We start from the raw sequence: 288,358 nt of genomic DNA, 5'->3' as shown, positions 1-288,358 counted from the left end.
TTATAGCTATTTTCATTGCCCACCCCTAAGTTTGTCTTCCAAATTTGGCCATGGAGGCTATATCTTTGAACGTCATTTTCTCAGTCATTGACGGGATACAGAAAGTCTACCCTCACTTTTGTGTCTACCCACATGGTGTACTTAAAGAATATGAAGAGTTCCTTAGGGGACATTTCAAACACACGGGGACCCTCCCAGCCAAAGGACTATATTGCGTGCCAAGTATGTGTGCAACGGCCATTGCGCTTTAGTCATTGTCCACGTTGTGCACTAGCACAGAGGTGCGCGCACCCTTCTTTTGAGAAACACTGAAGATACCCTTTTTGACAGACACTAAATACCCTCTTTTTTAACAGAAACTGTGCAAACTTTGTGGTGAATTTTACCAAATGTGACATAACATCTAGTATCCAACCCCCCCCCCCCCCCCCCCACACACACTACCTTTCAAATTTATATATCCGTCCCTAATAACAACAAAACAAACATTTATTCATGTTTTGTGTGTAGTTTACATGGTGTCCTTTCTATACGTCAATATTTTAAAGACAGTAAACAGTAACACTTTATTTCACTCAGCAACTTGAACAGATTTATAGTGTTGACCTTTGGTGACCTCAAAATGACTTTAATATTTATCAGAAAAAAATGGAACCACATTTTGTCTGAATCTGTATACACTAGTGATTATAAATATCATTGGTTCCAAAAATTAAAGGGACATTCCCGAGTTTGCTGCATTGTAAGATGTTTCCGACTAATAAAATATTTCTATGATTAAACGTACATATTAAATACATTTTCTTGTTTAGAATATTAGTCTCTGTATATTCAATGTGTTTCTGGTCGTCTTAATATTTGTAAGAAGCCCAAACTGGATTTTGTCTTCAAATAATTTCGTACGTACGAAAAAAAATTAAAATCTTTTTTAGGAAATAAAATGAAATTTAACCTAGTACAAATATTAGAACGATCAGAAACACGTTTAATATATAGCCAGTAATATTTTATGCAGAAAAAATATGTAATTACAGTTGTCAAAACAAAAAGTCTCTGTTAGTCGATAACATCTTTAAAATTGCAGCAAACTCAGGAATGTCCCTTTAACATAAAATTCCCACGGTACCTATTTTAACTACATATGCCCCTACACTATATTGTGTACAAAGCCAAACTAATGTTGTCACGATGGCCTGTTATGTCTCGAACTAGGGGAGATTTGTTTGTCTCCATCGTGATTTTCGCGAAGACGTATATTTTGTATAGATTTTGTTAATGTTGATATAACTAGATCAGTTTAGCCATATCTTCGTGTAAAAAAAACCCCGGTGTACCGCAACACTCTGCGTTTAGTAACCCTGAACGTTTCATCGTGTTCTGATTGGCTGCAACAGCACAAAGTGTTACACGAAATAAAACTATATATGTTGTATTCTGTCCAACGCACGTTGACTGTGGCCGCGCCACAGCGAGCAACGTTTTGTTGCGTGACTTTGATCTCGCACACTAAAGCCACACAACAAAATCTTGTAACTTTGCTATTGTGTGCCGAGTATGTGTGCAACGGCCATTGTCACTGGGCTACGTCCAGCCCCCAACAACAAAACGATTAAAAACAAAAAAAATTAAAAAATAAAAACCTACAAAACCCCCAACAAAAAACCGTGTGTGGTGCGGATAAAGAAAATAAAAATCGAAATACATTAGTTACAATGAGAGCGTCTAGACGACGCGTGCGATGAGTACGTCTATAAAACGCATGCGGCCAGCCGCAATGAAATTATCGTATATGGGGTATATGCCCAAAACGTAAGCTGCAGACGCATCAGAAACAACAGTCAGACCCGCACGCGCCACATCCAGTCTATTTGAGCCTTAAGACAGTTCCAGAAAACAAAAGACCATTCATTCATATTTAGTTCGTGCTTATATAAGGTTCAAGCACACTGCCCTGGGCATACACCTTAGCCATGTGTAGTGACGTTACACCGACTCAGTGAGTGGTTTAACTAGCTTTGGGTTAGGAGCCGAACCCAGTACCTACCAGCCTTAAGCTCGTCGGCTTAATCACTACACCACCAAGCACGGCACCAAAGGCCAAGATGACTCTGTAGGTACACACCGGCCTCGGTGGCGTCGTGGCAGGCCATCGGTCTACAGGCTGGTAGGTACTGAGTTCGGATCCCAGTCGAGGCATGGGATTTTTAATCCAGATACCGACTCCAAACCCTGAGTGAGTGCTCCGCAAGGCTTAATGGGTAGGTGTAAACCACTTGCACCGACCAATGATCCATAACTGGTTCAACAAAGGCCATGGTTTGTGATATCCTGCCTGTGGGAAGTGCAAATAAAAGATCCCTTGCTGCCTGTCGTAAAAGAGTAGCCTATGTGGCGACAGCGGGTTTCCTCTCCAAATCTGTGTGGTCCTTAACCATATGTCTGACGCCATATAACCGTAAATAAAAATGTGTTGAGTGCGTCGTTAAATAAAACATTTCTTTCTTTCTTTCTGTAGGTACACCTTTTTTGTTTTCGCCTGTCTTATGTCATAAACATTCAAGTTTAAAGGTAACATGTCACAAATCAAGTATGTAGAATGTAATCGAGTAGTGTTAGATGGCACTCATACAGGATTTAAACTATATAACTCATGACACCAATTTATGACTTTGTAATTCGTGGAACTCGATTTACTTATCTACAAGGAAGTATGAAGCTATTGGTAAAAAAACTCAATACATAATAGATAGTGAAATCTTAGGCGATAGTTGCCAAGGAACCAGTTAATGCATTCTCATGATTTGTTTACACTACCTGAACTCAGTCGGTATTTCTCTTACGAGTATTAAATGGACTGTGACGTTAAAACGACAGGTAACGTACATTTTCTGATTATTGTTTTTAAACTTTGAATGCTAACACGTTTTAATCAAATAACAGATACTGCCACTAATACAGCTTTCTTTTCTCGTGTCCATATTCCCATATTACATGTACACTGCATTCGGCTAAAATTTTAAACTTTACTTTCCGGTATATTGATTAATTTATATCATTCAATAATAGGAGGATAACAAATTACCTTCCATTGATTTACCCCCAAGAGTTACAAATAAAAGAATCTCCAGAAGGTAATACATAAATCAGTTTCATACCTCGAACTATGCATAGAGATTCAAAGGGACACTGGCCTCCAAACTAAGCTGTATAACAAAAGGGATGACTTCAGCTTTCCAATAGTCCCTTTATGTGGAGCAATATATATTTTGTTCCACATTTTGGTGTTTACATAATCACAACTTCTAAGATACCTCAGGACATGCTCGTTGTATGCAGATTTTAAACAACGCCATATCATTCTGGCACAGAAGTTGTCCCATCAGGGTTATGGTGTCAGGGACTCATCAGGGCACTCAAAACGTTTCATGGTAGACTTTTGGAGAGGGCATATCTACTAAATACGATCGATGGATCACTGATCAACGCGATGGCTGATAATATTCCATATTTTGGACTTTCTCGTCTCTGTCGTGAAACTTGACTTGACAACTATGGTAGCAGTACTCGTGACGGGTGCTGCCTGTGGGGCAGAATATTCTCACCTTTCGCGAACACTCATATCATCACTGTTTTGACAGTGATTCAGAGTGCATGTCAACACAACTAAATCTATTCAAATGAGCTCTTTCCTGTGATTATATTTATATATATTATATATATATCTTGTAACGGGGCCAACTGTATAGCTACGTTTCAGTCTAGAAGTATGACATAATGTCTAGCTGGCCACGCCGCAGGAAGGTTTAATTCAGTAAGAAAAGTCTAATTGCTTAGTTAATGATAAAACTATCCACAATCTTTAATATCCACTAAAATAACTACACCAACACTAATTATATTATAATTATTTATTTATGACATCTGTATATTCAAGTATAATTTAATTATACTAAGTCAGATACATATCTGTCTAATAAACAGAACATCCCTGGAGAGATCAGTCATAACTCCAAGGGGGAGGGGAATATCTATCAAACCCTAGATTCTTAACGATCTAACAACTACAATAACTTGCAAATACCTTACACTGGGGGTAGTTATGCAAATATGGCCAAAGGGTTTTAGCTCAGGTTAAAATCACACGGATACCCTAACTATACCTATATAACCAAAAGATCAATATAATTTAACCTACAATTTATGATAAAACATTTTGGAGGTTATCTTACGGTGGTTTCCATTTCGATTGTACATCGGGATTCGAAATAAGACACAAGTATAACATTACATTGTCAACAAATACCAGGCAAACGCAACAACTAAAAGTATCTTACCATACCCCGCTGTGTATATCCATCCGTTCGAACACATGACACAAAGAAAAAAATATCCAACTCCAGAGGGGGGATACCCCATCGAAATAACCTACATGCCAACCGTGCGTTCGTGTCTGTCTGTGTGAGTGTGTGTGCGCACGCATGCGCTCGAGTGTGCATCTACCTTCGTTATTGTATGCAATTAAGTCATTCATGTTTTCAAACACGATTTTAAGGGAATAAGTAAACAGATGAAAGGGAGCTCGTTCAACAAGATTTCGCACAGGAATATGCTATCATATATGGGCGAACTGATTTTGGAGGCGTTAGTTGGACACACACACACACACACACACACACACACACACACATTCGCGCGCGAGGGTTAGATTGAACATGTATATAATCTGTTCAGTCTACCCTCTTGTGTATGTTCTGCAACATGTCTCTGTATACGTATGTACATTCTTTAGTGTAAATCTGGTTAATTATAAATGTGTGTGTATTCCCAATTTAAACCAGCCGTGAGCGCAATGTCATTGCGCGAACGAAATCCAGAGTGAACACAAAATAAACAACGTTTAACATGTCATCTTGTTACCAAACGATTATGCACATTTGTCAACACAATTTTCTTCTTTTGTTGATCATGTGCCAGTGACGGTTTGACTCTGTAAGTAAATACTATTGTTTATAGTGTTATAATGCAGTGTAATACTAATACTAGTATTCAAACATTCTGTAAACAAATTATGCATATTCTTAAGTCCCATGGCTGAAATCTGTTTTTACAATTTCATTTTATTTGTATATGCAATGTATGTCTTCAAATGCAAGTATGAATCCATAGATATACACTTGTTTTATCTGATGTACATTATTATGACGAATGTGCCATCTTGTCATTTATTTATTTAATTATATTTTTACAATGTACCTCATATGCCGTTGAATTACGGCCAGAGTGTAAATAAAGTTCAGTTCAGTTCAGTTGTTAAAGCTAACTCAAGTGTGCTCTGTCCACGTCCACGTCGATTTTTTATGCTCTATAGAAAATCAGTGTTAGGCCATTAACCGAAATTCGCTCGAATAATATTGAATAAAACCCATACATGCTCAGATATAAAACTTATTAGAAAAATCTAGTCATTAAATTCGATCTATTTATCAACAAGGACGTATGAAGCCATTGATATTATATGTATGTATGTATGTACATGTATGTATGTATGTATATATATATATATATATATATATATATATATATATATATATATATATATATATATATATATTTTCTCTCTCTTGAAAGGAAGTGTTGTAAGATTTTTTCACGTAGTGTGTGTATTATTAATATTAATATGTGAAATGTTTTTATCACGAAACTCGAAAATGATCAATGTAAAGGTATTTAACGTCAAAAAAACATAGAATTATTGTTGTATTAGAGCTGGAATTGTTGACTACCTTTAGGTAGGCAGAGATTGCGCAATATTGCTATAGATAGTTCTCTAATGATTAGAGAGCGAGACAACTGTTCAAATGTCCGTCTAGCTCTCTAACCGTTAGACTACTCGGGCTATATCTTAATACACATGTATGTATTTTATTAGGTCAAACATGACTCTATTTCCTAATATATATATATATATATTCCATACCTACGAAATTACTGGGAGATTAAATCCAGTTTGGACTATTTATACTTGATATCATCATTGTTTTTTGCAAGTTTGGGTTTTCTAGGCTAGTTTTGGGAGTGACAGTCCTCCTACAGGAGGTATGAAGCATCCTACTATGGATCTCCAAGGTGAGCGGCGGTCCTCAAAAGGACGATAACTTAATAGTGGATCATTGAAGCAATCACGACTTTGCCTAAAACATCCTTTTGAACCTCCCTTGTGCAGATATACGATTTCAATAACGGAATACAGTTTTGTCATTCAGATTTATAGATGCTGACCTAAGTATGCAATGTGTAAATCTAAATCTTTTAAAAATGAAATGACTATATTCCTTAAAGGGACATTCCTGAGTTTGCTGCAATTTTTAAGATGTTATCGACTAACAAAGACGTTTTAACGATTGTACGTAATTACATATCAAATATATTTTTCTGCATTATATATTAGTGGCTATATATTAAACGTGTTTCTGATCGTTCTAATATTTGTACTGGGTTAAATTTCATTTTATTTCCTAAAATATATTTGAATTATTTGAAGACAAAATCCAGTTTGGGCTTCTAACAAATATTAAGACGACCAGAAACACATTGAATATACAGACAATGATATTCTAAACAAGAAAATATATTTAATATGTAAGTTTAATCGTAGAAATATTTTATTAGTCGGAAAAATCTTACTATGTAGCAAACTCAGGAATGTCCCTTTAATTTATAAGTGGTAAACTATCAGGGACTTAGGCTGGAGGGAGGCGGGAATAAGGAAGGAAGGTTCCGAGGAACTGCTATATCTCGCTGAGGCTAAAACCATGTACCTGGCTATAGTAATACATGTAAACAAAATTTAATGGTTCCTATTGTGCAGATGTGTTACCCTGGTGCCAATGATTCCTGGAAGACGCATGGTACACGGTGAGTCGGAAACAGCTTTTCAGTGCTATAGACAACGATTCTGTTGCCGAGCTCACAAAACTTGTCTCTAAAGGAGTGAATCTGGAAGCAACGGAGGTATTGTACATTAACATCGTAAAGCCTTCTAGTGTACTACATACAGTTATACACACTTGTCTAATATTGCCAGCACATGATTCATACTCGTCTTTCTTTTCATATAAAAGACCAACCACCTTACCCAGTTTTTGTACACATGATGATCATATTCGGATTTTATTATGAAACAATTTGAAATTTCATGTGTTTCAATGCTTCCACCACCTATAAGAAAGTATTACATATACATGTGTATGTTTTGCAGAATGGAAAAACTGCATTGTTACGAGCCATTGACCGCCAAAGGGTCGAGATTGTTGATTTGCTGTTGAGATCTGGGGCTAAGACAAACGCATCAGATCAGGTAACCCCTGCGCGTGCTGTAACCTCACCGTGGTGCAGGGGTGTAACATTCTCTTTGAGAATGGCCAATACAGCACAAATTGAAGTTTGGAGTGAAATTCGGTGTCCGTAAAATTCTGTGATATTTGTATTTGTATTTTTGCACAGTTCTTTACACTGTTTTTGTTTAAACCTTGAATTTTTATATTGATGTTGATCATCACTTTATTTATTTGCATTACCATAGTTTGACACCCAATAGCCGATGTATTTTTCGTGCTGGGGTGTCGTTAAACATTCATTCATTCATTCATTCAGATCAGGTAAAATAAAAACTCACTGTCTCTATATCTATCATTGTCACTGCCTGTTTGCGCACTTCAGTGTGCGTGTGTGTGTGTGTGTGTGTGTGTGTGTGTGTGTGTGCGGGGAGGGTGTCTGTGGTGAGCGAAGTTTCTAGGTGGAGGTTTGGTCACGCTCCCCCCCCCCCCGGAAAATATATTAAAAAACAAGACAATTAGCTTGGTATATGTGCGCGCATATCTCTCAATCCTCACTTTCTTTTCCTTTTTTTGAGTACTAATTTTCTGCTTAGATTCGTTTCTCTTAACACCTCATAATATTGGCCAGTGCCCCACGATTGATATATCAAAGGCTGTGATATGTGCTCTCCTGTTTATGGGATGGAGTATGTAAAAGATCCCTTGCTACTAATCGAAAAATGTAGCGGGTTTCCTTTTTTAGACTATAAGTCAAAATAACCAAATGTTTGACATCCAATAGCCGATGATTAATAAATCAATGTGCTCTAGTGGTGTCGTTAAACAAAACAAAGTGTATTTGATAAGTATTGTTGTGTTGTACAACAGGACGGACGATCTGCTGTTCACTGTGTGATGATGTCAGGACTCCGCTCACTGCTGCAGCTGTTTCTAGTACACAGAGTTCCACTCAATACCGCCGACAAGGTATGTTCTAGTATGTTCTAGTCTGGTAGTCAAAACAGATTTAACCTTTAATGCCTTGACTGAGCTGTTTTACGATGCCCATTCAGCAAAACTTCCAAACCCAGTAATTTAATATTTATCATAAATAAAAATTTCCGTAAGAAGAAATTACAAAATTACTTCTGAATAAAATTTGTAAAAGGATGAATATGAAAACAACAAACTTGACAACAATTAGCTGTACTCCTGGCGGGTGCCACAATGGGGCAGAATATGCTCATCTTTCGTGAACACATGGTATCATCACTGTTTGGACAGTGATTCATGAATGCACATCAACACAAACTGTTTAACCAGTTAAATCATTGTCAATTCCTTTTGACTCTGTGCATAAGTGCATAAATACCATTGTAAAAGTGTTAATGATTTTGTCGTTGTTTCCCATAAGATAATCGACTATTGGTGTGTCATTGCGTGAGCACATTATACTGTCTCCGATAGAATCATAGTGCCAGGGCCGTAACTAGCGGGAGTGACGTTTTATGTATGTAACCTCCCTCAAATGACTGCAAAATGATATTTCAGAGCGTCTAGATTTCAAAGTGTCATGGGGTCATGTCCTCAGACCCCTTAATGTCTTGCGCCTCCCATGCTCGTTCGTTCCAAGAATTCACCTGCCCCTCCACACAAAAAATCCTAGCTACGTATTCTAGCCAAACAAAGGCCCATCATGAACCTGGTAATTTTTAAAAATAATTTATAAAGAGGCAATGTAATTGCAATTTAGATTGAAATCAGCAGTTTGCTACGCGAGTGACCACTTAGTATTATACTTTAATGTAATTATTTCTTTCTTATTTAATCAAGCGAGGGTGGACACCATTGCATTATGCAGTAAATGCCAAATGGTTTCAAGCTGCCGAAATGCTAGTCTATCTTGGAGCCGATACTAAAAAAGAAGATAAGGTATGTCATAATGTTTTAACACGAAATATCTTACCTATGCATAGCAGGATATGTTGAACAAAATATCCCCAATATCTGGTAGATTTTAATATTGAAATATTTACATGTGAAAAAGCTGATTCAGCTAATGTTTTTTTTGTTCCATGTTGACTTTAATCCGAATAGAGGAATTTCCCACTCAAAGAAACTATTAACAATAAAGATAGCGTGATATAATTCTTGACATGGAAGCTTAATCTAGTCAGTGCGTGAGGGTGGTTACCGTTGTGCTGAGCGGGACGTAGGCCAATGGCAAACCGCTCGCTTGATGCGTGGTCTGTCAAGGATCGATCCCCATCGGTGGGTCCACTGGGCTATTTCTTGTCCCAGACAGCGTACCACGATTGGTATATCAAAGGCCGTGGAATGTGCTATCATGTCTGTGGGATGATGCATGTAAAAGATCCCTTGCTACTAATGGAAACATGTAGAGGGATTCCTCTCTCTGATCAAATGTTTGGCATCCGATGATTAATAAATCAATGTGTTCCAGTGATATTGGTAAACAAAACGAACTTTAACGTTTTTAACGGTTTTGTCGATTTTTCTAATAAAAGTTCTTTCAGAATTAATCACACGGAAAAGGGCTGCATGCCACATAATTATTTAAGTAATACTGGAATCAAATGGGGATAACAGTTAAGATATGCAGTGTCATAAAACGTCCGAAGGCACTACTAAGAATTCCATGTTACAATAGTTTGTAGTGGAGGCAATCTAATATATTGTTTTACAAATCATTATTGGTTTGCAGAACGAACTATCGCCACTAGATATGTGCAAGGACCCCAAAATGAAACAAATCCTAAGTGTCAACCATGACCATAAAAGGTAATATATTTATAACTCGTTTATAACTCGTTCGTTTTAAAAAAATATCAAAAATGCGTTTTGTGATATTAGAAACGCCCGGATGATCAGGAATATTTGGATAATCTAAACAATAAAAATCTAAGTAATGTCTGATTTCAATTATCAAAAAACGTCTCTAATAGGGCAAAGTATGTCCTAGTGTTTAAAAACTAGGGTCTGTCACTTTAAATTATAATAGTTAAAAACAACAATTACTAATTTTGTGATCCATCTATAGTACTTCAATTTTGTGTAATTATATCTCCAAAGCTCAGAATGTCGAAATTCGGTGATCATTAATTGTACGTGGGCAGCGTTACACATTCATTTTCTGGTTACAGAAATCGAAAAGTGGCTTGTTATGCGAAAACAAAACTACATGAAGCGCCAAGAAAGTTATATTATTTCATTAAATTAATTATTTTCCTCCATCTAACAGAGATACGGACATTATATTTGAAGACAGTGGCAAAAAGGTACATTTAGAAGACGTAGACATAACATTTGGATCAAAAGATGATTTTGCAACGACCAAAACGTTCTTCGTCCATCGGAAGTACAAAGATGATGAAATCACTTGGGGTCCCAAACTGAAGCACGACGAAGAAATATGGAGCGAAGTTGGCAGATTTCTCGTCGGGCAGCCCAACACAAATGCCAGACTGGAATTCCCACTCCAGGAGAAGCCGCAACCTTCCGATGAAATATTTCTCAAATATGGTGAAATTAATGGCGAAGAAAAGGAATGCGTTACACAAATTACAGAGGTATTTTAAAAAAAAAGATCATCACACGTTTTTGTTTTTAATTTCTGTCAACATAACATGACTGGGGTAATTGTTTAAATGTACATCTTATTCTATTCTGTTTCTATTAGCATATATAACACAATTAAACTATAATCATATATGTTCTACCCTGTCGAGGTTTCACGTATCATTGTGTCAGTTTTATAATTACTGCTGTATACAGGCAAACCTGTGTTGCAGCCACCAAAAAGGAGTTTCATAAGAGGCCTTTTTAAGACAGATGGCTGGTTATTGTAAGTCAGTTTATACCATATTAATTAGATGATATCGATAACGTAAATGTCCGGTTTTGTTTTTACTCTATATAAATAAAGAAAAAATATCGCTTGTGCCCCACCTCCACTTGAGGCTGTGACCCCCACTCGAGAGTGTAATCCCCCCACGATTCCAGATATCGTTCCTACAGGCCTGCATTGTAGCTGGGTGTGTACATGTCAGTGGACCTATAATAAATGTCCCAGTGGACAAAGTACGAGTAAGTCATAAATGCATTTAAAAAGACATGTTATTTCCTAACTGAGCACAAGCCATTAATGAATGCCACATTATCATCATTAGATCACCATTTTGTATTCTCCAAGAGTGGTGTTACAAAGAGTTTGTGTGTGTCCGTACTACGTACAAGTTCAAGGTACTCATAATCGGGGAAATTAAAATCATAATTTTGGTCTAAATTCTATATAGTCAAACCTGTCCTAGCGGCCACCTGTATCAACGGTCACCTGTCTTAAGTGGCCACTTTTCCCCCTCCCAAAAGATTTATAACGTAAATTCACCTGTAATAAGCGGTTATCTGTCTAACGCGGCCAGCGGCCACTCAAATCGGATCCCAAATTAAGCGACCACAGTAAATGTTTACTATTATATAAAAGGGATATTTAACAACAGCGATAAGATGCGGCAAATAACCGATCTTCACACCTTCAGGAATACTAGGACCCATTCAGTCCCGACATCTCTACTGTGTATCAATTAAAAAAATATGCCTATGGAAAGCATCTAATTGCCTCTGGGCAGGCTACGCTGGACATTTGTAGATTCACGTACTATGACAATACACCGCATGAAGTAGAAATTAAATAATTAAATGGAAAGAGAAAACAAACTTGTTGATAACGGTTAATTTAATACATTCCAGTTTATTTATAGTAAACTGTGAAGCATTAATTAGCAGTACAGACGTTAAAACAAGAACTAACAACATATGTTTTAAAGACTATATGTCGCAACCTGTAATCAGTGGCCACCTGTCTTAAGCGGCCACTTTTATCTACTCACTTAAGACAGGTTTGACTGTATCTATATGCCTGCCTGCCTGCCTGTATGTCTATCTATCTATCTATCTATCTATCTATCTATAAGGCATTAGGTTTGTAAATTTAAAACACACACATGCACGCACATACACGTTTAATCCATGATTGTGTTTCTGTCATGATGTGAACATTTTAACTTGCTCTCTATACAAGGGTCACCTCATGATTCCCTCCCTCCAATATCGCTCTTGTTTCCATCTTGTATTTCCTTTAGTTTCATTTCACCTGCGACGTTTTATAACTAAAGTTTTCTCATTAGCAACGTAATCTGCAGGATCTCAAGTTAACTGGACAATACTCATATGTGGTGTTTTGCTAAGGATTCGCATGACGAATTTGCATTTGGAGCAAATTTGCGCATGAGTAAATATACTTTTGCATGACCTCAGGACTAGGTGCAAATTTACTCCTGGAGTGAGCAAACCCGTTCGCATGACATGCATACTCATATGAGTATATTTACTAATGTGAGTAAATATACTTACTTAATTAAACTGGTGCATGCGTTTGCGTTGTATTTTACACATACTTGCTCAATTAATATTGTCCAATTTCATATTTGTGAGACGCCAGTGTATTTTCAGAATATAGGGGGAAGTGTACCTTTAAAACTGTCGAAATGTATGCGTGATTAATACTGATATATTCATGTTCATTGATTTTGCATCATAATCTTTCATTCCCTTCATGTTTCAGCCATGTGTTCAAGAGGTTAGGGAGTAGGTATAAAAACTCATGAACAGTTCATGTTTAATATATAAAAAATCTGGGGATATAAATGCTTCTTCAGCTCGTTTTCAAGTAATTCAAGAGGTGTTGCTATACTACTGAACAATAATTTTGAATATACATTACATAAAATGTATACCGATATTTCAGGTAATTATATTATAATTGACATAATTATCGAAGAGCAGAGAATTACGCTTGCTAACATATATGGACCCAATAATGATAAACCAGAATTTTACGAAAATATTTTTAACCTTATAGATGAATTTGAAAACGAAACATTTATTGTCTGCGTGGATTTTAACTTGGTGCTTAATAAAGATTTAGATACAAAATGTTATATACATATAAACAACCCTAAAGCTAGAGCTAAAATGTAAATTTATAGATCCATTCCGAGAACTTTATCCCAGCGTGAAGAAATATACATGGAGAAAAAAGAATCCCTTTAAACAAGCTAGATTGGACTTTTATCTCTTATCTGAAAATTTAATGTCTTTTGTAAACAAAGTGTCGATTGATAGTAGCTACAAGTCGGACCACCCGGGTGTAATTCTATATTTGAAAATTCGTAACTATGTCAAAGGTAAAGGACTATGGAAATTCAATAATTCATTCGTTAAGGACAAATGTTACGTTGATTCCATTAAAGAAACAATACAAAATGTTAAATGCCAGTATACTCTACCGGTATATAACCTCGAAAAAATAGATGATATTCCAAATGAAAGTATTCAATACACGGTTAATGATCAGCTTTTCTTAGATGTTTTGCTAATGGAAATTCGAGGGAAATCTATTGCGTACTCTACTTATAAAAAAAATCTGAAGAGGAACTGGAATTGAAACTTATTGACGAAATAAAAATATTAGAAGAAAATGAAGATAATATTAATTCAGACTTGTTAGAAAGTAAGAGAAATCAATTAATAGAAATAAGAAGAAATAGTTAAAGGGCAAACTCATTCGATTTAGAGCAAAATGGATAGAAGACGGTGAAAAGCCCACTAAATATTTCTGCAATTTGGAAAACCGAAATTATTATAGTAAATTTATCTCTAGACTAGAATTAGATGATGGGATTGTAGTAACCGAACAAATTAAAATTTTAGAAGAAACAAAGCAATTTTATGAAAAATTATACTCTAAAAGAAATCCACGAAAAATTTGAAATATTACAAATATTAATAATATTGTTGTAAATAAATTAACAGATGCAGAAGCTGAAGTATTAGAAGGACAAATTGAATACAGTGAGCCACTGGAGTTTCTTAAAAACATGAAACATGACAAAAGTCCTGGCTCAGACGGTTTTTCAGCTGAATTTTAAAAGTTGTTTTGGATAGACCTAGTCATTTCATTATTAGATCACTAAATTATAGTTATGAAATAAGAGAAATGTCTAATACACAAAAACTAGGTATTATTACGTGTATACCAAAAATAAATAAACCCAATTGTTTGTTTTTTAAAATTGGCGCCCAATTACCGTACTAAATTGTATATATAACATAGCTTCAGGATGTATTGCTAACAGAATTAAAAAGGTAGTAGATAAAATTATAGCTAAGGATCAAACCGGTTTTATTAAGGGCAGGTACATAGGCGAAAATATACGATTAATATATGATATAATGTATTATACCAAGATACAAAAAATAACACGAATGTTGGTATTAATTGATTTCGAAAAAAGCATTTGACTGTTTCCTGGTGTTTTATTGAACAAACTCTGGATATATTTAACTTTAAAAGTTCACTTAAAAATCGGATCAGAACTTTTTATAATAATTCAGTGTCGCGTATTACAAAATGTTTTTTTGTCCGAGAGTTTTAAATTGGAAAGAGGTTGCCGGCAAGGTGATCCACTCTCTCCGTATAGTTTTATCATCTGTGCAGAAATGTTAGCAACACTAATTAGAAACTCTAATGATATTAAAGGGATAAGTATAAATGGGGAAGAATATATTTCAATACGCAGACGATACTACCTTTATTTTAGACGGATCTCCCAAGTCCCTGGACAGTACTTTAACAATGGGCCGAGATAAACCTTAACAAATTCTACCAGTATCTGCGCAACTGTGGTTATAAAGCCAAAGTAATTAAAGAAATGTTTGATAAAGCCCGAACTCAGTCTAGAAAAACACTTCTACAGTACAAACAGAAACCCCATACATCGGTGGGTACTATAGCTTGGGTGACAACCTATGACCCACGACAACCAGATTTGAGAACAATTGCTAAACAAAATGCCATTCTGAAAACCAGTGAAAACATGACCAAAGTGATGAAAAATAATCAACTGATTATTGCAGAGAGAAGAAACGCCACTATTGGCAATATTCTTAAAATGAATAAACTTAGACAGCCTCAACCTAACAGAGACATGTGTAATACTTGGGGGTGCAGACCCAGTCATCGACCAAGGTGTAAATCACGTGATACCATGACTGTTTCTAAAGCCATTCTAAACAGAGACGATGTTTCGTTCCCCATTAGACACACCTTGAATTGCCAATCAGATTTTGTGATTTATTCACTGACTTGCACTAAATGCAGCATGCAGTATGTAGGTCAGACAGTCACCCCCTTTAGTACGCGTGTTTCAGGTCACCGTCACAATATAAAATACAATAAAACTTTTAAAGCCCTTCATGAAGCTCCACACTTTAATCAACCTGAACACTATTATGTTTGTCACCTGCTTGAAAAAGTGTCCAATCAGGATAAAAAGAAACTCAACATAGCAGAGTCCCTTTGGATTCACAGGCTGAACTCAGTTTGGCCACATGGACTAAATGAAAATCATCCCAGTGGCTTCGGGTAGCTCTTGACTCTCCCTTTGTTGTTTTAATCAGTCCCAATCATGACCAATTTACCTGATTAGTTCCCTTGGTTTATTTAGCTTGTGTTGTTTTATACTTTGTTCACTTATAGCCAGTCTGTTTTTAACTTTATTTCATTTGTGTTTTATTCCCCTGAGGAAGTTTAAAGTTTTTAAACGAAACGTTGGGATTTTTAGATAGTTTTAAAGACAATTTTATTATATATCTTTTAACAATACTAGATATGTATGCTGATGTTTCTGGCTTGAAAATAAACTATTCAAAATCACATATTATTTTGATAGGAAGTAAAAAGGTTTCAAAAGAGGTTTTCCATCCAGCAAAGTGGAAGCTAGCTTGGGGTGCTGATCAGTTCACGTTATTAGGAGTAACATTTATGCTGAATTTGGAACAGATGGTTGCTCAAAATTACGAATCTAAAATTTTGGAAATGAATAATTTGATAAATCAATGGTAAACACGGAACATAACAGTTTTGGGTAAGAATCACTGCAGTGATCCCCAAAATCATTCATTTATTAATTTCACTACCCCCCCCCCCCCCCTCCCGAGAAGTTATTAAAACAAATAAATACTATGTTTTTAAATTTTATATGGCAAAACAAACGAGCTAGAATTAAAAGAGCAGTTTTAGTGAAATATTATAAATATGGAGGTATCAAAATAGTAAATATTACAAATTTTGCAATAGCATTAAAACTGACCTGGATTAGAAGACTTTTTATATCGAATTCAAAATGGGCAACTCTCTTCTACTCTTTGACTGGTTTAACAATAAAATATTTAATAATTTATGGGGATCACTTTATTCAGTTAAAGACAAGACAAATAAAACACTTATTTTGGAAAGATGCACGAAATAATTGTATTTTACTGCAAAGTAAACAAACATTCGTCAATACAGAAGACATTCTATGTTCAAACATTTGATATAATAACAATATTGTTATAGATAAAAAGCCTGCAGTATATAGAAATTATATCAAAAAAGGGATTTTATATATACAAGACTTACTTAATAACCAAGGACAGTTTATAGATTATGACACATTCAGCTTAAAGTATAACATAAAATCAAATTTTCCAGAATTTGCTTCATTATTAAAGGCTATACAAGTTTTTATATGCAAGAAAACTACTTTTAACATCCAAACAGTTGGTGTTCCAAAGTATCCCATTTTACCAGTTAAAATAAAACCCTTTTTGAAAAATAAATCTGGAAGTAAAGAAATCTATAAACTACTCAACGACACGAATATACTTCCTACTTCGCAGATTAAATACTCTGCTGAAGGATTTGCTTTTTGCTCTTCAGAGTGGGTTAAATATTATAGCCTGCCATTTAAGATTTTGACATTATCTATTGTTTTTCTGGGGCAATACACATTTAAATATATATATATATCCATTCAACATTCTCTGGATATTATTGTATTATTGTGCTTTTTTAAAATTGTGTTGTTTAATATTTGTGCTACTCTAAGGTTGACGGCCAATGGTTAGCCTGTGTGAATGTTCGACTTAGTAAGAATGGATGGTTTGCATTGTGCTATCGAGTGAGGTCTCAGGAGTTCAACATTTCTGAACAGGCCTGCAAGATACAGTCAGACGTAGACAAACAAATTGAGATCAACATTCCAGCTGGTGCCTTTAAAGAAAAGGGATTACTCAAACTAAAGGTACAAGATTTACGAAGATTTAGATATATTACGCCTGTAATCAGCCAAGTATTTTACAAGTAAGATATGTAAATGTTGGACTTTTAATTCAGTTTCTTCAAAGGGACTGAGTTTGCAGCCATTGTAAGATGTTTCAGACTATCAGAGCCTTTTTTTGCTACTAAAAGTACATATTAAATACATTTTCTTGTTTCAAATACCAGTGTGTATGTCACTGTATTCGGTGATTTTTGCGATCATGTATTGCATGCATCAGTCATTGTTCATTTTACTTTGTAAATATTTTTTTCATAAGTACAAATACATTGGAATGTTAAATCCGGTTTGAGCTACTACAAACATCAGGATGACAACAAACACATTGTTTATACAGATACTGATATTCGAAACACAAAAATGTGATTTTAGTCATTAAAAAGGATCTGTTAGTCCTTTTAACATTTATTATATAAATGTTTAAACATGTTTGTTATAACATTGAACGTTAGTTACCTTTCTTACACACCCGTTGGTAAGAACTCCATACGTTATTTTTGATAACACATAGTTGTTTACAGACATACGTGTGTTAACAATTTCAAGACATACGACTGGCTGCTCCTAGGTGATTACCAGGTCACCAATGTCATACGCCCAATAAAAATAGCACGGTGGAAATCGATTACACTATGACGTATAATTAATCTTACAATCATGTGTCTGTGACGCGTAAGCCAGCTACAAGTGCAAAGGGTTGTAAATATCGTTTAGTCGATAAAGATGTCAAAGTATGCTTAAAACTTGATTTTTGAGGATATGTAAGAAATAGAAGAATACATTCATGTCCGTTAGATACCATTTATCTCACAACGAGTATGGTATCTCTATATACAAATAAAATACACCAAATTGCATCGGCCTTTTTGAACTCGCGAGAGGGCCTGATTCATGATTCTTAGTTTGTAGAGAACATATGGAATATTCCAGCATCGTCCAAAAGTAACCATATTGGGGGTATACCACCAAATGAAATCCCATAGACGACAATAATAACATATGTGGCTAAAACTCATACCCGCAGCGTATCAATCGACATATACACCACGGATATTAATACTGTCACCATTTACCCTTAAAGTGAATTAGAAAATTTTTGGGGTGAAACTGCTCATTTCAGAGATAACGGGTAGCGTTTATGGCTACCCGAGTTCGGCACAATATTTTTAGTACTTTTTATGACAGGTATCCGATACATATTTGAAGCACAAGGCTACTTGACACAGTGGTACTAGATGAAATACAATTGCATACATTGTATGCCCAAATGAAACTAATTTTGTTTTTCAAACAAACACACTCAAATGTATCACCAATAACAGAACTTGTGGTATTAACTGCTCTATCAAAATATTGGTGCACCTCGAACGTTGACCCAGCCGGAAGTTATTTGGTTTAGTACTACCTGTAATACTAGTACATGTCTATGTTATTATATAGGTCGAACCACCTGCTCCAGTAACGAGAGACTTACACTCTCTCTTATCACTGTCAAAATACTGCGACATAACCCACAGTTGCGGAGCACAGCCAGAGAGCGAGGTTACGATCACTCTTCCTCTTCCTGAGAAATACACTGGTAAAGGAGAGCTGCTCATCCTGTCCAACGCCTCCGGGGCAGACGACGGACAGTGGACGATTCTTGACGTCCAGGCCAATATTCAAGACAAAGTAATCAGATTTGTGACCAAAACGTTTTCAACGTGAGTGTTTCAACTTTGTTTCAACGTTTCCGTATTAAGGCGACCCCCCCCCCCCCTCCCCCACGATACGAGTACCTTGTGCGAGAATAGCCGATTATTTCATCGGTTGTTATGCAATTGGATATTCTCGTGGCTATTCTCGTACGAAGCAGTCGTATTGTGTTGCGTCGCCTTTAGTTAAAATGGCTAGTTTAGATTTCAGTTTGTTTTGACTTGTTCCTAATATATTTCTGTAAATGATCACATCTGAAATCTGTCACTGTAAAGGCAGAGAGGAGTTATTCACGAATCCAGCTTCGTCTGCAGCTGTTATGTATGGAATCTATTATAGTAATTCTTATATCTGGTCATGACCTATTTTATACTGCAAATCAAACTTACCATTTGGAAATGTAAATCCTGGAATGTAAACATATGAGAACCTGACAAATAGCGTTAATTCAACACTTGACAAATTACCCTATGAACATGGGATGATTAATCAATATGCATGTATAATGGTTTTAGTGTGGTCTTTTTATTTACATAACTACCATACGTTCCATACTTCACCACATGGTTCATACTTTAAATAATGTAACACATTTTGTTAGTTAGTATCACCTTTTTAAAAATGGTCAAAAAGATTTTTTTTAGATTTTTTATCTTAACATTTTAAAAGAAAGATCATTAATAGCTGCCTATTGAAATAAATATAATTTGAAAAACGTCTGAGAAACTAAAATGTTTAGATTTATTAAAATGTATTTATTCAAATATTGCGATATTCCCAATATCTTTTATGGAAACACAGGATTCACAAAAACACTGAATCACGTGAATTTACTACCTAAAATGGTGGCAAGGGATTCTTGATATCCTCTTTGTCACACATACAATATTATAGTGACAGAGCCAGGATTGTTATATGGGCGGGGAGGGTATGTGTGTGTGACCCCACATTGTAGATATGAGTCGTGTTATAGGACAACAGGAACATATAAAAGGTGTCCCCTGATTTGCTGTCTAACATATACTTATTTCGACATCTGGTTTAAAGTAACAGAGTGATATATATATATATATATATATATATATATATATTCTTCAAAAAAGTAGAGGAACTCTAATAAGAATTTACAATTAACAAAATTGTAAGGTATATTAGCTGTGGGGAATGGTTATATGATAATAGTGAATTAATTGGGCAAACATTACAACCGGTAGTTCAGTATTACAGTAGGTTTTATGACCACCAAAGATCTTGACGGACGATTGGGGTCAGAAGTGAAATTTGAAAGTTGACGTCAGTAAATCGCAAATTCAAACAATAAAAATGACTAAAAACAAAACAATAACAACTATATGATCAACAGAATGAAAAGGATCGACTGAAATAATGTTCCACAGTGATTAATGGACCTTCCTGGAAATTGTCAAAATCGAGAATGACACCCCACGCACGTGTACTGGAGCAACTGCGTGATGTGTTTCGGTATGTTGATAAACAAACCTGAACGTTCTGTACTAGGATGTCTGTGGTCAAACGTATGTTTGGTCTAATAGTTGATATTAACATTAATATTTCAGGTTCCCCTACTTTTTTTGAAGAATATATATATATATATATATATATATATATATGTATGTATGTATGTATGTATGTATATATACATACATGCATGCATGCATGCATGCATACATACATACAGTACATACATACATACATACATACATACATACATACACACACACACACATACATACATACATACATACATATATATATATATATATATATATACACATACATAGAGAGAGAGAGAGAGAGAGAGAGAGAGAGAGAGAGAGAGAGAGTGAGAGATGGAGAGGATGAGAGTGATGGTAGAGGAGAGAGGAGAGAGAGAGAGAGAGAGATGCTGCCGCTACTCATACCGAAAAATCAGCAAGGGATCTTTTATATGTACATGTATATAGAGACAACGCATTACATACCACAGTCCTTGATTTACCAGTAATGAGAACTGGTTGGGATGTGCCAACCCTGAGTCCATCAAGGATGATCGGTCCTGTGAGCCATCACACTTCAGGCAAGCGTTAATACCACTGAACCACATTCCGCCCCATTAATGGTAAATAGTCTTATTAAGACAGGTTTTTAATGTTTAAAATTTGTCTTCGAAAAAATAAATAAACATAAAAAACATTGAAACCCAATTGCAGAAAGATTGTTTGAGCTGAAAAAAGGTTAGACAAAAAATGTTTTTAAAACGGCATGTTTCCAAGAATTCTAAAAGGCAAAAAGTTTCCATTGTGTCATTTTTCCTATTTTCCAAAAGAAAAGGATCCAATCAGTTTGATGCCATATTAGAATGCGCCCTCTCAAAAAATCTGGAAAACAGATTAAATTCATGGGAGAAAAAGGAATATTCCTGTCTAAGAGTTAGTGGAATGTTCAAAATAAGGCGTCAACAAAAACACAAATTCGAACTTCTTGGCAACATCTACTCTCAGTGGAATATCAAAGAGTTGAATATAACATACCTGCCTGGTAAATTATGTTACCAGTCTATATGCCTGATGGTGAAAGATCTCAAAGAAATACACAGTGGAACCATAAAAATCATTCTGTGTGGGTTTAAAAACAACGAGGAACAGGTTCTTACGTACCTTCCTTTGGTACTTGATGAGGCGGCTTTCCAGACACACAGTACATCTGTAATAGAGGCTGCAATAGAAGAAGTATCCAGTTCATTAGACCAGGCATGGGAAGCTTCTTCTCTGATCGGCAGTAAGTGTATTACATCGGTTTAAAACTCTATCTTGAAACAAAATAATGTACAATTTGTTATAATTATGTTCTACTGAAGATCTGTCTTGTACGACATTAACACATTTATTTATTTAATTGTATACTTAAAGGCGCAGACACCAGTTTCAGCCCGTGGAAATGGATACTAAGTATAGTTAATATACAAACCTACAACACACATTGGGTATTTTTGTGCTGGGATGTCGTTAAACATTCATTCAACAACAACAATAACAACAACAACACACATTTGGATCAGGTTATAACAGTGAGAACCTAAAGTATGTGATGTTTAAAGACGGAATTACCTCTAAAAATAACTACATCTTGTCTCGATGACCATTACTTCTCAGACGAACGTACGTTTTACAATTATGAAAAATGCATTTTGGGATATTACAAAAAACCCCAGAATGACCAAAACCACTTCAGGTGTACAAAAATCAATATTCTAAATAATAAAATGTAAGCACTTCTAACTTAAATTATCACAAATGGCTTTAATACTAGGTTCTGTCTGTATATTACAATAATTTAATGAGAGTAACTGAGATTCTCAATGTGAAAAATACTAAATATACACACCAAAGACATAATACAATAATTATGAATACAACACATTATAGCTGATCTTCTGCTGCTACTGTGACTAATTAGCAAAGATACTGTCGCCTCAAGGTGTAGTTTTTGTTTTGTGATGCTGTATGTTTGTATCTTAGTCTATAACATATGCATACGAGAGTATATAATACGTTTCATGTTTTGTAGAAAGAAATGTATTCCATTAGTTACAATTACTTTAGATCAGTATGAATGATTCTCATATTGATATAAAAAAGAAATACATTCACAATCACAATCACATTCTCTCTCTCTCTCTCTCTCTCTCTCTCTCTCTCTCTCTCTCTCTCTCTCTCACACACACACACACACACATACATATATATATATATATATATATATATATATATATATATATATATATATATATAGATATGTCTGGAACTCTGCCATTTAATGCTAGTATTGTTAATGGAATTCTGAGTAGTGCAATGTGTTGTGTCACGCACTATATTTGGAACTCTGCCATTTAATATAGTTATTGTTTAATGGAATTCTGAGTAGTGCAATGTGTTGTGTCACGCACTATATTTGTGACTATAGCCAAATCCTAACTGCGTAACTTTTGTTATTATTTATCGTTTGGATGCATAATACGAGCTACATTTAGTTGCGGTCTTTGACTGTCATTTAATTCCCAGATTCCTGTGCATATAAAAGCTATGACATCACGTTGACATTAGCATTATTGATGTAAATATTTCCAAAATTGTAAAGTGTGTATACTTACACACTAATAACACCCTATGGACTTGTAAAACTAGGATGAATTTCCATTTGATCGACTATATGGTGTCTGCCACTAGTGACCTTACCCTTCAGTAAAGTTTATTTTCCCTTCAAACTTGTACGATCGATTAACTATTTTCGTAGTTAAACGTATCCTAATGTTGTTTATACTTATAGCAAATCATTTTATCAATTCAGTGAGATAATAACTGTAAACCTGGTTACTGAAATATTAGTGTTTAACTATTTCCTTGTACGATGGGAACCTGTTTACACATAGATGTCCCAGGTTCAGATATATCGGTACACAATATTTGTAAGTTTCTCAAGATAATTAGAGTGTGCATTTATAAACTAAATTGCAAATGAAAGCTGGAAAAAAAGGCAATTAGTTTATGTTTCGAGCATAACGTAATTGTTAAAAATAAAATAAAATAAAATCAGTTTATTAACAAATACATGAACAGTACAAATGGATTGTGTCACGTATTGTGGTCCAATACATGGACAAGCCATCGGACATAAGATTGGTAGATACATGGTTCGCACCTAGAGCGGGTTTTAACGACTCAATCAGTAGGTGTAAGACCACTAAACCAACGTCTTTCTCACTAAAAACTAACTCACCGTCCCAGACTGACAGCCCAGACAGCTGAGGTGTGTGCCAAAGACAGCGTGCTTGAACCTCAATTGGATATAAGCACGAAAATAAGTTGACAAAAAGTCCAAGTTTAACTTTTATTACCGTACATACATTGAAATGGGAAGTAAAATAATTTTAACGTATATTTTACAAATAATTTTTTTATTAACTTACCAACTCAATTTAATAAACTTGTTTTATAGAAGTAATATTTATAAGCAAGCTTATTGGATATACAATCCTCACTGGTCCACGTCAGTACTGGTTTAATATAGCTGGAGCTCTGCAAGGAAGAAATATATATATCTGTTGAACATTACCTGTGAACAGTTTTTTTTCATTTCCACATAACTGTTAATAAACTTATAATTACGGAAACTGTAACACTTCAGTTTTGTTCTCTCTCTCTCTCTCTCTCTCTCTCTCTCTCTCTCTCTCTCTCTCTCTCTCTCTCTCTCTCTCTCTCTCTCTCTCTCTCTCTCTCTCTCTCTCACACACACACACACACGTGTAAATATTCTTCAAAAAGTGCCAACGGAACAAATATATCATGGCGTTACGTGTTTTTGATAGGATACGTGAATGGTAAAACAGATTTTAAAAGACTATTGCTAAAGCTAGCAGACAACATTGTTTTAATTCATATCCAATTAAGGTTAAAAAATGAGGAAAGATGCATATAATAATAGACTATTTCATGGTGTTTTTTCCAATACGATTTTTATGTCAACTCGTGATGTGTAAAAACTATATTTTCACTCATGCTTTGCAATTCGATTGATATAAAAAAAACACCCAACAACAACATATTGCCACCCTTAAAATCAGCCTTCCGATTAGTACTCATGAGCCAATGGCATTTATTTATAAGCATGGATAGTTTTACGATAAATATATGGCATACCATTAGATCATATATTGGATTTTTATTTTAGAATTAGTTCCTCATGAGCTAACTTCAAGGTTACAAGAAATGATCTTTGATGATTGGTGGAAGCTTTGGATTTATCTTGGATTTTCAATTACACAGCTGATGGCCCATCTCCAAAATATGACACAAAAACCACTGGACCCGTGTAGACAGGTTTGTATCTAACATTATTATGAAGTGACCGTTTAAATGGTTTATAAACAAATGCCTTGAACATTACATTATTGCAACAATATTCAATTAGCCATTGAGTGTCAGACATTAGTAGGCCTACGTAATGAACAAATGGATGGATTCACACTGAGGTAGTTTGTTTATAAAAGATGAATCCAGCCAGTGCACCACGACTGATATATCAAAGGCCATGGTATGTGCTATCATGTCTGTGGAATAGTGAATATAAAAGATCCCTTATTAATAACGGAAACATGTAGCATGTTCCCTCTCTAATACTATATGTCAAATTACCAAATGTTTGACATCCAGAAGCCGATGATTAATAAATAAATGTGCTCTAGTGGTGTCGTTAAACAAAACAAACTTTAACTTTATAAAGGATGAAAAAGTGTGTCTAATTTCTATGGGCAATTCGAGTCCAACATGGAGTAACCAGAAATGCAGCTCTACGAAGACTGGCTTGAGATAATTAATTTTATTCGCACTAGCTTTGCTTAGTTTTCGTATGTTTAGTCAGACATATTTGATTTAAAGCAATTTCAAGACATACGTCGCATTTAGTCTGTATCTGATTACCAATGAGTTACAGTAACGTACTAATAAAGTACGGCATTTATGACAGTAAATAATCAATGAACAATAAACAAAAAACGATTATCCGGTGGTAAAGGTCATTAACTTAAAGTAATGTTCATATTAAATTTTGTTTGAAATTCATCCGCCTACAATATACAAATGCACATTGTACATCGGGCTTTAAGGACACTGCTCTGTAGGGGTGACTATTGCAGACAGTTTGACTATTGCAATCGAGGCACTTACTATCGCAATATTGGAATAGGTCGATATATTGTAACACTCCTGTGTTTGATTTCTCATTTAGTTGCTGGAGAAGTGGTTTGGCAATAACTCAAAGGAAAGCGATTTTGGCATCACCGGTCTTGTATCTGCACTCCAGAAGATTAAAAACAACGAAGCGATAAGCAACATAACAGACTATCTGCTGCTATGGTAAATAAGTACTAACAGTTTAATTCCATATTAATAAAGCACGATCACCGGTCTTGTATCTGCACTCCAGAAGATTAAAAACAACGAAGCGATAAGCAACATAACAGACTATCTGCTGCTATGGTAAATAAGTACTAACAGTTTAATTCCATATTAATAAAGCACGTATGAATGGCTGACATATCTACCGCTAGCGTTATTTCCCTCAACACGAGAGACTGGAATAAAATAATGAAATAGTGGACAGAAATAATATGCCTATAAATCAACGAAATATAATCACAATTACATGTACATTGTGTGATAAGCAACTGAATTATTATTTTTCAGCAAAGGTTCAAGTGAGTGCAAAGAGTACTGGGATGGGAAGCCGTTTCTTAGTTGGTTAAACAAACAGACTTTGAAAGTGAATCAGATCATCCCGATCAAAGGTATCATACAAATACAAAAATAAAATCATTTTGTTTAGTGTAAATAGAGCTTTCATAATATTTAAACTGATTGTAGTTTTACTGTGACCTTGCTTTTTAACTGTGTACAGGTTATATAATAAACAAAATTTAAAAAATGCATAACAATAATATTGATTACCATGACGGCATCATACGTAACAGAGCTTTGCATAAGTATTCACTGAACTGTTTTGTACAGAGATACGAGTTTGGATATGCTAATGGGTTAGTAGTTTTGATTTATCGTTCTAGTTTAGACGTGCTGATAGAGTTTAAGAGTGCAGACATTGGTATTTTAACCACCTTAAACATATGTAACAGAGACACGGGCATTTGTTGTTAGGACACAATATACTAGTAAATGGTGAAGTCGCATTATGCTTTGAATAATGAACTACTGGATAAGATAATGCTGCACATTTACTGTCAATTGAGGTACCACCGTGTCACTCCAGCCAGGGGTACACAAAACCTGCAATACCTGTCGGGTAATCATCATCATCCACGTGAGGTCATATAGAAGACATGCTTATGATCGCATCGATGTATATGGTCTTACACATTCTCAATGAGCACAGTGATGCACACACTCTGAGTTAGAGTCCGTAATGGAATTCGGTGACTACCGAGTGTTGTGACATTGATAAATACTCTAAAAATTAATACATTTTGAGAACTGACAGTAAACAAGTTTCTCAAATGTAGATCAATGGGGGATGGGATGGCAGTCAAATGTTGAAAGGTGGAAGGTGCCATTAAACGTAAAACAAAAGTAAACTTCAACAAAGTTTAATCATTTAAATTGAACATTTAAAAGAATATGAATAAAGACATTAACACCGTGACCTACATAACACAGTCCAAATAAGATTTTGTCAGGCCGTGGCGGTATGCTTCCATGAATTATATTACTGTTAGATGCTTCACAATTTGGAGGACAGCCACTCTCCAGGACGATACACTCTTCCTACTTCGTCTTTTGGAGGATAGCCACTCTCCATGACGATACACCCTTCCTACTTCGTATTTTGGAGGACTGCCACTCTTCAAGACGAACACCCTTCCTACTTCGTCTTTTGGAGGACTGCCACTCTCCATGACGATACACCCTTCCTACTTCGTATTTTGGAGGACTGCCACTCTTCAAGACGAACACCCTTCCTACTTCGTCTTTTGGAGGACTGCCACTCTCCATGACGATACACCCTTCCTACTTCGTATTTTGGAGGACTGCCACTCTTCAGGACGAACACCCTTCCTACTTCGTCTTTTGGAGGACTGCCACTCTCCATGACGATACACCCTTCCTACTTCGTATTTTGGAGGATAGCCCCTCTTCAGGACGATACACCCTTCCTACTTCGTCTTTTGGAGGACTGACAGATCCAAAACCAAACTCATAAGTGGCCTGTTTTATATTTATTTTACAATTCACAGATGAATGCGAGCCCATGTCAGACATCTTCATAACAGATCTGGTCACAGAACATTCAGTTGACGAACGGCTTGCCCAGGAGTTGGGGCTTACTGACGCCATTATAAAGTCTGTAACCTCGGACACATACAGACTTGGTTTCCAGTACAAAATGTTTGTGGTAAGATGCAGGTTTATTGTAGAATGAGAATAATTTCAGATACAGTTTTTAATATCCCAGAGAGAGAGAGAGAGAGAGAGAGAGAGAGAGAGAGAGAGAGAGAGAGAGAGAGAGAGAGAGAGAGAGAGAGAGAGAGAGAGAGAGAGAGAGAGAGAGAGAGAGAGAGAGAGATGGAGATAGTGGGGTATTTCTTTAGCAACTTTCTTAGATACGTCCAAAATAGGTACTATACGTATTTTACAGACTTACTTTCATGTTTAATTTCTGGCATAATATAAACCACATTTAATTATTATCAAATTTGCTACATTGAAACGTTGTAATGTTAATAAAGCTTCATATGGGACAACCATGCCAATTTCTAATCGCTTCCTACTACAAACTCGCTGAATTCTTCAACTGTTGATATTTGTAGATGCTGCACAAATTCCGATCCCAGTGTCCAAAGAGAGAAGATGCGTTAAGAACTCTGCTAGCTGCACTGGCGACTTGTGAACTGAACGAGGTCAAGGAATGGGCAATAGAAAAATCAGAACAATGGTACGTTTGTTCGACCTACCTCGGGAGTGTTGTGGTTAAACCACTGGGTACTGAGTTCATTCTTACCCAAGACATGCGTGCCTGAACCTTGAGCGGAAAGGTCACTTTTACAATAATTTCCCAGACGCAGGGTTTACGTCCCTCTGTACTGGGCAACAAACACAGATATATAGCTCTAACTTTGAAAAAACATTTAAGAACAGTTTTACTCTCTCTCTCTCTCTCTCTCTCTCTCTCTCTCTCTCTCTCTCTCTCTCTCTCTCTCTCTCTCTCTCTCTCTCTCTCTCTCTGTATGTGTGTGTGTGTATGCCTTCTATCTCACTTTCTCTTTTTGTTAACTCGGTCTCTCTGTTTCTCTCTTCCAAGTGTCAAAGTAAGTGTTCATGCATATCAAACATTCTAAGATATCTGAATATCTAACACGTTCGGTCCTTATTTTGGATCTTTCCCCTTTCTTCCTTTAAAGGGACATACCCTAGTCTTTAAATACCAAGGCATCTTTTTTTTTTACTATTAGAGCCGTTTTTGATAACTGAAATAATACTTTACTTAGATTTTATTGTTTAGATTATTCATTTCCGTACATTCGAAGTGTTTTTGGTCATCCTGGTATTTCTAATATCATAAAATACATTTCTCATATGTTTAAAAACGCACGTGCGTCTGAGAGGTAACAGTTATTCAGTCGAGTTTTAGTCTATTTTTAGAGGGTATTTCATCATTTTAAAGTCACAAACTCTTGTTTCACTCAATTGTAACTTTATCCAAATGTGTTACAGGTTTGTAGATTAACTAAACTTGGTGTTAATTTTCATGGGCTGAAACTAGGGTCTGTCTCTTTAAGATCTATCTCTGATTTCAGGTACGATAATTGACATATATCTATGGTTTCAGGACACGCAATGCGCCACATGAGAAAGCTGATTACGTGAAAAAGATACACGATGTTCTCAGTGCATACCAGAAGAACTAAGTTGAAATGCTTTCATTATCGAGGAAACAAAACAATATTATGAGGAAAATTATTTACAAAAAAAATATAGCGTGTATATTATTGTTTGTAGTACAATCTAACTTAAACTTCAGGATACTTTGCATCACGGATGACTATAAAGGAGGACTGCCACTCAATAATGAGGCATACATAGATTTGCCACGCCCAAGATGAGTTTGACAAATCTAAACCAGCGCAATATCTAACTCAGTGAATATTTAGACAGTTACACTGTATGCACTTACATATTGCTAACAAAGCAGTGGTGATATCAGGTGTTCGAGAAAGGTGGTTATATCCCACCAGACCGGTGGCCCCGCCATGAGGACAGCCATTAGTCGTTAAGTCCGTTTTCAACTAATCCATGAAAATTATGTATACGGTTTTCACCAAGGCTTCTTGATTTGTTAACATTTGTACTTACGTATTGACCCACTAACATCAGAGTGTATTGTTTGTTCTACTTTCTGTTATTAAAGATACATACCCTAGGTTATGGCTAGATAAAATGTTTGAGACTGTTAAATGAATTATATTTTTTTATTTTATAGTCCGTCCCATCCTTCTACGAAAGTGGTTTTTGTTAATAATTTCAGTTTGGTTTGACGTAAGAAGAAAAGTAAAAGTATTTTTGTGTGCAAGTTACAAAACAATCGGCTCAGAAATAAATAATGTGTAATAAATTTCATAGTATGAAAAAAGGCGTTCCCTGTGAGACGGACTATAGATAATAATTTTACATAAGTATATTTTGGTATTTTATCATTTAATATTTATTGTATACAATTGGAATAACTTATATTTATTATGTAACATTTAGTGAAATATCTTAAAATATTAGTGAAATAAAAGTGTTATCAGCCACTCAGTGACTCAAATTCATAAAAGAGGTTTCAAATTTGTCAGGACAAAAACCTCAAATGCTTACAGGACAACTTTACCTTTTTAGGAATAAAATTCAGTGTTAATTTAAAACAAACAAGTTGTGACATTTATTTATATAGAAAAAAAAGACAAAATAACTGAAATCGTGGTCTGAGCAACAGCTTACTTTATTAGAAATCATAATAATAATTATTTGCTTTTTGGTTTTGTTTGTTTGTTGTTTTGTTTGTTTGTTGTTGTTTTTTGTTTGTTTGTTTGGTTTTTTGTTTGTTGTTGGGGTTTTTTGTGTGTGTTTTGTGGGTTTTTTTAGTGGGGTTTTTGTTTGTTTGTTTTTTTTGGGGAGGGGGGAGGGGTGTGTGTCTTTTTAAACTGGTTTACTTCATTCACTGTAATCCAAACACTGGCAGTGAAATATTAAAACATATTAAAACATGTTTTGAAGAAATCTGTTGACCGTATTGCAAGGAACACGTTAATGCAATAAATTAAAAATAGTAGATTAATTTGGAATTTGTTTGATTAATTATCTGAAATTAACTTGGATATAGAAGATAATCGACTGTTCATAGTCGTTATGTCAATGCCAACTTCTAAGCAAACATATTCTAAGGTATGATTAATAATAGACTCTTTGGCAAAAAGATTTCTAATATATTTTGAAAAGAAGTGTTTGATATCCTAGCACTCTAGAAACATAAAGTGGAACTTTGTCGAATTGATACACCATCTGAACCATTATGGTATAACTCTTTAATTAAAATTATTAATAAAAGCGTTTATTTAAAAAAAGTTGAAATTTAATGTGTTGTATGTAAATATACATGATATGTTCGATAATAACGGAAAACTATTTAACTGTGATAGATTGTGTGACTTTTACGGATACTGTCCCCCATTTACAATTTTTGAAGGGTTAAAAGCTGCGATACTAGACAGATGGTCTCAAATTGTATCTTAACTATATTGAATAATAAAACAGGATCAAAACATATATATATATTAATATATATATTAATTATAAGAACTGTTAATGTTCTATTTTCATTTTGGTGGAATTTTATTAATGTAGTACAGTCAAAAATGTAGTATGCAACTGTTATAGATAAATACATTCCTAATATTAGAATATACAACAATTGTGATATATATATATATATATATATATATAATATATATAATATATATATATATATATATATATATATATATATATAATGTGTACTTACGTTCATCTTTATTTCCCCATAGGAATATACCCAAATGGAAAAAAATAACTAAATATTGAAACAGACTATGCTTGGTGGAAAACAATTAGCTGTATGAATTTTAATATGACAAAGGATACCTGTCACGGGGATTCTATAATTCCCGTAACTGAATAAAACACGATTATCAAAATATCTCTCCTAACTGTATATCTATTAGATCTCTCTGTAACAGGCTGTTAAACCCTAGTATGGCTCGTCTCTAGGTATGATCAGAGACACGATCTTATATAAAGTATATATTATTATAGCACGTTAGTTCTCTAGAAACACAACAAAAACACAATACACTTTGGAATCTGTATTAATCTACGCTGACAAATGTACAGCCGTAGTAGTTAATTAATAACAGCAATAATAACAACCCAGAACTGATCACTTAATTAGTTAATCTCTAGGTGTCTAGTTACACAATATGCGAATCACCTCACCGTTACACCACACCCACACGTGTGATAATTGAGAAACGCTTCCAGGAGAAGTTAATTAATAAAGGAATTACAACACCATTCCTAACTGGTTAATTTTTAATTAACCCTTACTACTCGTTCAGTAACGTGTGATAATTGAGAAACGCTTCTTGGGGAACTTAATTAATAAAGGAATTACAGCTCTATTCCTAACGGGTTAATTTTTAATTAACCCTAACTACTCATTCAGTAACCTTGTAACACCGAATTAATACTGGTACCTATTACAATAAAGACAATAACCTACAGTTTACCTAGGTCGTCTAGGATGACTGGCTAAGCTTTATATTACCAAATACTCGTATAATGTTAGAACAAAAAGTCTACGATTTACTTCGTCAGATGACCGAAGACACTGTCTAAAGAATATTGGTATAATACAGTATCAAAATATTTAACGTCACATCAATCACACCAAGGTTATACACAGAGCAGAAATGATATTTACCAAAGTCCCAAACGGACTAACGTTCCCGGGATGCTTCCTTTTGCGTTCCCCTAGTTATCTCTAAATCCTAGCTATTTATTCAAAAATCAGAAAACGCCTGGGGGTACAAGGCGGTACCTCCCCCTATCATCTGATATTTCACCTCTACTAGAGTCGTTATATTTCTCTCTGATCGTCAGACTTACTGACGCCTTGGTCGCCAAAATCACGGTCGTCGAAACCGCACTCGCAGAGGTATTACGTAACTACTCGCCACATGGCCTCCACAGCTGGACTAAGTGCATATTGGAATGCCCGATCGCGCGAAGTATTATGTAACAAGTTGCCCAGCTAGCTAAGTGCAATTAAACTGCACACGGCCCTCTAACACAATAAAAATCGCCACAGGCGAAACAAATTTAAGAGCATGTCCCGTCACACACCCCCACCTCAAAAAGGATATTTCCTCTACTCTAGGAATAGGGAAATATACTACATTAAAACAAAAAGGTGCGTTAACCGACGCATACGGGCATTTATAACACATGTAATAATAAGGTGACTACCAGTAATCACACTGAGTCTCTGAGTCCCTGGTATACAAATAAAATATATATAAACAAAACAGAATTAAAGAATGTCAACACATTATCATAACGTTCAACTTCGGGACAGGGCATCAGCGATTACATTGGATGTGCTCTTGATATGTTCAATGGTAATTGGGTATTCTTGCAGAAGAAGACTCCATCTCAAAACTCTCTGGTTGGAGGCTTTCATTAGGATGGTCCAGTCCGTCTTCGTCTTCTTGGAACAGCACAGCTCCAGCACCCACGTCACTGGCACCCACAGCTAGCTTGAACGGCATTCGGTAGTCTGGTGCTGCCATCACGGGAGACGAGTAGCGCCTCTGCTTGAGACGGTTGAATGACTTCTCGCATTCACCTGACCAATGGAACTTCGTTTCCTTCTTTCTCAGCGTCGCACGTTTTCCAGGTTTTCTCCGATAGGCATGCTGTCGACGCGGTGTAGCCTTGGGTTCCAAGCGCACATCTTGGCTTAAGGTATTGGTAACCGTTGGAAGGTCCCGACAAATGGAAACATTGTCTTGTATCAATGTAGTCAGCTTTGCTCGCTGGGGGTTCAAGTCTGCTAGAATCTGGCCGTTGGCCAACTTGATCTCCGCAGTCTTGACGTCATCACAGGAAATTGAGTGTCTCTCAATTTGGACCGGTCTCTCTGGAACTATCGGCAGTCTGTCAACATAACCTTTTAGCAAATTGATGTGACAATACCTACTTTTCCTAACCTTATCAGGAGTGTTTATCACATACCCTGTCTCATTAACTCGTTTGAGCACAACATAGGGCCCGAAATACCTGTTCTGCACAGAACCCCGTTTAATGGGAAGGTACAGCAGCACCTTATCCCCTGGTTTAAATTCCCGACTCTTAGCCTTCCTATCAAACACTGATTTTATTTTGCTCTGAGCATGGCTCAGTTGCTTCCTAGCCTTCCTATCCCTAACTCTCTTATTCATTAATACTCCCTTGTCCACAGTTAACAAGGTAGTGCGAGCTGCCAACAAATTTGGATCAGCCCCCTGCTCTAGTACTAACTCTAGTCTATTACAAGGTAAATCCCCTCTATCAAACACAACTGGTTCAATTCCCCTCTGCGGGAGATCAACAGGTTCCACCACATTTAATTCCTCAGTTGACTTATCTACCATTTTACTGATAACCTCATCCACTCCAATTTCTTGCTCACACACGTATCAGACAAATCACAAATATCCTCTGCGTCTTGTGCTAACCTACTGGCCATAGCCCTAGTCTTTACACACGCAGGATATCTAATCTCATCAACCTCACTCTCTTCTACTGGTAAAGGGCTGTCTTTAATTAACAATTGGTCACATGTCGGCTGACAACACTGACTAGTCAAATCATTACCCAACAAAACTCCTATGTTTTCAACAGGCAAGTCCTTCACAACACCCATAACGACTGGTCCCGTCACAAACTTCGAACACAAGAAAACCTTATGTAACCGGACAACCATTTTTTCTCCAGTAACTGAGCTTAAAGCCAAACTTCGTCCTGTATCGGAATTTTCAATACCAGCTAAACACTTTTGCGTTATCAGACTCTGACTACACCCGGTATCTCTATAGATTGATATTGCCTTAGGACACAACTCTTGTTTCACATCACAAACCAAACCAGTGGACACATACGGATTTACTTTCTCTGCCATGGGACTAACCATTAACTCTCTCGCTAACGGAGCTGACCTCACTAAACCGACCACTTGCGCATTATCGCGTTTCCTTTTAAAACAGTCCCCGATAAGATGGTTATCCTTTTTACAGTAACTGCACTGTGGACGAAAAGTTCGTGCATTGGCTGATAATGCAGGTCTATCCTTACTTTGCCCACCAGGTGCATTCCTTGCCTGACTAGCTGACCAACTAGATGACTCTCCCCGATAGTTACTTTCCCGGGAAAAACCTGGCTGAAATTTCTTCTTATCACCCTGTTGTAAAGAGCTACCCGGTACTGCCTGAGCTTTGTGTATTAACACGTAATCATCTGCCACTATGCCTGCCTCCTCTATCTTTTTGACATCACGATCCTCTAAATGAATACGTAAGCTAACTGGTAATCCATTTTTAATGTCCTGTAAGATCAACAACTCCCGTAACTCGGTATATGACTCTACCTGATGAGAAACAACCCATTTATCAAACATCCCTGCCTTCTTAGCCACAAACTCACTATAAGACTGACCCTGCGTTTTTCTCAACTCGCTATACCGTAAACGATAATTCTCAGGACGTAATTCATACGCCCTCAACACTGCCGCCTTAATTAGGTCGTACTGACTTACTCGCTCATCACTCATTGAATTATAAGCTACACTAGCCTTCCCCTTAAACTTAGACACGGCTAACAATGTCCACTTAGACTGCGGCCAATTTAGCTGCTTAGCGGCCCGTTCAAAAAGTTGGAAAAACATATCTACCTCCTGGTCATCAAATACCGGCACTGATCTATAAGCCTCCGACATGTTAAACCCATTTCCGGCTTCTCGTCTAACTTCTTCAGTATTCAACTTTAACTCATGTTCCACTTTTAATGTTTCTAACTGGAATTCTCTATCCCTATGTCTATCTTCTCTATCCCTCTCTTCTCTTTCTCTCTCTCTCTCTTCTCTTTCTCTCTCTCTCTCTCTCTCTCTCTATCCCTATCTTCTTTTTCTCTATCTCTATCTTCTCTTTCTCTCTCCCTCTCTCTATCTAATGCACGTTCTTCTCTTTCTCTCTCTTTCTCTTCTCTTTCGTACTCAAGCTTTTTAAAAGCTAATTGTTGTTCCACACTTAACTCATTTATCTCTATCTCTGGAACAATCTCACTGTCTTCCATAACAGGCCTATCACCAAAAACTTCCTGGATAATAATTGTCTTTATATCACCTAAGGTTTTAGCTGATGTTAAATCAATTTCTCGCTCACCCGCGATTTCAACTAACTCGGCCTTACGTGCTCGTTTAATCTCCACTACACTGAGCGTAGGCCTATCCAGCAAATTCTTATCCATGTTTAGATATGACGCACTTAATATTAATTAATTTTCTAGTGAACAACGTGCTACTTCTGGTTAATTTGTAAAAATAATTTATAAAGCCCCCATTTACAAACAATACTTTTTTAAATATGCATGTCCCGTTTCAGATCCCGGACAAGCGCCCCAATTTTCTACTCCTGTCACGGGGATTCTATAATTCCCGTAACTGAATAAAACACGATTATCAAAATATCTCTCCTAACTGTATATCTATTAGATCTCTCTGTAACAGGCTGTTAAACCCTAGTATGGCTCGTCTCTAGGTATGATCAGAGATACGATCTTATATAAAGTATATATTATTATAGCACGTTTGTTCTCTAGAAACACAACAAAAACACAATACACTTTGGAATCTGTATTAATCTACGCTGACAAATGTACAGCCGTAGTAGTTAATTAATAACAGCAATAATAACAACCCAGAACTGATCACTTAATTAGTTAATCTCTAGGTGTCTAGTTACACAATATGCGAATCACCTCACTGTTACACCACACCCACACGTGTGATAATTGAGAAACGCTTCCAGGAGAAGTTAATTAATAAAGGAATTACAACACCATTCCTAACTGGTTAATTTTTAATTAACCCTTACTACTCGTTCAGTAACGTGTGATAATTGAGAAACGCTTCTTGGGGAACTTAATTAATAAAGGAATTACAGCTCTATTCCTAACGGGTTAATTTTTAATTAACCCTAACTACTCATTCAGTAACCTTGTAACACCGAATTAATACTGGTACCTATCACAATAAAGACAATAACCTACAGTTTACCTAGGTCGTCTAGGATGACTGGCTAAGCTTTATATTACCAAATACTCGTATAATGTTAGAACAAAAAGTCTACGATTTACTTCGTCAGATGACCGAAGACACTGTCTAAAGAATATTGGTATAATACAGTATCAAAATATTTAAAGTCACATCAATCACATCAAGGTTATACACAGAGCAGAAATGATATTTACCAAAGTCCCAAACGGACTAACGTTCCCGGGAAGCTTCCTTTTGCGTTCCCCTAGATATCTCTAAATCCTAGCTATTTATTCAAAAATCAGAAAACGCCTGGGGGTACAAGGCGGTACCTCCCCCTATCATCTGATATTTCACCTCTACTAGAGTCGGTATATTTCTCTCTGATCGTCAGACTTACTGACGCCTTGGTCGCCAAAATCACGGTCGTCGAAACCGCACTCGCAGAGGTATTACGTAACTACTCGCCACATGACCTCCACAGCTGGACTAAGTGCATATTGGAATGCCCGATCGCGCGAAGTATTACGTAACAAGTTGCCCAGCTAGCTAAGTACAATTAAACTGCACACGGCCCTCTAACACAATAAAAATCGCCACAGGCGAAACAAATTTAAGAGCATGTCCCGTCACAATACCAAATTAATATGGTTCTAATTTTGAATAATTCGAAGAATTCTCCCTACAAATAATTTCCTGTTCAATTTTTAATTGAAAAGCAGTCCAAACTGTAGTTACTGTAATAAGTATATCTAGAAACATATTCTTATGTATTTGTTGAACGGTACAGACCTTAATTAAATTGTTGTGGATAAATGAAGTAACGGGGTTGATATTGTATTCTTCCCTACACATTTTCCATGCTGACTATCTGGATGAAAACATAATCAATATTGTTCAAAAGTTGGTTAAATGACATTTAGTTTTGAAGTACTTAAGTTCAAAATAAATTCGTATGACATTACGAAGTTGAAACTTTGAAAACACTCTTTCAAAAGACCGAACCCTGGTGGAAATTTATAGGTTTACGGTCACTTTCTAGATGGGGTAAAATGGAAAATAATTTATGTGGTGGTATTATATATCATAACATATTTTAAAATATAAGTGTCATTTGATAGATAGATAGATATATAGATAGATAGATAAGTAGTTTAACGTGTCCATATGCCACTAGGGTTTCGAACACGCCCATCCGGAGTCCGACCTCCGATAAGATCGGTGTGTGTGTGTGTGTGTGTGTGTGTGTGTGTGTGTGTGTAGAGTTGAAAATGGGCAGAATTTTGAAAATAGCAATTAGTAAAAAAATAATAATAGAATTAACAAAAAAAAATTTAAACAAAAAGTTACAAGCCAAAAATAAAAAGAATTGACTGCTCGGCCGAATATTTATATAATTTGGAGCATTTTAGAAGGACGGTCCAAAAATAAATAAGAGAAAGAAGAGAGGGTCGGACTATTTAATAACATTTTTTTTTAAAAAGAAGTAATTTCGACATAAAATTTTGAACGAAGGTCTAAAAGTTTAAAGTCCGATCTATATGGTCCGGGCCCGGGGGGGGGGGGGGGGGGGGGGGTGTGTGTGAGTTTAAGGAGGTCGGAATTTGGAATACGAATTTAGTAGTTATGTCGAGGGACCTAAAGCCAAAAGGAGCTGCTACATTCGACTCATGTCTGGATAAACTTTAAAATCCAAAAAATAATATTAGAGTGCTCGGCCAAAAAGTTGTTAGGGTGATTTGAGCAATATAGACGGGCTGCCAAAGTAAAGTGTGTCGGACTGTTTACAAAAAAATTGACATAAAATTTTGAACCACGGCCAAAAGATTTAAAGTTCAACTAAGCCCTAAAAAGGAGGTTCCTGCCCTAGGAGAGGTTTGGCGGAACTCATTGCGAGATGTTGGGGTGATCGGTTCGGAACCTTGGGAAGAAGTGAGGCAGGTCAATGTAGCACTCTCCCCGAAGTAAGGCTTGGTAATCTTCTGGAAGTATCAGCCTGATAATCCGATGGACGATTGGATTATCCATGTCTGATTTCAGCAGTCCTTGCCGATACACCCCGTTCCGCGCAGACGTCAAATAGAAGGTGCGACTCTTCTCGACGTACTGGAACTGGTACCGCCCCTGACCAGATGGTGTTGGTCTCCAACTCTTGGGGATGAAGGGGCCTGGCAGTTGGGAGGTAGCAGTGAACTCCCCCTTGACACACTCGCGGTACCGTCCAGGAAGCTTGTCGCAGGCGATCTGCCAAGTAGTGGGTTGGGTGTCAGACGGGTCCTGAACCGACACTTTTTTCTTCTTGTCGTCCCGCTCTGCACCAGCTATCGCAACAACACGTGGAGACGCCGGTGGGCTGGCTGGAGCTGACGACACTTTAAAGGTAGGGTCAACTCAAACAAGAGCCTTATGTGTTGGAAAGATGCATACCCGGATCACCAACACATACTGACACTTTAGCAAATGAAAAACGCGTAATTTTAGAGTTAATAAAAAAACCCCATGATTACTAGTATTCCTGCTAATTTGTTTTTGTGACGGCCGGTAAGATAGCTTGGGTTGAAGTGACGTCAGCTCCTGACCATCTCCTGTATGTACAGTGTAAACAAAAGCAGTAATTTTCGACAAGGCGCTTCTCTTTGATCAACCTGACTTGTAAAACAGCATAAATGACGTAATAATATAATAAACTATTTAACTAAATATATTTCAAGTTGCATTAACGGAACAATATGGGGTTATAGTATTTTTCTCTGTTAAATAATCCAAAGGAAAAATGTACACTATTAGGCCTATTGATATGCTACGTTGGAGCAAAAACGACAATCCACGATACCCAAGAGATAATTTTCTTTTCTTTGGGACTACGTAATTGGTCAGTTCTGTGGTTTTAGATGGAAAAGTCTACTTAATCAATAGTTTTACAGAACTATTTACAGTAATAAACCATGTTCATTACCATTTTAGGGGCGACAGGTAATATTCCACAATACCGGTATGTATTTTTGTGTCTAGACAGCGTCAATTAATTGGCTCGTCTGGTGTGACGGAGACAGCCGTCTGCACATTAACTTTTGACCGGGGTCTGAAACAACTGGAGTAGCACTTTAATGTTCGAAAGCCAGTACATGGAGTAATTAACCCAAGAAGGTGCCCTGTATTAGTTAGATGGTATATGTATTGTTGGTAGTTTTAGAGAATTAGTGTGGCCATTATTTCGCCACTCGTCCATAAATGGCAGGACTGTCAAAGATGGGATCCAGCTGCCAAAAATCCAAATAGGGGATATAAGCTGAGAGTTCGTTCTGTATAGGGACTTGGGTGGCAATCACGTATAGATAGGCGGTGGAAACGCTGTCCGCTGGGCGAACTTTATTAGTCCAGTGGACATAGGTAACTATATTTTACTGCTCTGTAGTACTGTAACTGAAAGGTATTTTGTTGTGGCATTCAAGTATTATAACTATGTGTATTCTTGTTTTGCTTAGTGGGGGAAGGACAGCTGGTAATCTAAGTCAGACCGACTAAAGTAAACTGTAGGCGTCGCTTACCCAATATATATATAGAGAGGTTATAATATCTATAACTGGTAATCCTAATATCATGACCTGGTAAATTATAGGTCCTCTGAATATTGGATGTAGAGAAGACAGGATAATAATTAATTATCTCTATAGGTGGTAATTCTAATATCATGACCGGGTAAATTGTAGGTCCTCTGAATATTGGATGTAGAGAAGACGGAGGATAATAATTAATTATGTCTACAGGTGGTAATTCTAATATCATGACCGGTTAAATTGTAGGTCCTCTGAATATTGGATGTAGAGAAGACGGAGGATAATAATTAATTATCTCTACAGGTGGTAATTCTAATATCATGACCGGGTAAATTGTAGGTCCTCTGAATATTGGATGTAGAGAAGACGGAGGATAATAATTAATTATCTCTACAGGTGGTAATTCTAATATCATGACCGAGTAAATTGTAGGTCCTCTGAATATTGGATGTAGAGAAGACGAAGGATAATAATTAATTATCTCTACAGGTGGTAATTCTAATATCATGACCGGGTAAATTGTAGGTCCTCTGAATATTGGATGTAGAGAAGACGGAGGATAATAATTAATTATCTCTACAGGTGGTAATTCTAATATCATGACCGGGTAAATTGTAGATCCTCTGAGGATAATAATTAATTATTCTAAGGTTGGGTTATGTTTTATCTGTTAGTGGTAGCTATATCCCTAATTGTCAAGTGATTAAGTTTACGTGTGGTGCTCAGCCTAGAGGTGGTGTGACACCGGTTTTAACAGGCCATGTAAGTGCTGTAACACTTACCTGGTATTATATAATACATATTTGAAACTAAACTTGTGTTGTTGTCTTTCTAGTGAATTTAACGTTGGTTAATAGTAAATATAAATATATATACGATCCTGTTCCCTGAATACCCCTAGAGCCAGCCACTCGGGTAGAAAACTACCCGATACAGGGAGATCTATATATATAGGCTGGGATATTTGGAGAAATACTGTTACATCCATTGCGGGCTTCTGATTCTGTTACCGGGGAACTAAGTAGTGGGAGCAGTTGCCGGTAACGGCGTTTAGAACCCCCGTGACATCTAGTTACCAATCAAATACACACCTGCCAATGAGGAATCACAGGTTGAAGCAACTAACAGCATAGACCAATTAACTAAGAAAACACTCCGTGTATCATTTCAGTACGTAGGTTAATGCATAGACAAAACATTGTTAATTATTTCGACTTGTTGTGTAGCCACTTTGACAAAGGTATTTTATTTTGTATTGAAAAATAATATATATGGTGTTGGATATACTTATTGCTGGCTTACAGGGATGTGTATTATTACAGAACATTGCAATGTATGATTATATATGATCCCGCAAAAACCAGGTAGATTGTGTTTCTCTAGTTCTAAGGCTCATTCCTGACGTTACGCGTTAAGTATTACGTAACCACCAGCTCGCCAGAGGGCGTACTCACTGAGATGGTACAAAATGGCTGCGCCCGTTATATATAATAGCCGTCACATTTATCCGTTTTATTAACTATACGATTATACTTGTTGATATTAAGCAGTAATGTGCATTATATATCGTTGAATATGCATACCAGGCCAAATGCCTTAATTGTCCCTTCCTTTAACATGTCCTGTCTCCATCGGCGCTGGTGCTGCAGGGGGAGGGGCCGCCACTGTCAGTTGAGCTGACAGCGTAGGCCTCACCTTTGCCGCTCCTGGCGTCTGCTGCTTCTGAGTAGTGGGAGGGTGGCGAAGCAGAAGGGACCGCCGCCGGCAGTTGAGCCGCCGAGTTTGGTCTCCCCCCCCCCCCCCCCCCCCCCCCCCCCCGAGTCGCCTTGGGACGCCTTCTCCTACTGCTCGGGCGGTTCGGTCTATTGTCACCGTAATGCAAGGTGACAATAGCTGAACTCCCATTGTGTTCAACACGATACTTGGCCAAAGTACCAAGCTCGCGTAACACAGCCCCAAGGGTGTGTGGGGGGGGGGGGAGAGAAACCTCGACGTTCGCTGAACTGAACTGAACTGAACTGGACATTTATTTCTCTCAGGCCGTAATCCACGGCATATGAGGAACAATATATAATACAACAATTCACACTTTTTAACAAGATGACAGAGTAAAACTATTCACATAAGTATATCTACATAAAACGAACATGGGAATATAATTATAAATAATTGGTTTGGGTTTGCATACACAATAATAATACAATAAAGCTATGAGCCGGAGGGCTTGAAAGTATTCATAATATGTTTACAAAATATTGCAAGTTTTCGGAGGACACCAGTTTTTTTACAATTAAATAATTCGTGAAATTTATATGTGTTTGGTTTGGATCGATAATATTTCGGTATATATTGAAGTCTGAATTGGTTAAAATATGGGCATGTAAAAATATAATGGAATTCATCTCCGATGTCGTTAGTGTTGCATAAAAAAACACAATCTATCATGTAATGGTTTACGTATCCATCTACCTGTCTCTATTGGAAGATTGTGGTTTGATACTCTAAAACGTAACAATGGGCACCAATGTTTTTTTTCTAATAAATTTAAATAATTTTCGAATGCTATACTGCTTTTAAATATTTTGTAACAAGATGCTTTCGATGAAGTGTCAATATGACTGTACCATGTTTGCAAAAATTGATCTATGAGTTTTGTTGAAATAAAAAATTTCAACAATGAAGCACTATTAATACGCTCACAATGTAACCACCATATGTATGTGCAACCAATATTATCTAAAATTGATTTTATAAAAGCTATCCATTTGTGATCATAAAAATGTGTATTATAATCATTCAATAACATTCTGTACACTAATAATGATAGCTTGGACTGCTTCCCAGTAATCATCCTAAACCAAAATCCTATCATTCTTATTTTTACTGTTATATCTACCGGGAAGCATCCAAGTTCTCCATACAACATATATAATGGGGTGGATTTTCTAACAGGCAATAATAACTTTAAATATTTGCTATACAATTTTTCTATGCAGGACAGACTTTCAAAACCCCAAATTTCACATCCATATAAAGCAATAGGTAAAACCATACAATCAAATAATTTAAGTTGGCATTGAATGGAAAGATGGCAACGTTTACCTTGTCTAAGTGTAAAATACATAGCTTTTTGAGCTTGATCATATTGATGTTTTCGAGCATTAGTGAATTTATTGGATTTATGAAATATAATTTCAAGATATTTGTATATTTCTACATTATCTAGATTTGTGTTTCCTAAATGGAACCTTTTGGAATAATCTTTTTTATTACCACTGAAAATTAGCACTTTAGTTTTTTTACAATTTACATTTAGTTTCCATTTTGTACAATAAGAGTCGAAAATATTTAATAAATTCTGCATGTCGTCATAATTTTCGGCAAAGAGCGCTGTGTCATCAGCATATAGTAACACAAAAAGAACAATATTTGTATACTAAGTGGAATCTGTGAATAAGTTATCTATGCGGATGCCATTACAATCATTAGTTTTAAACGTATCCTCTAAATCATTGAGAAACATGGAGAATAATAGGGGCGATAAATTTTCTCCCTGTCTAACACCCATGGAACATTGAAAATAATCCGACATTGTGTTATGTGCACTAATGCATGACTTAATGTTCTGATACATGCTATATAATTACTTTAAAACATTTACCATTAATACCATTTTGTATTAGTTTACCCCAAAGTCCTGTTCTCCATACTGAGTCGAATGCCTTGCTAAAATCTATAAAAGTACAATACAGTTTTTTCTTCCGTGCTTTTAGCAATTCGATGAGTCCATATAATGTAAAAATATGATCGTTCGTCGAGTACTCCTTCCTGAATCCGGCTTGAACTTCAGATAACAAATCATTAGTTTCTAAATATAATTTCAGTCTATTATTTAAAACAGCTGTAAACAGTTTTCCGAGACAACTAAGTAAAGTAATAGGTCTATAATTTTCTGGAACAGTTCTATCGCCACATTTATAGAACACAACCGCATTCTTCGCTGTCTCGAGTAGGAATCGTGTCATTTGACAAGTTTTGAACCTACTGCACCAGTTCGCATGACAATTGACAGTCTAGCGTCCTACTTCTACGTGACTTCTACATTAAATACTGAGTGAAGTGTATATATATATATATATATATATATATATATATATATATATATATATATATATACCCTATAAAGATGCATTTCTGTTTTGTTGTTGTTTTCCCCTTCTTTTTTTCATAACGTCTTTTTTATTTTTGTAATTCAGTTTTTATGTTAGTTATTTTTTTATTATTATTTTATTTTTATTTATTTTTATTTATTTTATTTTATATATGTTTCTCTTTTTTTGGTATTATTTTATTTATTTATTTATTATTTTTGTTTATTAATTTATTTATTTTTAATTAATTACTGAATTTATTTATTTACTTTTTATTATATTATTGTGATTACTTTTTGTATGTATGTTTTGATATATGAATATCTATATATTGTATGTATGTCGAGGTTGACGATTACATACATAGATATTAAGGAACTGGCGCAGGGGATAATTAAAATCCTTTCTGGCCCACAAACTGTCCCAATGCCGTTGCTGGGACTCGAACCTATGGCACCGAATCGCCAGCAAATTTACAGACTTGCCACGATACCTTCTGAGGTATGAATCTATTGATGTATGAATATCTATATATTGTATGTATGTCGAGGTTGACTGTTACATACATAGATATTAACGCACTGACGCAAGGGATAATTCTGGCCTCACAAATTGTCCCATGCATGCATGTATGTATGTATGTATGTATGTTAGAGTAGAGACATTAACGTCATGGCAACGCCATACAAAGTGTATGTGTGTGACGTCATTAGAGATTGAGTCTGGACTCAAGTTTTATAAGCACGGGCCCAGAGACCGAGCTTGAGATAGACGTGCTCGAACCTTTAGTAGGATATGGGCACCCCTCCAATTTGCCCCGCCCCAACGACAAAGGAGTCGGTATTCTACGTGGAAAGGTGACCGGGGCTCAGTATTATACAGGGGTCAAAACACCACGTTACACCGGCATGTTCCGACGCCTATGTATTATACTGAGTCAAATTAAAAACTTCACAATCTAAAATTTGAATAAAGTCAATGAGCGTTGAAAGCAGGTATTTTTCAGGAACAAATATTGTAATGGCAATGTCGGCACTCCATTCGCCCGACCTGAATCCCATCGAGTACGTCTGGGATGTGCTGGGAAGACGCCTGCGCACTCTCAGGAACCCTCCGCAGACTTTGCAGGAACTTGGTGCCTTATTAGTGGAACTATGGCGTCGTATCTCTTATGCAGTTTGTACACGCATCAGGTAGTCAATGAGGAGGCGTTGCCTTGCAGTTGTGGGTACACATGGTGGACATACGCGCTGCTGAACCTGTGATTTCATCAGACGACCCTGCTTGTGAATTACCATTTTGACTGCTTGTGGTTTTGACGAATGCTGTGGGCGCATCGAACCGATTTTTCACTCAACATTTATTCCTATTCAAAAAAATACCTTATTTAACATGTTCTTCTGTCATATTTGCGAACTAGCCAAGATGAAACGGTTGTGAAGTTTTTAATTTGACTCAGTATATATTATTATAAGACTAATACGTTTTGAATACCAATAATTAGTAGGTTTTTTTTCCTCATAAACATGACTGAATAATGCATCGGTGGGCTCATTGGGCTATTTCTTCTTCCAGCCAGTGCACCACGACTGGCATATCAAAGGCCGCGGTTTGTGATATCCTGTCTGTGGGATGGTGCATATAACAGATCCCTTGCTATTAATGGAAAAAAATGTAGCTGGTTTTCTCTCTGAGACTATATGTTTGACATCCAATAGCCGATGATTAATAAATCAATGTGCTCTAGTGACTAGTGATGTCGTTAAACAAAACAAACTAACTTTTTAAATAATGTGCCGTTCAAAGGGATACGGACTCCCATCTTTGTAGCGAGCAGGTTGATTTTTTGCCTGAATTAAACGAAAATGGCCGAATCTGTATAACAACGTTTATAAATTATATTTGCAATACAAACAAACAAATATATAGTTAAGTTTGTTTTATTCAACGACGCCTCTAGAGCACATTGCTTTTTTTATCATCGGCTATTGGATGTCAAACATATGGTCATTGTGACATATTTCTTTAGAGGAAACCCGCTGCCGCCACATAGGCTACTCTTTCCGATAAGCAGCAATGCACTTTCCCACATACAGGGACAGCACATACCATGGCCTTTGATGAACCAGTTGTGGACCACTGATTGGAACGGAAAATAACCCAAACTGCAAATGGGTCTACTGAGAAGGATCGATCCGATGACCGATCGCTTCACAGGCGGACACGCTACCGTCTGAGCTACATCCCGCTCCCACAAATATATAGAGTTCCAAAAGAAGCTCTAAGCACTTTCACATGTATTACAACTACTACAGTGAGTAGAATGATGGGAATTTTACATGTATTACAACTACTACAGTGAGTAGAATGATGGGAATTTTACATGTATTACAACTACTACAGTGAGTAGAATGATGGGAATTTTACATGTATTACAACTACTATTGCGAGTAGAATGATAGGAATTTTACATGTATTACAACTACTATAGTGAGTAGAATGATGGGAATTTTACATGTATTACAACTACTACAGTGAGTAGAATGATGGGAATTTTACATGTATTACAACTACTACAGTGAGTAGAATGATGGGAATTTTACATGTATTACAACTACTATAGTGAGTAGAATGATGGGACTTACATGTATTACAACTACTACAGTGAGTAGAATGATGGGAATACATGGTAACACTATTTCGGACCAGCTCATTTTACCCAAACGTTTCCATTGTTTTTACATGAATGCGAAGGTTTGCTCCAGTACTGGAGGTGGGGTGGAAGTTGACCCACTATATACCCCCCCCCTCCCCCCGTCTCGTACGCTAAAGATGCCGTTAAAATGAATGGACCATTTGTTGCCGTTTTTAAAGATTCGTTACTGTCGCTGCTGTAATATATAATGTTTCTGCCACGTTTTACAATACTAATGATGTAACAGGCTTAATCACATTTGATCATTTCACAGATATTTATATAATAAAGTGTTAACAATGTTAGTAACATGTATTATCTATATGGTAATCTTCCACAGAAATATCAGGCTGATCATTGTGAAAATGTTCCCCACTTTAAAACAATAAATACATTATATTTATCTGCTAAACACTGGATTTTCGATACCTTCGAGGGACATTCTTACGATTATATTAAAGGGACATTCCTGAGTTTGCTGCATTGTAAGATGTTTCCGACTAATAAAATACTTCTACGATTCAACTTATATATTAAATATATTTTCTTGTTTAGAATATCAGTGTCTGTATATTCAATGTGTTTCTGGTCGTCTTAATATTTGTAAGAACCCAAACTGGAATTTGTCTTCAAATAATTTCGTACGTACGGGAAAACCCCACAATATTTGATGCAGAAAACTATATTTGATATGTAATTACAATAGTTAAAAAGTACCGGCTTCGGTGGCGTCGTGGTTAGGCCATCGGTCTACAGGCTGGTAGGTACTGGGTTCGGATCCCAGTCGAGGCATGCGATTTTTAATCCAGATACCGACTCCAAACCCTGAGTGAGTGCTCCACAAGGCTCAATGGGTAGGTGTAAACCACTTGCACCGACTAGTGATCCATAACTGGTTCAACAAAGGCCATGGTTTGTGCTATCCTGCCTGTGGGAAGCGCAAATAAAAGATCCCTTGCTGCTAATCGGAAAGAGTAGCCCATGTAGTGGCGACAGCGGGTTTCCTCTCAAAATATGTGTGGTCCTTAACCATATGTCTGACGCCATATAACCGTAAATAAAATGTGTTGAGTGCGTCGTTAAATAAAACATTTCTTTCTTTCTTTCTTTTTTTTAGTTAAAAAGTCTGTTAGTCGATAACATCTTAAAACTCAGGAATGTCCCTTTAATGCAGTACACTGAACTGAACTGAACTGAATTGACCTAAACATTTCTTATACTGCCTTATTAATATGCATTGGTGTAGCATGGGACGCATGGTCCGCCTCAGTCACACACACACACACACACACACACACACCACAAACAAACAATGTGGGTGACCCCTCGCTACGCCAGTGCCTTCGGACCCCAATTCCGACTTGAACGGCCCTGATAAACAATCAAACAAACAAACACACACTTACCTCAACACTTGTAGAAAACATTGCAACAGAACAACAAGTAGGCAGCTGTCGTCATTAGGTAATATTAGATCCATTCACAGCTATATTACATGTATACACCTTTAACATAAATATGATTATAAAATGACCAACAACGATAATGTTCGCACATTTCTGAAGTTAAAACAATAGTCAGAAGAATGTACGTAGTATCGCTTTGACAACAATAAGCATATTAAAACCGTTTAAACGTAAAAGCATTGTTGACGTCACGTTAAACAACTGTTGACGTTTTTATGGAAAATGTCGAAATGCACACCCCAGCACCATACAGTGGCGGATCCAGAAAATCCTCTTTTTTGGGGTGGGGGGGGGGGGGGGAGGGGGCAATGACATGAGGCGGAATGCCAATGGAACTTTGGGGGAGGTTTGGAAGGGATCGTAAAACAAAAGAGGAAAATTAATATATAATAAAATTATAACTGTCGCAAAATTTAGGGAGGGGGGCCGGCCTCCCCCTAGATCCGCCTCTGCCCATTCCTTTTAATCAGCTTCTGATGAGCGAATAAAGGTAGCGTAGGACAGCATACATTAAGAATCCATATTCTGTCAATGGTAGGACTGCTTATGCAAAGAATATAATGTACATAAAAAGTATTCATACATTAAACTAACTAGCCATTTTTGGGGGGTCTTTTGTTTGTTTTTTGCCTTTTGTTTTTTGTCTTTTGTTTGTTTTTGTTTGTCTTTTGTTTGTTTTTCCGTCAAATTAAAATTGTATTGTCACATATTAACCTGTCGGTCATCATTACTGGGTGTTTAAATCATAGGCGTAGGCTACGGGCTTCCATTTTTGTAGGGAGGGGCTTTTGCCCAAATTAAATGAAAATGTCCGAATCTTGATAACAACATTTATTCATATTATACACTGTAGTTTTACATAATTGTATAAATAATATTTCCATATACTTACCTTTCTGACTCCCAATAGACGGTGTGTATTTTTGTGCTGGGGTGTCGTTAAACATTCATTCATTAATTCATTCATTATTCATATTAGCATCACTACCAAACATCTATATAGGGTTACAAACGAACCACTACGCATGGATTACAACTAATCTTGAGGGTAGAATGATTGAAATACTTGCTAAAATGTCTCAGGTTAGCACATTTTTCCTGAATATCTGCATCATTTCTGTCATAATTTGAGGATTTACTCCAGCATTAAGGGGGGATGGGGTGGGAGTTGCCCCCATGACCCCGTCTCGTACGCTTATGGTTTCAATAATACAAATTAAAAAAAGATGTAAATGAAATTATTTGGATGTATTTTAGTTCACTGGCATAGCCAGAAGGGCAATGCCCCCTCCCCAATCACACCTCGTTTTCCCCTACCACTTTATATACTTTCCTGTCGCCACATAACATGACTTATATACAATATGATCACCCTCTCTTCAGTATGGGTGCTCCCAATATAAAATCCTGGCTAGACCAATGTTTATTCGTTTTGTGTTATTATTGGTTTTTAGGAGTTGCATGTAATTCAAGGTATAATCTTTATACTCATAAGAACAAATTATCGGAATTGGTTATAATGCAACTTTGAAACTGTCGCTTTAAGTAATGTATATTAAAGGTGCATCACGGGGTTTATATGTGTTATTTAACCATTTAGAATAGGCCATCAATATTAATTTGTTTACTGTCAACAGTATTTGGCTATACTCGTTATACATCACCCTCAAATATATATTCTTCTCTACTATAAAACAGTGCTGTTACGTTTCATGGATTTCGCCTACATCGGCGAGTGATTATGATTTGTTATACAAAAAGTAGATTTAGGAAAATTTAATGTGATTCCTAATTTAGGTGCTTGCCCAATTTGTTGAGCCTAGACTAATGTAATAAAAATATTTAGGAAGGAAAGAAATGTTTTATTTAACGACGCACTCAACACATTTTATTTACGGTTATATGACGTTGGACATATGGTTAAGGACCACACAAATATTGAGAGAGGAAACCCGCTGTCGCCACTTCATGGGCTACTCTTTTCGACTAGCAGCAAGGGATCTTTTATATGCACCTTCCCACAGGCAGGATAGCACATACCACTGCCTTTGTTACACCAGTTGTGGTGCACTGGTTGAAACGAGAAATAGCCAAATTGAAATATTTAGGAGTTACAGCAAGGAGAGGTTACGGGATCCCTGTGACACCCCCTGGGATCCGAGCCTGCAACTATTCTGCCATCTTCGGAAGTTTTCGTGACCCGTTATATTTTTGAAAGCATTGTTGCTTAACGATTTAAAACCGAAGTATATTTGTTTGTTTATAAGTGTGTATCAAATAAAAGACACAGGGCCGAATTTACGACACCTGTTTTTCTGAAACGCAGGTGTTTGAGCATTGTATATGTAAGTAGTTACATAAACATGCTTCGTAAATTCGGCTCATAGTATTTAGTGGTATGACATAATTAGACAGTTAATGCGATACAAACAAAACAAGTTCTAACAATGTAATTTTCACACGGGTAACAGAAGCAAAACTGTTGCTATCTCTTGTTCATCTATTATACCAGGTACATTCATCAGTATGTTGAAGCTTGTCGTCTACAGTGTAAACAACGATCTAAGAAAATAAATATGGCTGGGACGGGAAAAACCCTCAGGTGAGCGCTCTACCAACTAATCTCAATACCGGCCTTAAAGGGACATTCCTGAGTTTGCAATGTTCAAGATGTCATCGACTAACAGAGACTTTTTAACGATTGTAATTACATTTCAAATATATTTTTCTGCACAAAATATTAGTAGATGTATATTAAATGTGTTTCTGATCGTTCTAATATTTGTACTAGGTTAAAATTCATTTTATTTCCTAAAATATTTTTTTTTTCGTACGTACGAAATTATTTGAAGACAATCTCCAGTTTGGGCTTCTTACAAATATTAAAGGGACACGCCCTAGTTACGGCTAGTTGTTAACCATTACGGCGTTGTTTTTCGCTATTAAACCCATTTTTTCACAAATAAAATTGCACTTTACTTACATTTTATTATTTAGAATACACATTTCCATTCACCTGAAGTGCTTTTTGGTAATCCTGGTAATCCTGATCTTTGTAAAACTACGAAATGCATTTTTTGTATTTCTTAACAACAGGCGTGCACTCGAGAAAAAAACCGTTAAGCAAGCGAGGTCCAATCTATTTTTAGAGCGAATCTTCCCGTGTAAACGTCACAGACGTTGGTATACCACGTGACCGTTATAATTTTTGGTTCGGTTTGTTTTCTCGTGCACGGTTCGCGCAATCAACAACCGATTTGTTGTCGTTTGCTTGTTGTTCATTTGTGAGATTTTTGTTCACAGTTCGTGAACATTTTCAGTAACAATAAAGTTCAGACAAGTAAGTGTCTCAATACAAAACGTTACAAACCCTTAAAACCAATAATTTTACCAGGAGAGGTGAAAAGAACGCACCCCAAGTCTGTGCGCACTCTGTGAAATTTGTCGTGACGTAGGCATTGTTGTGCTTCGAGCGACATCTACCGGTGACATCAGAATACTAACTTTCAAAATTATTTCAAGCAATTGGGACATGGGGATTCCCATGGTATTTATCGATATAAAACCTGCATTTTCACTCCATTTGATAAAAACGTGATCTAAGTGTGTTACAGGTTTGTAGATTAACCAAATTATAATTTATTTTCGCTGGATGGAACTAGGGTGTGCGGCTTTAAAACGACCAGAAACACATTGAATAGACAGACACTAATACTCTAAACAAGAAAATATATTTAATATGTAAGTTTAATCGTGGAAGTAGTTTATTAGTCAGAAACATCTTACAATGCAGCAAACTCAGGAATGTTCCTTTAATAGTATATTACAATGACAAATGACGTCACGCAATTGTTTGACGCTTGGTAAACAAAGTGCGTTCCAGAGCGTAACTATGTTCTAAGAAAATACACTTATGTGGGCACGTGTGTGTGTGCGTGCGTGTGTGCGTGCGTGGAGGTTTGTCCGTGTAGATGTATGTTGAACAAACGTCCCCTTCGTTTTTGTATTTGATTTACACAACACGTTCCGCAATGACCAAACGTCTGACTTGGGTAGGGATGGTGATGAGTTAAGGCCATTTGGGGTGGGGGTTGGGGTCCTAGTTAAAAACATGCATTTATACAACAAGAATTTGCGTTTGCCCTGTCAATTCCCAAGCGTTACACCGCATTGCATTTGATTCATGATCACATCGACTGGCTTCTACAAACTCAACAACGATCCAACTTGCAAAAGAGAAAAGTAGTTTTGTTTATACGTTTGCTTACATAGGCGTACGGGCTCCCATTTTGTATGTGTGAGGAGGGGAGGGGGCAGGTTAGCACATTTCCCCCAAATATCAGCACCATTTTTGCCCGAATTTGAGGTTTTGCTCCAGCACTAGGTGGGCAGTCCCCCCCCCCCTTCCCTTCCCGCCTCCTATCTCGTACGCTTATGTTTGTTCGTATATGTGCTTTTTAGTGTATGTGTATATATGTGGGGGTTTTAATACATCGAACAATGTTTTCGGCTAATCGAATGATTGTTTTAATTTGAATAAATTATTAATCAAACCACAAAATAGGGCCTACAGGTTAAAAAGAAAATATTGCAATTGTGTATAAAACCACTTTTAAAAAAGAAGTCTGCATTTATTCCATTTCTTCATCTTTAGATTCTGATTCAGGGGAGACAACTGTCACTCGAACTCTCAAGTCTGCGACCGTTTCTGATTTTCAACACGCATACTCGTAGTAAGAGTTCAGGACGCCCTCTACTGTTGCCATCTTCAGTCGCAGGCTGTAATGGAATGACTTCTTGTCGATCTTCGCTTTATCATAGCGAAACTGGAGGACTTATGACCTGATGTTAAGCAAGATGATTTGCTAACGGGCTCGTCTGAAACGATTCTCTGTTTCGTATAGTTCGGCGTGCATATTGAATTTACCCATGCTACTGAATTGCAGTACCGTAATAATTATTAAAATAAAATGGACAGAGAAAAGAAAAACACGCACTTTATATCCCTTATGTCACGTCAACAAGACACATATTGTACACAAACCCAGCATGGGCGTACATAGGATTTTGAAAAGGGGGGTTCCAAAATAGATTGCAGAGATATTGGGCATATATTTCTATGTTGAGTAAATATAATAATGTCAGATATATTAAATTATAAAAAAAGCGATTTCAGGGGGGGGGGGGGGTCGGTCGAACCCACCCCACCCCCTATGTACGCCCATGCCCAGACCACTCAATTAACAAACTGAATGACGGAATCAGTGCAACCAGAATAACGAACATTCACCTTCGACAAAACCGTAACAGTTAATTTGTTTGTACTCGCCCTAAAATAACAGTACTCATTAAAAGGTAAATGCAACAACAATAATAATAACACTACAAAATGATAATAATAAAATCGATATACATAAGTAAATTAAAATATTACATCTCATTAATAAAAAAACGTCTACAACACCCCGTCTTCTCAAAGGGACATACCCTAGTTTTTAAACACTAACACATAGTTTTCACTTTTGGAGCCGTTTTGGATAACTTAGATTGTATTGAAGTGTTTTGGGTCATCCTGGTGTTTTTAATATCACAAAATATATTTTTCATATTTTTAAAAACGCACGTGCGTCTGAGAAGTAACAGTTATGGAGTCGAGGTTTAGTCTATTTTTAGAGGGAAATACCCTCAAAGTCACAGATTTTGATATACCAATATCGGGGTATATCTATCTATCTATCTATCTATCTATCTATCCGTCCACCATTTGTGGACGTTAATGCTGGTTTAACTGTCGCTTTGCGTAGAAGTTAAAACTCAATTTGAGACGCGTCGCCGGTAAAACTCTATTTGCGACAGTAAGACCAACATGAACGTCCGCAAACGGTCAAATACAACATAGTTATCCACTGTTCGGCGACATGGTTAAATTATTGTTTGTAAAGATGATAGATTCAATAGACTCAAGAGAAACGAATTCGTGCTGGGCTGTCGTTAAACATCTATTCAATAGAAATGAAAGGAAAAAAAGGTTAAAGTTTGTTTTATTTAACGAGACAACTGGAGCACATCGATTAATTAATCATCGGCTAATGGATGTCAAACATTTAATAATTCGGAAAAGTAGTCATCAGAGGAAACCCGCTACATTTTTTTCTAATGCAGAAAGTGATCGTTTATATGCACTTTCCCACAGGCAGGAAAACACAGGTTGGAACAAGAAAATCCCCAATCAGCTGAATGGATCCACCGAGGTGGTTCGATCCTGCGACGCAAGCACCTCAAGCGAGCACTCAACCGACAGTTTGCATTTAAATTTGCATTTAAGGGCGGGATTTAGTTCAGTCGGACTGAACTAAATCCCGCCCTTAAATGCAAATTTTAATCTCTACATCTATTTTGTGTCTGGCATACGCTTATTTGACACTTAGTCGAGAGGTAAAGTGACAGAGAGAGAGAGAGAGAGAGAGAGAGAGAGAGAGAGAGAGAGAGAGAGAGAGAGAGAGAGAGAGAGAGAGAGAGAGAGAGAGACAGACAGACAGACAGACAGACAGACAGAGATGAGATGCTAAAAGAAGCGGAGAGAAAGAGGGGGATAGATCGCTGACGGCACACGGGTTACCCCATAGGCAGGACAGTACAAACCACGGCCTTTGATGTGCCAGTCGTCGGGTATTCTCCAGTTAAGGGCGTGACGTAACCCAGTGCTAAAGTGCTCGTTTGATGCGCCGTCGGTCTAGGATCGATCCAACTGGGCTATTTCTCGCTCCAGCCAGTGTGCCACAACTGATTTATCAAAGGCCGTGGTATGTGCTATTCTGTCTATGGAATGGTGCATATAAAATATATCTTGTTCTTAATTGGAAAATGTAGCGGGTTTCCTTTCTTAGACTATATGTCAAAATTACCAAATGTTTGACATCTAATAGCCGATGATTAATAAATCAATGTGCACTAGTGGTGTCGTTAAATAAAACAAACTTTAACTTTCTCCAATTAGAAAGGGTACTTTTAATATTCTCCAGTTAAAAAGGGTAGGCCTACTTTTAAATTAAAAAGAACACTTCTTCATATTTTGGGGGAGCAATTCCCCTTCGACCCCCCCCCCCCCCCCCCCCCCCCCACTCTCGCGCAAGCTACGACGTTGGCTGTGTACCCAACAAAACATGGCAGATGTACACAAAATTTATATGAGTTGTTATCTCGTAGGTATCCGTTTGTTATTTCTTTATCTGGGCTGTAAACATGGACCGGTCTGTGCGGACCAGTACCAGGTAACACCAGAGATACATTTTCCTACCTCCGCTTTCTTACATCAATCAGAACTATCGGTCACGGTATCAGTAAGATTCTTTATCAAAGTCCGCCCTAAAATGCTATACTTATTATATAGGCCATCACATACAGTTTATCTTGTCATTGTCGTATCAAATAAAAATCCCAACAAAATGAAGGATGGTGTGTTTATGTTCATTCTACTATTTTATGGTAAGTTCAAAACTCGAATACACTTGTGAAGTCCATTGTTTTCACACAAAAAATATATTTCTTTATATATACATTTATTTCAAACCGTTACCATTTAGAATGTTATGTTTTTCTCTTTTATATAATTCAATAATGATTTTATAGTAAACCATTTATATAGTAAACCATATATATATGTAGTTTTCAGTCGGTTAACTCGGATAATAAATCATTTCTGTCATGATTGTCCATCACAATTTAGCCTAAGTGGGTAACATTATAATTATAAGACTTGGTTTTAATAGCTAGCATGGTGTCTTTTTTAACACATGTTTGTATTGGTTGGATTGCGAAATCCCAAATGTGTCTAGTCACTGACTGGGATGGGACAGGGAGTCTTGGGGATACAATCGCTCTACAACTGAGGCACACCACGCTCCAAATTCCGTCTCAACCAGAGGTATGAAAACATGAAATGACGGGAGCGTCTAACATTTAAACATAGCACATTTTAACAGAAGTATTACTGTTGTGCACCTGGCAAATACAATGAACTTACCATCAACTACCACATGTTTAGGCATAGATACAGGTTTAGCACGATAGGTTTCTACAATGTTGAATGATTTAAAAAGGAGAGAGAGAGAGAGAGAGAGAGAGAGAGAGAGAGAGAGAGAGAGAGAGAGAGAGAGAGAGAGAGAGAGAGAGGGAGAGAGAGAGAGAGATGGATAGCATGGCATATTGTCTAATTGTGTGTGTGTGTGAGAGAGAGAGAGAGAGAGAGAGAGAGAGAGAGAGAGAGAGAGAGAGAGAGAGAGAGAGAGAGACACACACACACACACACACACACACAATTGGATCAGGTTACGTAGTTTTGAATGCCCTACCTACATGTTTGCTGTTATATTTTACTTCGATCACATAACAGAATATCATCATAATCATAATCATAGTCTGCCAAGTTATTTTAAGGTATGCTTTCTCTCTCTCTCTCTCTCTCTCTCTCTCTCTCCTCTCTCTCTCTCTCTCTCTCTCTCTCTCTCTCTCTCTCTGTTTCTGTTTCTGTCTGTCTCTCCAAGTGTTAAAATCACTATAATATAACAGACACGAAATAGCCGTACTTTAATATGTGCTGAAGTGTGGACAAACTTTCCTTTCCTTTCTTTATGTTTCGTGTTGTCCAGTGTACTCGACGTGGGCGGACTGTCCAGCCGGATGGACGCGGAATGGCAACCACTGCTACTACATGACTAATGCTCGATTTCGTAACACAGACGCCGTGAAATTCTGCGGTCAGAAAAATGCTACCATCGTTACGTTTAGCAGCGCACCAGAATGGGTAAATACATGTGCAGGGCTCGTTATTTCGCGCGAACCGGCGTTTGTTCGTGTGCTTGTTACGCAACTTTAAATTCACGCGAACTACCAATCGATTACGTGGTGAATCGTTAAAAATTCTGAAATTAAACGGTGTAAACGCCAAAAAAAGAGAGCTAATAAGAATGCAAGTTTAGATAATTGATTAGGTTAAGCAACTTAAGCGAACAACCAGTGACCTTGGTAAAAATATAATATATAAATTAGATTATGCCTTATTGTGTTAAAAGAAACAGTATAACCATTGTCAATATGACATATGCTTGACAAACACGGGGGGGGGGGGGGGGGGGGGGGAGGGAGGGAGAGGGGTTGGGGGGTGGGGGGGGAGGGGGGGAGGGGGGGGGTAAAAAGAGAAAAAGAAAGAAACACAGGAATAGAGCGAGAGAGAGACAGAGAAACAGAGACAAGTACAGAGATACACAGAGATAAAGATAGAGACAGAGATAGACTGAAAGAGATGAGAGAGAGAGAGAGAGAGAGAGAGAGAGAGAGAGAGAGAGAGAGAGAGAGAGAGAGAGAGAGAGAGAGATGGACAGCATGGCATATTGTCTGATGTATTTTTTCATAATTGTTTTGTCTTTGCAATAACAAATTGTAGTTGCGGAAATAATATATTGTTTTAATAAAGTATGGCTAAAACATTTAAAGCAAATATGTTGCAGTCCTTTGGAATTCACGATGACATAATTTATTATTATGGTTTCTTGTTTACCAATAAAGTAAATGTATTCTAAAATTCAGCAATATAGTGTATGTATAACTATCGGTTGCTTTTCTTATTCATTGCACTAATATTATATAGCGTATTATATAACTAATTTAAATGTATAGTTTAATTTTGTTGTTTGTTTTTTTCTGCAGAAACTGATTGGTAATATGTTAAAGAGTAGCCCTCGAACAAACTTCTGGGTAGGACTCCGATATAACGTTCAGAGAAAAACGTGGTCTTGGATTGATAAAACTCCGTACACTAAAACAACGGCGTAAGTCTGTATCACAATGCTTTATCAGTACATGGAATACAAGCAACCATTAGACATGGAACATTAAAGGCATACTGTCACGGATTTAAGGACCTTGTTTCTCTAAAAATGGATAATTAAAAATTACATTATATTATTGCTGGAAACCAAATCTAGCTATTGCATCACCTTAACTGAACCATGATGGAGTGAAATCCATGTCAACCCTTTCGGCAAGTTTAGTTTTTGAATTATGGACCATTGCCATAATTCAATTCATTTTTACAAAATGTCATTAATAAATGGAGTATGGTGGTTATGAAGATGGTAGAATGAAGTACATTTAGGGACAAATCAAATGATTTTTGTTCAGTTAATACTTTGTTAGACAATTAAATAGGTCAGTGGTCTGTGACAATATGCCTTTAACTGATAACGAGTTATGTTATCATACATTTATAGTTACATACAATGATGTGACATTAACATTGTTGAATAGCACAATTTAGGTCCGTAGGAACGATATCTGGCGTAGGGTGTGTGTGTGTGTGTGTGTGTGTGTGGTGTGTGTGTGTGTCTGTCTGTTGCGACAGCGGGTCCTTCCTCTCTATGTCTCTATCGACAAAATGTCGAAATAATCATGTGTTAGACACCAATTTGCAATTACATGTAGTTTAAAATATGCTGCGGTATCGTTAAGCAAATGTTTCTTTCGGTTCAATCTCAGTAGTTACGCATGATTATCCCTCTTAAAGCTGCAATCCCACCTCACCATATTAAGACATCATTTATTAATTGAAAATACAAACACAAGTACAGGTTTAACAGACGCTATCAGCTGTTATCGTGTGTTGCCTTCCTACAACATATTGGAATAGCGCCCCACTGTGAGTTTTAAATTTAAATAATACATTTTATAAGAATTAACCTCCCAAAGGATATCGAGACGAAGAATAACGGGCGATGGTAAGAAAATTTCTAAATAGAAAAAAAGAGAGTTTAATATACTAAAGATCGAAATGCCGAATTTACAAAGACTGTTTTTTGGGGTTTTTTTTGCTTACAATGCTTAAACACCTGCGTTTAAGAAAAACAGGCTTCATAAATTCGGCCCGAAGCTTTAAACTGTATTGTACGGAGATACGACTTTGGACCTAGTAATGAGTTTGACGGATTGCATGTTACTGTTTTGCAGTCACTGGATGAGAAACGTCGAGCAGAAACCAAACGCGCGCCAAGTCCGGTATTACATCTGTGCCATGATGTACAGCTACCCGCCATACCAGGGACAGATTCAGATGACAAATTGCTTGGGATCTATATCCACAATGTGTAGACGGTCGGCTGGTAAGCAACACAGACACATAGAGAGAAGAAAGGGTCAAGTAATACACACACACACACACACACACACACACACACACACAGACAAGACATGCCATGACCTCTGTTGTCAGAGTCGTGACACAGTGGGAGGGAAGAAACCCGAATCCAGTGAAGGTGGTCGATCCTGCGATCCACCCCACCTCAGACGATTTTCAAACATTGAGCTACATCTCACCCTGACACACGTGGCTGACAGTTTTGGAGTAGAAATCTGCTTCCACTAAATTCAACTAATGACAAAATAACTGTGTGTCTTTATATGCACTTTCTTACATAAAAAGCAACACGGACCACGGTGTCTTCTGTCCTGAACTAACACTATAGTTTGCTGCTATGTATGCTCAAGACAACGTGCTTGAGCCTTAATTGGATCTCAGCATGGAAATACATACAGTTATGTTATATGATATTGTCTATGTATCAGTCATAAGCCTACGAGGCAGGGGGAGTTGCGGGGGGGGGGGGGGGAAACCTCAAATTCGGGCAAAAATTATAGAGATATTCGTGCAAAGACCTTTTTACCATGTATTTCCATCATTCTACCCTCATAATTAATTGTAATCCATGTAAAAATGCGTAGTGACTCTATATACTAGTAGTTGTTTAGGATCGATCCCCGTCGGTGGCCCCATTGGGCTATTTCTCGTTCCAGCCAGTTCTCCACAACTGGTGTAACATCCTGTCTGTGGGATGGTGCATATAAAAGATCCCTTGCTGCTAATCGAAAAGAGTAGCCCATGAAGTGGCGACAGCGGGTTTCCTCTCTCTATATCTGATTAGTCCTTAACCATATGCCTGACGCCATATAACTGTAAATAAAATGTGTTAAGTGCGTTGTTAAATAAAACATTTCATTAAATTTCCAAATTGTTTGGTAATGTGCAATACATTCTGTATTCATACTGTTTGTAGTAGCTCAAACGGGAATTTACCTTCCAATAATTTATATCTGTTTGCAGAGTATATTCTGTCCCAGATTAGCTCGCTGGCCATGCCAGAGACCGGATCTAGGATGGATGTACCTGAACCAAAAGGGTATATAAGCACGTTAAAATAGTTCCAAGTCCAGATAAAATTAAATTTGGGATATTATAAACATTAGGACAAATCAGAAACACACTGAATACACAGATACTAATATAAAATTGTAGTTAATGTAATATGCACTTTTAGTCAATACAAATGTTCTATTTGTCAAAACATATTAAAATGGCAGCAAATTCAGCACTCTTTCTAAACAATGTGCTGAGATGATGTTGGAGTATTTTTCCTGTACTCTCTTGAGATTGTTGTCTCTATTTCAGACACGTATGACCTGTGCAATGAGGATGATGGCTGGATCGACGTCAACGGGAAATGTTTCAAATTGTTCAACGACAAGGCCACGTGGGACGAAGCGCGCGCCCTCTGTCGGCAGAACTACGGCGACCTGTACGCGCCGCAGAGTCAGACGCAGGTCCTCATGTACGGGGACATGGTCGACTGCAAGGTCAAGGCCAACAACCTGTGGACGGGATTCTCTGACAGGGTAATTGTGTATACATCTGAACGACAAAACCGTTTTTCATATGATCAGAGCCGTATCTCCACACAATACAGAGTCGAATGGGATTTTGACTAAATAGTAGATGATTCCACGAATCTCAAGCCAGTGCCTCGTCTATATGAGGACAACCACTCAAAGGGATGTACCTTACTGGAGATGTCATCCCTCTTGCATCGCCACAAAGAGGACAGCCACTCAGACTAGTTTACTAAATCAAAACTAGCTGCTAGTAGCACCAGACAGCTGTTGTCTGTCACTTCATCTAGAACGAAGAAACAAATAATGTGTGCAAGAGTTTAACTTTGGCACACAAAATCGGAACCTATACAGCACAGCAAAACATTTAGAACCGACCTCGATGGTTTATGTGGTTAAGACGATGAACTTTTTAAGGCCAGTATATACTGGGTTCATATCCCGGTAACAGTTCCACACCAGAGCGAGATTTAATAACTGTGCGTAGGTGTAACATCACTACACTGAATTCTCCTCATTAAACACTAACCCACTGTCTTTGACAGACAGCCTAAATAGCTGAGGTGTTTACCCTGGACATTGGATATAATTAGGCACAGAAAATAAATTAAAATGAATGGATCGAAAGTACGAAATATGGTTTAGAATTGGGATGGTCTTTGCGAACAAACCGTCCTATCGGGTCAGTCTTGCTTGGCAGTCCTCATAGAGTTAATGTAGGAAGGATGAAGTTGTCTTATAGATTTCCATATCTTAGGATATATCTGTCTGTCTGTCTGTCTGTCTGTCTGTCTACAACAGCTCAATACACTAATTTTAGTCATTTCATTATACATTAAATATATAGCATAATTTGATGTTTTATACCTATACTATTTTCTGTGCTAAGTGAGGTGTCAAATATTCATCCATGTGTGTATTAATTCATGCAAAGATTGATTGATCGATTGGTTCATTAATTCATTCATAAACATGTCATAATATGTGTTTGGTACATATCATTTCTCGTTCCAACCAGTGCACCACAACTGGTATATCAAAGGTCATGGTATGTGCTATCCTGTCTGGGATGGTGCATATAAAACATCCTTTGCTACTAATAAAAAAATATAGTGGGTTTCCTCTCTATGACTGTCAAAATGACCATATGTTTGACATCCAATAGCTGATGATTGATAAATCAATGTGCTCTAGTGGTGTCGTTAAACAAAACAAACTTTTTGGTACATATCATATTCATCATTCTCACCATCAGCATCATAATCATCATCAGCAGCAATTATTATTATTACTGTTTATTATTATTATTATTAATTACATGTAATTAAATATTATTTAATTATTCTTACCCCGGTATATGTTTGTGTGTCGTTTGCAGAGCCGACCTGGTGTTTATCAGAACACAAATGGCCAATCAATGCGATATAGAGTGTTTGCACCTTATTACACTCAATTCCCGTAAGTATAGCTTGTAGCTTGTACCAGCAGTGGCTCAGTTAGTTTTCAAGGTTTTTATTAGAAAAACTAAAGAGAAAAAGAAAGAAAAATACCAAAGTTTTCTTTCTATAGGCATATATACAAAAAAAAATTAGTGGTTCAAACATGAAGGTACAGGTATGGCAAGTGATCATATGCAACTGATATGAACTCAGGTATGCCTAAGACTGAAAGGACATATTACAAATGATTATAGCAAAGGTTTCTAATTTCACAGGTACTGAACAAGAATGGTACAGTTTTCAAATTTCAGTAAAGGCACAGACCCTAACTTCAGCCCGTGAAAATGGACACTAAGTTTCGTTAATCTACAAACCTGCAACACACATTTGGATAAGGTTATGACAGAGGGAACCTATAGTGTGTGATGTTTAAACAGAGAAATACCATCTAAAAATAACTAGAGCTTGTCTCAATAACCATTACTTCTCTGACGAACGTGTGTTTGTAGAATTATTAAAAAAATGCATTTTGGGGTATTGCAAAAAGCTAGATGACCAGAACCACTTCAGAAATTTGAAAATTTCGATTCTAAATAATAAAATCTATGTATGTCTAATTTAAATTATCAACGACTGCTTTAATGGTGAAAAATATGTTGTAGTGTTTAAGAAATAGGGTATGTCACTTTAACATTTTGAAATTTTAGAAATTGGATCATCTTTTAGGCCAAAAGTTACTTCCTTAATATGATGCCTTAATTGTATATAATGATTACAAGCAAATATAAACTGAAATCTGTGTGTGTGTTGTGATTGTATTGTGTGTGTATGTGTGTGTGTTGTGGTTGTATTGTGTGTGTGTGCATGTGTGTTGTGGTTGTATTGTGTGTGTGTATGCATGTGTGTGTGTGTTGTGGTTGTATTGTGTGTGTATGTGTGTGTGTTGTGGTTGTATTGTGTGTGTATGTGTGTGTGTTGTGGTTGTATTGTGTGTGTGTGCATGTGTGTTGTGGTTGTATTGTGTGTGTGTGTGCATGTGTGTGTGTGTTGTGATTGTATTGTGTGTGTATGTGTGTGTGTTGTGGTTGTATTGTGTGTATGTGTGTGTGTTGTGGTTGTATTGTGTGTGTGTGTGCATGTGTGTGTGTGTTGTGGTTGTATTGTGTGTGTGCATGCATGTGTGTTGATTGTATTGTGTGTGTGTGTGTGTGTTGATTGTATTGTGTGTGTGTTGTGATTGTATTGTGTGTGTTGTATTGTGTGTGTGTGTGTGTGTTGTTGTATTGTGTGAGTGTGTGCGTGTGTGTTGTGATTGTATGTGATGCACTCACATTAATATTACAGTGCAGTAATGAAAATGAAGGTAACAATTTGGATGTGTTTACAGTTCACGTGGAAAGTCTTGCTTGATGTCTATACCCTCGTACAACTTTTATTTTGCTGGTGAGCTGTGCACAGAGGAACATAAGTTTGTCTGTGAAAAACCATATGGTAAGGTTTTTTTTTTATGTTTGGAAAAGTTAATTTCTTTTTGAATATTACTCTGTACATCTGTGTGATGGTTACTGTTGTCATACAATGTACATATGGTACATAATTATACTCAGTGGCAGATCTGTTTTTTAAACTTTGGTGAATTGGAGGAATCCCTTTGGCCATATGTCATTGGGGTTTCCCTAAATGAATTTTCTGGATCTGCCACTGACATTGTATCACCTTCCTAGAATTTGATATGTTGTATAGTACAAACGCCAGCCCACCTGACTTTATTTGAGAATTGTCTGTGCAGATTGACTATTATATTGTGGAGTTATTATATAATTCCTTCGATAATTGATTTTCTTTTATCACACTGCCCCCTTTCCTTTTACTCCTTTGAATTCCATCACATTTTTCCCGATCTGACAACTCCTCCTATCTTTCAACTTCCTTCGCTGTCCACCTCCACATCCCAGTCCTTGTCTCTCCAAACACGACAGGTGTGTTTCTCTTATGGCTATCCGTGCCACATACCTGTCATTCCCCATCAGCTTTTAGCTGTGGGCGTAGTCTGATAATTGATTTTAATGTTTTGCAGTTTAATTCTTTTAAATGCTACAGAACTTTGTATCAAGTTAATTGTTTATTCGTAATCCAGTCGACCATGTTCATGTGGATGTATATCATCAAATCAATTTCCAGAGATCACAATAGTAGGCCTATAGTAGGAACGATGTCCGGAGGAGTGTTGGGGGGGGGGGGGGCAGCCTCTAGTGGGGGAGGGGTGTGTGTGTTGGGAGTGTGAATGTGTGTGTGTGTGTGTGTGCGTGTGTGCGTCAACCCATGGTAGTAATATATGAGGCTAAAACTGCTACATGCAGCATTTCAACATATGAACCATGAATATGAATACCACAACCCTTAAAGTGAATGAGGAGGGGGTTAAGCTGCTAGATTCAGATACAACAGGAAGCATCGTTGACTACAATAGTTCCACTTAGAAACACATTTTCTAGTTTTAGCATGTTTCAAACACAATAGTGGCTGACAGAAATATATTAGCCAGATGAAATAACATTTTATGACAAGTCCTGTCATGCATTTTATCAATAGGGGGATGACCTTATTTAATGCAATATTCAAAGTTAGGTTCACTTCGAACTTTGACTCAGTGAGATGCTACCATGTTGGATGTCATTAAACATGGATTGATTCATTCGTCTATCCATGTAGGTGATCCACTGGATGGTTAGCTAGCATCCATTCATTTATTTTTATTTTTTACTCATTTGTTTGTTGATATATGCTGCAGTGGATTGTGGCACATACCCGAGGGTGGGCAGCAGCTCATTGGTAAAGAGCTCACTTGATGTGCGGTCGGTTTGGGATCGATCCCCATCAGTGGGCCCATTGGGCTATGTGCATCACGGCTGGTATATCTAAGGTTATGGTATGTGCTATCCTGTCTGTGGGATGGTGCATACAAAAGATCCCTTGCTACTAATAGAAAAATGTAGCAGGTTTCTTCTCTAAGATAATATGTAAAAATTATCAAATGTTTGACATCCAATAGCCGATGATTAATAAAATCAATGTGCTCTAGTGGTGTCATTAAACAAAACAAACTATAATTGGCGTGTACCCAGTTTTTTTTTTTTTCAATATATATAAAAAAAAAAAAAATTGGGGGGGGGGGGGACTATGCGTCGACCACCCTATAAACTTTGCTTGCTATAGTCTAACCCTCCTGCACATGTGTCTGGGATTGTTAGTTAAAATTAATTTGTTTCTTAAAGGTGCAGACCCTAGTTTTAACCCATAAAAAATGGACACTAAGTTTAGTTAATTTACAAACCTGTAACTCATTTGGATAAAGTTATAATAGAGTGAAAGAAGAGTCTGTGATATTGAAATCGGGGAAATATCCTTAAAAATAGTCTAGAACTCAAATGAATAAATCGCTACTTCTCAGATGCACGTGAATTTTCAGAAATAAGAAACATTTATTTTTTGGTATTATAAACACCAGGATGACCAGAAACACTTCTGTTCTATGGAACTGGATAATCTAAAGAATAAAATATAAGTAATGTTTGATTTCATTTATCATAAACGCCTCTAATAGTGAAAAATATGCTGTAGTGTTTAAAAACTAGGGTCAGTCCCTTTAAATCATCCATTAATTTATTGATTGTGTCTGGTTTTTACCCAGGAACCTGTCCAAAGGGATGGTTGACAAATGGAGGCCGATGTTACCAGGTGCATGATACGCCCGACGCTGTAGACACGTGGTACAATGCTGACAGATCCTGCAGAAACCAGGGCTCACAGCTTCTCACCATAAAGAAGTAAACACAGATTTATCTAGGCATTTTGTGGGTCTCAGGGCGGGATGTAGCCCAGTAATAAAGCGCTTGCTTGATGCACAGTTGGTTTGGGATCGATTCCCGTTAGTGGGGCCCATTGGGCTATTTCTCCAGCCAGTGGACCATGACTGGTACATCAAAGGCTGTGGTAGGTGTTATCCTGTCTGTGGGATGGTGCATATAAAAGATCCCTTGCTGCTAATCAAAAAGAGTAGCCCATGAAGTGGCGACAGCAGGTTTCCTCCCTCAATATCTGTGTGGTCCTGTAAATAAAATGTGTTGAGTGCATCGTTAAATAAACCATTTCCTTCATTCCTTCTGTGGGTCTGAACATTCACAATTTCTGTACTAAATATTCCCAAGATTTATTATATATATATATATTTAATATTGTCTGTTGTAATAAATTAATGTACTGTTTCACTCAGTTACCTGAAAAAATATCCTAAGTATGATTTACTTGCACTAAGTTTCTCAATCCCATCAGACATGAGTCTCTGGCAAAATATCCTTTATAAATCCATGGTAAAATTAACTTAGACTTTTTAACTGTTTCAAAACTGGAATCTTCAAGATTCTTACCTCTCACTGACTTACCATACTCTACTAATGAAAAAACACAAAAACAATTACAGTTTTAAACAGTCTTGTATGTTTTCACTTTTAACATATTATTACAGTTTGTTTTGTTTAACGACACCACCGAAGGACATCATCTATTGGATGTCAAACATTTGGTAATTTTGATAAAAAGTACAAAGGAAGCCCACTACATATTTCCTTTAGTAGCAAGGAATGTTTTATTTGCACCATCTCAAAAACATGATAATACATGCCATGGCCTTTATTATACCAGTCATGGTACTCTGGAATGCAACCAGTGCACCTCAACTGGACAAAGGCCGTGGTATGTGCTTTCGTGTCTGTGGGAAAGTGCATATAAAAGATCCCTTTCTGCATTAGGAAAAATGTAATGGGTTTCTTCTGATGACTACGAGTCATAATTACCAAATGTTTAACATTCAACAGCAAATGATTAATTAATCAATGTGCTCTAGTGGTGTTGTTAAACAAAACAAACTTTTAACTGTCTGAAATGAGAAATAGGCCTGGTTATCTATTCTAAATACATAGCTATTAAAATATGTTGCTGCTTTAAATTTAAAACCTTGTTTTACCTTTGGTAGAAATTATTATTAGTAATACTTTTATCAGATATTGGGGTGGACTGGCTTAAATTTGGCAAATATGTCATATTCATAAACTGCTAAATATAAAGTTAATTTACTAATTATGTTTCAGAGCAAAAAAAGAGTACATAATCTGTAAAGTCAGAATTAGCATGTTTATTGATGCTTACTTGAAGGAAATGTTTTATTTAACGACACACTCAACACATTTTATTTATGGTTATATGGTGTCAGACATATGGTTAAGGACCACACAGATATTGAGAGAAGAAACCCACTGTCACCACTTCATGGGTTATTCTTTTCGATTAGCAGCAAGGGATCTTTTATATGCACCATCCCACAGACAGGATCGTACATACCACGACCTTTGTTACACCAGTTGTGGAGCACTGGCTAGAACAAGAAATAGCCCAATGGGTCCACCGATGGGGATCCATCCTAGACCGACCGCACATCAAGTGAACACTTTACCACTGGGCTACATCTCACCCCCGATGCATACTTGAATACTCTTCATTTAACGAAGACAAAATTAATTTCTTTACTCATATTCAAATAAAATTTGCTAAATGTTTTAACAGTATTTTTGTCCACCTTGGATCCATGAGTAAAGATTCATTGATGGGTGTTAGTTTAGCAATTTAAACCCATCTTTGATTCAGTCACTTGTGAGTTCAGATGTTCTGCCCAGGGTAGACATGCCTGAACCCTAATTGAATAGTTAAAGTTTGTTTTGTTTAACAACACCACTAGGGCACATTGATTTATTAATCATTGGATATTGGATGTCAAACATTAGAGAGGAAACCCACCACATTTTTCCGTAAGTAGTAACGAACCCTAATTGAATGTAGAGATGGTGAAAAGGTTTGGTTTGGTTTAATAACTTTCTTCTGCCATCCAACATATCAGGCTAATAGCCTGAGGCTATTCCAGATTGTATTTTATTTTGGTATTAGGTTAAGTAATTTTATTAATCCAATCAGGGGATGAGATGTAGCCCAGTGTTAAAGTGCTCACTTGATGCGTGGTCAGTCTAGGATCGATCCCCGTCAGTGGACCCATTGGGCTATTTCTCATTCCAGCCAGTGCACCATGACTGGTATATCAAAGGCTGTGATATGTGCTATCCTGTCTGTAAGATTCATTGTTACTAATGGAAAAATGTAGCAGGTTTTCTCTAAGACTATATGTCAAATTACCAAATGTTTGACATTCAGTAGCTAATGATTAATAAATCAATGTGCTCTAGTGGTGTCATTAAAAAACAAAACAAACTATCCAAGCATGGTATTTCTATGTTTCGTAACAGTAATGTGTCAGAAGCATTCATCGGAAAAGTTCTACGTGATCGTCATATCTCCACTGCCTGGCTGGGATTTTCTGGTGAGTTTTAGGATTATTAAAACAAATAATTATGTTTAAAATGTTAAAACTGTAACATAACTGTCTTACACAATTTAAAATCTAATGTTTTGTTTAGTAGTATAAAGATAAAATACACAGTCTGACTGAAATCAAGACATACTGTCTACTCCAAGGCTAAAGGTAAATTACTTCCTTCATTTGACCATCAGAAATTCTGGTGACTTTATGCTTCAGTAATGGCTGTTCAGGATCAATCTTTACATGGTGTTGGCTTTCCTCAAACTTTCAAGACAATTTGACCAAAATATTTTAGTTTTTTTTAGACCAAACCTAGCCTAAATTAACAAAGGGGCAACAAGCCCCCCCCCCCCCCCCCCCCCCCAAAAAAAAAACACACACCAAAAAACCCCAACAACAACAAAAACAAAAAACAACAAACAAAAACCTTCAACCCAACCCAAAACCACAGAGAATCAAGACAAAGTAACATACCGGTATGGTCTTCTCCATGCAAATAAAAGAAGCACTCCTAACCTAAAAAGTCAGATTTTAGTGTGTTTTGTAAGGGGACAAATACTCCCATCCCCTCACACCTGCTACTTATATTGCCCATATTGGATTTTTGGGTTAAATATATTTTCTGTTCTGGAAGAATAATTGAAAATAGGATTTTAGGACTCACATTGGGAGACAAATTTTGCTTTAGCCAATTTTCCAATAATGTATATTATACAGAGTATTTCCTTGAAAGTGATTAAAATGTGGTTAATTTAAGGACTATTTTATTAGCCAAAGACTAATTGTTGTAGCCACTTTGTATAAAAATTAACAATTGGCTAATTTGGCAATGGTGAGCCCTGATTTTGAAGCAAATAATATTTCTTCTTAAGAAACTGGGAATGTAAGGTTTTTGAATTGGAATGGGATTTATAAATGACAAATTAAGACATCTTTTAAGCAAATTGATGTAATGGTGCCAGACATTATTGACTGATTATTCTTCTGTTCATAGACAGAAAGCAAGCCGACATTCTGACTTGGGTTGATGGTACGGTTGTGAACACATCATACACAAACTGGGATAAAACATTCCCCAACCCTCAGGCAAACAGGTCCGACTGTGGAATCATCAAACCAGGTAAACAATCACATCGATGTTCCTTACGATGGCCATTAGTGGACTTTATCATTGTGTGCTGTATCTCTGTCTCTGTCTCTGTCTCTGTCTCTGTCTCTCTGTCTCTGTCTCTCTGTCTCTCTGTCTCTGTCTCTGTCTGTCTCTCTCTCCCTCCCTCTCCCTCTCCCTCTCCCTCTCCCTCTCCCTCTCCCCCTCCCTCTCCCTCTCCTCTCCTCTCCCTCTCCCTCTCTCTCTCTCTCTCTCTCTCTCTCTCTCTCTCTCTCTCTCTCTCTCTCTCTCTCTCTCTCTCTCTCTCTCAATCTAGTGCTTCTTCTCAGAAATTTTAATGGGGTCTCCTTAAACCAGAAATGAAACTCTGAGGTCGGTATGTTTAAATTCCATGCACTTCTTTTCAAACCATAATCTCTATAATACAAACGCAATAGCATTTAAGCAGCACAAAATATAGTTTTAGGAATTTGGTGTATGTTGTTTTGTCTTAGAAGAATAAAATGCAAATCCAGAATCTACCTCAGAAAATGAGTTTACAACCATTGTAAAATGTTTCCGACCAATAAAACCTTTTCGATGATGTAACATACAAATTAAATACATTTTCATATTGAGACCACAAACACATTCGATAGACAGAAACTGGTATTGTAAACAAGAAAATGTATTTAGTATGAAATAGTAGTCGCCAAAAAGGCTCTGTTATTGCAAACATCTTAAAATGGCTGCAAACACAGGACAGTCCCTTTAATAAGATTTTTAATTCGAAAAAAATTTCTGTTGATAAAACTATGTTAAAATATGATAGTCACAAGTTAAATCTTCAAACTTTGAATACACATAGTAGTTTTTGTGTTCAAGCCTTGGCAGATATTTGGAGACACCCACTGCATTTCCAGCTTTTGAGTATTACAATGTATTAATATTCCCTGACTATGACAACATAAAATTTCTAAATTTAACAAATGCAAAAATAAAAATCACATAACCTTCCAAAACTACCCCAACCCCCAAAACCCCCCAAAACTCCCACTCCTCACCAACGGAGTACGGACAATTGCTCACCGGACAATTGCTCACTGGACAATACCTCACCGGACAATTGCTCACCAATAAAGTGAGAAATAGGACAATTGCTCACCACAATTGCTGATTTGTTTATACTTTTTTTTTTTTTTTTAGGTTATGGTATGTGTGTAAATGGTTGGGTGGGAGTGGGAATCTCTGATATTATCAGTGGGTATGGTAACCTCAGTTTATTAAACACCTTTAAATAAAATAACAAAATTAATTCTAAATCAGCTATATTTTAAACAAGTTCAGCACATCAGTTCAGCATAGAAATGTCAATTAAACACCTATAAATAAAATAACAAAATTAATTCTAAATCAGCTATATTTTAAACAAGTTCAGCACATCAGTTCAGCATAGAAATGTCAGTACAAGAGTTCTTGAACAGCACATTATAGTTCAGCACAAATGAATGTTGTGGGAGATATTCCGAAGGAAATCTCCCAGTCCCCTGTTTCCATCAGCAAAATCCTGACACAAATTCTGCAGTCTGCTTTGCATCTGCTGAGTGGACCTCTTCACCCTCTTCCTAGGTGGTTCACCTCGCTGATGTTGGAGGATGAGGTAGAAACCAGTGCCTGGTCTTTGTGTAGACTGTCGACAGCTGTCCACACAGAAGGGTGCTGATGGCCAACCAGCCTCTAGAATCCAATGTTCCAGGACTCATATCAATTTTACAATTTTTTGTGATATTTCAAATCTTTTTTAAAACTTTGATGGTCAAAGTGTTACATCTTGCAGAGTAGTAATAAAAGGCTAAAAAGTAATAATTACTAAAAACAACACATAATTCTAAAAGTTTGATCTACCTAAACCAACAATACTGTTTGAGTAGTTATCCTAAAAATATAATGTAATTAGTAATTAACACCTAGACCTGAAACACGTTATATGCCTTTGATGTTCATAATTACAGTCAGAAGTAACTGCCTCCTTCAACAAACAATTATAGGAACCTCAAAAACTTTAATTAAGTGAATTGTGTAATTAACACAACTTTGAAGTTGTGCCTTTAGAAATTCTATGTTTTATGTTCTTTTTTATTAACAAAAGAAAAAATATCAAAGGTGACCACGATTACCTAACTCCAGTGCCTTCTAAAAATTCTGTTATTTTTTATTAATAAAATAATAAATAAAATTTTATTAGTAAAAAAACCCTAAAGGTGAGCACTTGTCCTATCTCTCACTTTTTGGTGAGCAATTGTCCAGTGAGCAATTGTCCGGTGAGGTACTGTCCAGTGAGGTATTGTCCAGTGAGCAACCCCGCCAAAAAAAAACCAAACCCACCCAAAAAACACAACAAACAATTGTTTAAATTCATAGGCATATAACATAAATGACAAAATGGCTTTTCTGACCCCTAATTGATTGGTATATTTTTCAGGTGCTCATAATGCTTTGTGGTCCAATGGTTATTGCTTTTATCTGAATGCTTTTATCTGTGAAATTTCCATTCATCAGACCCATCTTAATGCCACGCTACAACCACGTGAGTAAACTATTACACAATAATTGTTGACAATACCAAACAAACTGTGATATTGTATGTCAATACACTGAGGAATGTCATTATTAAAGATGATGTAAAGATTTTTTTGGAACCATTATTTATTTATTTATCCTGCAACCACCGGTTCTATTGACAGAATATGATGACGGATAAAGCAAAGACATATCCTGCTACTAGGGAGGAAGGAATGGATGGATGGATGGATGGATGGATGAGTGGATGGATGGATGGATGGATGGATGAGTGGATGGATGGATGGATGGATGGATGGATGGATGGATGTGTGGATGGATGCATGGATGGATGGATTATGAGTAACCACTAATTGACAATGATGTGGAGATTGCCATCGTAATGCTAAATTAAAAAAATTCTGCAGCATTTATTTTGCAATGGAACTTTTCAACCTTTATGTCAGTTTTCTTAGTTATTTATTTTTTTCTGTAATATTGACAAATTAAACTCCTTTTTAACACATTATCCTAAAACTGCCATGGAAAATGCCATGGAGACTATTTTCCCACAGCATATTTTTTTTTACAGTGCTCATTTCTTAATTGTCAGGGTTGCATTGGCAGGAAAATAAAAATATCGGAGGCAGACAATTAGCTCAATTAGTTATGCTATATTTTGGTGGAGACTTTATATGAAACAGAAGCTAAATGATGGAAATAATGTATCTTGACAATACAGGATTAAAAGTGATACCTTTGCTTCCAGAATAGAGCCTGGAATTGATGGCTCTGTGTGATTCATCTCGATGAGAGCTGGCAGTGAGAGCATTGCCCTTGTCTGGTAAACTGTACACCCCAGATATCATAGCTTCAGCTTTACAGTGACCTGTTCAGTTAAAGACAAATCTAGTTTTATATCATCTAAAACAGTTATTGTTGTTAAATTTTCAAAACTTTCAACAAATGATTTGTTAACTGATAAAAACATAAATGGTATATCAGGTTGCTAAAAAGTAAATAATAGCCAACTGAATATAGAATTATTTTAAAAGTATGGTGACTGTATCTTAGGATATTTCACACTCATTACTATGTGGATATTTGCCACATGCAATGAACATTGTAGGGCCATAGGTCAACTATTGTTAAAATAGCACCAGATTCAAAATTGTAAGTAAAAAATCATTCATTTCATTCTGCATGAATGAATGAAAAGAATGATAATGAATGATAAAAAGAATACTCCCCTTTGAGTCTTATGATATCATATTTATCAATACTTCACTAAACAAACTTCACTTAACTTTTGCTGTCACATTTTGTTTATTGAATATATTGCTACTTTAACAATATTTGACATATGGACCAACAATTTTCAATGAATTTAGAAAATATTCTTTATAGTAATGAGTGTAAAATACTAAAATTACAGTCTCCATACTTTGTTTTAGCCAATTCCATATTCAGAGGGTTATCACTTTTAGGGGGGCCACCCGATATAGTACACCTGAACTTGCTATAACATCATAAACTACAGTTATACAGTCTAACAGATGGTTAATGCAACACTTGGACTAGACATTATGAATGGAAAAACTAAATAAACTATTTACAAGCCAGTAACTTATATTGTTAATTTAAAAATACCTGTAGTCATGGTTGACACCATAGTGACTGGTGAAACAGTGGATGGAAGTGATGCTGAAAATACAAATGGATACAGTTAGCAGTAGAACATGGATTCATTGCATGTGATATTGAGGACAATGTCTTCTTTTTTTAAATGTTGTCATGGAAGGAACACATGGACTTGTAGACTAAATTTAATTTATTATTAGCATAGGTAGTAGTGTTTAAGTGGCTGCCATAGGGCTCCCATTTTAATGTGGAAGGTAGGCTGGGTTTTGCCCAAATTAAATGAAAATGCCCGAATCTGGGTAACATTTATCATCCCTTAAAGGGACACACCCTAGTTACAGTTATTTGTTAACCATTACGGCATTGTTTTTCGCTATTAAACCCCATTTTTCACAAATGAAATTGCACGTTACTTACATTTTATTATTTAGAATACACATTTCCATTCACCTGAAGTGCTTTTTGGTAATCCTGATGTTTATAAAACCACGAAATGCATTTTTTGCATTTTTTCACAAGACGTGCTATCGAGAAAAAACGGTTAAGCAAGTGAGGTCCAATCTATTTTTAGAGGGAATCTTCCTGTGTAAACGTCACAGATGTTGGTATACCACGTGACCATTACCATTTTGGTTCGGTTTGTTTTCTCGTGCACGGTTCGCGCAATCAACAACCAATTTGTTGTTCATTTGTGAGATTTTTCTTCACAGTTCATGAACATTTTCAGTAACAATAAAGTTCAGACAAGTAAGTGTCTCAATACAAAACGTTACAAACCCTTAAAACCAATAATTTTGCTAAGTCTTACGATATCTGGAGAGGGGATACAACCAGGACAGAACAGTTGGAACATGTCCAGGAGAGGTGAAAAGAATGCACCCCAAGTCTGTGCGCACTCTGTGAAATTTGTCGTGACGTAGGCATTGTTGTGCTTTGAGCGACATCTACCGGTGACATCAGAATACTAACTTTCAAAATTATTTCAAGCAATTGGGACATGGGGATTCCCATGGTATTTATCGATATAAAACCTGCTTTTTCACTCCATTTGATAAAAACGTGATCTAAGTGTGTTACAGGTTTGTAGAGTAACCAAATTATAATTTATTTTCACTGGATGGAACTAGGGTGTGCGGCTTTAAAGGCTTTTGTAGGAGATATCGCTGGCACTATAATTTGCAATATCTCCTGTGATATTCTCCTAGGAGATATCGCTTCTTTTTGTTACGTCACTGTGTTTCAGCGCTAAACCTATCGTTAGTGACATCATACCACTGTCATTCTGCTAGTTAACGAGTCTACCACTGCCAAATATAGTGACATTCAACCCACATTACTAACATTGTTTACAACTGTCGCAAATGAAAAGAATGATAATTGATGATAAAAAGAATATCCACCTTGTGTCTTGTGATATCATAATTTATCAGCACTTGATAAAAGTATGAAAATCCTTGGCAAGCCTCAGATTTCATACTTTTATCAACTCATGTTCATAAATTATGATATCACAAGACACTCGGGGAGTATCCTCTATTTAAGCTTATTAGCATTACTACCAAACAGCTATATACGGTTGTAAACGAATCACTACACATTTTTATATGGATTACAACTAATTTTGAGGGTAGAATGAAGGAAATACATGGTAAAAAGGTATCAGGTAAGCACATCCCACACACACACACACACACACACACACACACACACACACACACACACAGGTGTTTAGGTATTGTATAGATATGTTTAAAAACATGTGAGACAAACACAGAATAAATTCAGCCTATTACTTTTTGTTGAGACTACAATAACTGACATGATTGTACAACTTACAAAGCAAGGCACAAGACATATTGGACTCCAGGAGTCATGAGTTCTGTGAACAAATCAGGTTGTAGTCATTGTCTTAAAGGGGCATGATAACACAGTCTTTCAAACTCAAACTTCAAATATAGCAAATAGGTTTCATCTTGGAAATCATTTTGTGTATATTTTGAAAGCACTTTTCACCAAAACATGAACCTTTTTACAATAATAGTAAATAGGAAGTGAATATATATATAAGTTTTGACATCACACGTATAGCCTACATGACAAAATCGCTCATTTGACCTCTAGGTCATCATACATTGTGGCTGAAATAACAGAAATAATAGCTTTTTTTCTTAATTTTTATGGTCTGCAGGATAAAGATAATAACTAGTTAATGATGTTGGATATCTGCTTTATCCTGTTCAGGCCGAATGAGAAATTCCACTCGGCAAAGCCTCACAGAATTTCCCATTGTTACCTTCACAGGATAAAGCAGATATCCTACATCATTAACTAGTTATTCTCTATATAACAGTTACATTTTTGGATTTGAATCAGTAATTCAGTTAGATAATACCTAGATATGATGTGTTGCAGGACCGATCATCTAACCACTGACTACATCAAAGACTATAGGACATTTAACATAAAAGATTTCTTGCTGCTAATCAGTATAAATATGGGGTGACACTGGAATTTCTTTCTATTTTTTTTAGACAGTGTTGAAATAACTATATATATAGGGTTTAGGCTGAAGCCCATACTATATTAGCAATTTGGTGAATTTGCTAATAAAATCTGTAACCAAATTCAAGTTTCATTTAGCCAAAGAGCAAAAATGTTGGTGCATCTATAAATGACAAATGATTTTTAAATTAGCTTGGCAAATTAGTAATGAAATATGTTTGCTAAATTCAAGTTTAATTCGCATGTGATGAGCGACAGCTGAAACCCTGAATATATGTTGTGAAACAAAATATTCCTTTTGTTTATTTTTATGTATAATTACATGTTGGTACATCTATAAATGACAAATGATTTTCAAATAAGCTTTTGGGCGAATTAGTAATAAAATATATTGACCAAACTTTAATTGACATTTGGTGAGTGACAGCTTAAACACTGCATACACGTTTGGTAAAAGATAATCTTAGTGCTGAGTTGTTATTGTTTATTTTTGTGTATAATTACATACTGTGTTTTCACTGTAGCCTCCCAGTACCTGAAGTGCGAGCCGCACTGGTCTCTAAGGGGAAGTAACTGCTACCGTGTTGGTCCCTCGAGGAACTGGACTGATGCCAGAGCTAACTGTACAAACTATGGAGGAGACCTCACCACTATAGCTGATGAATACGAAAACTCATTGCTCAGTGAGTTTGTGTTAAAGTTAAAGTTTGTTTTGTTTAACAACGCCACTAGAGCACATTGATTTATTAACATCATTAATTGACTTCAAACATAATTTTAACAAAGTCTTAGAGAAAAAACCTGCTACATTTTCTGGTTAGTAGAAAGGGATCTTTTATATGCACCATCCCACAGACAGGATTGCACATACCACGGCCTTTGAAATACCAGTCGTGGTGCACTGGCTGAAATGAGAAATAGCCCAATGGTTCCACCAACAGGGATCAATCCTAGACTAACTGCAATCAGGCAACCGCTTTACCACTGAGCTACGTCCTGCCACTTGCAGTATTTCTTCCTCATCCTATAATATCCTTTACAAGGAGAAATATGTTTCTTATTAATTCTGTTATAACTAGCTTAAATCTATGTCTGTCTGTCTGTCTGTCTGTCTGTCTGTCTGTCTGTCTATCTATCTGTCTCTTTCTTTCTTTCTTTCTTTCTTTCTCTCTTTCTCTCTTTCTCTGTCTATCTGTCTGTCTGTTTATCTATCATGTCTGTCTGTCTTTATGTCTTTGTCTGTCTGTGTGTTTCTTTATCTTTCTATCTATCCATATGTTTGTTTATCTTTCTTTCTATCTGTCTATCTACCTACCTATGTACCTATGTGAATTTTGGTATGTCATGAGGAGAAAACAAAAGTTGAAGATCATTTCTAAATTAATTTCTTACACATTCGATGGTGAGAACGTATTTTAATATTTTTGATAACATTCACTAATAACACACATATATGTGATAACAATTTAAAGATATACAACTGGTTTCTCCTAGGTGAATACAGGTCTGTATTGCTATACCATCCCACTGAAATTGATTGCTCTGTGATGCATATAAGTTAATCTAAAACTGATTTGTCTGTGCTTTTAAACCTAGTTTTTTTAAAGTATGTAAGAAATAGAATACTATATTCATGTCTGTTTGATACCATTTATCTTACAACTCATTGTTTTAAACTCTATCGAAATCACTTTCTTTCATTTGATACATTTTAAAACAACTCATAAGATAAATGGTATTTACCAGCCTTGGTGATGTCGTGGTTAAACCATCAGACACAAGGCTGGTAGGTACTAAGTTCGCAGCCCAGTACTGACTCCCACCCACAGTGAGTTTTAGTGACTCAATGGGTAGGTGTAAGATCACTACACAACAGACTTGTCTCTCACTAACCACTAACAACTAACCACTAACCCACTGTCCTAGAGAGACAGCTCAGATAGCTGAGATGTGTGTCCAGGACAGTGGGCTTGAACCTCAATTGGATATAAGCACGAAAATATTTTCTAAGTTAAAATGAATGAATAAAATGAATGGTATCTACCAGCCACTCATGTAGTATTGTCTGTGTCCTCACCTGTTGTCCGTGTTTCAGTTCACTATCTGTCTGGCATGGACAGTTTCTGGATCGGGCTGAAGCGTGATACAAGCCTTACATCAAGTCAGTTCTTCTGGGTGGACAATACCAAGGTACGTGTTTATAGAAATTAGTTAACGGTGTCTGTGATGCAAAGTTTTTTGTAGGTCTTTTGTTCTGTCTTAAAAACGATGTCACTCAGCAGTGCTGGAAAGGAATGGAAAGGAATGTTTGTTAATGACACAGTGACACCTACAAGGTAGCATGTTGTTCCACCAAAAGCTACATGTGTTGTTGAAGTTAAGTAATTGATAAAGACACCTGTCACCACATTGGTTAATCTTTCTTGTTAGCAACAAAAGTTTGTTAAAGTTTTGTTTAGTTTAATGACACTACTAGTGCACATTGATTTATTAATCATCAGCTATTGGATGTCAAATATTTGGTAATTTTGACATATAGTCTCAGAGAGGAAACCCACTACATTTTTCCATTAGTAGCAAGAGATCTTTTATATGCAACAACCCACAAGCAGAATAGCACATACCACAGCCTTTGATATACCAGTCGTGGTGCACTGGCTGGGACAAGAAATGGCCCAATAGGCCCACCAAAGGGAATCAATCCCAGACTGACCATGCATCAGACAAACGCTTTACCACTTGGCTACATCCCACCCCAGTAATTGCAAAAGACACCTGCCACCACATTGAAGGGTCTTTTATATTCACTACACTGCAGGCAGACTAATAAAAACATTTTAAAAACAAGACCACAAATTTTATTTCTGCATTATCCTTCAAAAATGTTTCAAATTATACAAATATCCAGCTGAGCAGTCAGTTCCTTTTTATTTTTTATTACCCTACCGTACCCTACCCTACTTTACCCCATCACCTACCCTACCCCTACCCTTACCCCTACCCCCTACCCCCTACCTAACGACACAATGGGTAGGTGTAAAGCAGACTTCTCTTTCACACTAACCATTGACAATTAACCACTAACCCACTGTCCTCAACAGACAGTCCAGATAGCCTAGGTGTGTGCCCAGGTTAGCATGCTTGAATCTTAATTGGATATAAGCACGGAAATAACTGTAAATGAATGAATGAATGATAGTCTACTTGTCCAGCAGACCACTGGTCCTAGGATGTGAGTCTTGTATCTACTAGTCTTTAACCAAGATGGCATAACCAATGAATAATTTCTTTATCCTGCAAGCACTGTTTCTATTGACAGAATATGTTAATGGATAAAGCAAAGTCATATCCTGCTACTAGCAAGATATGACTTTTGACGTCACACGCATAGCCTACATTACAAAATCATTCATTTGACCTCTAGGTCATTGTACAATGTGTCTTAAATAACAGAAATAATAGCTTTTCCCCTTAATTTTTATGATCTGCAGGATAAGGATAATAACTAATTAATGATGTCAGATATCTGCTTTATCCTGTTCAGGCAAATGAGAAATTCCGCTTGTCAGAGCCTTGCGGAATATCCCATTCTTACCTTCACAGGATAAAGCAGATATCCAACGTCATTAACTAGTTATTCTCTATATAAATTATAATCATTACAGTGATACTCAAGAATTACAGATTTTCTTATTAATTGTTCATTGCAACACTGTGGAAACTAACTTCCCCTATATTTTTCAGGTGACATTTTCAAACTACTTTCCATATGGATCAACAGATGTGAATTCCAGTTTAGATTGTGTGGAGATAGTTATCAACTCAACCCCATTCCCTGGGGCCTGGAATGCCAGCAAGTGCTCAATGGAGAAACCTTTTGTTTGCAAAACTACAGCAAGTGAGTGTAGTGAGATGTCTTTCTTATTTTATTTCACACAAATTTAAAAATGGTCAATTCATGGCTCACCCAAAATGATAAAAGTATATTTAAAGGGACAGTCCATTGTAAAATGTTTCCGACCAATGACGTAACATACAAATTAAATACATTTTCTTACTTACAATACCAGTGTCTGTGTGTACAAGGTGTTTATTGTTATTCTAATGCTTGTAGTAGCCCAAACCGGATTTTACCTCCCAATAATTTTGTATGTACGAAAAAATATATATCACCAATTAAAGTAAAACCTGAATGCTACAAACATTAGTATACAACTGCAAACACATTCGATATACAATCACTGGTATTCTAAACAAGAAAATGTATTTGGTATGAAATAGTAGTTGCCAACAAGGCTCTGTTATGGATAACATCTTACAATGGCTGCAAAGTCAGGACAATCCCTTTAAAAAAAATATTTTTTTTAACATAACTTAGTGAAGGGTGCCCCTAGAATTTGTGTTTAAATTGTACTTTTTGTCTAGTGCATAAAAAGTTTGTTTTGTCTAATGACACCACAAGAGAACATTGATCTGTTACTCATCGGCTATTAGATGTCAAACATTTGGTTATTTTAACATTTATTCTTCGAGAGGAAACACACTACATTTTTTCATTAGTAGCAAGGGATCTTTTATATGCACCATACTACAGATAGGATAGCACATACCATGACCTTTGATATGCCAGTCATGGTGCACTGGCTGGAATGAGAAATAATCCAAGGGGCCCATCAGTGGGAATCGATCCCAGACTGACTGCATATCAAGCAAGTGCTTTACCACTGGGCTATGTCTTTACCATGTAGCTCATAAAGACATAATATTGGTGTATCCTGATTTGTTTTGTTTTACCGCCACACACCCAGGTTATTTTAGTCGAGGTATGGCCAAAATATCACCCTGAATCAACATGGAAAGAAATATGACTGAAATCTACCTAGTATACTTTAAATTCTGCATGTTTTTTGTTTTTTCAAAACTGTAACAGTTGTGAATATATTCTTATGATGAAATAACCTTAGTGTGCAGCTGACTGATTGCATTTTAACCTATTCGTGTACTTTCTGGGTTACTTTTGTTTTCTCTTTCAGTTGGTGCAACACCAAATCCTTCTGCTCCTCCAACAGGTAGGTTATTCACATTGAAGACATTAGTTTGTTATTTTCCCATTCCAACCAGTGCTCAACTACTTGAAAGTTAAATAATATTCAATAGTTTGATCTCCTGTCTGTTTATTCTGTTACATTAAAGTATATCAGAGTGTGTTCTGTTCTAAAGTTTGTTCATAAAAATACAAGCACTTACGCATTTTATTTTTACATTTAAAATGTTCATTCAGTTAATTGTCCATCACAAGTAGTGGTGTAACTACATCAAACTATCGAAATATTGGAATAGTCAGTGCCTCGATAGCAATGCATCGATAGTTAATTTAACTATCGATAACTATTGCAATTGTTTGCTTAACAGTTAACTATCAATAGTTTTGATAGTATGCATAGTGAAATATGGTCTACGACCAATGCATGATTTCACTACCAAGTGACATTACTATAAATAAGCACAAACACGGACATACATACAACCACAAACATTCACACGTATACTCACACAGACAAACACACACACACACACACATACATATTGTCAATAAGGTCATTATTTTGAAAAATATCTATTCATATTGCTGTTATTGCCCGGTAAGCGATTTAGAATTCACATTACTATTGCAATACTATTGCAACAGTACTATCACTATTGCAATACTATTACAATAGTATTTAACTATCGCAATACTACTGCAATAGTAAAACTCATTGCAATAGTGACCCTTAATCACAAGTGAAAGTTATTTATTTAAATGTTACAAATTTGTTTTATTATAAAGTAAAAGTGAGGAGAATTAATTTTCTTGAATTAGATGCAGACGTGTATCTGGGAGGTGGGTGTGTGCCGATGGGTGTGTGCCGATGGGTGTGTGCCCTCCCAGTCCCTAATTTTAGCCAACATAAAAAATTAAATAAATAAAAGACTTTTCAAACTCCTCTTGCCATACCCATACTTTTAAAAACTCCTAGATGATACAAGGCTGAGTTGGGTTAAAGAAACAATATTGTCTTTAAAGTTAACATCATATTATATTATTATGATTTTTATAAAATAACACATGAGATACTCTTTCTTCAGTTCCCTGGTCATACAGGTGTGGTCCTGGTTGGGTGTTTGACAACTCTATGAGCACCTGCTATAAAGTGTTGACAGGTGACAGACTGATCTGGACCGAGGCACGGGCCGACTGTCGACGGAGAGGATCGGATCTTGCCAGCATAGATGGGCCAAAAGAGCAGTTAAGAATTGAAGGTCTGTTCTGTTATTTGTAGAACTTTATTATGATCAGAAATTGGATTTTGTGCAACCTTTACATAATTCACTATCTGTATCACTATGTTAATCCCGGTTACTTGGAAACCACGAAATTAAAGCTTTAAAACGTATGGACAATTACTGTTTATTGATAGTTTAGATTAAAAAAAACACCAACAGGGGAGCATAGTAGGTGGTTACAAGTGTCTCTTAACAATGACAGAAGTAACTACTAAATGCTCTCCGAAGTGGTCAGACAATGCCCACAGGTAAAAGCTAATGGGATATGGCAGGTGTGTCACAAGAGACAAAGCACCTGTCACGGTTGGAGAGACAAGGACTGGGATGTGGAGGTGGACAGCGAAAGAAGTTGAAAGATAGGAGAAGCTGGCAGATTGGGAAGAAATGAGATGGAAGTCAAAGAGAGAAAGGAAAGGGGGCAGTGAGGAAAACCCCAAACCTCCCACCAAATATTTATTCCATGTGATGCTCTGTAATAGTATTTAGAACAACATCTGCTGGAAGCCACTGCTGTAGACCTGTATTGGTCTAATGGTACTAGCTCCCACCTAGATACCTTGTGTAATAAGAGGTGTAAGGCCACTAACCACTAACCCATATCCTGTATAGACAAACTAGATAACTAAGAAGTGTGTCCAGGATAGCATGCTTGAACCATAATTGGATATAACTATGAACCTAAATTTGAAAATGAAATGAAAACACCCTGGAACAATTCTACAAACAATTATATTTATTTATATGTGTATATTTATAAAATACCAATAAATTCCATTCTTTTTTCCGATATTTAATTTTTTCTTCTAATTAAACAGAGATTGGATTAATTAATTAATATAGAGTTTTGGTATGTTATATTTTAGCTGCGATATACAGAAGCCAGTTATCGACTGACCAAAATAACTTCTGGATTGGTGCGAATGACCAGTCAAAGGAAGGGGGCTGGGAGTGGAGTGATGCGTGGCCATTTCGATTCCTTCACTGGCACTCAGGTTTGGGATAAATTGTTCTCTTTTGACTTGAAATACATGATTCTAATTCACTTTGTCTAGGAGCTGAATGGCCCATGACAAAATTTCACTGATGGGGAGAATGGCTCGTCCATATTAACAACTTGGATCCAGAGGTTTTGGATCCAAGGGCCTGTGGACATTTGTCCTATTTAGTAGTGAAAATGTCTGCCTGTAGTGCATGGATAGGATCAATTTGTAGTGGATTTGTTTGGTTATTCCCATTGCAACCTGGGGCCATGACAAAATCAAACCTTGTGGTGTTTGGGAAGCTGCTTATAAAACTGTCCCTAGGGCTGTTCCAACATTGATCATGTATCAATGCAGGAGGCACCGTAATTATTATAATGTTATGCCTTGTGAGTCTGCTGCAGTTGTTTTCTTTTCTTTGCGCATACTGAAATTTAAATAAAATATAAATTTGCATGTGGTGGGTGTGAAAAAAATTGCCTTGACTAAGGCACATGTGCAGAGGGGAGTTTTTGTGGCATAGAATATTCTGCTCAAAGTGATTTTCGTTTTTAGAAAATATTTTCAAAGAGAGCATGTCCCAACCACCCCCACCTAGAAACTTAGCTCACCCTTTGCTGCTACTCATTAACAGTAACCTGTACTTGGTGTCAGTTGATTTCTTCAATGTTAAGTTGAATGTTGCAAGTACCTTATATTAAAACACCTAACAGCAATTTATTCAAGTGTGTGAATAATTTTTGTTTTAATACATTATTTTCAGTAAAGTGGTTTTAATTTGGATGTGAAATGAGATTTGCTTTCTTAAAACTTTGGACTTGATTTATCTCCTCGCAGGAGAACCAAACAATGCACTGGCGGGAGAGAACTGTGCCGAGATGGTGTCTGCGTGGAACTATGAGTGGAATAATCAGAACTGCAACACAAAGAATCCGTGGATCTGCAAGAAAATGGGTATTTAGTCTGAGTCATTGCAAACTGATGGACACCTGTGGAGCTCTGTACTCAAACGCTCACATATATTTTTAATATATATATTCACTCCTATTTATTATTATTGTAAAAAGGTTCAGGTTTTCGGTGAAAAGTGCTTTCAAAATATACACAAAATGATTTCAAAGATGAAGCCTATTTGCTATATTTGGAGTTGGCCAGAGTTTGAAAGACTGTTTTATCATTCCCCATTAAGACAATGCTAGAACCACTACAACCTGATTTGTTCACAAAACATATGCAGGGGCAAAGTCTCAAATTCGAGCAAAATTTATAGCGATATTCAGGGAACATTTGCTAACCTGAGACCTTTTAACCATGTATTTCCATCACTCTACCCTCAAAATTAGCTGTAATCCGTGTAAAAATGAGTAATGAATTATTTACAACCTTATATAGCTGTTTGATAAAAGTACGAAATCTGAGGCTTGCCGAGAATTTTTATACTTCTATCAAGTGCTGATAAATTATGATATTACAAGACACAAGGTGGATATTCTTTTTATCATCAATTATCATTCTTTTCATTTGCGACAGTTGTAAACAATGTCAGTAATGTGGGTTGAATGTCACTATATTTGGCAGTGGTACACACTTGTAACTAGCAGAACGACAGTGGCGTGACATCACTAATGATAGGTTTAGCGCTGAAACACAGTGACGTAACAAAAAGAAGCAATATCTCCTAGGAGAATATCACAGGAGATATTGCAAATTATAGTGCCAGCGATATCTCCTACAAAAGCCTATAAGGGATGATAAATGTTGTTATCCAGATTCGGGCATTTTCATTTAATTCAGGCAAAAATCAACCTACCTCCCACACTAAAATGGAAGCCCGTACGCCTATGGCAGCCACTTAAACGCTACTACCTATGCTTGTAATAAATAAAATTTTGTCTACAACACCATGTGTTCCTTTATTTCTTTCCATCAATATATTTAGAAAAAGAAGACATTGTCCTCAATATCACATGCAATGAATCCATGTTCTACTGCTAACTATCCATTTGTATTTTCAGCATCACTTCCATCCACCATTTCACCAGTCACTATGGCGTCAACCATGACTACAGGTATTTTTAAATTAACAATATAAGTTACTGGCTTGTAAATAGTTTATTTAGTTTTTCCATTCATAATGTCTAGTCCAAGTGTTGCATTAACCATCTGTTAGACTCTGTATAACTGTAGTTTATGATGATATAGCAAGTTCAGTAGTACTATATTGTGTGGCCCCCTAAAAATGATAACCCTGCTGAATATGGAATTGGCTAAAAGAGTATGGAGACTGTAATTTTAATATTTTACACTCATTACTATAAAGGATATTTGCTACATTCAGTGAAAATTGTAGGTCCATAGGTCAAATATTGTTAAAGTAGTAACATATTCAATGTTGTAAGTAAAATAAATGTGACAGCAAAAGTTAAGTGAAGTTTATTTAGTGAAGTGCTGATAAATTATGATATCACAAGACACGAGAAGGGTATTCTTTTTATCATCCATTATCATTCTTTTCATTCATTCATGCAGAATAAACTGAATGATTTTTTACTTACAATTTGTTACTATGTTAACAATAATAGTTGACCGATGGGCCTACAATTTTCATTGAATGTGGCAAATATCCATATAGTAATGGGTGTGAAATATCTAAGATACAGTCACCACACTTTTAAAATAATTATATATTCAGTTGGTTATCGGTTTTTTGGAGCAACCCAATATACAGTTTATGTTTTTATCAGTTAAAGGAATGCTCACACAAGACTTTTGGACTGGTATGCATATTCAACGATATATAAAGCACATTATTGTTTAATATCAACAAGTGTAATCTTATAGTTAATTAATAAAACAGTTAGATGTGACGGCTACTATATTATATAACGGGCGCAGCCATTTTGTACCATCCCAGTGAATACGCATTAGGAATTAGTCTTAGAACTGAAAACACAAAACGTACCTGATATTTGCGAATGCATCACAATGTTCTGTAATAATATCCATCCCAGTAAGCTAGCAATAAGTATATATTATTTTTCAATACAAAATAAACCACCATTGTCAAAGTGTCGAAATAACTGTATGATGTTTTGTCCATACATTAACCCACGTACTGAAATGATAATCAGTGTTTTCTTAGTTAATTGGTCTTTTTGTTCCGTGGCCTGTACCTGTGGTTCCTGATTGGCAGGTGTCTATTTGGATGGTCACCAGCCAAGGTGTCTAGACACAAAAGATTATGTGCCTGTTTTATTAAGATCACAAGGTATTGTGGGATAACTTGTCACCCCTAAAATGGTAATGGACATCATCAGCCATTCTGTTTTATTACTGTAAATAATTCTGTAAAACCCTTGGTTAAGTAGACTTTCCCATCTAAAATCACAAAACTGAACAATTACGTAGTACTAAAGAAAAGAAAATTATCACTTGGGTATTGTGAGTGGTTGTTTTTGCTCCAACGTACCCTACCAATAGGCCTAATAATATGCATTTTTTCTTTGGATTTTTTAAGAGAGAAAAATACTATAACCCCATTTTGTTCTATTTATGCAAATTGAAATATATTTAGTTAAATAGTTTATTATATTATCAAGTCATTTATGTTGTTTTACAAGTCAGGTTGATGAAAGCGAAGCGCCTTATTGTAAATGACTGGGTTTGTTTACACTATGCATATGGAGATGACGTCACTTTGCCCCAAGCTAGAATTCTGGACACAGCAAAAACAAAAGAAAATGGCTGCCCCCAGTTGGAAGGAATAATCACGTTTTTTTTATTAACTCTAAAATTACACGTTTTTCATTTCTTAAAGTGTCAGTATGTGTTGGTCGTCCGGGTATGCATCTTTCCAACACATAAGGTTCATGTTTGAGTTTACTATCCCTTTAACAAATTATTTGTTGGAAGTTTTGAAAATTGAACAACAATAACTGTTTTAGATGATATAAAACTAGATTTGTCTTTAACTGAACAGGTCACTGTAAAGCTGAAGCTATGATATCTGGGGTGTACAGTTTACCAGATAAGGGCAATGCACTCACTGCCAGCTCTCATCGAGATGAATCGCACAAAGCCATCAATTCCAGGCTCTATTCAGGAAGCAAAGGTATGGCTTTTAATACTGTATTGTCAAGATACATTATTTACATCATTTAACAACTGTCATTAATATACTAGTGGAAAAAAGTTCCTGTGCATTACTAAAAGTGGTGTGATTTTCTTATTTGTAAGTAAATCAACACAATTATTTGACACATTATTTATTTGCTATTTACGATCAATACCAAATCCAGAAAAAAAACATCTGGCGTTGTCGTTACCAATCTCTGGGGTCATGAAGAGGGGTGTTGTCGAAAGTTAGTTCACATTGTCAATACTGTGTATGGCCACCGTGTGCGTGCACACAGGCCTGACAACGACGTCTCATTGATGACACCAGAAACTCTTGTGGGATGTTGTTCCAGACCTGAACAAGGTCACGACCCAGTTGGTTCAAGGTCAACGGCTGGTTTGGCAGGAGACGTAGGCGTCTCTCCATTTCATCCCATAGGTGCTCAATGGGTGACAGGTCAGGCAAAACAGTGGGCCAAGGCAGTGTGTTGACATTCTGCTGTCCCAGGAAGTCGGTCACTACACGTGCGACATGAGGGCGAGCGTTGTCTTGCTGCAACATGATGGCGCCACATTGACCTTGAAGGAACGGGAGCACATGCAGTCTTATGATCTCATCCCTGTAGCGTACAGCAGTCAGATTTCCAGCCACAATCACCAGCTGCGTCCTTCCATGTGATGTGATGCCTCCCCACACCATGACTCTCCCACCGCCGAAACCTGCACACTGCACAACGCAAGCGTCAGCGTAGCGTTCATTAACACTTCTGTAGACTAGATTTCGACCGTCACTACCATCCAAATGGAATCTGGACTCGTCGGTGAATAGCACACCTGACCAGTCGTGACGGGTGAATTGTAAGTGCTGTCTACTCCATGCTAGATGCACATTTCGGTGATGTAGCAGAATAGAACATATTGCTGGACGTTGCGGCCTGATGTTGTGCTCCAATAAATGGTTGCAAACTGTCCTGGCACTGATTACTCTCAACCCAGGGATGATTCTGGCTCACAAAGTTGCCGCCCAAAATCGATTCAGAAGATGTGTTACCCGAATATGGTTGTCCTGTGCTTGTGACGTCACACGCAGGCGATCTGAACGTGGTCTGTCTCTGGTGTTGCCCTGTTGTTGGTAACGTCACCACAAATTCTGTATTGTGTTTCGATGCACACCAAAACATCTTGTGACCTCGTTATGTGCCATTCCAGTTTCGAGCATACCGACCACGCAGTGACGTTCAAATTTAGATAGGCGTGGCATGACGTCAACGCCGTTTAGAATTAATCAAAGTTATTATTTTAGCCAGTGGTTTTGTCCTCTACCGTTTTCCGTTGCAAAATGAACAAGGACATGTGCACCTGTACCACGTGATCAGCAAATCAGGTTACGAGTCATGCACGTGCGGCACATGAACAACACGTGCGATTGCAATATCGAGGATAAAGGTTTGAACATAAAGGTTGGGCACATGTCTTCTGAAAATGTTATTATTTTACAACTTGCGATTATGATTTTATTCAACTTTTTACCATGCACAGGAACTTTTTTCCACTAGTATATATCTTTACTACTTCTGTTTCATATAAAGTCTCCACCTACATATAGCATAACTAATTGAGCCTGATATTTTGATTTTCCTGCCAATGCAACCCTGACAATTAAGAAAATGAGCACTGTAAAAACAAATATGCTGTGGGAAAATAGTCTCCATGGCATTTTCCATGGCAGTTTAGGATAATGTGTTTAATTTGTCAATATTACAAAAACAAATAATTAACTAAGAAAACTGACATAAAAGATGAAAAGTTCCATTGCAAAATAAATGCTGCAGAAATTTGTTGATTTTAGTGGTTACTCCATCCATCCATCCATGCATCCATCCATCCACCCATCCACACATCCACACACACATCCATCCATCCATCCATCCATCCATCCATCCATCCATCCATCCATCCATCCATCCATCCATCCATCCACACATCCATCCATCCATCCATCCATCCATCCATCCATCCATCCATCCATCCTTCCATCCATCCATCCATCCATCCATCAATCCATCCATCCATCCATCCATCCATCCATCCATCCATCCATTCATCCATCGATCCATCCATTCATCCATCCATTAGGAGAAAGTGGTCTTTTTTGTGTGGCTCCAAAATGTGAATGAATAAATGTTTAAAATAGAATGAATAATGAATGAATGACAAAACAATTAATGACACCTCCCCATATAATTTGTAACTTTATGAGATATTTACGTATATTATAGAGACAGGTAATTGTTATGACAGGGTGGCTGTATATGTTTTTTTTTTTTTTACAGGAGCCTGGTCATCCCAGACCAATACAGTGTCTAAAGAGTGGATTGCTGCTTCCTTTTACAATGTGATCATCATGCAGGGTGTTATCATAGCCGGCCGGTCAGACACCAATGAGTGGGTAACCGCGTTCAAGCTCCAGTACCAGTATGACTATTTCTCCGCCTGGTACTGGTATGAAGACCCACCAGGAACTCCTAAGGTCATTTCTAGGGGTTCTCCCATTTCTTCTTTAACATTTCTTGTTTAATATTTCTTCTTTAATGTTTCTTCTTTAACATTCCAAATGTTTGAAATCCAATAGCTGATGATTAATAAATCAATGTGCACTAGTGGTGTCATTAAAGAAAACAAACATTTTTCTTTTCCTTCTTTAGCATATTATGTTCTTTTAATATTTGGATTGTATATTTTTTATGAGTTAACAAAAACCCCATTAATCTATGTTCTGGTGATAAATAAGTGATTACATTTTACATGTACAGTGAAACCTCTCAAGACCGGACCCTCTGATAACCGGAATTCCCTGAAAACTGGACATTTTACAGATTCCCTTTTTAAAAACCAGGACAGAACTTAACCTCTCTAAACCGGATCCCTCTTAAAAGTGGACATTTGTCTTGGTCCCAAGGGTGTCCGGTTTAGAGGGGTTTCACTGTGTATAACTGTATAAAATCTATAACACTTATTTTTTAAATTTCTGTTCTTCTTGTTCTCTGTTGAAGAATATAAAACAGTTTTATTTGCCGACTCATTTCATATACCGGTATAATACAGTTAAGGTGCACACATTCATTTTAATTTCTTTTTTGTCCAATTAAGATTCAAGCATGATGTCATGGTATTTTAGTGAGAAAGAAATTGCCTAACTTTCACCTTTAAACATGCCCAGTGAACTGTTCTCACTCATTTTCAAATCTATATTGATGCCTTTTGTGACAGAACATTAATTTAATCTTTTACAGATATTCAAAGGAAATACTGATGCCATACAGAGCAAAACCATAACACTAAGTTTCCCAATAGAGGCGAAGACATTAAGACTTGTCCCGACACAGTTTCATAAAGGCATTTCTCTCAGATGGGAAATAATGGGTTGTATTGAAGGTATAGTATATGATGGTATCACACCACTATTACCTTTCTGCTTTGTAGTAGCTTAATAGTTTAATATTCCAAGCAGTAATTATACTGGTTTCATAAAGTGGTGTTTAACAAGACTGCATCAACAGGACACTGACAAATGTATGTATGTTTGGAGGGTGGCATTGGAACCCTTTGACCGTATTTCAATGACTAATGGTCTTAACAAATATTTCATAGATAACAGGTTTTCCCCTTAATTTTTATAGAGTGCAGGATAGAAATAATAACTAATTAATGATGTAGGATATCGGCTTTATCCTGTGAAGGTAACAATGAAAAATTCTGTAAAGCTTGCTGAGTGGAATTTCCCATTTGGCCTGAACAGGATAAAGCCAATATCCTAAATCATTAACTAGATAGATAGATAACAATTTAACGTGTCCATATACCACTAGGGTTTCGAACATGCCCATCCAGAGTCCGACCTCCGATAAGATCGGTGGCCTGACTTGGGATGGGAGGGGGGGGGGGGGTCATTAACTAGTTATTATTTTTATCATGCACTCCATAAAAATTAAGAGGAAAAGCTATTATTTGTGCTATTTCAGCTACATAATTGTACAATGACCTTGAAGTGTAATGAGCAATTTTATACTGTATCTATGCATGTGATGTCACATGCGTGATGTCAAAAGTCATAATCTGCTAGTATACAAAACCAACCCCAGTTGCTTGGCACTTTTATAAATGTCTTGGATCTGCTCTTGTAGGAGAAGTTCCATCAATAATAATAATAATAATAATAATAATCTCAGTCAGTTGAATGTTTCCCTGAGGTGCTTGCATTGCAGGATCGAACCACATTGGTGGATCCATTCAACTAATTGTTTTTTTCTTGTTCCAACCAGTGCACCACAACTGGTCAAAGGCTGTGGTATGTGCTTTCCTGTCGGTGGGAAAGTGCATATAAAAGATTCTTTGCTGCTAATGGAAAAATGTTGCGTGTTTCCTCTGATGACTACGAGTCATAATTACCAAATGTTTGACATCCAATAGCTGATGATTAATTAATCAATGTGCTCTAGTAATGTCGTTAAACAAAACAAACTTTTCTTTTTTCTTACAGAGGATTGTATGGCTGAGTATGGAATCAGTGGACCTCTGTATGTGGACAAGAACGCCTTCCAGGCATCAACAACACTGGACCCCAAGCATGCAGCGTCCTTCGTCCCACTGAACCCTAACTCCGCTAACTACACCATGTCCTGCTGGAAACCACAACCCACTGACACAGCTCCGTGGATTCAGGTGGACCTAGGCACCATTAAAGTCATCCGAGGTGTCACCACTCGTGGCAACCCGTTCGCTGCGGAATGGGTGTCACAGTTTAAACTTAGCTACAGAATTGAAGATGGTTCAACTTCGTATGCTTACTATATGGAGCCTTATGGAACTGTTATGGTAAATGAAGAATTTAAAGCTGATGATTGATTTTAAGTCAGACCTGTGTTAAACAGTTGCCTGATGTGGTGACTGCATAATACAGGTCATGTTGGGTGTTTGGTTGTTCCTGATTATCAGCATATAATTTGGATGCTCATCCAACTGTTGATAATTGGACTCCTACCATGCTATTACAGTCATCCAACTGTTGATAATTGGACTCCTACCATGCTATTATAGTCATTCAAATTCAGGGAGTGGGACACAGCCCAATGGGAAAGTACTTGTCTGATGTGCAGTCTGTATGTCAGTTATTCCAGCCAGTGCACTTCTACAGCTATATCAAATGGCCTGGTATGTGCTATCCTGTCTGTGGTATAGTGCATATAAAAACAATCCTTGAAAAAATGTAAAAATGTAGCAGGTTTCATCTGTAAGACAATATGTAAAAATTACCAAATGTTTGACATCCAATAGCCGATGATCAATAAATTGTTAAACAAAACAAACTTTAGTTTCAAATTCAGGGTTATATTGCACACAAGCTTTATTGAGACTGCCTGTTAAATAAGGTTTTAGTTTGAAGTTAGTGTGGAAGTAGGAGCTAAACAATTTATTTGTATATTCTCAGGTGTTTACAGGTAATGCAGACAGCAATACATTTGTATATTCTCAGGTGTTTACAGGTAATGCAGACAGCAATACATTTGTATATTCTCAGGTGTTTACAGGTAATACAGACAGCAATACATTTGTATATTCTCAGGTGTTTACAGGTAATACAGACAGCAATACATTTGTATATTCTCAGGTGTTTACAGGTAATACAGACAGCAATACATTTGTATATTCTCAGGTGTTTACAGGTAATGCAGACAGCAATACATTTGTATATTCTCAGGTGTTTACAGGTAATACAGACAGCAATACGTCAGTGACCTCGTTTCTCAAGTCACATATCAAGGCTCAGCTGGTGAGAATAGTTGTAGTTTCCTCCGCTCAGACTGCGGCCCTGAGGTTCGATCTGCTCGTCTGTCCAATCAGTAAGCTACAACTCCAACTCCAAACAGTTTTAACATGCCACAACCTCTCACAGTTCAGAAATGTTCCCCTTAGGCTTTATTTCTAGCAAAGTCTGTGGTTTGGATTTGGATAAGGGCATAAAGGTACAATAGTTTAGCCTTATTTGATGGATGAGTTTCCTAAATCATTTTAAATTGTCTTCTGGATTTGGCAGGACTTTGTTTTTAACCAAACCAAATTATTAAAAAAAATTCCTGTACAATGTTATGTTGTTGGTCGTATTGAAAATGAGAATATACTGAAGTCTTGTTGGATAGTACGTAGAATTCAGTTTACTTTTACTCCAGTTTTTCCAGTCCTGCAACCACTTTGTAAGTGGTATATGAAAGATGTTGTCTGTAATTCTGTGTTTGGTTGTCTGCCTTTTAAAAAGTAGCCTGTATCATTTTTATTCTCTATGGCATGTATACATCTATGTCTCATTCTATGCTTTGTCAATTCATCTAATCATTCACTCATCTGTCCACCAGTCCATCCAATGATCCAATGATCCATCCATCCATCCATCCATCCATCCATCCATCCATCCATCCATCCATCCATCCATCCATCCATCCATCCATCCACCCACAGACCCACCCACCCAATACCCCAAATCCCATCCCACCTATCCATCCATCCATCGTGCACCAGCCTGATACTAAATCATAACAGTGATAGATAAACCATAGCACATTTGTAGTGTTAATATTATGTATTACAGCATGTCGCGAGATCCCACTGATCAGTGGTCCACACCCAATACCCGACAGTCAGCTGAACGCATCGTCATATCTCAACAATGAGCACGGGGTGGCGAGATCACGCCTCAATGTCCCGTCTCATGGGGACTTCGCTGGGGCGTGGGAGGCTGAGTACACCAATACACATCAGTATATACAGGTACTCCAATACACATTAGTACATACAGGTACACCAATACACATCAGTACATACAGGTACACCAATACACATTAGTACATACAGGTACACCAATACACAGTGTATACAGGTACACCAATAAACATCAGTACATACAGGTACACCAATACATATCAGTACATACAGATACAATACACATCAGTACATATAGGTACAATGTATATACATGTACAATACACATCAGTACATACATGTTCAATACACATCAGTACATACATGTTCAATACACATCAGTACATACATGTTCAATACACATCAGTACATACATGTTCAATACACATCAGTACATAAAGGTACAATGTATATACATGTTCAATACACATCAGTACATACATGTACAATACACATCAGTACATACATGTTCAATACACATCAGTACATAAAGGTACAATGTACATACATGTTCAATACACATCAGTACATAAAGGTACAATGTACATACATGTTCAATACACATCAGTACATACATGTTCAATACACATCAGTACATAAATGTACATACATGTACAATACACATCAGTACATACAGGTATAATACAGAGTATTCAGAATATACAGGTACAATACACATCAGTATATACAGGTACACCAATACACAACAGTACATAGAGGTACACCAATACACATCAGTACATTCAGGTACAACACACATCAGTCAATGTATACATTACAGGTACAATACACATCAGTATGTTCAGATACATAAATACACAACAGGTACTTTTTAAATAAATATATAAACACCAGGTAACTTAAGTTTATATATTTGTTTTGGAATTTGTCTCAGTCAGTGGAGTGTTTGCCTGAAGAGTTTTTGTCATAGGATCGAATCCCTTCAATGGACCCATTTTTTTTTTTTATCATCTCGTGAATGGTATATTCAGGGGTGGGAATTCTCCTCGGATCAGCTGTTTTCCTCTCATGCAACATTGCGTTTCCTCGCATTTTAATCGTCCTTTCCTCTAAAATGTGTCAGATGGTACAGATTTTAACCTCGTATTTCAAGAATTTCCAAGACCCCTCTAGATTTCCTCTTTTTTACAGTTCACCAATTCCCACCCCTGTATATTAAAGGTCATGGGTTATGCTGATCTGTCTGTAGGAAAGTGCATGCAAAAGATGTGCTGTACCAGTGCCTTAAATAAAACAAAGTGACAACACTGTGTTTGATGGTTTTATTGTATATTTTATATTCCTAGTTTGAGTATCTTGTCATATACTAATGATAACATACTGAATATATCTCTCTCTTGTACCCAGGCTGATCTAGGGCGAGTTGTTCAGATTACAGCAGTGGCGACCCAGGGCCGGGCAGACCACGCCCAGTGGGTGAAGAGTTACATGATCAGCTATTCATCAGATAGAGTCACGTGGTACCCATACTATGAGGGAAGATCCAAGAAGGTAATCTAAAGGCCAATGATCAGTTAGCATCAGTTCCATTCATTTAAAAAAACATTCATAGAATAGAGTAGCTCGTGAAGTGGCGACAGCGGGTTTCCTCTCTCAATACCTGTGTGGTCCTTAACCATATGTCTGACACCATATAACCATAAATAAAATGTGTTGAGTGCATTGTTAAATAAAACATTTCCTTCCTTCCTTCCTCATCTCGTATTCCATGTTTTGACCTAAAAGAGCAATTTTAATGAATACCTTTTACAGAATATCATTGTTTGAAAAGGGAAACCCTTCAAAATCAAACCTGATGTAAATCACAATTCCCTCAAAACCAAAAATTTTTCATGCTCCCTTCTTAAGAATCATTTCATGACAAAACCTTTCTAAACCAGGTTCATCACCAAACCAGATTTTTACTTGGTCCTGTGCCTGTCCGGTTTAGAGAGTTTCCACTGTATAATGTGCTTCTGGATGTCCTATTGTTTCTAGTAACATCTTTTATTTCTAGTGGTGTATTTAAACAGTAGGCATTATAATTTGACATTACCGGCCTCGGTAGTGTAGTGGTTAAGCCATCAGGGGCCTAATTCACAAAGGTCTCTTAGGCTCTGCTAGACAACAAAGTATTCTCTTTGCAAGTCTTTTAGCATTGCACTGCGAGATCGCACAGTTGTGAGAGTTTATAGAATTAGGCCCCAGGTTGATAAGTTCACATCCTTGGCCTATATTTTTTAAACTATCTTAGCACTATGATATCATAAAACCATCATATGTTATGGCAAGTGTCGTAGTGACCTTCATAGCCTACAATGGTTTTACAATATCTCAGTATTAAGATATAAGATAGCTTCGAAAATCTGTATCTTTCCAGGAGTGAGTTTCACAGCTCAGTAGGTTTAAGACCATTCTCTACACCACTTCTCTCTCAATAACCACTAACCTAGCTGTAGTGTGTGCCCAGGACAGCATGCTTGAAGCTTAATTGGATATAAGCATGAAGATAAATTGAAATGAAATTACATGTAGTTTTGCCATTTTGCAGGTTTTTGCTGGAAACTGGGACCAGACCAGTGTGAGAAAGCATTACCTTGTGATACCTGTCAACACGAGGTTCATCCGCCTGTGGCCTATCTCCTGGCAGGACAGAATTTCACTCAGGTGGGAGCTCTATGGATGTCCAGGTAAGTTAAACAACACCACTAGAGCACATTGATATATTAATCATCGGCTTTCAGATGTCAAACATTTGGTAATTATGACATAAAGTCTTAAAAGAAGAAACCTGCTACATTTTTTCATTAGTAGCAAGGGATCTTTTATATGCACCATCCCACAGACAGGGTAGAACATACCATGAGTTTTGATATATCAGTCGTGATGCACTGATGGGGATGAGAAATAGCCCAATGGGTCCACTGATGGGGATTGATCCTAGACCAACTGCACATCAGGCAAATGCTTTACCACTGGGCTACATCCTCATTGTCTTCAGAGTATGTGTCCTTTATCCTTTAAACAAACAAAATTATTTGCTGTAACAAGATCCTCCTCCAAACATTAGCCATTGCATTGACAGAATGTGAAGACCAGATGAAGTAAAGTGATCTCAAACTAATAGGTAGATTGTTATTGTATATTTTTTACACATCATTACTTTTCATGTTCTTGGACATAAATTGGATATAAGCAAATAAAAAAACCCAAAAAACATTTTATTTTATTATTATTACTTTTTTTAATGAATGGATAAAAGCAGTTTAAAAAAAAGACATAATGCTAAACTCCGTATTAATAACACTTGTTTTTCATAAGGCCCAATGTCTGGGTTAAAGATTCCTGGTTGCTATGCCGATGTTACGACAGCAAGAGATCTCCCATATGAGCCACTCATGAACCCAACAGCCGGGATGTGGCCTCCTGCCTGTCTCCACCATTGCTACCTGAAGGTAACCAACTTTTTTGTTTTTCTCTAAAACAGGCAGGGTGTAGCCCAGTGGGTGGTCTAGGATCGATCCCCATCAGTAGAGCCATTGGGCTATTTCTCAGTCTAGCCAGTCCTCCATAATTAGTGTAACAAAGACCTTTGTATATTAAATCCTGTCTTAATTGGAATGGTGATACAAAAGTCTTTTCATCCATTGCCAATAAAGATATTGTATTTTGTTGGGTGCCCAGCCATGTTGGCATCAGGGGTAATGAAAAGGCAGATTCTGCTGCCAAGTCTGCTTTGGATTTGCCTCATGCCAGGGTTGGTGTACCTTATATTGATTTTAAACATAGTATCAACCAATTTATCTTTTCGACTTGGCAACATGATTGGGACGATGTGGTTGCGAACAACTTCATACTATCAAGCCAGTCTTGGGAGTGGCAGTCCTCTTATAGGCAGTGCAGGAAGGATGAAATAGTCTTGTGTCATGCTCGCATCGGTCATACTTATTTGACAGACTCATTTATCTTGACGAAAGATCCTCCACCTCAGTGTGAGCACTGTCAGTGTATTCTGACAGTGCGCCACATTTTGGAGGAATGTAAGCATTTGACAGAAACAACAAAATGTGTTGGAATCATTTCGATTCCATCCAGAAATTATATTACAATTTTTACGTTATACTGACTTTTATTCTAAATCTTAATTCAATATATCTGTGATATTTGTATTTTTGCACAGTTCTTTACACTGTGTTTTTATTTAACTGTTGAATTTTTATATTGATATTGCTCATCATTTTACTTTTGCATTTACCATAGTTTGACACCCAATAGCCGATGTATTTTTCATGCTGGGGTGTCGTTAAACATTCATTCATTCATTCATTGCAGCTAATTGGAAAGAGTAGTCCATTGCATGGCAGCAGCGGGTTTCCTTGCTTATTATCTGTGTTGTCCTTAACCACATCTGATAATCCTAATTAAAAATGTGTTTAGTGTATCATTAAATAAAACATTCCTTCCTTCCTTCTACTCTGAGCTAAATTATATATTCCTTAATGCTTAAGGAAGGGCTCCAACATCAATCCAGGCTTTAGTATTGCTAAAAGTATTTTTAGAGAATATTAATTGTTATTGAGCAGAATTATGATGTTTTCATGGAAATATTTTTATGGTGGCCAAATGTTTTGTAGGGCTATTTTTATGCTGGGCTACAAGCCGGGTACAAGTGTTTCTGTGGGAACTCATATGGCAAGTATGGAATCTCAGCGGAAAACTGCTCCATGCCCTGTTTTCCCCATCCCAGGTTCAAATGTGGTGGACAGACATCAAATGTCATATACAGTACTGGATTGTGTAAGTATTAATTAAAAGTGTTTTTTAATTCAAATACATCAAAATGGCCTCATTGTTAAGCAAGTTTTATTTTATAAATACTTGTTTGAATTTAAGGGCCAAATTTTACGAAACCTATTTATGTCTTATACGTGTGTAACTACATACATTTACAATACATATGTAGTAGTGTTGGTAAAAAGTGCTCCTACTGGCAGTAGCTAGTGGACATTTCTCTATTAGCTCAATTGGTAAAGCTTAGTGGAGGTTGATTTTTCTGTTACATTTAGAACCGACCAAGAATGTTTTTAAAAAATTTGGCCCAAAATGTCTGAATTCTAGTTTTGATAACTGATAAATCAGGACCACTGGCAGTCTTCTTCAACATTTTGGAAACCTAGAATGGTGTATGTAGCCTGACCATGTGAGTGTTAGATGAAAAACAATACAAATTATGTCGGGTTCTGAGAGATGATTCTTGACTGACTCAAAGCAGACCATCACTTTACACTTAATTTTATGCATTGTCTACAACCTAGATTAGAAAGGACAATATTAAATTTTGTAAGCACAGTAGGATCATATTCACCATGGAGGATGTACATTTGAAAACAGGGCTGTACCTAGCATAAAATAAGTAGAGCATGAGATACAAAATTAATCAGGGCACAGAAATATAGTGTCTTCTCCTGCAAGATTTAAAGGACAAGGAATTGCCCCCTCCAGAGTTCCCATTTTGTTAATTGCTGCCTTACCCTCGCTTGATACACCTGATATACATGATTTTTATGTTAAATCAGACTGGCTTGGCAAGACACCCATTTGATTATGGAGAACATTATATTAGTGACTGCATAGCAGAGGTGTTTCACTTGGACAGACTTGGTTTGTACGTGATATTTGTTTCTTGCAGCTACAGAACGGATCTGTCCACAAGGCTGGAAGTCGTTCGGCGACAACTGCTACTTCCTCTTCAATGACAAGAAATCGTGGACTGATGCTCGAGCCAACTGTCAGCTGGAGGCCGCCGAGCTGGTGTCCATCAACAGTCAACATGAACAGGACCTGGTAGTCTCGCTCATGGCTAAAGGTGAGTGATACGGTGGCATGTCTGTATTCTGAAGGTCTGTTACTCATAATGTCTTCCACTTCAACGTCATAACAGGTGCATATGCAGGACTTTTAGCAGGAGGACATCTAGACTGAGGTGACCAAAGTTTATAGGGGGGTCGAGTCACAGTCTTCTGGAAAATTTATTGAGAAAAACAAACATTTTCTTGAAGAGGGAGAGGTTTTGACCCTCCAAGCAGTCCTCCTGTATACGCACCTGCATACACACCTACATAAACTTAACCCCAATCCTGACCCCAATCCTGACCCCGATCCTGACCCTGGAAATAAGCCATGTTTTAATTGCATGTACACAAACAACAAACAATAATAATTTGATAGTTGCTATATCATTTTGTAAAATTTATGACAGGTAAATAATATCCATGCCTGACAGATCCACCTCACATCTCAGCACAACAACTTGAGGTAGGAAAATTATAATATGTAAACAATTGCTCAGAATAATTGTCTTGTATGTTTACATGATTATTTATTGACACTAATTTTTAGTTTTAATGAAAGTTGGATATCATAGTCAAAATTAAATTATTGTTATAAATATATTATTGCACACATTGTCAGAGTTATAGGAAATATTATTATGCTAAATACACTGTACATGTCATATCATAGGGGTTTACGTGCACATTCAGAACAAGCTGTTGTAGCGCACGTCTGTCATGGGCACAAGAGCCGGCCTTGGCCGTCCATGACAGGATACACTGTATGGTAACATGCACTATTTATAGCATGGGTTGACCGCCAAACGTCTGATCTAGAACCCCTTCAAATAAATACATTTAGCCCCTTCATAGTCCATTCCTTGACATGGTGATAGGGCTTGTATGTCTCAGTGATCCAGAGAGCTATGCCAGCAGGAGCCTTGGCTTCTGTTAGGGACACCCAAGCTGGACTGGCCAATGGGTAGAGGCTGGACTGATATGAACTAAGGGTGAGGTAACCCTAACAGAAACCTCGAGTGCTGAAGTCAGAGGTATTGGGCCGCACAGCGCACTCTAATAGACCACAACACCATGCATCAACAGCTATTATGACTACATTTCAATACATACAACATTTTTTAATGCTTACAATTGCCTCCATTTCAGAATGAATACCTGAATGTATTATGCATGCATGTGCTATTTAAAAAAAAAGTATCAACAGCTAGCCAATCTTTCCAGGTGACTGAAGCAAAGCAAGCATAATTCTCAATGTACCCTCAAATATGTACTGCACTTCAGTCAGACTACATGTATGGTGAGCTGCAAGTAAATTTAATGGTAATGAATATATATTTTTAAATACACAATTTAGGGTGGAACGATGTGTGGATTGGCTTTAACGATCTTCAGTATGAAATGGTGTTTGAATGGTCCAATCATAAAGAAGTGAAATTCACCAACTGGGATATCAACCAACCAGACACAAGAAGTGGCACCTACCAAGACTGTGTCTTCCTGTTGTTCAAGGTAATCAGTCTTAATGATTCTATCTGAGGTGGGACATAGCCCAGTGGTAAAGCATTCACATGATGTACGTGTGGTCAGTCTCGGATTGATCACCGTCAGTGGGTCCATTGGGTTATTTCTCTAGCAAACCAATGCATCATCACTGGTATATCAAAGGCCATGGTATGTGCTATCTTGTCTGTAGGATGGTGCATATAAAAGATCACTTGCTACTAATGGAAAAAAGTAGCATTTTCTCTCTCTAAGACTATATGCCACAAGTACCAAATGTTTGACATCCAACAGTTGATAATTAATAAATTAATGTGCTCTAATGGTGTCGTTAAGCAAAAAAACCCTTTAATTTTTAACTTTCTTCCTCAACAGTTTAGGGTGGGGTAGGCTGATGATTCTTTCAGGCATCCATCTAATAAAATTAATGAAATATGGATTGCATGTTAACTTTTTGAAATGATTATTGCAAATTTTAAAGGTTATTACAACAATGGCTAAGTTATAAAGTGATAAAAAACGTTGGTGCTGGTATTCAGTATTGTGCCATGATTCTTTAAGCTGGTTTCAGAGATCGTTACACAATTCTGCAATTTTAACTACTATGGTGACCGTAGTTGCTAATCAGTTTTCAAATTGATAGCAAATGTTGCTAATCAAAATTTTGAAAACAAAATGTTCCCTGAATGAGACATCATTGACCTTTACAGCTTTTGTATTCCTACAATAATACACAATTTATCAAATCCAAAAATGCATAAATATTGGAAATCTTTGTTAGGTATATACCACTGACATCGATATTTCACTGTTTTATGAAGCATAATATTTTATACCAGCTATCAATTTATATATTGTTTTAAATTATTTAATGTTTTTTTTTCTCATATTTACAGACAAATGGCTGGCAAACCAGTATCTGTACAATACCCAAGAAATATATCTGTATGGCTCCCAAGAGAACTGCTGTGGATGTGCCTACTCAGGCCCCGGGGGTAGATGGCTGTGAGTTTGTAAGTAATTCTGGCTTATAGAGACATTATTAAAGTGTTGGTGTTGTGTGAAATTTATAAAACAATTTTGTTTAAATATTAAATGAGCATATGTTAATGCAATAATGTAAATTTGTGAATAATGGTGACCACCAAACACCTTGATTTGTAAAACAGAAACCACTTCTGTTGTGGACAGACAGTTGATCCCTGTTCCTAGGTCAGAATGGATATATCTTAATGAGACAACCCCTGCAATTAAGAAAATGTCCATGGACAAAAAATATATGTGTGTGAAAAAAAAATTGAATGTGGTCCACAACTGAAAATATGTTGAGAATTAAAACATTCATGGCAATCTCCACAGCATTGCTGATTGCTGTTGGCAATTGTGAGATATCTTTTACATTAACCTAATCTTTGTGTTGATTTGCTGCAGGGTTGGGATGGTTACCGCTGGTCCTGCTATCTGTATGTTGGTGAAAGACGATCATGGTCTGCAGCATCAAAAGCTTGCCGGTCTTTTGGTGCAACCCTTGTCCGCATTGATGACAGGTATGAGACTTCCTCAGTTTATTTAGTGACAGCAATAATAATATGTATTCCAATACAGTCAAACATCATTAACTTGATCTCTGTTATCTCATTACCACAAGAAATCTCGAGGTCAAGAAATAGTCCCATGGCATCATTTTCACCAAAAACTAGCCTATTTATTTTGAACCACTGGTATCTTGGGCTGTTTGGTTTGGTCCCTTCATCATAAATAAAATGAAGATCACTGTATTAAATCATACAAAATTTATGCACCTTAGTTTTTCTATATGCCAAAATTGAAAAATATATTATATATATTTTAAAATGCTAGGTTTTGGGTTCACATCCCAGTAAGGGGCAAGGCGTAGCCCAGTGGTACAGCACTCGCTTGATACGTGGTCGGTTTGGGATCGATCCCCATCAGTGGGCCCATTGTGCTATTTCTCGCACCAGCCAGTGCACCATGACTGGTACGTCAAAGGCCGTAGTATGTGCTATTCTGTCTATGGGATGGTACATATAAAAGGTCCCTTGCTGCTAATTGAAAAGAGTAGCCCATGAAGTGGCAAAAGCAGGTTTCTTCTCTCAATATCTGTGTGGTCCTTAACCATTTATCTGACGCCATATAACCGTAAATAAAATATGTTGAGTGCGTCGTTAAATAAAACATTTCCGTTTCCTTCCACATCCCAGTAGTGAATGCAACCTGGAATAGATGGGCCCATTAATCAGTGGAGAGGTGTGCAGCCATTACACCAACTTCTCTCACTAAACATTTGACTGGGAACCACAGTCCTTGGCAGACAAAACTGATAGGCTAGCTGAGCATTAACTAAATATATAAGTTCAAAAATATATTGAAATTGATAATAAGAGTCATGCCAAGCCAGGAATTTATCCAGGCATTCATTTCTATGCTACTGATCATAGGCTTCTTGCCAAAAGCAAATAGTACTGAAAATTCCTAATTTGGGTGCCCACATTTTTTGTAATTATGTCTGTTGTGATACATTAATTTAACAATGGTACATTGCATCATACATTGGCCAAAAAATAACATTCTAATTATGATTAAATAGCTGAGATTTCCCCATTCCCATCAAATATGTGATCTTGCTGAAAAATCCTAGAAAAATCCCTGAAAGTGTCATAATTACTCTAACCAGTACTGCCACAGTTAGACACTCATTAGTCACTGATTAAACAATATGCTGGAGTGTCACAAGCTTTTCTTTTTTTTACTACGAACAAGCTTACCTAATTGTCCCTGATGAAATCATTTGCTGGGGTGTTCATAAACAAACTTCCATTTTGTTTTGTAGTATGTTTAAATAAGCTTACCTAATACATGTGGTCACTGATTAAACCATGTGCTGGGGTGTCACTGACAAACTTTAATTTCATTCCTTCTTGTTGTAGGTATAAACAAGCTTACCTAAAATTTGTTCCTAATGAAATCATGTGCTGGGGTGTTAATAAACAAACTTTCCTTTCTTCGTTTGTGCTGGGGTGTCAGTATGTTTTGAACAAGCTTACCTAATACATTTAGTGGTCACTGATTAAACCATGTGCTGGGGTGTCACTGACACACATAATTTCATTTTCTTCTTCTTGTGTGCTTGAACAAGCTTACCTAATACATTTAGTGTCTGATTAAACCATGTGCTGGGGTGTCACTGACACACATAATTTCATTTTCTTCTTCTTGTGTGCTTGAACAAGCTTAGCTAATACATTTAGTCCATGTGCTGGGGTGTCACTGACACACATTTTCATTTTCTTCTTCTTGTAGCTTGAACAAGCTTACTAAAATTTGTTCTGATAATGAACATCATGTGCTGGGGTGTTATTAAACCATAACACAATAATTTCATTTCCTTCTTGTGTGCTTCTTGTGTGTATGTTTAACATAAGCTTACTTAATACATTTAGTGTCACCATGATTAAACCATGTGCTGGGGTGTTACTGACACACATAATTTCATTTTGTTCTTCTTGTGTGCTTGAACAAGCTTACCTAATACATTTAGTGTCTGATTAAACCATGTGCTGGGGTGTTACTGACACACATAATTTCATTTTGTTCTTCTTGTGTGCTTGAACAAGCTTACCTAATACATTTAGTGTCTGATTAAACCATGTGCTGGGGTGTCACTGACACACATAATTTCATTTTCTTCTTCTTGTGTGCTTGAACAAGCTTACCTAATACATTTAGTGTCTGATTAAACCATGTGCTGGGGTGTTACTGACACACATAATTTCATTTTCTTCTTCTTGTGTGCTTGAACAAGCTTACCTAATACATTTAGTGTCTGATTAAACCATGTGCTTGAACAAGCTTACCTAATACATTTAGGGGTGTCACTGACACACATAATTTCATTTTGTTCTTCTTGTGTGCTTGAACAAGCTTACCTAATACATTTAGTGTCTGATTAAACCATGTGCTGGGGTGTCACTGACACACATAATTTCATTTTCTTCTTCTTGTGTGCTTGAACAAGCTTACCTAATACATTTAGTGTCTGATTAAACCATGTGCTGGGGTGTCACTGACACACATAATTTCATTTTCTTCTTCTTGTGTGCTTGAACAAGCTTACCTAATACATTTAGTGTCTGATTAAACCATGTGCTGGGGTGTCACTGACACACATAATTTCATTTTCTTCTTCTTGTGTGCTTGAACAAGCTTACCTAATACATTTAGTGTCTGATTAAACCATGTGCTGGGGTGTACATTTAGTGTCTGACTGACACACATAATTTCATTTTCTTCTTCTTGTGTGCTTGAACAAGCTTACCTAATACATTTAGTGTCTGATAAATTTTCTTCTTCTTGTGTGCTTGAACCTAATACATTTAGTGTCTGATTAAACCATGTGCTGGGGTGTCACTGACACACATAATTTCATTTTGTTCTTCTTGTGTGCTTGAACAAGCTTACCTAATACATTTAGTGTCTGATTAAACCATGTGCTGGGGTGTCACTGACACACAATAATTTCATTTTGTTCTTCTTGTGTGCTTGAACAAGCTTACCTAATACATTTAGTGTCTGATTAAACCATGTGCTGGGGTGTCACTGACACACATAATTTCATTTTCTTCTTCTTGTGTGCTTGAACAAGCTTACCTAATACATTTAGTGTCTGATTAAACCATGTGCTGGGGTGTCACTGACACACATAATTTCATTTTCTTCTTCTTGTGTGCTTGAACAAGCTTACCTAATACATTTAGTGTCTGATTAAACCATGTGCTGGGGTGTCACTGACACACATAATTTCATTTTGTTCTTCTTGTGTGCTTGAACAAGCTTACCTAATACATTTAGTGTCTGATTAAACCATGTGCTGGGGTGTCACTGACACACATAATTTCATTTTGTTCTTCTTGTGTGCTTGAACAAGCTTACCTAATACATTTAGTGTCTGATTAAACCATGTGCTGGGGTGTCACTGACACACATAATTTCATTTTCTTCTTCTTGTGTGCTTGAACAAGCTTACCTAATACATTTAGTGTCTGATTAAACCATGTGCTGGGGTGTCACTGACACACATAATTTCATTTTGTTCTTCTTGTGTGCTTGAACAAGCTTACCTAATACATTTAGTGTCTGATTAAACCATGTGCTGGGGTGTCACTGACACACATAATTTCATTTTGTTCTTCTTGTGTGCTTGAACAAGCTTACCTAATACATTTAGTGTCTGATTAAACCATGTGCTGGGGTGTCACTGACACACATAATTTCATTTTGTTCTTCTTGTGTGCTTGAACAAGCTTACCTAATACATTTAGTGTCTGATTAAACCATGTGCTGGGGTGTCACTGACACACATAATTTCATTTTGTTCTTCTTGTGTGCTTGAACAAGCTTACCTAATACATTTAGTGTCTGATTAAACCATGTGCTGGGGTGTCACTGACACACATAATTTCATTTTCTTCTTCTTGTGTGCTTGAACAAGCTTACCTAATACATTTAGTGTGTGATTAAACCAAGGGTGGGACGTAGCCCAGTGGTACAGTGCTTGCTCGATGTGCGGTCGGTGTGGGATCGATTCCTGTTGGTGGTCCCATTGGGCTATTTCTCGTTCCAGCCAGTGCACCACAATTGGTATATTAAAGGCCGTGGTATGTACCACCCTGTCTGTGGGATGGTGCAATAAAAGATCCTTTGCTGCTACTGAAGTGGCACAGATATCCTCCATATGTCTGATGCATATAACTGTCGTCATTAAATAAAACATTTCTTTCTTTCTGATTAAACCATGTGCTGAGGTGTTTCATTCCTTGTCATTGTAGGTATGAACAAGCTTACCTGGCTAGTGCTCTTGGATCAAGGAAAGGTTTCTACTGGTCAGATATCTCAGATGCATCTCATCCTGGTCTCTTCACAATGGCCGATGGAAACATCAAGTTAAAACAAACTAACTGGGCTAAGAATAAACCAGGCATGTTGGGTTTTCTCTAAATGTCACAATTCTTTCTTCTTTTTTTTAAATCCCACAGTTATCCATGTCCATGTAATTTTGAATAGAATGGATAAATTATAATATTAGTTTTTAGGTAAATGTTTTTATTTATTTTGGTTTTAAAAATTATAATGACATATCACCATCTTATAAAAACAAGGAATAGAAGTTTATTTGAGCTAACATAGTAAAACTGCTTAAACAAAACGTCATACACATGGGGACATTCAGCAATTGTCTACTGTTCTATGGAGGAGGGGTAACATTGAATGCATTACAAATTTATTCCTGTCTCGAGTCAGACCCCCAATCCTTATTGGAGGCCGGACTTGGGATAGGCGTGTTCGAAACCCTAGTGGTGTATGGACACGTTAAACCAGTTACTAAGCTAAGCGACAGTCAGGTATCCCTGTCCCGAGTCAGACCCCTGATTCTATCGGAGGCCGGACTCGGGATAGGCGTGTTCGAAACCCTAGTGGTATATGGACGCGTTAAACCAGTTACTAAGCTAAGCGACAGTCAGGTATCCCTGTCCCGAGTCAGACCCCTGATTCTATCGGAGGCCGGACTCGGGATAGGCGTGTTCGAAACCCTAGTGGTATATGGACACGTTAAACCAGTTACTAAGCTAAGTGACAGTCAGGTATCCCTGTCTCGAGTCAGACCCCCAATCCTTATTGGAGGCCGGACTCGGGATAGGCGTGTTCGAAACCCTAGTGGTGTATGGACACGTTAAACCAGTTACTAAGCTAAGCGACAGTCAGGTATCCCTGTCCCGAGTCAGACCCCTGATTCTATCGGAGGCCGGACTCGGGATAGGCGTGTTCGAAACCCTAGTGGTATATGGACGCGTTAAACCAGTTACTAAGCTAAGCGACAGTCAGGTATCCCTGTCCCGAGTCAGACCCCTGATTCTATCGGAGGCCGGACTCGGGATAGGCGTGTTCGAAACCCTAGTGGTATATGGACATGGTAAACCAGTTACTAAGCTAAGCGACAGTCAGGTATCCCTATCCCGAGTCAGACCCCTGATTCTATCGGAGGCCGGACTCGGGATAGGCGTGTTCGAAACCCTAGTGGTGTATGGACACGTTAAACCAGTTACTAAGCTAAGCGACAGTCAGGTATGCCTATCCTGAGTCAGACCCCTGATTCTATCGGAGGCCGGACTCGGGATAGGCGTGTTTGAAACCCTAGTGGTGTATGGACACGTTAAACCAGTTACTAAGCTAAGCGACAGTCAGGTATCCCTATCCCGAGTCAGACCCCTGATTCTATCGGAGGCCGGACTCGGGATAGGCGTGTTCAAAACCCTAGTGGTGTATGGACACGTTAAACCATTTACTAAGCTAAGCGACAGTCAGGTATCCCTGTCCCGAGTCAGACCCCTGATTCTATCGGAGGCCGGACTCGGGATAGGCGTGTTCGAAACCCTAGTGGTATATGGACACGTTAAACCAGTTACTAAGCTAAGCGACAGTCAGGTATCCCTGTCCCGAGTCAGACCCCTGATTCTATCGGAGGCCGGACTCTGAATAGGCGTGTTCAAAACCCTAGTGGTATATGGACACGTTAAACCAGTTACTAAGCTAAGCAACAGTCAGGTATCCCTGTCCCGAGTCAGACCCCTGATCCTATCGGAGACCAAACTCGGGATAGGCGTGTTTGAAACCCTAGTGGTATATGGATACGTTAAACCAGTTACTAAGCTACATGTAAGCTAAGCATTACAAATTGTTGTTGGAGGGATTTGTGTGCTTGTTATGAGCTACATAATGTTTATAAAACAGTATCTTATTTTTATTCATAAAATAAAATGCAGCTTGTAATACTAAACTCCATTGTGTTCCTTATCTAGAATTTATTGCCAAGAAAAAAATAAAAATAAACACAATATACAATAATGTAAAATTGGTCAAAATAAATCATAATTATAGGAAAAGTTGGGTGAAGTGTGGCTTCTTGATAGGCCTATTTTACTACCAAGAAAACCAAAACCGAAATACTTAAAGGCAATATCTAATAATGTAAAATAGGTAAAAGTACAGGAAAAGTGGTAGTTTGTTGATTCAAGCATCCCTATGACTCGCCATCTGTAATTTTTACTGAGGCATGGCATGACGAAATTGCATCAAACAGTTCACTAATGGTGTTTTTCTGACTTCTGGACTGGCTGCACAGAGTGACATTGATTTGCAATTAAATGTCTGGCCTTTTATGGTGAACACTGGACAGGATTTCTCCCGAATATTCCATGTTTCTTGCACAAAGCATGCAATCGCTGCAACAACTCCTTGGTTGCATTTCTTTGAGCCGTTTCATGCAAATTTTCTCTGGTTTACATCCATAAATCCATTCACAAATTTATTACTCCTAACAATCCATGTCACAATTATGTTTGTCTTTTATTATAATTATGTTTCATACACAGATCGGAATGGACACTGTGTTGCTCTTGGGACCGGGCCGAACTCGGGTCTGTGGTACAACAGTATGTGTAACGACTCGTATGGGGCGGTCTGTGAGCGGCAGAGAGTTGGGCCTCAGTACACACCGCCTGCCACTCCCCCGCCTACCTCCCCCACAGTTCCATGTGCAGCCAACTGGATCGATCTGTCTGGATACTGTTATCAGGTAGAAATCTGGTTCATGTACAAAATAACCAATCAATAAATTTTGTAGAAATTATTTTTCACTTTGTTTTACAATTTCTATTTTTAAAGTTTCTTTTCTAGAATTGATCTCTTGAATATTTTGTAAATGCACATTTATTTTGATTTATTTTCATGCTTATACTGAATTAAGATTCAATCTGCTTTAACCCTTTGTCAGTTTTCTCTGATTCTGTTTTCCATTACGTTTTGGGTGGGACGTAGCCCGATGGTAAAATGCTCGCTTGATTCGCAGTCAGTTTGAGGGTGGGCACATTCGGCTATTTCTCATTCCAGCCAGTGCACCATGACTGGTATATCAAAAGCTGTGGTATGCACTATCCCGTCTGTGGGATGGTGCATATAAAAGATCCCTTGTTGCTAATGGAAAAATGTAGCGGGTTTCCTCTCTATGACTATGTCATAATTACCAAATATTTGATGTTTGATATCCAGTAAATCAATGTGCTCTAGTGGTGTCAATAAACAAAACACTCATTTTCATTAGGATTGATCTTAGCTATTGACATTTTTATAAATGTTGCAGTGGTTAATAAATTCACTTTAGTTTATTTCCATTCTTATATTTAATTAAGGTTCAATCTGTTTCAACCTTGTTCTGTCAGTTTTCTCTAATTGTGTCTTTTGAACTGTACACATGATCTGTGTTCTCGATAAGTGCAGTTTCTCTGTACTTCCCTGCTCACAACTGGCATCCTGGTATGTTATAGGGATTAACATGCACATTCAGAGCAAGTTGTTTAGTGCATCGTCTTCCTCTGTGGTTAATAAAGCTGGTCTTACCCATGGCACTAAAGCCTGCTAGTAGTAGAGGTGTATATAGGTGGCTACAGGTGCCTCTTAACAATGTCATAATCATCATTGCATACTCTTCTAAGTGCTGAAGCTGATGGGAAATGGCAGGTAAGTGACACAGATGGACACAAGAAAGAAGCACATGTCGCAGAAGGAGAGAGTGACTGGGATGTTGATGTGGACAACAAAAGAAGAAGAAAGATAAGAAGAGATGCCAGATTGGAAGAAATAAGATGAAATTCAAAGAAGAGAAAGGAAATGGGAAAATGGGATATAAAAAAATAGAATTAAGGTTCAAGCACACTCTCCTGGGCACACACACACACCTTAACTTGATTAAAACATACTATTGCAAAACTGTTATTTCAGGTGAACTCTGTTCCTTTTAATCTCGCTGTACCATGGTCAAATGCTCGGGCAGACTGTTTGTCCCAGGGGGCAGACCTTGCCAGCTTCCATAATGCCTCAACACTGGACTATTTATGGAGGAATAATCTTATGTATGTAAATTTATATTAAACAAAAATTTAATAATATTGGTATTTTTTAAGTGTATTAAATATTAATCATTATAAATATCAAATATATTAAATATGAAACATTATCTATTAAATATATTTAACACCAAATCATGTTGTTAAATGACATGGTTATTTCTATAATAGTGCAATTTATTATACATGTATAATAATTTACAAATTGAATGCATTTTAAAATTTACTGTACAATATCTTGCCATTTTTTAAGTGTAAGTGTCTTAAAGGCATTTGTAATTTTTTTCAGAGGGGAGAGTGTTAATTTCTGGATTGGTCTGAATACTCTAAGAGGAGGAGCAGGCAGTGGGCAGACAGGTTTGTTCTCAACACTGGCATAGGAAGTGGGGGGTGGGGGGGGGGGGGGGGGGGGGGGGGGGTCAACTTTTATCAGCAGTGATGTTTTAAAAAATATATTTATACATATATATATGTGTGTGTGTGTGTGTGTGTGTGTGTGTGTGTGTGTGTGCCTTCCCCACACTTTTTGGCACCTTCCTACGCCCGTGCTCAGTTTTTGTAGAAAAAAATTGTCTATCCATCTATCTTTTCAATAACATCAATATTGTTACTAAAGAATATCGCAATTTGTTCCAGGATTTGTAGAAGTGATGGTGTTTGTATAAAGAATTTCCGAGGTTTCTGCATAAAATTTGTAAATAACAAATGCTGTAATAAGTAAAATGATGTCAGTTTTAGGTCCTAGGAACATTTGTGTATGAGTGTATGAGACAAGTAAATCCTCAAATTCGACAAAAACTATAGAAATATATTCAGGCCCAATAACTTTTCAGCACATATTTTCATCATTTTACCCACAATATTAGTTGTAATCCATGGCAAAATGTGTAACCATATATATCTGTTTGGCAGTAATGCTAATATGCATAAATGTGTAACCATATATATCTGTTTGGCAGTAATGCTAATATGCATAAATGTGTAACCATATATATCTGTTTGGCAGTAATGCTAATATGCATAAATGTGTAACCATATATATCTGTTTGGCAGTAATGCTAATATGCATAAATGTTGTTATTCAAATTTGGGCATGTTCATTTAATTCGGGATCCCATACGCCTATGCATAGGGATCACTTTCCATTGGGCAAATACACTTGTCCAACATGATATTTCGACTTGGCGGTGTTGTCAGGCAATGTGAATTTTAAGCCCCACCCAACCCATGTTGTTTACAGGATACACCTGGAGTGATGGCTCATCTGTGGACTTCTTGAACTGGGATACGGGAGAACCCAGCAGTCTGAATGGGGAGGACCAGTGTGTGGAGGTGCTGGTTGGTAAGGGAAGATACAACGACCAGGCCTGTCAGAGAAAGAGGAGCTGGATTTGTGCCATCAAGAAAGGTAAAGCAAGGGAAGACCTAGGAATATTTTGGGTTGGGGATCAAGGGCAAAAGGAAGTAAATGGTTTATTTAACGACACACTCAACACATTTTATTTATGGTTATATGGCATCGGACATATGGTTGAGGACCACACAGATATTGAGGGAGGAAACCTGCTGTCATCACTTCATGGGCTACTTTTTTCAGTTAGCAGCAAGGGATCTTTTATATGCACCATCCCATAGACAGGATAGCACATGCCTTTGATATACCAGTCGTGGTGTACAGGCTAGAACGAGAAATAGCCCAATGGGCCCACTGACGAGGATCGATCCCAAACCGACCGTGCATCAAGTGAGCGCTTTATCACTGGGCTGCGTCTTGCCCCGAGAGCAAAATGGGATATGGACCAAGTTGCTGAAAAGGGCACTTTAATGAAGATTGTAAACAGATTGTTCAAAAGGGGATATGGACCAAGTTGCTGAAAAGGGCACTTTAATGAAGATTGTAAACAGATTGTTCAAAAGGGGATATGGACAAAGTTGCTGAAAAGGGCACTTTAATGAAGATTGTAAACAGATTGTTCAAAAGGAGATATGGACCAAGTTGCTGAAAAGGGCACTTTAATGAAGATTGTAAACAGATTGTTCAAAAGGGGATATGGACCAAGTTGCTGAAAAGGGCACTTTAATGAAGATTGTAAACAGATTGTTCAAAAGGGGATATGGACCAAGTTGCTGAAAAGGGCACTTTAATGAAGATTGTAAACAGATTGTTCAAAAGGGGATATGGACCAAGTTGCTGAAAAGGGCACTTTAATGAAGATTGTAAACAGATTGTTCAAAAGGAGATATGGACCAAGTTGCTGAAAAGGGCACTTTAATGAAGATTGTAAACAGATTGTTCAAAAGGGGATATGGACCAAGTTGCTGAAAAGGGCACTTTAATGAAGATTGTAAACAGATTGTTCAAAAGGGGATATGGACAAAGTTGCTGAAAAGGGCACTTTAATGAAGATTGTAAACAGATTGTTCAAAAGGGGATATGGACCAAGTTGCTGAAAAGGGCACTTTAATGAAGATTGTAAACAGATTGTTCAAAAGGGGATATGGACCAAGTTGCTGAAAAGGGCACTTTAATGAAGATTGTAAACAGATTGTTCAAAAGGAGATATGGACCAAGTTGCTGAAAAGGGCACTTTAATGAAGATTGTAAACAGATTGTTCAAAAGGGGATATGGACCAAGTTGCTGAAAAGGGCACTTTAATGAAGATTGTAAACAGATTGTTCAAAAGGGGATATGGACCAAGTTGCTGAAAAGGGCACTTTAATGAAGATTGTAAACAGATTGTTCAAAAGGGGATATGGACCAAGTTGCTGAAAAGGGCACTTTAATGAAGATTGTAAACAGATTGTTCAAAAGGGGATATGGACCAAGTTGCTGAAAAGGGCACTTTAATGAAGATTGTAAACAGATTGTTCAAAAGGGGATATGGACCAAGTTGCTGAAAAGGGCACTTTAATGAAGATTGTAAACAGATTGTTCAAAAGGGGATATGGACCAAGTTGCTGAAAAGGGCACTTTAATGAAGATTGCAAACAGATTGTTCAAAAGAAGTAGCAGTGTAATTTCTTTTAGGTTGAACAGGCCCTCCTGATCTCATCCCTTGGGTCTGACCTTGTAATTTAAACAGTCGTTTTTTGGCTGCTAATTTCGCAGATTTAATTTTTTCAGCTCACAACTTATAGTCTATTCATAAAATAAATATGAGTGAGATTAGAATAAAAAAATTCTGTAAAATAAAACGAATAAAAAAATTAGTGAAATAAGTACATTGAGGTATTTTGTAAGAGCATAGTTAATTTTACTCTGAAATGTAATACATTGTCATTCTGTACAGCTTACAGTTTTTAATCTTGCTAATGAACACTGATATTTCATTAGTATGAACAGTCATTGTTATTTTTATTTTAAAACTGCAAAAAGCTACCTTTGATTTAGCCTATGATTTAACATTATTACTATTGATTATGTTTGCAAGTTTTATTTGTTGCAGGAAAGTCTGTGATACCAAGATCGACCATCATGGTGCCATCAGCAGGTCCCGGTAAGTCACAGTTTTAATCACAGTGACATAGATTTATGTATACAGATCTGCTTACTCTTTGAATCTTTCTTTTTCATTTTGCTTTCAGCCTATACTGAACTCATTGATATACTGAAGTCTTGACAGTAATTGAATTTAATTTTAGTTACAAATGCTTGTAAAGGCATATACATACATGTATAACAATTTTTATTAATAAAATACTAAATAGATTAAAAAGCAGTTAACTTTTATAAAATTCAAGTGTTCAATGTGGATCTACGAAAAAGTGGATTTCATTAAGCAAACTTCTTTATCTTTTGTTAAAATAGAAAAGATTGTACAATATTTTTGCACATCTTTACAACATGTTTGTGTTAAAAACAATGATATAATTATAATGTACTGTTATCTTATTGGTTACTTAGACTATGTTTATATGCATCATATGTGAACATAGAAATAAATTTATTGTATTGTATTGTAAAGTGTGGTGTGGTGTGTGGTGTGTTTATGGGTGTGGCGTGGCGTGGCGTGTTTGTGGGTGTGGTGTGGTGTGGTGTGGTGTGGTGTGGTGTGGTGTGGCTGTGGTTGTGGGTGTGGTGTGGTGTGGTGTGGGTGTGGTGTGTTTGTGGGTGTGGTGTGGTGTGGGTGTGGTGTGATGGTGTGGTGTGATGTGGTATGTTTGTGGGTGTGGCATGGCGTGGTGTGGCGTGTGGGTCATGACAAAGCAGGACATATGAGCATCCTCTGAGTCTGTACAGCAATTTAGATCTATTAAATAATTTCTCAAACAGAACTAAAATGTTAAAAACATTACATTCATGGACCACGTTTTATTTGTAAACACATGCATATGTACACCTTCACACACACCACACACATGGATGGATGAATGGACAGGTGAATGGACTGACACATGGATGGATGGACACATGCAGACAGCTACAGAGACAGACTCACATACCGTTCATTTATTTTGTTTAACGACACCACTAGAGTACATTGATTTATTAATCATTGCCTGTTGGATGTCAAACATTTGGCAATTTTGACATATAGTCGGAGAGGAAACCTGCTACATTTTTCCATGAGTAGAAAGGGATCTTTTATTTGCACAATCCTCACAGACAGGATAGCACATACCACGGCCTTTGATATACCAGTTGTGGTGCACTGACTGGAACGAGAACAGTGGCGTAGCGTGGGTTGCCAGCACCCGGGGCAAGGCGCCCAGGGCAAGGCAAGTATTGCACCTCTAACCAGTGGACCATTAGCACTCCCCGAGTCCCTTCCACCAGTCCAGAATTTTGTGCCCAGGGCAACTGCCCCAGTGGCCATGCCCACGCTACGCCACTGAATGAGAAATAGACTCATACAGATGTATTTTGTAGCTGGCAGCTGTGGTATTGGTTGGGATCGCTGGGTGTCATACAACAACAACTGTTATTTTGTCGGTGATGGCTCGGGAGATGGGTCGTTGACATGGCGACAGGCTCGACACTTCTGTCAAGAGAATGGAGGAGAACTAGCATCCATCACCTCAATGGGAGAGGAATATTTTGTCTGGAATTTGGTGAGAATAGATTTGGTCATGTTAATAGGGTGAGAATAGTTTTCGTCATAATACTTAGTTGAAAATAGACTTGGTCATGATAATATGTTGATAATACATTTGTTCATGATAATATGGTAAAAATAGATATAGTCATGATAATATGTTGTTAATAAAAAAATTCATAATAATTTGTAGTTAAAGAGTAGGTCATAATAATTTGGTGATAATAGATTTGGTCATGATGATTTGGTGAGAATAGAGTTGTTCATGTTAATTTGGTGAGAGTAGATTTGGTCATGATAATTTGGTGAGAATAGATTTGGTCATGATGATTTGGTGAGAATAGATTTGGTCATGATAATTTGGTGAGAATAGATTTGGTCATGATGATTTGGTGAGAATAGATTTGGTCATGATAATTTGGTGAGAATAGATTTGGTCATGATGATTTGGTGAGAATAGATTTTGTCGTGATGATTGGTGAGAATAGATTTATTCATGATAATTTGGTGAGAATAAATTTGGTCATGGTAATAGATTTGGTCATGATTTAATGTAATATTTAGGGACAATACATTTGATCAATACATTTGGTGAAAAGATTTGGTTTTGATGAATTTGTTTATAATATATGATAATATTTTTACTTGAAATTGCAAAGGAAAATAATTTTATATATTTATAACTGCAAAAGAGCTCCCACTTTGTTCTATGTAAAACAATATATATATATATATATATATATAAATAGATGTTTCTAATTTTGTTTAGCTTTGCTAAAATCTAAAATAAATCTTACAAGCCAATGGATATACATGTACATTATAATTTATCCCCATAATGCACTCTGTTAATTATGGACAAATTATTTTTCTGCAGGTAAAGAACGTCAGTTTGATTAGTCTCTGGATAGGCCTGTCTGAAGTTGATTATGACTACGGTTACAGGTAACAATTTATTAATTATCTAGTAAGTGAATGAGTATATTGCAACAACATGGTGTTATAAGGAGTTCAGATTCCTGCATATTAATAAATGGTAATCATTAATGTCTCTTAATGTTTGAAAGAAATAAAAGAAAAAATATTTCTCTGTTGAAATCCAGAATCATGAATTTAAAAAAAAGAGTTGGATCTATTAACATTTAACAACATAAAAAGATACATAATTTTATGATTAGGGGATAACTGAACATAAAAGCTACATGTAAGTGCAGCATTTAAAAGCAGAACAAGATTTCAGATAAAAAACTAATAAAAGTTATAATTGATATACACTTCAGGGCTAGCTCTGGCACTCGCCAAATTCACCAATTGTGAATTTCAAAAACAATTAGCAAATTTTATTTTAATTTGGTGAAATAATTTCATGCAATAATTGATATTTTGTTACAAAATAACTGGGTTTCAATCTGCAATTTTTGGAAGTTTAATAGATAATTTGGCAAAATTTTCTGCTGAGCCATAGTCAGCCCTGCATTTAAACTGTAATGAAAAAAAGAAATGTTCGATTTAACGACACAGTCAACACATTTTATTTACGCTTATATGATGTTGGATAAACTGTAATGAATAAATAATAGACTTTTTGTTAAGTCAGGGTTCTAATGTAGAATTCCAGAATGTCACATTTTCCAGTTATAAATAAAACGACATTGTTGTGTATAATTACCATTGCCAGGTGGTCTGACGGAAGCCCTGTGTCTCTAGTTCACTGGAGTAAGGGAGAGCCGAATGACTATGGTGGGGAAGAGGCCTGTGCTGATATGTTTGTTTTCAATGGTAAATTCATCACTTTTATGCTTGTTAAAATTATATTTTAAATTATGCAGTGAAGGAGTGATAGTGAGCTCTCATGTCAAACTGGTTTGTTTAATTTCTGTTGTAGCTCTCATATTATGTTTTTTATTTATTTCTCTTGTAGTTTAATATTTGTATTATCATGTGAAAAAATTTGAAATGTTTACCATATTTTTTGGCATATAAGCCACTACTTTTTAACCTTGAATTGCAAAGTGCGGTTTATAAAATGGTGCACTTTATTTATGAATTTTACGGTAACTATCATGCATATAAATCACACTTCTTTTTTAAAAAATTCTTATAATAATAATATAGCATACCAAAATAACCGTGACTGAAGTATTATGATGGAATGGCTCTTTATTAGTAGTCTAGTCAGGCTAGAAACAATACAACACTTGTGTATTGTTATACTTATGGTGTCAAAAATAGACTCGACTGCGAAGTTTTTAGTTTGATTTCTGTAACATGTATTGTTAGTAGTGCATCAGATGTGTTTGTCTAATGTTTTAAAATGAAGTAACTCGCCTCATATTATACAAATATTTGTATTGTCATGTGAAATTTTTAATTTTTTTTAGCTACTGTACATTCAACCCGTTGTAAAATGACATCTTGTTTAACAATGTCTGGTTTACAAGTGAATATCCATATATAGTCTTAGGTGACATAAAGAATGTGAAACATAGTAATCTTCCCCCAAGTGGGGTCATACATTCGGGAGACAAATCGTTAATTGTGGGTGAAACCCGGTGTGTGTGGCCTTACACCTCTGCATTGAACCGAGCAGTGCACTTACTCTGGGATGGAGCAGGTACTGGAATTAAAAATCTCCCATTGCCTTGGGTGGACATAAAATCATCACCTACCAGCCTCAAAACCACAAAACAATGAAGGCCGTTAATAACATTGGTTTTAATGGTGTGATGGTCCCATTACCAAATACAGTGAAATCTGTCTGTACCGGACCCTGAACAAACTGGAATCTTGTCAAAACCAGGCAAGTTTCATGGTCCTGAATTTTTTAACTTCTAAAACGTGACCCTCTAAACACCAGATCCCATCTAAATTGGATAAATATTAGGTTCCCAGTGTGATCCAGCTTAGACAGGTTTCACTGTAGTACAGTAAGGTATTCTCCATCTTGACAAAAATAACACTTTAAATTTATACTAAAATAAAAACTGCACTTTTTCATACTTTTCTAGAAAGTGAAGACAACTACTTTCCATGCTTCTTTGCTAGGCGTGGCCTTGGGCTGTTGAAAACAAATGTGTTCTATAGAAAGTTACCTAAAATGGCTTCTTATTTCTTTTTGTCTTAGGTAAATGGAATGATGAACACTGCAGTGTCAAACAGGGTTTTGTCTGCAAGCGATACAACGGCCCAGTAACAACCCCCAAACCGACCCCCACTAATCTTCCTGGTTACTGCCCTGCAGGATTTAACCAGTTTGGAAACAAGTGTTACAGAGTGTATGGTATAGCTGACAGCCAGAAGGTCAACTTTATGACAGCCAGGTCAAACTGTAAGGCATTAGGTTTTGGGTATGACCTTGCCAGTATAACCAGTTTCAGGGAGCAAGGTGAGAACATCAAGACATATCAAGTTTTTAGAATAGTCAGTCTGTATAGAATGTTGATTTGTGGATCAAATATGAGGCTTAGCTCATAGAGAATTCAAAATGGTTTGGGTTTAGTTTTAATTTCTCATTGATGGTTCTGTCATGATTCATGGCTCAAAGTAAGTTTAATAAAGGTTCCACTGAACTTTGCATTTGAATGTTTTTACTTTTGATTTATACTCAGGATGTTTTAATAAAATGACTTTACACATGAGACTGTTTTCAACATGACTGAATGATTCATTGTAAACCATGTTTATCTGAGTGTAGTTCAAGATTTGAACCTCTCATATTTTGAACTACTGACAAGAAATCAGGCCTTATAGTCTTAACCTGTGTTGAGATTCAGAATGTTTTTTTATTTCTCCAGAACTGAGTTTATAACATGTTGAGTCTTAGCTTAGCGAGCATGCCATTGGTATAGGTTTAAAGCAATTTAGGTCAGAGTTAAAATTCAAAATATCTTGGGTTCTGGACTAGGAGTTGGTAAATTTTGTAAATTCAACTAAACATGTTTAAGTTTGTCATCTTACTTTTGTACAAAATACAAAATAGATCTCAGGTTAATTTATAGTATTTATAGAATGTGATCAATCAATATCATAAGAAGATTTTAAAGATTTATTGTCAATCAGATCACAGACAAATCTGGTTTGGATTATAGGCATATTTCAGCATTCATACCTAGAGCAGACATGTCTAGACCTTATGTGGATAAACGCATGGGTATGATAAATTATACTCTACTTAGTGCTAGGGTACTGTTAACCAAGTCCATTATGATTCATAATAAATTTTCCATTGGTAATCTTTTTCAGCCTATATAACAACTCTGCTGAGTGAAATATCATTTGAAGTGTGGATCGGACTGAGAAAGATTTGGAGGGCCAATGGACTCGTACTACAGTGGATCGATAATGAGGATATAACTTACACTAACTGGAATAAAGGAGAACCTAATGGATCAGACAAAGTAGGTGTCATCCATTTGGTGTTTTTTCCAATTCTATAATGGTTGGCTCTAGGTTTTACTATGTAATTTCTCTGACAATTGCTACTGTTGCCAATATATGTGCATTTTAAAGTTGTAGGCTGTAGAATCAGGTTTGGAAGAAGCTGTAGTTCAGCATAAACTAAGGACTTAAGCACATTGGCTTTTTTGCCTGAATTTGAGGATGTGCTCCAGCCCTGGGTTGCTTATGTTTAAGCAATCGTGAGAATCCTTGGAAACTGAACAGAAAGAAAGAATGACACCTGGAGCCCAGAATCTTAATTCATAAACATACTATAAATGTATCTCTCATCAGTATGACCAAAGTTTAACATTTGTATTTCACAATAAAGGCCAAAATGAATTAAAAATGTCCTGGTTTCTTAATTTTCATGTATTGAATGTACAAACATAAAAATAGAGAATTAAAGGATTTATGGGTGAAAATGTTTATAAAATAAAATTATAAAATTTTAACTGTCCATCAGTTCTAGGTGGTGTATAATAAAATTAACTTTATAATGCTTGCATTGAATGTACAAAATAAATTGTAATTTTTACAGGAGAAATGTGTTGAAATGTACAGTGCCACTGAACGGGCTGGTGAATGGAATGACGTACAGTGTGGATTGCATTTTGGATATGTATGTCAGACCCGGAAAAGTAAGAGACTGAATCTGATATTGTGCCATCAATAAATTCACAAACAATTCTTATAATTACATATTTTGTTAAAAATATAATAATATATAAATCAGTTTCTAACATCGTTTTCATGACCGATTTTACATAATGACATCCCATATGATGTAATGAAGTAATTTTCTGGTGTTTATCAAAGGATAATGTTAAGGTTTTTAGCAACATCGTCCAATAAGAATAGAATAAGCTATATAACAGCCAACAAGTTTGTAAATACATGCTAGTGGATCTATTGCAATAGTTTTGGTATGCACACTTAGTTTAAATAGTTTTATTTTGTGGGTGATGAATATACAACAAACAAAAAAACTACACCAACAAAAAACAACAACAAAAGTTATAACTTTGTTTTGTTTAATGACACCACTAGAGCCCAGTGATACAGACAGGACAGCACATACCACAACCTTTGATATCCCAGTCGTGTTTCACTGGTTTGGACAGGATAAACGCAGTCAAAGAATGGGTCCATTGAGGTGGGTCTATCCTATGATGTGAGCACTCTACCAACTGAGCTAGACAACAGCAACAACAACAACAACAGCAACAACACAACAACAACAACAACAGCAACAACAACAACACAACAACAACAACAACAGCAACAACAAAACAAGCAAATATTCTTTCCACCTCCCCCACATGATCAATTCTGAACAGCCCATAGTCATTTAATCAAGTACTAATAACAGTTATTGTTCCTGTTTTATTTTGTCACAGAGTCCAGTATAACCACACCAGAGCCTGTTCCTAACCCATGTGACGGCCGACCAGGCTTCAAGGCTTTAGGTGAAGACTGTTTCCGACTGTCTAACACCACCATGACCTGGAACAATGCTAAAAAGTACTGCGCCGGTCTGGGAGCATTCCTTCCAAGTATCAATAATCCATATGAAAATGCCTACATGACCCTAATGGTGACGGATAACAGAAACACTTACGCCTTTTGGATAGGACTGAATGACTTGAAGGTAATTTAAAAGAAGTTATGTCTGGACACATAGCATTAGCATTCTATCCAGTGGGGTGTGCAGTGTTGGGTGCAGAATGTGGTTGTGTGATCAAGTGGCTCGAGATATTTGAAGATGTCTTAGCGCTCCAATATCATATGTAAAACCATTGTAAGCTATGACATTACAACACTTGTCTTAGTAATGTCATAGCCATCAATGATTAAAAAAATCTTGATCTATTGGTCATTGGATGGATCATCCTTGAATTATTCAGGGTTTACTTCTATCTCCAACTAGTGTCCCACAATTAGTACATCATAGGCTGTGGTATGTACTGTCCTGTCTATAGAAAAGTGCATATAAAAGATCCCTTGCTGCTTTTTGAGAAGAGTATTCTGTGTGGCAGCGGCAGATTTTCTTTCTCTGTTAATGATGTGTTGAAATAATTAATTTTAATCATACATGAGAGACCAAAATAGCTGTTATTAAAAATGCGCTACGGTGCAATGAAACAAATAATATCATAGTTACATCTATTCAATTGAGTCAGTTAAATTTAGCCTCATGATCTAAGTCTAAGATTTAATCTGAACTCTGAAAGTTTTATAAGCATGCACTCTGGTCAGTAATAACAATTACAAACTATTTGTTTTCTTTGTAGAAAAATGGAACTTATGAGTGGGTAGATAGGTGGCCAGTTGTCTACACCAAGTGGAACAAGATGGAGCCAGCTAAAGGTCCAGGAGAAGGCTGCGTCTCCATGGACACCACTGGACAATGGACTGACGATGATTGTTCTAAGAAACTGCAGTTTGCTTGCAAGATCTCAAATGGTATTTTTAAATATACCAGTTTTTATTAGTTTATAACATTACAGTTTTGAAATACTGTATAGATATTGAAAGTATAATAAATCACCTTTTTAATATTAAAAACCCAAAACAAAATAATTTGACCCTGAAGCAGTGGCGTAGCGTGGGCTGCCAGTGCCAGTGGACTGTTAGCACTCCCCGAGTCCCTTTCACCAGTCCAGAATTTTGTGCCTGAGGCAACTGCTCTGTAGTGGCCCACACTACACCACTGCCTCGAACTATTTTTTTTTTTTAAATGTTTTATCATCACCATGTTGCCATGGAAGTAACATGAAAAAATAAAGTTATACAATATAGCTTGACTTTGTTATCATTCAGTTTTGTAAATTATTATTAAATAAAAGATGGAGTGGGAATCACTTACTTGGAGCAGTCATTACTTTGTTTTTAAACCATATCAATATAAATAGACCTGCACTAATGCCAAATTATTTTTGAAAGCTCTTGATCTTCAGCCGCTATTTTTAAAAATACAAATGTAAGATTTTAGGTTGTGAACAATTATGTATCATGGTATTATTAATTTTTGTATACCATAAAATGTCATACTATGCATAAATAATCCGTTTAACATTTATTTTGTATATATCCAAAACCATTATTGTAATAATTTACAGCATATATACATACATATTGGTTCTTTGATTTTGTGCAGGACAACAACCTTTTACTGTTCCACCATTAAACGGTTTGTGTATTCATCCATGGGTACCATATGGTAATAACTGCTACCTGTTCCGAGCTCAGCACTGGGTGAAGTATGACAAGGCTCTATTCAGATGTCTGCAGCATGATGCAGACTTGGTATCCATACATGACAACCAAACCAGCAGTTTTCTTTTGACCCAGATCAAGAAGGTTACATCTCACAAAGTGTGGATCGGACTGTACAGATCAGAATCGGGTGAGCAGTCTTTTTTATTCAGGTTATTTTCATTTTTCTATCCAGTTAAGATACAGACATGCTGTCCATGACAGACTTTAGACATCTAAGCAGGGCAGTCTGTCCAATGGTTAGATAATTTCTATGTTGTCCACTGGTCCTCACTGACATCTAAGTTGGGCTATTTGTCCAAACCAGAAGTTAATGGTACCAGGTCCCTACTGACATCTAAGTTGGGCTATTTGTCCAAGCCAGAGGTTAATGGTCCCAGGTCCCTACTGACATCTAAGTTGGGCTATTTGTCCAAACCAGAGGTTAATGGTCCCAGGTCCCTACTGACATCTAAGCTTGGTTCTTTGTCAAATCCAGAGGTTAAAGAATTTTGTATATGATTCATCTGTCCTCACTGAGCTACGCACTCTTATATCTAATTAAGGTTCAAGCACGCTGTCCTGGGCACACACCTTAGTTATCTGGGCTGTCTGTCCAGGACAGTGGGTTAGTGGTTAGTGAGAGAGAAGAGGGTGTAGTGGCCTTACACTTACCCATTGAGCCCTTAAGAACTCGTTCTGGGTTGGAGTCGGTATCGGGCTGCAAACCCTGTACCTACCAGCCTGTAGTCCGATTGCTTAACCACTGCGCCACCGAGGCTGGTTAGTGGATAATAAGATCGATGGACTCATTTAATTATTTCCCATTCCAACCAGTGCATACACTTCTTTTCTTTATGACTATAAGCATTATTTTGGCTACTTACATTCCACCCAGTGCTTCACAAATGACATACCAAAGTTTTTTTTATAAGTATTGTCCTGTCTGTGGAAACATAACTATAAAAGGTGGTTTGATACTGTATGTGTACATACTTTCTGTCCTATTATGATTGTAAAACTGAAATTAAATCCAACTCAAACATTTTGTACCTGGGCTGAGTTGAGCCAAACTGAGCAGAAAAAGGTTTGCTAGACTGGTTTACACATTTCACATTAAACCAAAGTCCACATCAGGGACCAGTCGAATAATTTTCAAATGTTAGCATTGTTCACTGTAGCTGGTTTCACGATATCGCTCTCTCAACCAAGTGTTAAAATAGCCACATATGTTAGACTCCAAATTGCCATAATTTAAAATGTGCCAACTGCCAAGTGTCGTTAATCTTTTTTTATTTCCTTTTGTTTGTTAAAGGTGGTTTCTCCTGGCATGACAACAGTCCTCTTCAGTTCACCAACTGGTCGCCAGGGGAACCGACGCGGGTCAATGAACACGGTGTTGAAGAACACTGTGGGGAGATGTTCATGAGTGGAGCCTGGAATGATGAGGACTGTAACTCAAAACGGGGATACATTTGTCAAAGACCTAAAGGTATGGTTCATTTCACAGATTAGACTGCACTAAAAGGGCATGGACCCCCCCCCCCCCCCCCCCCTCCCTCCAATGACATCTTTTCCCCTCCATCTTAAATAATTAGCTGTCTTACATTTGTAAAAACACCTACTAGAATGGGACTTTGTTTTGATGGTATGTGCACCCCCATTCCCCCAGTTTAAGTTCCTGGCTATGCCAGTGTTAAGGATTAGATCAGAAAGATGACTGTACAGCTTACTCTTTAATTACTGTTCTCGAACAAATTTGCTTTTATTTTGGTGTATCATTCTGAGAATTGTTCAAACCAGTGCACCACGACTGGTATATCAAAGGCTGTGACCAGTATGTACTACCCTGTCTGTGGGATGGTGCATATAAAAGATCCCTTGCTGCTAATCGAAAAGAGTAGCCCATGAAGTGGTGACAGCGGGTTTCCCCTCTCATTATCTGTGTGGTCTATAACCATATGTTTGACGCCATATAACCATAAATAAAATGTGTTGAGTGCTTTGTTAAATAATAAAACATTTCTTTCTTTCATTCTGAGAATTAATTATATAATCTGAATGACAAAAGCGTTATCCACAATCAAGAGCATATTTCTGCACAATGCAGTCGAATGGGCATTTGACCAAATAGTGACCGATTCCATGAATCTCTGTCTAGTAGATCATCTTAGGACAGTCACTCCCAAGGAGATCCTTTACTGGACAATGCATCCATCTTGCACTGCCAAAAAGAGGACTGCTACTCCCAGACTAGTTTACTAAATCGAAACTAGTACAGGACGGAGCTCGTTGAAATAAATATAGCTGTGATGACATGCATTCATGAATCACTGTCAAAACAGTGATGACATCAGGTGTATGTGAGAGGTGAGCATTTCCTGCCACATCAGTAGCACCCATCATGAGTACTGTCACCACAGCTGTTGTCTGTCAGTTCATCTAAGAGAATCATGCTGGGGTGTTCTGTTCTGTTCTGTTCTGTTGTGTACTATTCTATTCTTATTCTTATTCTATTCTATTCTATTCTATTCTATTCTATTCTATTCTATTCTATTCTATTCTATTCTATTCATCTAAGAGATATAATAAGGAATAGCATCGGCCATTATTTTGATCAGTGATCCATCATACAAATCATCAATTCAAGTTATCAATCTAATGATCAAATAATTCATTTGAACCCTTTTTTTCAAAGATTAATTGACAAAAATACAATATGATAATATCACAATATGACAAAGTGATAATACTGGTATGTCTTGTGGTTTTTTACTAAAAGAAAGTTTTTACTCCTAGATGTGGTTCATCAACAAACATTTCCAAATCTACCAGGACAACTGAGGACTTCAAATTCTGGAGTCACGTGGCCAAATATTCTCACCAATCAAAAGACACCACCGTTGTTGAAAAGCACCACACAACATGGAAGTGGGCTTCAAACTAATCCACCAATGAAGACAAATCCACCAATGAAGACAAATCCACCAACGAAGACAAATCCACACTCCCAGAGCCAAAGCCTGGCCCCCACACAGTCAGCCCAAACAGGTGTGTTGAGTATGTTAAAGTTAGAATTGGAAAAATAATTTTATAAAGAACTGGGGACATCACTAACACAAAATAAATAATTATTGCTTTGCTGTGACCCAGCCCATAACTTTAGTAGATATAGTGAGTCAGTCATTTGGTATTTTTCTGTTTAAAAAATTTACTGATTAAAAAAAAAAGTTTTTGTATTTGTGCAGAAAAAGAAGGAAATGTGTCACCAGAGTACCCATGCTAAACAAAATTTCCCTTTCTAATAAAGAACAATAATTTCATTAATCAGACAGCATTTTCTCCAATGGATACAGTATCATCAGTAGTTGGTCCAAAACAAACTGTTCATCCATCCCATTGCAAATATTTCACATAATTAGAATTGAATCATACCCGTAATATATTTATTAATATTTATGGTTTTCCATTAAACTCCTGACAGGCATATCGTGTACCTACCTCACTGTTTCATCTGCATTACATAGAAATGTAAATACTGGTAATCATATTCATGTACCTACCATTGTTTGACACCCAATAGCCAATGTGTATTTTTGTACTGGGATGTTGTTAATCACACATTCATTTATTAATTATTTCATTTCATTTCATTGATTCATTCATTCATTCATAAATAAAAAGAAATGTATTAGTTATATATATGTTCTTGTAACAGTATCACTTTTTTTTCAGGATCACCCTCTCTTGGACAAGGTGGAGTGGCAGCCATTGTTGTAGGCAGTTTGCTGTTTATTTTCATTGTAGTGAGTGTTGTGTACTTTGTGATGCGAAGACGCAGAGCAACCTTTAATTTTGGAATATTTGGCAATGTAGGATTTGAGAACAAGATGTACAGTAATCCAGAAGAATCAATAGAAACAGAGACTTGATTTATCTTCAGTGAAAAATTAATACATAGCATCATTCCAATTCAATGAAGAATCATTACAGAAATATTAAAATTTCATTGAAGAATTATAAAGAAATATTAAAACTGCATTGAAGAATCATTACAGAAATATTAAAACTTTATTGAAGAATCATTACAGAAATATTAAAACTTTATTGAAGAATTATAAAGAAATATTAAAACTGCATTGAAGAATCATTACAGAAATATTAAAACTTTATTGAAGAATCATTACAGAAATATTAAAACTTTATTGAAGAATTATAAAGAAATATTTTAATTGCATTGAAGAATCATTACAGAAATATTAAAACTTTATTGAAGAATTATAAAAGAAATATTAAAACTGCATTGAAGATTCATTACAGTAATATTAAAACTTCATTGAAGAATCATTGCAAAAAAAATAAAACTTCATTAATGAATTATTACAGAAGTATTAAATTTCATTGAAGATTCATTACAACATTATTAAAACTTCAATGAAGAATTGGTAGTAACTAAACTTCCATGAATCATCAAAACTAAGTGTATTATTAAACTTGTACAAAATATCTTTAACAAGTAATTTTTAAACATTTATGGAAGAATTATCAAACAATGAAACATTAAATTTTCTATGAAAAACCATTAAAGATGAGTTATTGAACTAGCTTTCGTACATTATAGACAAATGTGACTGAAATGTCCATAAAGAATCATCGGGCAAACCTAATGAAATTTGTTATGAAGAACCAAATTATATCACAAAATTTTTGTAATTCAACCTTTGTGAAAAACATGATTAAACATTACAAGTCTCATAGAGTCATTATCCAGAAACATTGAAATAACCATTAGGAATCATTGGAGAAACTCCAGATAGCCCGTATTCAGAATCACAAGAAACATATTCAATTTTTCATGAAGAATCGTAGACTGGAACAGTAAAATGTTCATCAAGAATCATCACATACTAAACATAAATTAGTACTTACTTGGTTTTGTGACATTGTACATATTATTTACTAACACTTTACAAGATTATGAAAACTATAAAATATTCACATTTAAACAGGTCTTCTGTAATACGCACACTATTTACAAATGTTCATCTTTCACACATGCATTTTCATATTTTCAAACCTTGAATGCCTAGAAATGAGAAATGGTCAATTTAAGCTGAAAGTATAAATAGTGTAATATACTGAATGCTTTGTGTTTTATTAAATATTTATGCAATAAAACCATTCACCAACACTCAGTAATTCACTCGAGTAACATCGACTGAAATCCAAAAAGTATAATTCCAATGTTAAAAACCCCAAAACCTAAGGACACCACAATAATCTTCTGATGAAGCTAGAAAGCCCTCTATATGCAATACAATGTATCTGTGTTATTGTTTTTTTGTTGTACATGTAGTATCAGGTCTGATAAAATAATCTGACAACTGGTGAATTTTTTGTTAAATAAAACAATTCCTGGGACATCAAACTTTGGTTTATTTTTTAATGAATCTACAGCTGTTGACTACATAATTCACATTTGTAAACAATGTAATATGAAATTTTTCAGTGTCCGGGCCAAAGATTACCCCCCCCCCCCCCCCCCCCAACTAGCTAAACCTATATATTATAAACCGATGCAGCACTTTAATCCCACATTTTGACATCATCAAATGAAACTAGTCATAGTAAGTAGACTGATGGAGAAGTTGGTCTGTTTTGTTCAACGTCATTGGAACACATTAATTTAATAACCATCAGCAATTGGATGTGAAGCATTCGGTAATTTTGACAGTCTTACAGAGGAAACCCACTACATTTTTCCACTAGTAGCAAGGGATCTTTATGCCAGTTGTGGTGCGCTGACTGGAACAAGAAATAGCTCAATGGGCCCACCAATGGGGATCAATACCAGACCAACTTCATATCAGGCAAGTGCTTTACCATAGGGCTATGTCCCTCCCACCCCCGAGTTGAAGCATACATTTAGAAATAATTTACTACCAAGCTTTTGAAATGCTTATATCCAATTAGCTTTTGTAACATTTGCACCAACTAGTCTTTGTCACAGGTCACTTGTATCCTTTTCTGTGGGGCCCTGTATTCACTGAATGCTGCCAAACACTTCTAATAAACAATGTCCTGTTTTGAAATGGGGTAATGATGAAAAGAAGAAGAAGAAAAACCATCAGCTTTATAAATGTTTTTATTCTATAAAAATTACCATGTTGTGTTCTCTACAGCAATTATGCATAATTAGGACAACTCCACTCATAAGTAATAATGTGTTTAATGGAAATAAGCACCTCATCAACGTCCACACAAAATGTAAATTCATAAACAAATCTGGGCACACAAAATAAATACAATCATAAGTTCTTTTCACACTCCTGTTAACTCATTGGGTATTAATTACTACTATGGAACAACTAAAGTTAATAGATTTTAACATGATTTATGACTTACAGACACTCAAAATATGTTAAGACACACATAAAATGTTTTCTAGTATTAATGTTATGAATCTACCAAATGCATTGTAATTTAATCATTATGATTACACAGATCATTTGTTTTTTTCAAACAAACTAATTTAATACATGTATGATTATATTCCTTCATGAAGAGAAATTCATCTGTACCAAAAGTATTTTTGACTTCATAAATGATTTGCAATCAAAGCTGTTTTACTGGAGAAGGGTAGCAGGTATCAGATATGTCAGAATGATTAAATGTTTGAAATCCACTAGTCAATGATTAATCAATCCAATGTGCTCTAATGGTATTGTTAACAAAACAAACATTTGTTCACTGTCACAGAATAGCAGTATGGACTGTAGATACAAAAACCTGCTTTCAATGAGGGTTATAAACATAAACCAGGTGATTAAAAGTAGAATGTTGGGTGAAGTCGGCATTACAAAACACAATGATGGCTAGTTTATCAGAGCACCACCAGGGACATTACCAAATCTGAACAAATACAGTCATCATATTTAAAATTGCATCTCTGCACAAGATAAAGAGTCAAAAGAAAGTTTTGACAAGATCGAGACTGCTCAAGTGCTTTGTCTACAGGAGGACTGCCACTCCTCCAGACAATCCATAATTCCACCCTGGTCCATTATAGTCACCTATAGCTTGCCAGGACGGTCAACTTAAATTTGGTGACTACTACATGTATGGTAACTCTAAAATGAAAACTTTAGAATGCTACAAAAGAATATAATTTTAGAAATATAAGTGTATGTAAACTGGAGGACAATCTGGGTCATCCATTCAAGACTAATGCGATCTTAATGCAATTAACGGGTTAATTAATGACTTAGCAGGTTTCATTGAAGAATTTGCAAACTATTCAATCCCAGTACTATCACAATATGCCATTCAAACATGTCATTAAATACTACATAATATCACAGTAAAGGGCTGAACCACCATTCCATGAACTACACAGGTGAAACACATATTAAAAAAATACAATATGCAACACAAATATTGCATTTGTAAACAGAAAATGATTTGTCTTAAAAATATATTATTTTATTAATATGATATCAAAGTATCAAAAAGGAAATATCACATATCACATAAAAGGTGATTAATGTACATAAAATGAATATAGTTAAAAACACCCTTTTATTTTGCAATATAATACTGAATACAAATAACCACATTAAGATGTAGTATTTCAGAACAATGCTTTGTTTTATTGCAATACTGATCATGTTTATGAACAATGTATATTCAAACTAAACTGTTCAAAATGATTAGGGCAAGAGTAACATTTATAATAATAATAGTGAGGGACAAAGCAAAATAATACAACACAATAATGTCATCAAAGACTGTGGTATGTGCTGTCCAGTCTACGGGAAAGTGCATATAAAAGATCCCTTGCTGCTAATGGAAAAATGTAAGTTCCTCTGGAGATTACATGTGAGGATTTCCAATTTGTTTAATATCCAATAGCCAAAGATCAATCAATGTGTTCTAGTGGGGTTGTTAAACGGAAAACAAACTTTTTAAACAATAATATCATCAAATGTTTATGCCAGGGTATAAAGGTATGTATTAACTAGATCAAACATCCAGTATGCCAATTTGAAGTATCCTGTCCAATTCCTCCTGTAGTGTGGAATTCTGCCAAATTTCTGAGATGTCATTTGTGACGATTGAGATATAGCCCAATGATGTGTACATTTCTACTGGGGGAAGATCTTAGCTCAGGGCTGTCCAAGGAATGTGCTGATGTCCATACTTACTCATAATTGAAATCAAATATGCCCTACTTATTTTGAACACTATATGATCAATATAATGAAATCACAACCTCCACCAAATGGTCAACTTCCCAAAAAAACAATTAATCCAAATGTAACTAAATATATTATTAATCCAAAAGGTACATTTTAACTGTAAAATATTACATTTATCACAGAACTTCAGCAAAATCAAGGGCAAGAGATGTTCCAGATAAAATAGCATGAGCAGAGTGGGTGGTAGGTACAAAACAATTATTTATGGATGGTATGTCCACAGGAAATGCCTTTTAATAAAATCATTATTGTTAAAATAATTTTAATTTATAAGTGGAGATTACAAAACTCCTCCACTCCTCCACCTTCATCTTATCTCATGATTATTTTTGGAATCATTAACAAAAAATGATGGTCAGTGCCAAAGTCAGTTAGCAACAATCTGTCATAATTGTTTTTTTTTAAATTCCCCAGTAAATTATCAGTAACTGATATGTGTATAAAATGTATATACATGTATTTATTCAAAGAACTATAGATGAATGTAACAAATGTTTATTAAACATACTTTCCTGATAAAACAACCCCATTAATATGTGTTCAGTCAAGTAATCTGTAGGAGACTTAGATTAATCTCTTCAATAAAGTACATGTGTACATAAAATCGCTACAAAAAACTTACCTTTATTAATGTTTTAAAAACGGCTCAAATGTACATACATGCATAACCAGTATGCAGTAAAATAATTTTGTTACAAGTACATGTATACTCATAAAAGCTTAACTGGACATACTGTATCTCAACATTTGTGAAAGACTTGTGTAACACAATTCAAATATACCATTACTTTGTACTATTTGATGTTAGTAAATTAACGTGAAAAGAAACAAAGGTACACATTTTAAAATATACTCAACAAAAAAAAGTATCGTATTACTGTATCTCAATTCTCTAAAATGCATCCCTCATTACAGCACATATTACACATAAATGCTCTGTCAGAATGCTGTTGGTGATGTCACCAGATCACAACAAATAATGTCCATGCCATTACTTTTCACAATGTGACTCTTAATCCCCCAGTGGCAGGGAGAGGAGTTGGAATGTTTAAAAGCAGACACCAATGACATAGTTTTGGTGTGATAAGGTTGACTGTACACACAGCAGACTTGTTGTCAGTTGATTAAACATCACTGGATCCATCATTGACTGTCCTAGTAGTGGTAGGCCATGAGTTACATCAGTTGGGCAGGATCAATATGTTGGAATCACAACACTCTAAAACAAGTTTCAACCAGCCACCATTATTGCCCAAACAAAGATACCATACAAAGTGTATACAACATCTGGGTGCAACAGCCAGTGACTCAACCAATTGTGACACAATATGCCACCATAATGCTAAATCAGCAGTGGGCGACCTGTTTGAAAACACACCAGAATATGTTTTCAAAATGTCAACTTTAGTAATGAATCAAGATTCAGCTCAGAGTTGCAGATGATCATATCAGGGTGTCTGACAAAAGTCAGAGATACCATAATTGTTATGTTATGGAAGTGGACAGTTTTGATGAAAATAGCATCAAAATGTGGGTGGGGATTTTATGGAAAGGTCAAACTGACCTGCCTGTTGTTCATGTTAACCGTACAAGTGTTTGTACACAACATCCACACATGACATTCAACACAGTAACACACATTTGTTCAAAGCTTGTGTGTGCACTTACTTTCTGAATCAAAACCATATGGACACATTGCCCTGGCAGGCCGGTGTTACCAGAACTCGGTTCCACAGAACACATAATTATGTGATGAACTTTGAAGATCAATTTACAGCAGGCCATTGTTGAGGAGAAGCACAACATCCCTGTTATGCTGGTGAACAGATTGTAAAAAATCCATGAGACATCATTGTTAAGCCTGCACTGACAACCATGATGGCCACATATCCTAATAACCTGCTGAGACATTTAACATACTGCAAATCACTAAAACAGGACTGTCACTTTGGTTTTGGGGATACTGGTGTTGATGATTACTTTGAGGTGATCATAGGACATGCAATGTCACATTGAATTACACAAGCCTCCTTTGTAGTGGCACATTTATCTTTACCCAAGATTTTATCCATGGCATTTGTCAGGCTGATGAAAAAAAGCTATCATTACAATGTAATTTGCATGTATATTTGTTTGTTGAGTATATTTGATTTTTTTTGTGAAACACATTGAAATAAAAATCTAATCATTTTGATGTAGTTACATCACTTTCAGTTGAACTATCAACTGTTTGTATAAGATTAACCAAACATTTTTTTGTTCACTCAGATCAATATATTGGCATAAAACTATAAATTTCTTGTTTGACATCCATCTCATAATGTCCAGGGGCAGCGATGATGGTACGGCCATGGCTGTACCACTTTTCAAAGAGGTACAGCATGGCCATGCCACTTGTTTGTGTGTGTGTGTGAGTAGGTTATATTTGTTGTATCTGTGAAAATGTCCTTACAAGAATTTGAAAGGCGAGTCTGGCAACCACAAGCCATACCACTATTTTTTACACTGTGCCGCCCCTGATGTGAATACTGTTATTTGCATGATGGGAGACATAAAAAGTTGTTACAGTATGACAAACATCACATCAACAAAAACAGATGAAATCTGAACATTGAGTACCACTTTAGTACCAGTTAGTGTTGTAGCATTACCCTAATGTAACTGCCAAAAATATCACAAATTGCTTCTTCATGTTGTTTTTTTAGCATCCTCACGGTTTATTCTACAAAATGTATGACCATCAGTCAATGTAGAAGTCAAAGGGATTGTCTTTGTTCACTTTAAAGGTTGGAGGGTTTGGCTGAGGAGTGTCAGCAAGGTTGTAGGTTCTCAACATTCGATATTCACTTGGACCACCGCGGTCAATCTTCACAGGCTTGAGCTTCTCGTGCCGTAACCTGAAAGAAACAAATCTGATATTAAAGACCATCATACAAGGTATACATTCACTGGCAGTAAGCCAAGATAACACACTTGAAAGTATATGGTCATGTGAAACAAATTGAGAGGAGTGAATAATTCATCATTAACTTTAGATTATGGGGGACAATTTAAGATATTACCATATTGATACCATATAAATTTGGGGCGGGACGTAGCTCAGTGGTACAGCTCTCGCCTGATGCATGATCGATCTAGGATCGATTCCCGTTGGTGGGCCTATTGGGCTATTTCTTGTTCCAGCCAATGCTTTACAATTGATATATCAAAGGCTGTGGTATGTACTATCCTGTCTGTGGGATGGTGCATGTAAAAGATCCCTTGCTGCTAACTGAAAAGAGTAGCCCATGAAGTGGTGATAGCGGGTTTCCTCTCTCAATATCTGTGTGGTCCTTAACCATATGTTCGACGCCATATAACTGTAAATAAAATGTGTTGAGTACGTTGTTAAATAAAAACATTTCCTTCTTTCAATATAAATTCAGTTGCTAAGAGGAGATACAAATTGCTCTCCTTAAACTAGTCTCAGGGGAATGATGAAGAATGAGTGATAGCTGCCCTTAAATACCATGGTTTGATTATAGAAAATCAGTCGTTACCAAACTGTGGTCAGATACTTAAAAGTACAAAGAATATACAGTGTAACAAATATTCAATATCCAGTCATAGCTATAATCAAGCTTTACAAATGGAAAACTGTCAAATCAAGAATTCAATCAACTTAATTAATTGTGCCGTGTTTTGTAAAAAAAAAAGCAATTGAGAGAATGAATGAAAAAAATCAATGTTTAACAGACACAACAGAACAAAATTAATCGACTATTTGATGTCAGACAATGGTTAATATCTAAGAGTTACTTCCACACAAAAAACCCACATTTCTTTAGACCATCTCACCAATGTTTTGGGGTCTAGAAATATGGCATAATTTTTGGTTACCCAAATAAAATCATTATGGCAACAAATATGGACTCAAAAGATTTCTTTTAACAACTCCACAAATAAATATTAAAAACCTAATCTATTTAAAAACTTTGACAGACATGAAAATTCTGAAATAGTCACCTCTTTCCTGTTGCATTCAGTGGTTTTTCCTTCAGCTGTTTTGCAATTGTTTCATCATCAATGTAGAACTGCTGCTTTCCAAATGGAACAATCAGAGGGGTTGGACTGTGGCCTCCCTGAATTAAGAAATAAATATCTTTAATTTTAATTCATAACAATATGTTTTAATTTCATGACTATTATTTTAATTTCATGATATAATTAGTCTGAAGAACATATAATTAAGACCAATTTGAACCCTCTCACCACTAAATACCAACCCTGTATAATTTTATTACCGAACTGCAAAATACACTAAATGCATTAAAAGTAAGGTGGTAAACTGATTCACAAAAAAATTATATTAACAATGTTACCAGATATCCTTGAAAGTGATGGTAACAAATGCAATAATTAACTACAGAGAAGCATGCAAATTTGTAATAAAAGTCCAATTCCTACATCTTATGAAAAAAACTAACTATTTTAATACTCGTATCAAATTAAACTTCAAATAAATTGTTCTGGGTACACAATTTAGAAGCCTGGCCCCATAGTTTTAAGCAATCTTAGCTATGATATTGTAAAACTATTGGAGGTTATGACATCATCATGACACATCTCATAGCCCCCAAACCCCCTCCCCTGATGGTTTTACAGTATCATAATCCAAACCCCCTCCTCTGATGGTTTTACAATATCATAGTGCTAAGATAAGATTCAAAATCAGGGCTAGCTCTGGGTAAACAACATACATGTGTATTTCGCCAAATTATTCATTAAACTTCTAAAATTGCACACATTTTGTGGGAGTTTTTTTTACAAAATATCAATTATTGCATGAAATTATAATCAAATTCACCAAATATTTTAAGAAATTAGCAATTGGCAAATCTGGCGAGTGCCAGAGCTAGCCTTATAAATATGGACCCTGGGTTGTCAATCAATCCTAGTGTCTAATGTTTCTTACATCCGACTCATCATCAGAGCCTTTAGCAGAGTCCATGTGTATAACTTCATGTGTGGTCTGCTTCTCGGCGAGGAGTGGGTGGGTTGGCAGACTCATGGGGTCGATGAGGACGTCGTAGGGAACCATGGGATGCTGGTACGTCGAGGGATTGTACAAATCCCATGGATCTGGCTGGCCAAATGTGCCTGTCAGAACAAACATTTTTCAAACTGAGCTGCACATAGTTAAGGTATATTGTAATTTTAATCACATATGTCACATAGGGCTTACAAGGTTAATGTTTGAATAAAGTAAAATTAACATATAATGTAATTTTAATCACATATATGTCACATAGGGCTTATAAGGTTAATGTTTGAATGAAGTAAAATTAATGTATAATGAAATTTTAATCACACATGTTACATAGGGCTTATGAGGTTAATGTTTGTACGAAGTAAAATTAATGTATAATGTAATTTTAATCCCATATGTCACATGTAACGTGTGAAATAACACTTCACTAAATCTACCAAGGTTAATGTAATAATAGTTTACCAAATCTACCAAGGTTAATGAAATAAAAATTCTCCATCCATAGGTAGCGAGTATGAATGAAATAAGTAATACCTAATTATGTATTCTCCATCCACAGGTAGCGAGTATAAATGAAACAAGTAAAATAAGTAATACCTATGTATTCTCCATCCATAGGTAGCGAGTATGAATGAAATAAGTAATACTTATGTATTGAGAGTATGAATGAAATAAGTAATACCTATGTATTATCCATCCATAGGTAGCAAATATGAATGAAAAAAGTAATACCTATGTATTCTCCATCCATGGGTAGCGAGTATGAATGAAATAAGTAATACCTATGTATTGAAAGTATGAATGAAATAAGTAATACCTATGTATTCTCAATCCATAGGTAGCGAGTATGACTGAAATAAGTAATACCTATGTATTCGCCATCCATGGTCCACATGCGGACAGCACAATCGACTGAACCAGTGAGAACTACATTGTAGTCCTCCACCAGCTCCAGACACGTCAGACTGCTCACGTGACCTCTCCACGACTTTATCACTGAAATTATAACAAGTGAAAAGTTAACACAAAAATGCTTCTAAACACCGAGCTGTAAGATAAATGGAATCTAATGAACATGAGTGTAGTATTCTCTATCTAACATAACCTAAAGAACAAGATTAAGAAGAAATTTAAACGTCTTTTCCAACTAAAACCTATTTACTGCACTTGCGGTTAACTTGAGCAAAACAGAGCAATCAGTTTTAGGTTAATTTATATGTCAAAGAGCAATCATTTTCAGCTGTGCTTATTTCATTGGATGGTATGGTTTTGGTGTCTGAATCATCATTGTAGAGCAGCCAATAAGATAGTTTTGATCTGGTAAACTAGTCTGGGAGTGGCAGTCCTCTTAAGCAGTGCAGGAAGGGTGAATTGTCCAGCAAATGATTTCCTCAGGAGTGGCTGTCCTCCTGTGGATGAAGCACTAGATAGAGATTCATGGAATCAACCACTATTTGGCCAAATTCCCATTCGACTCTGCATAGTGCAGAGATACAGACTTGGTCACTGATAACAGTTCTGTAGTTCAGATATCTCTAAATCAGTCTCTCAGAGGTGAGATATAAAAATCTCACACAGTGTTCTCTCCAATAGGTATGTAAAAAAATAAAGATCACTTTTCTAACACTTACATTCAGGAGGATTCTGTTCGATGCCGTCTGCACAGTAGCCATCCATGTTCCAGATGTAGATGAAGCCGAAGCTGTCCCCGGTATACAGCGCTATGTTGTTCTTTGTTGTCTGCATCGTACTCACCATGGCCCCTGGCATCTTGGACTGAAAATACCACAAGTAAATAAGCAATCAAAAAGACTGATGGCCCCCGGCATCTTGGACTGAAAATATCACACGTAAATAAGCAATCAAAAAGACTGATGGCCCCCAGCATCTTGGACTGAAAATATCACACATTTTTAAGCAATCACAAACACACAAAAGGTACAGCCCTTAAAATAAAATTTAAATATTGCAGATTTTTTTTTTTATTGATTTGAAAAACATGACAAACATACAAGTATATAGATGATAATGAGATGAATGGTGCATTATTTTTCTTTCAGTGTTGGCAAAGAATTTGATGCAGAAAATGACTTAACTGTAATGTAAATGGTTTCCTCTAAATTCATGTGTTTACCTAAGATATCCTAATACGCCTCTAAGAACTGAAAATTGGACTAAACTATTTATGGATTATACAAAAACAAATTCAGGTAACCAATTTCGTTTTTGTATAACAGGTCATGACCATGTAAATTATGTTCTAAATTTAATGTGTAAATGAAAAATGGGTATTGCAAAACTAAACTTGTATGAGTAATACATTAATACATCACCATTGTTTTCACAATTTACAAGGTTTGCCTAAGCATGACATGAGATTAACACTTAGTAACCTTAAACACAACTAAAAAAGTTAATGAAAACTGTTATAGGGACAATCATGACTTGGTGTCATTGTAACATGCTTTGGGTTTTGACAATTAAAATTACATACTAATTCTCTTGTTTAAAACATCATTGTATACATATCCATTGTGACGGACGTATTTAATATACATTTATTCATAAAATATACAGACACAGATATTCTAACCAAGAAAATGTATTTAATAAGTATTTTTAGTCATCAACATGCTCTATAGGTAGTAAAATCAGAATAGACCTTTTATCAAATCCAACAAACATCACATATAATTCTGCACAATCAATAAGAACATGCATTCTGAGAGTACTGCTAAAGCAATAAAAAATTTAATATCTCCTAAGTTCAAGAGCCATAACTCTGAAAATTAAACATAACCTGTAACAGTATATGATAAAAAATATACACAAATTTTCAGCTCAATATCAATAATATGCATACCCCAGGAAACTGTGCCATTAATTTTCCACCCTGGAAGACATTCCACATATGTATGTGCGCTCGCGGCCCACTAGCAACCAGTGAGGCACACTCTTTCTTGTATGCTCGGGTTTGTAGAAACACTAGTGCATTGATGCTCAGATCTCCATCCACTGTCGACAGAGAAGAAACAAGATTTCAACAATTAATACACACAAAAATATCAAGTACTGCAGAACTGGTTATGAAGAGAATCTTAATTGTATAATAATCAACAAAAATATGATGGATGATAATGATCACCCAATTAATATTAATTTGTAGTTGTATTAAAGTCTGGTTTAGAATGCAACTTTGCTGCCTCAAGGGCCCACTAAAGAGTCACTTGTTTAACAATTTACAATTTTCTTTTCATGAATGCCAAACTACTAATTATTGGAGTAACCTTTTCAAAAGTTGGTCCATGTGCTCTTAATTTAGCCCATATTCTCTTCACTAAAATATTTCCTTGTTCAGCCCTTGTCTCTGGGCCACATTGCAAGGGACGTGCAGCAAGCAAGAGGTTAATGAATTAATGTGCCAGTGGAAAACTGCTGCTATATGCAATTATACTCCCACTGATTAGCGGCAAGGTCCTTTAGAACTTGACTTTGTTTCCTCTCTTGTTTTTTTGATACCATGATTTTATTTTTGAAAGATAAAACATGAACATGTTGTAGCCAAAGCATCCAGCAGCAGTACTTACATGACTGGTCCTCATATTTTGGTGGTGGTGGTGCCAGCAGGTGACAGAAGATGTGACCAGACACCATGTTCCACACGATTGTCTCCCCATCATAGCTCGCTGTGGCCAGGAGGTTAGGAAGACACTGTGCAACAGCAAGAATGTCTTCTTTATGACCATTTGTCTGAAATACAATGAACAAAATAATTACTACAAAAAAAAGATATAAAATAGATAACAATGACTATTAATAATGAGAAAATATAATATTTTACTTTTAATAATATTCTAAAGTGAGGAAAGCTGAAATATCTTCATAATTATTTAAAATATTTAAAATATTACACTTTCAGAAATATATAAACTGAGAAAAGATAAATTTTAGAAAGAAGAAAAAAAGATGAATTTTAGAAATATTGAACCAAAACAATTTTAGAAATATGTAAACTGAGAAAAGATGAATTTTAGAAATAAAGAAAAGATATGAATTTTATAAATGTAATATTTATCATGAGGAATGTCAACACAAAACTAAAAGAACACCAAACTCACCAGATCATCGTGCCAGTATGGAGCTGGGTGTTGTACATGGTGAATGTTGCTGTCAGAGTGAGAGTCGTAGTAGATGTTGATCCGTCTGTCCCAACCTACAGCCACAACATACCTGCACACAAACACATAAAATTCAGACATTTATCATTCTGACTGTAATTCTGATGAAATAAAAAGTCAAAATGAATTACACAAACATATTTTTCAATTGTCATTTTGCTTCCCGATTATCACATTTTGAAAAGCCAGCTTCTCAATAAACAGATCCAAATAAACAAAGGATTTGGTTAAAAAAAGCTTTAGTCCGCAGTGAAAACTACAGTTTGTATCATAATTGAGTATAGACCTTTTTATGTTTGAATCCATGTACAGTCTTCAAACATTTGAAAAACATGAGACCCATTTCTAGTATTTTGATTTTATAACACTTTTATTTTTTGTTTGGTGAAAAACATGCTCCCGGAATTTTTATTTATAATGAACTAATTTGTACATAAGATATTTTCAATAATAATAATTTTTGTTTGTTTCAGGTTTGTTAACTCTTCTATGTAACAACATAACCAATGACAAAACCACTGATCCACCGAGGATGGACTGCATTTTCTTTTGTATGTCAACTGTATATAATTGCTCACCTGTTTCTGTTCATCTCAATATATGTGACATCACACACCTCTTCATTTCCTTCTTCTGAAATTATCAATGGAAAAATGTATCAAAAATCTGTGAATAAGATACAAAACTTGATGAAGAAAAATTAAGGAAGTTTACACTTTGATTTATAGATTACAACAATATCAATGTCTGAAAATTTTAACATCGTTCAATACTGATCCAAACTTAATCAACTGATTATTACTACAAACAACACTGTCAATATTAAAACAATTTTTTTTAGCATTCCCAATGTTTAATCAATTCTCTGAGTATTACTTAACTGAAACTATTTTCTAGAACCATTCACAAGCTTAAAGGGACATTCCTGAGTTTGCTGCAATTTTAAAGATGTTATCGACTAACAGAGACTTTTTAATGATTGTAATTACATATCAAATATGTTTTTCTGCATAAAATATTAGTGGCTGTATATTAAATGTGTTTGGGATTGTTCTAATATTTGTATTACATTAAATTTCATTTTATTTCCTAAAATAATTTTTTTTCGTATGTATGAAATTATTTGAAGACAAAATCCAGTTTGAGCTTCTTACAAATATTAAGATGACCAGAAACAGATTGAATATACAGACACTGATATTCTAAGCAAGAAAATCTATTTAATATGTAAGCTTAATCGTAGAAATATTTTATTAGGTGGAAACATCTTACAATGCAGCAAACTCAGGAATGTCCCTTTAAGAATTCAGGTTTTAATGATGACATTTCATGACTTTCAGTGTTCACCTTTTTTAAGCATCTTGAGACAGTGTCCATTGTTGTAGTTCCATATCCGCAGAATTCCATCTCTACCACCTGTGATCAACCTAAAAACAAAACAAAACAACAATATTAATAGAAAATTGTAAATCTGCCAATTAAATAATAAAATCACAATAACACATACCATCTAATAACTCAGTTTAAAATTTGAGTCTTTGATACATCCTATAACAATGGTTACTTACATCTAGCTCGTTTTGAAGCAACCCCCTACCTCCAAATTCTTGACATTATCTTTTGCATAACTGACTGAAGTTTAAAGTGCAAAGTCATTCTGATTGTATTTTACCTTCTGCCTGTGCTATCAAATGACATAGTTGTGATTGCTGAATCCCCATGAGCTTCGCCATAATCAAATATAGCCATTCCAGTCTCAAAGTCCCATAACTTTATTACCTGAAACAGAATAATAGTGTTCCTGTTGAGACCTGTTAACACTAAGGGTAAAAACAAATTCTAAGTATCTATAAAAAAAACCTCTAATAGTATGAGACAAATAGTATTTCTGAAAGTTATAACATATGCATGCATCACCATATATATAAATGAAAACATTCTGTATATTTTCATCAGTAAGTCAAATGTTATTAAGTAACTCGGGGGGGAAGTGGGGGTTGGGGCTCAAAGTATAAGGGAGTTGGAATATTATACAAAAAGTATTACCATTTTCGGGATGACACTGCAAATTTTTATTGTTGAATAATGCAGTGTTTATACTTAAACTTGTTAATTTGATGATTTCAGTTTTTATCTTATTGTTTGGGATTAGATTGAGTTTGGTTATAAAATGTGTCATGAGACATGCAATCTCACACACCAAGACAACAGTACACTTGGCTAAAATCACAATCATCACTACTTGCAAAACATTCAAAGTGTATAATATATTTTCTATTAATATATGTAATTACTGAAAGCAATAAAACATGTCTTTAATAACATATTTTCTACTAACAATTACAGAAACAAATAAATCAGTTTACCGTAAGCAATACAGTGAAGACCCTCTGTAAACCAGAATTCCATCAAAACCTGATGTTTTCCATGGTCCCTTTTTAAATATCAGTAAAGAACAGAATCTCTGTAAACCTAATATCCATTAAAACTTGGGTTTCTACTTGGTTCCATGGGAGTTCAGTTTAGAGGGATCTCACTGAATACTTACAGATCCATCAGAAGCTGTGACAACTTGTTTGAAGCTGGGGTTGTATTTACAGCAAGTCACAGGTTCCTTGTGGGAGATCACTATATCTGCATGCAGCACTGGCCTGCAGTGAAAGAATGACTTCATTTTTTTACAAAATATATTATTACTGCATGGTCACATGTTTAAAACACAGATCTCAAGAAAGTCTGTCACTTACAATAACATAAGAGTGGACTCCATTCAAGAAAGCTTAATGTTATGCAAACTAATATACATGGATTTTCAAGATGGTATACCAGAGGAAAGTGGAAAAATAATTTTAATTTGTATTCATGTTTTATTTACTTGATAGAGACAATTATGATCATATTATTTTGTCTTGCACAGAATGTCTGAATAGGTTTGGACATTAATAAAACCTTTTTCTTATTTGTTTGTGCTTTGCAAGCTAATCCTTTTTCCATTAATATACCAGTCGTGGAGCACTGGTTACAACAAATAAAACAAATCCAAAATGTTCAAGTTTTTGTTCCACTTGAGCACACTGCACATGCTTTCATGTGCTCAACTTGGGAACCTTAATTTCATTGTTTTTGTCAGTGAAATGAAGTTTTCTTCTGAGATGTATGCGGCCATTGGAACTGATTGAACGCTGGAATGCTTCTCGTTTCAACAGTCTGCACCACCAGGTTGGATTCTTTTTGAGCGACATTCCTTTCCTCCACGTCATTTCTACGGCTGACTATGTTGACTTGTTTTTTTGTGAATCGTATGACGGCCATTCTGCAGAATGCCACGGTTGTTCGCGTTTAGTCTCTACATGTCCGAGCCTGTCCTAGCAGCACTGGAAGATTGACCGCCCCACTCTAAGAAGAAATAGGAAGTGGGGTCGTCCCCTACTACTCTTTTGTAGACTTTACTTTGCTTTATAGTGATACTATCTCGTATCCTCCAGAGTCACGCCCGTCCGCGCCACTATACCAACCCATGACGACTGGACTATACCCATCTGATACTCTCTCTCGTTCAGACGGATTAGGCTTCTCAAGATCTGTATTTCAGCACAGCACTTCACCTTCAACATCTTAATGACTGTCAATCCAGGGGTTTTCTTGACGGGATGCAACCCAAACGGCCTTAACGAGGCCACTTATGTGGACATATAGATCGGACTTTAAACTTTTAGACCTTCATTCAAACTTTTATGTCGAAATTACTTTCTTTTTTAATATTATTAAATAGTCCGATCCTCTCTTCTTTCTCTTATTTATTTTTGGACTAAAATGCTCCAAATTATATAAATATTCGGCTGAGCAGTCAATTCTTTTTATTTTTGGCTTGTAACTTTTTATTTAATCTTTTTTTTTTAAATTCTATTAACTTTTTTACTAATTGCTATTTTTTAAATTCTGCCCATGATGTACTGACCCACAAAACATGTCATGATACTGCAGTATGATGTACTACTGACCTGAGTCTGAGTCCCAGGCAAGACATTTGGTCGGTAGCAATAGCCAGCGCTTTCGACACTGTTGAGTAGTGGATGGCCTGAAGGTCACCTCGTATCTTGTGACCTTTTGGACGTACAGTCAACAGACAGTTGTGGTCCTGGATGTCCCAGACCTGTCACAAGAAAAAATAAAATAAAATAAAATAAAACAAAATATGAGAAATAATTTTTAATCAGATTCCCAAAGAAACAACATTTTTATTATGTAGTACCATATATGAAAAAAATGTTTTGCTGTTAAAAGAATTCACAATCAAACTTTCATTTTATATTTCTGCAAGGATTTATTTTTGCAACTGCATCCCCCAATAATTAGTTAAAAATGACCAACATATACCAAATTCCTTTCATGGCAGTTTCATGTATACACTCATTGAATTAGAATTCTGCTTTACCACCATAAAATTAAATGTTATTTCACTTTTTTGCTTTACACCATGAGAGATATGATTAAATATGATTTTAACATTAAAATCTAAAATATATAAGTTTTTACTGCTGAATAAAGTAATCCCAACCGTTTGTTTGTAAAGCATAACTAATCTGAACTGGATACCTTTTAAAAAACAATTAATGACCATTTAAATATAAATTATCCATCAATTACTAGATGTATAACATTTAATGACAATAAATGTATTACCTTAATGCATCTATCTGTAGAAACACTAAAAATTCTGTCATCTTCCTCAGCTATAAACAAGTAAAATATTGGAGCATTATGACCTCGTAGCATGGCAGTGGGTTTTCTGAAAAGAAATTATTGGATAAAGTTATTTCACACAGTACTGAACAGCAAAACAAATAAGAATTTTTTTTCACTAGTTCACCAGACAAGAACATCTAGAAATCTATTTGCAAATATTTTCATAATGCAAATAAGTAATTTGTTTTATTCAAGTGCAAGGATGATGTTTTCGATTGATAAAAATGTAACTACATTGATAATTTTTACTTGTTCACGGGACAACCATGCATTGAGATACATTTTGCAGATTTTCACTTATCAGGACAAACAGACAAGTACTTATTTCAATCACTGCTAAAACTTCAGTACAAAGTATAAACAGCTAGTATCATATGTTATCTGATTGAAATGTGATCTTACTGTATTAGTAAGATCTGACTTGAGCCAATGTCAACCTGTGTGCAGGTGAGCTGTTATCCGTCAATAGTGATTCTGAATGCATCAAGCTGCTGGCAGAGTTATATAAGTAGTGTTTTCATTTGTCAATACATTTGCTAATGGAAAGCAGTGGGACGGACATACAATCCAATTTTAATCAGATTCATTAGTAAATTAGTGACCTGTACATTTCAGGAGCAACTGTTAGTATTTGCAATGAAAGTAATGCATACATATAAAATTCACGACTTGAGGTGGGTGCGAAGAATGTAAAATTTATATGCACATATTTTCCCCCTCAGTAATAGAATATTTTAATGAATCAACAATCTCAAATAATTAATTGTAAGTATATTCATAATTTAATCAGAAATAATGTTATCTTGAATTAGTGTACCTACCCTGAGACATATGGATTCCACAATCTTATGATTCTGTCCATGCCTGAAAGTAAATAATATGTATAAACAATACTTTCCATAGAAACATATGACCAATGCAGATACAAAACAAAACCTAAGGAAAAACAGCTTCTAACAGCTGAGTTTGCTATTGAAACATTGTGAAAGATAGAAACCAAAAAAAAAAAATTAACAAGACTTCTCCACACAAAAAGAGCAAATATCATAAGTTTTAAACAGAATACACAAAAAGAGTTGCTCTCACTAAAGTTAAATTCTCAAAGAAGATTTATAAATCTTGCACGAGTGTCATAATTTGGTTATTTTTTAAAAAGGTATAGATGTACATAAAATTATAGAGATAATTCATATCCCCCCCCCCCCACTCTCCAGCAATTATGAAAAATTATAGAAAACAAAAATGTTGATTAATGTGTGACAATAACCATTTTTCAAGATTTATAGACATTTTACATGACAGTCATGTGTTTACATCACAGTCATGTGTTTACATCACAGTCATGTGTGATGTAATTATAACATATTGACATGTCCCTGAATTATAACATTTAGTGAAATTGTTAATGCTCTAAAACCACACTTAATCCACTGGTTAAAGAAACTATTGAGTTAAATGTACAGTTCAATAGGAATATAATTTATTATAATATTTTTTACATTGTCTTCTAAGTATCGAAAGAAAACTAAGCAACTGTATGCACTCAACAGTAAGTGCACACTATTATTTAAAGATATTTATGATGTAATATAAGTATGGCACGATACAGTTCAGACATACAACAGTTAACCTCTATAGTAGTGGAGCTCATAGTACAAGTGGTACAAGTGCCTCTAAACAAGCAAAAACTTCAGCAAAGACAGAGAAATAGCAGGTGTATGCACTCTGACTCATGTGGCCACAAGCCATGAATATATCACAGCAAGATTAGGACTGAAATGTGCAGTTTATTGGGCTCAAAATTAAGAAATTGTTATGGCAATTTTGAAAGGCTTTTGCCATAGGTTAAATGCTCACATATGGCAATTTTGAGCCTGCCTACAGAAAGTCTCAACCATCCAGTAACTTTTGAAACAAATAAACATAAGATTAAAAACCAAAGTGACAGCTATTTTTATCCAGCAGCAACAAACTGCCATCAGTAAAGCCCCTAACCTATGGGAATTCATATTGCAGCTTTGGCAATTGCCATCAGTGCTATCATCAAGTTCGAACTCTGAGTTTAATGTTGGGTTTTGTTAAAATGGAAAAACAAAGTGGATTTTGGGGCTGTGAAAGAAAAAGATGACACTGGTAGGGAGCAAAAGAATTCTCACATACTTTAATGATCTGATTGGCAGTGAAAAGTTCCCAAAATCTGTTTGAAAGGAAAAGGAGATAGGGAAATTAGGAATTCTAACATATCTGAATGATTTGATCCATGGTGAAAACTTCCCAAAATCTGTTTCAAAGGTAAAGGAAGATAGGGAACGTAGGAATTGTCACATATCTGAATGAATAGGTCCACAGTACAAACTGCACAAAATCTATCTTATAGGATAGAATGACAAGGAACATAGGAATTCTCCCATATTGTAACAATTTAATTTTCATCATGATGGTCAAAATCTGACTAAAAAAAACCAGAAGAAAAAACGAATATGCTACTCTACACATACTCACCTCCTGTGATCATGATGTTCTTGTCCTTGGAGAAGTTGAAGCACTTGACTCCCTTGTAGACCTTGAAGACGGACTTGTCTGCGTCGAGTCGCGACTTGGTGTTGAGGTAGGCGTACACAGCCTTCTGTTTGCTCTTGTCCTGGCCCAGCTCCTTCACCTCCTTCAACTGCTGCTCCACATGGGTGCTGCCCACTGTACAGCCTGCAAACAAAACAGCAACTTTCTTAGTGCCAGGTATTTTATATATATGGGGAGGCAGGACATAGCCCAGTGGTAAAGCGCTCGCTTGATATGCGGTCTGATTAGGATCGATCCCCGTCGGTGGCCCCATTAGGCGATTTCTCGTTCCAGCCAGTACTCCACAACTGGTGTAACAAAGGTTGTGGTATGTACTATCCTGTCTGTGGGATGGTGCATATAAAAGATCCCTTGCTGCTAATCAAAAAGAGTAGCCAATAAAGTGGTGACAGCTGGTTTCCTCTCTCAATATCTGTGTGGTCTTTAACCATGTGTCTGACGCCATATAACCATAAATAATGTGTTGAATGCATCATTAAATAAAACATTTCCTTCCTTCCTTTATATATATGGAGAAAATATAACTTTAATGTAGGTGTGGCTGGGACAAAAAATTAACTTACTTAATTTGCTGTATTTTATAATATTGTAAACATAACTTTAATGCAAGAGTAGTTGGGACAATAGCTGAAACAAATAGTTTTAATTTACCTTTTAAAGTGGTTTGTGGGAGGGAGACATATTCTGGCCTACCAAGCTCTAAAGTTGAGGGGGATCCAATTCGAAGTGTCCTTCCACCCCAACATATGTAATATATGTTGAAATAATTGAAAAAATAATTTAATAAAAATGTTTTGTTTAATGACACCACTAGAGCACATTGATTAATTAATCATCATCTACTGGATGACAAACAATCGGTAACACAATCTTCAGAGGAAACTTACATTTTCCCAATATTATTAGAAGCAAGGGATCTTTATATAAAGATAATGAATGCATTTTAAAAAGAAACATTGTTAACACTCTATGACAATGTACATAATAAATGCTATAAAGTCCAGGAAAAAGACGCTTGTTTGTTGCTCATGGTCAGCAGAGTATATTACCTTCTACTTCAAGAAGTATTAAAGGGACATTCCCGAGTTTGCTGCAATTTTTAAGATGCTATTGACTAACAGAGACTTTTTAACGACTTTAATTACACATCAAATATATTTTTTCCACGTAAAATATTAGTGGCTGTATATTAAATGTGTTTCTGATCATTCTAGTATTTGTACTAGGTTTTATTTCATTTTATTAATCTAAACATTAATAGGATATGCATAGAAATAATGTTCTTTGCTGGACAAAACAAGTTAGAATAACTTAACAAACTTACCTATGACTAAAGCTGTGGCAGAATGGTTTGAACATGAAATCACTTGACCTATTTCATGGTAATACTTTATCTGAAATATATAAGAAATATCTAATAAACTGAACATAAGACCGTAATATGGTGAAACCCCTCTAAACTGAACATAAGACCTTAATACAGTGAAACCCCTCTAAACTGAACGTAAGCCCTTAATACGGTGAAACCCCTCTAAACTGAACGTAAGCCCTTAATAGAGTGAAACCCCTCTAAACTGAACGTAAGACCGTAATACAGTGAAACCCCTCTAAACTGAACGTAAGACCTTAATAGAGTGAAACCCCTCTAAACTGAACATAAGACCTTAATACGGTGAAACCCCTCTAAACTGAACATAAGACCTTAATACGGTGAAACCCCTCTAAACTGAACATAAGACCTTAATACGGTGAAACCACTCTAAACTGAACGTAAGACCGTAAACTGAACGTAAGACCGTAATACAGTGAAACCCCTCTAAACTGAACGTACGCCCTTAATACAGTGAAACCCCTCTAAACTGAACATTCATGGAACCAAGTAAAAAAACTAGTATTATCCAGTTTAAATAGGTTATGTTCTGAACCAATATTTAAAAAGTATTAGTGAAAAATGTCTGGTTTTGAAGAATTTCAGGTTTATTGAGGGCCAGTTTTGAGGAGTTTTACTGTAATTATATTTTATGAAGAAATGCATTAAAAAACAACAGCATAACATACAGTTCTCATACAAGTTATATATTTAATTTACCTATGCATCAGGATGCATTCAGATATCCATTCCTTTTAGTTTTGTTACAGGCACATTATTTTCTTGCCCTGCTAAACCAATAAACTACACACTCAATATAAATATAATTCAACTGTTGACATTTTAGTTTTTGATCCTCATATAACACTTTTCTAGCCATGCACCCATATATCAAGTTTTAGTATTACTATTCTTGATGTAGTGGTTTAATTTATCTTAAGAATGCTATTTTCCTAAGCACTTCTCTTTTTCCTAAGACAAACAAAAATATTAAATTTGTACCACTATATGATGATGACTTTACCTGTTGAACCCAGTCCCCGTGGACATACCAGCGAATAAACTGGACATTGGGACATCCTGCCACCACATCCAGACTGATGCTGGCAATAAAGCCATCTTGACGTGGCATCTTCTTCCAGGTTCTGAGAACAAAAAAATCCCATATATTTTAACAAGAATTCCTAAAAATTAGCCTATACCATAACTTAAAAAAATAAAAATAAAAAATAAATATAATAAACATACATAAGTCAACTATGACTTAAGTTTTAATAACCTAGGAATTAAAAGTTTGTTAGAAATGATGGTAAATATTTTTTAAAATGTACTAGTAACATAGAGCTAAATAAAACATTGACATCATTTCCTTCATCATCACTGCATGAAAAAATACATTTATATCTTGTAATTACCACAGTGTCATTACTAGCCTCCTTCCCAATCATACCTATTTGTTTTGTATTTTCTTGTTGTCCCATAACATGGCAGGCACACTGACAGTATGGTTGGTCACCCCACCTCCCAATGTGGGTGGCAGTCCCCCAATGTAAACTCCTGTATTTGCCAATGAGTGTGATAACAAAATCATGTATAGTGAAACGTGTCTAAACCAGATCATGCTAGGGATATAATATTTATCCGATTTAGTCAGGGTCTGGTGTTAAGCAGGTCACTTTTTAGAATTTAGAAAATTCGGGACTATGAAACATGACCGGTTTTGACAGGATCTGGTTTAGACGAGTTTCACTGTATTTTGCAATATGTCCAGCATATGTCACATGACATTTTCTTTGTATGTAAGCCTAGTTTACTAGTGATGCTCCCTTATGCAAGACAAGAGCATGGTGACAGAACTTTAGAATGAATGAATGAATGAATGAATGTTTAACGACACCCCAGCACGAAAAATACATCGGCTATTGGGTGTCAAACTATGGTAATGCAAATAAATAAAGTGATGATCAACATCAATATAAAAATTCAAGGTTTAAACAAAAACAGTGTAAAGAACTGTGCAAAAATACAAATATCACAGAATTTTACGGACACCGAATTTTACTCGAAACTTCAATTTGTGCTGTATTGGCCATTCTCAAAGAGAATGTTACACCCCTGCACCACGGTGAGGTTACAGCATGCGCAGGGGCAGAACTTTAGATGACCAAGCACATACAATTTCTGTGAAACAGTTAAACAAAAAACATGAACATGGACCTTCCATGAATTATGTGAGAGACAAGCATGTCTATAAGACAGCACTTACCGGAGACATTCTCCTGCTGACTTTATGACCAGGATGTTGACACAGCCCTGACTGTCTCCATACAAGATGAGACATTCATCATACCCAGTGGAGCTGAAATATGAACAATCATTGCATTGTTAGAATGTTAATATTGACAAAAACAGACAGACATTGAGATATTTAGTGAAGATAGTGAATTTAAAGCTGGAAAGTGTTGACTTTGTATCTCAAAACCAGCTCCAGTCTAGAGATGGGAGCTTATCTATGTTCCCTCAGCTGTATATTCCATTGGAAAGAGTTCAACTCACACACCCACAAAATAAATTGCTATAAATATAACCCTAACCCTAACAATAACAAGATCAACAATGCAAAGAAACAGGTCTGAATACAAAGCTGAGGGAACCTCGAGGTGAGTGAACATAGAACTCATCCACTAGAGAGAGTGCACAGATGTAAGAGCACCAAAATTAATTTTTCTTTCACTAATTATTAACAATTAACACTCATTAGACAGAATGCCCATACAGTGTCAGTGCATTTGATGTTTGAACCATAATTGGATATAAATTATGGTTCAAACATCAAGCGCAATTGAATATAAACATACAAATATATTAAAATTAAAGTGTGGTGACAACCAACTCAACATCAGCTTATAAATCCCAATTAATATTTGTCACATTAAAATTGATCAAAAATTTGAAATGTCAAAAATACTATCTAAGTTCATGACTTGCAATGCATTTGAAAAAGTCAATTCTTTAGACAAAAACTACAAGCCAGAAAAACAAGCATTCTGAGAGTACTGATAAAGCAATGCATGTCCCCTATTTGGCCAAACACATTTTCATATCTTCTAATATCAAGGGCCATAACTCTGTCAAAAATGAGTTAATAGCCACGAACGTCAGACTTGATCTATAACAGTATATGATAAAGATATACACAAACTTTCAGCTCAATGTCTTCAGAAATTGCATTAAAAAAAGCCTGGAAAACTATATGTGGAACAGATAGACAGGTGGACAGAAGGATGGAGATTAAATCTACAGTCCCCTCCAGTTTGACCGGTAGGGACCAATAATACATCAATCTGAAGATCCGACTACTCACCTGTAGTCCAGTTTTAAGGGAACTGTCTCCAGACCACTAATCTGACAGTAAGGCTCGAACGATGACAACTCAAAAAACTGAATTTCACGATCTCTGTAACATAAAAATATAAACTGGTATATTACAAATCATTAAAAATAATTTCAGTGAGACCAAACTAAACAATAATATTGTTTATACATGTCGTAATGCGAAAAAGATAAACCGGTATATTACAAATCATTAAAACTGATTTCAGTGAGATCAAACTAAACAATATTTTGTGTATACATGTAGTAATGTGAAAAAAATATAAACCGGTATATTATAAATCATTAAAACTGATTTCAATGAGATCAAACTAAACAATAATATTTAGTATACATGTAGCTAAAACATTAAAGTTAATATCTGTATACACAATCAGGAACAAACATATCTCAAAAAATATTTCACGTTTATTAATTAATACTTTAATATTTTATTGACTTGTACAATCAATATGCAGTCATTTAACAAGAAAATGTAAAGCATTTAAACAAATAATAGTAGGCATGAATTGATACCATGGTACTGCCAAAGACATCTAAAATTCCTGACTTCATCACATTGACATGGTGTAATATGTGGTGGTCAACAGCACGAAGAACAGCCACAGTGCTGGTGAAAACTATGAAGTGCCAGTTGGGCCAGACCAGCAACATCGACTATGAGCTGAACTTTGATAACATACAAAGCCATTTCAGTTATACATTTTGTTCAGAAATGATGGCTCATACCAACACTAACAGAGAAGAGTGACTACAAACAAAAACCTCATCCAGAGTCAAAGTTTGTTTTGTTTAACGACACCACTAGAGCACATTGATTTATTAATCATCGGCTATTGGATGTCAAACTTTTGGTAATTTTAACATATAGTCATGGAGAGGAAACCCACTATATTATTCCATTCATAGCAAGGGATCTTTTATATGCACTATCCCACAGACAGGATAGCACATACCACAGCCTTTTATATACCAGTTGTGGTGCACTGGCTGGAATGAGAAATCGCCCAATAAGCCCACAGACAAGGATCAATCCCAGACGGACCGCACATCAAGCGAGAGCTTTACCACTGGGCTACGTCTCGCCCCCCTCATCCATAGTGTCAGAAAGTTAACTGTGTTACTGACATTCCATCTCAAATTACATCTTAAAGTGTGTTCTTTATACAGACATTATAATGCCAATAGCATAGTGACTGAAATGTACTCTACAATACCAAGTGTTCCCTTATTTCTTTATCTCAATATATATAATGAAACATTCTATGAAGTAGGAAAATGTGAACCATGACGTTTTATTTCTCAACAGATCAGGTAACTCGACACTTACCCAGTTCCCACAATGAACTTATTGAAGTGAGGCATAATCACAAAATCTGTAATCCACTTTGGCTTCTGTCTCGTGTTTACATCAGAGTTCTAAAAAACCACAGCAATGTGCATTATATTAACAACACCTCTCAGCAGACTGTTTAAACATATCAATAACAAGAGAAAATGAGTTAGATATGTTTTTAAACAATTAGATGTAAGATAAATGGAATATAACAGACGCAAATGTAGTATTCTATTTCTATAGAATTCAGATTTAACACAAATTTGAACGTCTTTTCCAACTAAACTTATTTATGGTGTTTGCTTGTATGCATGTATCACAAAGTAATCAGTTTTAGGTTGACTTACATGTCACATAGCTATTAATTTCTATTGTGCCTATTTGACTGGATGGTATGACTGTGACAACCAGGTCATTAATTAGGAGCAGCCTGACATATGCATTTAAATCAATAATACATATATATATATATATATACATATACATATATATGGGTGTAAGAAAATACATTATTTTAATTAGAGGAAATTGATGCATGGGGGGAGGGGGGAGGAAGTAAGAGAGCCTCATAATCTATAATTAAACATTTCTTATGAAACCTTACAGAGATGAGCAACAACATTTTTAGAAATGTAAGATAAATCTTCCTACAGAAGATAACATTTTTAGATGGACAGGGGTAGTGGTGGTGAGAGCTGGACGGGAGATTTCATACAGGATATACATTACATATCAACTTCTTTGAACTGTCAACAAGTCAATTCTTACCACGACACTCCTGGTTCTCTTGAGATCGGCATTAGCAGACCAGAAGGACACCATGCCATCCTGCAAACACAGAAACTTGATATGAGATGTATGCAAGATTATATCACAATTGTTGTATATTCTAATATTAGGAATGTATTTATCTATAACAGTTGCATACTACATTTTTGACTGTACTACATTAATAAAATTCCACCAAAATTAAAATAGAACATTAACAGTTCTTATAATTACCAACAAATAATATAGTTTGAAATATGCATGAATAGTTTTGTTCTTATCATGATCCATTTCAAATTTTAATGAAGTATAATATTTTGATTTTGAGTGACATCCTCCCATCAGAATTCAGTAAACAGAAAATCTCACTCACTCACTCACTCTGTCTCTCTCTCTGTGTGTCTCTCTCTCTGTGTGTGTCTTTCTCTCTCTCTCTCTCTCTCTCTCTCTCTCTCTCTCTCTCTCTCTCTCTCTCTCAACCCCTCTCTTTGTCTCTCTCTGTGTATATCGGTCTCTCTCTGTTTCTCTCCCCATTTATTTTTAACTATGTAGTATGAATAAATAATCTGTATGTTTTTACCTGACTGCAGGCAACAAATGTACCATCCGACGTGTCTGTAATCCGTAGGACTGGGTCTCGGTGTGGAAGGTTTTCGATCCTGGCTGGAAGGTGAAATGCCACTTCCTTCGCCCGGAGATAGGAGTCTTCTTTCTCGGCATACTCCAGCTGCATGTACGTACAGAACTCATCCCAGGTGATAGAGCCTTCCGACGCCCAATCAATCTTCATAAACAGTGCATCTATCTGCTGCTCCTATAAGAAAAACATTATGCAATAATATTTAATGGTCATTTTCATTTTGTTACACTTAAGATTTAAAAAATTTCTCATCCCAGCCATTGCCCTATGACTGGTATATCAAACGCTGTGATATGTGTTGTCCTGTGCATATAAAAGATTCACTATGGCTAATGAAAAATGTAGAGGGTTTGCTGTGAAGACTATGTGTCACAATTATCAAATATCTGATGTCAAATATCTGATGTCAAATATCTGATGTAAAATAGCTGATGATTAATTAATCAATGTGCTCTAGTGTCCATGTCATTAAACAAAACAAAGCAACTTTTTTTTCAAATTTCAAAAATAAAAACCACCTCATTATTTGTTTAACAGCAAGCAGGTGACAAATATGTCACTGAAGAACTGACAGAAAAGAACATTCTGTCGCCAGTTATCCTGTTTTCTTATGCACTGAAGGGGCTACTTGAAGGATACATCCACCTTTGAATTTGGTACACCAGTTTTAGGGGTAATAGGCTGGAATAGTGTAAAACAACAACCCCAAAACATAAGTTAACCAACTGGGGTTGATTCTATAACCTCAAAATTTTACCTGGAAGGTTCTATCAACACTTAATATAAAATCTATAACTACCATGAATTATATCCTCTGATTTAGTAATCCACAAACGCCACATATAACAAGTACAGGGCCCCAGTGTAAAAAATAGTGGTACAGCTTGAGGTTGCCTGACTCTCCTTTCAAATTCACCTATGAAAAACATTTTCAAAGATACAACAACAAATATAACCCACAAAAAAGAAAGAAAAGTGGTACGGCCATGGCTGTACCGGCCATACCATCTGCACCACCCCTGAAGTACATGATGAAGTGTGGGATCAACACTTTTATACATGTATCTACATACTGCATAATAATATTGAACCTCTTCAAAAGGCACTTTGTATAACAATGACCTTTCCATCAAGGATACTTGAAGTATACACACCAAATGTATACCTTTGTACAAAGACCACCTTCATAAAGGACATATATTTAGCTCATTGTGGTGGCATTTACAGTCTTCACTGCAAATAAATAATAATTAAATCTGGACTATAAGGTATAGCTTAAGATTATCAAAATAAGGCAATATTCTTCATTTGACCTGGCAACATACATGTACTTACAGAACCTTCAAGTCTAGACTAAAGGCTTAAATTTAATCAAATCTCAACAATGTATTAAATTAATGAAGTTACCTCTTTGATATGGGCCCATATTTTTGAAGCTATCAGAAAACCATTGTTGGCTAAAGCATATGTCATAGTGACATCAGACCCTATGATGGCTTTATAATATTGTAACACTAAGACAGCTTCACAAATCTGTAGCCTGGACTTAAAATTATATAATATGCACTGGAAACAATCAAAGGCTACAGAATATGTCATAGTGATGCCATAGCCTATGATGGTTTTATGATATCGTAATGCACGGTTGGTTTGGGATCAATCTCTATCAGTGGGCCCACTGGGCTATTTCTCGTTCCAGCCAGTGCACCAGATGGTGCATATAAAAGATCCCTTGCTGCTAATCGAAAAGAGTAGCTCATGAAGTGGCGACAGTGGGATTCCTCTTTCAATGTCTGTGTGGTACTTAACCATATGTCCGACACCATATAACTGTAACTAAAATGTGTGGAGGGCGTTGTTAAATAAACCCATCTCCTTCCTGTTGTTTAGACTTAAAATTTTACATACACTGGCCCATAAGAAGCATACCTTGTTGGGGCTCAGACTGAGCTGTGATTTGAGCAGCTGTTTGAACTCACTGAGTTGCAGACATCCGGTGCGGTCAACATCAGCAAGCTGGAACGCCCGCTTCAACTCCTCTAGTGTGTCGATGTTTATCTTCTCTTCTATCTGTAACAATAGGAAAAACATTTATAGAGGAGCACAGTCTACATTTTGAGTCACCAGTCCATGGACTGATGGCTGCCCATAGTGGAAGATAGTGGAATATTAAAAGTGCTCTACATTAAGTTAGAATGTTAACCAGCTAGATGCCAGTACATACTACATGGGCTGGGTAGTTCTTGTTCAAGCATGTTGCAGGGTACATTTTGTTTTCAAAATCTTGATTGGCGATATTTCTAGTCAAGTGAAAATTTGTAGTTTAGTATTTTAAAATTGTGTAGTGATCTCTGAATCTTGAGTAGTGAATCGTGATGCAATACTGAACAAAATGTTCTGCACTCAAGCATCAAGAACAATAACAATAACAATAACAGAAGAGCTATTTTTTTTTATCATATGCATGAGATACTATTCATATAATTTTTATGTTATTATGCTTATAATAATTCTGACCCTGTGCATTCTATAAAAAAATGTAATGGCTAAATATTTTATTTTTGACTGTATTTATTCAACACCATATAACCATAAATATAAATGTTTTGAATGCATCATTAAATAAAAGGGGCAGGTAAAGTGATAAAGTGCTCGCTTGATGTATGGTCAATTTGGGATTGATCACTGTTGGTAGGCCCATTGGGCTATTTCTCGTTCCAGCCAGTGCATCATGACTGGTATATCAAAGGCCGTTGTATGTACTATCCTGTCTGTGGGATCGTGCATATAAAAGATCACTTGCTGCTAATTGAAAAGAGTAGCCCATGAAGTGGCGACAGTGGGTTTCCTGTCTATATATCTGTGTGGTCCTTAACCATATGTCCGATGCCATATAACCGTAAATAAAATGGGTTGAATGCATCGTTAAATAAAACATTTCCTTCTGTTAAATAAAACTCTTCTTAGTTTCTGTATTTGTTTGTTACTGCATTAGTCTTCAATCCTCCTTTAAAATAGGTACCATACTATGGCACTGCTACATTATCTGAGATACATGTACACAGCTAGATGATGAGATTTCAGACAATAAAACAATCTGTTGCTTTATACTTTCCGTAACTGGTTTAATGGATATGATTCACTGCTACATTATCTGTGGTTTCTAGTTATTACACTGTATAAAACTGAATCACCAAATCTAGAGGAACACTAAATCTAGAACCTGCAATAAACAGCTTTTATAGGATCTTAAAAACATTTATGAATCATCAGTAACAGTGTTCAGCAAACAGCCTCGAAATTCAACAGACAGCTAGCCTCGAAATTCAGCAGACAGCTTGCCTCGAAATTCAGCAGACAGCTAGCCTCGAAATTCAGCAGACAGCTTGTCTCGAAATTCAGCAGACAGCTAGCCTCGAAATTCAGCAGACAGCTTGTCTCGAAATTCAGCAGACAGCTTGCCTCGAAATTCAGCAGACAGCTAGCCTCGAAATTCAGCAGACAGCTTGCTTCGAAATTCAGCAGACAGCTTGCCTTGAAATTCAGCAGACCGCTTGCCTCAAAATGAAAACTGTTTTGAACACTTAAGTCAACCAATATACATAAACAGTATCGTTTTATACTCGTTTCCACCTATAAAATTTATAAGTATGGATTAATAAAGCTGGTTGGGAATAATTTATTATGCTGTATAAAGCACATACAATTTCATGTTCTATTTTATCACAACATGTAACTGCACTTGCCCCACAGGTATACCGTAGGTAATTAACTTTTTATTATCTGAATTAGTTCCAGAAATCATTACACCGGGTCTTGTAATTTTAACCTGATTACAAACATATATAAATTAACATACAAGTTTTGACATGTACACTAGAGCCAAATCATGTTGAACAAGTTATGCTATTGGGGATGGTGGTATGATCTAGAGATGTACCCATGTCAACTGGGATCTGAACCCAGGAGCCATGTGGGTCAACTCCATACTTACAAATGCAAACTACCAACTGGTACTTTTGACTAATAAGCACAAAAAGAAAATTAATAATGGCTAAAAAAAACATTTCCCTTACTTTGGCAACATACATATACAAAATAGCCTTGTGGTCTAATGCTGCTTAAAATTTATTAATAAAAGCATTTATTACATACCTATTCAATCTTACTATAGTGATGAAACATTTTCAAACTGTGTGATAAATTTATTTTGTATCGCACATATGTGCAATATAGACCGGAACTTTTAAAAGGGGAAATCCCTTTTTCTTTTTGTTGTAGTTAGTGCCTTTTATTTACTGACGTCATATATGATTTACAAAAGACTTCACATCATATTACACAAGTATGATGCTTAACGTTAAGTAAATCGTTAAATTAAAAACCGTTTTTCTAAAAGATAAAAGAAGGTATGTAATAAATACAGAACTTCACATACATTGTTTTCACTTCCTATTTATTGCACTCATTTATTTTGCGAAAGAACATGCCACTCGACCACTATGCAGTCTCGTGGTAGATATTCTTGTGCAAAATAAACTCATGCTGTAAATAGAAAGCGAAAACAACGTGTGTGAAGTTTTGTGTATTTATTACCCATATTGTTAAAATTATCTTGGTTCATATCAAAGTAATACATCCCAGGGGCGGGATGTAGTGGGATGTAGCCCAGTGGTAAAGCACTTGCTTGATGTTATATCAAAGGCTGTGGTATGAGCTATCCTGTTTGTAGGATGGTGCATATAAAAGATCCCTTGCTACTAATGAAAAAATGTAGTGGGTTTCCTCTCTGTGACTGTGTCAAAATGACCATATATTTGACACCAATAGCCGATGATTAATAAATCAATGTGCTAGTGATGTCGTTAAACAAAACAAACTTTGATACATCTCACTAGTATGTCAAGTGGGACGTAACACTTTGACCTCATATGATGACGTTAAACGATTGGCACACTACAACCTAACCAGAAAGTCAATCAAATGAGTTCAGTGATATAAACTGAAATCGATTATGGGTAATAAATAGGATATTAAACTCGCTACCATGGCCCTCATTAAATAATTTTCATTGTCACTCGTTAAAGCTTGTGACAATTAAACATTATTTCACTCGGACATAAACATGATACGAAATGGAAGCTTGTATAATATCCTATAAATTGTTGATGCAGATTTATGACCAAATTAAGCAACAAAGCACATTGCTTGTGCATAGTGGAAAAGAAAATCTTGTAATGACTGGTTGTTAAAATATGTACATGTGTAATATAAGTCTTATATATGAAGTTACCTATTGCATGGAACTGTGTGTGAATTTATTTGTATACCTGCATACAGGCAAATACATGCACATTTCTGATTAAAGTACTAGTAGCAAACAATCTTTAAATACATGCACATTTCTGATTAAAGTACTAGTAGCAAACAATCTTTAAATACATGCACATTTCTGATTAAAGTACTAGTAGCAAACAATCTTTAAATACATGCACATTTCTGATTAAAGTACTAGTAGCAAACAATCTTTAAATACATGTAAGAAATTTTATGAGTGCATGGTACTGAAGTGGTTGCGTTTATTTATCAAGACACAAATTATATCTGCATTATGGAAAACAATATAAAGATTTTTAAGGTAAGTACATGTACTACAGTATGTGAAGTGCATGTATTAATAAAAAATGTATACATAACAATGTATTACAAATCATTGCTGTTTACATACTTGTCAGGTGACCATATGGTAAATATTAGAGTAAATAGCAGATACAGGTCAAACCAACATTAAACAGACCTACAAGTACTGTACAGTACACAGTGGTACTGGTTCTTGTGGTCAAGTACTTGTGGTGAAACTAGGGGTGACAGTTAGCTCAGTGGTAGAGTACTCGGCTGAGGTACAAAAGATCAGAGGACTGATACACTCAATGAACATAATGGAGTTTTTCTCATTGCAACCTGGTATACAAGCCATACTGTCCTATCTGATAGAAAACAGGCTAATACATATATGAACAATATATGAAGTAGGGGTGGGTGGGTGGCGGGGCAATCTCTAGTGTGAAGCACAAGTCAGATTTTTATTTTTAATCATACAGACTTAAGAAAAACAATTTGAACATGTTCATCCTTGTGATGGTGGGGATGGGGGGGGGGGGGGGGAGCTGTGTCCCCCATCCCACCATTACTATGGGCCTGAAAACACTTTAAAAAATCATCCTTGCTATTTTGTAGAAGCCTATTAGGCAGCAATGGGTTTCCTTTAGACAGAGAGCGAAAATAAATCTACAGTATATTGATGATAAAAAAATAACGGAACACATAAATAGTAACAACACATATTGACACAGTATGAGAAGTTAACCGTGTCACTGGCAGTCAGTACCACATTACATACAGGTATGTGTATTTTACAAAAACATAACTAGATGTACTTTAGTAGTGAATTAAATTTGGTCTAAAAGACCATGTGTTCCCTTATTTCTTTATATCAATATGTATGTGGTAAACTTCTTAAAATTGTATTCTTGAATATAAATATTTATATACCTCACAATGTCATCTCTGATTATATCTAATACAACATGTACAACTCTGTGATTATTTTCACCATATGGATAATCAAAATATGTTTACAGAAAACACCTCTATACCTCTGTAGTATTACTGAATTTCGTGCACACTTTCCTTGGTACTTCATTCAAAGTTTCCTCAGAAATTACTCCTGTTTGAGGGCCAGGAAATGAAGATGGTTTCCCAGGAACCAAACCTTGAACCGAATTGTCACCTGACTTATGAGTCCATCGACTGGGTTCCAGTTGCATGCCATCACCAGTGATGAACATTCCACTGGTTTCAAAACTCAGTTCTTTATTTCTTTCCATGATGAACTATCAGTCAAGCAGATCCAAGTTAAAAGCCAACAATTTCCAAACTAATGACCAGTCAAGCAGATCCAAGTTAAAAGCCAACAATTTCCAAACTAATGACCAGTCAAGCCAATCCAAATTAAAAGCCAACAATTTCCAAACTAATGACCAGTCAAGCAGATCCAAGTTAAAAGCCAACAATTTCCAAACTAATGGCCAGTCAAGCCAATTCAAGTTAAAACCCAACAATTTCCAAACTAATGACCAGTCAAGCCAATTCAAGTTAAAAGCCAGCAATTTCCAAACTAATGACCAGTGAAGCAGATCCAAGTTAAAAGCCAACAATTTCCAAACTAATGACCAGTCAAGTTAATCATAGAGAAAAATTTCCAAAAAAATTAAATTAAAAAAGAAGAAGATAAAACTCCTTGATCTAAGAGTTTCCAATGCTATCTGCTCACATAAAGATAAAAGTTGTTTTATGTTTCAGTGTGTAAACACAAAATTAAGAAAAGATATCAAATGTCACTTAAGTATGAATTCCAAGTGGGTCGCTTAATTAACAAGCCCTTATCATACACAATTTGATATACTTGTACCCGACAGCCATGAATAATTGATCTGTGAAATAAAAAACCCACAGATGTTATCAGCTGGTATTTAGAAAGTCAGGATACAGTGATAAATAATGTAGATAGAAAGATATAGGTTTTCACAACACTGATGACTTTAATTGAACGATGTCAGAAACTTGAAAACTAAGCCACATATACTCAACAGTATCCATTAGATATTATGTTCTGTAAACCTGGATATTTACATGTATTCTTAAAACACTAGATATTTTCCCTTAAATACTACAACACTATATTTTTGTTTTCTTAAATACTACAACACTTGATATTTTTCCTTAAATACAGCAACACTAGATATTTCTCCTTAAATACTACAACACTAGATATTTCTCCTTTAACACAGCAACACTAGATATTTCTCCTTAAATACTACAACACTAGATATTTTCCCTTAAATACAGCAACACTAGATATTTCTCCTTAAATACTACAACACTAGATATTTCTCCTTAAATACAGCAACACTAGATATTTCTCCTTAAATACTACAACACTAGATATTTCTCCTTAATACTACAACACTAGATATTTCTCCTTAAATACTACAACACTAGATATTTCTCCTTAAACACAGCAACACCAGATATTTCTCCTTAAACACAGCAACACTAGATATTTCTCCTTAAATACTACAACACTAGATATTTCTCCTTAAATACAGCAACACTAGCTATTTCTCCTTAAATACAACACTAGATATTTCTCCTTAAACACAGCAGCACTAGATATTTCTTTTTAAATACTATAACACTAGATATTTTTCCTTAAATACTACAATACTAGATATTTCTCCTTAAATACTACAACACTAGATATTTCTCCTTAAATACTACAACACTAGATATTGTTCCTTAAATACTACAACATTAGATATTGTTCCTTAAATACTACAACACTAGATATTATTCCTTAAATACTTCAACACTAGATATTGTTCCTTAAATACTTCAACACTAGATATTATTCCTTAAATACTACAACACTAGATATTATTCCTTAAATACTTCAACACTAGATATTGTTCCTTAAATACTACAACACTAGATATTATTCCTTAAATACTTCAACACTAGATGTTTCTCCTTTAACCAAGGAACACTAGTTATTACTCCTATTTGAACTGCAACACTGCATATTTTTTCCTGCACCACTACAATCTGCCTGCTTTTTAAAACGGTCACATTGCATCCGTTTCCAAAACAAAAATGAATCCCAATGTTACTGATCAATTCTTCCTTAGACACGGTCTAGCTCCACATGTTTGAATGGTCATACAAGCATAATGTTGACTTGATCACTAGTCCTCTATAAAATGTTGCTGGATACATTTGACAGATTATAAATCTATAAACCTATAAAGATTGTGGAGAAAGCCTCTTGGGACCTCTTCACTCTCTAGACATGGTAATTTAAACATCATAGCTACACAAAGATAAAATAAACTATACCTTTTTCCTTCTACCTTCCATTAGAAAAGTCCATTCTTTGACTGGGCAATGTCTGACATGCAGAAGCCAAGTTTTATTTATTTTTATGCAGAAAAAATTAATCATGTCTATGACTTTATTACTTTAATTACTCTCTTCATATATCCCCGCAATATGACTTTATTTCATGCATTGTAATAATCGTTTGAAGTAACAGTCTGTGAAATTGCCTTTCATTAGCTTGTATCACCTTAAAGAAGAATGGAGCAAAATTAGTAATCTAAATTCTTCATCATGGATCAAATTTCCAATAACAGGCATGAAATAAGAATGGGCCATTTAATACCAACTACAATGGAAGCACCATCTATCAAATTGCAAATTGCTGTGGTGTCATATGCAAAGCAATTTTCAAGGTTTGCAAAACAGAGCTCTGATTTATGGCAACTTTTATCACTGGAAATGAGACATTTTTTAATGCTTAATAACTTAATAATCTGCATATACACGCTAAGAGGGACGTACTGGTATATAAAAGTAGAACCAAAATCATATAGTTACATATTTTTGTTTTTCTAGCAACAAGGAGTGATAAAATTACCAAGTAAATCCTTGATGTATACACAACTGTAATTAACACTCCACTTCATGTACTAGTAGTTACACAGGGATTCTGGAATTTTTATGGAATCCACTAGCCATGGGATCAGTGATTTTAAAAATTTACTAGCCACGGTGAAAAATTCACTAGCTCTACTTTACTTTAATTTAATACAATTTTACTAAATAATAGTATTAATCAAATATGTCATCTATAGAGCTTAAAAATACTAACATTGGGGGGTAGGATGAGAACAGGATATTCATGTTTACAAAAAAGACTTAACTGCAACACTTGACTCTTTTTCTGTTTTTTTCACTAACCATCGTGCATGGCAACAGTTGTTATTTACTAGCCCAACATTGAATATCACTAGCCATGGGAGTGGGGCTACCATAATCTAGAAGCCCTGAGTCAAACCTGTCTTACACAGTCACCCATATAAGTAGTTAAAAGTGCCTACTAAAGACAGTTGCCCACTGATTACAGGTTTCCACTTTTACAATATATTAACATGTTTTGTTTCTGTTATTGGGTACACTAACAATTAATGGATGTCTACTCTATAGTATACTTTAACTCAAATTTTGACATGCCACATTCCTCATGAATAAAATATAATGGGATTTTAGAAATTCTGTCATGAGAAATATAATTCTTTCACATGTTTAGTTTTAGATAAATATATTGATTCATGTTCATGTGTTACATGGAATGCATTATCCCACAATGTTAGCTTCAAATGTCATTCTTCTTTAATTGGTTCACAATAAAGATGTCTGGCTGAATGGGTACAAGTATGCCTGAATGTGTGATGATTGATAATTTCCAGCACGTTGTTACGTCTGTGTAAAATAATCTGTTTACAGCTTAAAGGGACATTCCTGAGTTTGCTTCATTGTAAGATGTTTCTGACTAATAAAATATTTCTATGATTAAACTTACATATTAAATATATTTTCTGGTTTAGAATATCAGTGTCTGTATATTCAATGTGTTTCTGGTTGTCTTAATATTTGTAAGAAGCCCAAACTGGATTTTGTCTTCAAATAATTTCGTACGGACAAAAAAAAAAAAAAAAAGGAAATAAAATGAAATTTAACCTAGTACAATTATTAGAACAATCAGAAACACATTTAATATACAGCCACTAATATTTTATGCAGAAAAATATATTTAATATGTAATTACAATCGTTAAAAAGTCTTTGTTAGTTGATAACATCTTTAAAAGTGCAGCAAACTCAGGAATGTTCCTTTAAAACATGTCTTTCTTCTAAATACAGGATTGGATCCTTTTCCAGTTATTTGGTGAAGGTTTCATGGAATTATGTTACGATTAAACTAAAATATTATTTTCAAAAGACACCACAAAATCATGAATATTTATTACAGTGCTTTGAGATGAACTAAATGAAGCATGGGAAATATAAACATTTTTAGGTGCAGGACAAACAGGAGAGGAACTGCTGTACCCGCAAATGAGGTTTTCTTTATTCTAGCAGTTTCAGTGTTTGTGAGGCAAAATGAACCCTAAAGAATGCTATTATCCACATGGTTCAACATAACCTAGTTAATACTAATCATACAAAACACAGTGTAATAACAAGTGTAATGACGTATTTTGGGGAAGTGACATCATAACATAACGTTGCTTCTCCGGTGCTAGCTCATACTGTGCATGTGAAATATGAAGAAAGAAGTTTATTTTGTTTAACGACACCTCTAGAGCACATTGATTTATTAATCATTGGCTATTGGATGTCAAATATTTGGTAATTTGACCTATAGTCTTAGAGAAGATACCTGCTACATTTTCTCATTAGTAGCAAGCGATCTTTTATATGCATCATCCCATACAGGATAGCACATACCATGGCCTGTAATATACCAGTCGTGGTGCACTGGCTGGAACAAGAAATAGCCCAATGGGCTCACTGACAGGGATCGATCCTAGACCACCCACCCATCAAGCGAATGCTTTACCACTGGGCTACGTCCTGCCCCGTGAAATATGATGTCATTTTGTTACCTCCTTCTAGTTGTGGTTGAAACATTTTGAGATGGTCCTAGTTACTCATAACAATAATAACATGGATAATAAAGAGAAGATTATACTCGCATGTGAGTAATACTGATTTCGCTCTCGCTCGGGCAATACAAAAATCCTGACACTTGTTTCATAATATCAGTATGACACACAAGCTCATATAATAAGTCTATGTATCCACTGGTTGAGTGATATAATATATTTATGACTAACTTTATTTTATCTAGTTGCTATCCCTGAAGAAATTAATACTCTTACAATGAGTGTTTGCATCCCATATCTCCAACAAAATGAACAAATCCATACATCAAGTCATGCACAAATGCAATCGTATCGCTAAAGGTGTAGGTCAGACAGCTTCAAAACTTTACAAGTATATTCTTTAAATGCATATTAGCAAAAATTAGATTAAACTTTTAAACAAAAATGCTACCGGTACTTGTATCTCAAAGGTCCAGCTATTTGCACCTGAGCAAATATACTAATATTACTGAGTCAGTCATACATGTATTAGCATTTTCAGTTAGTCCAACAAAAATATTTGCTATTTGAAAAATTACATTTTAATAAAGGATATTTAATCCTATGACTTAATGACAGTTTAATACAAATGTACCTACCAAGATTGAAAAGTTCAAATATTCACAAAGTTCCTCATTCTCAAATTCAGCATGCTCTCCAGTTATGTCTTCCCAAAAATCTATAACGGTTTCAGTTTCCTCACTTGACATGATTATTTGAGAATGGAGTATAATCATACAGCATGCAAACTTCGAGACATATCACCAGTAGGCAAAGTATATCACTTATTCTTCCATCATTGTTATATAATAACAACCAGAAGAATTTTATTTCATGATTTGAAAGACTTGCAATTATAATTATAATCATCAGAAGGGCCGCAGTCTTCAAACCATCACCACAGACAGGTTATAGTTCAGTGCAGTGTTCGAAATAAGCACTTGTCCGTTTGTCCTGACAAGTGAAAATCTGCTCAGCAAGCAAAATGTACCTCAATGGTTGTCCAGTGGACAAGAAAAACTGTTCAGTGCAGTTTCATTTTGAGCAAACAAACATGCAGTCCTCGTACTTGAATAAAACATAACATTTATTTGGACAAGTGAAAATATTGCTAGACAAGTAGATCTCCTGATATACTTGTCCGCTGGACTAATGAAAAATTCTGCTTATTTCTATTGCTGCAGTGGTAGTGCTTTCTGCCTGGGGTGTATCAGGTCAGACGATAATTCCACCCTGGATTATTTCCTGTTTCCTAGTTGCACCACTTGATATATCAAGGATTGTGGTGTGCTGTTCTGTCTGTGTGGAATTTTACAACCATGTACAAGCTCATCTGCTGTTAACTCAAAAGAGTTGCCTTACTTAAAGTGAAAGCAGTGTATATATCACCACCCATTATTAACACCAAATTTCACAATCACAACCTGCTAATACACCTAAATCAAATTTAAGACACCTTCCACACTGTCAATGCATCATGCACATGAATCATTCACTTTAGAATGTCTAGGATTATATAACATAACATTAAATATCTTAAGAACATATAATAAATTTTTATGTTTTGAACTGATTCAAAGACAGCACACCGATAATATCTAATATTTTTTCTGTGTTCAAGTTTAAATGTGTTAAGACACTGTGATATCAGATCTATCCAGGTTCTTACATCTGACTTTTAAAATGATAGCCAGGACATGCAAGACATAAAACCTGGTACAAGATTACATGTATATAGTCCATCCCAAACTAAAATTACTAGTAGACAAAGTGAAAATCTAATGACAAAATATCTCAAATATTATGAAAAATATTTATATCAACTTGTTTTTTGTATTCTTTTAAAAAAAAACCCCACCCTTGAAAACAGTAATAAGCATCACTATAAAGTCATGAAGTTATTAACTTTTAACCTCCAATTGAGGTTGATAACAAAATAGCAACACCGTACATGCATTTGAGGCATATACAAGCATGATCTATCAAATGAACTGATACATATAATAGTAGACCTACACGTATTTTGTTAATCTAAACAAAACAAATTATATTATAGTAACCATAGTATTCATTAGTGTATCTTCTATATTACATATATAAAAATTTAACTTTTTGTTTATTTGTATTTTAATGCATAATTTGTGATGACTGTGGTAACTAAATGTGAAATAAAGCATTTAGGTTATTCATCGGTTTCGTTATTAGCAACAGATAGACATAATGCTAGATTAAAGCATAACTTTAGTGTATAAAGTCAGGGAATGGAGAACTCTAGTGTGCTGGCACTAACTGTATAAATCCAGTACAAATGGTTCCTCTGTACTTAAGCATTTGTGTGTCTAACCATTAATTCCCATTTGAATGAATTTATTTTACAGCTTGTGCATAATCCCTTTTTAACGTGCTGTATCAGTGAGAAATAGATATGACTTGAGCCTCCCCGGTACACTACCTGAAAGGTTTGTTGACTTTGATCATATCTCACAGCACTGCTGAACCACAAAACAGTAAGAACTTAATGCACACGACTAGAAAATGTTTGCACAGGTAATGGGAATGATTGTGTGACATACCATAAATATCATATGTGTTACATGCAGCTGAAATGGGTTTCTGGGGTTTTAGTGTTTAATCTATATAGTTCAAATTTCACTAAATGTAATCTCTCTCTCTCTCTCTCTCTCTCTCTCTCTCTCTCTCTCTCTCTCTCTCTGTCTCTCTGTCTGTCTGTCTGTCTGTCTGTCTGTCTGTCTGTCTCTCTCTCTCTCTCTCTCTGTCTGTCTCTGTCTGTCTCTGTCTCTCTCTCTCTCTGTGTGTCTGTCTCTCTGTCTGTCTCTCTCTCGTGTGGAGATGATTTATTAATTGGCTGGTGGATGTCAAATATTTGATAACTGACACATCATTCATTCATGTACTTACCTATGTTTGACACCCAATAGCCAATGTATTTTTTTTAGTGCTGGAGCATTGTTAAGCATTCATTCATTTATTCATTCTGACATATGATGTGACATGAAACTTTATAGGAAACACATTTTTGGTTATGTGGGTAACAAACTTTCTGTTCCATGATATTGCCAATATGCTACGGTTAAGACAGGAAAAAGCCCAATCAGAAAATGGATAATTCAAGCGTATCAAGTAAAGTATGTCTACTTTAGTTACTATTACTTCCTGAGAAACAACAGTCACCTGCAGTTTGAATAACACCTGTATAATCCAACCAACTTCTAATACTGAACTTTATTATTTTTAACCCAAATACAAACTTTAGCAAAATGAACTCGGTTCAACATTATTTATATTAAATAGAGTGAGAAAGAAAAACAGAATGGATGAAGATGGAGGGATGGATGGATGCATGGAGGAACTGTGACTCTTGAACTAGAGAATGTGTGAATGAATGTTTAATGACACCCCAGCACAAAAATATACATTGGCTATTGAGTGTGAGAGAGAGAGAGAGAGAGAGAGAGAGAGAGAGAGAGAGAGAGAGAGAGAGAGAGAGAGAGAGAGAGAGAGAGAGAGAGAGGTACCAATTGATAAATAAACGTTTCAATGGATATATACACTGAGGAGACTTGATCCTATGATCCTACTCTGCCACAAATTTACATTCCCACTAACGCAGTATATGAGAATTATTATCTTTTAATAGTTCAACCTGCTACAAAATGCTGCACCTTGTGAAATAACCACCTGCCTATAAGTAAATCCTTGAATAAGTTCAAACTGCCTACAAAGAGCATTTCAGATATATTTACATATAAAGGCAATCTGTCAAAGAACCTTTAGTTGTTGTTTTTTTAATTTTAAGGAGCAACTACTATTAAACATTTTAGAACTGTAGGAATTTCTGAAATTTGTGTAGTGAATCATGATGAGATACTGAACAAAATGTTCCCAACCTACCCACACATTTTAATGGGACCTTTGGTATTAATTAACAGGTAATATCTGCTTTTTGAAATATAAAATATATAGATCTACAAAAAACATAAGTGATATTCGGCGAAAAGTCATATTTTCACTGTATTGTGGTTACAGTGAATATACAAATCATATTTAAATGTTTTTCAATAAGTTCATGATTCAATAATCTCCCTTGTAAATTATTATGATATAATTATTGATTATTAATGGTGACACAATGACATGTCGTTGAGTTTAAGTTAAAATTTAACTTCAAGTTCGATTCACTTTTTTTCTCTTTTTTTAAATTGTATTCGAAAAAACCCGACATAAAATAGCCTCTGAGTATTAATGAATTTATACATTGTATTCATATATATCTACAATGAATAACTCACCAATCCTTTGTTTCTAAATATTTCAAGTTGCCATTCTTCTTTAGTTTTTACCTCCTGGTCTTCCTCGCTGTCGGTTTGAGTTTGCGGAGAAAAAGAAATATTATCCAGCCAAACATTGTGTCTTTCGTTCGGCCGGTATTTCCAGTTTGGGGCATTTAAATCCTCAACAAAGTCAGAATTGAAACCTATATATTTAGCCATAGTCATATTTTCACCAAAGCTGCATTAAACTGAATAAACTATGACATCTCATGTTATGTTTTTTCTCTCCAAAAAATACTAAACTCATTAATGATTCTCTTTTAACAAAACATTTATCCAAATCTTCATCCATTCAAGGTGAATGCAAATATGTAACACGCTTTTTCGAACTGTGTAAATATTAATTTCCTGGAAGCGGCAACAATGATCTTTAGCATCGGATACATCCCTGTATCTCTGGTAACTATAGCTTCATTCTGTGCTGTTGCTATGTCTACTACAGCATGACCGCTGGGTTACAGAAGGAAGCCATGCTTAGAACCCGAACACATTAAACTTGAAGCTTTTACAATTATCACAATATATTTGAAAAAATGTGATTTGTGACAAGATAAGTTCAGAATGACAACAGATATATCATTCTGACAATTTGAAATATGCAGGTATAGGATGAAAATGCGTAAAATAAATTAAAAAGTAAAATTTTAATGTTCCGTTTTGAGACTGAAAGTTCACCATCTGGAGCCTCATGAAGACAATGTGAAGAAATCTAATTACTGGTTGCATCTTTGAAGCTTCATTAAATATAAATGATCTCATTTGGTTCCAGTGCTTCAGTCGGTAATTTGCTTCACTGAAGGAGTTCAGTCAATATATGTGTGTATCCATTTCACTGCTGGCATTGCTGCTCATATCCAGCCTATCATTTGATGGATGGGTATATTTGGATCTGAAGAATCGTTGAATATAGTGATGTAATGAGATTCTAGTGATCATTCGAGGTAAGCCTTGCTATTTTGTGTCACTGGATAAAAATGGATCAAATTTTAAAATGTTCAACTGGTTTTTGTAACAAAACCGGTCTGGGTTTTTTTTTCTTCAATTACATTTTTTATGGTGATACTAACAGACAGATAGGTAGATAGGCAGATAGAAATATGGATGGAAAGATGGATGGATGGAAGGATGGATTGATGGATGGATGGATGGAAGGATGGATTGATTGATGGATTGATGAATTGATTGATTGATGGATGTATGTATGTATGGATGGATCTGTGGATGTATGGATGTATGGATGGATGGATAGATGGATGGATGGATGGATGGATGGGTGTGTGGATGGATGGATGGATGGATGGATGGATGGATGGATGGAAGGATGGATGGACGGATGGATGGATAGATAAGACAGATCAAGACAGAGTAGAAAGGAATGAATTAATGAATGTTTAATGACACCCCAGCATGACAAATACATCAGCTTTTGGGTGTCAGACTAAGGTAACTAATCATAGTGACAGAGAGGAAAGAGACCGAGAGGGAGAACAAGAAGGGGAATAGATGTTTAGCGACATCCCAGCATGAAAAATGCATCGGCTATTGGGTGTCAAACTAGGGTAAATCCAAAACATTAAGACAAGAAGGGGAAGGAAGGCCAGAGAGATGCAGAGAAAGCAACAAACAGAACGAAAAACAGAGGGACCAAAAATGAGAGACAAATGGGCTGGTGACCGGTCAAAACCCCCTCGGTCAAAACCCCCTCAGTCAAAACCCCCTCCAGTCAAAACCCCCTCCAGTCAAAACCCCCTCCAGTCAAAACCCCCTTATTTAGGAAATAATTATAAGAAATGACAAAATAATTAATACCCAAAATATTTATTCACACTTGCATATTATAACATTTGATTGCATAGACTTTTGTATAAGTCATAATCCATTAGATCACATTTAGATCTATTTCCATCTGATGCAGTGTCCGATGCCTTTGAGAGTATCCTCCATTGACTTAGCACCATCTCGGCGGGCTGTGCACAAATTCAAGAGCTTAGACTGCAATTTGACTGTTTTACGGCGAACACGTTTTGCTGGGGGCTCACCCCTGTTGTCTCGCAGTAACAGTGTGGATGCCATTGCCTGGTCTTTTCGCAGACTGTCTATGGCACGCCAGATGGTTGGGTGAGCATGTCCGATAAGCTTGGCAAAGGCATTATTCCAGCCTTCACAAACGTTGTTGGTTCGAGATCCATTAGTTAGTGTGATGTCATGGACATTCCAGAGTTCTGGAGAAAATGTTGGAGGCAATCGACGCATCCTGATGGGTGGAACAATGCCGTTTGGTTGTGTTGGTAGCTGGATACGGCGAAACTGACCAGAGACGTATGTGTTATCGAAGTAGTCGATTAGTGGTTCAAGTCCTTCTGGTGTGTTTTCCCTCAAGTATTGGATACCGGACACAACATCACCTGTTGGCAAAAATGCCAAACAATCCAACATGCCACAGAAAAGTTTTACGTTACTGTTCTCACCTGGATTCAAATGGGCTATCTTAAAGTGTCCCTTCTCCAAATACAGGCCAGGGCAATGAGTTTTAGGACAGATTCATTACTATTGGAGGCAGGGTATTTCACTATATAATTAATTACAAACTGGTGGAGAGTATGTGAGTATAAAGGCTGTGTTGTTTTGTCAGTTAGCAATTCTAGCAGATGAGACTCACTTTTGTTTTACTTTTTAAATGTTCACCAATACATTCCACAATAAACTAGTAATACAGATGGCTGTAACTGCCACACTAGTAGGAAACCATAACCTTCTGTTGTTAATGGTCATTCTCAGTGCATTATGACTTGTTAAGCATTTTTGCATGCTGTGTTTTGATGAAAAGGGAACAGATGAATTGGCATATAAATCTACAATGAATTATGTTAAAACTTATATTAAAACATATTACTGAGTTTTAAATCCATACTAACTAACAAAAACCCTATTTTTTTTACTAAATTTTTCTATGTAAATAAAAAGGTTTCTTAACAAATTGCCATCATACTATGTATCTAATCAGGGGTGGGAATTGGTGAACTGTAAAAAAAGAGGAAATCTAGAGGGGTCCCAGAATTTCTTGAAATCCTAGGTTAAAATTTGTGCCATCTGACATATTTTGGAAGAAAGGACAATTAAAATGCGAGGAAACGCAATGTTCCACGAGAGGAAAACAGCTGATCTGAGGAGAATTCCCACCCCTGTCTAATGTCTAATACAGGGTGAAGACAAAATGCTAGAACAGCCGTAGCTGCATTGTTATGGAAATAATTGATAATGCAGACTAAAGGTAGAACTATACGTTGGCTGTTCCATCAGTTGTCTTCATACCTGTATTGTAAAATAAGATTTTTAACTCAAGCAATTTGATGGTTGTTTGTAAAAAAAAACTATTTTATTTACACTGAAGTTTTTTTCAATTTTTTTTTATTTCAGTTGATATGGGTTTAAAACTTAATAAGTATGTTTTTATATCAATTTTAACTGTAAGATCTGATATGAACTACCAAACAGTGACTTTAATAAATGTTATAAATTTTTAAATAAATCAGTTTTTTCAAAGATGATCTTATGTGTGTGTATGTGTGTGTGTGTGCGGGGCAACAACTTTTATTACAAACCACACACAGACATACTCAACCCCTGCAACTGCCCACGGCAATCAGAAATGCCGTGGATATTGCTGTGGAGTTTTTAATTCTCCACAGCACTTTTGTCATCCGGGCCAGATCATTTCAAAATCCACTGGCCATAATTGCAAAATATGTCAAACACATCCATCACTTCAGAATAATAGAATAGAATAGATGTTTAATGACACCCCAGCATGACAAATACATCAGCTATTGGGTGTCAAAATATGCAGTTCAGAATAACGTCACCTACAACAGTCAGAGGGCTTGATTTAACTCAGTTGGTAGTGTTTGCCTGGAGTACTTGCGTGATAGGTTGAACCATCTCGTTTGATCCACTATCTGATTGGGTTTTTCCCCCCAATCACTATCAGTGTCCCACGACTGGTATATCAAAGGCTGTGGTATGTGCTGCTAATGCAAAAATGTAGCTGGTTTTCTTTAAGACTACATGTCAAGAATTACCAAATGTTTAAAATAAAACAGCCGATGATTAATAAATCAATGTCATCCAGTGGTGTCGTAAAACAATTTTTACAAACTTTACAAAACTCTGTATGTAAAGAAACACACTATACTGACATGGTTTTAACAATCTTGGTTAATCATATAAAAATCATTGTAGTATAATTTAATGCATATAACAATGCATGCCATATTACTGATAATAGTTCTCAGAATTTGGATACATGATAAAATTCTGCACGACAATTTAATACTCTAACAGAAGGAAGGAAATATTTCATTTAGCGATGCACTCAACACATTTTATTTACGGTTATATAGCGTCAGGCATATGGTTAAGGACTGCACAGATATTGAGAGAGGAAACCCGCTGTCGCCACTTCATGGGCTACTCTTTTTGATTAGCAGCAAGGGATCTTTTATATGCACCATCCCACAGACAGGATAGTACATACCACAACCTTTATTACACCAGTTGTGGAGAAATAGCCCAATGGGTCCACCAATAGGGATCGATCCTAGACTGACTGCGCATCAAGCTAATACTTTACCACTGGGCTACAATATTCTAACATTACCTGTATATTAGTAATTATAGACAGTAATAATAAATGTATCTGTACAATGGTTTGAACAGAAACAAAATAAAAAAATAAAATAAAGAACAAATTTTGACCGTAAAAATTATTTTCTTAATTTTCCTGCAAAATACTTTAATGACAAAGTAATGTTTTTGCTATTAAATGATAATTATTTAAAAGTTTGATAATACTGATTTGATATCAAGAATAAGCCATTGCAATGATGAAAACATCACATTTGTATTATGCATATACATGTATGTGGTTTATTTATATAACAGCTGCAGTTCAATAAAAACAATTGCAGTAGGCATAAAATGTGACATAATAAAATTATTTACATGTTTATTACACATTTACATTGCATGTATAAATTAAGCCAGGGCTTTAGATTGCACCAAAGCTGAGGTGATAAAGGGTGTGCCCGAAATATATATGTCTAAAATAAGTAAGCCCAAATTAATTACATACCACACTTGCTAACCTCAAAACATTTCACCTCAAAATCAATGGAATGTTCAGCTGTAATTAGATTAAAATAACTTGAAATGCATTTCTGAATATGTACAACTCTCTACCAGCTATTATTAACATTACTGCACTAAAAGGACCTTGGTGTGCTCAGAACAGACGAAAAAACTGTTCTAAGTAAGGATAAAGAACTTAACTTTGATTGCAACATAGACAGACTGGTGTCTGTTTGTATTATGCTTAAAATAAATTAAGCAGAGTAACAATTCAGATCTCGTTACAACGACCATCGTTACTATTACATTTACACCATCCGACCACAAATTGTCGAGAATGAACGTACATCAATGTTATTCTGTTCATTACACAGGAATTCACACCTTCCGATATTGACAGAGCAAATTGGGAACAAACGTACATACGTCTCAAAACACCTCTTTACAACGACATTACATAATCACAGATGCTGTAGCACGTTGGCAGTACACACAGCCGTTTATCATCCTTGATTGCATCGCCAGCCGACAGTGTCACATGATGTCTGAGTTACCGATGTTGGCTAAATCTCTAGACGTGTATTGCTTTTGAAAATAAGTCTTTAGTCTCATTCAGTTAAAGGATTAACTTCAAACAATCAAAAGTCTACTAGTGTTATGACATTTTGTAAACGAAGTAGGTAGCAATCAATTAGATTGACAGTAAATGCGCCATGATTAATAATAATATACTTAATATTTAATAATGGTCTGTGATCCATCCCCATCATTGGGCCCAATGGGCTATTTTTCATTCCAGCCAGTGCACCACGTCTGGCATATTAAATGATGTGGTATGTGCTATCCTGTCTGTGAGATGGTGCATATAAAATAGCCCTCACTACTAGCCGGTTATTAAGAAATCAATGTGCTCTAGTGGTGTCATTAAATAAAAAAAAAATTATACCAGCAATTTCGATATAATGACAATTTTGATATACAGACAAAATGACCCAGGGACGAATGTGGTCGTTGTAACAAGGTCTGACTGTATCAGTATACAAAATGGAGGCAAAGTAATTTGAAACATTTTTTATTTACATGTTAACTTGAACCTCAATAAAAGTACACAGGTAGCTTGATAAATGTTACATATGGTCACTCAATTGCTGATTGTGAAGTAAGCGATAGTGAAATCATAATATAAAAGTGCCAAATTGAAGAAAGTTAAAGCTTATTTTGTTTAACGACACCACACTAAGCACACTGATTTATTAATCATTGGCTATTGAATGTCAAACATTTGCTAATGTTTACATATAGTCTCAGAGAGGAAACCCGGTTCATTTTTCCATTAGTAGCAAAGGATCATTTATATGCACCATCCCACAGACAGGATAGCACATACCATGGCCTTTGATATACCAGTCGTGGTGCGTTGACTGAAATGAGAAATAGCCCAATTGGTCCACCAACAGGGATCGATCCCACACCGACCGTTCATCAGGCGAGAGCTTTACCACTGGGCTATGTCCTAGACCCAAAGTGAAGAAATTATTTGGTTTTGTTCTCTGGGCATCAGGCAGTCCACTGGAATTATACTTGGTGGCCCGAGTGTTAAAACTACCCCAACACTGGCTTCGGGGATAAGGCTAACATATTCTAGAACCTCTGCTGTGACTAATAAAACTGTCTTTCATTTTTTTTAATTAAAAAAACTAAAGTTTTAGAGTTGGCAGTTTGTCAGGAAAGTGTAAACAAACCTCTCTTGTTTTTTTCTTTGGCCTTAGCCTACATACTGGTAGCCTACCTCAAAACAAATGCAGCATGTGGTAATGTAATTCAAGATGTAAATCACAACAAACCATGTACCTCTTCTTAGTAACAGAACATATAGCACATTATAATATGATTTCATGTACATATGAATATTACTTTATTAACAGTGTACCATTTTGTATTACAGATACTATTTTAAAGTATAACATTGTTTCTCTCTCCCCTCCCCCCCTCTCTCAATTTTTATTTATATATGATGTGATATATTGAATAACAACAATATTAATTATTATTATATCATGTTATATTTTAAGATTATTATTTAAATGTTTATATTTATTTCATAGTTACAGAATAACTACAGGAACTGTAATTATTAAAAATCGAATAAAGATATAATTATTACATATGAAATATGACTTCACAGAGACAGAAATACTCGCTCTAATGAAGCGATCGCGTGCATGTCACACATGATTAATTTCCAGCCAACAACGTGATCAGAATACGGAAGCGAAGAAGCAAACGAGTTGCTACAACAAACCGCGCCATATTGGATACCGGATTTGTAATTTTGACTTGACATGCGACGTGTCCCGCTTGGGAAATTTAATAAATAATGAACACCATGACCAAGAAAATGTTAATTTTTATTTACACAATCACACGAGAACCCCATCTTTAAACAACAACACTGTAACACGACGATTACGCACACCACGGTAACACATCAATTACCAGTCAAAACCATAAACACCATTTTGTCGCGATCCTAATTATTCGCCCTTTGTTTACAATGGTTACCCAGTGATAAAACGTGTGTAATCGCAGGAAATAACTAAAAAAACGTGGGGAAATGTATGAAATTAATGTTTTAAAAAAAATAGATAAATAAAATCTGTAACTTACTTTACTTTTCAGCTGGTGTGCTGCAGTCCCATGGGGGAGACCGGGCCGAATTAAGGCCTCCGCCTCTGCGATTCCATCCACCGCCCCAAGGGTGAGGCGACGCGGTTGTTTGACGATGTCCTTCTCGCCCCTTGACTCCGTCGTCGGTCGCTGCTGCCATGGACGTCGTGGCCCACCGGCCTGAGTTGCTGGCCTCTTGGACAGATAACTGACCGACGTCGACGCGGTCGCCGGGCGGACGGAGGTGTCATACAGTCCCGATGAATACCCCGGGTACGTCTGTAAATTCGCCGCAGCCGACGATGGTCGAATTTTCTTTTTCACCCGATTGACAGAAAATGACGCTAGCCCGGTAGGCATTTTGTACAGAGGAGGGACACAGAGCTTGAGTAGTTCCTTAGTTCGCCAGAAATCACTGTCTACGTCGGGCTGCTCGCCAGTGTGCGACTTTTTGTGGTTGTCCCATAAGTTATCTAGCGACTTCCTGTGGCCAAACAACTGCTCGCCTAAATCCACCGATACCCTGTAATTAAATGAAACGTAACAAAGTTATTATATGGCGATTATACCTATTCACACCGCTTACGGGTTACAAAGTGTATGGAGACACGCATATTGTTTAACGCATAATTATTGTTGGTATATGCGATGTATAACTTTTGTACCTATTATACAATATATATTTGTTTTATTAATATATAGTTTCCTCAGCATATAAAGCTACCTGCATGGATAACGGAAAATAATACCTTTTGAATAACAATGAAGTTAATTGTAGTTACATAATTTGTGTGAGGTGGCTGTCAGGTTATATTATGTTCAAGTGAAGTGGGCGCAGATCTATACGAATATAGGATTTCTTTAAAGGTGTGTTTCAGAGAGAGAGAGAGAGAGAGAGAGAGAGAGAGAGAGAGAGAGAGAGAGAGAGAGAGAGAGAGAGAGAGAGAGAGAGAGAGAGAGAGAGAGAGAGAGACAGAGAGAGAGAGAGAGAGAGAGAGAGAGAGAATTTCACAATATACTGACGTGCATAGGAAATCATTCCCAGCTCAGCCGAAGAAAATAGTACCGCATATAATAATAATAATAATAATAATAATAGCACCTATTCCCAGGATCCGCACTAATGGGGCGGACAGAGTATTAGGTGTTGATTTTGTGAAAACGGAAAAGGTAGGGGGTGTGTGTGTGGGGGGGGGGGGGGGGGGGGGTGCGTGTTGATTACACTATTTAAATTTGTAGGCCTACTAAATATAGAGAGGAATAACAAAACATCATCTAAAACTTTGCTATCTTTTTCTCTACTTGCTAGTACAAATCGCGTATGAGAACCAACCATATTAATATATATATATATATATATATATATATATATATATATATATATATAATAATAATAATAATGAATTTGTTATTATTTTTTTTAATATCAAAAAATCGTAATATGAACGCAGAGCTTTGAAAAGTTTGTTAAAGTTTATTTTGTTTAACAACGCCGCTAGAGCGCATTGATTTATTAATCATCGGCTATTGGATGTCAAACATTTGGTAATTTTGACATATAATCTAAGAGTGGAAACCTGCAACATTTTTCCATTAGTAGCAAGGGATCTTTTATATGTACCACCCCACAGACAGGATAGCACATATCACGGCCTTTGATATATCCGTCGTGGTACACTCGCTGGAATGATAAACTGTATGGGCCCATCGACGGGGATCGATCCCAAATCGACCGCACATCAAGCGAGCGCTTACCACAGGGATATGTCCCATCACCTTTGAGCTTTGAATGCATGTTTTTTTTTGTTTTTTTTGACAGCTATACTTCGACTTGTCAAAAACATAAATAACACCCATACATTAAAAACGTACATATTACGATTTCTTGAGATTTGTTTCTGTCAGGATCAATAGATTACTGGTGTGCTGTAAAAGGAGATGCTAAAGCCAAAATAACTATTTTATGTGAAAGACATTTTCAAATCGGCCTTCTTTTTGAAACTAGATCTCCTCACACCTCATCCAGATCTCAGGAACGAATGCTGTTGATGTAGATCACCGGCCTCGGTGGTGTCGTGGTTAAGCCATCGGGCATCAGGCTGATAGGTATAGGGTTCGCATCTCGGTACCGGCTCCCACCCAGAGCGAGTTTTAACGACTCAATGGGTAGGTGTAAGACTACACCCTCTTCTCTCTCATTAACCACTAACAATTAACAACTAACCCACTGTCCTAGACAGACAGCCCAGATAGCTGAGGTGTGTGTGCCCAAGACAGTGTGCTTGAACCTTAATTGGATATAAGCACGAAAATTAATTGAAATGAAATGAAATGATGTAGATCTCGTTTTGAACGACACGTGGATATTGTCAACAGACATGTTCAGTAAAAACTAGATTGGTATAGATGGTGATGTGTTTATACATACACTTTGCACTGACCACAGGGATTTGCTCATTTTAAAGGAACGTGCATGTGTAAGGACTAGATCAAAAGGAAGGAAGGAAGGAACTGTTTTTATTTAATGACGCACACAACACATTTTATTTACGGTTATATGGCGCAGACATATGGTTAAGGAACATACAGATATTGAGAGAAGAAACCCACTGTCGCCAATTCATGGGCTACTCTTTTCGATTAGCAGCAAGGGATCGTTTATATGCACCATCCCACAGACAGGATAGTACATACCACGGCCTTTGTTACACCAGTTGTGGAGCACTGGCTGGAACAAAACATAGCCCAATGGGTCCACCGACGGGGATCTATTCAAGACCGACCGCGCATCAAGCGAACGCTTAACCACTTGGCTACGTCCATCCCCCCAAGCATATGCTTCTTTATGAGATTAGCAGAAGAAAACTTTGATACAGCAGTGACATTGTCTGAAATGGATATTCCAATAGCTCAGAGAGTATTCAAGACAATTCGAACACCCTGCCTCCTAGATAGTGGGATACAGTATTAATTACTTAATCAGCTCACTTATGTTAATATGCCATTTCACCTATGCTACTATGTCATTAATATGCCACCCGGCATGCACATAACGATATTAGACCCCCCCCCCCCCATCCCCCAAAACCAAAAAACAACGACAAAAACAGCAACAACTAACAAACAAAACAAACAAACCAACAACAAAACACAACACACACACACACACACACACACACACACACACACACTAAACGTTAGTTTGTTTAACGACACCGCTAGAGCACATTTATTTAGTAATCATCGGCTATTGGATGTCAAACACAATTTTGACATAGTCTTAGAATGGAAACCCACTACACTTTTTTCCATTAGTAGCAAGGGATCTTTTATATTCACCATCCATCCACACGCACGCACGCACGCACGCACGCGCGCACACACACACACACACACACACACACACATACACAAACACACAACCCAAGAAAAACAACCAAAACAAAGGAACTAACACACGAAGGAAGTGAATCTAGCGGGTAGGGAGTATGTAGAATCTAGGCTAGATAAAATACTTGTATCGTTCAACATATATTTTCAACAAAATAATTTTTAAGAAAACCTTTAAAAAGTCAAAAATAAAGTAACAAACAAAATCGAATATAAACAATTTTAAAAAAAACTGGTTTGGGAAATGTAGGCGAGGAAAAGACAAACGTACCATTTTATACTTTTACAAAAATGCTTTAAACTTTTACAAATGTCCCTGATTTTTCTAGTTTATTATCTACTGAAGACCCCTTGCCCGAGTCAAAGGAATTGGTTGAGTATTTTTTTAAATAGCTGTTTGGCAGATCATTATTATATTGTTTTCTTACTGTGTATGTCTTGTGTGTCTGTACGTCTGTCCGTGTGTATGTGTGTGTGTGTGTGTGTGTGTGTGTGTGTGTGTGTGTGTATGAATGTAAATGTGTGTGTGCGTGAATGTGCGTGCGCGTACATATGTGTATGTGTATTATGTCTGTGTGGCATATGGATGCAGCTACGTGTATTAAATCTCTCTTGTTTAGTATTATTATAACTAGAGGCGGGATTTAACTAAATCAGTTGAGGTGATTGCGTCGCAGGATCGAACCACCTCAGTGGATCCATTCAGCGGATTGTTTTTATTCTCGTTCCAACCAGTGCACCACAACTGGACAAAGGCCTAGGTATGTGCTTTCCTGTCGGTGGGAAAATGCATATAAAAGATCCCTTTCTGCATTAGAAAAAGTGTAGCGGGTTTCCTCTGATGACTACAAGTCAGAATTAACAAATGTTTGACATCCAATAGCCGATGATTAATTAATCAATGTGCTTCAGCAGTGTCGTTAAACAAAACAAAACAAAACAAAACAAAACAAAACAAACTTTTGTTATAACTAGTTCATATGTTTGCTTTTCTTTTTTAATGAATATCAGTCCCCTTAACCAGTGTAAACATACAATTGTTGCAATAAAGATTGTATTGTATATTATGGTCTTGTCTTGTCTTGTCTTGTCTTGTCTTGTATTGTCTAAACATTAGACGGCTGTTGTTTACATCAAACGATACATGCGATGTAATATATATTAGCTGAGAGAAGGAGCGACGTCACGTTATAAAAAATACCCTGAACTTCGTAGGCCAATACTAAAATCACAAAGTAATTTAAATAGAAAATATGTATGGGACTCGTCAATTTAAATGGTTTTTCAGACAAATCAATCTATGGAACTCGCTAAAACTCTCCAGAAATTGATTTTCTTGAAACTCGTGTTGGAAAAAACAACCCACATCTGCAAAAAGACTCATTCCATAAACTGTGTAAATATTCGTAATAACAATGACATGACGTCATAACTACAAAGTGCACGACAAAGGCGTTGGAAGATTATAGCTACACGGGGAAGAGAGCGAGGGTGCTATACTAATTTTAATGCATTATCTTCAGAGTTGGGAACAGTGTCACCCCACCCAACCCCCATTCCTGACACACTAAGACAAGATGTGATAATCATTTTTTTTTAAATAGGAAAAAAACAATTATGCCTTGTCACAATATACCTCAAATATAATTCATCTGAATCCTGTCTTTTAGGTGGAGGTCTCGAGTGTCTCCATATGAAGAAAAAATCATGCATTGTTGCAAGATACCTCACAATGCACTCTTGTGAAGATTGTGGACTAGATAGAGATGCCATGTTGTTTCGTGTATTTACAGACACGTTATCAATGACGTCATAGTCAGTAACCATGTGTGGTGGCTCTCAAATATGTTTTTTTTTTTTTTTTTTTTTTTTTTTTTACACACCCGTTGGTGAGAACACCATTCATTATTTATAATAACACACACACACGTGTGATAACAATTTAAAGACATACGATTGGCTGCTTCTAGATCGCAACAGACATACCATACAATAGAAAAGAGAGAGAGAGAGAGAGAGAGAGAGAGAGAGAGAGAGAGAGAGAGAGAGAGAGAGAGAGAGAGAGAGAGAGAGAGAGAGAGAGAGAGAGAGAGAGAGAGAGAGAGACATACAGAGAAGAAGCACGATTGAAACTGGTTGATATATATAGTAGGCCTATAGGTTAACCTGAAACGGATTCGTCTGTGACGCGAAAATTACGCACAAGCACTAGGGCAGTACATGAATTAAAAAGACGTTTACATTTGTTTTAATCCGGGTTTTTTGAAGATATGTATGAAATAGAATACCACCTTCGTGTGCGTTATATACCATTTATCTTGCAACTCGTTTAAAAACGTATCCAACTCACTTTCACTTGTTTTGAAACAACTCATTGTAAAACAAACGGTATCTAACGGACACTCATGTGCTCTAATCTATTTGATCAAGTTGGCATTTGTGAAAAACCGCTAACCACATATTGGCTACGTCTTCCGTGTAAAACGGCAAAGGATCTTTCATAAAATGTTACCATTAGACAGGGCAGTACATACCACCGCCTTTCATGCAGTAGTACTACGGCACTGACGGGGAAGCCACAAATCCATCAAGGACGATCCCGCCCCTCGCCCCTCCCAGCGCATTGCAGTTATGCAGGACCAGCTTTACTACGGTACTGAACTATATTCTGCCACCCTCCCACCCCTACGTGCTAGTCTGTAACGCTATACCCAGTTGAGTTGTTTTATAATAATACAAAATATTAATAATAATGACCCTCCCCCCAACCCCCAACTCCCCAATCCAAAAAAAAAAAAAAAAAAACCCAATCCCAAAACCCAACAACATTGCAACTATGATTCCAGTTTGAAATTTTTGAATACAATTAAAAAAGAAAAGTCGTAACTGGAAACTAAACGTGTTTATTTGTTCACATATCAACGCTGCTATTTGAGTTTTATTATTATTATTATTTTACATGAAACCGACGATCCACACAATAAAACAAAAACTTTCTAACATACATTTGAAATCATTTATTTTGACAATGTTTCAAATATATAACAATGCAAAAACATGTCAACACTGATAAGTATACAATATATGCAACTGAATATTGTGTACACAGCAACATTTCCGTATTACAGTAACTTTGCAAAAGCGAGAGTATTGTTTTCAGAATTATCTTTGAAAAGGGTCTCTAAGTCTGAACGATAAAACCGTAACACATAACCAGGGCCGTATCTCCCCACAATGCAGAGTCGAATGGGTAAAATAGTGGATGGTTCTATGAAGCTCTATCAGTGCCTCGTCTATAGAAGGACAGCTACTCCCGAGGCGGACTTGCACTGGGTATTTCATCCCCCCTGCATCGCCACTCCCAGACCAGTTTGCCAAATCAAAACTAGCACCGGATAGAGCTCATTAGATAAAGTGCAGTTGTGATAACATGCAATCCTGAATCACTGTCATAACAGTGAAGATATCAGGTGTTTGCGAAAGGTGATCGCATCCTTCCACCACAGCTGTGAAGTCCGTCACTTCATCTAAAACGATGAAACAATAATAAGTGTGCAAGATTCACCCAAAACAGGACTCATGAATGCTATATGCATTTTAACAAAGGCTGAGTCCCATGGCCGCTTCACTCCAGTCCCTCACTATCGTCCACGTTCTATTCTATAAATGCAGCATACATAACGATCAAGATGTTCTAAATTTATTCTTAGCACCAGGTACATCTTTTACCATTCTTATGGTATGTTTCAAAAGAACTGTTAATGAAAACACTCTCCAACGACTTGTCTTGCTCACAAGCTGATGAAATATCTTCACTGAGAAATGAAGTCGAGGGAATTCCATCTTCTAGAAAATGTTCAGACAAGCGGTGAGGTGTGCCTAAGATGTCCATGTGACTGTCTCTATGATGCAGTAGATCATTCTGGGTCAACAAGAAAATGTGTCGATTTAGAATACTCTGCAAAATGTCAAAACCAGGGCTCTCATTAACCGATGATGAATCTCTTTCGGTTATTTTCCGTTTCGGCAATGCGTTGCTATCGGAAACTAATAAAGATGACATTTTACATGCACTGATCTGTTTAATAAATCTACGAAGATGATTGTCTTTCACACTGCTACTGTTATTGTCTCTCAAAATGCTACATAGCTCTGTGATATGCTTCCGTTTTCTATTTCTTTCTTCCTGTTCTGCGCATTTCAATTGATCCAAGACAGAATCTAGGAGTTGAATCTCACTGGACATCTTCGTTTAGTTTACGTATTTCTTTTTTTTCCCCTTTGAAATTATCAAGTAATCAAATTTATAAAACCACAATTTTAGACTCCTTTCCTCACCGCTTCGGCTTTCGATGCAAGACATCCTTTCTATGTTTGCGAATACTGATGTTTTTATTGGCATGAATTCTATTGATAAAGTTAATAAGTAACAATTATTTATTTTAAAATTGGTCTAGCTTTACTGTTGAGAGCAGAACACTTTAAGGGCAGTTTGTCAAAGAAAAGGAAGTTCCTTTATTCCCAAGCAGGTGTGAGCACGATCCATCTTTTAATCATGATGACGTCAAAGGAGTGAGGTAACAGGTAAAGTACTTTTTATTCGACCAATGATATGACTTTTTAAGAACGTGATAGTGATAACCAAGCGGTTATCCTAAATTAAACTATTGTTGCCCCAGCTTCGCATCTAAGTAGTTGGCGTCCCATCAACACTGGTGACTAACAGTTAAATAAACACTAACGCTGTAGTACGGCCCCGGCCCCGGTGGCGCAGTGGTGGTTAAGCTATCGGACTACAGACTGGTAGGTACAGGGTTCGCAACCCTGTATCGACTATAACCCCCAAGAGCGAGTTCTTAAGGGCTCAGTGGGTAGGTGTAAGGCCACTACAGACAGCCCAGATAGCTGAAGTGTGTGCCCAGGACAGCGTGCTTGAACCTTAATTGGATATAAGCACGAAAATAAATTGAAATGAAATACCAGCATTGGTGGTTCAGTGGTTAAGCCATCGGACTTAAGGCTGATGGGTCGCCTCCCGGTACCGGCTCCCACCCAGAGCGAGTCTAACAACGCAATGGGTAGGTATAAGACCACTACATGACTACTCTAACTGATCACTAACCAACTATCCTGGACAGACAGTCCAGGTATCCGAGGTATGTGCCCAAGATAGCGTGTTTGAACTTTAATTGGACGTATGAACGAAAATAATAAATAAATGAATGAAATGTAGTACGGCTGTCATCAGTAACCAAAGTTAAACATTGATTTTTTTTTTAAATTCTTTATTGCTTTTTTCAATACTGATTTCATTTTGAAGTCGATATTGTAATATATTGTAAATGGGGGAATTTAAAACAATATTTTGAAGATATTTTCTGTTAAAATTATTATTTTATCGTATAGCAATATAAAAAAATCCAATCTGTCTAAAACTTAACTTGACTAATTTTAGGCGTCAATATATGGACCATCCTGAGTTTGTAGCCATTATCGTAGTATAGACAAAAGAACCTACTGACACGTAAAACATGCCGTCTGGGTAATACAACTTTTAAATAAAAAAAACCCCAAGATATCAGATCAATAACTACATTTCTGATTCCGTTTGACCCAGTTATTACAAATTGTGTTTTGCATTTGGAAGAAACAATCAATTGTTACGTTCGAAATTATTATAGGTAAAAATCAATATTGAGCTACTACAAAAAAAAAAAAAAAAAAAAAAATGCCATTCATATACAGATATTCATATTGTAAGCAAGGCAATGTAAGTCCCTGGATACATTCGATTATTTGAGTAGATATGGATTTTATGAACATTTTTGTATCGCGATATGTTTATCCTGTATCACGATATTTTTCATAATATATTATTTATACCACCCTCAAAAGATTTTAAGGAAGGAAATGTTTTATTTAACGACGCACTCAACCCATTTTATTTACGGTTATATGGCGTCGGATATATTGTTAACATATGGACCACACAGATATTGAGAGAGAAAACCCGCTTCATGGGCTACTCTTTTTGATTAGCAGCATTTTTCACAGACAGGATAGTACATACCACAAACTTTGTTACACCAGTCGTGGAGCTTGGACGAGAAATAGCCCAATGGGCCCACCGACGGGGATCGATCCCAAACCGACCGCGCATCAAGCGAGCTCTTTACCACTGGGCCACATCCCGCCCCAGATTTTAAGGAAGACATGTAACAAAGTAAAGAAAATACAATAACTGTTAACTGAAGTTTATTATTTAAAACATAAAATATATTGATCATTTCCGTACACTATAGCTTATTTAATCTTTGAGGACCGGCCTCGGTGGTGTCTTGATTTAAGCCATCGGACATAAGGCTGGTAGGTTTGCAGCCCGGTACCGGCTCCCACCCATACCATTACACCCTCTTCTCTCTCATTAACCACTAACTACTAACAACTAACCCACTGTCCTGGACAGACAGCCCAGATAGCTAAGGTGTGTACTCCCTTGAGGTGCTTGCGTCGCAGGATCGAACCACCTGTGTGGATCCATTCAAGTGATTGTTTTTTTCTCGTTCCAACCAGTGCACCACAACTGGTCAAAGGCTGTGGTATGTGCTTTCGTGTGTGGGGGAAAGTGCATATAAAAGATCCCTTGCTACATTAGGAAAAATGTAGCGGGTTTCCTCTGATGACTACGAGTCAGAATGACCAAATGATTGACATCCAATAGCTAATGATTAATTAATCAATGTGCTCTAGTGGTGTCGTTACACAAAATAAACTGTTTGTTTTTCATGTCTTTGAAAAACAGTCGAATTACGAAAATTACCAAGTGTCTCGGTACAGGTAAGGTGTATTGTAAATAAATGTAAATCGTGACATTCTCAAGTAATCGTAAGCGTAATCGATTACTTTTGCCAAGTAATCGCCCCATCTTGATTGTATTACATGTTATATACTCTTTGAATAATAATATATCAATATACCGATAAGTAATTATCTCATGGCGAGACGTAACCCAATACTATATGTGTTCGCTTGGTACACAATCGGTCTAGGATCGATCCCCATCAGTGGGCCTATTGGGCTAATTCTCGTTCCACCGATGGGCCCACCGATGCGGATCGATTCTAGACCGACTGCGCATCAGATTATTACCACTGGACTACATCCTGCCCCCTAATCGACAAGAATAAACTATGTGGGTGCAGTGGATTTTATCATAATATAACACTTAATGGCAGTACTTTAAAATATACCTGGGTGTCGTTAACGCACTATTCCCTTCCTTTGAGTTGTGTTTGTGTATGTGTTCTTTTAGCATCTCGTGTCAGATTTAAGAAGACAGGGTTGGAACAACTAACCAAATCTGCTCTCTCCCTCTAACTCTTTCTCTTCTTGCTCTCTCTCTATCTCCACAAAATTAGCCAACTTCAGTTAATTTCACTACTCTCTCTCTCTCTCTCTCTCTCTCTCTCTCTCTCTCTCTCTCTCTCTCTCTCTCTCTCTCTCTCTCTCTCTCTCTCTCTCTCTCTCTCTCTGTCTCTCTCTCTCTCTCTCTCTCTCTGTGTGTGTGTGTGTGTGTCTTTCTGTTTCTACTTTCAAACTACGTAAACTGGATCCGACAGGTGTTGGGTTTATTCTTCTTAGTAGTATGTTTACAGTTAGCATCCTTGACAAAGCGATTAATGAAGCAATTATTTCTTTTACTAATAAATGATGTGTGCGAGTGGGTCATTAATTATCTAGTACAAACTTGACAACGGTCTAAGGAATACCAACAATAATTAACCAAAAAGCTAATTTTATGTAAAAGAAAACAGATTTCAGGTCATTTAAAGTTGTTATTTTTAGTTTAATAGATGTATAATAAAAAGTAAATACATGTATGAGAAAACCACCACCCCCCCCCCCCCACCCCCCCCCCCCCCCCCCCCCCCCCAAATAATAATATGTAGTAGCAGGCCTCGGATTTGGCATATTGGAGGGCAAGGCCATTTAGCCTGGACCGATAAGATTTGTTGAGGGTATTACAGGCACACTTCAACAAGTATCTGGAGTAGCTGCTGACGTGTTTGCCTTGAATTTTATTTGGATGTAAGCACAAAAATCAAATTAAAGTCAAATCAATGCTACTGTAATACAATATGGAACGAAATAAAAAATATTAATTTGTTGCACTCCTCCCTCCCTCTCTCTCCCCACTCTCTCTCCCCTCTCTCTCTCTCTCTCTCTCTCTCTCTCTCTCTCTCTCTCTCTCTCTCTCTCTCTCTCTCTCTCTCTCTCTCTCTCTCTCAAATAATGGGTAAAATGGAATTAATTAAATGTTTCTCTACGATATTGTTTTTTTTATATAAAGATTCTTCCAAAGTTGATCAAAAGTGCGGGGAATGGAACGAGTGGCATTTTAAAATTTACCCATGACCCCCTAAATATATCTATATTTAAACCAGCCAGTAATAAAATAGTAATTACGATGCCACCCTCTTCCACCCCAAAACTAATCAATTCTGAATCAACTATAACTTACTATTTTTACATACTGACTTATGTTGAACAAAGATTGTGAGGGAAGATAGTGGGCATTATTTATATGGAGAAATGCTTTTCTTTCAACAGGGCTTCTAGAATTTTATAAAAATCCACTAGCCATGGGATCAGTGATTTTAAAAATGTACTAGCCATGATTAAAAATTCACTAACCCTACTTTACATAAATACAATTTTACTAATAGTAATAATCAAATATGTCACCTAAATAGGAAGATTGACCTTAAAAATCCTTAGATTGGGGTGGAAAGAGTGGGCATGCTATTCATATTTTTAAAAAATATGTAAATGCAGCATTTGACAAGGGTTTTTCCACTAGCCGTCGGGCTAGTTATAGTAATTATTTAGTAGCCCAACACTGAATATCACTAGCCATGGGAGTGGGGCTACCATAATCTAGAAGCCCTGCTTTCAAACATCATCGGGTATTACATTATTTCCCACAATAGATTGAATAGTTACATCTATAATCACAGAAAGGAACATTTTATAACTAAAGGAGGGACCTAAAACTGTATCCCTTGCCACATGGCGTTGAAGCGCCTACGTCCGTAAATTAAAAATAAGAAAATAATATAAATAATAAAAATGCACACAACAAAAATAGTTTGTTTTATGAAATACATTTATTTAAATACACAAATGTTTATAAATATATTTAACAAATAATATTTAAAACTAAAACTTAATATAACAACATTTATATTCATTTAACAAATTTCAGTACTGTTTAATCACGACTAGCTGGATGACAGTGATTTTCGAATATATTACTGTTTTGATATCAGTGATTTTATTTTCTGATAACAGTTATTTCTGTCTAATAACAGTATTCAACTACAACCACGTTTTCTTTAGCACCACGTACACACTTTTCCATTCTTGAAATATGTCTCATGAGACTGATCAAAAACACTTTCGGAGAACACTTCCTGAAGTTCCTCGTGTTCACTGGATAACGAACCGCCATCTTTGGAGACAGGATCCGTGGAGAAGAAACTGTCATTCAGAATGTCAGACACACTGGACTGTTCGGAGAATCGGCCGACGTTACGACTACCTCTACGATGCAGCGGATCCGTCTGCGACACCAGCGGCGACATATGTCGATCGAGAATGTTCTGAAGAGCGTCGAACCCAGGACTTCCGTAGGCAGGAGACGAGTGTCTCCTTTTGGCCACCTTGTGTCTTGGAGAGACGTCGCCGTCGAAAACCAGGAACGGTCGAATCTTGCACTCACTGATCTGTTTCATAAGCTTCCCAACTTGACTTTTCCTTTTGCTGCTGCTGCTGTTGCTCCGGTAGTCACCGTCTCGTAGAATTCCGCCCAGCTCCGTCATGAGCTTCTGTTTACGGTTTTTCTCTTCCTTTTCTGCGCACTTCAGCTGCCCCAAGACTGAATCTTTAAGTTGACTGGTTTCCCTCTGTCCTTCGCAAGTCAGCTGACTCAATACTGTATCTCTAAGTTGATTTTGACTAGGCATCTTCGTCTGGTTTAGAAATCAAAAGTTTTCGAATAATTGCTATTCAGTAATACGTTCTATAACCAAAAGGTCTCGTAGACTGAACAAAATCCGTAAACTGTTGATTTTAAATACAAATATTTATGTTTCTAATTCTCCTGATAATGTAACTGTTTTCAAGCGAGATGCCTTTTAACTGGTGGATGAAGCAGGTAGCATTTCGTTTTTTGCACAATCAGGCTTAACAGTTGACAACGGGGGTTCCCTGGTGATGGTCGGATGAAAGAGAAGCCCTAGTAACACTTTCTCTTTTCCCAAGCAGGTATGATTATTACCTGCAACCAACGGGCGAAAGATCAAAGGAATCTAGGCAACAGGTGCGACTGGTGCTTGTTCCAAAAACAAATAGCGATAGTAGGCACTAAGTGGTTGTTAGAGGCTCATCTCGTGCCCTTTGTTGCTGTCAGCGTGTCAGGTAATTAGCCTCTACAGTGATTGCCCCCAACTCAGCACCCGTGGTTAATGGGGAGGGGTCAGCAAACAAAGCTGTTAATGTGCTATTGTGTTCAAGTACAAAGTAAACAGACATTTCCGATTTTTAAAAATGTTATAGTTGCAAATAAATTAAAAATAATATATAATAAAACTTTCAATTTTTTTACCGTCCACATTTACAAGAATCCAAAAGTTGTTTATGACATATGATGTTTGTGTTTGTTGTTTGTTTGTAAATGTTGTTGACTGTTTTGTTTTTAGTTTTTGTTTTTTCCTTGGGTGTGTGTGTTAGTGTGTGTCTAAAACAGTATATACAGCTAGCACAGCTATATTTAGAATTTCATGACACAAACGCGTGGATTACGACATACTGAATACAATGGATTTTCCAGTCTTGATGAATTCAAGATTAAAAAGATACGGCAATGTCGAATAAAACGTTTGTGTGGTCTGTTATTACTACTGTTTAAAAACTACTAATATTACAAAGATTCCCCAAGTCATACATACACAATTACTATATTATAGTATATATATACACAGCCAATAAACCGGAATGCATGAAATTACAACATCTATATAGACTGATAAGTATTTTGCCCTCTATATAATAGAGAGCGCCAGTACTACTTATCCAGGTTTAATCATTTAAATTTAAATATCAACACATTAATATATGGCGATCCCTACTTAACACAACAAGAAAACAGTCTGATCTGCAAAACAATGCATAATTTCATTGCTGAAAGCAAACGTTTTGACTGATAAAACCGTTCACCTTCTCCTTTATTCTTCTTGTTTCTCTGTTCTAATCTATATACAAATATTAAATATTTATATTTTGACAGGTTAAATTTACAGTAGTTTTACATTTTTCAACACTAAATGCACATCTTGTACTTTCTAAAATATCCATGTTGATCAGCTAATATTTCAAGTGTATAGTTCATTCATTTCAACTTATTTTCGTGTTTATATCCAATTAAGGTTCAAGAACGCTGTCCCGGGCACACACCTCAGCTAGTGAGAGAGAAGACGGTATGGTGATCTTACACCGACCCACCGAGTCGTTCTAGGTGGGAGCCGGTACCAGGCTGCGAACCCTGTACCTACCAGCCTTATGTCTAATGGCTTAACCACGACACCACCGAGGTAGGTGCGTTTTTGTGTAAACATGTAACAGGGAATACGTGAGAATACGTTGCAAAGCATTCGGTTTAAATTCATGACATAAATACGCACACAAGCATTGCGTATTCATAGCAGAAACATAGTGTATTACTGATTGCGTTTTGTGTTATTTAAGGTTTTTTTTTAAATTGAATAATACACAATTGTTTTACATGTGTATTCTATTTTAATATATAGTTTATTTTATTAGTATACATGTATATATTGGTGAAATAAATCAACACTCTTTGAAAGGCCAGCTGGACAAAGGCCGTGGTATGTGCTTTTCTGTCTGTGGAGAAGTGCATATAAAAGATCCCTTTCTGCATTAGAAAAAGAAGTAGCGGGTTTCCTATGACGATTACGAGTCAGAATTACAAAATGTTTGACATCCAACAGCCGATGATTAATTAATCAATGTGCTCCAGTGTTGTCGTTAAACAAAACAAACTTTTTCTGACCATTTAAGTTCTGCTATGTTCTATGTTCTTTATTGTTTTAAGATATACAACGAATAAGATTTATAATAAAAACAGCAAATTATAATAAATACATATGATATTTACAATATTTGATAATGGTGGGAAGCGCTTTAGCACTATCCAAAAAAAACACATTCATACATGAACAATCAATAAATGGATAATGTACACGAAATAAAGTAAAATTTGTTTTATTTAACGACGCCACTAGAGCACATTGATTTTTAATCTTATCATCGGCTATTGGACGTCAAACATATGGTCATTCTGACACTGTTTTTTTTTTAGAGGAAACCCGTTGTCGCCACATAGGCCACTCTTTTACGACAGGCAGCAAGGGATCTTTTATTTGCGCTTCCCACAGGCAGGATAGCACAAACCATGGCCTTTGTTGAACTAGTTATGGATCACTGGTCGGTGCAAGTGGTTTACACCTACCCATTGGGCCTTGCGGAGCATTCACTCAGGGTTTGGAGTCGGTATCTGGATTAAAAATCCCATGCCTCGACTGGGATCCGAACCCAGTACCTACCAGCCTGTAGTCCGATGGCTTAACCACTGTCGTACACGAAATAAATGCATACATGAAAAATAATGACGTAGGTAGTAATAAAGAAGATATTAAATATAAACACATCACGTGCGTAAGGAAACTAAAAACATACATACATATAATTAACACAAATAAATAGGTAAAAAAAACAAAAAAAAACCCAACAAACTAACATTAATAAAATAATAATAATAAATAAAAAATAAGTAAATAAATAAATAAGTAAGTAAGTAAGTAAGTAAGTAAGTAAGTAGTAAGTAAGTAGATAGATAGATAGATAGATAGATAGATAGATACTCTCTATCTAGATACTCTCTACCTTTTATTACTATATATTTAAAAATATTAATTATGTTAAATATTTTATGCCATTGGACATTGTTATTATGTTTTATATATAAGATTATGAATATTGTCTGATGTCCATCTTGTTTAGGAGAACACTTATATAGGCTCTGTCTGTTGTGCAATCCTTTTGATTCCTTTTTGATCAATAAAATATCACAAAATGAAAAATAGATAGATAGATAGATAGATAGATAGATAGATAGATAAATAAATAAAATATCACAAAATGAAAAATAGATAGATAGATAGATAGATAGATAGATAGATAGATAAATAAATAGATTTTAAAATAATTAAAAAGAAAAAAGAAGAAAAAAGACACTGCGATAAATCGTGTGTGCGCTCTGATTAAAAGAAAGACATTTGCACATGCTCCTCGATGTCACGAGAACCAACAAAGATGCGAATAAAACATGTAGCGGGTTTCCTTTCTAAGATATTATTATCCATTATATTATATCAAACATTCATTGGATCCAGCAGTTTTCCCCGATGATTAATAAATCAATGTGCTCTAGTGGTGTCGTTAAACATTACAAACTTTAGATGCGAGAAACAAGACACGATCTTCAAGAAGACACTGGCAGTAGTATAATTAGTCCTATTAAACAAAATACGCCTACATTTTCAGAGCGAATACCATTGTATTTAAAATGATTTATGTTTCCATCCTGCATCCACACCCTCAACTCCACTTATTATACAAATTATATTATATTTAGTTTATTTAAGAATACCCATACCCAAACAAACAAACAAACACACAAAACAAAACAAAACAAAACACCTATACCCACTCACCCACACACACACACGCACACAAAATGCACAAAAAACCTATTGCACAAAAAGTCACCCCTTCTTAAAAACATCATAGTTATGCGTATCAAAATATGATAACATTTTACAGGCACGACGTACAGGCACCAAATATTATTGACATTTTCATTTGACATGATGAATTTATCTTCAAGCATATAAATTTAAAAATATCCCACGGTAGCCGATGATCCCCCAAAATTTACGTAAACATCAGTTCAGTTCAGTGTCTTAATACGAAGTCCTACACATTGAAAAATTAATGATATAGTTTTGTTATTATTATCCATTATATTATTTTAAACGTTCATTGGATCCAACAGTTTGCTACATGACTGTGGTGTTAATATATTCAGCGCATAAACGTATTTGTATACAGAAGTTATAATCGAGAAAAGTAGAGTTCGGTCTGAATATTCGAACATTCGCTGGGTAATTTGCTGTTCGAAATATTCGAATAGTATTTTCAAGTATTCGAATATCTAGAGCTTTTATGTCGTATGGGGGAAATGCGTCCATACATAGGGGTACGGGCTCCCGGTTATTTTAAGGGGGAAGGCTGATTTTGCCCGACTTAACCAAAAATGCCCGAATCGAGAAAACAACATTTATTCATATTAGTATGACTGATAAACACATATATAGGGTTGCAAACAATCGTTACACATTTTTACATGGATTACAACTAATTTTGCTGGTAGAATGATGGAAATACATGGCAAAAAGGTCTCGTGTTAGCATATTTTCCCGAATATCTCTATAATGTTTGCTCGAATTTGAGAATTTGCTTCAAGAGTAGGGGGCAGTTGCTCCCCCGCTGCGCCCCCCCCCCCGCCCCCGTCTCGTACGCTTATGACTCCACCGTGATAAGTATAAAGCGGTTTATTTTAATTATAAGATCTGTCCTGCACGCCGCTTGCCTCATGCATTCAGTGGGGGATATAAAGCATGTCTCAGAGTTCCTGAATATCTACTATTAGTAGTGACATCACGTGGGTTCATTTACACTAACCAATATGTCGATTTCAAATATTAAAAACAAGAAGTAAAACAAATCTCTGCGACCAGCAGTACAACAGTAGTTTTCGGATAGTGTAAACAGTTCTTGGGTCCAATTTTCTACATTATTCAAGACGATATTTTACTTGGAAACCTATAGAACGAGAATATCGTACCAAGAAAGATATTGTATATATCTAAATTGCCTAGGCCTCTATGTCAAATTTAACATTGTCACTATGAACTGGTAGATGGTTTGACGTTACTAAAGAAAACATGCTATGTAAACTTTGTAATACTGATATTAGAGATGAACACTATTATTTATTCAATTGTTAAAATAAAAATATTTAAAACAGTAGAATTTTGTTAATATTATAAAACTAAACCTAGCGTATTTAAAATGAAAGGTATGTTGTTTTTGTATAATGCATCATTATTGAAAAACCTTGCTTTATTTATTTTTAAAACAAATCTTCATGTTTGTCCTTTGCACATTACTATTTTGATTACGTACCCGGTGTTCAGTGATATAGATATTCTATAGATAACTATAGATATTCTGGGTTAATGCGTTCTTGTCATGTATTTGCATTGTCTTCTTGTTACATATTGTAATGTGTTTGAGTGTTGTTAAATAAATCCATCCGAATCCGTTTCAGTCGGCAGTTAAAAGCGCGTCTCGAAATCATTTACAGCTGAGCCTACTGAGCAGTTAGAATACTACATTTCTAGAGAAACAACAACAAATAACACACACACACACACACACACACACACACACACACACACACACACACACACACACACACAGACAGACAGACAGAGACACACAGACACACACAAACACACACACAAAGACACACACACACACACACAAACACACGCACAGACACATACGCACACAAACACACACACACACGCACACAAACACACACACATACGCGCACAAACACACACAGACACACACACACACACACACAGACGCACACACAGACACAAACACACACACACACACACACACACACAAAAACACTCACACACACACACCTCAGCTATCTGAAATGTTCAGGACAGAGCGTTAGTGGTTAGTGAGTGAGAGAGAGAGAGAGAGAGAGAGAGAGAGAGAGAGAGAGAGAGAGAGAGAGAGAGAGAGAGAGAGAGAGAGAGAGAGAGAGAGAGAGAGAGAGTCGTTGTAGTGGTAGTTAAACTTGCTCTGGGTGTGAGCCGGTACCAGAAGATGAACCCAGTATCTACCAGCCTTATGTCCGATGGTTTAACCAGGCTTCCTTGAGTAAACATTTTGTGACTGTCTGTCCAAGACAAGGTTTTTGTAATTGGTGGTCGGACGATGTCTTATTAAAGTAAAGTAAAGTTTGTTTTATTTAACGACGCCACTAGAGCACATTGATTTTTTATCTTATCATCGGCTATTGGACGTCAAACATATGGTCATTTTGTCGCCACATAGGCTACTCTTTACGGCAGCAAGGGATCTTTTATTTGCGCTTCCCACAGGCAGGATAGCACAAACCATGGCCTTTGTTGGACCAGTTATGGATCACTGGTCGGTGCAAGTGGTTTACACCTACCCATTGAGCCTTGCGGAGCACTCACTCAGGGTTTGAAGTCGGTATCTGGATTAAAAATCCCATGTCTCGACTGGGATCCGAACCCAGTACCTACCAGCCCGTAGACCGATGGCCTAACCACGACGCCACCGAGGCCGGTATGGCTTATTAATGCTATCCACTAAGAGACAAAGGCAGGTGGGTTATCAATTGAGAATATGCATGGATCCAATTCATTCATTAATATTCTTATGCATATATTCAATTAAGGTTAAAGCACGCTGCCGTAGCCACACATTCAGCTATGTGCCCGATACCGGGATTCGAACTCGGTATCTTAAATGTGATGGCTTAACCATCACACACTGAAGCTGGTTGCATCGACATTAGTTGTATATATTTGATGTATTTAATAACTTAAATAACCCTCAACATAATTATTATGTCATTATTTATTATGTTTATGTTTCTATAATGCCAGTAAGGAATAAAGTAGTTGAAATTAGATACAACAACAATGAAAAAAAAAAAACAACAGCAACAACAATCCAGCTTCACCCCAATTTACCCAATACGTTTAATTAACACCCAACCCATATCACTACGATTAATTGGGGTTTGGTTTTTGGATGTCTCGGATGGTCGCGGGGTTAGCGTCATGGGATTTAACTCAATCTATTGAAAACTCGGCTGGGGGTGCTTGGGTCGCAGGATCGAACCTTCACTACCCACTGCTAGTATATCAACGGCTGTGGTATATGTTGTCCTGTCTGTGCATATAATTAATACTAACCGAAAAATGTAGCAGGTTAATTTTCTCTAAAGAATTCCCCACAGTTGTCAGAATTATTAAATGTTTGATATCCAATGGCCGACGATTAATCGATGTGCTCTAGTGGTGTCGTTAAACGAAATAAACTTTTAAACTTCATGGATTGTTAAAGGGGCGGGATCTAGCTCAGTCAATAGAGCGCTCGCCGGAGGTAGTTGCGTCGTAGGATCGAACCACCTCAGTGGATCTATTCTCCGATTATTCCCCCCCCCCCCCCGTCCCAACCAGTGCCCCACGACTGATATATCATAAGCCGTGGCATATGCTGTCATATCTGTGGGAAAGTACATATAAAAGATCCAATACTGCTAATGGACAAATGTAACCGGTTTCCTCTTAAGTCAAAATGACCAATGTTTGACATCCAATAGCCGATAATTATTAAATCAATGTACTCTAGTGGTGTCGTTAAACAAAAACAAACGAACTATTCATGGACTTAAATGTTGATACCATAAGTTCTATCTCATCAATTTATATTTTACGTTTTTATTAATGGCAGGAGAAACATGCATTGTTAACGATTTTGTAGTACGAATTACTAAATTTAAATGAATTTAATTAAAACCCAAAAGTTACTAAATAATATCTGTAAATTTTAAATCCCCAAGCTAATCGATTTATTTATTTATTAGGTAGGAGTGTAATAATATGTAATGTGCATGCAGTAGTAGCTACATGTCTTTGCTCATGTATCATTTTATGTAATACGAGTTCAAATAAAGTTGTGTTGTTGTTGTTAACTGCTGTTTCCTCATTTGTATCATGGAAACGTCAACTACACATTTTTTTTTTTATAAAATAAAACAAACTGCAGAATCTGATACTGTGTAGTGTTCATTTTCTAAAACTGATATATTTGCAAAGAACGATAACTCAGATGAAAGTAATCTTATCCAGCACTGTGTCGGACATTTTCTAAAGCCCAGTTCTCACTTGAACGATTTTTCGTACAACTGCGGTGCGACTATAAGATTGTACAGCCGTGCGATTCCCGTACGAATTACCTAGCCCCCCCCCCCCCCCCCCCCCCCCCCCCCCCCCGCGCAGTCTCACTTGTGCAACTGCCATGCGACTGCCTTTCTGCACCGGGCTGGCATACGCTCGCATGAGATTTGCAAAGGTTGCACGACAGTTGCACGGAAGTCTGATGGATGTCGCACGGGAGTCGCAGGGGGTCCGCTGGAAGTCGCACATCTCGGCTCCCTTAAGACTCACGTACGACTCCCGTGCGACCTATCATACTACCGTGCGACCAATCATACTGCCATGCGACTGCTGTGCAACCTCTATGCGACCAATGCGAACTGTGCGAACCTAGAGACAGCCGTACGATAATTTTAAAATGTCGCACCGGCATGCGACATGTCCGAAATACACACGACACCCCTACAACGTGTGCGAATCATCAACATACTGCCGTGCGACTCCCACACGCCCTATACGATTTGGTGGTCGCACAGAATTCTCGTAGAAAATCGTTCAAGTGAGAACGGGGTTTAAACAACCATCATTATCACCATGTGCTATTAAAATAACATACCCTAGGTTTTAAATACTACGACGTATTTTTCAGTATTGAAGTCGTTTTTGATAATTTAAATTAGAAGCAATTTATGTGATAAACTTACAGATTTGTAGATTTAATCAAGCTTAGTGTCCATTTTCACAGACAGAATCTAGGGTCTGCGCCTTTAACACACACGCCATGGATTAAACATACTGGAAGATCATTAAACAAGTTCATTTTCGAATATCAGTAAAAGACAAAGTATCTTATAATTATGATTATTAATAGTTCATGTTCTTGTTTTAACAATATTTATTTTGAATCAGCATCTGTATTAAGCATCAACTTCAAATCATATTGTATTAATTTCGAGAAGTACTCACAACTATTGACAACAAATGCAAATGTACAAATGACTTGTAAAGAAAATAACAAAGATACATTATTTGAAACTTTATTTGAATGCAGTGTGGGATTTTAATGTAATAATTAAAGATCATTTAGGACCGAATTTACGAAGCCTGGTTTTCTTAAAGGTGTTTAAGCATTGTTAATGTATGTAGTTACATGCGAGTACGACAAAAACAGGCTTTGTAAATTCGGCTCTTAATATTTTCAGATGAGTTGGATGATTGTCATGGTTCAAGCGTTAACTGATCTCCGAATGGTAGTCCACCAGAGTAAAGTCTAAATGGGTAGGGTGGAGGCGCATAAATACAAATGATTAACAGTGATAACGATAGGCTCAAAACAGTTTATCTGGGACGGAGACATGTTCTTCTGTCAGGTTTTAATCCAGTACATGCTGAAACATTGTAAATAATCTCCTTTTTTATAATTTTGAAACAGGGAGTGAAAATGGATGAGTGAGGAGATGACCAACCAGGCACTTCCCACCCTACCCCACCCACCTCACATCTCCAATGACTCAATACAATCACGTAACATATAATGAACAATACACTAGTCCTCTTCCTCAACAACCGGTTTCCCAATCTTTTCCACTCCTTGCCACTTGAGTTTCTGTAGTTCATCACGTTCAAAGTAAGACAGAGGATCGTCCTCGATAAAGTCATCATACTCCATTTCTATATCAACAGAAGTGACGTCTGACGGCGAATGAATACTGCGAGATGGAGACAGGGTTTTGTTAGTTTTCGAACTGCTATCATTGCTATTGGACGAGATACAACTCTTGGGTGTGTCCTCTCGAGAGGCTTTCGGGCTCTGACCGTCTGGTTTTGGAAGGAGGTTCTGTCTCTCTTCCATAGCAGATTGCTGTTCCTGTCTCTTTTTCGTGCGTTTCTTCGATTTCGTAGTCTTAGCACCGTCAGCAGTTCTGTCGGTTTGTGTAGCACCAATGGAATCTTGTGAATAACTTTTAGTGAGGGATATTGGACGCCGCGCCTTTACGCTTGGTTGAATGAATGACGTAGTCTCGGCATTTGCCTCGTCGGCGAATGCGAAATCACTGCTGTCTTTACTGGTTCCGCAAGGCTCTTCCCGGAGACTGTCTAACATTATCACATCATTCTGAGGAGTCTTTTCCTCCGGCGACGATTGTTTGAACGAATCTCCCAAGTTAGTATCACGGAACCCTGTTGGTGTTGGAGTTTCCGGGGACGCTAAAGGAATAGAAGGGCTATGCGAAGATGAACATGATGACCCTGTGACGACTCTTTCCATTTTGGAATTTAACTTATCCTGTCTCTTTTTCGTGAGCAGGTCAAACTTGGTTGTTGGTGGCGAGGAGGGACTAGCGGTCACGGGAGACCGTTTCAGTTTGGGAGACGGATACACTTTTGGTGATCGCGGTTGGCACTTTTTCAGGCTGGGACTAGCTTTAAAGAAATCCGCGTCATGCAGGAACTCTTCAGGAGAGTTATTCGCAGAATACGGACTGGGTAAAGGCGTGTAATTCTTCGTGGATGGCTTCGGACTGCCATTGGCTACAACGGCTTCTGCTTTGGTGCGCAGTTTTTTCAAACCCGTGCTGCACGTGCTGGAAATGGACGAAGCACGGGATACACGTGTTTCTTTCTTCTTCTTGTCCCCAGTCAATGGGGCTTCGATGTCTACGTGAGTGATACAAGGCGGGGGACTACTCGCACGTGAGCTGTGCGCGCTGTTGCTGTGAGGCGACAGGTGGATGGGACTCTCGGATGACGTCATTGCATATTTGTGTCTCTTGTGGTAAAATCGGTGAAAGAACACAAACGCGACAGTGACGACGATGATTACGCCACACAGGGCAATCCCGACTACGGCAACCTTGCTGTCCATTATCGATGACTGACCCTGTCTTATGATGGTCGATGAAACGGGGACTTTTCCAATAACTGCAAAACAAAACGTAAGCAGCTAAGATATAGTAATATAACTATCACTATTTGTGGATTTTGATATAATTCTGTCTACTAGATATGCTGTGACACTAAAAATTTCCATTGAACTATCACTATTATTTTTTAAATTTTATTGTTCTATTAAATAAGATTAAATATATATGAATAAATACATAAATAAAATCAGATAAAATGAAACGTATTAGAGTTGTATCTGTTAACCACGTGCATTTTTACATCCGCTAATATAAAATAAAGATATTCTGAACATATACGCATACATTTATTAAATAATATAACAAAATCTTTTTAAAATATGATTTAAATTCTTGATTCCGAAAACGATATTAATAAATAACTTTATAGCGGGCTTGTAGTAGTGTTGGTATAAAATGCTCTTAGTGGCAGTAGCTAGTGGGAATTTCCCCATTAGCTCAGTTGGTAAAGTGCTGGAATATCATGAGGGTTTTTCAGCTACAGGTTCCCAAATAGACAATAATCACTAAAGTTTACTATCGATGGGCTAATATAGCTACTTACCAACTGATGAATATGACGCGATGAACCCATGCACGTGAATAGGAAGTGTTGCGTTGTATGGGAAGATGGCCAATGAACTGGGAGATGAGTCATTTGTAAACGACATCGAAGCGACCAATGAAATGAGCTCTATGAACATACTGTTTGAAGACGAGATGACGTCACTTGAAGGTTCATTGCCATCTGACGAAAACAACAAATCGTCATTTGGCGATTCACCGTCTCTCACGTGCACTAACTGTTTATTCTCAAATAAATTAAAATACGTAAAGCTAAGTCTGATCTGGTGTTTTCTGGCGACCTCAACATTCCAAATCCCGTGGGTGCAACGTCCGGTGGCAATGATTTCTCCCTTTTCCGACGTCATCTGACAACCGCAAGCACACATCAACGTTATGTTGACCGTCTTTAATGGACTAGCTGGAAATGACTCTGCAAATAGAATATTATTACTAAGTTATTAGAGTAGAAATGGTAGTACAGTCGGTGTAGCTGTTTCATTACATAATACTGGTCATTTGGGTTTGTTAATGTGTTAGCAGAATGTGTTAGTCAAATTAAAAAAAGTAAATAAATAAACATAATAATATATATATATATATTTTTTTAATCTACCAACAAACAAACAAACCACGCTGCTGTTTGGGTTACACTTGTCGAATAACAAGGAGTCTCATATATGTACTTTCTCAGATACAAAACATACAATACAACATTTAATATACAAGTTGCACAGGCGTTATCATGTGTGGCATGCCGCCTGCTTCTCCCAGTAACACATCCCCCCCCCCCCCCCGCCACATTTTACATTTACTTTCTTTCTTTCAACTTATTTTCGTGCTTATGTCCAATTAAGGTTCAAGCACGCTGTCCTGGGCACACACCTCAGCTATCTGGGCTGACTGTCCAGGACTGGATTAGTTGTTGGTGGTTAGTGAGAGAAGAGCTGCAAACCCTGTACCGACCAGCCTTATGTCTTGTGCCGTAACCACGACACCACCGCGATTTACTTGTCGCCCTGCAACACGACTCGTAGACAGTGTATGTGGCCCTCCAACCCGCCCCCCCCCCCTAAACCCCCCCAACAACAAACAAACAACAACAAACCAAATATAACAAACAAACACACACACACACACACACACACACACACAAAACACCCCAACAAAGACAAAAAAAACACCCACCTGGCTACGCCAATAACAAGTCATAGTGCACTGGTACTATACAGTACTGTGACTACTATTAATACCAAAACAGAAAGTTGATCATTTCCTAAGGGTAACATGAATACAGATTGTATTTCTCCAAGGGAGGTAATTGTCTACCAAACAAAACAAAAAGAGCGATTTGATTTACAAAGGATTGCTTCCCTTATAATACCATACCAATCAACGGATGCATTCGAACTATATATTTCCAACATTCGTGTTAAAGTAATTCCAGGAAAGTGTGAGTAAAGGTTCCGGTAAAGCCCCGGTCACACTGTCAAGGATCGTCTGGCCGGATCCACGACGGATGAAAACCTCACGGATGACCCCGGTTTAACTACGGTTTTCGACGGATAAACCAACGATTATTAAAGATAGGGGTTATCGTTTTCGGAATCAACAGTTTAGTACGGACCACAACAGCTTGTCACGAAAGATCGTATCCGTGACTAACCCGGCGTCCTGATCCTTGACAGTGTGACCGGGACTTGAGACCGGGGATTACTACGATTAAATACGGGTAAGTACGGTTTAAGTGTGGTTTATTACGGATAAGAACGGATTATTACGTTCTTCTACGGATCATTAAGGATGTACTACGGTTGTTCGATTCCGTGATGACATGGACATGTTCAAAATTTTCACGGATATACAAGTACTACTACGATTGATCAGGAATTTAATACGAACCTCTACGGACCACAACGGATTGTCACGAATGATGCCGGATCGTATCTGTAGCTAACCCGGCGTCCTGATCCTTGACAGTGTGACCGGGGCTTAAATAGGACACACACTTCGACGTTGAAGGGATACTCTAACCCCCCCCCCCCCCCCACACACACACACATACACAAACACACGCCTCCGTTAAGTACGTCTTTGCATTTAAGAGGTTGAAGATTGGGAAATACATCGCCACCAATACATTAAAATTTGACTTTTTTTTAAAACAATAAATGTTGTTTAATAACAATGTGTTTGTTAGGAAACATTACATTTGGCCGAAACATATTTTTAATATCCTCAAACGTTTTGTTATTGGCTCCTAGCTCCTAGACAAAAGTTAAACTTGGTAATGTGGTAGTTCAAATATACTGTAGTTACTGTAGAACGAGAATTAAAGAACAAAGAGAAAGAGATGACATGGTTAATTGTCTTAACATATCCCGATATACACAATCAAAGAAATGAAAAACAATACAGAATTGCCAATTAAATTCTAAAAAAAATTCTTATAGTGTAGTATAGTAATTAAACTCACTAATAATTCCATTCATGATATACCCCATTTAAAAAACATTCTAAATTCTAAGAACAAACGTTTGTACTGTAGTAACGCAAATAAATAATAGGTTAAGTGTAACCAGCTTCATGGCAGACCTAAAGGAACATTTATAAACATTTACAGTTCTGCCACGCTTCAAGAGGCAACATTATTTATTTAATACTGATTAGGTAGATAATTCTACAACCTGTCAATATTGTGTAGCGTTACCCGTACACCTATATTCCATTAGGTTGTCCAGAAAGATAAATGTAGTGTAAACTCCTAAGATCAATACTAGTAGTTCTGTGAGATATCTTTAATCATAACCACACAATCCGACTACCTGGGATATGTCAAAGGAAGGAAATGTTTTATTTAACGATGCATTCACATTTTATTTACGGTTATATGGCGTCGGACATATGGTTACGGACCGCACAGATACTGAGAGAGGAAACACGCTGCCGCCACTTCATGAGTTTACTCTTTTCGATTAGCAGCATGGGATTTCTTATATGCACCATCCCACAGACAGGATAGCACGTACCACGGCCTTTGATATACCAGTTGTACTGCACTGCCTGGAACGAGAAATAGCCCAATGGGCCCACCAACGGGGATCGATCCCAGACCGACCGCGCATCAAGCGAGCGCTTTACGTCTCGCCCCATATATCAATGACAAAATGCTAGTGATACTGTATGCTTTATAACTGATGTGAGACTTTAATTAACAATCGTCTGTCTGTCTGTCTGTCTGTCTGTCTTTCTGTCTGTAATTTAGTTGGATATTAACCCTAGTGCGATATCAACGCCGAGATAAAGTAATAACCAACGATGCTATACCTCCGATGGTTGAAAACTCACGCCAACGTCTTAAGTCACAACAACAATACTTTTTTTTAACACTATTTTAAAACCGCTGACTTCAAGTTGCGGTTGTTTACAACCCTACTGTCAAAATTAATAATAAATGTCTGCTTCAACAGTAATCTAGGTATGAAAATCAAACAACCTTTCGAGCGCTCGGTCGTACCGGCGTCGCGTCACCTGTCTGGCCTTTTGATATATTATTACAGGTAAGTCGGACCCAGCCGATCAAAATGTGCTCTAACATGTGAACTAGATGCAAATACAATGACAGCCATTGTGCATGCTGTGGCATTACAAATGGAAAAACTGTGTACATCATTAAAAAAAATAAAAAATAAAGCGTCATTTGTAACAAAGTTAGATAAATTACTTGTAGTTGTTTGCAATGGGTTTGTCAGCCCCACATGGTGTCACCTTTAATTTGTTCCGAGTTATAAATATTTCAAAATAAATAGATATAGTTGCTTTCTGGGAGCAAAACGAAGCGAAAGAGGTGGTGAGAGATTCATGGGTTAAGTGGAAACCTGGCGCCAAGTAAACATGATACATTTAATTGCCTATTTATGGTGGGGCATTGGTTGGACCAGTAAATAGTTCCAGTACGAAGAATCGATCCTACGAGATATTGTACCTGAAGCGTGCACTCTGAACCAGCGAAAAGTGACTGGATGTAGTCCAGTAGAATGGCGTTAGCAAGAGGTTAGCTTCAATGTCCTCTGGTCAGGTCAGGTCATAGCCGCCATAGGGTTTAACGTGCACTTTCAGATCAAGCTGTTGTAGCGCACGCCTGTCATGGGCGTAGGTGTCGACTTTCACCGGCTCTAGCCGTATTCTGTTTATATGAACAGAAATACTGCTACGGGACGCCCCAGCTAGCATGAAGTGTGATGGGCCATAGGATCGACCAAACAGATGTATTCCCCATACTAACCAGTGTCCACGATTTGTCAATTAAAGGCTGTGCTATGTACTGTTCTGTCGATGGGAAAGTCCATATAAATGTTTTCTTACTGATTTTTGGTAGAAATCATCTATGTGACGATAGCGGGTTACCCTCTCACTCTAAATGAAGTATGAAAATAGCCATCCGTTAAATAAGAAGTAGTCTTAGTTTATAATGTGCAGGCGCGTGTGCAAGGGTGTGTGTGTGTGGGGGGGGGGGGGGGGGATTCAGGGGTCGAAACACCCCTGCTCCAAGTGAATTTTTTTAATATATTGTCCTGAGTAGCATGACTAGATCCCCATAAAAACTCCGCTCACAGACCCCCACCGGCCTCGGTGGTGTCGTGGTCAAGCCATCGGATATAAGGCTGGTAGGTACAAGGTTCGCAGCCCGGTACCGGCTCCCACCCACAGCGAGTTTTAACGACTCAATGGGTAGGTGTAAGACCACTACATCCTCTTCTCTCTCACTAACCGACTAACAACTAAACCACTGTCCTGGACAGACAGCCCAGATAGCCGAGATGTGTGTGTGTGTGTGTGTGTGTGTGTGTGTGTGTGCCCAGGTTAACGTGCTTGAACCGTAATTGGATATAAGCACGAAAATACGTTGAAATAAATGAAAATACAGACCCCCAGCACAATTTCCTGCACACGCGCCTGAAATTGTGCCGAGGTGTCGTTAACCAAATAATCATTTCCTTTGCCGTTTACCCACCGACTTATTTCCCCACACCACCATGCACACCATTTGATTTATAGCGGCACATAATTATAATTGAATCAAATTAGTAATTTGATTCGATTACGTTATACCGTTATTACTTCAATTATGGAGTTATATAATATCTCTCGTTTATCATCGATTATTTAACACAGCGTGGCCTCAGTACGATAAACTCCACATAATGTCGAGTTACCGTATACAATGTAAAACACGAATCTTACTTTAACAAAAACGAGTGTAGTTAGTTCGTTTTGCATAACGACATCACTAGAGGACTTGAGATTTATTAATCATCGGCTACTGAATGCCAAACCTTTTGTTATTCTGCAATATAGTCTTAGAGAAAAAACCCGCTACATTTTTACATTAGTAAATCATCCCACAGACAGGATAACACATACCACAGCCTTTGGTATATCAGTCGTGGTGCATTGTCCGGAAGAAGAAATAGCCCAGTGAGCACACCGACGTGGATCGATCTTAGACCGACTGGGCTACGTCACTCCCCAAAATGACATTAAGACGTACATATGAGGAATGTCAGGGCGTTTAGATGTTGAAGTTTAACATGAGAATATAAAATGATGCTGGATTAATTGGGTTGCTCATAGATCGGCGAGCCTGTACTGTGTAAATAGGCTGTACGACCAAACGAGATGTTCTGTCAACATGGGTTAATTAGGTAATCAGAAATAACTCAAACCGTGTGGCATGCAAGTTCGTACATCGATTCCGGGCACTAGTCTATATACAAGGGGAGGTGCGTGTGTGTTGGAGGGGGGTGGGGGAGTGGTCTAGCTAAGTCGGTAGCGTGCTCGTCTGAGGTGCATAGGTCGAAGGATCTAATCCCCTCGGTAGATCCATTCTATATTATTGTTTTTTCCCCCAGTTCCATCCTGTGTTTTACAATCATTCGAAACTCTTCGGCCACTCTACGAATCAGACATCGGACGTACTAGTATAATGCTAGGACAGACTATCAACTGGCACGACGGAGTTGGCCAAATAGACAGTGGCGTTGTAATTATCCCCACTCCCAACTTACGACGTGTTCGCTCAGATGAATAACTAATCGGTCGCGGGACTTGGCCAACTGCGTCGTGACAGTTGGTAGTCTGAGTCCTAGCATTATACTAGCATAACAATCGGCGAAATATAGAAGTCTCTGTTTACCCACCCTGTTCTAGAAAGTGGAGTATGAATTATTGAGCCTATTGTTCAAATACCAGTAATACGAATAGTAAGACAAAGATTTCTGTAAACATAATTTTAATATCTCTATTTGTTATTAAATGTAGCGGGTTTCCTCTGATGACTACGAGTCATAATTACCAAATGTTTGAAATCCAATAACCGATGATTAATTAATCAATGTGCTCTAGCGGTGTCGTTAAACAAAACAAACTTTATTTATTAGATTAAATAAGACTAAAGGCGACCCCACACGATACGAGTGCCTCGTACGATAATAGCAGATGACAAGACAAACTTTACGATTCCATCGGTTGCTGTTCTCGTACGAGACACTCGTATTGTGTTACGTAATTTGGTATATAGCTGCCACTGGTTATTCCAGAGAAGGCTAAAAATTACATCAATTATTAGGAATATATATAAAAAATGACTTGTCAGGGTTTTTTTCTTCAAAATTTGGTATGATTCATACACATTGTAAACGTGATATGCAGGTACCAAAATATAGCAAAGTACGTTTGTCAGTACCGGGGCTCTTTAAGGCGCAGATGAAAGATACAGGCTACAGTGTTCCAGAAAGCTTTAAATTGTTGAAACGATAATTACCAGGACATGCTTTGTGACATTCACGCCACTGCACAGTCTGCCCAGAGCAGAACCGCCCACCGTGCAGGGGGTAGGGACTGTCGCACATTCGAAACCGACTTCTCTTCCCCTTCCCGCACGTGACCGTGCACTCCGACCACATAGACCAACTGCTCCACCCGCCATCTATTGGTAGCACTGTAAAAGAGAAAATTTAGCCAATCAAATTAATTCTCGTATAATGAATGACCAATCCACTGGATTGTTATATAGGAGCATAAATTACATATGGTAAAAATGACATATGGATGAAAGCACGAAAATAAATGTATATATTATGAATGAAAAATGTATAAGTAATACTATAAATATTATTTTAGTGTTTTAGTCTATATTGATACATTTCAAGGTACTCGATAAGTTAAAATAAAAACACAGGAATAATAGAGCAGTTGCGATTATCAACGCGAACTGAAATGTTGAAAACCTGAAATGCGTTTCATTTCATAAATCAAATTTGTGAGCTCCATATTTTTGGTATAGCCAAAATTAGGGCCAATCACATTTGGGGACGGGACAACCACACTGTGTTGCAAGAAAATATAAAAAGGTGATGAACAATATATATATATTTTTTGGGGGTGGGTGGGAGGTGGGGGGTGGGATGGGTGTGGGGGTCGGGTTGGTGGCTAGTGCTCCATATACATGTAAGAAATAAATGTTTTATTTAACGACGCACTCAACATATGTTTTATATGTGGTCATATGGCGTGGGATTTATGGTGAAGGACTGCACACTGATAATCTGAGGAAACCGCTATCGCCACGATATGGGCAACTCGTTTCCAATTAACAGCTTGAGGTCTTTTACATCCAGCATTCCACTGATAGGATAGTACATACCACGTCCTTTGTTACACCAGGCGATCATTGATCGATCCTAGACTGAACAGTCACTAGACCAGAACTATTCCATTGCGCTACATGACGCCCCCTCCCCATGTACATGTTACAAGTTGATATAAAGGTGTAAAGAAACATTCTGCATGTTGTATATAGCGGTGTATTTAATTGGCATTTATATGATACTACGTATATGACATTTCTATGTTTATGTCAATCTTAAATTATTTGAAGAATCTCATGAATGTGAACCGAGCGGGTAATGTAATTGTTTTGACAATAATGACAAGTGCAGCTATCATAAGAGACACACTTGTATCGCACCAAAGGCAACTACGACTGGAGCTCGCGTACTTGTTGCGTAGCATACCAGTACACGAACGACGGGCAGTCAAAAAGTTCGTAAAACTAGATACCAAAGTTTGGTACACCATCATATGTTTGAAGTTTTCTGAAAGATTTTTCTGTCATACAACTGTCCTATTAATAACATCGCTCTTCTTGTTTGTATATTTACATAGTTATGCTGAACGAATATGGTAACCCTCCCTCCAGAAACCGTACATTTTACCAGATATTGAACACCGGTTTGTAGGTGATGAAACTCTAAAGGCTGCAAGAATGGTGGCTGATGAGCAACAAGGAAAGTTCTATTTTGCTGGCACCAGTCGCTTGAAGAATAATTTGACCAAATGTATTCAGGTCAAGGATGATCATATTGAACTTTTGTCAGGACCTGATTCTGCGAATCTTTTGATTGCACCTCGTACACGAATAAGTTGGAGATCGCGACATCCCTATTAAACTATCTTACACTGTAAATAAAGTTTTTCAAAAGTTTCAAGCATTTTGTTTAATGCTGTTCTGATTCTGTGTTTGTGCTTGCGCGCGTGTGCATGCGTGTCTCTGAGTGTGTTGAGTGGGTGGGTGGGTGAGTGAGTGGGTAATTGTGTATATTTTGGTACCACTGAGCAAATGTAACAGATACTTAGATTCTCACAATTAAAAAACACCAACCCCCAAAAACCAGCAACAAAAAAGAAAAACAACAAAAACAACAATGACAACAAAACCCCCCGCAAAACAACCCAACAACACACAACTACACTACACAGTAAACAATTAAAACCAAACAACAAACACGTGAGCAGAAAACACAAAGGAGTGGATTTGGGAGCAACACCGTTTGTACCTAGATTCCATACACACAACTGGTGCACCTAAAATTACTATTAAACACCGAACTATTTGTAAATCAACTATCCAAAAACTACAGTAGACACCCAAGACTGAAAAAGAGGAAACAAATTGTGTATAAAACAAATATGAAAAGAAGCACAACGAACTGGTCAGACGCTATGTATCACAGCTGATCATATGAAATTCAAAACGTTGTGTCCATGGGTTAACGGTTAAGACAGGGAGGTGTTAGGTTCGCATCCCAGCACCAGCTACCACCTATAGTCAACACCATGCTCGGCGGAGAGATAGTTGTCATGCAACCACACTGACTTCTCTCTTTCGGCAATCATTAACCACTGTCCTTGACAAACATCCACAAATAGCTGTGTACACAATAGTTGTCATTAGGTTTTTTTTATTTTTATTGTACATACTTATATCATTTAACTATATTTGTCTCCGTTAATTCCATAAGGAATCGCTTATGTTCTTTTATGTATGTTTTATTGAGTGTATATGTGATGTACATACGATGAGACGTTAATAAATTACTTGGATGTCTGTCTTATATGTCTATGTTCAGGACAGGAATCTTAATTTGATATAAGCACGAAAGTAACCTAAAAACAAAATTGCACAATTTATATGTTTAGTCAAATGCATACTGCAGACATCCTTATTCGTTTACACCACCCATTAGTTTTACTAATAATATAATCATTACTATTTTTTAAAAACCAGAATGATTGTTTAATTTTGTTTCTCAAAATTGAATATTCACATTTCGTGGGAGAAAAATCGTTCTCATAAAACGAGTTAATACCTTGTTCCATATTCCAACGATTTTCATTATACCCAATGGATGTTACACATAGTTCAAAACTAAAACATTTGATATCGCGCCGATTTCCCAGAATCTGTCTCCAGACATCAATATTTAACGCACACGGTTAGCTGCACGGGGTGCTTAATATCACGATTTGGCGCAAATGACCAGACGTCAACTGAATAGATTCATTGACGTGAGCGTGCTTTCCGTCAAACGTCCATTAATACCTGGAATTACTTTGGTGGAAAGAGTGTCTCGACCCGTAAGTGATGGATGATGCTAACCTAGGGGAACTGTTGCACAATGTCATCTTACTGACGCGGATTAATTGATCTCATAACCATCACCATTAGACCAGGGGCCTAATTCACAAAGATCTCTTAGGCTCTGCTAGACAACAAAGCATCCTCTTTGCAAGTCTTTTAGCACTGCACTGCGAGATCGCAAAGTTGCGAGAGTTTAGTGCATTAGGCCCCAGGTTTTCGTATTACGTTGCTGTTGACCTTTAGGGTGGTGTAGCTACCAGATGTGGACCAGGCGAGGAGCCAAGTGGGGTGTTCATAGTGCGCAGACTCTCTCCAAACAAACTTAGTAGTCTTATTGATCACATATTACAGACATTTAAGATGTACAAACATTGTGTGTCGTGACAAAAAGTTGGTAAATCCCTAGCGATAGTTGAGTAGTTTATATAATGTATGGGTTTTTTTTAAGTTACACCCTGTTCTTTGAAAAATCCAAAATCTGTTCCTGGATATGGGTGAGGGGCTTAGGAGGGATGTGGAGGCTTAGTCTTCATAATGACAAGAATCGTAAAATCTTACTTCATAAAGTTCAAGCACGCTAACCATAAGCCAGTTCTGCCTGTCTACAGCTGAGATTATTGGATTTGAAAATAAAATCTACAGGACAGGACAGGACTAAGTTTTAACGTGTACATTCAGAGCAAGCTGTTGTAGCGCACGCCTGTCCTGGCCTCAGCCGGTTCCTTCGTCCAGGACAGGAAAGGGTTGGGGTGGGTGAAGGAGGGACCGCCTGCACTGGCAGGTGCAAGGGAGCACCAGCAGTCCAACCGTAGTCGGTAACAGGCGGGGGGGGGGGGGGGGGGGGCGTATCTACCAATGACAATGACAAAGAGATTTACGTGCACATTCAGAGCATGCTGTTGTAGCACACGCCTATCCTGGCCACAGGGACCGGCCTTGGCCGGTTCTCTCTGTCCAGGACAGGACCGGATCTACCATAAAACAGGGTACAATATATTTTTCTACACTTTCTTCAGGCAACGGTGTGTGCGTGTGTGAGACATATCTCCTATTTAATTAGCTTTACTGGCCTTCGTTCTTCCATTGAAACTGCCATATTATATATCAACAGACTTTATTTGCTTCCTTATAATTAAATGGTTTTGGTTGTTCACCCTACCCTACACACCCCTCTAACTACAATGCACGCCAGTTCCAAAAGTATAATGATAATGCTCAGCATCCTTCTCTGCATATCGGTTATCAAAACTAATAGGCAACAATCTGACTGCAACATATCATTTTGCCATTAACTTCCTCATTAAAACGTTTAGAGGCTGATCCTCCAAGCATCTGAGCTCATTAGTGTTCACATGCTGAAATACAATACACGCACAGCGTTGATTTGTGAAATAAACGTAGTCCCAAACCCCGGTTCCGAAGTATTCTTTAGTAAGAAGGCAGGATATGACTCTTAATTTTGGACATGATCATAAACCTGTTGAAAACTGTAGCTCAGTGGTACTTTGACCAAAATGTTCAAAGAAAATTCTTAGTGCATGACGCAAAATTATAGCGTCCATTGAGGGCTAGTGTTTGTTTTGGGGTTTTTATCCTTTTTTCTCTGTTTTTCTTTTATTTGTTTGTTTTTTGTCATGGCTTACCCGACAGTCAATAACCCTTCCGTACAACTTGTCAGGTGTATTCTGCAGGCCTGGAGCCAGTCTTAATAAGATTAGTAGTATGGCACCTTCATTTATTATATAGGCTCAACATAAAACATTTTAAGAAACAACATGTAATGTTTGTGATATATTTGCCAATCGTGACTTGCCATTTTGACCCCTAAAACTATTTTTGGGGATGGGAGGGGTAGACAAAAATAAAGCTATCATTAAATGTAATACCTCATTGGAAAGGTATTTTCAATCTGAAAACAGTCACAGTGGTTTTGTTTGATAATTCATTATTTAAAAAATCAATGTATTTATCACAACCTCTATCTATATATCTATACAAAAATGTTTGCCGCTTCGTGAAATATAAACAGCCACCACTGTCATAACTGCCTACTTTTTGACAGGTATTCTCTTGCTTACAAAGATAATGAAACACCGTGCGTTTTACACTGCAGTAACGTGCAATCAGTTTACTGTGTCTGAAGTCTATCAAGCGTTACGTGTCTACCCTGTGAACGCTGTCTGCAATTTCAAAGTGAAAACAGTAGACCACAGAACAGAACGCAGCTTTATTTTAACTCCGATCACATAAAATGATACATGGGTAAATAGCTACCACACAAGGTAGGCCTATACAGTTCAGTGTATGGGTCATAGGATCGAAGGAAGGGGATGGTTTATTTAACGACGAACTCAACACATTTGATTTACGGCTATATGGAAAGAAAAAGAATGAAATGTTTTATTTAACGACGGACTCAACACATTTTATTTACGGTTATATGGCATCAAACATATGGTGAAGGACCATACAGATAATGAGAGAGGATACCCGCTGTCGCCACTTCATGGGTTACTCTTTTCGATTAGCAGCAAGGGATCTTTTATATGCATCATCCCACAGGCAGGGTAGTACATACCACGGTATTTGATATACCAGTCGTGGTGCACTGGCTGGAACGAGAAATAGCTCAATTGGCTCACCGACGGGGATCGATCCCACACCGACCGCGCATCGAGCGAGCGCTATACCACTGGGCTACGTCTCGTCCACAGGTCGTAGGATCAGTCCCGCTCAACCAATTCACAAGATTCTACGGGCCATGCTTGGGGAGGAAGACTACAAGAGTTTCACCAAAGGAAACGATCTGCCTATAATCCTCCCCAACTCCAAGGCTTCAACACCAGCATCTCTGTATACTACACGTCAACGTTTTCGACAACCTTTTCCTCCAGATGTAGGGCTCGCTTCAAAATTTTATGATTTTTTTTTTGTAAATAGTCCAACACACTTTACTTTGGCAGCCCGTCAAATTCGCTCAAATCACCTGAATTTGTTTTGGTCAAGCAATCAAAATTTCGTTTTAGCTTTAAAATTTATACAAGAATAGCATTTTAAAATGACTTGGTATTATAAATTCCGCCCACTTCAGACTTACTCCCTGCCTCCCTTCTTCTGTCCTGGACTTAGTCACAGGCATATCCAGAAACTGAGCCCAGGGTGGACCTGCCTGAACCATGTATAGATATAGGCACGTTAATAAAGTTACTCATACTCAAACCAGTTATTTCCCCCTTCCAGTTACTCCTTGACGATTGGAGCCTCAAATGACGTGGTAAGTTGTTAATTGTTTTAACATTCCAGATCAAGTTTCACCGTTACTGTCTGTTAGACACCTAATAACATGTAGCTGGACTATCAACTAGCCCTTTCCTTGTGAACATCAGTAGGCTGTTGTTAATCTTGTTATACAAGCTGCCTTATTTCCGCAAATAATATCATAAACGGGTTCTTGCATCCATTTTAATTCCAACAGGGGCGGGACGTAGCCCAGTGGTAAAGTGTTCGCTTGATGCGCGGTCGGTCTGGGATCGATCCCCGTCGGTGGGCCCATTGGGCTATTTCTCGCTCCAGCCAATGCATCACGACTGGTATTATCAAAGGCCGTGGTATGTGCTATCCTGTCTATGGGATGAAGATAGAAAAGATCCCTTGCTGCTAATCGAAAAGAGTAGTCCATGAAGTGGTGACAGCGGGTTTTCTCGCTCAATATCTGTGTGGTCCTTAACCATATGTCCGACGCCATATAACCGTAAATTAAAAAAATGTGTAGAGTGCGTCGTTAAATAAAACATTTCCTTCCTTCCTTTAATTCCAAACCGTGTTCCGACAATCGGGAGTTTTTGCCCATTAACCACATACCTTAACATTGTCGCATATTAGATTCTATTTGGTATAGTTCAACCTTACGTTTTTTGTACTAATCGAGTGTGCTCACAACACCAAAGAATGTATTATTATTTTAACTCCGAAAGGTATTTATTGACTTTGTGGTCCTTTGAGGATTTCAATATTGTGATCACTATACGAAGCGTCAGACAACGAATAAAATATAAAAAGAAGCCCATGTCAGCAGGGATTTTATAAGCTACACGGTAAACAGGACTTGAACAATGATAATAACAAAAGTAGTTAACGAGTAATGACAAAAAGAAAAAAATCATCATGCTTCGGTGCAATTAGATGAAGCCAATTCAAATAAAAAAAAGTAAAGTTTGTTTTATTTAACGACGCCACTAATTACACCAAATACCATAATAATACTATGTGTAAATCTGGATGACGGGTTGGATATAAAAATCAATTTCTGCTAACGCTAGATAGACCGGTCTCGGTGGTGTAGCGGTTAACCCATCGGACTTAATGCTAGTGGGTACCGGCACCCAGAGCGAGTTTTAACGACTCAGTGGGTCGGTGTAAAGCCACTACACCGACTTCTTTCGCACAAACCACTACAAATGCAACTGACCGCTGACGCCCTGTCCTGGACAGACAGGCCAGATAGCTGAGGTGTGTGGCCAGGACAGCGTGCTTGAACCTTAATTGGATATAAGCACAAAAATAAGTTTAAATGAAAATCTGGTAGACCGGCCTCGATGGTGCAGTGGTTAAGGCTGGTAGGAACTGCGTTCGCAGCCCGGTACCGCCTCCCACCCAGAGGGAGTTTAACGACATAATGGGTAGGTGTAAGCCTACTACACCGACTTATCTCTCTCTCTCTCTCTCTCTCTCTCTCTCTCTCTCTCTCTCTCTCTCTCTCTCTCTCTCTCTCCCTCCTGTACAGCCAGATAACTGAAGTATGTGCCAAGGACAGCGTGCTTGAACCTTAATTGGATATAAGCACGGAATTAAGTGCATGTACAAGTCAGAGACTATGCCCACTACAGGCGTGCTTGAAAAACATTCTAATGAAAGCAAGCCACATGATTTCCCATACCATCTGTTGAGAGGCCAATGGGTGAGAATGAGAGAGAAAATAACTATTTGTTGAAAGGCACCCTAGCACATTTCAAACTATGGCTATTTGAAGTTTGACCCGACCGATCCCCAGCACATGCGCCTGCGACACTTATTCTAGATAGTACGAGATAATATTAGATTCCGCCACATAGACTACTGCTACCGATCAACAGCAAAAGGTCTTTTATATGCAGTTTCCCGTAGATGACAATATATAAACCTTGCATCCGTGGTTTAGAATGTACTGAGTTGTCGTAAAACGAATATGGGATGGGATTTAGTTCAGTCGGTTGAGCGCTCGCCTGATCTGAGGTATTTGCGTCGCAGGATCAAACCACATTAGTGGATCTATTCAATTGATTGAGGGTTTTCCTCATTCCAACCAGTGCACCACAACTGGTCAAAGGCCGTGGTATGTGCTTTCCTGTTTGTGGGAAAATGCATATATCCCTTGCTGCTAATGGAAAAATGTAGTGGGTTTACCAAGGGCCGCATTTACAGTCTGTTTATATCTTACACGCGTGTAAGTACATACATTTAAAATGTTTAGAGACCTGTGTTTAAGAAAATCAAGCTGCGTAAATTCAGCCCCAGTAGCCGATGATTAATTAATCAATGTGCTCTAGTTAAACAAAACAAACTGTAACTCTTAAAACGAATATTCCTTTCTTCCTCTTGATATTTTACAAAAAAAGACAACAGAAATAATAAACACCAAAAACCACAACATTTACTATGCGATTCTAAAATGTACGTAGAGCCTAAAGGGTACTAGTGGGAGGTATGCAAGCAAAATCATAGAAAAACAATATTTCAACTACGTTAAATGATATTTAAAACAAGAAAAGTTAATTCAATTCACAAACAATACTTAATAAAAACTTACCAATAAAATCAAATATTTCCAATGAGCAGTATTGAATGAAATAGTAGATTATTACTGAGTGTTATATAAGCTATTAACATCACATGATTATAGTTACTAAAACACTAAAGAAACAATTGTTAAACATACCATGTGACATTAAAAAATAACACACTAGAAAGGTAACATGTCGTAGTCTAGAGGCTTCGTTGATTAAAACACGTTTCATGTTACCACAAACACATAAATAAAATGTGAATTTTTTTAGCGATAATTATTTATGAAACACGCATGGGTGCATTGATTGATTGATACACATACACACATACATAGATACATACACATACATACATTAATACATACATACATGCACACACACACGCACACACATGCGCGTGTGCAGGAATTTATGCAAGGTGGGGGTCTAAACTGGCGAGCGAAGTTTGTAGTGTTGAGTAATTCTCCTGCAAAAATGTATATTGAAAAAAAAAAATATTTGCTTGAGCAGAGGGAGGGGGTTTTGACCTCCACCCTCACCCACCACCAACACCTGAACACGCGCCTGCATTCATACATACACACATATGCATAGATATTTTGGTTAAAACAACTCTTTGATCCGATATTTTAGTACATATGGGTCATTAACATAATATATGAATATACATATGCAAACCTGAGTCGGGGTGAGCTGATAAGCAAAGTTGCTTCTGTTCCTCCACGGCTCCATTCCGTGCCATGCTGACGTAAACAAAACAGAACCCGGCTGAAGTATCATTAAACATATCACATTGCGGAGTCACCGACGTCATATCCGGATCCGCGAAATATTCCGTGATATATTTCCGGTATAATGGCGCCGCCATTGACCCATTAGAGATCCTCTTTAGCTCGTAAACTCGAATTCGATCCATCAACGTCACATCCATCTTTGCACACGACGGTTGCGTGTAAAATACTGTAACATGGTCATGGCAAGGAAAAATACTTTCCGTGCGAATACTCAGAGTGTATCGTTTACTCCACACCACGTGCATTATATTACTCATAGAAACTGTAGATGAAGACAGCGCCGACCTTAACACTGCTTGGTACACCCCGTTCAAGTCGAACAAGATACACGGGAACCTAAACTCAGACAGCGTTTTCGAGATATCCGTATAATTTATCGTCTGCGTGAGATAGGACTCTGATTTTAGAATAAAACCAGTTGTGATATTTTTCCTTTGAAAATATAAATCGATCTGCATTTCTGTATCATGAAGTTTTGATTCGCATTTAGCCTGAGACGTAACTTGAAGGTTGACAGGTGACGTCAGTGCGAAGAGGCGTTCTGGGAGGAACAGGCGGAACTGTGGCCACCGAACGTCCATGAACGATTCTGTCAAAACTTGACCGAGGTTGTGTTCGTACATCCGGAACACATATCGTCCGGCTTTTTCTATGATGCCACAGGAAAAGGTTCCAGTCCGAACTCCTAGCGGAACCCTCTGGGTTTGAATTTCTTCGTCTTCCCCATTTGTGACCACGAACATGAGTCTGATGAATGCGTTTGGGTAGGTCTGATTCGCCGGTATCTCGTACTGCATGACAATATCTCCGGAGAAAACGACGTAAGTTCTGGGAACGATCACTTTGCAAAGGTTGTAGCAAGGATTTTCTGGAAAAAAGAAGAAATATCGATTTAAAAAAAAAGGTCAAATCAAGAATTTCTATAAAAGAAGTTACAGATCTCCAGTAACGAAAAAGGAAATCAAAGTAATATTAACTTTTCCCCACACCTTTAAAACCACGACTATTTACGTCTCTAATCTGTAATAGACATTTGAACTAGAAAGTGAGGAAAGAAAGCCACTGCCTCCATGCACGCTGCATATACAGAGTAGAAGCAAATGTGAATCACACAATCATGACATTTTTAAAATCGTATCTCTGCACAAGGCATACAAGGATATTACATAACGATATCAGGTCTTTTTGTTTACTCTGCATAGGCATCGAACTCGTGGGTGGGCTGGAAGGGCACTTCCCCACCAACTCTGAAGATAGTAACCCCCCCCCCCCACCCCCCACCACCGTTGGGACGTGACTTAATATGCAACTGGACCCTCTAGTTGCTGGCATCTTCTGATGCACATGGCGATTTAAACCAATTAACACAATTTCGACATGCAATAAACACTAATAAACAACGTGTTAGAGTATCGTCCAGCAATCGTCCGCTCTCTTTGCTAGAACACTAAATAGAACATTAATAGATCAATCACGTGTAGAACGAGTAGACTTGAGATAGCCGAAAACTTAAACCTCCATTCAGCTGAGGAAAGGAGCGAGTAGGGCCTAATGGGACGATTAATCTCCGTTCATTCTAATGTTTGCCAAATCATAACAATCAAATTAATAATTAAATCTAATATGATGTTTTCAGTTCTGAATGGTAATGTTTGCTACATAACATTCCTTCTGCTCCAGTATTCTAAATATTTGAATGCATATTTATTTCACCTATGTCGTGAACACCAACTGATTGTTCTTGACGTTGCACAACTGGTGCAGTGCAGACTGAGCCAATCGACGAATGCCCTTAACAGTTTTACAACCTGTTATCGAATGATTTTAACTAAACCCTGTTACCCAACACATATAACTTTATATTAATAATTTATGTCAGAATATGGTAAAACACGAGCTACACGTATCAGTATCGATATCTTGATGCAATCCACTTAAGCTTGAATAACACCACCGGAAAAAAGCCATTCGTGAAAGATGACGTCATGGATTTACAAATTCGGGCTGTTGCGCGGCAGTCAGTCATGATGATGGGCATGTTTGAACAGATTATCTTCGGCGTGATCAAGAATGTAACTGATACAGCGTCGTGTTCCAAACACGGACAACATGCCGTGTTTATCAGCTTGTAGCGCATCGTAATATCGAAAACCTGTCACAATTTCCTTTTGAACATGGTCGTCTGCAAACTGATTAGATATTCGCATGGTGCCCCCACTGGCGATGGATAGCTGTACAAATAACACACCACAGCACAAAAATAGGTTTATGAGGTGGCGGGGGGAGTATATTGCAATGACGATGTTGTTAACACAGTTTTATACAAACGAGCACACAGGTGTGTGTGAATTGAGAGAGGTTCGTTTACAAATATATCCAATATCAAATGTCTCATTCGTCATGCATTTGAGGTATTATTAATAGAAACGTTTCAAGTGGCATCTCGGAATATGCATAGAAACTAATTTTTTTTTAAACTATTACATCTTTATGTCCTGAATGAAATGATGTTAACTTATCACGATCTCTAGCAAGTGACAAATGAAAACTGTTTTCGAGAAACAAGATTGTTAACTGAAATTATGTAAATCGCCCTGCACTTTATTCTTAGTGGTGCTATAACATTTAGTTTTACCACAAATAATTTTTCATAATCCAAGTACTAGGCTGCCAGAGTTCTAACATTTAAAAACACAAAGTGTCAATTGGCAGAATTCGAACCTACTTCACTAATTCGCTTGGCATTTAACAGCCCGCGACCGTAACCACTTGGCCAAGCAGGTCTTCCACAAGGTTCATTAAAGAAAGAAAGAAAAAAAGAGTTTTATTTAACGACGCACTCAACACATTGTATTTACGGTTATATGGCGTCAGCCATATGGTTAAAGACCACACAGATATTGAGAGATGAAAACCGATGTCGCCACTTCATGGGCTACTCTTTTCGATTAGCAGCAAGGGATCTTTTATATGCACCATCCCACAGACAGGGTAGTACATACTACGGTCTTCGGTATACCAGTCGTGGTGCACTGGCTGGAACGAGAAATAGTCCAATGGGTCCACCGACGGGGATCGATCCCACACCGACCGCGCATCGAGCGATCGCTGTACCACTGGGCTACGTCTCGCCCCCACGAGGTTTATTATGAAAATCATACCAGCAGTTATATAGCTGTGGCTCATTACGACTGTAACGAATATTGATGCTCTGCTGTAGATTGAATAAAAACTGCAATTATTTGCTCCATTATAGATATAAACCTATTATTACTCATAGAGATTAATAATCGGGATTCGATTTTTTAACGTTAAAACGCAGTTTTCCTGGAGAATGGGTACACTGGAAACTACCCGTACTGACTATATAAGCAACAGCCCAGACTTTGGTTACAGTTTTAAACTGATGATGACGACGACGATGCCGATGATTATTCGTAGATTATGAGCAAAACGACGATGTAGAGAAATTTATATTAAAACAATCTATTTAAGTTCAAATGCGTTGTCCTTGGCATGCACTAAAGGCAAAGGCACACGATACGAGTGCGTCGTACAAGAACAGTCGATTGTGGCAAGACAACACTACGATATTATCGGTTGCTATGCAATCGGCTATTCTTATACGAGACATTCGTACCGTGTGGCGTCGACTTTAGCTGACTATGCACGTTGCCCAGGCCAGCTTCGTAAAAGTGTAAGATAGGTTACCAGTTTCGGGTACATAGGCTGTAGCAAGAAATAGTTAAGATGCATTTTGCCACAGACGTGGTTTTTACACTGTTAAACACGTATCGTCATTTATTATATCTGTCTCCCCGTCGGCCATTGGGCTATTTCTCATTCTAGCCAATACACCATAACTGGTATATCAAAGGCAGTGGTATGTGCTATCCTGTCTGTGAGTTGTGCATATAAAATATCACTTGCTACTAATGGAAAAATGTAATAGGTTTCCTCTCTAAGACTATATGTCAAAATTACCAAATGTTTGACATCATATAGCCGACGATTAATAAATCAATGTGCTCTAGTGGTATTGTTAAACAAAACAAACTTTACTTTTTATATTTCTCACTGAACACACGTAACCAATTCAATTTCTTACCGCACACATTTTCATTTACCCCCTTGCTCTCATTCCGATAGTATTATATATTAAGCACTTGCTTGACAAATGAAGTATAAATTAAGTTTATCTGGCAGCAATGTCGTTCCATGCTATGACACCGCTACTGGAAGCCTTGTTATTACCACGCGTTTAGCAAGACCAATTACATTAGAGAAAATGAAGCCAGGCGATTCCGCATATCTTGTGACAGTATTCATTAAAATAGAATGTAATTTATAGCAAATGTCAACAATAGCTAGGATGTCTATAAATTAGAAATGTACTGGTACTCTGCTTAGAGACTGGGATGGGTATTTTATGGTCTAAATTGTTGCGCTTTTCCTCAACTGTAATTGTTTTGTAAACATGCCTCTGGGAATAGAATAAAAAAAACCCAGATTAAAGCGTAATATAAGATAGATCTTGTTCTCATCAAATAAAATTAGTAGTTAAATAAGTTTAATAACAAATGTTCTCTTAAGTTTAGGCTAGTCTATTGGTGTAGGGAGATGACAGTTACTGGAATGGTTAGCTATATATATTAAAGTTTATATTTAACAGGGTCAGAACTGCCCTCATGCTCTCCACTGCTACCGATGCCCATGTAGTCATATGTATTTAACATTAAAACCCCCACCCTCCCCCTCACCCCAAAACAACACACACAAAAAAACCCAAAAAAACCAAAAAAAAACCACAAACCCCCCGCACTCCTATTTATAACTGTTTATAGTACTACGCAGTTATGACTTATAAGGAAAGGAGACTGGTTCCCATCCTGCCACATTTGTTTAGCCAGACAATCCGTTTATCGAACGTTTCGTTAAAACGTTAACATTGCGCTCTCGCGTCGGCTGTACGCAGGCTGGTCTCCCCTTTAACTCGTACAAGTCATATTCGAACACTGGAGGAGGCAGGGGACGGGGGACAGAGGGCACTGGCTCTCCAACTAAAACAATGCTCCCCAGCTGAACATCAAATTAATATTTAGTCACATGCAGAATAGCACGGTTCACGGTGATATACCAGTCGTAGGAAACTGACCACAAAAGGCGTCCGCCAAAGGGATTCAATTCCACGGCCAGGGCTTCTAGAATTTTATAAAAAATTCACTAGCCATGGGATCATTAATTTTTAAAATGTACTAGCCATGATTAAAAATTCACTAGCCCTACTTTAAATAAATACAATTTTACTAATAGTAATAATCCGATATGTCACCTAAAGAGGGAGATTGAGCTTACAAATCCTCAGATTGGGGTGGAAAGAGGGGTCAGGATATTCACATTTACGAAATATGTAAATGCAGCATTTGACAAGGTTTTGTTTCCCCTTAGCCGTCGGGCTATTTACAGTAATTATTTACTAGCCCAACACTGAATATCACTAGCCATGGGAGTGGGGCTACCATAATCTAGAAGCCCTGATGGCCAAAACATCTCAGGCGAGCATCCTACGGATTGTACTATATAGCTGTCCCCCAGTTGCTGTCATACGTAACAGGAACACAGCGCTTGTGAAATCCCGTAAAGAGGACAAAGAACCCGTTGTTACTTATCACACCTAATACAAGTGTCACCAATGTCAACGCATGTGTCTTACAACTTGTCCTTTATTACCAATTCAGTTAACCACACTGGAACAAGGTGATTGTGAAATCCCCGCAAAGTGGACAAAGGACGTATCGTTATATTGATCGCACCCCATTATCTAATATTTGTGTCACCAAGTAAAATCATTTGTCCTGCAAACGTTCCTTTATTGTTTACTCGGTGATATTAATATTATTTCGGGAAACATAACGCCACCCCAGACCTTTCTTTCATGGGACCGGACACCATGGAGCCTCTTTTAAATACACACGCAATGCTGACCACCGTGGTATACGGCAAACAACATTCTTCAACCGTCGTGTCTCCTTTCTTAACCTGCGATAAAGACCAAACAAACCATTAAATGCCAAAAATTTAGACGTGGCTCCACTCAATCTTGTGTTCACTGTTCACTGTTCAGTCCCGAGTCCATTATTGCTGACCCACACAATGGGCCTGATAACAGGAAACAGGACACAATTTGCGACCAATTATCCCATGTCTGTTGCGCCAACACAATAGCCACGACGTGCACCAACCAATGAACTGTTTGCACGTCTGGCCACAGAGGTGGTGTGGGATAAATAAGCCATTACAATGTGATTCCACAATTACTGGGGCATTCGACTAGTTACGAAAGGCGATCAGTTCACGTATTTATTGATTTAAGCGGCTATAAACTGCACTGGATGGCTCCCGGCTCAAGGATTGTCATTAGTTTTCGTATCCTTTGTCCGTGGCTGTTTGTTGCAGAAACTCTACAAAAGCACGTGTATTAATTCATTCATCAATGTTGACTCACCCATCCGTGAACTTTTATGCTGCTGATTATTCTTGGTGGTATTATAGATTATCTCTCAAGCTGCTGTTATTATTAACAATTCAGAGTTTTAAAACCAGGAGATTTTTTCAAGTACTAACATGCATCTCAGAAAGGTCAAAGTGACACGCCGCTATGCTATTAATAAAATTTTTTTTACTTCATCCCTACCCTTAATAACAATGTACATATTTCATGCTGAAAATATTGTATATAAACTATCTAAACCAATATTAATTTAAGAATGAGCCCTGTGAAATATATTCAATTATGTAAGCTATAAATGAAAGAAAATTACATATATATATATATACATATATATTTGATAGAGTTATCAGATGTCTTAATATTATACGAGTAATGCAGCTATAAATATATATTTAATTAATTAAAAACTTTCACATCTACATCGGTCTTTTTATGTGTGTTTGAAAACTGTACCGTTGTGTGTGTGTGTGTGTGTGTGTGTGTGTGTGTGTGTGCGCGCGCGCTTATTTCCGTCCGTGTTTATATATATATTCTATAAACCTTCGTAATAAACCTAAAAAATCTAATGTAAAATTAAACATTTCAGATCAGCTATTATGTCCATTTGGCACAGAACTGAAACATATACAATTCCAAATGCAATACCGATTCCGTAGTTTCGATTGCTTTTACAAATGCCGCCTCTTCGCGAATTTTGTTTCCATTTTTCCAGTTTGTTTCATTTATGTCCTTTAAATAAAAAGCATCTAATAAAACAGGCAGCGTTTATTCTCGCTATCACTAACATGCACATTTGAAACCATCCCTGATTTGACACTCCCCCAAATCTTGTCTCCCAAATGTCACTTAGTCATGTCGTGAAAGTGAAGCCTTTGTCATTACCTTACCTTCCCTTGTACATCGATCGGAGTTCCTGCATTTGAGCCTCGTACTTGCAATCGATAGGGAAATTACTTCTTTTCGTGTATTAAAGACAGGGAGGCGGTAACAAGCTGACGAATCCGAACCTATAAATCTCGATACAGTATCTTCAGTTCGCAGTTGCTTGCTTTGTTTCTCAAACACACAGACATGTAATGCCTTTTTTATTGATTTTTTCTAAACAATTGTCTATAAAAAAAATAGTAGAAAAAAGATGAATAGAAGTAAAATTCTATTTCTGTTCAAACATTGACTGTTTTTGTTTAATATGTTTGTGACAGATCAACATTCAGTGCCTGCAGGTAACTGTTTTTAAAACCAGACAGAGTTATGTGTTCTGATAGAACTGGTTCGATTATTTCACTTTTAAGATAAAGACATTACCCAACATAAACATTCAACTTATGTTGTTATTGACAAATGTGTCATTAACATATCCAAAATCTAAAAACAGAACGTCAAGAAAAGCTTTTTCATCCGCACTTTGTTTAATCAGCGGAAATAAAGTTTCAAATATGACAGAAAAACAAACCTATTCCACCCATTTTTAGCAACATGCATTTTCACACAACAAAACACGACATTTAACTAATAAATTATGGAACACTAGTTAAAATGAAGACACAACGAGCTGTCTACTACCAGGAATCGACCCAGCAATCTCCTGTACATTATACGAGTGTTCTTTAATTCAGCAGCAGCTAAAGAACAACCTTCGATGGGAAGGAAATGTTTTATTTAACGACGCACTCAACACATTTTATTTACGGTCATATGTAGTCGGACATATGGTTATGGACCACACATATATTGAGGGAGGAAACCTGCTGTCGCCACTTTTATATACACCATCCCATATACAGGATAGCACATACCAAGGCCTTTGATGTACCAGTCGTGGTGCACTGGCTGGAGCGAGAAATAACAGGGTACGAAGCTGAGGATCGTGGTCAAATTATTTGTTTCATCATTGTTCTGTTAAGGTGACGTCATACGATAGAGTGTCTCGAATGAGAGTAGCCACGAGAATTGTCGATTGACAAGACAAACATTACGGTTTCATCGGTTGCTATGTACTCGGTTATTGTCGATGCTACTCCTGTATGACATACTCGTATCGTGTGGCGTCGCCTTTAGTCATGCATTATCACGACTAACGAGAAATGACTTGATGTTCAAAATGATATATGTATGAGATTAAGTAATAAAGAACTTTCAAGAAATATGTGAGAGCGCACGGAAAAACTCATAATCATATATTTTCATATAACCTTTTATATGTGTGTCATCATTGTTCTGTCTGTGATTCTGGAGTACTCCAGTGCTTGTTTTTTTGAGGTAGAGAGAAGCCGCTTATAATTTTCAAAATCGCGTCAATCTTGCAAAATATTGTACTACAAGGAACTAGTTAACATAATACAATGCCGATGGTATTTAGGGTAATCATCATCATCATCATCATCATCATCAACACCATCACCATCATAATCACCACAACCGTAATCGTGATCATCATTGTCATCATCATCATCACCAACACCATCACCACCACAACCAACCAACAGCAGCAGCAGTAGCAACAGCAGCACCATCACCACTAAAATTCACCGACACGCTTATATCACAGAACAGACCAAACATTATCTTTGACAGATTGTCCGCTGTCTGTGGATTGTTTTGTGTGGTCAACATCCACGCCATGTAGACTATTCCTATTATTACAGCACCTGCTTATAAAACTTATAGAAGAGGAAACTAGGCTGTAATTTTGTAGTGTAGGATCTCAAAACCATACAAATTACATGAACTCTTTGTAAAGCCTTGTTATCGCGCAACGTGGCAATGAAGGTACGGGGGAAGGAGATATATATCTGTAATGAGTTTGTAAATATGTCACAGCGTTATCCAAATAGACTTTAGTGTTTAACTTGAACAGTTAACTAAATTATAAGCGGCTTCTCTCTATCAAAAATACAATCACTGGAGTACTCTAGAATCACAAACAGAACAATGGTGACACACATATAAAACAGTTATATGAAAACAATAACGATTTTGTAGATTTGATTTTCAATAAACATACGGACAGAGATAAAACGATTACAACAGGACCAGTGCCAAACCTTCAAGGCTATTTTTAGTCCATCATGACATACATTAAATCTCCATTGTTACAACTATACCTCCTAATAGTGACAATGCACTGGAGCGTCTGGCTCAAGTACAATGTAGTCCATTTGTAAATCATTCTCGGTGTTATAATATTCCCCTCACCCAGTACCCCATGAGAAAATACGTTAGCCATGGATCAAAGGGTGCGTACAAATGGCAACGATTAGTGTTACTATTACATTAGTATTGAAGTTTGTTAACTGTATCCGATGGGATTGGATGGTGTTGACTTCACGGGTTGTTGTTCGTCTGTGTGGTGCAACATCTTGCACTGGCGTTCTCCGTGACCATCTGGCTCCTGGTCTTATTAAATCATTCATAGAGCAGATGCATTTTTAGCATTCTTGTCGAAAACCATCTCATTATAGTATCACAGTTTGTCACGCAATGGGATTTGAAGCTCAAAATCACATTGCTTACACTAGTGTTCTTACGCACTACTACATGCTTTTGCAATGAAAGACAAAACTTTTTAAAAATCGTGCCATATTTCTTTCCGTGTTATGGTAGTTGCCTCCTCCCATGCTTCGTTACAGTCCACGTGAACAGAGAGAGAGAGAGAGAGAGAGAGAGAGAGAGAGAGAGAGAGAGAGAGAGAGAGAGAGAGAGAGAGAGAGAGCGCAATAGTGGGTTATTAATAATAACATTTGTGAACAGTGTCCATTGGGATTGATTGGTATTGACTTCATGTCATAATTCATGACTTTACTGGAACATCTGGCAGCAACATCTTGGACTTGCGTCGCCCGAGTCCATCTGGGTCGCGGTCTTATTAAATCATTCATAGAGCAGAAACATTTTCAGCATTCTTATTGAAACCCATCAGGTGTTGCATCACAACATGTCACGCAGGCTTAAACCGACCGGCATTGCTTTCATTCACAAGAAAATATTTTAATATGCAAGTTGACGACATCTGTTAGAATGAGGATTGTATTTCGTGACTCAAAAGGAGAAAACCGTTATTATAGTCAAAAATGATATTCCAAAAATTGTTGAAACAAAGTATTAATATCAAAAATGCATTCAGTGTATAAATTGGTATCTCTGCACAAGATAAAGTATTAAAATAACTACCAATACTCAAGAATTAACCTATTTTCAAAACAATAATGGCACCATGCACATATTAACTGAAACCGTCTGTTTAAAATACACAGAAATTTAGAACCAATATATATATATATATATATATATATATATATATATATATATATATATATACACATACAGAGATACATACATAGACAGAGACAGAGAGACAAGGCAGACAGATAGACTCGCATACTCCAGGATAAGTGCTTCGTAAATTATACTTTGAATTGATAATATGATCATCTACAATAGAGTCAGGGTAAGGACATAATTGCTGGAAAATATCAAATCGTAAGACGTAGGCATCGGGACTCGGGGCAGTAAGATCTGCTCTGATCACAGTAGCCTTGGGCCGACTTTGCTTTCACACATAGAAAATATATCATTATCTTGCTTGAACAGTACCTTATATGTGGCTTGTACTAACGTAAGTTAGATACGAGAATAATCCCATGTTCAAATGCACTCTCACACCATATGCAATTAAAGAAAACGATTATTTCTTCTTTCGCCTACGGGAATTTCACCAATATTGCAACAGATATATTATCTATGATTATTTCGTCTGCTGTTTCTATAGCCTCTCTCTGTTTCATTTGCACACATGCCAGGCCAATATTTGTATTTTACTTTTCTTCGGGTCAGAATTCTATTAACTTTAATGAACTTAACCAGTGAACACTTCAAAAACATATTTTGAAACTAAATTGTAATAATTTACTACTATCGGCGATTTAATTGGACTTTTTAATCCCTAGTGTGTAAATATACATGGAGTTCTATCCTTTCATTCAAACAGAATAAACAAAATCAAACTTTATTTGAACTCAGATCACATACATGATACACGAGCAAATAGCAACTACTGCATGTACAGTACATATTATTATTACACCCCTACGTAATGAATACATATTAAGTAATATCGTTAGGATTTTGAAAAACAAATAATATAATACTATTATGTATGACTTATAGCATATCCCAGCTAATACTGTACGACATCAAAACAGATCATTTGGCTTCAAGGGACATGGTTTGCCACTATAACCAGTGAACCATCACAAACGTCCCCGTAGGCCAAAAAGGAAAACACCCTGGTACACCCTTGTTTGTTATGTAACAGCTATTTAATTCCCGGGGACAGCACACAACTTTGTTAAAAGGACTTTTAAAGCTTTTTTGATGATAAGGTTAAATTCCATAATCAGTGTCAATAACAATTTCGTATTACGTTTCATGAATTCAAGCTGCGTTAAAAAGCTTTGTATGCCACTGAATTACACACGGGGTATCAGTGTGTAGACAGGATATGTGCGACTATTCAGGCCAAAGAAAAGGTGTATTAACAAAGACGAATACCTTTCCCTGGCTTCCGAAACAAGACACCGCAATGTATCAAGGGATGTGACAAATTAAGACCAAGCAATATCTAACGGTCTCCAAGCGCGACATTGTAAATATTACTCACAGAAGAGATTTAGAGATATGCAGGATATAACTCTGTTAGTCAAGGCCGTTGTCTGATATGCATTAAGGAAATTTACAATACACATGTATATAATTAAAAAATAAATTGTTTAAAGTTACAGTATTTGGAAAACTATTAACACGCATATTAAATGGAAATATTGGTTAATAGTTGCTACGAAGGTATCAATGGTGTAAGACTATTAGTTAAACATCCCCTATCGACAATAGAAAAATCACACAAAAGTCACCAACGCAACTGCATCTCCACTAGTAAAACAAATAAACACCAACTACGGTAACGACGACACACATGCAACACTGTACCAACCTCCCAACAACATTCCATCACCGTTCTCAAAACACCAAATACGGTAACGACGACACACATGCAACACTGTACCAACCTCCCAACAACATTCCATCACCGTTCTCAAAACACCAACTACGGTAACGACGACACACATGCAACACTGTACCAACCTCCCAACAACATTCCATCATCGTTCTCAAAACATAAGACAGAAAACTAACACAAGCGCTACCACCACGTCCAGCATCAAACTCAAACAGAAACAAAGCAACAACAACAACAAACAACCCACAGCCCTCCCCCCCCCCCCCCCCAAAAAAAAAAAACCCCAACAAAAAGCAAAACAAAAATATAACATAGAAACACACACACACACACACACAGACACGCACACGCACACACACACACACACATACACACACACACACTAAAATCAGGCACTATGAGAACTCTTACATGATAAACTGTATAACATCAGTTAATCTCACTGACACCTCAAGCCGTAACAGCTCATGTTTGTGTGTTTAATGTGTGTATCCGCGACACTGCTTTTCTACTGTAACGCCATTAAACCATGGACAACGCGACGAAAACTAAATAAAACAACACTTAAAAAGTCACCAAAATACATAACGTGATAGAGTCATTGTGACATAAAAAATATTATTCAACGACTAATATGCCCAAGCCTCTTAGTAAGTATTATACTCTCGACTAATTCAGTTCATTACAGTGCATTAACGTAGAATCTAGTGATCGACGTCAGATATATCAAGTAAAGACAACTTGGTTTATTGTTTAAGCAACAGCAGCAGCAGCAGCACCAGCAACATCAGCAGCAACAACATCAGCAGCACCAGCAGCTGTTACTAGATGTCATATAAAATAATTATTTTACAATAGCGTTACAGACTCTTGTTTTGGCAAGAAGCGATCTAAATGTTACGGTATTAAGCACACGCACCTCTAACTCCAAAGAATTGGGTAATGATTTGCTCAGCTGGTTACGCCAGTACTAATGTAACAGTAATTGCGACACTTGGTTTATAGTGATCAGATGGAAACGATACCAGCAACTATGCCATCTCTGGTATACCAACAGCCGGGGCATGTTCCGTCTTATGTGTTGTCATCGGGTATAAATTATATGTTGCAGTTTATAACAGACGGACCAATCCATGTAATGGTTCAAAGGTATTCTTCATTACTAATAATACTGTGGACAGGGGTTATATGAGGTCATATCACATACTGAATGTGATACTGAATGCTTTAAATTCGTGTTGTGTACGTAAACAGAAAAGATACATTCCTTTTAAAACAAAGCTGGAATCTGCCTTTGAAGTAGAGATTATTGAAGCAGTGTGGATTTTGTTTTTATTTCAAACTATGCATGACTATCACCATTTATTTGACACGTAATAGCCAATGATTTTTAACAATGTGCCGTGATGGCATTACACACACATTCTTTTCCCGTTCACGCTTACTGCTACAAGGTTACAGCGTGCTTGGTGATGTTACCACATGCAAGGTTACATATGACAGTCTTGACACAGTAGTTACACGTGCACATGACCGTATTACACTCCACAGCTGGGCATACAGAATATGTATTATACTAGCTGTCATATATATGTGAACATTTATCAAAATGTTTAGAATAACGTATTCTCATAACAGAAGTACGAGTTGTCAGTGAATGTGAGCGACAGTAATTAGAATTTAAAGTGGTAATGTCGCTTGCTAATATATTAATCTCTCTCCTACCGCAGTACAGAAATAACAATACTAGTATAGTTTCAAAAACACCGCATGCTTTGTCAAGGTTCCAAACTGTGGGTTATTGTGAAAATTGTGGATTTTCCTAAATGTTTTGTTTTGTTTTACGACACCACTAGAGAAAATTGATTTATTAATCATCGGATATTGAATGTGAAATATTTTGTAATTCTGAAATATTATAGTCATACATTTTTCCATTAACAAGGGATATTTTATATGGAACATCCCACAGGCTGAGCACATGCCACGGCCTTTGATATACCAGTCGTGGTGCACTGGCTGGGACGTGAAATAGTTTCCAAAATTATTCCATATGTTCCTAGAAGTGCCTTACAGTTAGGGGGATTTCTATGAAATTCAAATATCACAAAACGACTAATACAAAATTTATACTGTTCAGTGAAAGCAATATACAGCAATGCCAATATATATATATATAACTGAAGCATTGAGTAAAATAGTAATATTTTTCTAAGACGATTTTTCCGCTATATATTGTTTTCCAGATCCCAGAGAAACGCTCGTCCATCAAGGTTTATATTTAACAACACCAATTTTCTTTTTAAAATATGATTCCGTTCTTTGAGAAACCATCCCTTATATGTATACAAAAAAAAAAAAAAATACATAAATAAAAAAAGAGAAATAAATAAAAACAAAACAAAAACCCACAAAATATTTAACAACAAAAACACCCAAACAAAACAGAGCAAAACAACAACAAAAAACCGAAATATTTAATATGATAAGCATATACAGTGTATATAAAAACTGTTATGTGATCTACACATTGTACAGTTCAGCAGAACTCACAAAGAACTGCTAAAAACAAACCGTACGTTACAAAATAAGAATGGATTATCAATATATTTCAGTATTAAACATGTTTCCGTAAATCTACTTTAAGGTAATCAATGAAAAACGAAAACCATGTCAATGGCTTTAGTCCATTAGTACCTCTGTGAGAACCGTGGTTTCGTTTGCAAGTCACACATCAAACGACATCAGATAATACCATGTGGAGTAGATTGGAGGATATATATATACTCATATGATTAAAGCAGTTCGTATTTCAAAGATTTTATCTCGCTGACAAATTTATTGTTACCTGTTAAGACCTGAGTATTGGAACACATAATTTATTACAGATTATACGTGCAGTTTTGAGAGCTTGGGTTTTGAAGTTGTAACCTGAATGGTGTGGGTTGTTCATACATATAAAGGAAAGGAAAGGAATGCTTACTTAACAACACCCAGCACAACGATACTTTGGTTCGTTAGGGTTGTCTCTGAGCTCAGCATGTCGTGGGAGTGTTGTGGGCGGCGTTGTTTTAATAACCACATCCCAAAAGTTAAATTAAACAAGCTAAAACAATACATGTCCCCTACCAGGCCCACCAAAGTTTTGTATCTCCTATCTTAATGTGCCATAACTCTGTGCAAAATGGGTAAATCGCCATGAAAGATAAACTTGATCTGTTACAGTGTATGATCAAGTCACATACTAAATTTCAGCTGAATATCTTGAGGCATTGTTAAAAAAACTAATAAAAAACGTCCGGAAAACTATATGTGGGACAGATGGACGGACAGACAGACAAAGAGACAGAGAGACAGAGAGACAGACAGGGTCTAAAAACTGCAGCCAATCACATAACATATCTGAATGTCATACGAACAATGTATAGAGAGACGCCCCAGTTTATTTAGGTATCACAAAATGCACAAGTCCAGTGTCAAAGAAGAAACCTGACTTCGCGACACAACTAATTATTGTTCCAGTGAAACTGAACCGCCTGCGTTCAGCACTAACAAACACTATCGATTAAATTGGTTCCCGATGCGGAAATTCGGGTTGACGTGAAGTGAACCCCCCCCCCCCAACAACAACAATAAAAATATAAAAAATAAAAAACCCGACCCCAAAACAACAACAACAACATAAAAAAAAAACGTGTTCAGCTACAGCGAATGACGCTAACGTTCGCAAACTGTTTGACTGTTTTCCCTCTATGTGATCATTTTGTTTAACGTTAAATCATAACGTTTTGCTGTTTGGTCTGGCTGAACTCAACACTGACTTCAGCCAGACTAAGCAATAAAACGTCATCTAGACTGGTTTATGCGCTTTACATTAAACCGAATGACCACTTCGGGAACAAGTCAAAATAGTTCGCAAACGTTAGCGAAAAATGGATGGCTGAACGTAAGGCTGGTTTCTCCTTTCCTACACCAACCCTATATCTACTTGGCTAGGTAGTCCTTGTGGATGAGTTGTATGTCTAGGATGGCGTGTTTGAATTGTCGACGGAAAAAAACCCGCATGGAAACGAAATTATACCATTATCAATTGGGGACTAAAGCTTTATTGTAAAGTTGTTATATACAATTCTTATTGTTTGGAAGGTTGGCTAAAAACTTATATCTGAATGGGATTCAAAGCAATATTTGTTATGAAAGACCGCAAATTACTATAATGCAACAGCATGCTGGGAAGCTTTAGAAATCATCAGCATGAAATCAAGAACAGGATAAAGCTGTTATATCGCGGGCTTGCACTTGATGCATAATCATCCAGCAATAAAAATAGAAAAATAATAATAAATAAAACCAAAAAACATATAGCGTTCTGAAAGAGTGCTCCACAGGGTGATGGACACAGGAAAGAGAAACTAGCTATTTAACAGTTTCTTTACAAAGCTATTGACAGTAACCGTTCTGTTTATTTAAGCACATCGCACGGAGTAAGGGATAATGTTAGACGTATATATTTAAGGTTGTTCACTTTTAAACTAGAACGTTTTTTAATAGCCTTTCATTTTGTCTACAATAAAGTACCATACAAATCCAATTTAATAACAATAATTGCTCATTAAAATTAGTTTTTGTAGTTATTTACATTTTTTCACGTCATACATTAACGACGAGCATTCACTTCGTGGGTAGTGGTTGGTATTAAGCAACACCCACCACTACCATCCCCAAAAGTTGCCAGAATTGCACGAGATTTGCCTGGCATGAAACTCTGGAATTGGTCAAATGTCATCAGACTTGAAAAGCAGACGGCTTTATCTACTCTCCCTCACCATCACGCGTTTCATACGTCGTCCCCATCCCCATTCCGTCTCCAGCACTCACAAAACTGCTCAAAACAATTGATGTCTTTTTACTGTATAATAATTTATGTTGTTTCCAAAGCTACAGACACGTGACTTCAGAACATTTACTGCTAAACGATACGTTTGGTCAATTATTTATCATTCGATTCGCAACACTTACCATTTTAACACAAGTGAACGCTTCTTTTATTACTGTCGTTTATTCACTATAAAAATACAAGGAATAATTTTACAGTTTCGTGGGGGTTTTGGTTATTTTGTCGGAGAAATAACAAGTGTTCTTTGTTGAGTTATTAAATCCCTTGTATGTGTATAAGAAATTGATATAAGCATAAGTAACCTAAATTCAATTAGCTAGTGTATTATGAAAAAGATTAAACACTAAAAGCATTATAAATAATAGATTCTGATGAATAGATGTGATTAAAATTTTGAGAGAAAGGTAGGTACTGTTTAGGGAAACGGACAGACAGACCAAGAGACAGATACAAAAACACAGATTACCGCTTTTGTCAGAGGCTAAATGTTTTGATGTATATTTAAAATATAAATAAAGGTGATTATTTCTATATTTGAACACACATACAAAAATCAGAAAAACAGAACTAACATAATAAACAGTAGTTGCCCCTGGACCTTGCGGCTAAGAAAAAAAGATATATGTTAGATTCTGGTTGCCATAGAATCTTTTTAGAAAACTGTCTGTGACGATCATTAATATTTTGGGGATCTTAACAAAAGTGTACATTGAAATATATCGTATTTCTGTTATTGTATCTGACCACGTTTAAAGTACAAATTTAATATAAAAACAACTACATTAATGTATATAATTATTATGTAACATGTATGCATTTGAAACTCAGTTGGAGGCGGGAAGTAGCCCAGTGGTAAAGCACTCGCTTGATGCGCCGTCGGTTTGGGATCGATCCCCGTTGGTGGGCCCATTTGGGCTATTTGTCGTTACAGTCAGTGTACTACGACTAGTATATCAAAGGCCGTGATATGGGCTATCCTGTCTGTGGGATGGTAGATATAAAAGATCATTTGCTACTAATGGAAAAATGTAGCGGGTTTGCTCTCTAAGACTATATGTCAAAATTACGAGATGTTTGACATCCAATAGCCGATGATTAATAAATCAATGTGCTCTAGTGGTGTCGTTAAACAAAACAAACTTTCTTTTTGAAACTCAGTTTGTACCATTTGAACATTTATCACTTGATGTACGTTGACATTAATTAAACAGCCTTTAATATAGTGAAGATTTAAAAACTATATATTTTGTTAATAGAAGAATTATATTATTATACCTGTGTTCTAGTTCTGTTATTGCAGCTATTGATGGGTTAAACAGGGTCATACCTAAACTGTAATAACTAGTGGTATTAACAAAAGAAACTAGGGCACAGTAACATGCCATTGTGGCCCCAATCTAAAAACACCTTTAAACCAGAATTGCACTTTCCGTATATTTCTGACAGCTGCCTCTTAACTGCACCCACCGTGTGGTACACCCTGTTAAGATTGCAAACTTAATTCTATTTTGTCAAACGTAATTTTAACAACCAACGTGCATTATAACGCCAAATATTTTCATATGTATAATATTTTAGTTACTTTGAAGTTTTAATGTAATGATGATCATCAAATTAATAAAAATTCTACTTGACAAGGGACCCGAGGACATGTCATAATAAACAAAGAAAGGAAGACACAAAGCCAACTTACCCACAGCACTGACAGCAGACGACAGGAGAAAAAGGTGAAAGGTCAGACGACACAGGTAAGCAATCCATGTCGAGGACTCTGGCATCGTCGTGTGTCGAACTCGCGACCTCGAGCTTCATGTGAAACAACATGCGGCAACAGCAACCCGTCACGATTCACCAACAACCTCTTGGCCGTCCCCAACGACGCGCTACCTACAAAGAAGGAACGAACGGCATACTATTTGCTATACGACACATCTCCACTCGTCGCACGATCGTTCGCACTCCGCGCGCAGCCACACGTCTGCTAGTCAGTCACGTCTGCTCGAATCGTCTGTTTATATCGTCTGCTTTTTTAGTCCTCCAACAAGAAAGCCAAGTCCACACGCGACTTCACTTACAAACAGGCTTCCGTGACCTTATATAAAGTTAAACAGAAACCTGTTGTGGTCTGACTGTTGTGCTTCAAGTTTTGACTCACAAACTCCTCTTATGAAAGGTCGTCGAACATAATACGACGAGATCCTGTTGTACTAGTTTTCCTAGCGTACCTGCCACAATAATGAAGAGTCGGTAAACCTTCGATCGCCAGCCATTCATCAAACATTAACCGCGTCCTGACATATTTTCTCTACTGCAGTCAAAGCGACACACTACTACTTTAATAATGATCTCCGTCGGTCTGCGGTACCGATGGCAGTTACGTGACAAAGTTGTGTAAAATATTATAATACAGTACAGAAGTTGTTGAGATTTCACTACATTGGAAGTGACACACTCCCATCATCTCAAAGTACTTTTGTCTGTATTATGTGCACGGCAACACAGAGGTTGTTAGGACCAAGTCGATAATGACATAGCCATGATCATTGTCTTGTTGTAACTGTGCAAGTGACCGAATCGCTGTCGACAATCTATGTTTTTGTTAGTTTAGCAAATGCCGTTGACAGATACGCGATAGAAATAGGTGCATACCTGACAGTGCAGATTTGTAAAGGGTAGCGCAAGACCAGCAGAGCTGCATAAAAGAGAATGGAATGTGGAATTGACGTAAAGCAGTTAGTCACATTCGCTTAGAGGGTCTTCGTACTCATATGTATGGATGAATGAGTTAATGAGTTAACGAGGTACGGACGTATGGACGGACGGACAGATTAAATAATAACTAAACGCGATGGACTAACTAATGAATAAACTTTGCGACACACCAGCACGAACAGAATATCTACTGAATATCACCCCGAGTATGACATATGATTTCTGTTTCATTGAAACACATTTTATTGCTTAAAAAAAACCTAAACCCCAAACAAATGGATTAGGTACAAGTTATACAACTTACTAGGCCTTCTCCATAATATGCCTACATACACGTCATGACAGTAATATATTTATGCAATTTAAATATGAACAGAAATAAATATTAAAAGAGAGATCCAGAGAGAGAGAGAGAGAGAGAGAGAGAGAGAGAGAGAGAGAGAGAGAGAGAGAGAGAGAGAGAGAGGAGGAAAGACAGAAAAGAAGCAATATTTGTTCTCTACGTGTTCGATATTCAAACAGCAGGTTTGCTACCATTAAAACACAAACTTCAAATAAGAAATTGTAAGCTGATTACGTAGAGGCTATACAAAAAATGTCCATACATTATTCACGAGTTCAAATGATTTCAGTATTGAAAGTAAATGTATGTTACTGCTACATAACGTGAATTTTTAAACTGTACAATTGTATATGACACTGAAACATATTACAGATCAATACTCGCACAAAACTTGCTGCTGAATAACACAGTACTTAGGGACACTGCAGTACAAACGGACACATGTTACCGTGCTGCCTTCTATTAAAATAAATTTAATATTCATTTTTCTTTTTCATTTTGTGCACAGGGATACTTCTGGTGTAATTTTAGCACCCTTCTTATAAATGGTGTTTTATTGTCCTTTTTTCAATTTGACCGATTTGTTTTAGAACTGATTTCCATGCTTTTTAATTTGATGTATATATTAGTCGAAAAATAGTCGTTTTAAAAATGAAGTTTGCCTCCTATGTTTTACATGTACTTCATTTGTGTTAAATCTTATCGATACAAAACATTCCATATTATATTAAAGACCGTGATATGTGCTATCCTGTCTGTGGAATCCGATGGTGCATATAAAACATCCGTTGCTACTAATGGAAAAGTGTAGCGTGTTTCCTCTCTAAGACTATAAGTAATAATTACGAAAAGCTTGACATCCAATAGCCGATGATTAATAAATCATGTCGTGTCGTTAAACAAAACAAACTTTAACTTTGTGCAAGTTGAGTGAAATGAAGACAGGAACCAACGTACAGGTTATCACAAAGTGTTACTCTTAAAGGGACATACCCTAGTTTCAACCCATGAAAATTAACACTACGTTTAGTTAATTTACAAACCTGTAACACATTTGGATAAAGTTACAATTGGGTAAAACATGAGTATGTGACTTTGAAATGGTGAAATACCCTCTAAAAATAGACTAAAACTCGACTCTATAGCGTTACTTCTCAGACGCACGTGCGTTTTTAAAAATATTAGAAATGCATTTTGTGATATTAAAAACACCAGGATGACCAAAAACACTTCGAATGTACGGAAATTGATAATCTAAACAATAAAATCTAAGTAAAGTATGACTTAAGTTATCAAAAACGGTTATAATAGTAAACAAATGTGTGTTAGTGTTTAAAAACTAGGGTATGTCCCTTTAAATATATTTACTTGGCTTGATGCGAAGTCTACAATTTTATTCGCCGAGTGGTATCAGAATAATTACCTCACATCATGTCGACCTTTCTGTAAAACCCCTAAGCTCTAAATGGTTAAACACTTGGTAAAACAATGTTTGTACACGGCTGACACGGTTCCTTAACTAACAATACGTATCGGTCAGCAGTAATAAATTAAACAGGAGCAGAGTCGGGGCACTGGCACAATTTACCCAGACTTAAATACCATAGTAATGTACACATTGCATGTCTTTTTTGAAAAATACAATAATTGCTCTAGACTGTGTTTGTATACTTAAGTAAATAACCTTTTAGATATTCAGTCTGAATTGATCCTTTGGATCACCCATGTGTTATAATGCTGCCATGTAGCAATTTGGTGCTAGACTTACAGTAATCAAAAGAACATACATGTACGTGTATGAGTACCCACAAAATACGCCTGTGTTTTCTCATTGGGACATAAATTACGCGACTTTTTAATAGACCAATTTTAAATACAACCACACCTTTTCAGGTGTTAACGGTCCCGGATCACTTCAGGACCTCAAGCTTTGTGGTTTCCTGGTAATAAGGCTCGCAACTTAGAAAAATAAAAAGGTATGTATACATATGAGGCTCCTATGGGGCTTGAGACCCGTGCTATCTGTTTTTTTCCACCCCACTCCTAGTTTGGACGGCCATGGTTATTTTAACTATTCGAACAGTAGAATATGAATAAGTGTAACTAAAAATCCTTTAGTAAGTTTTAAGGAGCAAACTATACAAAAATAACAACAAAAAACCCCAAAACAAAACAACATTCCATCCCGAAAAAATTAAAATATGTCCAGGTCACGACATCCGTTTTTAAAAGTCACCCCAATTAGTACTAGTATAATTGCAGTGGCAAATCATAATCATGTCATATTTAGCAACCATCCGTACGTGTTTCCTTTATTTTCGCAAAAAAAAACGACAAACAGAAACGATCCAAAAGACAAACAAATAATGAATGAATATATAAATGAATGAATGAATGAATAAATGAATGAATGAATGAATGAAAATAAATAAATAAATAAATAAATAAATAAAAGAAATAAAAGAAATGAATACAATTAAGCAACCGATCCATCCCTAAAACTATGTTAATCACAGGTTGATCAGATATCTAACAATATTTTTCATTCCTGGTTTCGGTATAAGCGTACGAGACGGGGTCAGGTTGTCAACTCTCCCCTCCCCACCCACCCCACCCCACTCCCTAGTGCTAGAGAAAATTTTCGGGCAAAAACGTTGGAGACATTCTGTAATATTAGCTGTAAACCATGTAATAATGCGTAATGATTCGTTTGCAACACTAAATAACTCTTTGGCAATAAGGCTAAAATATAGTATATATCCGGTATACGTTGTTTTCCAGATTTGGGCACTTTCATTTAATTCGGACAAAAATCAGCCTGCCCCTCCCCGACCCCCTACATACATGAAAATCTATACGTCTATGGGTTTCGGCCGCCTCAGGTCTACAGGCTCTGAGTTTGCATCCCAGGTACAACCCATTGTGTTAGCCTCTCGGTAGGAAGATCTATGTAAAATCGGTGCACACATTTTTCTGTCACTAACCATTAAACACTTCCCAACTCACGCTTGAAAATTAAAAAAACAAACAAATAAAACTCGGAGTAAAATGTGGGGCAGACAAACATGTGATAAATATAGGCTTCCATACGGTGATCAATAATAATAATAATAATAATAATAATAATAATAAGAAGAAGAAGAAGAAAGAAGAATATGATGATGGTGATGATGATGATGATGGTGATGGTGATGGTGATGATGATTATGAAAATAATACATAAATAAATAAAATGGATTTTATTTATAAAAAAATATATAATAACCCCATAACGCAAACCACACAAACACATGTTCTCACAATTACTTTCAGTAAAACTATATTAAAATATAACGTATTATTATAACCTCTGTATGTACTATCGATTTACAATAATTATCCTTTTATCTCTCACAGAATAGAATTCAATTGATTACGCAATGAATACGTTACAGTTGCTCAAAATCACTGGCCTCATTCACCTGTGTCAGCCAGACAATTTGCAATCAATAAAAAGACTAGATATGTTGGTTCCATCAACGCAACTTGACGGCCATTGTTGTCAACGGAACAGTGATACCACTGGTTGCTAAGCAACACGATGCGCAATCCACTCGTTGTGTGCCAGGCTCCTCTGAAGTTAAAAGCAATCCTTGATCACCGAGTATGGGCATCAAGATTGTCACAAACAACACGATTCGTCGTTAGTTTATTTTATGATTTTTTTTGTTTGTTTGTGAAGAAGCATGGTTTAGCTGAGGGTTAAGGTGGTTTGAAGTGTAGTGCCAATCTGCTTCAACAGATAATCGCGGAGTTCTCCATAACTATCTATAGTCCTTCCCATAGGGGGCGCCGTTTTCTTACTATGGTATTTGTACTACAAATTATTTATTTGTGAGCCGATTGTTTTCTAAAATGCACACACAAATTGTGGGTTTTTTATTTCCAAAAAACTTTTACTTTTCTTCTTACGTCAAATTGAAACTGAAGTTATTTACAAAAACACACACAAAAACCCCCAAAACAAAACAGTTTTGTTCATCGAGGCTGGTAAGGATTATAGAACTTGCAACTGACATGATATTATTTTAAACTGTACATGGTATGTGCTATTCTATATATGGCATATAACAAACCTTATCGCCAAACATTCGTTCGTTCATTCGTTCGTTCATTCATTCATCCACAGTCCTTTACACTGTGTTTTTATTTAACTGTTGAATTTTTATATTGATGTTGATCATCACTTTGTTTTCCCCATTACCATTGTTTAACACCCAATAGCCGATGTATTTTTCGTGTTGGGGTGTCGTTAAACATTCATTGATTCATTGATTCATTGATTCATTCATGCATTAATTAATTCATGACATACCTATTTATCAATCTGGCTAAATATCATGAAAATATATATGTTCGTGCCAACTAAAAACCACTGTTACAGTGACTGTATTTGGTAAAAGTGGAAACCATCCCAAATTAATTAGTTAAATTAGTATTTATGGTTTTAGATTCGCAGTGAGGTTTTAATATACCACAGCTCTACACGCTGTTTTTCTAAAACTTAAATTATTTAATGTTTATGCAATGATTTTTGGGGGTATATCATTACTTCATTTATTACTGACACCCAATAGCCAGTTTGTATTGGGGTATTGCTGAACACTTGCATCCATATGCCACAATAAAAAAACGATTACACTAATATATCATTGGTATTATATTTTCTGTACTACATTTAAAAACAATAGTTTACACACAGCAACGCTTTGCCATTAATAAAACATTATGTTGTTGTATCCATAACACAACTACCGTAGTACATTTTTATTTCCCAAACTCTAAGCACCTTTTATCCCCCGTTTATCCTAAATATTTATTCTATTTCTATTTCAACTTATTTTCGTGTTTATATCCAATTAAGATTCAAGCACACCGTCCTGGGCACATACCTGAGCTATCTGGGTTGTCTGTCCAGGATAGTGGGTTTGTTGTTAGTGGTTAGTGAGAGACAAGAGGATGTAGTGGCCTTACACCTACCCACTGAGCCCTTAAAGGCGCTCAATCACGGATTTAGTGGGCCTTATTTCTCTAAATATGGATTATAAATGGAAATTACATTCATTTCGAATACCAAACTTAGTTATTGTATGATCCAAAACATTTTAATTGAACTACGATCGAGGGAATTCCACGACACGCTTCATTTTTTAAATTTGTCAAAAGTCATAAAAATACGGCAAAACAGACTCGTAGTGATGAGGCTGTATATACGACAACAGTATATTGTATTTTAGAATTTTATATAAACGACCGCCGTGTATAGATACTTGGCAAATGAGGGCCGGCTATATCATAAAATATTTTTTTTTTTTTTTTATTTCATGACGAAAATAACTGCAAATACGCTGAAATAAAATAATAAACAGTCGGAACATGAACTTACCATTTATAATAATAATAATAATAATAATAATAATAATTATTATTATTAGGCACGTGTGCATAGAATTTAGCAGGGGAGAAAGTCCAGACGGTTACAACGCTATAGTGCTTGGTTCGAAAATGGATAACATGATTTCCAGCGTCACAAATATGGCATACGACCAGCCAGTCATTTTTCGTTAAACGTTTGCAAATTATTTTGACTGATTCGCAAAGTGGTCATTCGGTTTAATGTACAGCGTAAAAAAAGAAAAAGAAATCACAAACAAAAACCCCAAAACAAAACAAAACAGGTCGCATGTTTTACCGTCCAAAGGTTGGCGTAATTATTACTTAACCCAGTTGAATCCAGTTCTACGTGCAGGGACAAGTTCAGACACCCGTTTATGCGTGTATGCATGCACGTTAATCTTCCATTTTTATAGACACCCCCCCCCCCACCCCCCACCCCCCGATAAAACACCACCCCCGCCACCCAAAAAGGTAGTAGTAGGCTCATTATAATACATGTAACAATAATAATAATAATAAGTTTGGTAAAATCACGTCGCGGTGGTGTGGGTGGGGGCGGTTGTTACAAAAACATTATATAAATTTAGAGGGAGTGGTCTCAGCGTTCCTGGTATGAAAAATATGCATTTTGAGGTTTATTACCCCTTGCAATTTTGCGCATTTGAAATATGACTAAATACAGCAAAATAACCTTTTAGTCATATTTATTTGCGGTACAATTAACTTTTTAATTTTTTTTACGTAAGGAGCCTCAAAATTGCAATCAGAGAAAAAGTATTAAGTTCAAGCCCTGTTGTTAGTTTGTGTACTGTCCGAAGTTAGTTTCTCTTTCAGATAAATCTACATCAGCAGCTGATAATTTGTAATTTGTATTTTTTTTTTTTTTTTTTTTTTTTTAGTACTGTAGGGGCAGTATTACGCTATTCATAGATTCATATACCCCCCCCCCCACCCCCCACCCCCCGTCTCCTCTGTTCGTACAGTACTTAGTATGTATTCCTCCTGTTCCAGATGGTTCGGTAATATGGATCAATCAAATACTTATTTATCGCCTATATACATTTTTGCTGTGAATATAGCCTGCCCTCGTTAACGGAGGCTATATACACGGCCGTCGTATATATAGTCATATCATATATAAACACCGTCTAGTTCAGAGTATTCTTTCAAAATGTGACAATTCCTATCCCAAGTCAGCTGTTATGGCATATTTTGCATAAAATGAATTTGACAAGGTGGAAAATGAAGGTGTTTGTGATCCAGATGTTTAGAGTTTTTCGCGTATGACTAACGATAAATTTACCTATAGATAAAAAGGCCTAACTAGTCGGGATTGTCGACGTTTAACATGCTTCTGTTACTAAAATAAATTAATGTATAAGCTTATTATATTTCAGTACATGTTTTTATTAATTTTTAATAAATTATTTTCATTGTTATTTTTTTCTATTTACCCTACGCCGCAGAGGACGGTAAAGCGTTCTCGTTACACGAGCTTGATAAATCGTTTTGACACTGCGGTTATTCGGGGGGATGCCCGTCACGTGACTCAAAATAATACATCACACCTCTGCTCCCAAAATAGCCGTTATTTTTCTCTGAATTATGGACCGTTGACATAATTCAATTACTTTTATAAAATATCAATAATAAGTGAAATATACTGGTTATGTAGATGATTCAATAAAGTACTTTTAGGTACAAATCAAATGTATATATTGTCATATAATACTTTGTTGGGTCAATAATTAGGTCAACCATCCGTGACTGAGCACCTTTAAGAACTCGCTCTTGGTTGGAGCCTGTAGTCCGATGGCTTAAAGGGACACACCCTAGTTACGGCTATTTGTTAACCATTACGGCGTTGTTTTTCGCTATTAAACCCCATTTTTCACAAATAAAATTGCAATTTACTTACATTTTATTATTTAGAATACACATTTCCATTCACCTGAAGTGCTTTTTGGTAATCCTGATGTTTGTAAAACCACGAAATGCATTTTTTGCATTTTTTCACAAGACGTGCTGTCGAGAAAAAACCGTTAAGCAAGCGAGGTCCCATCTATTTTTAGAGGGAATCCTCCTGTGTAAACGTCACAGATGTTGGTATACCACGTGACCGTTATCATTTTGGTTTGGTTTGTTTTCTCGTGCACGGTTCGCGCAATCAACATCCGATTTTTCTTCACAGTTCGTGAACATTTTCAGTAACAATAAAGTTCAGACAAGTAAGTGTCTCAATACAAAACGTTACAAACCCTTAAAATCAATAATTTTGCTAAGTCTTACGATATCTGAAGAGGGGATACAACCAGGACAGAACAGTTGGAACACGTCCAGGAGAGGTGAAAAGAACGCACCCCAAGTCTGTGCGCACTCTGTGAAATTTGTCGTGACGTAGGCATTGTTGTGCTTCGAGCGACATCTACCGGTGACATCAGAATACTAACTTTCAAAATTATTTCAAGCAATTGGGACATGGGGATTCCCATGGTATTTATCGATATAAAACCTGCTTTTTCACTCCATTTGATAAAAACGTGATCTAAGTGTGTTACAGGTTTGTAGATTAACCAAATTATAATTTATTTTCGCTGGATGGAACTAGGGTGTGCGGCTTTAACTATTGCACCACCGAGGCCGGTTTATACCAACTAAAGATATCCTCAATAAAACTAAATCGTTCTGAAAACAGTAAAATTAAGAATTCTTACCGTGTAGATCAGTGAGCAATGCACACAGTCCAGTTAGTGGGACTAATATGTTTGTAACAATCCAACTGAATGTTACGATTCACAAATGGCAACAAACAAGGACTTATTTAGTAATCTTCCCTCTCGTGACATGTGTTATCGAGACTAGCCTAGATTAATGACGGCATTACGTGTAAAAGATGGGGCCACATACTCGAGTCGCGTGACACCCATTGAGTTGTTAAGCTTTTTGATACGTTTATGCCACATTTGATAGACAGCAGTGATTATGGCAGGTCTGATAGGTGACATACCAATACCTTGTGGGTGTTTTTTTTTTAAAATTTAACTTCTTCTTTTTAATGTTTGATTACATCCAACCTTCACTATGTATAGCTCATTGATAGAATGCCAACCCGGTATGCAATAAATCCCTCTCAAGTTATCAATTGTGTTAATCGTTTATAAAAGGCGACGATACATTATGTTACGTTTATTGCAGGTCTATTAATACGACTAGATGCTAATCCAAATAAGTAACTCGTACGTTTAACAAATGTAGCGAATGAACGAAATAAAAGAAAAACTAAAATTATTCGACGAGGATGGGATTCGAACCCACGCGGGCAGAGCCCAATGGATTAGCAGTCCATCGCCTTAACCACTCGGCCACCTCGTCAGCTGATACTAAAGTCGCATGTATGGAAGTTTTATTGTCAAGAGATAGTAGGGCCTGTAATACACCAGGCCGAGAATCAAGATAAGAGTTGAAGAATCGAAGTCGCTCATTACAGCTCAGTCAGTGTACCACGACTCAAGTGTCATGTATCGCACATAATAATAATAATAATAATAATAATAATAATAATAACCCTCTCACCCCCAACAACATAACACATAAATCTGCCCCTAAATAAGAAACAACACCCTCTAAACAAAACCCCGATAATAACAAGGACAACAACAATAAACGCACATACACACACGCGCACGCCACGCACAAAAACAAGCAAACGACAAGAAAACATAAAAACAGCTTCGTTTTGAGAATCAATAACTTAATTATATAATTTGTCGTGTGATTTATTTTTAAATACGTCTTCGTCAGAGATCCCCTGCGCGTGCTGTAACCTCACCGTGGTGTAGGGGTGTAACATTTTCTTTGAGAATGGCCAATACAGCACAAAATTTAAGTTTTCAGTAAAATTCAGTATCCGTAAAATTCTGTGATATTTGTGTTTTTACACAGTTCTTTACACTGTTCTTTACACTGTTTTTGTTTAAACCTTGAATTTTTATATTGATGTTGATCATCACTTTATTTATTTGCATTACCATAGTTTGACACCCAATAGCCGATGTATTTTTCGTGCTGGGGTGTCGTTAAACATTCATTCATTCATTCATTCATTCGTCAGAGATCTACAACTTCTATAACTGAAATACATTTTTGTTCATTTGAATTGCTAATTTGTGTTGTGCACATCCACTTTGAGCACTGAATCAGTTGATATAATCAGTGACTAAAATATTGTGAGTTTTAGTTGCACATTTCTAGTCGTGAACCGTCAACTTTCCAAGTCCAAACAGGTTTTTTATGCTTATGTTCATTCAAGGTTCAGGCATGTCCACCCTGGGTCGAATCTCGGACTCTCTAGCATGGCTAGTGGCTGATCCCAGGAAGGAGGAGGTAATTAATTATAGGGGTATGTTTGACCTATTACTAAAAGGTAAGGGGACCTATTTAAATTGTGTTTGCTTCAGCCAAATGTATCTGAAGCTTTTGTTTTCAATTATCTTAATTATGACGCTAATATTGACCGGGCGACCAAATAAAATTATTTTTATATACCTTATTAATCCATTTACTTTCAAGCCCAGGAGGAATGCTAAGAAAGGAAAGGGGAGGCTTTGCGTCCAATCCAGTCCGACGAAAAAACACTCGCATACACACCAGGCTTCGGGGGGGGGGGGGGGGGGGGGGGGGGGGGTAGTTCAGTCGGTAAAGCGCTCGCCTGAGGTACTTGCATCGTAGGATCGAATCAACTCAGTGGACCCATTCTCTGAATGGGGGTTTTCTCCGTCCCATCCAGTGCACCACGACTGGTATATCAAAGGCCATAATATGTGCTATCCTGTCTGTGGGATGGTGCATATAAAAGATCCCTTCTTCCTAATGGGAAAATATAACGGGTTTCCTCTCTAAGACTATATGTCAAAATTACCAAATGTTTGACATCCAATAGCCGATGATTAATAAATCAATGTGCTCTAGTAGTGTCGTTAAACAAAACAAACAAAGAAACAATCAAACACCAGACCGGACTTCTGGGACGAAGATGTAGCCGAGTACAAAAGCGCTTGCCTGATGCACTATCAGTCTAGGATCGATCCCCGTCATTGGGCCCATTGGGCTACTTCTTGTTACAGCCATTGCACCAAAAGACCGTGCTGTGTGCTGGAATGGTGCATATATAAAAGATATCTGGCTAGTATTGGACAAATGTGGCGGATTTCCTCTGTAAGACTGTATGTCAGAATTAACAAATGTTTGACATCCAATAGCCGATGATGAGGGGAAGAAAGATTTGGAGGAAACAGGCTAGTATTTCCTACAACCCTGTCGGCCGAAACCGCCTACGCCCTAATCGATCCCTAACACTAGGGTGTCTCTTAAGTCTCCTCCACTCCATGGTCGTCCATTCCCGATGGTTGGAGGTTTGCGATGTAGTATGTCGTTTGTTCGCCGGCTTGGCCTGTTATTGTTTATTATGTATTTCCGTGCTTATATCTACTTAAGGTTCAAGTACACTGTACTGGGCACACACCTCAGTTACGTCCAGAACAGAGAGTGGTTAGTGGCAGAAAAGTCGGAGTAGTGGCCCAACTAAACTCGCTCTAGGTGGGAGACGAACCCAGTACCTACAGTCTTAAGTTCGATGGCTTATACCATTACACCACCAAGGCTGGTGACTTGCTCCGACTTTTACAGAGATTTACAGACGTTCACTCAGAAAATTATCCAGAAGGAGAAATGGAAGTTCCCCAAGAGTTTCTCAAGCATCCGGATCACTGGCTGCGTTATACAGATGGTAAGACTACCATTAATGTCATATGGGTACGGACTTCCATTTTTTGTAGAGTGTAAGCTGGGGTTTTCCCGAATTAAACGAAAATACCTGAATCTGGATAACATTTTTGTCCCATAGTATTACTGTCAAACACCTATATAGAGTTGCAGACGAATCAAAACGCATTTTGACATGGATTACAACTATGATTAATGTTTAAAAGCCACAGAGTAAACAATTTGGTATCTCCCAGGGACCAGCAGACCACCTAGTACCGGTCTAATGACGTGTAATAAAATTACATATAAAAAGAAATAAAACATGGTTAAAATATCACTACTTATAAAGAGCCGGGGCTGGACGTAGCCTAGTGATAAAGATCTCGCCTGATGCGCGGTCGGTTTGAGATCAATCTCCGTCGGTGGGCTCACTCGGCTATTTCTCGTTCCAGCCAGCGCACTACGACTGGTATATTAAAGGCCGTGGTATGTGCTATTCTGTTTGTGGGATGGTACATATAAACGTTCCGTTCCTCCTAATGGGAAAATATAACGGGTTTCCTCTCTAAGACTATATGTCAAAATCACCAAATGTTTAACATCCAATAGCTGATTAATAAATCAATGTGCTCTAGTAGTGTCGTTAAACAAAACAAACTTAGTTTAGTTTAAATAGAGCATACTTTGAGTATATATAAATTATTTCAAAAAAATATAAAACAATATAGCTAAATTATAACTAATTAATACACATACAATCTGAAAGAATAAAAACACAGATATAATCAAACCACATAAGTGAAATTACCTGCCAAACAAACAACATTACCATATTCTTCTATATGAAATTTATAATAAGAAAACTATTTAATAACAAGTATAATAGTCAAAATTAACAAGGTTTTTCAAACGTCATCTTGTGCTATTTCCTAAGACTGCTACTAATAATGGTAAATTTTCGACCAATCAAAGTGCATGATTTAGATCAATGCTTTAAGACGCATTTCGTGATTTTCGACCAATCAGATTTCAGGCTATAGATCAGTGCTAAGAGAACGCATCTAATATGACAATTTATAAATAACCAAAATAAAACTTAATATGTACTTCTAACCGTATTAGCCATTCGGTCACCCCACGGTTTGTCACCACAACAGCACGTGTGTCAAGTGTCAGATCAAGTAGCGACAAATGTTGGACAAAGTCGCGTCAAATGAAGGACTACAAACATCTTAATACTAGCTGTGACGGTAATAGTATCTAAACACATATATCCACATCATCTATGCATCCTGCGTATGAATACATATAGCGGATTACAATCACATTAGTTCTATATTAGTATCAGAACATCTTGACACTGATACATCCACAGAGGCTTGTAAGTTCCTCCCTCCTTATTAAAATTAATAATAATAATATTTACTGTACGGATTATTCTCATTCAGTGATGCAACTTGATTGGTTTACAGTTATTCCGTTGTCTACTTGATTTATTATTAAAATTTGCTATGTAATCGTATTCTATAATTCTCTGACATTAAAAATAATAAATAAATAAATTAAAAAAACAAACAAACAAACGAAGAAACAAACAGAAACAACCTAAATAAATGAATAAATAATATAAAATTCTTCATATATACATACATACATACATACATACATACATATATACAGAATGAAAAAACATTGACGGAAATAATGTTTCACAGTTATTAATGGACCTTCCTGGAAATTGTCAAAATCTTCAAAAAAAATATGTATATATACTCTTCAGAAAAAGATGGGGAACCTGAAATATTAATGTTAATATTAACTATTAGACAGAACATACGTTTTGACCACAGACATCTTAGTAAAGAACGTTCCGGTCTGTTTACCGGCCTCGGTGGCGTCGTGGCAGGCCATCGGTCTACAGGCTGGTAGGTACTGGGTTCGGATCCCAGTCGAGGCATGGGATTTTTAATCCAGATACCGACTCCAAACCCTGAGTGAGTGCTCCGCAAGGCTCAATGGGTAGGTGTAAACCACTTGCACCGCCCAGTGATCCATAACTCATTCAACAAAGGCCATGGTTTGTGCTATCTTGCCTGTGGGAAGCGCAAATAAAAGATCCCTTGCTGCTAATCGGAAGAGTAGCCCATGTAGTGACGACAGCGGGTTTCCTCTCAAAATCTGTGTGGTTCTTAACCATAGGTCTGACGCCATATAACCGTAGATAAAACGTCTTGAGTGCGTCGTTAAATAAAACACTTCTTTCTTTTTCAGGTCTGTTTATCAACACACCGAAACACATTTGCACGTGCATCACGCAGTTGCCCCGTACACGTTATTTCTGTCAATCTTTTTTTGTTCATTCTGTTGATCATACCGTTGTTATTGTTTTGTTTTTAGTCATTTTTATTGTTTGAATTTGCGATTTACTGATAAAAAAAACCCGTCAACTTTCAAATTTCACTTCTGACCCCAATCGTCCTTCAAGATCTTTGGTGGTCATAAAACCTACTGTAATACTGAATTGCCGGTTGTGATGTTTGCCCAATTAATTCACTATTATCATAACCATTCCCTACAGCTAATATACCTTACAATTTTGACAACTGTAAATTCTTATTAGAGTTCCCCTACCTTTTTTGAAGAGTATATATATATATTAAAGGGCTTCGGATGGAGAATAGCTAAGTGTTGCTATTATTATTGTATAATTAGCGTCTAAAATGTATGGTCACACATAATGTTAACATGTTCTCTAATACATGTATCTAGATCGTTAGCACCATGACCCAGAGTATCGACGGCTTCGAACTGACATCAACAGGTTTTACATCAGATATTTTAATTATGACTTTTTGCACATAAATTAGAAATATAACTTATTAACCTGAGGACAGTTTTGAACTCACTCACTCATTCTGACTGGCATTTGGTTTAGTTGTGGCTGGAAGTGGTGGTGGTGGTGGTGGTGGTGGTGGTGGTGGTGTGTGTGTGTGTGTGTGTGTGTTTGTGTGTGCTACAACAAATGAAGCTTCTTTATGAGTTTTACCCGATTTTATTATACATGTGCATTAAAAATATATTTGTAAGAATGTTTACTTGTTACGTTTGGTGATTACTTTTTTGTCCTCTTCTGTTTTTGTCCATTCCATTTCTCATTCAGTGTGCTTTCATTTTTAATTCCTTTCCTGCTAGCATAACATTAATGTTTTGGCGTGACAAGTAACAAAATAACTGCATGAGGTTGGAGTTAATATGAACTTTATGTATACTGTTTATGCCTCTCTAGGGAAATTAGCCAATGAAATCATTGCGTGTGTTTTACTGGTCTTCTGTCGACCTCACACACGCGTATATGACCTTGATGCAGTGTTGCAGCATGTTTTTAACTCCCATCTAATCATTTTAGCTTCACACCAAAGATACCGGTGTTAGGCCAACCTTAAAGAATACACTGTTCGATGTAACTTGACGTTTAGCAGCTTTTTAATATGTTTACTTCTTTTCATGCCGAAGTTTTCAATATAATAAATTATAATGCATATATAATACAATATTATGTCGTATCATACCGTATCGTTTCAGGCCTGGTCCCGCCACACCAGGCTACGCCACGCCATACCAGGCTACGTCACGCCTCGCCAGGCTACGTCACGCCACAATAAGCCATGTCATGCCACAATAGCAAAGCGTACATTACATGGGTAGTGGCTGCAATATTCATTGAATGATGTTGTCACGTAACAAAAAGATGAAGCAACAAAAGTAAAAACAAATAGCACGGCTTTTTGTGTACCGTGTAGTTCACCCACACGTAAAGGATATGTAATATGTTAAACTGATTTTTGTACCATCTAACACATCATAAAAAATCCCACAACGAAGGGATCAAGATGTGATGTCTTTTTAGTTTGTTTGACTCTTTTCCACAAAACACATAATGCTTGATTATCTAGAATATAACGATATTTCAAACGTGCTAGTTGGCACCAACGACTTAGAGTTTACTGTTTATATCTCATATCATTTCATATCACATATCATGCCATGTCTTGTCGTGTCGGGATATCATATATCATATCATGTATCGTTGTCGTATCGTGCCATGCCATGCCATGTATTATCATATCATATAACATACCATGTACTATCATATCATATAATGTAACATGTATTATATCTTTATCTTTACCATTTGATATATTTTAATTTAGTTAATCAACATCCTTCAAACAGAAAAAATGTTTGGATTTTTGTTACGTGCCAACACCATTCAATAAATATTGCAGCCATAGCATCCACGTATAACAATAATTAGCTCTGTTAGTGTGATATTAGGAACATACGTGCACATCACCCTCTACCACTCCACCCACCCCACCAAAAAATTACACGAACCCACAGACAGATCAGGTCAGAGTGTTTAACGTGCACATTCAGAACAAGCTGTTGTAGCGCACGCCTGTCCTGGGCACAGGTGCCGGCCTCGGCCGGCTCCTCTGTCCAGGACAGGAAACCCGCAGTGAAACCCACTACGAAGATATGAAATTAAAAAAGTATATATAATCACAGACGTGAAACATTTATTGAAATATAAACTAAGCAATATAAAAAATCTAAGACGGCCCCATTAAGTGAGACCATGGGAGTAATCCAGGTAATAATAATCAAAGGATTGTCTCGTCATAAACGCCCAAGAGCGAGACAATGTGTCGATTCAAAGAAACGACTCCAGCGATAAAACATTTCTCACTGGGTGTTAAAACACATGATGTGTGAACGACACGTCCTGGGGTGTCGTAAACGGAGGACGCACTGAGAGGCTCTTTCTCCGAAACGTAACAAAGCGTTCATAAACAAGTCATCAAAGGATTTCACTCTCATGTTCAGGGATTATGTGAGGAACACCTACGGCATTGATGACACCATAAAACCGCACGTGCACCGAATTATGAACAGCGCCATCTATTTCCGAATTCGAAACATCAACCAGTCTGTTTCATTTTACAGGAACTTGTCCGTGTCTTATTGTTGTTACCCACTGTTACGAACTTAAAAACAAATCAAGGACATATATTACGTAATGTCAATGTTAAAAGTTGTCTTTTTTAACAACAGCACTAAAAACATTGGTTTATTAATAGTCGACTATTAGATGTCACACATTCAGTAATTTTGACACGTGGTCTTCAAAAAATTTAACGTGCACATTCAGAACAAGCTGTTGTAGCGCACCCCAGAAAGCCATTTAAGGATCTTTTATATGCACTTTCCCACCGATTGGACAACATATACCACGGCACTTCATACACCAGTAGTGGGGCACTGACTGGGACGGAACAAACTCCGATTACAATGGGTACAATGAGGTCATTCGATCCTAAGACTGAGCTAAATCCACTACTTTGAAGTGTCAATATTTAAAGACGAATTAATTTACAATATGTTAACGGTTTCGTTTCTGTAATGTAAAGATGGATACAGGGTTCGTTTGTTTTACCATGGTGATGACCAGATTCCTCACGCTGGCCACATTTACGGTTTTCCTGCGTATGGCTAGCGTATGACAGCGTATGACCAGCGTATGTCAGCGTGTGACCAGCGTATGGCCAGCGTACTCTGCGTATGGCTAGCGTATACGTTGCAGATACGTCAGACATACGTTAGAAATACGTTACTCATGCGCTATCAATGCGCTATCAATACGCTAGCTATACGGTACACCTTCATGTCAGCGTACTCGACCTAGGAGTCACGTACCTCTAGCGTACCTCTAGCGTATTCAGCGTCTGCCTAACGTATGCCTAGCGTATAAACCATACGTCGGAGTACGCACAAAATTTTTAAACATCTTAAAAATAATTTTCTATCTCGCCGTATGCCACCGTGCTTCAAACGTATACAACCTATGCCTAACGTACCCCTAGCGTATGTCAGCGTATACCAGCGTATGAGTGAAATTTTTCATACGCTGACATACACTAGTACGATACGCTACAGTGTGACAGGGCCATTATGTAAATGTTGATAATAAAAAAAAACGTTTCATAGGTATATATTTTGTTTCATTTGTTTACAAACAACTATAAATAATGACAAAAAATTACATCTTCTTTCAAGTCTAGTAATATATTACATTATGTCAGTGCAAGCAATAATCGCCAGATATTTAAAGAAAATTTACGGTATATTACCTTATATAACGGCTTTCTTAATTAGACTACCACAAAAATATAATTTTACTTATGCACGTATGCTGCAATTCTAAACATAGTTTCGTTATTAAACGTATCATTCGGAATAAGGAGGGTAATTACAGATAAACTCATATTGAAGAAATCGAACGGTTATCAAATTCCAGTACAGCCAGAGCAAAACGATCAACTAATTAAAATGAAACATGTAGCTTTAAGAGAACACACGGTTCTTCGTGATCGAGACTATCATATCCGACCTTTGAACTCTTGCTGCACTCTCCTCTAATACCATCTCGAGAGGAAGGATTAAAAGCTAGAACTAACTTCCATTTAATTTCCATCCAACCACTCGAACTCCGAGCAATTCAGAATATTATCAATTACAAAAACCCCCCAAAAACCAAACTCATCTCTGAAACCACAACACAAAATGAATGGCACAGTTTACCATCAATTTCTTTATCTTTGTAGTTCATCTTCAAAATTCTCTATATACAATGTCACTGTATATCATTTAAAAATACAGTAAAATATGGCTTTTAAGTAATTATAGCTGGTTCTCGGTGGAGTAGACTGCCATCGGACTTAATGCTAGTAGGTAGTGGTCTCGCATCCCGGTACCAGCTCCCACCCAGAGCGAGTTTAACGACTCAATAGATAGGTGTAAGGAGTAGGGCACAGAGAGAGAGAGAGAGAGAGAGAGAGAGAGAGAGAGAGAGAGAGAGAGAGAGAGAGAGAGAGAGAGAGAGAGAGAGAGAGAGAGAGAGAGGGGGGGAGAGGGAGAGAGGAGAGAGAGAGAGAGAGAGAGAGAGAGAGAGAGAGAGAGAGAGAGAGAGAGAGAGAGAGGGGGGGGGGGGGAGACAGATGCAAACAGACAGAAAGGGATGGAGGATAAAAGAGATGGGAACATCTGAATTAAATTGAGAGAAGAGAAAGACAGCTAAACAAGAAAACAGATGACAATGCATTTGTGTTGTCACGTGAAAGTTAATCATCTCTGGCCATAAGCAGTTTCAGTGACAGGAGATCGCTGCAAGGGAGACCACCTGCTGCTGTATGATGGACGTCAGGAGGACCCCGCAGTCAACTCATTAAAGATGGCTTCCCGAGACTCGCCTCGTTATTAATTAGATGTCGTTTTCTAATTATTTTCACATTAAACAAACACGATCAATGCCAGACTGTGATAAATCAAAACCTCCTTGGTATAAGTATTAGCAGGATATTACGTTTATTTCCTGTGGGAAAATACATTTAGGTGGTATGAGAAATAGTCTAGGGTGTATATGTCATTGGTTGACAGAATAGGACTTCATTTGTTAGGGTAACAAAAACCGATACTTTTGTTTAAATGATCATTAAAAAAAACCAATCCGCTAAAAAAATCTACAAGTAATATTATTTATATCTATCTATACATAACCGAAATTAAATTAATATACATGTATTGAGTTTTTAAATAGCAATTACAAGTGTCCGTAATATAATTGTGACGTCCAAAAACTTGAGTATGTATACTTTTAATGTTTTTCTTCACCCATGTTTATGGCTAATTAAGATTCAAGCACGCATGCCCTTGTCACATAACAGATTCTGGACTGTCTGCCCACAAAAATGGTTTACTTTTTACGCGGTATGTTTAATTTATTACTCCTTTATATACAGAGACAGTTAAGGTTATAATAAGTGAATTACTGTAATTATATAAAGCATCTCGAGCAAATTAGTTTAAGAAATCGAAATGGAGAAAATTGTATATGCTTTTTTTTCAAAGTAAATGAGATTTGTTGAAAGATCCTTAGCAATTTCCATCCGAGAACATCTATTTTTCATTGATCCTAAAAATATCATTTACTGACGGAACATGACCTAATGGGAGGCTATAGAAGTCTACAGATCAAACATTTTCACAACGTACGTGCTTCAAGTAAATTTCCGACTTTTACGAGTCCAATCAAAAAGAATTTAACGAGACATTTATTGAATTTCAATATGAGACGCATTATTCACGGAGCACTTGCAAGGGTCCTGGTTATGATTAAAGCAGAATAACACGGTTCACCGGTCGAATTAGACTTCCACGAGACAGCGATCCAAGTCGGTCACATTGTATTCACAAATTGCAAGTTCATGTTTGCCAGAGTAATAGGTTGTGGAGATGCTTTTGTTGGTACAAATGGGTCTGAAATGGATGCATGTTAGAAAGACCAGTGGTTCATACCAGAATCATAATCAACTTTTTGATAACATTTACAGTGGTATACTTTGTTCACGCATTGAGACTGAAAAAGGATTCTACGCCAATGGCACCTCAGTACGTACTTTGAAATCACGTTTATGTTCAGGGTACCCTAAGTTTTGTGAAATTCGTGGACTAGTGAAGTCAATTAATTTAAGAACACAACGAAACTATAATACATGTATACATAATGATAATACAAATGTATGATACTACCTATTTAACCTATTTAAGTTCTCAATGAAATTACGTTTCTTAGCAAAACCACGATAAATGATTTCACAGCAGTTTAATGAGCGACTATGACGTATTTACGTAACGTTATTGTGACTCTTATTCTAGAAACTGAGAGACATTCCACTTCAGCATATCGAACGTTTACTAGACTAAAATGTTTTATTTGATTTTTAATGTATTTTCTTGCTTCTATCCGTTTAGGAATAAAACACATTGTTCTTGACATACATGCCAAGTATCTGGGCTGTATGCCCAGGGCAGGAGATGCTGGGTAGTTGTTAGAGAAGTCAGTGTATTGGCCTAACGCATCCTCATTGAGATGTTTAAACTCTGGGAACAGTTGTTCAAAATATAGTTCAATTAAACCTGGGTTAGTCTAATATTCTCCTTTCAATTATTATTGCACAAATACAAAATAAACTTTAGATTTAATTATTATTTGTATTGATTCAGTTCATGGCTTTGAAAATGTATGTTGACCACTGATTAAGCTAACTAACGGTTGAAGAAATGGCCCCAGGCTGAGAGTCAAACCTAGCACCTGCTGGCTTGGGACCACTACGCCACTGAATCAGTCCCAGTGTTCATTATGGCTCATCTGTTCCGTTTTCTCATTCAGAACCAAGTGTCACAAGAACAACGTACTAAGCATTTAACAGCTGTTGAAGGATCAATATGCTATTGCTATTCTAGAGTCTCTAAACGCACATTTCTTTCTTTTATTGGACATCAAACCTTTAAAATAACGACAAACAACTATGTATGTTTTAGAACAAAGAAAATCATTTTACGTCTGTAACGGCTGACATGGACCTTTCACGTTGAAGACAATTAAAAGAATCAATTCTATCAAATCTTCGTTTGTGATATCAAAGAGTGCCGGTAAAGCGTCCGTGTCTCTTCGATATCAAATTGGGTTTCAATTCATTCAGTGGAATCGATCTCTTGTAATTCCTCAGATTAGACACATTTTGTCTTTGACCCGACAATTACGCCTTGTCAATTGCACACCGGTGTCAGTTTCTCGGTCTGAGCTCTGTCATCGATTAGACACTGGAAACACGTGGATTGATGCTTCAGAGACAAGTATCGGGCACCAATCACCAAGTGCCTTATTACGACCCTCCAAGCATTTGACCAGCCAGATGAGATTCGACGGCTGCTTCCATTTCACTACAAAACATTTTGTTTACGTGGTTTAAAATTATGATTCAAATCTGTTATTGAAATTTGTTTTTCTTGTGTGGTTTTTTTTTCTTCCAAAAAACAATGTTCCTTTTTGGTTTAGATCAATCAAGTCAGCATAAAAACTATTCTTGATGGAAATGCTAATTGAGTAACTCAGTTTGTCAACAGTTATATATTATTTACATAACATAGTCAAAAAATATTAAGTCTACGAAAAAAACCCATTGATTAGGAGATATTCCTGTAAACTTTGTAATTATTTTCCAAACTAACAAAGCCATGCAAACGTAAAAATAAATGTACGTTTTAAGTCAAACCTATTCAAACGTTTAAATCTTTTAAGCAGGCATTTTTTAATAATCCCTATTTCATCTAATTTTAGTCTAATCATGTCAATCAGCAACTATTTTATGAGGCCACTTTCTATGCTCAGGGGTCTGCTTAGGACACGTTTGGGCATACTTTTCTAATCTCACAGTTTCTTTCTTATATCAGTACAGTAGCATTAGTTATTAAAACTAAAATAGCTTTTGTTTTTCCTTTGCTTATTTGTTTTAAATCTCCTCTAAGTAATATCATTTTCATTTTACTTCTGAAATCGTCGTATTATCTTTCAGATTATTTTGCCACCTAACTAAGTATCTTCATCTCTAACGACAAGAGGTTCTTGTCGTTTGTGGTTATTTGCCCCGAGTTCAGCCAGCTACCGTTTCGCTAATGTTTTCGAACTATTTGATTGTTTCCCGACATGGCCATTTGGTTTACCGTGAAGCGCATAAACCAGTCTAGCAGACATTTTTTATGCTTGGTCTCGCTGAATGCAGCCCAGTGTTTGGTGCGTTTTTAGTCTCTATCATAGAAACTGTTGGGTGGTTCAGTAGTTAATTGCGCGGAGCATGAATGCAGGTTTAAGGCAAAGAAAGCTTGATGTTTAGATCCCTCGTGTACTCTTCTGGTGCCCGGATCAGACTGCCTGCTCTCCCTTGCGCTTGCCGGTTTGAGTGTGCGAGCCTCTCCCGTTTTCCTCCCCAACCTTCCTCCTGTCTTGGGCGAAGGAGCTGGCACAAGTCAGAACTGTTGTCCAAGACAGGCGTGCGCTATAAAAGCTTGCGTTGAACGTGCAAGTTAAATGTTTAGATGTGCCTCCTGTCTTGGACGAAGGAACTGGCCCACACCAGAGCTTGCGCCCAAGACAGGCGTGCGCTACAATAGCTTGTTCTTAACGTCCTTCGATCATGTTTAGATGTTCAAGGACAGTCCAGCACGAATGTAAAAACATCGACATTGAGTGTCAAACAAGGATCTGGCATATAAATTATTGTAAAATTAAAGAAAACGTCAGTGTATATATCTGACCATGGTCAAACGTAAACACCGTGTATGCCTATATATCTATAAATACACAGAGACTAACATCCGTGAAGGAATTAAGTTATCGTAAAGGCTAGACTGTACAAAATACAAATTCAGAGAAAAGAAGAATAGAAAATATATTTTATGTCTTACAATGATGTGAATGATAGGGGGTGGCAAGTGACAAGACGTAGCGACGTTGGTCAACGGAACATCACATAATTTACACAATTCATATGCACGGTTTATTATTGTAGTCTAACTTAACCTTAAGGCTATTTAAAATTGGTAATTTCGTTCAATGAAATAGACGTACTCACGATGCCTTCCATTTTAAACCTAATCTAAAACATCTAAATAGAAATTCCCTAGATATATGAGTAGATTTATCTCAAGTCGTGTTCGCACGGGGAAGCTACTAATCCTCACACAAAGGCAAAGGAAAGAGTATGTTTACTTAAAGAAACACAATAACCTTCTCTAATCAGCATCTATTTGATGTCAAGCATAGTAATAACTATTTTGAAAGGCGATTCAAGAGTCAGAATAAAAATCCTGTTCCGCAGAAAAATATTCTTTTTCAATTTCAAGCAAGTTTTGTTATGCACTTTTCTGTAGAGGAACAACCACACAATGGCCTTTGATATACTACTATAACGAGTTCAAGATGTCGGGCGCCCGCCGTCGTTCGCTAAGCGTTAAATGAATGTGATAGGATGGATATCGGTCAAATTATTTGCTGGAAATTGCACTACTGAGCAAGTCAGTGATATAGCACTGGTTGGAAATAGAAATAACCCAATACGCCAAACAAGAGGATCCATTCTACCGCGAACTCTCTCTCTGTCTCTATTTCGCTCCCTTCCCCCATCCTCTCTCTCTCTCTCTCTCTCTCTCTCTCTCTCTCTCTCTCTCTCTCTCTCTCTCTCTCTCTCTCTCTCTCTCTCTCTCTCTCTCTCTCTCTCTCTCGCTCTCTCTCTCCACCCTCTCTCTCTCCCCATCCACCCTCTCATCCTTTTCTGTCTCTCATCTTCCTCTCTCTGATCTACTTCCCTCTCAAAAGGATTGACAGACGAGAGCGAAAGCTCCATCACTGAGCTAATCATGATCTGACACATGCCTCTGGTCAAGCACATATGCTGACCCAATAACACGGCACATTAGTCAATAACTGTTTAGAGAGGCGAGATTGAGTCTAATCACTCGATGTGCCTGGGGTGGGCGTGCTGCTATAATATGCAAACCTTATTTGAAAATTCAATCAGCTTTTATTGGACGATTTCCTGCTCTGTACACGACTGCTCACTGAAGCTTAGTCTTCGGTAAACGTCTGCAAATATCGGTTTAGAATACAACCTGACTACTCCTCCTAAAGTTTGGTTTCCATAAAATATGTAGCAAATCGCTACCCGAAGCAGACAGAAGAAAATATTTATGGGAAAATAGTAGCAGACATGGTGCTTATAAAACTTTTAGAGTCTAGACTCAAGACTCCAATTGAGTCTGATACTTTAATGGCACGACAACGCCATACAAACTGATGAGTGTGACGTCATTAAATATTGAGTTTGGACTATAAAGGTTTTATATGCACGAGCCCAGACATCTGCGTCCTGTATAAAATAGTTCTGTACAAAACAGACGTCTGTGAATGTACGTGTTGCCAAAACTATTTTCTATGGTCTGCGTCGGTCGGCGACGTGCAATAGATTTTATGGAAACCAGGTTTTAATGTATAGGTAACATCAGAATGAAGAAATGAGAATGGGAACAGTTTGAAGGAAATCAAATTGTATTGACCTTGCGCCTTGTCTCATCGTTAGCAGATCTAACCTTCACTTGGGACTGCAGATTCAGTCAAAACCCGGCCAGAATAAAAAATATTAGAATAGATGTTTAACGACAACTCAGCACGAACTATACACCGGCTATTGGGTGTCATACTATGGCAAATGCAAGCAACGTCAATATGCAAGCAACGTCAATATGACAACAGTAAAACCCGGCAAGATACATCACAAAACATAAACATCAAGATCTGTTTCTTTGTTTTAGAAAATTTGGCTATTATATTTACAGTACAGTAATAGTAAATAACATTAAAACAATGATAATTTCTTATGTCCCATTTTTTGTCATAAATTATTTTGAAAAATGTGATAAATGTGCTTTTAATGTGTCCAACGAGATTATGTTTTATGTTTATGTATTATCTGTTTAACATGTATCCATGGAATACTAGTATTTAAAGGGCAAATGAGACAAACTTACTGTCTGATTAATTGTGTATTCAACTGTCAAAGTGTATAGGATCAATAAGGTACCATTTTCAAAGACTCATATAGCAGTCGCAAAGCACCGACATCGTTGAAGTCATTCGATGTCGCTAATCAAAGCACTACGAAAGCTCATCATTGCATAACGTACAGGAACAATTACCACAACATCCTGTTTGAACGGTTTTACCAACCATCCAAATTTAAATTGCTGTGATTTAAGTTGTACAACTTATGGTCATGTATGCATAATGTATACAAAATAATGTGTAATATGCTTCAACATGGTCCTGTCATAGCTCTGGAAGGTTTTCCGTAAGCCATATTTGTTTTGTGTTTTTCTGAACGATTCTGCGATGACACGACTTTCTGGCAGATTAGGTCCATTACGTACAGATGACAGCACACGGATCGATCAGTGTCCGGGACAGGGGAGGAAGTGAGCGACTCCAGTAAAGTAGAAATTCGTGTCATGTGTATACCCACAATCAATTATAGCATTTATACTTAAAAGTCACTTAGGGGCCGATCACAAAATACCAACATTTTCGTTTTTACAAAGTGAGCAAAGAGTACCCTTATTATGTTGTTATTACTCTACCACTTCTAAATGTGTACGTCAAAAACAGATAGATTTTGCAAAAACTATTTTTTAATGAATTTTTTCGTTTTTAAAAGCCTGCATTGATAATGCCCCAAACCCTTCCGCCCCGAAAGTATGTTTTTGTACGCCAGTGAAAATATTGATACTTCTGAACGGCCACTTAGGACAACAGGTGATCTATCCTTGAGGACTCCAAATGGACATTTTTGAACCTTATTGTTTTATATAGCCATCACAAAACTGCTCGGTGTTCGGCCATGCAAATATTTCTGATAGGCGAAGTTCTTAGGATACAATACTTACAGACTTCGCATCAGATTAAATAAAATAATTTTATTGAATGACGTTTTATTCAATTAATAACTGCTGTAGCATTAGCTTTTCCAGACAACTGTCATCCTTGAACTTGGAAATGTACATGCTTTGTAACGGTACATTTTACATTCTGTTAGTTGTTGGGTGTCCGCACAGGGTATATAAGCCATGTTTATAGCGTTCACGTTAACGACATGCGCGACATGGGTGACACGCGGAGTGTTTTCATGATGAGGGTGCTTCTAGACCGGTCGTAAGCCGCTTACGACGGCTTCAGATGTTTATGTTTTAACTTTGTAAGCTTGTAGTCATGAAAAGGAAACAATAGTACACACAGATTGTGTTACTGTCAACACTATCTAATAATGCTTGTTTTGGAGAAAATCTTTAGAATACTCACATTGCGAGTTTCTTTGGAGGTGGGGCGATGCTAAAACAATATATAGGTACTAACATAAGGATGCACAGTCTAGTATTGCAACACAATGTACCAGAAAGGTGAATTTAATTTACAAGATAAATTAAACACTTTAACTCTGTGAATAAAATCAAAACTGATAACACAATGTCTCATTCCAAATTAAATTCCTGTTGACGACCGACTAAAAGGGATATTTGACACAACCATTATAAAAATTGTATACACACCCATTCATAGACAAGGTAATAATACATACCTTCAAGTACAGCGACTCAAATGATCGTGATGAGAGTATCAGTTAAGAGGTCCTTTCAACCATGCCTTATAAGTTGAATTATGTAATGTTCTTGAAATGTACGAAGGAAACAAGAGAAAACATAACGTCAATACGAAAGAAAGAAAAAGAAAGAAATGTTTTATTTAACGACGCACTCAACACATTTAATTTACGGTTGTATGGCGTCAGACATATGGTTAAGGACCACACAGATATTGAGAGAGGAAACCCGCTGTCGCCACTTCATGGGCTACTCTTTTCGATTAGTTGCAAGGGACTTTTATATGCACCATCCCACAGACAGGGTAGTACATACCACGGTCGTGGTGCACTGGCTGGACGTCAATACGATTACGTATCTAAACAATCGACCATAATACGATAGGGTGCGTTACACTGTCATGTCAAAAATGTTCATTATCCAACAAACAGCAAACCATCATAAACACATTGAATGTATCAAAAAGGATATTCTTGAAAGCATATTAAGCATAATAATTTGGTCTGAGTTATATTTGAGTAGCTGTAAAACAAATAGTCAGAAGTACCATATAATTGTAAACAGTAAAACAATGCTTGTCTTTTAAAATCGCGATACTCCATATATAACTAATATATGACCAAGACAAACACGATCAACGGATACAATTTGCCATCCAATATGAATGCACATTTTCGCCAGTGCAATAGCCAAAGGCAGAATGGGTACTTAAGATTGGATTTGTGTGCCTATTGATTTATGGTGCATGTCCGGCAAGACTAAACAATGGCCATGCTCTTTGCCAGGCATCGAGCTTAGCCCCAGTCACGTTCTGTTAATAATCTCCCGGGGTCGATTGTTACCAAAAGATCAAGCGAACCTAACAGAGATAAGGTTCAGTTCACATTTGATCAAAATGAGAAATTAAACATTATATTAAGCTGAGAGCAATACCAGTATTAGGACGCCATAAAGATCTTTATCCTCACATCTCTTTTCATACTTTTTGTATTTTGTCTCCCTCCCCATCCCCCCAGCATCTCTCGTTCTCCCTTGCTCCATCTGTTTGTATGCTTGCTTTGGTATATGTCTGTCTGTCTGTCTCTTTCTGTCGTCTCTCTTGATCGCTGTTTACATGGATTCATTATGCCAAGAAACCATGTGGCGACATGGGTCTCCACTCTAATTTCTTTCTGTCTCTGTCTGTCTGTCTGTCTCTCTCCCCCCCCCCCCCCCTCTCTCGCTCGACCAGTTTATATGGATCCGCTATGCCAAGAAACCATGCAATAATATTACCTCTCTCTCTCTCTCTCTCTCTCTCTCTCTCTCTCTCTCTCTCTCTCTCTCTCTCTCTCTCTCTCTCTCTCTCTCTCTCTCTCTCTCGACCACTGTTTATATGGATCCCCCCTTACCCCCCCCCCCCCCCCGCCCCCCCCCCCACCCCCCCCCCCCCCACCCCCCCACCCCCCGCTATGCCCCTACCCCCCCCTACCCCCCCCCCCCCCCCCCCTACCTACCCCCCCACGCAGTGATATTAACCCCCCCCCCCCCCCCCCCCCCCTCCCCCCCGTACCCCCTTACTCACCCCCCCCCCCTCTCTCTCTCTCTCTCTCTCTCTCTCTCTAATATTACCTGTAAATGCCTTTTTTGTGTACATTATGCAGCATTATTTGGATACTTATCATAATGCTGAACACACAACGTTTAAGCTTCAGTAACATTAAGTCACAACTATATTTGTATATTGTTTTATCAATGCTAGTACTTTCATTATAATAATAGCTGTACTTACTGATGCTGTGGCTCATAAGCAAGGGAGGTAACTGACGTTTTAAAAGTATCAATAACCGTAAAATACACGACATTCTATTCTGCTGTATATATGGAATAAATAAATAAAAAATCAGCTACAAATAAAGAACATAAAATCAATCATTGCCAAATAAAACATATAATATTCAAGGCAAACCTGGAATTCAATTTAACATAATAATTAACCACTCACCTCAATGTCGCATCCCAAAAAACCCTTTCTAAACGTTATTTATTAAGCATAGGCCTAATTGCGAAAGTGAAACCGACTTCCAACAAAGTTCAGATTCACCAGTCAAAGCAGACGTCAATATTGACGTATTACGCATGCGCGGTATATGGAACATAACCATATACAGATGTGTCTAGCGAGTTGTACGCCTGGATGCTGATTAATTATTAAGCGAGCCACACAAAGCGCACCTGTACCGTACACGCGTCACCGCCGCACGGCTGCAGATCTACACCGTTTCGTCTTTTCACGCGATCGCATTAAAGTGGAATTTATTGATAAATATATTGATCCAGGTTGCACGACCGGGTTGAAAGAGCGCGGCTAACATGTCCCGGGCTCATCAATTCAACATTCTGATTTTAATATCTTGATTGAAAGAAACAGTGGATGTTATGCAACAGCATATTAAGACCAATCGAAAATGAGCATGTATGGATCAGCTATTGAAAAGGGCAACCCGATGAATTTTTAAATATGAACGAAAGAGATGCTTGAATATATTTAGGAGGGGAGGCGAGTTCCCTGATTGCCTCGCCCTTAAAATCCGCCTGTGAGACGGACCTACGGTGGTAGGAAAAGTTGAAATATATGGGACGGTAAACAGCGATCTGCGGCTTCTTACAGATTTTATGATAACCAAACAAGATTTAACGGCTCATTGGCGAGGCGTAAGATTATCATATCAACTTGTCTCTCACAAGCCACTAATTAACCATTAAGCTGGACAAAGAGCTTAGCTAGCTAAGGTATATGCCCACGACGGTGTGCTTGAACCTTAAACTGATAGATGCACAAAAACAACATGGACATGGGATGAAATGAACTAATAAACATGTTGTTCGATGTGTTTGACCGAAGTTTCAAGTGTGAAACGCATACAAACAAAAACTGATCGTTATATCCAAATAGATATATTGACGAATTTAAATGGCTTCACAGGGATGGGATTTAGCTCAGTCGGTTGAGCGCTCGCAGGATCGAATCACATCGGTGGATCCATTCAACTTGATTGGTTTTTTAATCGTTTCAACCAGTGCACCACAACTAGTCAAAGGCCGTGGTATGTGCTTTCCTGTCTGTGGGAAAGTGCATATAAAAGATCCCTTGCTGCATTAGGAAAAATGTAGTGAGTTTCCTCTGATGACTACAGTATTTAACAAATGTTTGACATCCAATAGCTGACGATTAATTAATCATTGTGCTCTAGTGGTGTCGTTAAGCAAACAAAACCTCCCAACAAAACAAAAAAACTAAACTGGAGCAAAACCTCAAACACGGGCAAAAATTATAGAGATGTTCGTGCAAAATGTGCTAACCTGAGACCCTTTAACCATGTATTTCCATCATGCTACCCTCAAAATTAGTTGTAATCTATGTAAAAATGCGTAATAATCGTTTGCAATCATAGCTGTTTGCTAGTAATGCTAATATGAATAAATGTTGTTATTCAGATTCGGGCATTCCAATTAACGGGTGCTCCAATTTCATGTACTGTAGACCTTGGATGCACATGAATCCTTAATCTGTCCCAGGGCTTTAATGATTGCCCAGGTTTCAGCAGTAAAGATTGATGCTGAATCGGGCAATCTCATGGAAATGATTGCGTCTGATGGAAAAACTATAGCACCAGCCACAGAATTCCCATAGGAAACCGGCTACATTTTTGCCATTTGTAGCATGGGATCTTTTATATGCACCATCCCACAGACAGGATAGCACATACCATGGCCTTTGATATAACAGTCGTGGCGAGTGCGAGTGATACAGACGACGGCAATGGCGACGCTTTATGTGTTCAATATGAAAACAGGAAAAACAAAAATGAAATGAGGAAAAACAGAAACGGATTGAAAAAAACACCAACACCAAACAAGATTTTAAGATTTTATTTCAGATCCATCACTTGGAAACAAAGTATAATAAATAGGCAGTTTTATCTCAGTTACGCTTAATAATACGCATGTTATATCTCACATCAGTGGCTTCATGGTTCAAATTGGGATCAACTATAAATTGGAAAATATTTGTGGATCAACGGACTAGCACTGCAATATAAGAAAACAAAAAAAATATTTTTAGTATCAAACCATTAGCGCGTAAACGTAAAATGACCATGTTAATATTTGTAACATAATTATAGCAACATTATTTTTACTCACCCACCCCCCAGTCCAATTTGTTCTTTCCATTGTTTAGCAGGTAATGTTTTATAGACTGAGACAGGTAAAACAGTACAAGAAAATAAAAGTTTGTTTTATTTAACGACACCAATAGAGCACATTGATATATTAGTCATCGGCTATTGGATATCAAACATTTTGTAATCTGAAATATGGTGTTAAACCGCTACATTTTCCCATTAGTAGCAAGGGATCTTTTATATGCACCATCCCACAAACAGGACAGCACCCACCACTGCCTTTGATATACTAGTTCCAGGCGTGGTTCACTGGCTGGAAAGAGAAATAGTCCAATGGGCCCACCGACGGGGATCGATCCTAAACCGACCGCGCATCAAGCGGGCGTTGTATCACTGGGCTATGCCCCCCTCCAAACAGTACAAGAGTCCAGGGATAGATGGTATACTAAATTATAAAGGAATTCTCTTCTGAGTCAGCTATGGAATATTATTATTAATAAGAGATTACGAAAAAATAAACCGAGTGTATCGTATTTAGTTTCAGGCACTAGTGAAGAACCCTTTAAGAAAAATTAGACTGGGGAACTTTGAATCACTATTTAAGTCACTAATTATGATATCTATGTAAAATCTCACACAAAGGGTTTTATGATCTAGCATCGACTACACAGATACATGTGACAAACACTTCTTTGAGTGTCATCCATGATCATTAATGGTTTACTTTAATGAATCAGTAGTTTTATCCGCAGTCTAGGACTTTGTGGCAAATGGCGTTACAGTAATCTCGCGCGAAAGCTCGAGAGTGTGACGTCGAAATCTCTCGTGGCAACAGATAGTGCCTGATGGCTTGCTCTACAATTAATGGCGTAAGAATACAATCAAATAGATCCCTGGTTATTACCGCAGGGATTCGACGTGGTATTTATCACGAGTCGGGCGTGGTAGTCAGACTATTATGCCTAATGTGAAAAGAGGTGTGATAAGGTCTATAAAGTCTGGAGTCGGATTAACACGGGGCTAAGTGGTCCTGGGTGTTGACCCTATCTTAATAGTAAAAACATTTTATCATTTACATTAATCACACTGTCTTGTATTCATTTCCCGTGGACTCGGATAACCGTGCCCAAGACAGACGTGCTTGAACCTTCAGTGAAAATGCTTGGTTGATTGATTAATTGATTAGTGAGAGTATTTGACTATTTAACATCAAAAACAATATAAAAGTCTGCGCCATAATAGGAAAACGTCCTGTCTTGAGCAGAACTGTCTGGTGCAGTCAGAGGTTGTGTCCACGACAGACCTCGGTTGCTTAGTGGTTAGGCCATCGGATTTAAGGATAGTAGGGTACTGGCTCGCACCCTGATACCGGCTTCCACACAGAATACATTTTAACGACTAAATGGGGAGGTCAAAGGCCAGTACACCGACATCTTTCACTAACCAAACACTAACAAATAGCCAAGAGCCCACCGACCTTATTATCATACGTAGGGGTTTTGTTTATCAATTCACCCTTTCGTTGACTAATTCATATATTCACCAATTTACTTAGTTGTCAAATAAAACATTTATCTATAACTGATGAATGCTTTTATTCGAATCATGCACCATTTAGATTAATTACATTACAAACGGACTTTAATTGTGAACTAATAACGGTAAGTGCTGTTTGAATGTTTGACTCGGCCATTTGCTACAGATCGTACATCTGTAGTGATGGCAAATTAATAACACGAAGCTAATGGAGTCTTGATAAAAACTTGATACTGAACAGATGGGGCTCATTAAACCCCTTATTGATATCCCCCCTAAACTCGGGCCACCTGTGCACATTCATATCAGTTGGCATAGATACAAATGATCAAAAATTGGTCACGTACTACCATAAACACACATTCTGCTTGTTCTTGTTTTTCATAACACTATCTTACCATAACATGTTTTAAATATAAAACATTATATGGATAAATACATTTGGAATTAGCCTACCTTAGACCTAATTATTTCAAATTTCGTTTGGCCGAATCAAATTATTTTATACAAAATAATACTGAGATACTACAAAACACAAAATGTAAAAAATATGTTATTTGCTGAAAACCTTTTAAAGGCATACTGTCACAGATCACTGACCTATTTAATGGTCTAACAAAGTATTACCTGAACAAACATTATTTGATTTGTCCCTAAATGTACTTTATTCAACCATCTTCATAACCACAATACTCCATTTATTAATGATATTTTGTAAAAATAATTGAATTATGGCTATGGTCCATAATTCAAAAACTAAAATTGCAAAGAGGGTTGACATGGATTTCACTCCATCATGGTTCAGTTAAGGTGATGCGATAGCTAGATCTGGTTTCCAATAATTAATGTCATTTTTATTTATTATCCATTTTTAGAGAAATAAGGTCCTTAAATCCGTCACAGTATGCCTTTAAAATGGCTACACTCAGGATTAGTTCCTGCAAACCTCTGTAAAACGCATTCATCTGCCTCTCACTGCTATACGTGTTGGTTAAGACGCATTCATCTGGCTCTCACTGCTATACGTGTTGGTTAAGACGCATTCATCTGCCTCTCACTGCTATACGTGTTGGTTAAGACGCATTCATCTGCCTCTCACTGCTATACGTGTTGGTTAAGACGCATTCATCTGCCTCTCACTGCTATACGTGTTGGTTAAGACGCATTCATCTGCCTCTCACTGCTATACGTGTTGGTTAAGACGCAGCACTCGGTTAAAATTGATAAGAGCTGAGATCGTGTCCAAGCAACGACACCCAGAATAAGTTAGTTTCAGAAGTTTGTTTCGTTTAATGACACCACTAGAGCACATTGATTTACTAATCATCAGCTATTGGATGTCAAACATTTTAGTCATTTCGATATATAATCTTAGAGTGGAAACCCGCTACATTTCCCCCATTAGTAGCAAGGTATCTTTTACAAGCACCATCTCACTGACAGGATATCATATACCAAGGTCTTTGATATACCAGTCGTGATGCACTGGCTGGAACGAGAAATAGCCCAATGGGCCCACCGACAATGAGTTTCAGCTGCCCGATGTAAGACCACCAAACTGACTTGTCTCTCACTAATGATAAACTAACAACTGAACCCAGTCATGGACAGACAGCCCAGAAAGCTAAAATGTGTGGCCAGGACAACGTGCTCAAACCTTACTTGGATTGTAAGCACCGACATTCATTAAAGAAAACACATAGTGCTGCTTCTGGCAAATAAAGTAAACTGTGTGTCAACCGCGGTTTTTCTTCTGTTTCTAATGATTATAATTTTATTTTGAGCATTGTTTATATATTATATATATGCAGTAGTATATGTATCTATAGTTACTCAAATCACCCTCCGTATGAGCGTGTACACTTGGCGATATTAGAACACGGGTCAGTGAACGTACATCAATGCTAGACGTAATTTTGTTTATTAAGTTCGGTGTATTATTTTGTCAATATCTAAACTAGTATAAACCTTTTCCATAAATTATTTCACACTGTAAAGGAGAATGCATTTATTCAGATGTATGCCAGATTAAAAGTCAAATGTTCAAATATAAACGATTTATTTTGCTGGTAAGGACGGGTGACTATCGATGACATTTATTATTTTTTTTATTGCTCTGTACTATTGGTCCTCTAATTAATTCACTGTGTGAGTTGCCATTTATTACTGCGCCACTATGTATAATTTCAGGTCTGTATAGGAAGACGTAACGGCAATAATGCCATTCAAACAGAGTCACCCTTTCTCAGTCAGTGAACGCTTTGAACACTATCACATTTATATCGGTGTACGCTATGCATCAATGTTGGTGTACGCCTGTCACATGTACTGATCTCGTACGTATATGCGGTTTAAGTATGTATTAATTGTGATTATCTTTATTAGTCCCCTACCGGTCCAACCGGAGGGGACTATAGGTTTCATTTCCGTCCGTCTATCAGTATGTCTGTCTGTCCGTCCGTCTGTCCCACACATGTTTTTGTCAGAAGGCTTTGAGATATTGAACTAAATTGAGCTTCATTATGTACTGTGACAGATCAAGTTTGACTTTCATGGCGATTTACCTATTTTTAACGTAGTTGTGACCCTTCAACGTAGGAGGTGTGAACATTTGTTTTTCGGATTTTTGCAATGCATGGAGATATCTAGATGAAACTTTGTATATAGCTTCATCATTTGTATATTGTTTTACAGATTAAGTTAAAGTTTCATGGTTATTTACCTACTTTTCAGAGTTATGACCCTTGAATTTAGGAACTACAAAACATTGTTGGGCCCGGTATGGGACATGTATTGCTTTAGCCCAACACTGTAAGGCTAACACAAACACATCGATTTCATTGGATAGATACATTACCCTTTTTTGAACCGACATGGATGGCATGGATGGCATGAGGCTTTCTCGATATCTGCATATATGCCAATATGTGGTAATGGCATGAGATCAATCCCTCGAATCACTATATCTTTTTTTTGGCAATATGGTTTTCCACGATAAAATTCCGGAGTAACTTGCTGAATGATGCCTAGAAAGCGTCCAATGAAACAGATAATTTCGTCTCACTCTTCAAATATTCGCACATGTCTTAAACGATATCACTTGCATTTGTAAGAGGAATCTCATCACATCAACAATGATGATACTGTCCTAATTTTTCCAATGGGCAGGTGGCTAATTCATGTTACAATACACTTTTCACCGGATGTGCACCCATTGATATCAATGATTTGACGCTTTCTGTTACGCCTGAATTTCATTATGTAAAACTCTCCAAAACAGATATAGTGATTAGTGGAACTGTCTTTTGTAGGGAGTCCAATGTAGAACCATGTATGGCCATAATGAATAACACCAGTTCCATGGTATTACATATTGACATAGATATTGAAGAAGCAGATGTAAGGCTCATTCCTCATGCCTTTTATGTAGTTAATTGTTGCTCAAACAGGGTAGTGTTGCTATGTCCTTGTGTTAGCCTCGGGTAGACCTCTAATAGGATGTACTGAAAGAACGTTGTTGGGAGTACAACCAGGTACATGCCTGTCCATGCCTAATCAAGGTACGTCAGATATTTGTGCAAAGCCCTAACTGCATTTAACTGGCAAGTACTAGCAAAATTTGCAACTACCTCTACGTATCTAAAGGCGAATTTTGAAATGAACTTTAAATACTATGGCAAAGATCTTGATAGATATGGACTTGCTGGATCAGATCAATGACAGCTCTCTTGCTATGGCATAAATAAAATACCTTAGTTCATTCAGTTAACTACATGATGATCTAACTTTGAACACCTGCTCAAGATGCTGTTTTACCAAGTCCAGATCAAGCAACCTATTAACCGTTGGACTGTACTGATGGTACTATGCTTGATCCCAGGTGGGGGCGGGACGTAGCCCAGTGGTAAAATGCTCGCTCGATGCTCGTAGGGCTATTTCTCGTTCCAGCCAGTGCACCACGACTGACATATCAAAGACCGTGGTGTGTCTGTGGGATGGTGCATATAAAAGACCCCTTGCTGCTAATCGAAAAGAGTAGCCCATGAAGTGGCGACAGCGGGTTTCCTCTCAATATCTGTGTGGTCCTCAACCATATGTCTAACGCCATATAACTGTGAATAAAAAGTGTTGAGTGCGTCGTCCGATCCCAGGTGCTTTAGATTTGGAAGATGGTATCATGAAACTTTCTGCTGGTAAGATATTTGTGTCAGACAGCTTTCCAACGCCATGCAAATTGTACAACATGTGCATCAAAATGATGTTCACGTAAAACGAACAACATGAAAGGTTGTCCGGATTGTGGGTAGCACACAAGGGGTGGAAGAACCCAGTAGACGTCAAAAAGCTGAATTGCAGCAGACACATTTATCATTAAATATTGTGAATTACCTATGGTTTTGACAACTATTTATGATGTTTTGTCATTCTGATGAAAAGAGTGTTGCATCTTGATGGTGATTGATGTCATGTACGACCATCAAGCTCAGCTAATGTTATGAACGTTTTTCAGATACCCCAGCGGGGGATCTAAGGGGTGGGGCACCAGGGTCCCGGGCGCCCCTAAATTTTGCAACAGTTATATAGGAACAAGCCTGGAGTTGTTGCGAAACGGAAGGCCGCCACTTCCCCGAGTGACCAGCCAGCTAAGGCACGGCCTTCCACGTCTAGCCGCGGTAGGGACTTCGCCACCTGGAGCTTGCAGGACAAAGAGATCAAACACCAGTACTCTATGTACTTGGTCAGCGATACAACCAATATGGATTCACTGCCAGGTGGTATTCAAGAGGGATACGCCAAACGCTTCCCCGACGGCAGTGAGGTGGCGATCCACGACACGAACCTGAGTGATGGAACGTCTGCCTTGCGTTGACGTCGCGCCACGGGGGTCTATACAGACAAGGGATGCTCTTTAGAGACATGGACAACACCGTCCACAGAGTGTTAAAGTTTATCGCTCGCGCCCACTACGTCCAACTAGCTCAAGCCCTGCTAGGTCACAGGAGGAGGAAGCTTGTACCACAGTGCCATGGTAGACAACTGTTACCTTAGGCGCCAACCTATCGGCCTTAACGAGGCCACTCACGTGGACATATAGATCTAACTTTAAATTTTTAGACCTTCGTTAAAATGTTTATGTCAAAATTACTCTCTTTTTAATATTATTAAATTAAATAGACCGATTATCTCTTCTTTCTCTTATTTATTTTTGGACTGCAATTACATAAATATTCGGCTGAGCAGTCAATTCTTTTTATTTTTGGCTTGTAACTTTTTATTATTATTTTTTTAATTCTATTAACTAATGGCTATTATAAAAATTCTGCACATTTCAACTGTACCCCCCCCCCCCCCCCCCTCCCGAGTCAGGGCACCGATCTTATCGGAGGTCGGACTCTCGATGGGCGTGTTCGAAACCCCAGTGGTATATGAACACGTTAAACTAGTAAGAAGAAGCATACAGCGACCGGTCACGCCGACGCGTACGGAGGAGGTATACACAGAATCTACTCAACCCATTGGTATAGAAAGTGATTGATGCAGATAACGCATTACGGATTACGTATACGTATAAGAATGCGGATTACGGACAAATGGAATTTGCACCATATACACATAACAGGGAAAAATATTATTGGTAGTAAATCTTAAGGTAGAGATTAATTTTATTTGTAGAATGCAGAAAATTGCATTTCAGAACGTCAAGTTTTCACAATTTTACAAGGGAGCATACCCCCGAATTCCCTACACTTTTTGCTTTGCACCCTCGATCTCGGTCAGCCCCCCCACCCCCCATGTCTACTTGCTTTCGCAGTGCCAGCAAAATTGGTGCATCTCTTAAAGTGAAAACTACAAACACAAATATTAGTACTCCACGAGTTGTTTCCCTTGTATTCACATAATTACATTATTTGCGGGGCGGTGCGTTGAGATATTGGGTGGAACTAAATTTATATCATGGGTGCCGAAGACGCTCGAATCGAGCGCCTAATAGGCGTTAGAGATCTAGGGGGTTCGGGGGCATGCTTCCCCGGAAATGTTTTAAATGTAGATGTTCAGAGGTGCATTCTGGAGCTATTTGTGATGGGTTTTTAATATTTTATTTCAGGTATTTAATTTCACGCTTATGTTCAAGTATTTTGTTGAAAAACAGATTTGGAACGTCTAGTGATCAGTTTAATTAGAAAAAAGATTTCCCATCTTCATTCGTCGATGATGCAATGTCGATAATTCAGGCATTTTTTGTTTAAATCCTCTAAATTCGGGCAAAACTCAGCTTGCCCACCCCAGAAAAAACTGGAGCCCGTACGCCTGTGAGGGGCTGTATGATGAGTATAATGTCATCATTAACAGACAATGATTCATAGTTTGTAAAAACAGGAATCTAAAAAAATAGCATTTGAATCACTAAATGCGCCCGTGGTGAAAAAGACCCATCAATGTGTTTAAATTGTAGTATTGGGCATAACTTTGTTTTCCATTTGGTGTATTGACGGCATCGGAATCGCTTTTGTGAATAATATTTAAGTCAGTTGCTCCCCCTTGATTGTTAATTCGACAAGGGTATTGCAATCGAAGTTCCACCAATGACTTTATTCGAGACGGAATGAAATGTATGACATGTTAAACATATTTGCGGTACCGGTACCAATCATATGCCAGACACGGTTTGAGTTGACAACGCACTCGACAGTGTCAGCTGTTAAATAAATTCACCTCAAAACAACATGCAATATAAAAAAGCACTTCGCCGAACGCAACAAAGTCAATAGTCATATTTAACTGACACTTTATTATTTTTCGGGTGATCGTAGTTGATCAAGATATTTCGTAAACGTATTTATTTTATTGACCAGTTATATTATACCTTTTTTTTCTTTTTCATAAGAAAAGCGCCCATCGTTTGACAGCTCTTAGCTGCACGTCATTTGCTTCCCTCTCTTTGCTCAGGTCGTCCCATGATAGTCGTAGTTTGTAAGTCGAAAAATAGCGCGCCACAATTACTTACATGGTAAACTGCTTCTCAATTGAATATACCCATAACTGCAGAACAGAACAGAACTTTATTCACTCAGAACACCAAATGGTGTTACATTGAGGTGTTTACAAACATATATATACACAATACAATGGCGGCTGCTGATTAAAATATACATGCATATAATAATTAGATCTATCTATCTATCTATCTTTCTATGTATCTATCAATCTATCAATCTATATATATATACACACACACATATACACAAACGCTAAAATATATTAGTTGAATAAATCTATGACAAAGGCGTGTCTTTTAATACACTATTAATGACATCAAGAAACGTACATAGTTTCTTTATAATAGATAATTGTTTTGTGTTAATGAGCTTATGTAATTTAAAAGTGTTTGGTCTGTTGAAGTAATATTTATATAGGTAGGTTGATCTTTCGTTAGTAAAGTGTGGACATTGAAATAGATAATGAAATTCATCAACAATTGTGATTTTGCAAAGAGGGCAAATTCTATTTTTTTCGTTCAATATTATGCCATCTGCCAGTTTCAATTGGAAGATAGTGATTGCTGGTTCTGAATCGACTGTAAATAATGCGTATTTTTTCAGGTAAGTAAAGAAGGTAATTTTCACAAGCATGTGCCGATTTAAATATTCTATAAGTAATACATTTGGGATAAGTGTTAATATTTTCGTTCCACGTTTGTCTGAATTGATCTTTTAAACGTTCAGTAACTAACTTAATAAATTAGTTCTTATTTGAGACTGTCTGGTTTAACCAATAATTTCCCAGTCCTAATTTATTTAATATATCGTTTATATTACTTAATCATTTAAATTTTGACCCATTTTTGTGCTTTCACTAATCATTGTTTTGTACAGTATATATGATATTTTAGAGGCCTTTCCTGTGATCAACGAGGCCCAAAAACTTAGCATTCTAATTTGTATCTTAATATCTAATGGGAATACGCGTAATTCCCCAAAAATCATGGGCAGTGGAGTACTTCTTCTTAGCCTTAATAAGTCTCTTAGAACATTTTTCTGTATTCTTTTTATATTTTGATTATTACCAAAACCCCAAATTTCCGAGGAATATAACAGAATAGGGACAATAGTACTATCAAACAAGCCTTGTAATATCATTCGTTTAACGCATGCACCATTTTAGGCCACAAAAATATTTACGAAAATTTCCGAACGCTGAAATTAATATTTGAGCTTCTACGGAGACCAGCCAAATATACTCGGTTAAAAAAGAAACGCATAGGCGAAATATTCGTGGAATCATCTCTTTAATACAATTTCGTTATTTATGATCGTATCACAGTCCAATTTGACATGAGTATGTGACAATGTTCGTGCTATGGACTGACGGCAGTGGAGGCGTTTTCATCACACCAAACAGCGTCGCACCAGGGTGCTGGAATTGGAATCCCAGCCCATTCTTCCTGCAATGCATGTGACAGTTGCGGAAGCGTCTGAGGCTCCGGGTCCAGTTCGTCCCATAGATATTCCATGGGATTGAGATTTGGCGATCTTGATGGCCATGGCAGCACATTAATGTTCTCATTCTGTAGGAAATCCATTGTTACACGTGCCGTATGCGGCCTGGCATTGTCCTGCTGAAAGAGTTCTCTCTGTCGATCCAAAATGGGAAGCATGTGACGGCAAAGAATTTCATCCCGGTAGAGTACAGCTGTCAGGTTTCCTTGTACGAACACTTCTGCCGGTGTACGAGATGGCTCCCCACATCATGACACTCCCTCCACCGAATCTGTCAACTTGGGCGACGCAGTTGTTAAAACGTTAATTGCGGCGTCTGTAAACACTTGTCGTCCATCATGTCGATGTAGAAGGAAACGTGACTCGTCGCTGAACCATACTCGCCACCAGTTTCCCAAGTTCCACCTCTGTACATTTGTGCACCAGCGAACACGTAAATATCGATGTTGACGTCGCAGGATGGGGCCAACATACCTTCAATTAGCCCGTAAACCAGCTTCTCGAAGTCGCTTCCGAATGGTTTGTGCAGACACCCTTCTCAAACCAGGTATGCGTCCAGCAGTGTTCGTTGCTGTGGCAGTTCGGTGACGCAAGTGCAGAACCCGGATGTAACGATCTTGTGCTGCAGTTGTTATGCGAGGTCTTTCACTTCTGTGCTGGTCTTCAGCTGATTGAAACTGCTGATGCCTGTCCCAGAGACGTGAAATGGTGCTCTGATGGACGTTCATGTGGCGTGCGACTGCTGACTGAGATTCACCTAACTGGAGGCGGCCTATTGCAATGTTTCCATTCGGCAGGCTTAGTCTTGGCATCGTGTAACTCGTCTACGTCGAAATGGAAATGAGGTATCATTGCGAGCATTGCAACTTTAAATACCCATTACTACCTCAACCTTTTCCCCGAGTTTCACGTACATTCGCCAAACTGACCATTTCACGCCGATTTCCTGCAAGTATCGCACAACGTGGCACAACGTGCGTTAATTTGTTTTAGGTTGCATTTGGGCATGCTGTCGCATTCCAGGAACATTGACAAACATGGTCATTCAGCAACATTGTAAAAAAACACGATATTTTGTAAAATCAAACACTTTTCTTCTTTCCCTATCACCTATACGTTTCTTTTTTGACAGAGTATAATATCAGAGGGCAGGCTTCCAATAATGGTTTCGAATAAACTAGCATTTAATACAGCCATCTGTTAGGGAAAACGTTAAAATACTTATAATAGGAAACAAAAAGCATTATATATTTTTGGGCGGAACTCCAATTCTCACTGGGGGTGGGGGGGGGTGCGGTCGCACCCCCTTGGCTACGGGCCTGATACTAGTACATTATAACTGATACGCGCAATTGCAGATAGCACAGAAATGTTGTATTACAAGCCTAACAGTTATAACTCTTTTTTTTTAATTATTTATAAGACGATTGCGAATCCTCTCTGCACGTGGCTGATCCAAAATAGTATATACTCTTAAAAAAAAGTAGGGGAACTCTAATAAGAATTTACAATTGGCAAAATTGTAAGGTATATTAGCTGTGGGGAATGGTTATAATAGTGAATTAATTGGACAAACATTACAACCGGTAGTTCAGTATTACAGTAGGTTTTATGATCACAAAAGATCTTGAAGGACGATTGGGGTTGGAAGTGAGATTTGAAAGTTCACGTTTTTTTTATCAGTAAATCGCAAATTTAAACGATAAAAATAAAAACAAAACAATAACAACTGTATCTTCAACAGAATGAAAAAGATTGACAGAAATAATGTTCCACAGTGATTAATGGACCTTCCTGGAAATTATCAAAATCGAGAATGACACCCCACGCACGTGTACGGGGCAACTGCGTGATGCATGTGCAAACTATGGAATGTGTTTCGGTGTGTTGATAAACAGAACTGAACGTGCTTTACTAGGATGTCTGTGGTCTAATAGTTGATATTAATATTTCAGGTTCCCCTACTTTTTTTGAAGAGTATATGATAAGAGTCGTAATGGTATACTACAATCAGGTGCTTTGCTTGCACATGGGGACTGGTTTTGATCACGATGTATGCACTGCTACCAATTCTGAACATAAAAAACCGTACCGTTGCATTTGGCAAAATAGTGGTTGATTCCATGAATCTCTATCAAATGCCTCGTGTATAGGAAGAGTCATCCCGAGGGAATCCATTACTGGATATTTCATATTTGTTGCATCACCACAAAGAGGACTGCCACTTTCAGACTAGTTTACTAGAAACTACCTTCTACAACTGCCGTACATGTTACAAAAAAAACCCACACAAAGGACGGTTGAGTACACACACGGATGTGCATATTTCACCAAGGAATTTGAAGTATTTTGCGGAAATATTGTTCAAATTATTCAGAAGTCCCTTTAAAGGTATTGCATTTCGAGACCAGATGATGTTGACGCAAACGGTAGACATAGCTGTATAAATTATAAACAACTAGCCAAATAAAGAAGCAAACTATTTTATTCCAATATTAAGAGTGCAATACATTTAAATGACGCGGCACTGCCTAATGAAGAAAAAAGTCGCATACTATTTCACACATTCATTGTAAAGCTTAATTTATTTTAATTATAGAATTGGTTTATAAAATGCAATGTTTATAAAGTCTCATTTTGTCATCTGTTAGACCCAAAGCACACCTGATCTATGTCTGGGTCTGGTGAGTACAAGAACCATATTAAGATCCAGGCACGGCAGCACGGGAGGAGGGGGGGGGGGGGGGGGGGGGCTAGCCACCTAATAATTCTGGGACGTAGCTTCACCTGACGGTGCAGTATGTTTGTTTAAAATATTAATGACATTTCTAGTATTCTCCACTAGCCATACTTTTCATGTCACTATTGATTGCTCATGTATTATATATGTATGTTGTTGGTACCAATAAACAAATGCTTACGGTAATAAAGAATTGAAATAGTGAGAATTTCTCCGTTAGCTCAGTTGGACTTATACTGAGTGTCCGTGGTTCTAATCCCCTCAGTGGAGGTTGATTACATTTGGAGCCGACAACAAAATCTACAACAAACAAAAACATTGAACAAATTTGCTTTGACATATTAATTAGTGTCTAAATTGGTACTCGACTAACCACCGTAAGTACAATTGGTCATAGTGACACTAGCTTAACAAACAGAACACGAACTGTGAACAAGAATAAGATTAACAACAATAACAACAGCAACAACAATAACAATAGCAACACGATATAGACAACAATATCTACATGAGAAAATAAGCAACACGATATAGACAACAATATCTACATGAGAAAATAAGTGAATGTTACTTTGTAGATTAAGGGATGGGATTTAGCTCAGTCGGTTGAGTGCTCGCTTAAGGTGCTTACGTCGCAGGATCGAACCACCTCGGTGGATCCATTCAACTGATTGTTTTTTCTCTCGTTCCAACCAGTGCAGCACAATTGGCCAAAGTCCATGGTATGTTCTTTCCTGTCTGTGGGAAAGTGCATATACAATATACCTTGCTGCATGAAAATGTAGCGGGTTTCCTCTGGTGACTACGTGTCAGAATTAACAACTGTTTGACTGACATCCAATAGCCGATGGCTGATTAACTGATGTGCTCTAGTGGTGGTGTTAAACAAAACAAACAGATCGCAGTGAGATCAATCGTAGACAGATCTACCTCAGTCGACCTATCTTGTTATTTCCAGTTCTATACAGACTTCCTGTACTATCGTGTATCATACGTTTTGGTATTATTTGTCCCGTCCATGGAACGGTATGTATAAAAGACTGTTACTGGTATGACTGGAGGTAGTGAGTTTCTTGTCTCATTCTAACCTCTGTCTAGGACATGCATCTCAAACAGCAGGGCTGTATAACCAGGAGGTATATTTTATATAACAACAGGTTCATTTCTATTACTCACAGTGTTAGTTAAAGGGACATTCCCGAGTTTGCTGCATTGTAAGATGTTTCCGACTAATAAAATATTTCTACGATTAAACCTAAATATTAAATATATTTTCT

General features: G+C 37.0%; 3 protein-coding genes and 1 non-coding gene across 5 annotated transcripts; 1 reads left to right on the top strand and 3 right to left on the bottom strand.

Annotated features, from left to right (window-relative positions):
- Positions 1–56,877: 56,877 nt before the first annotated feature.
- LOC121374451 lies at positions 56,878–129,709 on the top strand. Its single transcript, XM_041501553.1, has 49 exons — positions 56,878–56,976; positions 58,758–58,879; positions 60,054–60,205; positions 61,549–61,772; positions 63,145–63,224; positions 64,593–64,696; positions 70,624–70,749; positions 72,201–72,376; positions 73,276–73,303; positions 77,943–78,101; positions 79,514–79,608; positions 81,163–81,316; positions 82,452–82,487; positions 83,548–83,721; positions 84,609–84,737; positions 85,563–85,679; positions 86,741–86,794; positions 88,705–88,836; positions 91,175–91,371; positions 92,135–92,276; positions 93,382–93,716; positions 94,600–94,741; positions 95,485–95,663; positions 96,963–97,106; positions 98,146–98,284; positions 98,916–99,049; positions 100,229–100,391; positions 101,284–101,460; positions 102,801–102,955; positions 103,843–103,959; positions 104,378–104,493; positions 108,793–108,941; positions 111,394–111,596; positions 112,799–112,929; positions 113,213–113,280; positions 114,164–114,331; positions 116,371–116,421; positions 117,795–117,976; positions 118,838–118,905; positions 119,639–119,739; positions 121,085–121,345; positions 122,203–122,357; positions 122,939–123,038; positions 123,798–124,048; positions 124,692–124,863; positions 125,558–125,806; positions 126,971–127,147; positions 128,455–128,706; positions 129,391–129,709. The coding sequence occupies exons 1-49, from the start codon at positions 56,878–56,880 to the stop codon at positions 129,585–129,587; spliced, it is 7,236 nt and encodes a 2,411-aa protein (XP_041357487.1). The 3' UTR covers positions 129,588–129,709.
- A 2,075-nt stretch (positions 129,710–131,784) lies between these two features.
- Positions 131,785–187,143, bottom strand: LOC121375049 (WD repeat-containing protein on Y chromosome-like). The gene is made up of 26 exons (XM_041502264.1): positions 186,730–187,143; positions 181,704–182,226; positions 159,882–160,022; positions 157,893–158,126; positions 157,313–157,372; positions 156,539–156,627; positions 155,180–155,272; positions 154,082–154,174; positions 152,840–152,960; positions 151,771–151,840; positions 150,369–150,569; positions 148,688–148,730; positions 147,804–147,909; positions 147,122–147,273; positions 145,669–145,771; positions 144,793–144,899; positions 144,468–144,547; positions 143,699–143,753; positions 143,061–143,172; positions 142,530–142,692; positions 141,806–141,957; positions 140,574–140,718; positions 139,810–139,938; positions 138,868–139,052; positions 137,919–138,034; positions 131,785–136,810 (listed from the first exon to the last, which is right to left on the bottom strand). Exons 1-26 carry the CDS (start codon positions 186,918–186,920, stop codon positions 136,654–136,656), a joined length of 3,621 nt encoding a protein of 1,206 aa, XP_041358198.1. The 5' UTR covers positions 186,921–187,143; the 3' UTR covers positions 131,785–136,653.
- Positions 187,144–204,331: 17,188 nt separating this feature from the next.
- On the bottom strand, positions 204,332–243,249 carry LOC121374862. Of its 2 annotated transcripts, none has more exons than XM_041501969.1 (5): positions 242,476–243,249; positions 223,243–224,226; positions 213,584–213,760; positions 206,762–207,193; positions 204,332–206,215 (listed from the first exon to the last, which is right to left on the bottom strand). In XM_041501969.1, the coding sequence occupies exons 1-5, from the start codon at positions 242,558–242,560 to the stop codon at positions 204,840–204,842; spliced, it is 3,054 nt and encodes a 1,017-aa protein (XP_041357903.1). In that variant the 5' UTR covers positions 242,561–243,249; the 3' UTR covers positions 204,332–204,839. The 2 variants fall into 2 exon arrangements, with proteins under 2 accessions (XP_041357903.1, XP_041357904.1); XM_041501970.1 differs by having other exon boundaries at positions 213,584–213,748.
- Positions 243,250–252,563: 9,314 nt separating this feature from the next.
- Positions 252,564–252,645, bottom strand: Trnas-gcu. The gene has a single exon. It is a non-coding gene; the product is annotated as a tRNA-Ser (tRNA).
- Between the last annotated feature and the right edge of the window lie 35,713 nt (positions 252,646–288,358).

This window comes from Gigantopelta aegis, chromosome 6 (genome assembly GCF_016097555.1).
Source record: "Gigantopelta aegis isolate Gae_Host chromosome 6, Gae_host_genome, whole genome shotgun sequence".
In the NCBI taxonomy this organism is placed as follows: Eukaryota; Metazoa; Mollusca; class Gastropoda; order Neomphalida; family Peltospiridae; genus Gigantopelta; species Gigantopelta aegis.
This window is presented reverse-complemented; position numbering and strand designations above follow the sequence as displayed.

Excerpts from the sequence above, each read along its gene's own strand:
- LOC121374451 (XM_041501553.1), top strand. The coding sequence starts at position 56,878 with ATGTGTCTAGTCACTGACTGGGATGGGACAGGGAGTCTTGGGGATACA. Across the intron at positions 85,680-86,740 it reads GTGGATCTGCAAGAAAATGG|CATCACTTCCATCCACCATT; the intron begins GTATTTAGTCTG and ends TTGTATTTTCAG. Across the intron at positions 88,837-91,174 it reads GCTCTATTCAGGAAGCAAAG|GAGCCTGGTCATCCCAGACC; the intron begins GTATGGCTTTTA and ends TTTTTTTTACAG.
- LOC121375049 (XM_041502264.1), bottom strand. The coding sequence starts at position 186,920 with ATGGTTACTGACTATGACGTCATTGATAACGTGTCTGTAAATACACGA. Across the intron at positions 144,548-144,792 it reads TTTGATAGCACAGGCAGAAG|GTTGATCACAGGTGGTAGAG; the intron begins GTAAAATACAAT and ends TTTTGTTTTTAG. Across the intron at positions 143,754-144,467 it reads TCTCAAGATGCTTAAAAAAG|AAGAAGGAAATGAAGAGGTG; the intron begins GTGAACACTGAA and ends TGATAATTTCAG.
- LOC121374862 (XM_041501969.1), bottom strand. The coding sequence starts at position 242,560 with ATGCCAGAGTCCTCGACATGGATTGCTTACCTGTGTCGTCTGACCTTT. Across the intron at positions 213,761-223,242 it reads ATCAGCTCACCCCGACTCAG|TGCTACCAATAGATGGCGGG; the intron begins GTTTGCATATGT and ends TCTCTTTTACAG. Across the intron at positions 206,216-206,761 it reads CGCGTCATATTCATCAGTTG|TTATTGGAAAAGTCCCCGTT; the intron begins GTAAGTAGCTAT and ends TTTGTTTTGCAG.